The sequence below is a fragment of the Ambystoma mexicanum genome, chromosome 1q, assembly GCF_040938575.1.
Source record: "Ambystoma mexicanum isolate Mex_15411 chromosome 1q, UKY_AmexF1_1, whole genome shotgun sequence".
In the NCBI taxonomy this organism is placed as follows: Eukaryota; Metazoa; Chordata; class Amphibia; order Caudata; family Ambystomatidae; genus Ambystoma; species Ambystoma mexicanum.
In genome coordinates, this window is record NC_090922.1 from 1,544,846,655 (window position 1) to 1,545,135,012 (window position 288,358).

Here is a 288,358-nt window from a genome sequence, read left to right on the forward strand (position 1 = left end):
TGAAACGTCTCCTTCACCCAGCGGGAACTGGTGAGTGCGGGTGATACTGGGCATGAGCCGTTGCTGCCTCCTCACTGAGCCTGTACAGAAACGTCTCCTTCACCCAGCAGGAACTGGTGAGTGCGGGTGATACTGGGCATGAGCCGTAGGCGCCTACTGTGACCCGTGGGTCATTTTTAGAGTGAGCGAGAGAGCGAGGTGGGAAGGGTGGGAGAAAAGAGACGTATACAGTATTCCTTCTAAAAACAAGAGGAAAAGGAAACGCACATGACATCGCCATCCTGCCATGTCGTGATGTAACATGTTTAGGACAAGCTTAAAGGCTTGACATGACAACATGGTGTTTCCTTTAGGTACACAAACAGACAAGCCGGAATATAGTTAAATGTGAAGCGGGTTCAATAATAGCCTCCCTTATTGTCCTTTAAGGCCTGCAATTACACCTTTGTCTTCCTCCAGCCGCTCTGCCTTTTGAATATGCTTAGAAGGATCCCCACAGATCGTGTCCCATTAATGCCGAATGCCTGAACATATGCAGAAGAGAAAGCCCTTTATAGCAGGCTAGAGGTTTGTGACAGCCGCACCCGTGTAACTGGGCATGCCCCTCTTTGCACGCGCGCTCCTGATGCATCTTTTATCTGCGCATGTCCAGAAACCCCTCCCGGTCTACTGGGCATGCGCTCTAAGTTTCTCCCCTCTGAGCGCGTTAGTGTCCTCTCTCCACGCATGCGCTATAGGGCCATCTTTCGCTGAGCATTTCCGGAAACGTCTCCTCGCCCGGCGGGTCCCACAGGGACACGTTGTGTTACTGGGCATGCGCGCTGCGCGTCTCCTCTGCGCATGTGCTTTTAGGCATTTGTTGCAGTGTCTTCTCTCCACGCATGCGCTCCAGGGCCTCTTTTCTCCGAGCACGTCTGGAAGCGTCTCCTCGCCTGGAAAGACCTGCTACGTGCGGTTGTGTGTTATGGGGACATGCACTATTCCTATCCCCGCTGTGCGCATGCGCTACCGGGCACGCGTAGGTCGTGCCTCCTCTCTACGCATGCGTTTTAGCACCATCTTTTCTTTGCGCATGACCAGATGCGTCTCTGGGCATGCTCTGTGCAGAGCTTTTTCCTGCGCATGCGCTCTTAATGTTTATCTCCGCTCATGAGCGTTTGAACTATCGCGTCACCGCGCATGCGTTCTGATCCGCTCTGGCTCAAGGCACTGCTGATAGCTTGGGTGGTTCAGGCCCCTGCAGTCCCTCACACAGCGAGTCCCTCCCTCGCTGAAGGTGTCCTGGGAGCTGGCTGAGCTCCTGTTCATCGCTCAGAGTCGCCTCCTCTGCCTCCTGCTCAGTTAACGCCTAAAAAGTACATTTTGAAGCAGAGCAAAGCAGGACAAGTCATGAAGGAGTAATGGCAGCATCATTTTAACAAAGGTGAGTGACAAGCTTGCCTACATTCCAAAATGCAAAACCTGGAGATCTCCGTCACCTGATGCACCGCCCACAAGTTTGCAAGGTGTTAGGTAAAGATTTGGGGCAGTACCCTTAGGGTGCACTACAACAACCTTAGCCTCCTGGAAATAGGGACCCAGCATGCATTTGGTATAAGCCTGAACTACACAGGTTGGTAGTGTGGCTGAGCAGCCAGGCTTATCTCAAGAGGGGTCAATGTGAGCAGTAGGGTGGTTGCACAGAGATTCACAGTGACAAGTATTCAAACAAACACTGATACTCAAGGTTTCTTGATAAAACAATTAGTAATGTATTAACCCGTCATTTAAAGCAGCCTCTGTTAGGCAGAATCATATGCAGTACTCTTTAGGAACACCACACACAATTAAGACAAGTGACAGTACAATTTCACCATTGGTACAAGCCTGTACTACACAGTAAATTGGTAGCGATGGCTGAGCAGCCAGACTTATCTCAAGAGTAAGTGAGCAGTATCAAATAGTTACACAAAGGATAGCAATTACTAAGATTCAAACAAACACTGACTCAAGGTTTCTGAGTAAAAGAATATACATTTATTTACACATCATTTGTAAAACAATTCACTAAAGTAAAGCAGTAGAAAAATCACACTCTTAATATACTACACACCACCCATTAGATTCTGGACAAGTTAGGCACAAAATGAAGTGTGAGCAAAATGGCACTCCAGCAATTTAAAAGGGAGGGAAAGACAAGGTTAGACAAAAGTTGAGCAACACCAACAAGTAAGTAAGCAGGGCAATCTAGAAAAGGCTACTACGGTGAGGAAATCAAATCAAGAGGCTTGAGCCAAAGTCAATGGACCAGAGTCTTTGCAGAGGATCACACAGTTCAGAGTAGTTTGCGGTTAAGTCTTTGCCAAGAATTCGGAATGAAGTTGGTCGAAAGAAAAGTTACTTTAAAGAATAGAGAAAGACAAGCCCTCGGATTGGCGAAAGATTTCAAACACTTTCACCGCAGTCGGGCGGAATGAACAACCGGGTTTGAACAGTACCTTAAATGAAGAAGAAGGTTGTAGCTGAGGAAGAAGTTCCTGGCAGGTCCTGCAGGCTCACGGTTCCTGAAGCGACTGTTGGACTGACACGAAGTAGGAACACTGGAGGGTCCTGCACTGCCCAGGGAGGAAACCACCAGCAGAGCAAAGCAACGAATAAAAGGTGTGCTCCTGAAAACCCAAGTAGGTTCCGATCCTCCTGGCTATCCGGTTCACTGTAGCTGTGCACAGTAAATTAGAGCAGGGGAGGGAGACCTGGCTTGCAGTTTGGCAAACTGGTTGGTCCCACCAGCTCAAGGGCAGAATATTCCTTGCAGATCTTCCCTGTCATCGAAGTTTGGAGATTCGGACCTGCAGCAGGGCTTCACCGGGATGTTCAGTCGTGGTAGAGGTCCTTTTCTGTCAGCTTCTCTTCGGTTCTCTCGATCCAGTGGCGACTCTGCTTTCTCAGTCCCAGAGACCTGCTTTTTATGCAGTTTTCCCTGAATTCACACAGCCTGGCTGTCAATCACACAGCAGGGTGGCTGTCCCGGCGGGACAGTCACCACAACCAATCATACAGAGTGCGACATGGGTCTCCAAGGAGACCCTGTGCAGGGAGTCTCAAACCCCTCCCTCACATCCTGTCCCCCTCAGACATCCAGGCACCAAAGGAGGGTTCTGTGCCGAAGGACGGTGAACAAAGGAACCAAACCTGGTTTGGCGCATACAGTAAAACACGAGAAATACCTTTACAAAAAAAATGGCGAATAAACCCAGCCGGAACCAATTAAAAGTAAATAGGGTCCAGCGGATTTAAGTCCGAGGATACTAACTTAGCCTAAAACAGTACCAAGGCTATTTAAATAGACTGCGGTTGGAAAAATAGGGTAGATACCACTGCCACCAGCCAAATCTTAAAGAAAGGGGAACGAAATAATGTTCCATGAGAAACAGACAAAAAGGGATAACTATCAACCCTTTGCAGAACTCTATGTAAATTAGTTTGTACTGGGTCTGTTAATTTAAAAAGACTAATAAAGTCAATGGCAAATTTACATCTTCTGGGAGACAGTAGTCAGTCCCAGAAAATGGAGTTTGAAGTGAGAAGTCTGAAAAAGGCAACCCTGTGTCACTGCACTGAGGGTGCTGTGTGACACACAGTAAAAAAGATGTCGTCTATGGAGTAGGTGAGGCTCCACAGTCCATGAACACAAAAATGTTAAACACACACAGCAAAACACATGTAAGAGTGGGAAAAAAGGCTCACACTCTTACCAGGTGAAAAAAATAAATCCTAGAAATCCAGCAAAGCTGCTGAGGGACTCAGTAGGTAAGGGAAATTAGCCATTCTTGTAGAATACTCCCTAACACCTTCTTTAGCAGGGAGCAATATAAAGGCAACACTTAAACACACTTCAGAAATGCATACCCTTAGGTTGCTCTGAATCAGTAAAGACCCATTGGGGATGGCACACAGACACTTCCTACACCCTCAGATGACTTAAATATCTAGGACACTGTGGACATTTATATAATACTGTTGCATTCAGAGTAGGCAGAGAGTGTAAAAAGAAAGAGTTATTAGAACAAGCAAGAGATCATAAATATTCTTTAAGCAGATCACAAATATTCTTTAAGCAGGAACATACTTGTGGACTCCCCAATGTATAACAGTGGAGAGAAGAGTCATTCAGAGAACTAGGCCAAGCCAATGTCAATGGGCAAACGTCTATGTGGCAGAAGCACTTCTTGCAGGTGAGTAAAATTCTTTGCACAACGTTTTCCGAAGTCTTTAGTGAACAAGATGAATCAAATGTAAGGCCACAAGCCGGGAGACTTGTGAATTTGAAGCAAATCTACAATGAGAGGTAATCTCTCTCACACTTTACAGTACCTTTAGGTTGGAGTAAAATGCAGCAGATGACTTCTGTTCCTGTGCAGTTCTGCAGATCCTGCTGTTTCGGGGCCTCAGTTGTGGGGACAAGAGGGAGGACTTCTGGGGACTCCTGCACTACAACAGTATGGTCACCGACGGCAACCGGCAAACTTCAAACAAGTGGCACTTCGGTGTTTCAGCTCCTTGCGTCTACCGCAAACAGCAACACTGCAGTTCTTGGCTGTCAAGGTGGGCCTTCCTTGCATCTGGGGTCCCGCACTCTGTTGAAGGGGCTCTGGCTCGGTCAGTCCTGCTTCCTGGGAGTCCAGATGAACTTCCTGGAGCTCTTGGCCAACTTAAAAGCAACACACACAAACTGGTGTTCCTCTCCCTTGCTATTCGGTTCCAGCTCCGAGAAGGATGTCCAAGGCGGCTTACTTTAGAGCTGATTGGTCCCACCAACTCAACGGGAGAAGTCGTCCTTGCAGGGCTTCTTTGTCGATACAAATTTGGAGCTTCAGCACAGCAGCAGGGCTTCATCGTGCAAACCAATGGTCCAGGAGTTGCAGCAGGCGTCTCTTCCAAGTTCTTCTTTGGATTCCTTTGTTTAGTGGTCGACTCTCCCTTCCAAGCCAAAAAGCCTTGCCCTTTATGCAGGTTTCTCCCATTCATTCCTGCCTGGCTGTCGGTCACCCAGCAGAGTGGCTGACCTTGCTGGACAGCCAGCTGGCTAATCACCTTGGGGTGCATTCCTGTCTCCTAGGAGACTAAGCACAGAGAGTATTGGGCACCTCCCTCACTTCCTGCCCCCACCAGACACCCTGGAGCCAGATGCGGGCTTCACTCATGAATCACGTCAAAGACAATACGAACAAAGGCACCAAACCTGGTTTAAATCTCAAGAAGGGCCGAAACAACAACAAATGGCGAAAAAAGAAGACCGGGCCATTTTGACAGAAATGGCACCCATGTGTGCATTATTGTGGCTGCGAACGCAGATCGCAGTAAAAACACAACACGGTAGTAAAAAGTAACCACTGCCACCAGCCATTAATTGTGTAAAGGGTAACATAACATTGTTTACATGAAAAGCTAGACAAAGGGGCTTCTAAGTAACCCCTCCAGCACTCTATGGTAAGATAGTGTGTGCTGGGTCTAGAGAGTTACAATGTAAGTAAAGTCAATTTCACTTCACTGTTCTTGGAAACAGTCGTTGTCCAAGAGAAAGGTATTTAAACTTTTGGGGAAATCTGAAAGACTTCCCTGCGGCACTGCAATGAAGGTGCTGTGTGACACAATTTAAAAATATGCCTAGGAGTTTGGCAGTCTCCAAAAACCAAAAGAAACACAGAGTAAAAATCACATTAAAATACATGAGAGAGTGGGAAAAATGTCTCACTCTCTCCGGGTACAAAATTAAAAAGCCCCAGAGTCCAGCAAAAGTGCGGGGGGTCTCTAAGGTAGAGTGGAATTAGCACATTTCTGAGAATTCTCTCTAATACAAGGCCACGCTCTCACTGGCGTATAAGGATATTGGGGCTATGCACCGCAGTCATTCAGAGGCAGCACTGCACTCTCTCAGCCTCATTCTGACACTTTAACTTGGATTTTCTGGAAATCTGCACTCTGCAGATTCAGAAATGGGAAATTGCTCTTATAATGTGTCAGCGTATTCCTGATGTAAATGCTCATTTCCACTGCAATGTGCATAATGCTGAGCAGGCACACGTTACACAGAAAACGTGCCAAAGAACATCACCAACTCATGCCTGTCAGCATCTCCAGCTCCCCTACCTCAATAATTTCTAAAACGCATGAGTCTGAGACACGCTTCCAGTCCCCACTATCACAAAACACTACCTGCTCGCCTCAACAAATGCTTTCTTTCCATTGCTTCAAAACACTGTGCTTCCACTTAGAATACCGCTAGATGGCAGGAGAGATAGAGGAATGTAATTATTTTGTAGTTTCATGTTAACAGTCAACTTGAAAGGGATCCAAGGGCATCGGAGCACAATTGTGTGAACAAGGAGACGCTGGGACTGCTGGAAACCCGGAAACACCACGCCCTTCCCTGGAGACCCAGGGAAGAGCGTAAAAACCTGGAGTGTCCAGGGTAAACCCGGAGGTTAGGCAGGTATGGTGAGTGACCGGTACTAGAGGGGCACTAGCGCAGTGCACCGACAACCAGCGCCTTTACCTCCTTGTCCCATCTTACTCGTCGCAGTCCTATACCATAGTCTGATGCTCTGACCCTGAGTGGGCCTGGGCTGGCAGCCAAGGCGCACGTCGGAGGAGGATCAATGACTACGCACACACGGTCAATGTGGTTGTGGAGTGGAGAGTTCCTTCAAAGGCTTTCCCACTCCTGTTAATTTACTCCCCTGTCACGCAGTTTCTTCCTGCCACGGTCTCCCATGTCACATGATCATCACATCCCTCCCCAACTTGAATAACAAACAAAACACATTTTTGTCTTCAACACATAACTGCACACTTTAGACTTATGTCTCTACATTATTTCCTTCATCCATGGGACTTGCTGCTTCGATCTCCCGTGGCTTCTGGTGTGGGTTTCCTCCACACCCATCCGCTGGTAGATGCCATTCAGTATGAATCCTTGCAGCCGGGTGGAGGGTAATGGTTTCTGTTGGCGGGAGAATTGTTCTCCGCTTTCTCTTTCCGGGGTGGCTGGTCTGCCGGGGTTTGTTACCGTCTCTTCTGCCTCTGCTCCTTCTCTTGGTGGAGTCACTGGTGGTACTCTCTGGTTGTCTGCCTGCGTTGTGTGACTCCTTGTCGGAGTTGTTGTTCATGTGGGGGGTTTCCACCCCTTGGGTCTCTTGCCAGGTGGTGCTTGGTATCTTCCTGAAATGGGAAACATTCCTTGTGACAGTTTCTAACCCTCGGGATGCCGCCCCTAGTCCATGGTCTCGATCGGTGATGGTCCAGGGTAGTGATTTGTAAGGAAGAGCCATTTTGCTGGCGGGGGGGAGGAGGGTGCACTGTTTCTGATTAGTGTTGTGTCCCTCACTTGTAGGTGGCTTGGTGTCGCCCTCCTGTCGCTGTCTTCTTTTGCGTTGTGCTCTTGCCTCCTTTGTTCCATCCGCTCTATGTCTGCCTGCCGGGGACACAAAGAGTGGTATAGGGGAAGCCCGGTTTGGATTGGTACCTCGGTTTGGATTGACACCCTGAACATCAAAGCCGCTGGGCTTACTTGTGTGGCTGAGTGAGGGGTCTTTCGGTACGACCAGAGGAACCGGTATAGTTCTGGTAGCCATGGTCACCCTCTGTGCTTGGCGATTTGTACGCATTTGTTGATGGAGGGCATACATCTCTCTGCGTCTCCATTGGGTTAGTGCCAGTACGCTGTGATGTGGTGATGCCAAACTCCCATGTTGTCAATGTAATGGCAGAACTCTTTGCTCGTGAATGGAGGGCCGTTGTCACTTCTGAGCGATGAAGGTACACCATGGACAGCAAAAACAATTCCAGGGCCGTTGTGACTGATGCTGCATCAGTGGATTTGACTGGTTTGACCTCCGGGTGCCGCGTGTATTCGTCCACTGCCACAAGGAGATAAGCTCCATTCGCAATTGTGCCATCGGTTCTGGTGGTCCTAGCCGGCTGGTGGCGAGGCATGATGAACAGGTCTCTTCCAGGGCCATTAATTTCTGCTGGATGTTATGTTATGCTATGTTATGTTATGTTATTTGGCATTTATATAGCTCTCTATATGTCATTGGTATGACCTCAAAGCGCTGGTAGGTTAAACGCCCTTGGGGCCCATAGTCCAGGTCACAGAATAAGGTGTCGTAGGGTGCTTGGGTGCACCTATTATGTGTGCAGCTGGTATAATTGCCTGATGGTAGCTGCATCCTAGCATTTAGGTGTGGTGTTATTGATATCAGTTGAATGTGTGCAGTCTGGCGGGTGGACACCAAGACTGGGGTTTGGCTGTGTTAGGCCTGTAGGATGCTTATGTGTGCAGCTAGGCCAGTTTGTCATGGGATAAAGCTGCATTTTATTAGAATGATGAGGTGTTTATGGGATAATGTTCGTATGTGAGCAGCTAGGCCGAATTTGATCGAGGGGTATAGCTGTACTCTAAATGAGTGATGGTGTAGAGTAGAGAATCAGCACAGTGATATGGGGGTGAGAGTTTGGGTTGAGTTATGATCTAAAACATAGGTAAGTAACTTACAGAACTATCTCAGGCGGCCCTTTCTAGTTGTGAGTCGAGTGAGTGAGAGCAGTTCTAATTGTGTAGCACATGCAAGTGAGTCACAGTGCTATCTCAGGGGGTACTTTCAAGATGTGAGTTAAAGTAGCTTTCTAGAAGTGAATCAATCTAACCAGAACACTTCCTAACCGTGTTAATAAATGACAGTATCATAGTGTGCATCCTGTAGATTTGAATCAATGTAACAAGACCAATGTTACAAAGTGTGCGACGAAGACTAGGAAATACACTAGTTAGAAATACACTAGCATCCCCACGCGTGACTTGAGGAACGCTTGTGTCTTCACAACTCCCTGGTGTCCCTTGTGTGCCAATTGGAGCGCTCTCTCTTGCTGGCTTGAGGGTATCACAATGTGCTGTCCTTTGAGCATCAGGCCTTCTGAGGAGATGGATAGCTCATGCCTGATACCAAACAGTGCCTGCATCAGTTCCTGTGCTTGGAGTGTTCGATGAGCAATGGCTGTGATGAAGGTTTTCCAGTTGCCTGCCAGTATTGTCTCCTTTGTGATTTGGAGACACCTGTCCTTGTCAGGATCTGATGCTATCTCATGCGGCCTCATCGCTTTTGGTTTGGCACATGGTAAACAAAAGGGGTAGCCCTATGTACTGGGAAGGCCCAAAAAGGGCGCCAATAATTGGTGAACAAGTGGGGTCTGACCTTCCCATACAAATGTACTAACACACTTCTGATTCTAGTGCAATTACATAGACTGAGGGAGAGGCTTTCATCAAATTGGCCTCCAAAAACAACAAATGTTGAACCCAAAATAACTCTGGATCTTCAAATTCATTACCCATGGCTGACCCAATTGGAGTAAAAAGCACCAACAAGGGGATACAACTCTGATTAGCCACTATCAGATGTCGCTATGAGATTAGCCAATATCAGGAGCAAACTTGGAAACTGTAAAACATATATTGGCTGAGTGCCCCAAATTGGAGGCTGTTTATCGATCTCTGTACAGACAATACTATTATCAGTTTGATTTCATAGCCAGAGTGCATTTTTGGAATTACTGTATGAATACCTCCTCACAAGCCATGATAATCATTCTGTACAATGTTTGGTAAACTGCGTTACCTTTACTTAATGCTGTTGGTCGTGTTTAGAGATCCTATGGAAACTGTATAGCGATGTGTATATTTGTTATTTTGACACAGTGCTGCTGTTCTGTCCTTTGGAATTATTTAGTAATTTTAATATGAGATAAATGTTATGATGATTGTTAGTGTGTTCTTTGCTTAGGAGATTAATTGCACAATGAGATGAGGATTTTCTACTTTGATCATTTGAACGTGAATGTATGAATTTGTATCAAAAATAACAAAGAAAGTAGTTGATATTTTATTGAAGTATTCTGTTGTAAAAGTTTTAGATTAACTGAAAATAACAATTAAAAATAAAAATGTGCCGCTATTTGACTTTGTAGCCATTATTTAATCAAAACGTTTTGTGTGCTTTTTTTCAAAAGAAACACAATTCACACAGACAAATTCATACAATCATGAATAAAACAGAAAGCAAGGCAAAGACAATGCCCAAATCACAAATGTGGATTGCACCCGTGAACAGAATTTGCTAGAAAAATGCAAATGCAACAGCTATAAAGCAATAATTTTGTTCTACAAACATGTTAAGCAACAAAATAACATTCTTTTTAGCCTATATCATATGAAGTTCATCGAAAAAGTGAATTAACCACCCACGGGGCTCCAGCCTGCTAACATCATGTTGGTAGAAATTTTCAATGCTATCGCCTGAAAGATTACTTTTCTGTGGCTCTAAACCAGTTCAGAAGGAATTGTGTCCTGCTAGATAGGAGACCAATATATGGTTGCTTTGGGTATGTAGAGACCAATCCAAGGTCAATGTCGGAAAGTGGTTTCCTGGTGTTTTAAGAAGGACCGCAGGATGAATGCATGTTCAAGGACGTTTCGGCGGGCAGTGGAGGCTACCTTCATCTGGACCTACGGCTGTCGCTCTACAAGAGAAAGGCCCTCATTCCGAGTTAGGACTACGGCATGAAGTAAATAGCTCCATGGTTGGCAACCATGGAGCTATTTACTCCATGGAATACCGGCATGGTGAATGGAGTAATTTCCGGTCCATTCCAAGGTTGGATGGACTGGTAATTCCCCATTCACCATAGCCCTTCCCCATCCCCATTTCTGCCCCCATAGGGCTCAATGGGAATGGGGAAGGAGGTAATTACGGCACCGTAAATTACGGTGCCGTAATTTACTCCAAGGTCACTTTGCGGGTCCCATAATTTACTCCTGCTAAAAGCAGGAGGTAAAGAGGGACCCGCAAAGGGAACTCGGAATACGGAGGTAAGGGATTACCGCCATTGGTGCCCTTACAGGCGCCGGTAATCCCTTACCTCCAACCTCGGAATGACCCCCAAAGAGCGCGCAGTATTAGAACAAGCCCAGAGTTGAATAAATTGAAGAAAGGGTTCATATACACAATGGTAAAAACAATGGGCCTCATTACAAGTACGGCGGTAAGGGGTTAATGGTGCCGGTAAGGATGCCGGTGCCGTTAACCCCTTACCGCCGCTTTACGAGGTCCCTTAGGTTTTACCTGGCGGGCTGTCGGGCACCCGCGAGTGAAACTCGCAGATGCACCGGCACCGTTATTAATGGTGCCAGTGCATCCATACGCCCCATCCCCACTCTGCCCTATGGGGCAGAATGGGGATGGGGAGCCCGGTAATATCACCACCCGCAAATGGGCAATTACCGGCCCATTAAACTCGTAATGGGCCGGTAAATGCCCATTCGCAGGTGGCGGTGCCGGATGCGAGGTTGAGGGTAGCCGTGCTAGCCGTGCCTGTAAAACAGGCACGGCTACCACCAATCTCGTAATGAGGCCCATTGTGTTTAAACTGTAGAGTCATTTTGAAACATAATCTTGACGTGGAGCAAGGTTTAATTTAATGGAGCAGTTCCATCAGTCGTTGGTGTCGAGGCGTATCCACGTGACAACAACATGCAGTTTGTTAACATCCACTTTGACAATCTTTCAGAAGTTAAAAGGATATGGTGCTCAAACGCACAATTCCTTCTTTCCAAAGACATGTTTGTATCAGAAACCAATTCTCTCTGCGTCTTGCATAGGCAGTCCCTATTCACAAATCGCACGGTCTAACCCTAGATCAGGCATTGATTGACATTGGCAGCACAGTCTTTTAAGAAGGTATGAGTTATGCAGCAGTGTCACGTCTACATAGACTCAAAGGACTATTTATAGTCAATTTTGATACAAAGTCAAGGCTTGCATTCCTTGCATCATGGAGTAGAACAGACTATGTGCACTCTACACACCCCATCTCGATGTGTACCCTGTTCCTCCAAAAGGTAAACTTGTTAAAAGAAAAGGAATGGAAACAGAACGTATAAGAAATCTCCCAACAGCACCACCAAATAAACTGAAAGCAGCTGCTACTCCATCAAGTAGCACAACCACAAAACTATGTAGTGCAAACACAAGTCCACATCCAACAGCACAAAGACAAATATGTCTTCTAAAAAAACAAGAGGAGGTCCAGCAAATGACACAGGGACAGAACTCTCAGGTCCATTTAAATTTTCCAACACAACTGCTGTAAACTGCTATGCAAATGTAGCAATCAATCTTCTGTTCCAATTTCCATCAATTCTTCAAAACATTTACTTGAACGGCTCAGACCAGTTGTGTTTGCAAATGCTCCTCCTTCATAGAAGTGCAACAAATAATCCTGACAACATTTACAATGTCTCAGGAATAAGGCAAGAATTGGACTACTGTGCGGGAATGGTAATATTCACCATAAACACACAGGGAGATCCACAAGAATTTCTAATGTACTTACTGCAAGTACTAGAAAGCAGAAATATACCTATAAATTAACAGGCCGATTCATGGAATAAATGTGCGCCGAAAATCCCGGCGCAGAGGGGCCAATACGTGCGCTGCGCCTAAAATCAGCGCAAAGCGCAGGGAAACCAGCGCACGTCGATTCATGGAAGTCCCTGCGCAAGAAAAGCAGAGGACGTGCGCGGAAAAAACGCGCGGCGCAGGCCGGCGCACAGGTCAACCAACGTCGTGCGCCACGGCCACTGCGCCATCACTCCGAGCGCAGCGCACAGCTCTAAAGTAGGCGGGACACAGGGCGGGACACTCGGAATGGGGAATAAAATGGGGCACAACACTCGGAATGGGGAAGAATGTGGGCGGCACGGGGAAAGTTTAGGAGGCAAGTGCGCGGAACGCCCACACGCTCGCATACAACACGTATTCATGGAATAGAATAGGGCAAAAAAGCGCACGCTCAAAGCAGCGCACAGGCACAAACAGGCACAAACACGACCGCCACAAGAAAGCAGGCGGTAGCGTCTCTGCGCCTGCAAGAAATGTGCGCTAAAAGGTGCGCCAACAAATAGCACCTATATACAGACATGATCAATGTCCAATACTGTGGCCCTCCAGGACAAATGACGTACAAAGGGGTACCCACAAACACAGACACGCGCAGAGAGAAAAAATAAACGTGTGCGTGCATACCGGGGTGCGCGGTAAGTTGCACACGCGATATGGCCGGGTACGTGGATTTCAGGGGTGCGCGGGAAGTTCCACACGCGATATGGCAGGGTACGTGGATTACAGGGGTGCGCGGGAAGTTCAACACGCGATATGGCAGGGAACGTGGATTTCAGGGGTGCGCGGGAAGTTCCACACGCGATATGGCCGGCTACGTGGATTGCAGGGGTGCGCGGGAAGTTCCACACGTGATATGGCAGGGTACGTGGATTTCAGGGGTGCGCGGGAAGTTGCACACGCGAAATGGCCGGCTACGTGGATTTCAGGGGTGCGCGGGAAGTTCCACACGCGAAATGGCGGGCTATGTGGATTTCAGGGGTGCGCGGGAAGTTCCACACGCGATATGGCCGGCTACGTGGATTCCAGGGGTGCGCGGGAAGTTGCACACGCGATATGGCAGGGTACGTGGATTGCAGGGGTGCGCGGGAAGTTCCACACGCGATATGGCAGGGTACGTGGATTGCAGGGGTGCGCGGGAAGTTCCACACGCGATATGGCAGGGTACGTGGATTGCAGGGGTGCGCGGGAAGTTCCACACGCGAAATGGCCGGCTACGTGGATTACAGGGGTGCGCGGGAAGTTCAATACGCGATATGGCAGGGAACGTGGATTTCAGGGGTGCGCGGGAAGTTCCACACGCGATATGGACGGCTACGTGGATTGCAGGGGTGCGCGGGAAGTTCCACACGCGATATGGCAGGGTACGTGGATTTCAGGGGTGCGCGGGAAGTTGCACACGCGAAATGGCCGGCTACGTGGATTTCAGGGGTGCGCGGGAAGTTCCACACGCGAAATGGCGGGCTACGTGGATTTCAGGGGTGCGCGGGAAGTTCCACACGCGATATGGCCGGCTACGTGGATTCCAGGGGTGCGCGGGAAGTTGCACACGCGATATGGCAGGGTACGTGGATTGCAGGGGTGCGCGGGAAGTTCCACACGCGATATGGCAGGGTACGTGGATTGCAGGGGTGCGCGGGAAGTTCCACACGCGATATGGCAGGGTACGTGGATTGCAGGGGTGCGCGGGAAGTTCCACACGCGAAATGGCCGGCTACGTGGATTACAGGGGTGCGCGGGAAGTTCAACACGCGATATGGCAGGGAACGTGGATTTCAGGGGTGCGCGGGAAGTTCCACACGCGATATGGCCGGCTACGTGGATTGCAGGGGTGCGCGGGAAGTTCCACACGCGATATGGCAGGGTACGTGGATTTCAGGGGTGCGCGGGAAGTTGCACACGCGAAATGGCCGGCTACGTGGATTTCAGGGGTGCGCGGGAAGTTCCACACGCGAAATGGCGGGCTACGTGGATTTCAGGGGTGCGCGGGAAGTTCCACACGCGATATGGCCGGCTACGTGGATTCCAGGGGTGCGCGGGAAGTTGCACACGCGATATGGCAGGGTACGTGGATTTCAGGGGTGCGCGGGAAGTTCCACACGCGATATGGCAGGGTACGTGGATTGCAGGGGTGCGCGGGAAGTTCCACACGCGATATGGCAGGGTACGTGGATTGCAGGGGTGCGCGGGAAGTTCCACACGCGAAATGGCCGGCTACGTGGATTACAGGGGTGCGCGGGAAGTTCAACACGCGATATGGCAGGGAACGTGGATTTCAGGGGTGCGCAGGAAGTTCCACACGCGATATGGCCGGCTACGTGGATTGCAGGGGTGCGCGGGAAGTTCCACACGCGATATGGCAGGGTACGTGGATTTCAGGGGTGCGCGGGAAGTTGCACAAGCGAAATGGCCGGCTACGTGGATTTCAGGGGTGCGCGGGAAGTTCCACACGCGAAATGGCGGGCTACGTGGATTTCAGGGGTGCGCGGGAAGTTCCACACGCGATATGGCCGGCTACGTGGATTCCAGGGGTGCGCGGGAAGTTGCACACGCGATATGGCAGGGTACGTGGATTCCAGGGGTGCGCGGGAAGTTCCACACGCGATATGGCCGGCTACGTGGATTCCAGGGGTGCGCGGGAAGTACCACACGCGATATGGCCGGGTACGTGGATTGCAGGAGTGCGCGGGAAGTTCCACACGCGAATTGGCTGTGTGCTCCCAGGCATTACCTGTACACCCTCCACGGCCCCTGCAGGCAGCACACACAACAGGGAACTACCCTGCACACCTGCTCATGTCTCCCACCACCCCCACCCCCCATCCACCAGGGACACCCTCCACCAGGCCCCCACCCATGTCTCCCACCACCCCCACCCCCAGCACTGTGGGGAACCTGCCAGCAGGCCCCCACCCATGTCCAACCCATGTCTCCCACCACCCCCAACCCCCATCCACCAGGGACACCCTCCACCAGGCCCCCACCCATGTCTCCCACCACCCCCAACCCCCCATCCACCAGGGACACCCTCCACCAGGCCCCCACCCATGTCTCCCACCACCCCCACCCCCAGCACTGTGGGGAACCTGCAAGCAGACCCCCACCCATGTCCAACCCATGTCTCCCACCACCCCCAACCCCCCATCCACCAGGGACACCCTCCACCAGGCCCCCACCCATGTCTCCCACCACCCCCACCCCCAGCACTGTGGGGAACCTGCCAGCAGGCCCCCACCCATGTCCAACCCATGTCTCCCACCACCCCCAACCCCCCATCCACCAGGGACACCCTCCACCAGGCCCCCACCCATGTCTCCCACCACCCCCACCCCCAGCACTGTGGGGAACCTGCCAGCAGGCCCCCACCCATGTCCAACCCATGTCTCCCACCACCCCCAACCCCCCATCCACCAGGGGCACCCTCCACCAGGCCCCCACCCATGTCTCCCACCACCCCCACCCCCAGCACTGTGGGGAACCTGCCAGCAGGCCCCCACCCATGTCCAACCCATGTCTCCCACCACCCCCACCCCCCATCCACCAGGGACACCCTCCACCAGGCCCCCACCCATGTCTCCCACCACCCCAACCCCCCATCCACCAGGGACACCCTCCACCAGGCCCCCACCCATGTCTCCCACCACCCCCACCCCCACCACTGTGGGGAACCTGTCAGCAGGCCCCCACCCATGTCCAACCCATGTCTCCCACCACCCCCAACCCCCATCCACCAGGGACACCCTCCACCAGGCCCCCACCCATGTCCCCCTGGCCCCTGGTCCTGACGATGCACAATAATGGCAGTAATGGCCAGCATACCCAGCACAAACACCCAGGCAAGGATTGCATGCACCCACATAGTGAACGTTGTGTCATGTGATTACATGACACAACCCCAAAGGCAAGTATGCAAAAGAACACATGTCCGCCACACACACATACACAATGGGTGCAAGTGAATGTCAAAACCCATATCATGACATGTAAGAAACCAAAGAAAAAATGACACAAGTGTAAGATAATATAAAAATGTATTAAATAAAAAAATAAGTAAACTAATACAACTATCTGGCAAAGCAAATAAAAGGTCCATGTCCGGGAACAAAAATGAGAAACCAAAAAACAAAGGATAGAAAAATCAATAGATTTTGTCCAAAGCAAACACATGTAGCATGAAATCAAAGAAAAACCATTACGAAATGGTGTAAACAATATGAAATTAAAAAAATGTATCTCCCAAAAAATAACAATATATACAGGAATGTTCAAGGGTCCATGAGCCCAACACCACTAATGAAACCTAATACTAACTAAGTTAAAAAATATGTACAAAAAAGTGGCCATTGTCCAAGCGGTCCAAAATAATAAAAAGAAATAAAGGAAACCTAGCACTAACTAACTAAAAAACTATATACAAAGGCAGCGGGCTAGTCCTGCGGCTCACTTGGTGATGCTGGCCAGGGCATCCTCGAACTCCATGTCAATGTCCTGGAGGCAGGACTCAGTCCTGGCCCCGAGGTCTCGCAGGGACAACCCCATGTGCTCACCAAATTCCCTGCGAGCCTCCTCGAGGCACTCAGCCCGCCTCAATGCCTGATGCATGGAGATCTCCGCCCTGGCCATGGCGAGCCGCTCCTCTTCCGCCCGCTGCCGCTCCGCACCTATCCGCTGGCCAAACTCCTCCCACACGGAACACACCGCCATGCCAGGGTTGCCCTGCCCTCCGGCCGATGCCTGCCCCTCTGATATTGATGGCCCTGAGCCATCATGCCTCCCACGTCGAGCCCGCTGCTGCCTCCGACGCCACTGCCTCTGCCAGCACGACGGCATCCAGGCTGATGGTAACCACCGACGCCGTCGTGCACGTGCCCTGCCCGATGATGCCGGCACATCTTCCATCTGCTGGGGTCCACTTGCTGTGTCGTCCACCCCTGCTGGACCTCCGACTCCCAACTGCGGCAGGGATGGGATCCCCACCGAGCTGGCTGCATTGGTCGGGGCAGGTCCACAGGGGGCCATGGTGGCATCTGGGCCGGAAGACGGCAAGGAGAACGACCGGTGGATAGCCTGCACAGAGGAGGAGAGGGCCGTCAGATTGGCCAACACATGCAGGAACCCCCCGAACATGGCCGATCCCAATTGGGCCACGTCGGCACGGTGCACTTCGTGATGACGTGCGTGCTCCTCCCGGGAAGCACGCACGGCATCACGAATCACAGCCGTGCGCATCGCGACCCCAATCAGGACCTGCTCCACGCGGCCAGGGGTTCCCACGGCCGCACGTGGAGCAGGCACCTCCACGGTGACCTGTGCTGCCTCCTGCCCCTGGCCATGGACTGCACCACTTGCACCAGCAGGGATGCTCCCACCAGGCCCCATGTGTGCACCAGTGTCGGCCTCCTCCTCCTCTGTGCAAACCACCAACCTGGATGGCTCCTCACCGTCTCCCGCCGTAGCAGGCCCCTGTGGGGGCTCACCCACCCCTTCCGCTGCAGCCGTGGGGGCATCCCCGCCGCCTTGCTCCACAGCGCCGTCTCCGCCCTCTTCTTCACTAGCCGCTGCGTAGAGGGAGACAAAGGACACAAGCATCAGGCTACTGTACAATGGTCCCCTAGACAGGAAGCAATAGCAGATGAGCACCCCTGTCAAAGTACACTTCCATCATGTCCCTCCACAACACATGGGTCAGTCCAGGCAAAACGCACACAGTAACAGGCATGGTGCATGCCATGCACATTTCCATGCATGTCCAATTGACTCTTGAAACATTCAATGATATGTAACTCACATGCATCATGGCTCATGCATATCACATGCACACACTTCACCTCAGTCACATCCATCTGGCCCCAATCACACCGAACACAGGCAAAACAAGGGGAAGTTGGGTGCGTCACTGAATCTGTGCATTGTCACACACATGTGTCATGCATCCATGGCATGCACAAGTCACAGACATGCAGGTCAGGCACACAGACATGACTACCATATATGTACCTGGCATCAGCACCCATCCTTCACCCCCATCCATGTCCAGGTACAGAGACTGGCATGCTCTCATGTCCCAAATCTGCATAGTGCTCCCCATGCCGCATTTCAACACATGCAACAACCTTGTGGGTCACACATCACTGGTCGCACATGCATTACCATGATGTCCCAGCACACATACATGCATACATGGCCCATGGCACACATACAGGCAAGTATCATAGAACCAGCACACCGCAACATGCACTGTCTCACACAGTGATGCTTGGACACTTACCGCTCAACTCCAGACGGGTCTCCCTCTCAAGGATCTGGGCGTGGAGCGCTGGGCGTACGCGTTCCAGGACCCTCTTCTGGATGGAACTCATGTGGCCCCGGCCCCCCTCCACGAGGCGCCGGGCCTTCACAAGGGTCCTGGACCTCAAGTCCTCCCAGCGCTTCTTGATCTTCAAGACGTTGCGGGTTGCCACCCCCTCCGCGTTGATGGCAACCACACAGTCGGCCCAGATCCTCTCCCGTCCTTCCTTGCTGGCGCGGGACGATCCAAAGAGGGCATCATACTGCCCCAGGACATGCTCCACCAGGACACCAACTTCGGTGGCAGTGAAGCTGGTGCCCCTCTGCCCCTCTGGCCTGGGGTTGCCACTGGTGCCAGATGTAGAAGTGCCCGACATGGCAACCCCAGAGGCAGGTGTGGGTGGGCAACTGGGTCCTGGGGCTGGGCTGTGGAGCGATGTAATCCCAGTTGGGAGTCTTCAGTTCCAGCAGGGGTGGACACAGCAACTGGACCCCTGCAGATGGCTGATGTGCAGGCACCAAATGGCAGGGCACGGTGGCAGCAGGCAGGCAGGCAGGCAGCAGCAGATAGCACGTGGGAGGCTGCTCAGGGCACTGGGGGGGCAGTAACTCGGCCTTCGGGGCAGGAGCGTGGTGTTCCGTGTGTTTTCGGGTGGCCAGCTTGATACGGAGTGATTTGGCACGTGAAATTCCTGCACGTCAGCGTGAAATCCGAGGAAAGGCCCTTAGCGCGTAAGTGCGTCAGCACGCATACGCGATTCTATTGGACCAGAGTCCCTCATCGCGTAAGCGCGTCTGACGTGATCCGCACGGGCGTTCCCCACTCAGCACGTGAAGACGGAGCACACGCGGAAATACTGCACGTCAGAGTGTCATCGCGTGTAATTGGCCAAAAGTGCGCGTACACGCCATTGGCCTATGTACGTGTATTTCATTGCGTGTAATTGGCCAAAAGTGCGCGTACACGCCATTGGCCTATGTACGTGTATTTCATCGCGTGTAATTGGCCAAAAGTGCGCGTACACGCCATTGGCCTATGTACGTGTATTTCAGGGGTGCGCGGCCACTTACACAAGAAAGTACGTCAGCGCACCTGTATGCCTGCTGCGTGGGAATTTCCACACACGATTGGAGTGGGAACTCGATTCCAGGGGTGCGAGGCTCACACGCTCGCCTACAACACGCGCAAGGCATTATTTTGCGCACTTTTCAATAAACAAGCCAGATGCCAGGATGAACATACCGTTCCTAGCAGCAGTGGCAGTGGGCTACCAAAGGAGGAGGAGGAGGAGAGTCAGGGCCAGAATATTCACACCCAGAACCAGCCTATTCGGGATGCCTGATGACCAGGTGTATGGGAGGTACAGGTTTCCAGCACACATCATACTGGACCTGGTCAGTGAGTGGGAGGATGACCTCACATCACCCACCCTGTGCTCCCAAGCACTCAGCCCCCTGCAGAAGGTCCTGAATGTACTGCACTTCTTGGCCACTGGATCCTTTCAGCGGACAAGTGCCATAGTGGGTGGTGTGTCACAGGCCACGCAGTCACGCTGCCTACACCAGGTCTTGAACATCATCACTGCACGGCCATCAGTCCGCAGGCACATATATCTCCCCAGGACTCATGCAGAAAGGCGGACGTGCATCCAGGAATTCTATGGTGTGGCTCAATTCCCCAAAGTGCTTGGTGCAATTGACTGCACACATGTGGCTCTACGTCCACCCAGGGCAACAGAGCACATCTATAGAAACCGCAAGCACTGGCATTCCATCAACGTGCAAGTTGTATGCAATGCCAAGGGAATAATCACATCAGTATATGCCAACTATCCAGGGTCCACCCACGACAGCTTCATCTACAGAATGTCTACCCTATGCCGGGACCTAGAGGCTGGACAGCATGGAGATACATGGCTGCTTGGTGAGCATGAATGCCACTGCACATGCATGCATGTCAGATACTGGGTCATGACACAACACCACTAATGATACCCATCACCACCTCCACAGGGGACAGTGCCTACCCTATCAGCCCCCACATGATGACCCCAATCCGGAACCCCACCACGCCACCCCAGGTAAGGTACAACAGAGCCCACATTGCAACACGGGGCATAGTGGAGCGCACATTCGGAGTGCTCAAGTCACGCTTTCGCTCCCTTGACCGTTCTGGCGGGCAGCTGTTATATGCTCCCCGAATAGTGTGCAGGATCATAGTGGCAGCATGTGTCCTGCACAACGTTGCAACACGCCGGGGCCTGCCCGTGGACATGGTGGTGCCCCCACATCCACAACCACATGCACGCCCGCTGCGCATGGGAGGGGAAAGGGCACGGGGGGAGGCAGCCCGTACGCAACTGGTGGCCAACTTCTTCACCTAGGAATCACAGTGCTGGCTAGTGCACACTGCTCTGGCACATACCATCTGACAATCAATGATGACACTACCTGACAATGTCTGAAATTTACTTGACAATAAACTGTCAGATACACATCAGCCTGAGATTGTTAACATGGAAGTGTCAATATGTGTGCACCCCTAGCTACACATACACCAGCAATGCATCACAACGCAAAGACACAACTCCATCAATCTAATATGCATTGCCACAGGCGATTCACTACATGACAACATTGCCATGTCACCCATTCCCTTCACAGTCCCGCCACTGAGGACACCATGTCATGGTATGTGACAGCAAACAAACTGGCCATCACAACATGACACCAGTGTCACAAATAGCAGTGCCCCAAATGGAACATAGCCGCACTTGAGCAGCTAACGGACCTGGAGCCACTACTACACACCTGTGTAAGAGTAATTTCAATCAAATTACACACCAACCCACCCTGAAGCCCACCCAAACAAGACACAATGCATGTAATCAATGGTAGTCTCATTACCTGATTCTGCTGGTATGTCCTCACCGTCCAGATGTACAGTGATGGCGCCATGCAAAAGTGTCAGTGCACATCTACCGACATGTAGTCTGACTCCAGAGAGTATGCCCTTGTGAAGATCTGTGTGAAATACCTGCAAAACATGAGCAACATATGTAAGTAGAGGCACATATCAAACCATCATGCATAGTTAGGTGCAACAACAATGAACACTATGAATGTCTACACAGTATTGACTATGGACTGGCCAACAGCTCATGGGAGTCCAATGTCACCGTGTAATTTGATGTCACTTGGGCACACCCTTTGCAAGCCCATGGAAATGGAAGCAGGAGGGGTGTGGATGTCTGCTACCCAAGCATCGAAACCAAACTCAGGACAAGCCTGCATGTGCCCAGCCACAATACAGTGTATGCCCAGGTACCCACACAAGGCAACACTCTTGCAAAATAAAAATAAAATAGAGAAAAAATGGCCATGAAAGGGCCGGCGGGGGGGGGGGGCACCTATGAGGTCCGAGGACAGGATGCACGCCACAATCCACCTGTGTGGATCATGGGAAACGAAAACACCCCATAGGCTCGTGGCCCACACGGCTACTCTGTTGTGGGAGATGAGTCGCTATGGCTCTGGCCAGACCCTGCAGCTGACTCTGGAGGTGGGGGAGCTGCCTCAGAAGATGGTGTGACAATGGGAGGCAGCCCACGCAAAGCACGAGTTTGCTCCTCCATGGCTGCAAGCAGGCGGGTCTGGTAGTTCTGGTTCTGGGTTATAATCATGCGGAGGTCCCCATGCAGTAACTCCCGGGATGACCTGACCTCCGCACGAGTTGCCTGCATCTCGGCCGAGAGCGTCCGTGTCAGACGCTCCAGCTGCTCCTCTGTCCTTCTATGGGATGAAGCCTCAAGCTCTAACAGGGTCGACCTGAGGTGACGGAGTTCTTCCCTCAGGCCTTCCCTGTGGCGCTGGGACTCCATGGAAAGTGATTCCCGCAGAGTCGCCAGTGCCGCCCGCCTGTCCATGTTGGACGCCAACATATCCTCCCTGTGTGCCTGGCAGATGGACTCTGTAGCCTGCTCCAGTCGCTCCATCAGCCTTTCTGGGGGGACAATGGAAGTGGCCACCCTATCCATGGCCTGTGCAATCATCTCGGATGATGCTGCCTGTTGGGTGGCCATACCGTAGATGGATTGCTCCCAAACGGTATTGCCAGGTGGCATACGGCCACCACGTTGACGGGCACCACACCTGCCTGGGGCAAGGCGGACTGCGCCTTGCTGTGCCGGCAAGGCCTCAGGCTGCAGGACTGCATTCCCTCTCTGATCTGCAGCCCCAGGAACAGGATCAGAGATTGGGTGGTGTGGCCCTGCATCCGTAACCACCGGAGGCTGATCTGCCGACACTGACATCCCCATTGAGGGCAATGGCCCGGCTGCAGGTGGGTCGGACAGAGGAGATTCTCTCCCAAGAACACTCACCTGCGACTGCACATAGGTGTCATCCTCCGAGTCTACACCTGAATACTGCTCGGGGGAGGAACCCCCAGAGACACCCCTCGACAGCACGACCTGCAGCACTTGTGGGTTTTCACCCACAAACACACCACGTCCCTCACTTGTGGTAGGTCGGCCCGGGTTGCCCTCCTGGGACGGCTCAACCACCACATCCCCAGCATCAACAAGTGCTTCGTCCCCTGCAAAGACATGAAAGAGAAAAATGGAAACAGGCATTAGCACCATGGCATGCAACAAGGGCTGATGAACAACAGAGGCAGTAGTTCTACGACACATGTCCCACATGACTGGGAGACCTCCTATGCATTCACCATCACTGGGTCTGTAGGGGAGGCTCAGGGCATACAATGTACAGATTGGAGAGCAACGCCTGCTCACCATGCTGCCTAGCACTGCCATCACACATTGGCCGGTGATTGCCATGTCAAAGGCACATGCCATCACACACATGGCATGTGACATAGCCACCAAGTGAAGAGGGAGAGGAGGGCGAGTTTTTTGGATTTCAACCACTCTGGTCCTGACATTGCATCGTCACTTCAATAAGTATACATGTTGTACATGGATCTGCTAGTCCAAATAGGCCACGATGCACAGTGCCTTGTCTACATCAACAAAATGCAGTAAACAATGTGATTCCACCTCCCCATCACCTGTAAAGGATTCATATTGCATTCGTGAAGCACCGGTCCAGAAATGTATGAAGGTACAGCGGAGCACTGAGGGGTGGTGGGGCAGAAGGGGATGCCAGTCAACAATCCTACTGGTGCTGGTGTCATTCATGTCACGCAAGTGCAGGGGTGGGTGGCACAATGAAGTGCAAGGGGAAGTGGCGGCTGGAAGTGCTGTACAAGGTAAGTAGGACTTGACGTCAAGGGCAGATGGTGTTAGGCGCAGACAAGTGCTGGGGGGGTGGCCTATAGGGGTACAGACTCAATCATGCAGTGCTGTGGGCTCGGAGGGGACAGGGGAGGTACACACTGCATCTGGCTCGGCAAGGTCCTTGCAGATTTCTATGTGTCCTGCAGAGTTGTCACATGCCGCAGATATGTGCCCTTGGATTGGGGATCTCATCTTGGTGAAAAGGGTGAGGCGCTATTGCCTTTGGAGCATGTGGCAGGCCAGTTTGCCAGAGGATGGCCATGATGCAGGACATTCCCTCTCTGCCACCCGGCACCTGTGGTTTGGGTTCACAAGATCCGAGTCATGCCAGGACTCTGCATTGGCATGGGGCTTCAGACAGGTGGTCATGACCGTGGCAAAGACATCCAGTGTACCTGACATGGAGTGGAGCATGGAGTGGGCCCTGTCAGGATGGGAGTGAGCCTAAGGGGGAGCTGGATGGGGGGGAGATTTTGGCAGCATGAGCCTCGACTGACACACACTTCATGGGTCGGAATACCAAGAAGGTGTGTGACAGTGGTGAGGGTGGCTTTGCCTGTGGGGTGGTGAGGGTGAGCTGGGAGGAGAGGAGAATGTGATCACTCCAGGAGAGAGGAGTGCAGAGATGGACGGAGAGGGGAAAGTCAGATGAGATCAGAGCATCAAGAGTGTGCCCTGCAGAATGAGTAGGGACAGACGGGAGTCTAGAGGGTGAGAGGGAGTTGCTGAGGTCACAGAAAGGTCACGTGGGGGCGTCAACAAGCATGCAGGTGGATGCGTACAGCACCAAGGATGAGGATTTCTGTGTCTGGGGACATGAGTGAGGAGGAGAGGTGAGGACACTCAGAAAGGAAGTAGTACATTTGACCAGTTTTCCCAGACACAGTACGCACTGTTTGAGAATGTCAAGGTGTGGTGGAGAGAGACGTCACACAAGCCATTCCAGAGTGGAGTAGGTCTAAGTAGGAGTGACAGTGGCAGGAATACCCTCAGGGAAGCCAAGGGCACACCCCCCCTGCACAGTAGTGGCGGGCCAAGGAGAGGGTCTCCTGAACATCAGGTAGGAGTGTGTGAAGGATGCAGACAGAGCTGGCCGTCAGACATGTTTCCATGAGACCAAGGATGTCAAGGTGCATAACCTCATGTAAGTGACAGATATCGGAGGAATGCCTGATGCAGCCGCAGTGAAAGGAGTGTAATTGTGGAGGAGGTTGACAGCCTTGTAGGACTTACGGGGAGTGCTAGAGATCAGGGGTGCAGCATGTGTAGGAGTTGGAGTGGGAGGCGGAGAAGGTTCATGGGAGGGTGCAGGGAGGCAGTGCAGGATTGATGAGGAGAGAGGAGGGGGGACAGCAGGAGAGGTAAGGAAGTTGATGAGATGTGGGTAGCATTTCTCAAGGAGATTGAGGTTGGCCTAAGGGCCTTGGACTGGGACGCTCCCATTACCATGCACATCAATAGTGGCCTCTGAGGATTGGAAGGAGGCCAGGAGTACACCCCAACGGGTCCCACCATTGATGGTGGAAGAGGAGCAAGGAGAGAGGACAGGGACCATGTGAAGGGTCTATGGGACAGGCAAAGGCATGTATGAGCAGATGTCAGTGAGACTTAGCTTTGAGTAGGCTCAGATGCACTGGTCAGCAATAGGGTGGGTCGCATTGGAGGGCAGGGTGCCCTCATTTGACTTTTGGCAAGCAGGTGTCGTGAGTAGGGCACGATGGTCTGAACTGTAGAAGTCATGGAAGATAGACCATGAAGAGCAGCATGGAGTGTGAGGGAATGGGGCTCGAAACCAGACGGTACCAAAGCCCACAGGTAGGAGGTGGATGTCAAGGCAACATCCACAGTATGACAGCATGTTGGTTGGCATTTATATACAGAGGACGCATTAGCATGTGGTATCATTGCATGTCAGGCATGTGAAGATGAAACTTGAATGGCTGGGGCAAAGTATAGGAATGGTATGTAAGACATCAGATGAATAGACAGGGGAGTATGAGCAACAATGTAGTGACAAAATGACAATTCAAGGGCAACTTCCATGGTGTCGGGCCATATGTGCACTGTTGCCAGTAGGGATAGTGCTGTGGGCAGATGGTGTTGCACTGAACATACTGGATGGGGCACATGGGTGCCACTATCAACTCTGCCACACACCCCCTTGACAGGCACCCAACATGAATGCTTCACACACACACCATGCACATGGATAATACACACATGCATGTGCACTCACCGGATGATGCCTCGTAATCAGGGAGGTCTCCCACACCTTGGAGTTGTCCCTCGGTGACGTAGGATCCAGCTACGGACTCGTGTGGTGTGAGTTCTATTTCCTGTGCTGGGGACCCACCTCCAGTCACCAAGGTTGCGGCATGACTTGAGGCCAGCTTATCCTTTGCCCTGCGCTTAAGGTCATTCCAGCGCTTCTGGCAATCACTAGCTGTGCGCCTCACTACTCCAAGGGCACTTATTCTGTCAGCAATGGTCTGCCAGTGTGCCTGGCGTCTGGCATGTGTGGTCTTGGACCCTGCAACGATGACCATTTCCCTATCATGATCTGACACATACTGAACAAGTGCATTCAGTTCGGCGTCTGTGAAGCTTGGCTTCCTTGATGGGCCGGACTGTGCAGCCGTGCCTGGTGCATCAGCCTGTGCCGGACGTGCACTCTTCCTCTTGCGCTTGGAAGGGGGTGGGGATCCAGAGTGTCCTACGCCGCTGTGGACACTAGGGGCAGGAGCCGTGGTGGACTCAGTACTGGGTGTGTGGGATTGCCCACTCAGCATGGGAGTAGGTGCAGGCATTGGGGGTAGTGGGATGGGGTCAGGCCTGATCTGAGGTGCATGAACTAGGACCGACACAGTCTTGGCAGGGTGTATGAGAGGTGGGGTGGATGGAGCCACACCCTGGCTACGGGGGCCAGCAGATGACCTATCTGGCATAGATGCGCGTGCCCTGATGACACCAATGTGCACCGGTGCACGTGCAGTGGACCTGCTGACCTGGATGTCAGCGATGGGATCACCCTCGGACAGGTCTGGTGCCACAATGGCCTGGTCCGACAAGGGCTGATCAGGGTTGGTATCAGCCACATGACTCTCAACTGGGGGGGGGGGCATGGGTGTCCCTGACTGGTCCTCCAGACTGGGGGGGACAGGGGCACCCTGCAAGTCACAACCACGTCCCCTAGTGGATCCTCCACGGCCACCACGTGTGGCTCGGCCACCTTTGCCACCCTTACGGCTTGCACGCCTCCCAACCATGGCACTGATGGTATTGTGCGTATGGGAGTCGGTGTGCACAATTGTCCTGGGCAATTGGGTGTCAAAGGGGTTGGGTACCAGATGGTATTCGTACCCTAGTGCAGTGGCAAGGCTATATGACACCCCTGGGGAAAGATGACGGGTCACGCAACGCACAGGCACCCCAAAAAAGTTAAGGAACGTGCACAATACCCCTCCTAGACCACGTGTGCTGATGGAAAACCCTGCACTACGCTGTGGCATCCAGTAACACAATGAACGTATGCGTGTCACACGCAGCCTAGAATGACCTCTGAAGGGGTAGGCTACACACGGGGCAAGCACAGAAGTTAGATACGTGCGTGACTCACCGTCTGCCAGGTAAAAGAGCGTGAAAAATGAGCGCGTTTGGTTGGCAACACCCCCGCCAAAAGAAGATGTGTACGCTGTCTGAGGAGACAGGACAACAGTAGAAGGGGACACTGTTTGAGGGAACAGGCCCAGGTAAACCAGTACTAGAGGAAAAAGAGAAAAAGCTGTCAGAGGTAACAGGGAGTACGAACTGGAAACGCCGTGAAGTCAATCGCGTGTGAAACGACAAGAAGTACAGAATTCACCCACTCGCTCTCCACGAAAAGCACGTACAAGGAAATGGTGTTCAACACTACCTTTTATACAGGCCCACACGTACAGCGTCACTTACGGCGTGTACGTGCTTGGCCCATGTTCACCAATCACACGCTTTGTCACTTCTGCGTGTGGATCCTTTTTCACCAATCACACGCTTTGACACTCCTGCGTGTAGCTCACTTTTCACCAATCACACGCTTTGTCACTCCTGCGTGTGGATCCTTTTTCACCAATCACACGCTTTGACACTCCTGCGTGTAGCTCACTTTTCACCAATCACACGCTTTGTCACTCCTGCGTGTAGATCCTTTTTCACCAATCACACGCTTTGACACTGCACGTGCAGGTAACTATTGACGCACATATGCTGGGGACGGCTTTTCGCGCGATTCGCTGAGTGTGGGGTTTTCACGTGCAAAATCACTCCCTATCAGGCTGTCCACGCGTTCAAACACGAAAGACCACGCTCCTGGCCAGGAGGCCAAATTAAAGTCCCCCAGAGCCCTGAGCACGCTCCCACCTGCCATCTGCTGCTGCCTGACTGCCTGCTGGCCACGTGCCCCACAGTGCTGGTGGGTGGGGGTGGTGGGAGACATGGGTGGGGGCCTGGTGGAGGGTGCCCCTGGTGGATGGGGGGTCGGGGTGGTGGGAGACATGGGTGGGGGCCTGATGGCAGGTGCCCCTGCACTGCTGGGGGGTGGGGGTGGTGGGAGACATGGGTGGGGGCCTGGTGGAGGGTGCCCCTGGTGGATGGGGGTGCAGGGGGACATGATCAGGTGTGCAGGGTAGTCCACTGTTTTGTGGGCTGCCTGCAGGGGCCGTGGAGGGTGTACAGGGTACACCTGTGAGGGCCCACCCAGCCTATTCGCGTGTGATAATTCCCGCGTACCCCTGTGATACACGTTCCCTGGCCTATCGCGTGTTCTACTTCACGCGTCCCCCTGTAATACACGTTCCCTGGCCAATCGCGTGTTGAACTTCCCGCTACCCCTGTAATACACGCACCCTGGCTGTTCGCGTGTGATAATTCCCGCGTACCCCTGTCATACACGTTCCCTGGCCTATCGCGTGTTCTACTTCACGCGTACCCCTGTAATACACGTACCCTGGCCAATCGCGTGTTGGACTTCCCGCTACCCCTGTGATACACGCACCCTGGCTGTTCGCGTGTGATAATTCCCGCGTACCCCTGTAATACACGTTCCCTGGCCTATCGCGTGTTCTACTTCACGCGTACCCCTGTAATACACGTACCCTGGCCAATCGCGTGTTGGACTTCCCGCTACCCCTGTGATACACGCACCCTGGCTGTTCGCGTGTGATGATTCCCGCGTACCCCTGTAATACACGTTCCCTGGCCTATCGCGTGTTCTACTTCACGCGTACCCCTGTAATACACGTACCCTGGCTGTTCGCGTGTGGTGATTCCCGCGTACCCCTGTAATACACGTTCCCTGGCCTATCGCGTGTTCTACTTCACGCGTACCCCTGTAATACACGCACCCTGGCTGTTCGCGTGTGGTGATTCCCGCGTACCCCTGTAATTCACATTCCCTGCCTAGTCGCGTGTAGTACTTCCCGCGTACTCATGATTTGAAGATTGCCCGCTTTGCTTTCCTTGTTTGCCTGCCCTGTGAAGTGGTCCAGGGTTAGCGCAGCCCTTAGCAATGATTTAGCGATTTTGATGGCTTTTCCTTGCGCGAGGGCGTTCTTGGGGGCGTTACTGGCGCTGCTGCAGGCTCGCTGCGATTCTCTGCGCCACGGCTGGTTTGGGAGCTTGAAATCCATGAATACGCTGTGCGCGGAAATCTGTTTTAGCGCACGTGCCTGGCGCAGACTATCGCAGGCGCACGCTGTGCGCCAGCCGCCTGCGCTACTTGTGCGCTGGATTCTATGAATTAGCCTGTAAATCTTCCAGATTTCATACGTGGAAACCTACATGCACTCTCTGCAACCATGTTGCACAGGAGCAAATCCCTAATGAGCGATTTGTGTATGTATCTATACCTAATTGTGAATCCATTCCATTTCATCAGCTGGTGCAAAATGCAAATCTTGGCATGTTATGTACTGTTTGCAATTCAGACAATTGTTCCGCCTTACACATAAACTCACATAGCCAATATGTAATAGTAATGCTTTTAAGGTAGAACGTAGATGGTACCAAAAACAACTACAAGCTTACTAGCTTCACACATGGACAAGTATTGCTTGGCAACACAACCTTCACAACAGTAGGCATAATCTACCACACTGGTCCCACAACCAGTGCAGTTCACTATACTGCATACATTACAAAAAGATGTGGTTGGTTTGAATGCAATGACACTTCCATTACTCTAAAACATAGATTACCAGCAAATCTAACAAATGCCTACTTAATATTCCTTAAACCTTAATTTAATCACTGACCTGTAAAACTATCCCAAGTTAGGCACGATAGACACCAACCGGTATCTAAGTGGTAAAAAGAAATACCCTTCTAACTGTAAAACTATAAAAAGTTAGCATACACCAACGGTTTTCTAACCACATCCATAGCACTACAATGCTGTTTGTGAAATGAAAAACTGTTTCAATATGGCAACAGATGTGCATGTTGTACATTTTTGAAAATGCTATACAGTATTTTCCCTAATGACCCAATGATTATGCACTCAGAAACAACTGCGCAAAACACACACTATTGTTGTTTCACACATAGTACTTAAAATGTACTGATTATGAGTGTCTACAAACTTTAGTCACTAACCTGTAAAACTATCAGCCGCAAGAATATGCCAACTGCTATCTAACTGCACCCATGACACTGCAATGTTACTTTCCAATAGTGAAATAGTTAGAATCCACCATCAGGAATGAAAGTGCTTCAGAACATACCCTACAAAATTATAAAAGTAGCATCAGTTAGAATATGCCAACTGGTATTTAACAGCACCCATAATACTTCAATATCACTTTCCAATAGTGGAACACTTAGAATCCACCAACATGATCCACCAACATGAATCAAACTGATCAACCCCTGGCCTGGCTGACCTCTTTCATCTCTGATCGACCCTCCCAAGTCCAACTTGGGTCCTTCCTATCATCTATCTTCCTCTCCACCTGTGGTGTTCCCCAGAGGCCTAACCTCTCCGCTGCCTTTTCAACCAATACCTGGCAACTCTCGCCCACTGCATTACCATTTTCTGCTCAAATTTCCAGTGCTATGCTGATGACACTCAACTCATTTTCAGGTTGGCCCCGGCCACCTCATCTTCCTCTCTCATCTCTGATTGCCTAACTGCCATTCAAGAATGGTGTGCCGCCGATGACCTTTGTCTGAATGCCAGCAAGACGGAGATCCTCCTCATCGGTACACCTTCACCATCCTTTCCCCTCACTCTCTGGTCGGCCTCCCTTGGCCCTCCTTCTACCCCCAGCTGCGAGGCTAAGAACCTCTGGGTCATCTTTTAACTCCACACTTTCCTTCTCCTCTCACATCTCTGATGTCTCTAAAAAGTCAAACTTCCTACTGCACCTCTTCAGAGGTACTCTGCCTTTCCTCTTCTTCCCCCAGAAGTTCATGGTCTCCCAAGCTCTGGTTCTTTCTAGGTTGGACTATTGTAACATCCTCTTTCTAAATCTACCTGCCTCTACTCTCTGCCCTCTGCAACTAATCCAGAACAGGACTGTGAGACTTGTCCTTGGCCTCAAGCCCTGTGATCGTATCTCCCCAGCTCTGAATCCCTCCATTGGCTCCCAGTGGATGCAAGGATTAACTTCAAAACCCTCTGCATTGTCCACAAGGCTTTCTGGTGCCTGGGTCCAAAATACCTTCAGCTATCCCTCCGGAAATACCTCCCCTCTCGAGGTCTTCGCTCCTCCACCTCGAACACCCTCAGGATCAGTCGTTTTTCAAAGAAATGAAGTGGGGGTAGATCTCTGTCTTCTGCTGGGGCCTCCCTCTGGAACAGCCTCCCTGCTACTCTAAAACTTGAGGAGAACCATCTCCGGTTTCGGAAGCACCTCAAGACCTTCCTCATTTCTTTTGCCTTTGCACCCCCTTTCCCCTGCTGATCTGCACTGTGCACCTGGCCACCTTCTGTCTCCTGGGCCCAGGTACCTGCTCACCCTGCCACCCTCCTGCACTGCCCCCGGGCCTCCCCTTGTACTGGGGTATGTATCTGTACCCATACAGCCCCCCCTTATTCTTCCTGCACTTATCAGGCCTACCCTGTCTGCTGCCTTAAACCTAGAACTTGCCAATTGCTGGCTGTACTACCACTGTTTGTTGACTTTATTATGTATTTACTATTTATCTGTTTCTCCTTTGCTTCGCACTTTCCACTTCTCCCCCCTTCCATACACCTTTCCCCTTTCCCTCTCCCATGCGCTTGCACTTTCTCAATGTCACTGGGCCTATTAAGATCGTTGTTTTGTTCTCCCCTGTTCCCCTCCCTTGCCTCGTCGCACTCTGAAACACTTGTGTACGAGCGCAATAGAAATACAATATCAATATCAATGAATGAAAGTGCTTCAAAACTGCAAAACTATAAACAGTTAGAATACGCCAACTGGTATCTAACTACAGCCATACCACCAGCACTTTCCAAAAGCAGAATACATACATCATTACAAATCTTCCTACTGCAACAGTGCTTGTAACAGCAAATGCACTTATTTGTGCACCTTAAACATTCCTTTAAGTACTGCACATTTCAAACAGACATAGGGCCTCATTACGAGTCCGGCAGTAGCCGTGCCCGTAAAACCAGCAGGCTGCCGCTGGACCCGTAGGGATTTACCAGCTCTGGACTTGCCGGAATTACCAGGGCATTACAGCCCTGGTGATCCGGTAATTCCGTAACGGCATTCCGTTACTCCCCATTCCAATGGAGTCTCCATGGAAATGGGGACCGCAGAAACACAGGCACCATGCGGTAATGGTGCCAGTGTTTCCGTGCCTGTCTGCTGCGGGTGGCGTTATGCTCACCACGTCAGACCTGGTGGGTGTAACGCCACCCACCCTTAGCACTTGTAGTTAGCCAGTCTGGAAAACAGTGCCGGTATGGTTTTACCGGCACCATTAATTCTGGACCGGCAAACTTAGAATGAGGCCCATAGTGTGACACGTTACGTCAAATAAATGTACTAGGTTTTATTAATCCTACATGGATTTCTTTTCCCCACAGACCCAATGATTATGCAACCAAATACAGCAACTGTGCAAAATGCACAGTAATGTTGTTTGAAGGATAGTAATCTGAATGTACAAATTATGAGTGTCTAAAAAGTACATGAATATGTGAGATTGTGTGCAATGCGAAATTGTGATATACCTTACCTAACATATTATGCTATGCTTTTTTCAAAGAGAAAGAAGCAACGATTTCACCTGCATTGCCATGAACAACAAAGTCAACCAGTGCCCCCAATGGTACATCAATAAAAAGTACCATTTCCACTTCAATGGTATTGTCACTGTGTTCCAAAAACTATACACGCTCTACACAGTATGCTTAATGACTATACACATATTATTGTAAAGGTTCTTTCCAATGGCCAAATTCCATTTCTGTGCACATATTATTACAGTGCTTGTAGCCAGTTGCCCTATGGGTCAAAAATGGGAATGGAGAAGGGCAATGGGGGAAGGGGGAATTACCGCCCCACCAACCTTGGAAAAGGGCGGTAATTCCCCTTTCCACCAAGGCGGTGCCGGTATTTTACCGGCATGGACCAAGGTGCTAATAGCACCTTGGTCCACCGCCGTCCGTGTAATGAGGCCCATGGTTTCCAAAGTGGTACTCCTGTTTGGGTAGTATGTGTCTAGTAAATTGTTTTTCAAAATGTCTTGGCTGTTGGGATCATTTTTGGCTATTGTTTCTATGTCCTCATATGATTTGAGAACTCTTTTTCTAGATTTAGCAGGACCAAGACTTAGACATACTATATTGTCAGATTTTCCATACTAGGCAGTACCGGTTAAACGGTCTGCAGCTTCATAGCAGCCACATTCTCTATGAGAGAGCATTTTTATGCCTAAGCTGTACAATTTCTGTGATATTGTTTTGTCAGATGATATGTCATCCCAGAGGTCCTGAAGCTCTGTTTTATCTGCTTTGGTTAAGTAGGCTGTGACATATCGTGTAACTGCAGTGGAATTGTCTGCAATGTACTGCACATCTATGTTTGCATTCCATAGGAGGGCAATGATTGCATTGTTATCATTGATGTATTTTGATTCTTCTGTTCTTTTTATGTAATGTGTTCTTAGGTGATTTACCTTTGACACTATGAGCCTCATTACATGGATGATGGTAAGGGATTACCGGCACTGGTAAGGGCACCGGTGCCAGTAATCCCTTTCCGCCTTACTACGAGGTCCCTCAGTGGTTCCCGCCCTTAACGTGTGGTCAGACCACACGTTAAGGATGGGACCTGCTGAGGGACTTCAGAGCAAATAACGGTACCACTAATTGCAGTACCGTTATTTGCTCCTTCCCCATTCCCATTGAGCCCTATTGGGGTTCAAATGGGGAAGGTCCATGGTGAATGGGGAATTACCGCCCCCACCAACCTTGGAATGGGGCGGTAATTCCGCCATTCACCATGCTGGACTCCGGCGGCAACCATGGCGCTACTAGCACCATGGTTACCGCCATCCGTGTAATGAGGCCCTATGTCTGACTGAAGACATGGGCCCTCATTACGATACCGGCGCTAAACCATGGCATTGGTGAAATGGGGAAATACCGCCCCATTCCAAGGTTGGTGGGGCGGTATTTCCCCATTTCCCCATGGCCCTTCCCCATTCCCATTTTTGCCCCATAGGGCGTCTAGACCAGCCGTTAAGGTCGGGTCCTGCAAAGGGACCTCGTAATTAGGCGCTAATGGGTTAGCGGCGCCGCACCCTTTTACGGCGCCGTTAACCCATTAGCGCCAGGGTTGTAATGACACCCATGAAATTGTTTACTTGACCTGTTGTTGAAACTGGTCTAGGGAAACCAAAGCGGCATTTGGTGTAGTATTTCCCTTTTTTTTATATTTGTGATGACAATATTTCCCACATTTGTGTCTTTGAAATTGTAAAATTTGTTCATGAAGGTCACTATGTGTTGTTGGGAAGGGATTTCACAAGTGACATATTTTTGGATGAACTGCAAAACAGTGGCATCACTGCACTGTCCTGACCAAATTTAGGAGCATCTTTAATCCATAAAAGCATGTGGATATGTGGTGCTCCTCTGGCTTGGTGTTCTTTTCTCCAAAAGAAGTGTTGAACTTCTCCGAGGGGAGGAACAGTCTTATTACACATAAAGTGTAGCATAGCAATGAAGCGATGATGGAAATATCTTGATACATTTACAGGATCCAGAGAGCAGAGTTCTCCTGGTGTTTTTATATCTATGTTTGTTTCATTTATGTTTGCTATGCGTAGGAAATCGTGTAACTCTTCTCATGCATATTCTGAACAACTTAATTTTACAAACCAAGTGGGTGGGCCAAGGTTTTTTATCATGCAGCGTACATCTCCGTGACATCGGAACCAGTATTCTTTTTTTACCATGCATGTTTGCTAAAAGATTTGTAATACTTGACTGTAAAACTTCATCTTTGTGAAAATGGGTACCTGATTTTAATGTGTGTGCAACTCCGTAGCATAGAGTTGCTAGTTCACTTTCAAAGAGAAGGTGGAATATTTATTCCACGTTCTGTCTGAATCTGGGGTCGTCAGAATACATTCGTAGAGAGCGATATTATGATGCTGTAATCCTTTTCCAGTAGGAAAGAGTAGTGGAAAGGCCTGTGCTTCTATACTTTTTTCCCATATACTGATTGGAGATCCTTTGGCTTGTTGCATTCGGTACGTTTCAAGTGCATCATTTATAGTGTCTTTAGAGTGTAAAGGATGAATTGTATAATATTCTAAAATATTGGATTCTGAAGAAGGATTTAGAATTTCAAATTGACCAGTTTCTGGTGACTCTTGAATTATTTCAATGGTTTCTCTCAGGTTTTCTTCAATATTAATTTCATTGTTGTTTTTTTAGATATTGCAGGGCTTGTCTAACTTTATGTAAGTCTACGAGTTGTTGCCAAATTTCTTTGTCTTTTGTAGGTACACCATTTACTAAGACAATTAAAGATTGATCTATTGGCTGTTGCACTCCTAGGGCCTCATTACGGCATGGCTGCCTCCAAAACTGGGCCCGGGTTCCCTGAATGGGGAATTACCGGGCCATTCTGAGTTTGTAGGGCCCAGTAATTCCTCCCTCAGGGAACCCGGGCCCGGACCTTCCCCATTCCCATTCGAGCCCCCATAGGGCTCAATGGGAATAGGTACAGGGAGCTATCAATGGGGCGATTACGACCGGCCCGTTGTTAGCTCCCTGGTGACCACCAGACGTCCTTACCGGGTCCCGCGAGGGGACCTCGTAATTTTGCAGGATGGAGGTAACGAGTCCACCTCCATTAGCGGCACCCGTTAACCCATTCTGCAAATCCTATAATGAGGCCCCTAGAGTGTGTACATTTTCTGTGAGATCTAATGGTAAATAAACTCCTTTGCTATGTATGCCTTTGACTAATGCAGAGGGAGGTATTTTTGCTGTTTTTGGTTGGAGGTGTATTATTGCTTGAAATGGGTGCACTGTTTGAATTATGATCCTCTCATATAAATGTAGTTGTTGCGGGGGTTTTGGTAGTGGGAATAATTCCAAGTTATTTGTGATAGCATGTGAATGCGTTTGGTTGTTGTCAAGGTTTGCAGTGCAGTAATTGCAAATTATTAAGGGGTCAGTAATGTCGTATTTGTTTTCTGCTATAAGGTAGAGAGCTAATTGAAGCCATTTCAAATCTTCATTGTCTTCTATTTTGTATGTTATGTCTATAGTTGATAAGAAGTCCTGCGGCAACACACGCACACATGGTTTGGTACTTCAGCGGAGGTACTTTTTAAACTTTAGTATTTCTTTTTTGTATGTGTTTAATAGAAGGTTGCTATTTGTACAGTAGTTGCTAGTTTGTTGTACATTTGTTTCATCTGTAAGTGGCTTTCAATTCCAAAATATTTTCTCTGGATATGGTTTATTTCTTTGAGTAGTTGTTTGGCTGTACCATGTAGAAGATTGTTATTTAAATTAGCTAGTGCTAAAGCAGGACTTTTAGCATAGTAGAGTTTTTGGACTAGATTTCTTATAGTTGAATGATGTGTTGATATCATTTTGATATGATGGAAGGTACTTTTGCAAATAGGTCCTGAAATGCTGGCTAATCAATATCCTTGTTGTCCTTGTAGTCCTGTGTATTTGCGCACTGGACAGGCGTCCATATTTTGTAGTAGTTTCATTTTGAATTTGTCTTTGCTTTTTACATACTGATTGAGGAACTGGCATAAAGATTTGGCAATGTTACATATTGATGTGCATGGCCATTTGTAGACTGGATGTTTTGGTTCAGTAGATTGGGGAGGTGATACTGAGTTTTCTGGGGATATTTCTGTAAGCAGTATTTCTTGTTGCCTTATGGTGTTATTAGGTTTTCCATACCATCGTCCACTGCGATGTATGGCAATGGGGTTTGTTTGCTTTTGTTTGTATGCTGAAGAAACTTAAGAACCTAAAGTACCTTAAGAAGAAACTTGGAGGCACCTCCTTCTACCTCTTAGCCACAAAAACCTGGAACGACATGCCAAAGGAAATAAGAAACTCCAAAGATCACCTAAAATTCCGGCTCTTCAACACCACAGACGAAAACTGAACACCGAAACAACAGAAAGGAAAGAAGAATGACTAAACTGAAAAGGACACTGACAAACTCCCAGAACCGACTGAGAAGCACCCACAGCACCTGGACTGGTGACGTCGGGTAGAATGGAACACAGGCGACACCCATAGAGACAGAGTTAACAACCCCAGCCAATCCCATCCAACATCTTCACTCGCCCCTTAGTTGCTAATAGGTACCACAGTGTTGTGGAATTATCGGGATATGCCAATCACCACACTACCTGAGTTATGGACACTGGCAGGTGCACTGGCCATTTAAGTGGGTAGGGAGAACAGGTGGGGTTGTGAGGGATGCTGGTGGAGGTGGGAGCGAGATCTGAAAGGGACATTGAATGCTGGATGGGCCCAGATCAGGACAGAGGCGCAGAGTGCCCCGTCCCATCTGGAGAGAATACGCTAGCCCAACACGCCAATTCAGGATAGAGATGCCAACTAACCAATTCCACTAACAATTCCCCCCTCTGCATAAACCTCTCAAACTCCAAACCAAACACAACCACAAACCTACAGCACAACAAACCGCACAAACTTCACTACACTGCAACAACAAAACAAACACACATAGACTAGCACAACAGTACACAATGGGCCTCATTACACGGTAGGCGGTGAGCCATGGTGCTATTAGCGCCATCGCTCATGCCGGTAAAATACCGGCACCGCCTTGGCGGAAAGGGGATTTACCGCCCCATTCCAAGGTTGGAGGGGCGGTAAATCCCCTTTCCGCCATTGCCCTTCCCCATTCCCATTTCTGCCCCATAGGGCTCTATGGAAATGGGGAAGGCGCTAATTACACCACCGCAATTTTGCGCTGCCGTAATTAGCTCCGAGGTCCCTTAGCGGGTTGGATTTTAACGCCTGCAAGAAGCAGGCGTTAAATCCTCCAACCCGCAAAGGGACCTCGTAGTACGGCGGTAAGGGTTAACGGTCACCGTTGCCATTAACGGTGACCGTTAACCCTTACCGCCGTCCGTGTAATGAGGCCCAATGACTACCGGACGCAAACACCCCAGGGCCAGCCAACGGACCCACCGGGCTGAGGCCGCCAACAGTACACCACTGCTTTCTTGCACTTTTCCAGCATCTTCCCACTAACTCACCCTCCCTTCCTTTTTCAGAGCTGCCAGAGCGCCAGGGGACCACTCCGGTGGTGATATTGCAGAGTACAAATGTCCTTTAACATTAACATTAACATTGCTTGTAGTAGAGACAAATTCCACTCCTGCTCTGCAATTATGTTTCCAACCCCTGGGCCCTCTGCCTCCCACTGATCTTATCGTGAACTTCGGAATTACAAATGTCAACCCATTCCTCAGGAGTGGTTCCAGCTGGGGCTGTCACACTTTCCCTCAGAGCTCAATGGGCGTCCATCCAAACACTCAGAGCAGCTGGGTACCTTGATTAATGCATCACGGCTAGTCTTCTCAAGAGCTGGGCCAGTTCTGTCCAGCTGTTGGATCATTCGTCTATAGTTGGGACCTCTCTGGAGCTAAGGAGTCCCCTCGAGCCTCCGTTCACTCCCCTGGATCTCAAACTGTGGAAACGGATTATTTTTTTGTGAGTGGGTGTCACATCCACCTACACAATAGGTGTGCTAGCTGCCTGCTCTGCTCCCCTCACAGATGATGAGTCCAGACATGCATTTATTAAGGCTTGACCCCTTACTTAGGTGCAAGGCCATCTTGAAGTTCCATATGATACGAGGGACATCCTTCTTTCCATCCTTGCTCCACCTCCTGGAACCAAAGAGGTGTTCCTGAATCACTCGGTGTGTAATCAGCACTTCTTGCCTATAAGGTTAGAAAAATTCCCAATTATCTGCAGCCTATCCTTCACATTTGACAGTTGTGGCGTTAGGAAATGTTATCATGTGGATTAGAGGGGGGAAAATAAAATTAATCGAATTTTTGAATGCGCTGCTGCTGGATCATGGGCACTTTCATGCATAAGCACTGTGGTGTGGAAGGGTAGGAAGCGAAGTCACGGCGATTATTGCTAGGAAATCAGAGCATTATTCTGCAGTCGATGACATAAAATAATACCTAAAACCTTTTTTGTTTTAACAGAGCGCAGAGCCGCTGGCAAAGCCAAGAGTCCAGAAATGGACATGAGGAGATGGCATATACATGGGAATATGAGAGCTACGAGAGGAGGTGGGCAACATCATTCCACTGAACCTGTAAAGAAATCTGTATCCTCTCGGGAGCGCCCGATGCCCTCCACATCTATGAGCATCCATACGAAGGTGAAGGCATTTCCCTGCAATGTCTGTGGCATGCGCTTCACTCGCAAGTCTAATCAAATCAAACACATAAGGACTCACACAGGTGAGAAACCCTATATGTGTACAGAGTGTGAGAAAGATTTCACACACACCTCAGCCCTGTGCAGACATCAGAAGATCTGTCGTGGGAAAACGCCCTACAATTGCACAGAGTGCAAGAAAAGCTTCAGTTATGCTTCTTCTCTGAGAAGCCATCAGAGGACCCACACTGGGGAGAAGACCTATGAGTGCACAGAGTGCAAGAAAAGCTTCAGTGACCCCTCAACTCTGAGAAGCCATCAGAGGATCCATACAGGTGAGAAGCCCTATGAGTGCACAGAGTGCAAGAAAAGCTTCAGTGACCCCTCAACTCTGAGAAGCCATCAGAGGATCCATACAGGTGAAAAGCCTTATGAGTGCACAGAATGCAAGGAAAGTTTCAGTCAGTCCTCAAGTCTGAGAAGCCATCAAAGAATTCATACAGGTGGGAAGCCCTACCAATGCACAGAGTGCATGAAATGCTTTAGTCAGTCTTCAAGTCTGATAAGCCATCAGAGGATTCATACAGGTGAGAAGCCCTACCAGTGCACAGAGTGCAAGAAAAGCTTCCGTAAATCTTCGACTCTGAGACGCCATCAGATGATTCATACAGGCGAGAAGCCCTTCCGGTGCACAGAGTGCAAGGAACGCTTTAGTCAGTACTCAGCTCTGAGTAGCCATCAGAGGATTCATACAGGTGAGAAGCCTTACCAGTGCACAGAGTGCATGAAATGCTTCAGTCAGTCCTCAAATATGAAGAACCATCAAAGGATCCATACAGGTGAGAAGCCCTACCAGTGCACAGAGTGCATGAAACGCTTCAGTAAATCCTCGCATTTGAAAAGCCATCAAAGGATCCATACAGGTGAGAAGCCCTACCAGTGCACAAAGTGCAAGAAAAGCTTCTGTCAATCCTCAGCTCTGAGAATCCATCAGAGGATTCATATAGGTGGAAAGCCCTACACGTGCACAGAATGCAAGAAAAGCTTCAGTCATTCCTCGGCGCTGAGAATCCACCAGAGGACCCATACTGGGGGGAAGCTCAACGAGTGCACAGAGTGCAAGAAAATCTTCAGGGACCCCTCATCTCTGAGAAGCCATCAAAGGATCCATACAGGTGAGAAGCCCTACGCATGCACAGGGTGCAGGAAAAGCTTCAGTGACCGCTCAACTCTGAGAAACCATCAGAGGATCCATACAGGTGTGAAGCCCTACTCATGCACAGAGTGCAAGGAAAGCTTCAGTCAGTCCTCAAGTCTGATTAGCCATCAGAGGATTCATACAGGTGAGAAGCCCTATGCATGCACAAAGTGCAAGAAAAGCTTCAGTGACCCCTCAACTCTGAGAAACCATCAGAGTATCCATACAGGTGGGAAGCCCTACGCATGCACAGAGTGCAAGGAAAGCTTCAGTCAGTCCTCAAGTCTGATTAACCATCAGAGGATTCATACAGGTGAGGAGCCCTACCAGTGCACAGATTCTCTGCTTGCCGACCCCAAATGATGTGCCTCAGCCCCCCCTGGCACCCTCCTGTGCATTGCGATCTGCCCCAACATCAGGGGATTGAGGTCCATCAAGGTGGCAGCCGCTGCGACACACCACATTTCCTGCCTCTGTTTCACCCCAGAAGAAGCACCTTGCAGTTCACTGCGTCCTGACTGGGTGAGCCCAGCATCAATTTGAATTCCGGCACTGAGCCGGGAGGCGTAGCCCGTCCCTGCATGAAGACCCTGATCGAAGGCTGCAGCCCTGTCTTTCCCGGTCTATCCCTGGATTCCGGTCCGACCGCCGCCACAGAGAGGCATCTTAAGGACTGGGATATTCCCTGTTTAGCCCTGTCCAGGCCTGGGATGCCTCGATGGACCTACCTTCAATTCCTGCTTGATCTGGCCATCCTCAGCTATGCTGAGGCGCTCCTGTACTCTTTTACCTTCTACATGCTGCTTAAGGTAAGAGTGCCAGGTGTGTCATCCTATACACCCATGACCTTGGTCTTGCGGCCTCTCTCCCCTCCTTTTGATCCATGATGGCGGCACACGCCCTCCCTGGGTGGAATCCTGTGCCTTCCTTCACTGCAACCCACGTTCTGTACCCTTCCGGCGCTGACACCCTTGTGATCGTTGCCTACCCTGGTCTCCTTGCCTTCATATTGTATTCGGGTTTTGGTGTACCATACATTGCTGCATCCTCTCCTAGCTGGATTCCCATTCTGCCCGGTACCGGTACCCTTGTCAGTACCATCCTGAACCTATATCATGGTGGTCGATCGCCTTCCCTGGTCTCCTGGCTTCCCATGGCTCAATTCTGGCTCTCTGTATTCCGATGTTTTACATCTCTGCACCCTCCAGTTTGCAGTGTGTCTTTGTGCTTTCTGGACATTCGAATTTGGTGTGTTTTCATCTCTGCAATGATGCTCTAGCCACCGGACGCCTAGTCCCCAACTCTCTCATGCTGATGGAGCTGTGCAATAGCCTTTTCTCTGCTCTTCTTCTACACCTCTCTCATGCTGATGGAGCTGTGCAATAGCCATTTCTCTGCTGTTCTTCTACACTTCTATACTGACTTTCCTGCATGTGTGTGGCTGTTTGGGCAATTCGAATCTAGGTGTGTTTAACAACGGTGCCCCCATTTTTGCATTACAATTGTATGCATTTTTGTGATATTCGAATCGTGGTGACTCTACATCTCTGCATCCACCATCTTGTATCGCACATGTATGCTCTCACTCATCTTTCACTACCCTCTTCTAGCTCTCTAGCCTGTCCTCGCATACCCCTCTCCTCCCTCCTCCCCCTCTTTCTTCCTTTTACATCACAGCACTTGCACACTCCCTCTTGTCTGGCTGCCCCCCTCTCTCCCTCATTTTATGTCGCAGCACTTGCACTATCTGAAATGTCATCAGGCCTACGATAGTTTGTCCTATATTCTGTCTGTTTGTTTTGTATTTCAGCATGTGTTGTTCCGTATTTGTACCGTTATAACGTTTATAGCATTTGCCCATTCTGAATGCCTCAAGGCCTAGTAAGAATGTTCTTTGACTACATTTTCCCCTTGTTCCCTCCCCTGCCTTGAAGCACTTTGAAACACTGTTTCCATGTGTATAGGAGGTATACAAATAACGAATAACATGAAACGCTTCAGTAAATTCTCAAATTTGAAAAACAATCAAAGTACATATTGGTGATAAGCCCAACAAGTGCACTGAATGCAAGAAAAGCTTCAGTCAATCCTCAAACCTGAGACGCCATCTCATGATCCACACTGGATTGAAGCCCTACAAGTGTACAGAGTGCAGGAAAAGCTTCAGTCAATCCTCAAACCTGAGACGCCATCTCATGATCCACACTGGAGAGAAGCCCTACAAGTGCACAGAATGCAAGAAAAGCTTCTATAGTCCCTCACACCTGAGAAGCCATCTCATGATCCACACTGGATTGAAGCCCTACAAGTGTACAGAGTGCAGGAAAAGCTTCAGTCAATCCTCAAACCTGAGACGCATCTCATGATCCACACTGGATTGAAGCCCTACAAGTGTACAGAGTGCAGGAAAAGCTTCAGTCAATCCTCAAACCTGAGACGCCATCTCATGATCCACACTGGAGGGAAGCACTACAAGTGCACAGAGTGCAAGAAAAGCTTCAGTAAATCCTCAGCTCTGAGAAGGCATCAGATAATCCCTACAGGGTAAAAGCCTTACCAAGAAAAGCTTTAGTCAAGCTACAGCTCTAGGAATCCATCAGAGGAGCACGCAGTAATGATTGAAAACCCTACTGTTCCAATAGATGCTAAGTGGAGAGATATTGTGATTGTGTCCATGAATAGTACTGAGAAATCCGTAGGCAGTCACTATAACAAAATATGCCATTCTTAGGAGAAGACAAGTGCTGTACATTTAGAAACACTGACAACTGAATAACATAAATACAATCACAGCATCTAGTGTGACCCAGCAGAATATGATGAATGAGACAATTTAACTCATGAGTAGGAATTTCAACATTCAATTTCAACATTCCAATTTCAACATTCAGGTATTTTATCCCTGTAGTGCTGTTGTGCTGCACAATCTGGTGCAGGCCCTCATCTCTGGCCTTATCGTGTTAGGCAATACGAGGGCACAATATCTCCAAGATGGCGGCCGTGCAAATCCGGCATCCTCCCTTCTTTTGAAAAAGCCAGCCACACCAGCATTGCAATTGGATTGGCTGAAGCTTCTTACTTGCATCGCCCCTATTCGCCGATAGGCAAGAAGCCGGCACGTCTCCAAAGGCATAGCTCACAAGGCTCCTGTCCCGAGCCTCTTACTAGAAGCAGCAGCCTAGGAGCAGGAGCTCACTCCCTATCCCACTGCAGGAGCAGGCTGCACACCATCTTCAGGCTGCAATTCCTGATACAGACAAGCCTGTGGGCTTTATAGAGCAGACCTTTCCGCCAACATCCACTTTTTGGATGAAGTGCATACCGCGTGCTATTTGGACGGCACGCTTCAACGGTTTATAGTGATAATACCGAAATACAAAATCTCGAAAAAAAAAATCTCGAGTTCAAAATCTCGAAAAAAAAAATCTAGAATTTGTTTTTTAATACGTTTTTATCTCGAAATGGGGGGGTTCCCCCCCAACCCCCCTTTTTTCTATTTTTTTTTTATTTTAACCTTTTTTTTACTTACCTGACCCCAAAAACACATATAACTAAATAAATAAATAATTCGAGATTTTTGTTTTTCGAGATTTTGGATTCGATATTTTTGCAGTTTGAGATTTTGTTTTCGGTTTTTTGACCGACCACCCGCTTCAACATTCAGGTATTCTATCCCTGTAGCACTGTTGTGCTGCACAGCCTGGTGCAGGCCCTCATCTCTGGCCCGATCATGTTAGTCAATATGAGGGCACAATATCTCCAAGTTGGCGCCTGTGTAAATCTGGCCTCTTCTCTTCTTTTGGAAAAGCCAGCCACACCGGCATTCCAATCGGACTGGCTGAAGCTTCTTACTTGCATCGCCCCTATTCGCCGGCAGGCGAGAATCCGGCACACCTCCAAAGGCACACCTCACAAGGCTCCTGTCCCAAGCCTGTCGAAGCCGGGTGGGACACAGGGACACTATCGCCTCAGCCTTCACTTGTCCATTAAAACTGTGAGTAACATGCGATTGCGACATACATAAGACTCTGCACGAAGGTTTGTAACATGCCAATGTGAATATGCTACTACGGAATATATCAGACTGGCCCACCAACATTAGCCATAGCCCTTACCCTCCCTTCATTATTGTTGATATTTGCCTTAATCTCATTCACCAAACACTATTTGCTTAATCAATGTTTAATCTGGTTAAAACCACGGTATCCCTGGGGAGGATTAACGGCACACGCTGCCACCAGCCCGCTACAGTTAAGCAGAATATAGCATGCATTACTGTTATTGTCTGAATGAATGATCAGCCTCCCAACAAGTCCATAAATACTTGAACAATGTGTTGCCCGCGCTGCTTCATTGTGACCACCCTGCATGCAGAGTCAAAGAACACTCTGAACACAGTTTCACTAGCACGCCTGTCTCAGATGCCGTCAATAAAATGCTTGAGATGCCGTTAAATGCTCATTGTGCATCTGCCTTCTCAATTGTTTGAAAATTGTACTAGCTACTGTCATTGCATTAGCTGATGCTAATGTCTAAATGTGAACCGTGTATTTGCCTCATCGACTGATTGCAAATTGTAGTAGCTGATGCTAATTTCTAAATGTGCACCATGTATTTGCCTCATCAATTGAATGCAAATTTCATTAGCTGCTTTAACTAAACTAAACGCTGTTAATCTATATACACAGCTCGCATTATATTAGTGCTGCTAATTGCTTTATTTTAACGCACAGCACCAGCCAGCCATACATATTCCTCCTAAGAATTGCCTTACTATGATTGCGGGGCGTACTCCATTTAATGTGAATGCCCATTTGCTTCCGACATCAGAACCCATCTTAGACCCTTCCGTTAGGGTCATAGGAAACACACGCCAAATGCATTTTAGACTAGCCAAAGCTTTAAGTATAACATTTTGTGCTCTCTTATACCTATCATTATTACATTCATATGGCAAACAACAAACCCAGCCTTCCAGAAAGACTGTAATAACCATACTTTACCACCAATTTACCATGCCAACAACACCCTAGACGTCGCACCATGGTCAAAGGGTGCATTCATCCCACTAGGTTCAGGCCTAGCACGCTTACACTGCCCCAGACACCACCCCCTACCATGCCACACACCATTTCTGCCAACCACTCCAGCATTCACTATGATACCACCCATGGCACTGCCATCACATCCCTCTATGCCTCTCCTAGGCATAGCCCGTTTGTCCAGGCTCTCCTCCAGAACATATACCACTCATACACTCAAGACCCATACTAGGAATCTCAAGAAAAATAATTCTCTCCTCCCGTACCATCAAGAACAGAACAGTTTCCCATTCCTTTGCCACTGCTGACAATAACAAAGAGTCTGGCAGAGTCTGAGGAGTGGAAGGAGTGAGTCTGCTTTCCCTGCTGCTGCTGCTGTTGCTACTGTGTCAGTAGCTCTACTGTGTCTCCTTTTCCTGGGAGTGTCCAAACTTCAAAATCTTCTCTCCCCCGCAGAGCGGGTGCAGAGTCTGGCAGAGTCTGAGGAGTCCGAGGAAGTCCGTGGAATCCTGGACTATCCCCGACTCCTCCTCTGTTCGCCCCTTCAGCGACCCATTACTGGAGCCATGCGTGATGCTACGAAGACTACCTCCTTCGCGAAGACTTGCGCTCAACGGAAGCTGGACTCCGCAAAGCTTAGTCACCCGGACGTGCACTCTGTGCTCCCAGCTGTGTCGCCTGTCTCGCCTGAGGCATCGACGCCCGTGACTTCATTGCCGCCTTTGCTCCAAGTAAGTGCTAATATGCCCAGTGTTACAAATGCGAGAACCCAGGAGTTTGTTAATTTTTCCGAGACACAAATGAACAGTGTAAATATCATATTCCGAACTGTACCCGCTGAAGTTTATACAAAGATGGGAGGGACGTCCCCATTGGAAACGCCCGCCACAATGTGTTTGACCGCGGCCTCGACGGCGTGCTGTGGAGCCTGGGTCGAGAAATCACGTAACGGTCTCACGCCTGCTGTCTCCCTGCCTGGAATGATTGTCCCCCTGTGAGAGCTGGTGTGGCGTACGCTGACCGAATGCGAACCAACACTTGTAAACAACGCCTGTCTGGGGGCGTTCTCGGATTGTGCAGATGTGGCCCATGACAAAGTTACAACAATAAGTCGCCCCAATGGAGGCATGAGCGAGAGTGGCGAGACTAGTCTGGGGTCCCCCTGCCCTAGATTTTACAGTGCCCTTGAGAAACTAGGTCCCTCCCCGTTGCATAACTTGGAAGCAGCAACAGCACCTGACAACGAAAACAACGTATTTTTCCCCACATTTGATGACATGGAGGTGGGTGGCCTGCTGGCTCACGACGTGTCGTGACCCCAGCAGCCATCCCCAGCAGTTAATGTAAACTTGTTTCATTATGAAAATCAACGAAATTCCCTGGACATCGTTAATAAACTTCTCACAGATCTGACTCAGCTAAACAAAGAAAGAATGCATAAATAAATAAATAACACTGTACCCGAGGAATTGGGCACACCCATCGAGCCCCCTATCACTGTCAACCTCTCTTGTTCTAAAAAAACAAACTAGCCAAACTACTCACATAAGGAGTCTCTCTAAACGAAGGAGAGCTGATTCGATTATTTTGCCAAGTATTAGATGCTCCCAAATGAAGAAACTTAAAATGTCAAATAACATGTCTAAAACCAACTTGGACTGTTCAAATGATGACCTGCCCCTAAATGGAGAGGCGCCAGACGCTTACTGCTCATCAGTTGATTCCTCATCAGACTTCCCTTCTAATTCCTCTTTAATGGAACGCCCCTTTCCAAAAATTAGACGGCTGCCATACCGTCGAAGGTGCCGCATACGACAAGAAGTTGCTGAGGATAAGGCAGTTGGACATGAGCAAAACACGAAAGATCTTCAAGCTATCATAATGTCATTGATGACACTGGCATTTGCCCCTTTTTAAAAAATGTATGAACATTTGAATGACAATACGAAAGACCTCTTTAGTCTGCTTAACTCAATGAAATTCAAGCTCGCGAATATTGAAAATGCACACAGCTCATATAAACAGTCATTGCGTGGTACCCAAAAGAGGACCGAGCTGGCCCTGGACTCTTTAGCTGAGTGTACTAAAAATGCCAATTTGGACAAAAAACTCCTGGCAGAGGTGGCGAAAGAAGCCTTAAACCTTTTTAAAAAAAAAAATGAAACACAACCCGTGGTGAAACAAAACTTTGAAAGGTGTACTGCCGGAGTCCCATTTGACTGCGAGACTTCCTCGAGCAGTTGTATGCGTCCAATTTCAACCAAAAATGCTTCAGACAACTTGGGTGCTTTAATTACAAATACTGTACCAATTGATGTCATACGACAAGGAGTTGCCCCAGCTATCGAGACTACATCTGACTCAAGTGTGCGGCTCCCTGAGGGTGAACTACCGGATGTGATCTTCGACAAGGAAGTGTGTGCTAGTTCACCTTCACAAGTACACATCATACACTCTAAAGAGAAGGCACTGCCCACGCAGTTTGTCGACATCCTACCGAAAGCCAATCCTTAGGAAACTTGGCTCTCTTAGATCCCCAAACGGCTTCCACTTCCAATCTGGGAATTCAGTCTCAACTTGTTGGCGAGGACGCAACACTGGGACCCTCTGATGTTCATGCTAACGCTTCAGAGCTCTATGATATATTCAAGAAGCCTACGAACACGCATGGATCACTCATGGACAAAAATAAACCTAAAGGTACCTGTGTGAAAAAAACTGAAAAACCAACCTATTAAAAAAACGAAACGAGGGAATGATTCACGTAAGTTCTTAAGAAACATTAAAACCGTCAATGTGACAGTAAATAGAACTATCGTAAAAGGAAAAAGTCGTGAAACAAAAGCCTCCCTAAAAGATGTAACAACTGCATTGGATGAGGCCTTAGAGTCGCCATTAGGTCTCAGTACTGTATTTGAAGATCTATTGAATTTGTCAACTTATGAGGAAGTCGTCGATCAGGAACTGAGCGAGCTTGACGCTGCGGCACTGGTTGACTGTCAACCAGCACTTATTATGCCAAGATGTGTTATGGCAGAACAACCGAAAGAGGGTGTGATAAACATGGTTCCAAAACGTGCTCAATCTTCTGATTCGCCTGCCATGATTGAATCTGTAGTGAAAGTACAGATGGCCTCTGAAATGTCTGGAAAAGAACTCCATGTGAAGAAAAAAGCTCAATTCAATGCAACAAAGTACCAAGAAGCTGCCAAGTCATGCAACAATCTACTTCTCCTCAAGATTGTCCGTTAAAATCCCTGTCCACTTTCATGACACTGGACGAGAAACGTATGAAATTGGCGGCCTTGTCGCTAAATACAAATGGCCTACGGAGAACATTAGAGACTCAAAAGAACGTTGCTAGTTACAATGTGCCCCAATCTGCGGTTTCTTCAAAACCCTATGCGCAGAAGAATATGCAACCTGAGCGCATATCTGGCGTGCCGCAGCTTCACATTTCTGATGCCTCTATAAAACACAAGCCAAACACGACAGAAAATAGCAAGAACCCTCCTCAACCCACAAAGGATGAACAAGCCAAAAGCATTGTACCGAAATCGCAGGCCCTACACCAAGTGCTCTTGGAGTGCATAGAATCTTCGGATGATTTAATCTTAAATCGTCACAACGTTTTATGGCTGTGCCATCTCGTGCCAAGCCTCAGAGCAATTGAATCCGGAGACCTGAAAATGGTTGAATTCTTTAACGAAAACAAAAATGACGCGGCCATACTTCATCTACAATCAAAACTCATAGTAGGCATTCTATTGGAAGCGGGACCAGTGCTAATGTCTCTAGGGTTTGACATATCAGCAGTAGTAAATCACTCTGTGGCTGGACCTTTGGAAAACAGCCCAGGTAGAGTGCCTGTCAGCAGAGCTATCCAACTGGATGCTCATTTTACAACTGCTATCCAGCCTCAAACGGCACAACTACAAACGTGCGTCCAACAATCTTACTCGATAGGTAAAATACCAATAAATGACCTCATAAGGATAACAATTCAAGGAGCTGTAAGTGGACCAACTATTGGCGGTGATATAGAAGTTGCCAACTTGGCCGCTAACGTCAACGATTGGTCTTGGCTTGCCGGCACCTTAAACAGCGAAGTGGACAAGTAATGCCATGCCCAAGGGGAACGCCAAAACTGCACAATGGGATCATGGAATACAAAAGGTGTTACGCATCTGTTTACCACTCCTTGGGCCCTTGATCTGGATCTCATCTGCCTGCAGGAAACATGGCTTAATGAAACTCCTATCTTTGAAGGCTTTGAAAGTGCGCTTAACCCGGCCATCAAACAGCTCAAGGGTAGACCTATGGCTGGGCTTTTAGTGGCAGCAAAGAGAGAGTCTGGTCTCAAGATTGATAAATCTTTCAATCCATCTCCATTTATTCAAGTAGTGGTGATTAGTTCCTCAGCGGGAAGAAACGCTCATGTACCTAAACTACATATCATAAATCTATATTGGAACCACTTGGCTGCTGGTTCAGAGACTTTCGTCGACCAAGTTACGACTACAATTGACGTTCTAACAGAAAAGGAGAACTCGATCGACCTAATTATCTGTGGAGATCTTAACATCGACTGCATCACACATCGAAATCTACCTGGCGGCAAAAAGACAACTAACACCCACCAAGAGAAGATAATAAATCAATGGTGCACGGAAATGGATCTACGTGGGCTGACTATGTTAAATGGTCAAACAGCAGGCGATATTCCTGCCCAACCGACCTGGAGAAGATGTGACCAGAGCTCGACTCTTGACTACATATTTGTCTGCGGAAACTTACACATGAGGTCCACTCGCCTGGAGATCACCAAAATGACCCATAGTGATCATGATATGGTCACCCTAAGTTTTAATAACACTATCCAGTGCGACAACACGATGTGGCCGCATGTAGTGAGAACTGGAGCGTGTAGAATCCGGCTATATCTCAAACTGCGGAGCTAACTCACATCACCTCTGAATTTCAAAAAAACTCTGAGAACCTTGAATACTACCATCTGTTGTCGCAATTTGAGGAACGAAAACACAAATTAAAACATGTTGACCTTTCACCTAAACATAGATTAGACCTTGAAATTCTTCAACGGAAAAGAGCATTACGTCGTGAACTCCGAAATGCACAAAGACTAAACCACGCTAATGTTAACAATGAAAAAAGAACAATAAGACAAGCATACAAGAACTGGCTTAAGTCCCACAAGGTCATTATGTTACAAAACGATGCTGAGCTTATGCTGTCCAAAATGGCGAGTAAAAACTGCAGAGAATACTGGAGACTAATAAACACCAACTTAGCTCCACAACATGCTCTCCAAGCAAACCTGGTCTCAGAAGCAGAGTGGACGTCCTTTTACACTGATCTTTTTTGCAAGGATGTGACAACCACAGAATGGGTTGCTCCGACTCTCACCCACTGGGAGATTGTGTTCCCTAGAGAAGACATCCTGCAAGCAATTAAGAATGTGCACGATTCCAGAGCCCCGGGCCCAGATGGCCTGACCAATTTTTCCATCAAACGACATCCGGATGAATGGACAGACTTTTGTACAATCTTGTTCCACAGGATTGTCAAATGTTGCAGTACACCAAGATCGTGGAAGTCTGCTGTGATTGTCCCAATTTTCAAAAAGGGCGACAGATGCAATCCCAAAAATTATAGACCTATTGCGCTACTGGACGTGCTGGGAAAAATCTATGCCACCCTCTTGCAACAGAAACTACTAAAGTGGTCTATTGTCTCCAATCACGTAGATCCAAAACAAGTAGGTTTTGTCAAGGGGGTAGGTTGTGGAGTGAACCTCTTGCTGATAAACCTGCTGAAGATGGAAGTACATCGATCTACTTCCAAAGTTTATATGGCCTTAATAGATCTATCCCATGCTTTCGATAGCATAAATAGAGACTTGCTTTGGGAAAAACTGAGCGTGTGGAATTGCCCACCTAGCTTGCTGGCTGCCAGCTGCGAGCTACACACAAACACCTCAATTAAAATCAGATTAAATCTAAAAGGTTCACTATCCCCCTATAAACACACATAGAGGGGTTAAACAAGGGTGCTCTCTAGCAGCCATCATTTTTAACTTGTTCATATCGGACATCAAGGAGATCTTCAATGACCTAGCCACTTTCCCACCGAAAATCAATGGTACGCACATCGATTACCTTGTATACGCGGATGATCTTATCCTCATGGACTCCACGCCAATAGGTCTCCAGCGTAAACTTACCATTCTTGAAAGGTATTTATTAGCAAATGGTCTACTAATAAATAAACAAAAATGCGAGATCTTGATCTTTGAAAAACTACTGGGCAACAATGGAAAAGTGAAAACATGTAACTGGTATTTTGACAAAGAACCGATCAAGATAGTGAAGAACACCACAAATCTAGGTATGAAAATCAGTGCTAGCAGAAATGATGCACCCTTGGTCGAGGAGACTAAAAATAAATGTCGTCAGTTGGCTTGTCAGGCTTCCTTGATTAACAGAAAATTCGGTAAATTTTCCTTGAAACCAACTATCACCTTTTTTCAACAAAAAGTGGTGCCTGCACTCACATATGGCCGAGAAAATGCTTTTGGATGTGGACACAAGTTGTGGAACTCATTGGAAAGTACCTTCTGGTCCAAAGTGTTACGCCTACCAAAAGGGACCTCCACGGCCTGCATAAGATTCGAACTTGGCTACATCTCGATCCAAGCACTAGTTGCCTGGAACCTAGTAAGTTTGTTCAGGAAAACGAGGCAAAAAGATCTGTTGCCTCAAATTCGTATACTACAGACATCGGAAACAGAAAAACCTGAAACAATTTTATTCCAATGGAACACACTTGTCTTGAGGTGTTAGAAATGTTCGACATTCCGACACAGATCCTGATGGATAACCCAGACCAGGCTAAGAAGAAGATGTGGAGAATGGACTGGATCAATACATGCACTGCAAGAACTGAATCGAAAACAATGAAGGATGTCCCCGGAGAAAACCGAGCATATGGGCAGTTGCAAAATTACCTAAACTGCTTTCCAGACCAACATACCAGAGCCTTGTATATGCATTTTAGGCTCAACATACTGTCAACTAAGGAACGTCTAAGTTTTTGGTCACAACATGCTGACTTGGACTTAAAGTGTCGTTTTTGTCACACTGATAACGAGACGTTAAAACACTTGACGATGTCATGCTCTGGGTTTGTTCATCAAAAAACAAACATTTTTGGTGCAATAACTTGCAAATACCAAACCTTGACGACTGACGATTGGTGGAGAGTACTATTTGACGGCTCTAACTGACCTGCCTTATACGCTCTAGTGGCGTTTCTCCGTGTTTTAAAGGACGGTCTAGATGCTGTGACCATAAAGCCGAAGCCCAGTCACAGTTAAAGTCCAATGTGGATTAATCCTTGCATGTCAGAGCTGAAATCTATGTACTAAACTGGAGAACGATTTGATCAGATGATGAGGAAATGGAAATTGTGAAAACATTATTATTTTTTTTTTTTTACATGTTGTTTTGTCTTTGTGTTTTTTTTAAAGGGTTGTATAAACCAATACAAATATTAAAAAATAAATAAATAACAAAGTGGCCAGCACTGACAAAACCACCAATCTCAACACACTATCACCCACCAAAACCAAGAATAAGCTCCTAAAATATCAAGGTACCACCTCATCTCCGCCACCAGCAGGAGCTCCCTGCAGCATGACACCCACTGGCCCTGTCCCAGCCCCGACATTCAGTGCCTCACCACCGAATACATACACTACGAAAAACTAAAGGAGCTCAACTCATCTCCCCCACCAGCATGCATGACCCAATCACTCTGTTCCTCCTCAGGCACAGAACCCTTAAAGGGCACATTACTCAACGTAAGATCCTTAGGCGCACACGCCATTGACGTCCACGACCTTATTCTTGAATACAAACTAGATTTCTTAGTAATAACAGAAACCTGGCTCCACCCAGCATCAGGACCATTGATTGCACTAGCCATACCTCCTGACTATACACTACTCAGAGCAGACCGCGTCGAGTCCACTGGAGGAGGAGTTGCCATCATCTCCAAAACCACTCTCCTGTTTAGAGAATTCAAAACAGAAACCTTACTAGGCTAATAACCTTAAGCTCTCAAATTAACCACTAAGCCCAAAACAACCATCAATGTCTTAGTAGTCTATAGAGCACCAAGCCCCTCTAACAACCCAGACACCGAACTACCTCTGCTCATCACCCCTATCATCAAACCTGATGCCAAATTCATCTTACTAGGAGACATTATTCTGGCGTTTAATGACCTCTATGATCGCAAAGCTACCGCCTTCCATAATGCATTCCTCGAAATTCAATTCAAACAAATTGTTAACGTCCCAACCCACACCAAAGGTCGAATCCTAGACTGGGGTCTAACACTGAACACTACAGTCCTCCTAGAAGACATCATAGAAATGTCCTGGACCGACCACTCTCTCATCAGGTTCAATATTATCACAACGAGAGACTCCACCCCAGATGCCACCCAAATGACCATTCTCATGAGAAACTCCAGGGGCCTCATTACGGCTTTGGTGGCAGCCATGCCCTTAATAAGGGCATGGCTGCCACCAAAACTGGGTCCTGGTTCCCTGAATGGGGAATTACCGGGCCATTCCGAGTTTGGAGGGCCCAGTAATTCCTCCCTCCGGGAACCCGGGCCCGGACCTTACACATTCCCATTGAGCCCCCATAGGGCTCAATGGGATTGGGCGCGGGAGCTAACAACGGGCCAATTACGACCGGCCCGTTGTTAGCTCCCCGGTCCCCTCGCGGGACCCGGTAAGGACGTCTGGTAAAACCAGACGTCCGCGCGGGGACCTCGTAATATTGCGGAATGGGATTAACGGGTCCGCCACCATTAGCGGCACCCGTTAACCCATTCCGCAATTGTCGTAATGAGGCCCCAGGAAACCCTTGCTGAACAAGTTAATCAATACACAAGCACCAGCTGATAACAACCCTGACACTATCTCATTACACTATCATACCTGCTTGAAGTCAGCCATCGATGAAATAGTTCCTCTCAAACCCAAACTGCTCAAACAGAAGCATAGCAACATATGGTTCAATGATGACCTCATTGAATTTAGATGAAAAAAAGAGCACTAGAACACCTCTCTAGAAAAAAAATACTGAAGCATCTAAAAGAAAACTACAGCTAATATTTAAATCCTATAAATTAAAGTAAAGTATATACCCAGAAAGCCAACTCCCTTAACTTACATATCACTAACGCCACCTCTTATAGCAAAGAGCTGTTCACCCATCTCTCCTCCCAGCAGAGTCAAAGTCAACAAAGTGTGGTGTACCACCATCCAGGACACACTAGCCTCCAAAATAAATACCCTTCAAAATAAAATTGCCTCACAAAGAAAACTGCTAACAGCCTCTATAGAGCCAACTCCACTTCCATCTACAGTTAGTAGAACTAATATACCTGAATTCCAGTTTACCCCAGTAACCAAGGAACAGGTACTAAACCCATAGCCTCACTTAAACCATCCAATTGCAAAGGGGATAACTTTCCTGCCAAACTAGTTGAGGACTGCGCCCCAATTTTAGCACCTACCATCACTAATTTCGTCAATGCCTCATTCAACACCAATACCATCCCATCTAGTATCAAAGAAGCATGGGTAAACCCCCTCCTTAAAACACCCACCATAGACCCCACCACCCCCACCAATTATAGACCCATCACTACAGTCCCCTTCCTCCTCAAAATCATAGACAGAATCGCTTATACTCAAGTCCAAACCCACCTTGAAAATAACCAATTACTAGGGGATAGACAATCAGGCTTCCGTCCCAGACATAGCACTGAGACAGCCCTGCTGGATCTCAAAAGCCAGATGGACTCCATCAGGGACTCGGGGAAACTATGTATTCTATTATTACTCAACCTGTCCGCGGCATTTGATTTTGTAGACCACAATAAACAGTGCCTAACACTAGCCAATAACTTTCATTTTTCCAAGGAAGCCACAGCCTAGATCAAATCTTTCCTTGCAGACCGAACATCCAGAGTAGCCATAGGTGACGTAGCAGCAGACCCCATATCAGTTCCACTGGAAGTCCCCCAATGATTCTGCCTTTCCCCTGCGCTCTATAATGTGTGCACTAAATTACTATTCGCAGCGCTAGATGCAATGGGAGTCATTTATACCAATTTGGCAGACGACACTCAAATACTTATCCCAATGACAGGCAATCACGAACAGGACACCATCCTTATAAATAAAATGTATTCTATCATCCAGAATTGGATGGCAGTAAATAGCCTGTGTCTAAACAGAGAAAAAACTGAGATCCTCATAGTAGGCTCCCCCGTCAAACTAGACAGGCTATCCTCACACTACACAGCCATAGTCATAGATGGCACCCCTATTAAAATCTCCAATCAAGTTAAAACCTTAGGGGTCTACCTGGGCTCTAGCCTTACCCTGTGCAAACACATCAGTGCACTCGCCTCATCCACAGCTTACACAGCTAAACTTATTTCCCTGAGTCGACCTTTTCTTACTCCTTAAAACAGCATCACGCTCTCCAGAGCCCTTATTCTAGCCAAGATTGACTACTGTAATATACTCTTATTAGGAACTTCCAAAAAAATATAAACAACATGCAACGACTACAGAATAAAGCATTAAGAGCAGCACTAGGTATAAAAGAAAGAGATCACATATCTCAACATAGGAGAGAGGCAAACAGGCTCCCTATTCAAGCCAGGATAATTCACAAAACCCTCACTATAACATACAAGTGTTTTTCGGGTAATACCCCAGCTATCTCAACCAAAGTCTTGCCCGTAAAACCAGAACCAGAACACTCAGATCCAAATCGGACACGCACCTACTTATCCCCTGGTTCAGGAACGCAAGAACGGGCAGCGCCAGCTTCCCGGTAGCAGCCCCCAGAATCTGGAACTCACTCCCAGCTAATATGTGTAATGAGCCTTCCCTTGTCAAGTTTAAAAAAACCACTAAAAATATGTCTCTTTAACAAATACTAATGCCACCACAGAGACACAACATGACACCCACTGGCCTGGTCCCAGCCCCGACATCCAGTACCTCAACTCCGAATACGTACACTACGAAATACTAAAGGCACCCACTATGTAAATAATTCTGTGTGTAAATGTGATGACTGTATGTTCTTAATATGTGTTTACCAAGGAATCATTAAGAATGTACACCTTTACGACGCTGTACCAATGTTAAGCTACTACTATTATGTAACGTAATTTACTGCTTAGCAATGAGACTTTACCATTGTAAACATGTAACAACTAAGCCCAAGTATACTTGTAAACTTATGCTGTGATACCCCAGGGTTTGGCGAGTACAACAAATGCAATAAATAAATAAATAAATAAGGCGCCTTTGAAATTGCTTTTGAAAGCCTGAAGACTTGAAGAAGCAAGACGTAAAATCTCACCCTCCTGGAAACACAGATACTCAATAAAGACGTGCCACGTGAAGATATGTGGCACTGTGTGAAGTATCTCTGACAAAACGAAGCTCCCTGGGCCTAGAACACCCAGGACTCTGCATGAAAGTCTGGGGCCATCTGCCGCACTGTGATTGTATCCCAGAGGAACAGGTGACGCACTGCCCTATTCATTCTCCCCTGGTTGTCCAGCCCAGGTGTCTGCAGCTGTGGCACCAAAGCTGCAAAGGGCAACTCCCTGTTGGGGCCTAAAAAGGGCCCAGACCCACAACCCCTGCTCAAATCAAGACTTCACCAAGCCCATGCTATACCTGAGTTCTGCTTCCATTCAAAGGGACCCTTTCACCCATTGACTATCCATTCACCACAGAGCTTCTGTTATATCGCTGGACAAAGGAAGATTGCTGTTACCCGTGTCCCAAGTGAGATGTAGCATGCATGATTTCCCTAAGTAGCTCCGCCCCTTGCTGGAGGGTGGGCTATGTATACCCAGTCTGAAGCATTTGCTGCACGCGTTTTCTGGTGCCCCTCAGAGGCCCTCATTCTGAGGTCGTGGTAAATGTCACGTAACAATAGGACATTCCTCCCACCTGCATTCCGAGGGTGATAGGAGGAGAGGAGGAGAGATGAGGTGGAAGTGGGCGAGAAGATTAATGTTAAACGTGTGTAGTGGAGGCGCTGCAGCCTTACCGTGCCCAGAGTGCCTGCAGCCCCAATGCAGACTTCGAAGGCACCTTTCTCCATGACCAAAGGTGTATATTAATGTGGCCCACACATCAGAAGGGCACACATGCTTTCTTAGGACATGGTGCTTACATGTGTCTGTGTTACAGTAACATTCATTCCATTACTGATTGTCTAGGTAGGCCTTCCCCTGTATCCTACTGTGCCTCCCAGCAGGGTCACGAATCCTATGTGATTATATTAGCGTGTGCATGATGCGTGCCATGCCATCTGCTTCAGGGCGGCTCATGTTGCCATCTACTGGCCGCTCTGCTTCTTTTTTATTTCTCTGTTTTCGATGGATGGAGCAGGGCTGTCTGCCCCATTGGCACAGGGGTCATTAGAGTTATGGCTTCTTGTGGGGAAGCTCACAGGATCGTGGCTTGTGCTATGCAGGACAGTATTTCAGAATCTTTCTGGGTTGCGCTGTCGGTGGTTTCTGTGCCTTCTGACCCCATGCATTGAATGAGCCAAATTCTCCACTTTAGAAGTTAGAAGATGTAAGTTTGGGGACTTCAGCCACACCACTCAGAGTGTGCCTGTTCCTGTCTGGTGGAACTGCCTCTGAAGTACATGGACTATTGCTTTATTGGTGATAGATTTTTGTTGGCATAGGAGTTTCTATCTCCCTATTTAGTTGGTCTCCTCGTGCCCAGATTATCCCTATAGCACTGTGTTTTGAATGGTCTATGGTTGCTAGATCATAAGGTATTGTCCATGCCGCGAGGCACAGCCGTGCCGCGCGCCATGGAACGTTGCCATAAAACGTTGGACGCAGGAAGTGGCTTGAGTGGCAGTTGGGCTGGTGTTTTATTGATGGCGGTGGCTGTTGCATGAGCAGGTGTGCGGGCCCTAATAAAGGTGTTGTTACTTGCACACCAGAGTCTGTCGTTCACACTGTGACTTAGTGGCAATGGGGGAGCACGTGGTGTGTGGTTCAGTACGGTTGCTGCTGAGCTGAGCGACAGGTGACGCGTGAGTGGAGCTGGTGGTCGGTGGAAGGGCTGAGAATCAATAAGGAAGCCGGAGTGGGCGGTGCTGGTGCTTAGCAGAAGGAGAAAGCATTGGAGCACTTAATGTCCATGTTAACCTCACAACGGCTTGTGGGGTTCATAGGAGTGTTTTGAGGGAAATAAATAAATTTAGTGGAGGCCAGAGGAGGGTTGGACACACAAGGGCACCAGCAGGCCACTGAATGACATGTTCAAGACTAATTATAACACAGCACACCAGGGCAGCAGTGGGCAGGAGGAAGCCATTTATGCAGGATTTTCAAGCATTGCGAGTCAAGATGGCCAGCTATGAGCAGGCTCAGCCGCCGCCACACCCGACAAGCTTCCTGCGCAGCGGGGGCTGTGGATCAGAGCTTTTGAGGCGTATCTCACAGGCCTGGGAAGAAAGCAGCCCTGCTGGGGAATGCATTGGGTTTGGAAGGACACACCGTGTTTCAGCAACTGTTCCAAGGCTGAGGAAGCACCAGGATATGCAGACGTGTTATTTTGGAAAGACACCAGTTTCGCATTCGGCATCAGGAAGTATGTAGCTGCATTGGCAGCAGATTGTGAATTTGGTCAATTCATTGGTCAGCACTTACGAGGCCAGATCGTTTGTGCACTGCAATCATAAAAGCATGTAATGAGAGACTATTGTGCTGCAGGGATCTGACAGTGGGGCATGCAATTTACTTTTTTATTTGTGTAAATTAGTTACAAAAACCGTTAACACTATAAATCACAAAGGAAGAAAAATATGTTAACATTAATTTCATCATCATATAAAATCAATTCGGAATTCATAAATTCATAAAACTTCACCTAATTCATATATATCTTCTCATACTATTCCATTCAGTAATTTTCCAACCTCCACCCATAGATAGTACATTGCATAGTTCAATATGTCCCGGGAGGATAGCTCAGCAGCAACGTGCTCGCCTTCGAAGCAAAATGACACAAAGCAACACAGGTTCGATCCCCGTGACCGCGCTTAGATAAATAACCCATCATATCATATAATACTGGGCTGCTACCTGTGTAAAGGAAAGCCCACGTCTGCAGTGTGTTTAGTGTCTCCAAAGGAAACGTGATGTTAGTATAACCCCTAACAAAGCGATGTTTAATAGCAGAACATTGGGTTAACACAGGTCTCAGGGTTTCTAAATAAAATTTACACGGTCTGCATCCAAAGGGCCTTTTTTTCCAGGCCCCCAATCTCGATAGTGTGGGTAGAAGCTCTAGTCGGTGTAATAAAATAAAGTGACATACTTTACTATTGGGGGTACCCTACAAGTAACTTAAAGAACCCCTATTAGCGAAACCCTGAAAGACGCACCTCTTATATTAACTCTTCGAGGATAGCCATGCAAAAATATTATCTGTATCCCGCGTATAGGGTCTCTCTTTCATTTCTTTCGTTGCTAGGGTTATGTTATTAGACCTATCTATCTCGAAACCAATATTATCTAAAAAACATAAAACTTCTTTCTTCTTTCGTCCATACAGCAATAGGGCAATTAAACAAAGTAACTTTAAAAAACGGGTTAACATCACTATACATTGAATCCACATAATTCTCTTCCATTCGCATTTTTAAATAAATAATGGCGCTGAATATCTTTTTTAAAAAGCTTAGTGCAGAAAGGACACGTTTGCTCCAACTGGGGTGCATTGAGGCTTCTCCAAATCTTTGCTTCCAAAGCTGTGATCCACATAGTTTCCTTATCAGTGCGAATTTCAAGTCTATATACTGTCCGTGTTACAATGCTGGCATTGGAGAATTTCAATAATCCTTCAAATGAAACCCTCCTTCATATGATCTTTTAACTAATCCAGTATCCCTTTTGCTGATATTATACATAGTAAAAACCGTCCTCATATAGAGGAGAGTAAAATATCCTGTCCTCTCATCACCTTCTCCAAGATTTGCGCGGCTCTGGGCTATGGGTTCCCCTTGCTTCACAGTATATGGTTGCCTCCCTGCATTATGATCTGGACTACTCCCCTATAGTCTTTATCTATGACCCCAGCTGCTACATCCGGGGAGTGTTACCAGGCCAGTCCTGATTTTGTGGCCAATCTCAAGTAGCTGCCTTGGGGAAGAGGATGGCCAGACCTGTAGAAACCAACTATCTCTCTTGGATGGGTATGTCAATGTCTTTCAGGCTAAAGAGGTCAAAGCCAATAGATTGTGTGGTCGCCCTGTCGGGTAGATGTATATCTCGTCCCAACCTTATATCAAGCGGCCACGGCAGGTTAGCGTACAGCACAAAGTCTATCTGACATTTAGAAATCCTAATTGAGCCTGAACATGGTCCTACCACCACAAAGGAAAAACAATACAATCCAGCACATTATCATGCAATGCCTTTTGCCCAATTGTCTGGTTTCTGACTCACCCTGGACTATCCAAGTTTAGGGAAGTGCATCTTGCCCTAAGCAGGATTCCAGACTTGCCACCAGCCAATGTCTCTGGGCCATTTGTCTGATTCACAGTTCCAACAAAACAACTCAGTAGGTTTCCTTGTGGCTTCCTGCCCGGGATGCAAAGGAATAATTGGAGTACCTTGCCCCCCGGCATGCTATTATGGTTTAATGTTCAGTAAAGAAAAAGTCCTTGCAAAGGGGCTCTCTAACCCCTTTGTCTCCTTCCCATCCTTGCCGTCTCGGGTTGTAAACCCCCTCTTGGGATTTCTGTACTCTCAGCTGTGCTTGGGCTGTTCAGTCTTTTAACTCCTCTCAGGCTATCTGTCTTCTCACGCCCGCTTTGGATAAATGGGGCCGCCCCATGATTTGGGTTATTTGATGATTCCGCTCTTTTCCTTCTCACCCCGGCTTGGGGTATCTGCAGGTCTGCCCACCCTCCTCCCAGTTCTGTGAACACACAGCATACCTGGATTGCAACGGTGGCATTCCTCCCTCTTTTGTGATCCTATGTGGGCTTTGGCATTGTCTCCAACCTGCGCCGGTTGACCATGGTTTGTGCGGATGCGTATTCGTTTGTGTCGGCAGGGCTGAGCTCCACCGGATCCAGGCCTGGCGGCAGGGAACAGCGTTCGGTTGGCTTTCTCCCTCCTCTGTGTTCCACGTCGTCTGTGTGGGAGTGCTTCCTGACTCTGCCTCGAAGTGGGATGAACCCTCCTGCATCTCGGCTCCACAGGCTTGCATGTCTCTCTCCTGGTCTCTTGCTCTTGGTCTGTTTCACTTACTCTATATGTGAGACGCCAGAACAGTTCATTCTTCTGCATTCTACATAATGAGGACAACATTTAAGCAATAAGCTCCGAGCAGGGAGGGGAATTACCACCTCAGGTAATTACCCGGGGCCCATAGTTACAGGCCTGAGTGAATGGGTTTCGGAACAGAAATTAAAAGTAACAAAAATGGCCACGGGGCAAGGGAAAGTTAAGTCTACGAAGTCTGTATTCCCTTAACAAGGCAGCCATTGAAAACAATAAAAGAGTAAACAAACAAAATGGCTGGCACAGAAAGGGAGAAGGGACTGCATTCAGTCTCTTCTCCCTTTCCATGGAAAACAAAAATGGCCACCATGAGTTAGGCAGAGTTATATGTAGGACCCTTTGGGAACACCACACACATTTAAGACTACAAGTGACAGTACAAATTCACCTTTGGTACAAGTCTGTACTACACAGTAAAAGTGGTAGCGATGGCTGAGCAGCCAGACTTATCTCAAGAGCAAGTGAGCGGTATCAGAACTTACACAAAGGACAGCAATGACTATGATTCAAACAAACACTGACTCAATGTTTCTGAGTAAAAGAATATACATTTATTTACACATCAGTTGTATAACATTTCACTAAAGTAAAGCAGTTTAAAAATCACACTCTTAATACACCACACCACTCCCAATAGGTTCCAGACAAGTCAAGCTCACAAATGAAGTGGGAGAAAAATGGCACTCCAGTAATTTAAAAGGGAGGGAAAGACAAAGTTAGGCTGAAATTGACCAGCACCAACAGGTAAGTAAGCAGGGCAATCTAGAAAGAGGAACTACAGTGATGGAATCAAATCAAAAAGGCTTAGGGCCAAAGTCAATAGGACAAAAGTCTTTCGCTCAAGATCACACAGCTCAGGGTAGTTCGCGGTTAAGTCTTTGCCGAGAGTTCAGGATGAAGTTGGTCGGCAGAAAAGTTAGTTTAAAGAGTAGAGAAGGACAAGCCCTCGGATTGGAGAAAGATTTCACACACTTTCACCACGGCTGAATGAAACGAACAACTGGATTTGCACAGTACCTTTAAAGGAAGAAGAAGCTGTAGCTGAGGCGAACGTTCCTGGCAGTTCCTGCAGGCTCATGGTTCCTGAAGAGACTGTTGGACTGACACGAAGTAGGAAGACTGGAGGGTCCTGCACTGCCTAGGGAAGAAACCAGCAGCAGAGCAAAGTATTGAATAAAAGGTGCGCTCCTTAAAACGCGAGCAGGTCCGTTCCTCCTATCTATCCATTTCACTGTAGCTCTGTACAGCAAATTCGACCAGAGAAGGGAGCCTTGCTTGGAGTTTGGGTGAACTGGTTGGTCCACCAGCTCAAAGGGAGAAGATTCTTTGCAGATATTCCCTGTCGTTGGAGTATGAAGATTCGGACCTGCAGCAGGGCTTCACCGGCGGTTCAGTGTTGTAGGTGTCCTCTTCTGTCAGCTACTCTTCGGTTCTCTCGTTCCAGTGGCGACTCTGCCTTTCCAGACCCAGAGACCTGCTTTTTATGCAATTTTCCTCATTCATACAGCCTGGCTGTCAATCACACAGCAGGGTGGCTGTCCCGCGGGGACAGTCACCACAGCCAATCATACAGAGTGCGACATGGGTCTCCAAGGAGACCCTGTGCAGGGAGTCTCAAACCCCTCCCTCACATCCTGTCCCCCTCAGACATCCAGGCGCCAAAGGAGGGTTCTGTGCAGAAGGACGGTGAACAAAGCTATGGAACGAGATCACTCCTTTTTCTTGGAGAGAAACAAAAAGAAATGCCTTCAAATGCACCTTCCTTAACCTGCTACATGGAGAATGAACTAGCGCTGACATGTAGTTCCGCTGCGATCTGGAAGAATTAGTAACATAAGCTATATTTTTTAAAATAACTTTAATGAGTTTCTTTTTTTTTTAAAGAAAGGTAAAAACTGTACTAATTGTGGATTCCTCTTTGAGGGGCGCTTGTGTTCAGTGGGGCTGCATTGAGACCAGATTCGAATTTCCCAAAAGTACTGCTATATGGTCATTGGGGCACAACGAGAAATTGGAAGCCTCGTCTTACCAGAACTTCTTTGCACAGCTGCAGTCCCTAGACTTTTCATAAAGGCCTTGTTCCACTACTACACACCCTCCCTGTGCAAGACTTGCTACAGCTTGCAGTGTTCCATACGAGGAAGTATGGACACTTACAGGCCCACTGTCATTACCATTCATCCGTTTCTCTCCTGGGTGTTAGGGAGAATTCTCTGTTTAGGCTGAATTTCCTAACATAGTGAGTCCCCCAGCAGCTTTGCTGGATTTTTGGGGTTTAATTTTTTCTCCTGCCAAGAGTGAGACTCTTTTACCCTCACTCTTGGACATGATTTGAGTGTGTTCCTTTGACTCTAGAGGTGTTTAATGGGCTATGGGGGCTTTTACTCCATAGGGCTGCATGTGTTTTTGTGATGTGTGTTACACAGCACCCTCAGTGCAGTAACACAGGGGTGTCATAGTGACCCCCCCCCCCCCCAGTATAGACTCCATACTCTGGGACCGACTACTGTCTCCCAGGGCATGTAAAGTCACCATTGACTTTATTAGTCTTGAATTCTGAACAGAACCAGTACAAACCATCATATTGTGGACGTACTGGCTGGGGCAATTCGATTTCCCCGGGGTCTGTTAGTCGAGGGGGCACGTCTCCGTCCCCCCTGATTGAGTTTTGGCTGGTGGCAGTGGATACTACTTTTTATATTGAACCGCAAATATTTCTCTATGGGATTTTCCCATTGTTCGAGGCTACTATCTTTATTTATTTAATTACGATAGCCTCGAACATACCGCCGGTTGATTTAATTATTATTAATTCTCCGGTTGGTATTTTTTGCCAAAACTTGGTTCTAAATTGGCGTTTGTGTTCTCTTCTGTGACTCCAACCCAAGTCGAGCCCTTTGTTCCACTTTTTGGTGGGCTTCTCCACGGAAGCCCTCCAAAGTGGTGCCACTCTGTCTGGGGTACTTAGGAGGGGTAGAGGGGGATTTAGGCACCCTGGACTGAGTTGCCTAGGCAACTCAAGTCGCACTCCGTCCTGATTGGCCCACCGGCTCACCACTTAGCATGTTTGAGTGACAGCTAGGCTGAGTGAATGGGGGTTTTCTGCATAAAAACAGGGCTTTGGGGACTGGAACTTCAGAAGTCGCCACAGGACCTAAGACTCCTACGAGGGAGAAGCTGAGCCGACCTGCCACGACGACACCACGGTGGCGCCCTGCTGGACCGTCTCACCACTTTTCCCGACGACAAAGGAGATCTCCCGCCGGAGAGTCTTCTTCCTTTGACTGGTGGGGATAACCAGTTTCACCTTCCCGACGCATCTCGTGGCCGCCTTGCCTGTGCCAAGCACCCCGGCAACCGGAATACCACGTTTTACCACGACCGCGAAATAAAGGGTAATACCTTTAACCGGAAAACTCCGCGGCTGGTTTCTTCCCTGGCAGTGCAACGACCTTCAGCTTTCCTCCAAGTCGAGATCTTCTCTTCCACTGGACGACGCCGAGACTTGTACCCGCTGCCAGGAACAACTGCCACCGCTGGAGGATCCTTCCCACTTAAGGTACTGTGTTCCGCCTGGCTTCCCTTGCCACCAACTGTACAGGGTAGATTGGGTTAGCCTGGGACACCCTGGCTAAACTTTTCTGAGCCTCTCTAAACTCTTTTCGAAACTCCCTGCAAGACTTTCAAAGCCTAGTGTAACTGTGTGATCTTGGGCGCATTTGTGCTCTGCTCTCTCTAAGAGTGGGCCCAGCCTATGGACTTTGGCTCACACGTGATTTCTGCTCTTCTGCCTTGCTAAAAGTGTTCCTAAATCTTAGAGTGGTGTATCTTTCCATATTCTGTCTTTTCCCTCCCTTCTTCATGAAGTTATTGGAGTGCCATCTATAGTTAAGCGCTCACCTCTGTCTGGAAATAAGTGGTGTTAACTAAGACTTGTCTGATAAGGAATAAGGGGTGTATATATTATAATAGTAACTGTGTTTAGAGTGTTTTACTATAAGAGTGCTGGAGTGTTTCAAACAGTGTGTTTTTAAATAAATAATTATATACTTTGATACCAAAGCTCTGGTCAGTGTTTGCTTGTATTATTGCATCTGAGTGCCTATTGTGAATACTCTGTATACTGCCTAACTCTTCTTGAGGGAAGTCTGACTGCTCAGCCACAGCTACCAGGTAAATCTGGGTGGTACAGACTGCTACCAAGTGGGTTTACTGCTAACACCTGTAGTCCTAAATCTTTTGCAGTGTTCCCAAAGGGAACTGCATAGGTTTCTGCCTAACACTGGGTACTGTGTGCCATACTCTGAAGTCTTGGCAATTATGTGAATCCTACAACTTTATAGACAAATTGTAGTGCAACATTTTCGGTGCCAGGATTTACGGGGGGATGTATGTGGAAAGACACCCATGCCACCAAAAATACTCTGGGGAGGGTTTGGTGTATGTGTAAAGTCGAATATGGATGGTTATTTACAAACCATCTGTTTGAAAACAGAAACCCCTTGGCTGGGACTAGAGGCAGGATAGGGAGCTATTAGAGAGGCTTCTGGGATTAATCCTTCATCTAGTGGCTGAGCAAATTTGCCCCTGTTGGGGAACAGGGGCGAGACTCCCTGTGACCCTTTTTTGTTATTACCTTCATTTACATGTGCACTGCCGAATCTTGGACATGATGGAACTTCTGTCAATTGGCCCAGCACCCCCAGGTGAATCCAGAGTAATCAGAAGGACATTCAATCTTATCCAACGGAAAAAGCCTCCACACATGTTAATGTTAGTGTTAAAGGACATTTGTACCGCGCACTATCACCACCGGAGTGGTCCCCTGGCGCTCTGGCGGGTCTGAAAGAGGAGGGGAGGTTGAGTTAGTGGGAGGAAGCAGGAAAAGTGCAAGAGAGCAGTGATGTGCTGTTGGCGGCCTCAGCCTGGTGGGTCCGTTGGCTGGGCCTGGGGTGTTTGCGGCCGGTAGTCGTCGTGTACTGTTGTGCAAGGCTATGTGTGTTTTTGTTTTGTTGATGCATTGTAGTGAAGTTTGTGCGGTTTGTTGTGTTGTAGGTTTTGGTTGTGTTTGGTTTGGAGTTTGAGAGGTGTATGCAGAAAGGGAAATTGTTAGTAGGGTTGGTTAGTTTGCGTCTCTATCCTGAATTGAAGCGCTCGGCTTGTGTAGTCTCCCTGTTGCGGCTCTGTCCTGATCTGGGTCTGACTGGCATACAGGTTCCATACTCCTCTAGTCCCTGCCTCTAACATGCTCTCTGATAGCTCCCCTTATCCTCCATTTAGACTCCAGTGGCCAGTGCATCTGCCAATGACATGCTAACATTCACAATTCCATCTAGATGCGACGGAGGCTAGTGTTCACAATTCTATTTAAGTGTGGACATGCGAGTATTAACGGTTCTATCTATGTGCAGACATGCTAACTTCACAAATCTATCCAGACGCGACGTAGGCTAATGTTCGCAGTTCTATCTAAGTGTGGACATGCTAGTATTCACAGTTCTATCTAAGTGTGGACATGCTAACATTCACAATTCCATCTAGACGCGATGCAGGCTAATGTTCACAATTCTATCTAAGTGTGGACATGCTAGTATTCACAGTTCTATCTAAGTGTGGACATGCTAGTATTCACAGTTCTATCTAGGTGTGGACATGCTAATATTCACAATTCTATCTAGGTGTGGACATGCTAATATTCACAATTCTATCTAGGTGTGGACATGCTGACATTCACAATTCCATCTAGACGCGACGCAGGCTAATGTTCACAATTCTATCGAAGTGTGGACATGCTAACATTCACAATTCCATCTAGATGCGACGCAGGCTAATATTCCCATTTCTATCTAAGTGTGGACATGCTAACATTCACAATTCCATCTAGAAGCGACGCAGGCTAATGTTCACAATTCTATCTAAGTGTGAACATGCTACCATTCACAATTCCATCTAAATGCGACACAGGCTAATGTTCACAATTCTATCTAGGTGTGGACATGCTAGTATTCACAGTTCTATCTAAGTGTGTACATGCTAATATTCACAATTCTATCTAGGTGTGGACATGCTAATATTCACAATTCTATCTAGTTGTGGACATGCTAACATTCACAATTCCATCTAGACGCGACGCAGGCTAATGTTCACAATTCTATCTAAGTGTGGACATGCTAGTATTCACAGTTCTATCTAAGTGTGGACATGCTAGTATTCACAATTCCATCTAGACGCGACGCAGGCTAATGTTCACAATTCTATCTAGGTGTGGACATGCTAATATTCACAATTCTATCTAGTTGTGGACATGTTAACATTCACAATTCCATCCAGATGCGACACAGGCAAATGTCCACAATTCTATCTAAGTGTGGACAGGCTAGTATTCACAATTCTATCTAGGTGTGGACATGCTAACATTCACAATTCCATCTAGACGCGACGCAGGCTAATGTTCACAATTCTATCTAGGTGTGGACATGCTAATATTCACAATTCTATCTAGTTGTGGACATGTTAACATTCACAATTCCATCTAGACGCGACGCAGGCTAATGTTCACAATTCTATCTAAGTGTGGACATGCTAACATTCACAATTCTATCTAGTTGTGGACATGCTAACATTCACAATTCCATCTAGACGCGACACAGGCTAATGTTCACAATTCTATCTAAGTGTGGACATGCTAACATTCACAATTCCATCTAGACGCCACGCAGGCTAATGTTCACAATTCTATCTAAGTGTGGAGATGCTAACATTCACAATTCTATCTAGTTGTGGACATGCTAACATTCACAATTCCATCTAGACGCGATGCAGGCTAATTTTCACAATTCTATCTAAGTGTGGACATGCTAGTATTCACAGTTCTATCTAAGTGTGGACATGCTAGTATTCACAATTCTATCTAAGTGTGGACATGCTAGTATTCACAATTCTATCCAAGTGTGGACATGCTAACATTCACAATTCCATCCAGATGCGACACAGGCAAATGTCCACAATTCTATCTACGTGTGGACAGGCTAGTATTCACAATTCTATCTAGGTGTGGACATGCTAACATTCACAATTCCATCTAGACGCGACGCAGGCTAATGTTCACAATTCTATCTAGGTGTGGACATGCTAATATTCACAATTCTATCTAGTTGTGGACATGCTAACATTCACAATTCCATCTAGACGCGACGCAGGCTAATGTTCACAATTCTATCTAAGTGTGGACATGCTAACATTCACAATTCCATCTAGACGCGACGCAGGCTAATGTTCACAATTCTATCTAGGTGTGGACATGCTAATATTCACAATTCTATCTAGTTGTGGACATGCTAACATTCACAATTCCATCTAGACGCGACGCAGGCTAATGTTCACAATTCTATCTAAGTGTGGACATGCTAACATTCACAATTCCATCTAGATGCGACGCAGGCTAATGTTCACAATTCTATCTAACTGTGGACATGCTAGTATTTACAATTCTATCTAAGTGTGGACATGCTAGTATTCACAATTCTATCTAAGTGTGGACATGCTAGTATTCACAATTCTATCCAAGTGTGGACATGCTAACATTCACAATTCCATCCAGATGTGACGCAGGCAAATGTCCACAATTCTATCTAAGTGTGGACAGGCTAATGTTCGCAGTTCTATCTAAGTGTGGACATGCTAGTATTCACAGTTCTATCTAAGTGTGGACATGCTAGTATTCACAGTTCTATCTAAGTGTGGACATGCTAACATTCACAATTCCATCTAGACGCGACGCAGGCTAATGTTCACAATTCTATCTAATTGTGGGCATGCTAACATTCACAATTCCATCTAGATGCGACGCAGGCTAATGTTCACAATTCTATCTAACTGTGGACATGCTAGTATTCACAATTCTATCTAAGTGTGGACATGCTAGTATTCACAATTCTATCCAAGTGTGGACATGCTAACATTCACAATTCCATCCAGATGTGACGCAGGCAAATGTCCACAATTCTATCTAAGTGTGGACAGGCTAATGTTCGCAGTTCTATCTAAGTGTGGACATGCTAGTATTCACAGTTCTATCTAAGTGTGGACATGCTAGTATTCACAGTTCTATCTAAGTGTGGACATGCTAGTATTCACAATTCTATCTAAGTGTGGATATGCTAGTATTCACAATTCTATCCAAGTGTGGACATGCTAACATTCACAATTCCATCCAGATGCGACACAGGCAAATGTCCACAATTCTATCTAAGTGTGGACAGGCTAGTATTCACAATTCTATCTAGGTGTGGACATGCTAACATTCACAATTCCATCTAGACCTTACGCAGGCTAATGTTCACAATTCTATCTAGGTGTGGACATGCTAATATTCACAATTCTATCTAGTTGTGGACATGCTAACATTCACAATTCCATCTAGACGCGACGCAGGCTAATGTTCACAATTCTATCTAAGTGTGGACATGCTAACATTCACAATTCCATCTAGACGCGACGCAGGCTAATGTTCACAATTCTATCTAGGTGTGGACATGCTAATATTCACAATTCTATCTAGTTGTGGACATGCTAACATTCACAATTCCATCTAGACGCGACGCAGGCTAATGTTCACAATTCTATCTAAGTGTGGACATGCTAACATTCACAATTCCATCTAGATGCGACGCAGGCTAATGTTCACAATTCTATCTAACTGTGGACATGCTAGTATTCACAATTCTATCTAAGTGTGGACATGCTAGTATTCACAATTCTATCTAAGTGTGGACATGCTAGTATTCACAATTCTATCCAAGTGTGGACATGCTAACATTCACAATTCCATCCAGATGTGACGCAGGCAAATGTCCACAATTCTATCTAAGTGTGGACAGGCTAATGTTCGCAGTTCTATCTAAGTGTGGACATGCTAGTATTCACAGTTCTATCTAAGTGTGGACATGCTAGTATTCACAGTTCTATCTAAGTGTGGACATGCTAACATTCACAATTCCATCTAGACGCGACGCAGGCTAATGTTCACAATTCTATCTAAGTGTGGACATGCTAACATTCACAATTCCATCTAGATGCGACGCAGGCTAATGTTCACAATTCTATCTAACTGTGGACATGCTAGTATTCACAATTCTATCTAAGTGTGGACATGCTAGTATTCACAATTCTATCCAAGTGTGGACATGCTAACATTCACAATTCCATCCAGATGTGACGCAGGCACATGTCCACAATTCTATCTAAGTGTGGACAGGCTAATGTTCGCAGTTCTATCTAAGTGTGGACATGCTAGTATTCACAGTTCTATCTAAGTGTGGACATGCTAGTATTCACAGTTCTATCTAGGTGTGGACATGCTAATATTCACAATTCTATCTAGGTGTGGACATGCTAATATTCACAATTCTATCTAGGTGTGGACATGCTGACATTCACAATTCCATCTAGAAGCGACACAGGCTAATGTTCACAATTCTATCTAAGTGTGAACATGCTAACATTCACAATTCCATCTAAATGCGACGCAGGCTAATGTTCACAATTCTATCTAAGTGTGGACATGCTAGTATTCACAGTTCCCAAGGGTGTTGTGGAGCCTTTGTATGAGGATGGAGTGGTTGACTGTGTCAAAGGCAAAGGAGAGATCTGCACTCCCATCCAGGCTACTTCTGCACTGGTCACTTCTGCACTCTCATGCTGTTCACACCTACACTCTCAAGCTGGTTACTTCTGCACTCTCTTGCTTGTCACATCTGCACTCTCAACCTGGACACTTCTGCATTCTCATGCTGGTCACTTCTACACTCTCATACAGGTCACTTCTGCACCTCCATGCATGCCACTTCTGGAGTCTCATGCTTGTCATTTCTGCACTCTCATGTTGGTCACTTCTGCACACTCATGCTGGTCACTTCTGCCCTCTCATGTATTTCACTTCTGCACTCTCGTGTATGTCACTGATGCACTCTCATGCTGGTCACTTCTGCTCTCTCATGCTGGTCACTTCTGCACTCTCATGCTGGTCACTTCTGCGCTCTCATGCAGGTCACTTGTGCACTCTCATCTGGTCACTTTTGCGCTCTCATGCTGGTCACTTCTGCACTCTGTTGCAGGTCAGAGGAAACTCTAACAGAGCACTGTCTCATTCTGAGCTCCTAAAGCCTTGTGCCCCTTCCTCTGTATTCTGTGCTTAGTTTCCCCCAGGGCTTGGGCCCTGGAAAAGAGTCCAGGGTGGGACATCGCCCCTCCCCCCGTATCTGAAGTGGTCTCTACCCAATGTTAATCACGAGCCGAGCCCGAGCTCTCCTTAGCACCTTCTCAAGCTCAGGCCCTTATCTAACCCTCATTTAGAGGGTCTTGCCACACCCTGCTGCCCCCCTGAGGAAGAACCCCCCCCATGCAAGGCATTTCGATGAATAGGGCACGTGAGAGGGTGGGGGCTGTGCAGTCAGACGGCTGTAACACACTCCACGGAAAGCGACTGAGAGAACTAAAGCGCGTCCGTTTGACCACATTCTGTGGCATGATGGCGGGGGGGGAGGGAGCTGCACCCACCACAGGATGTGCCTGTGAGTACAGGAAGGGGGAGGGCTGCTGCAGTCTCAAGAGGAAGTTACAGAGCATGCACAGTGCTCGGCTGTGGGGGGAGTCTCATGAGAGCCATCACCCCCAAAGCTGCAGGCCTGGGGCACCCCCCGTGTGACCTGTGCGGACATTCCAGCGCCCCCCAGAGGTAGGACTTGCTGTGTGTTTGCCTGCGTGGGGCGAAGTTCAGAGCTGGGATTGGCTGAACACCTGCTCCTCTAGCAGGAGGCCATGGGTGTGTCAGACATGGGGAGAGCAGATAAGAACACGTGTGTGCATGTGTGTCCTCCAGCAGGGAGCTGAAACGCTAAATGCCACGGAAAAGCTACACATCTTTCCTTGTCAGCCAGTGGCTGATGTGGAGGGAGCGGCGTGAAAAGGCAAAGATGTGATGCCTCTGTTTGACCCGAGGGGAGTGAGGGCTGGAGGGGCTCCATCCCCTCCTCCCCCCAGCTCATAAGGCAGGCGCACATGTGAAGCCCCAGAGCTACAGTGCAATAGAATGGACTATATTGCTGTGCTGTGAGACTGCTGCCTGGCAGCCTGGGGCACCTCCCCGCCCCCAGCCTCGAGGCCCCTCCCGGCCCTGCACCGCCCCCCCCCTTGAAATCCACACCCATGCCGAATCTCTCAAATATCGAGGCTCATAACATCAAGCGCCTAGAGGGGGTTATTACAGCGCTCACATGTCTGTTATTGGCTTTAAAAGAGCTGATGCAAACAGGCGCAATTCAGTAAAGTAAAGCAGTTTAAAAATCACACTCTTAATACACCACGCCACTTCCAATAGATTCCAGACAAGTTAAGCTCACAAATGAAGTGGGACTGTAGCTCAAAATGGCACTCCAGAAATTTAAAAGGGAGGGAAAGACAAAAATAGGCAGAAATTGAACAGTACCAACAGGTAAGAAAGCAGGGCAATCTAGAAAGAGGAACTACAGCGATGGAATCATATCAAAAAGGCTTAGGGCCAAAGTCAATAGGACAAAAGTCTTTTGGTCAAGATCACACAGCTCAGGGTAGTTCGCAGTTAAGTCTTTGCCACCGGATTGGAGAAAGATTTCACACACTTACACTGCAGCTGAATGAAACGAACAACTGGATTTGCACAGTACCTTTAAATGGAGAAGAAGCTGTAGCTGAGGCGGATGTTCCTGGCAGTTCCTGCAGGCTCAAAGTTCCTGAAGCGACTGTCAGATTGACATGAAGTAGGAAGACTGGAGGGTCCTGCACTGCCCAGGGAAGAAACCAGCAGCAGAGCAAAGCAACAAATAAAAGGTGCGCTCCTTAAAACCCAAGCAGGGTCCGACCTTCCTGGCTATCCGGCCCACTGTAGCTCGGTACAGCAATTCGACCAGAGGAGTGAGTCCTGGCTTGCAGTTTGGGCCAACTGGGTGGTCCCATCAGCTCACGGGAAGAAGATTCCTGGAGGATCTTCTCTGTCGTTGGAGTTCGAGGATTCGGACCTGCAGCAGGGCTTCAGTGAGCGGTTCAGTTGTGGTAGGGGTCCTCTTCCGTCAGCTCCTCATCAGTTCTTTCGTTGCAGTGGCGACTCTGCCTTTCCAGTCCCAGAGACCTGCTTTGTATGCAGTTTTCCCCCATTCCCCCATTCCCACAGCCTGGCTGTCAATCACACAGCAGGGTGGCTGTCCTGCCCGAACTGTCACCACTGCCATTCAGTTCAGAGTGCGACATGGGTCTCCAAGGAGACACTGTGCAGGGAGGCCTAAACCCCTCCCTCACATCCTGTCCCCTCCAGACATACATGAGCCTAAGCAGGGCTTCTGTGTAGAAGCCTGCGAAAAAGACGGTGAACAAAGGAACCAAACCTGGTTTGGCACACAGAGTAAAACACGAGAAAGACATGTTCAAAAAGAAATGGCGAATAAACCCAACCGGAACCGAAATAAAACATATATGGTCAAGCGGGTTTAAGTTCGATGCTACCAAGATAGCCTAAAACAATACCAAGTTTATTTAAAATAACCGCGGTAGCAAAAATGGGGTAGTTACCACTGCCACCAGCAAAATCTTGATGAAAAGGGAGCGAAACAATGCTCCAAGAGAAACAGACAAAAAGGGATAAGTATTAACCCTTTCCAGTACTCTATGTAAGATAGGGTGTACTAGGTCTGTGGTTTTACAGAAGCTAATAAAGTTAATGGCAACTTTATATATTCTGGGAGACAGTAGTCAGTTCCAGAAAATGGAGTCTGAGTTGGGGAAGTCTAAAAGACAACCCTGTGTCACTGCACTGAGGGTGCTGTGTAACACACAGTAAAAAGATGATGCCTGTGGAGTAGGTGAGGCTCCACAGTCTATGAACACAAAAATGTTAAACACACACAGCAAAACACATGTAAGAGTTGGAAAAAAGGCTCACAGTCTTACCAGGTGACAAAAATAAATCCCAGAAATCCAACAAGGCTGCTTAGGGACTCAGTAGGTAAAGGCAATTAGCCATTCTGGAGAATTCTCCCCAACACATGGCTATCCTTCACCATGCATGCATCTATCATGACTATCCTTCCCATTACGTGCAGCTATCATGGCTATCCAGCCCCAGGCACGCATCTATCATGGCTCTCCTTCACCATGCACACATCTATCATGGCTATCCTACCCCATGCGTGCGTCTATCATGGCTCTCCTTCCCCACACATGCATCTATCATGGCTATCCTTCCCCACGTGCATATCTACCATGGCTCTCCTTCCCCATGCGTGCATCTATCATGTCTATCCTTCCCCATGCGTGCATTTATCATGGCTATCCTTCCCCATGCGTGCATCTATCATGTCTATCCTTCCCCATGCGTGCATCTATCATGGCAAGCCATCCCCACGTGTGCATTTATCATGGCTATCCTTCCCCATGCGTACATCTATCATGGCTATCCTTCCCCATGCATGCATCTATCATGGCTATCCTTCCCCATGCACGCTCCTATCATGGCATTCCTTCCCTATGTGTGCATCTTTCATGGCTTTCCTTCCCCATGCGCGCTCCTATCATGGCTATCCTTCCCCATGAGTGCATCTATGATGACTAGCCTTCCCCATGTGTGCACCTATCATGGCCATGCTTCCCCATGCGTGCATCTATCATGGATATCCTTCCCCATGCATGCATCTATCATGGCTATCAATCCCCATGCGTGCATCTATCATGGCAGCCGTCCCCATGCGTGCATTTATCATGGCTATCCTTCCCCATGCGTGCATCTATCATATCTATCCTTCCACATGCGTGCACCTATCATGGCTAGCCGTCCCCATGCATGCATTTATCATGGCTATCCTTCCCCATCCGTGCATCTATCATGACTATTCTTCCCCATGCGTGCATCTATCATGTCTATCCTTCCACATGCGTGCATCTATCATGGCTGTCCTTCCCCATGCGCGCTCCTATCAAGGCTATCCTTCACCATGCATGCATCTATCATGACTATCCTTCCCATTACGTGCAGCTATCATGGCTATCCAGCCCCAGGCACGCATCTATCATGGCTCTCCTTCACCATGCACACATCTATCATGGCTATCCTTCCACATGCGTGCGTCTATCATGGCTCTCCTTCCCCACACATGCATCTATCATGGCTATCCTTCCCCACGTGCACATCTACCATGGCTCTCCTTCCCCACGCATGCATCTATCATGGCTATCCTTCCCCATGCGCACATCTATCATGGCTACCCTTCCCCATGCGTGCATCTATCATGTCTATCCTTCCCCATGCGTGCATTTATCATGGCTATCCTTCCCCATGCGTGCATCTATCATGGCTATCTTTCCCCATGCGTGCATTTATCATGGCTATCCTTCTCCATGCGTGCATCTATCATGGCTAGCCATCCCCACGTGTGCATCTATCATGTCTATCCTTCCCCATGCGTGCATCTATCATGGCTAGCCATCCCCACGTGTGCATTTATCATGGCTATCCTTCCCCATGCGTGCATCTATCATGGCTATCCTTCCCCATGCATGCATCTATCATGGCTATCCTTCCCCATGCACGCTCCTATCATGGCATTCCTTCCCTATGCATGCATCTATCATGGCTTTCCTTCCCCATGCGCGCTCCTATCATGGCTATCCTTCCCCATGAGTGCATCTATCATGGCTAGCCATCCCCACGTGTGCATCTATCATATCTATCCTTCCACATGTGTGCACCTATCATGGCTAGCCGTCCCCATGTGTGCACCTATCATGGCCATGCTTCCCCATGCGTGCATCTATCATGGATATCCTTCCCCATGCATGCATCTATCATGGCTATCAATCCCGATGCGTGCATCTATCATGGCAGCCGTCCCCATGCGTGCATTTATCATGGCTATCCTTCCCCATGCCTGCATCTATCATGGCTAGCCGTCCCCATGCATGCATTTATCATGGCTCTCCTTCCCCATCCGTGCATCTATCATGACTATCCTTCTCCATGCGTGCATCTATCATGTCTATCCTTCCACATGCGTGCATCTATCATGTCTATCCTTCCCCATGCGTGCATCTATCATGGCTAGCCATCCCCACGTGTGCATTTATCATGGCTATCCTTCCCCATGCGTGCATCTATCATGGCTATCCTTCCCCATGCATGCATCTATCATGGCTATCCTTCCCCATGCACGCTCCTATCATGGCATTCCTTCCCTATGCATGCATCTATCATGGCTTTCCTTCCCCATGCGCGCTCCTATCATGGCTATCCTTCCCCATGAGTGCATCTATCATGGCTAGCCATCCCCACGTGTGCATCTATCATATCTATCCTTCCACATGTGTGCACCTATCATGGCTAGCCGTCCCCATGTGTGCACCTATCATGGCCATGCTTCCCCATGCGTGCATCTATCATGGATATCCTTCCCCATGCATGCATCTATCATGGCTATCAATCCCGATGCGTGCATCTATCATGGCAGCCGTCCCCATGCGTGCATTTATCATGGCTATCCTTCCCCATGCCTGCATCTATCATGGCTAGCCGTCCCCATGCATGCATTTATCATGGCTCTCCTTCCCCATCCGTGCATCTATCATGACTATCCTTCTCCATGCGTGCATCTATCATGTCTATCCTTCCACATGCGTGCATCTATCATGGCTGTCCTTCACCTTGTGTGCATCTATCATGGCTGTCCTTCACCTTGTGTGCATCTATCATGACTATCCTTCCCCACACGCACACATATATCATGGCTATCGATCCCCACGCGTGAATCTATCTTGGCTATCCTGCCCCAGGCACGCTTCTATCATGGCTATCCTTCCCCACGAATGCATCTAACATGGCTATCCTTCCCCATTCGTGAATCTATAATGGCAATCCTTCCCCATGCACGCATCTATCATGGCTATCCTTCCCAATGCATGCATCTATCATGGCTATCCTTCCCATGCGTGCATCTATCATGGCTATCCTTCCCAATACGTGCATCTATCATGGCTATCCTTCCCCATGCATGCATCTACCATGGCTATCCTTCCCCATACGTGCATCTATCATGGCTATCCTTCCCCATGCATGCATCTATCATGGCTATCCTTCCCCATGCGTGCATCTATCATGGCTATCCTTCCCATGCGTGCATCTATCATGGCTATCCTTCCCCATGAATGCATCTATCATGGCTATCCTTCCCCATGCATGCATCTATCATGGCTATCCTTCCCCATACGTGCATCTATCATGGCTATCCTTCCCCATGCATGCATCTATCATGGCTATCCTTCCCCATGCATGCATCTATCATGGCTATCCTTCCCATGCGTGCATCTATCATGGCTATCCTTCCCCATGCGTGCATCTATCATGGCTATCCTTCCCCATACGTGCATCTATCATGGTTATCCTTCCCCATGCATGCATCTATCATGGCTATCCTTCCCATGCGTGCATCTATCATGGCTATCCTTCCCCATGCGTACATCTATCATGGCTATCCTTCACCATGTGTGCATCTATCATGGCTATCCTTCCCATGCATGCATCTATCATGGCTATTCTTCCCCATATGTGCATCTATCATGACTATCCTTCCCCATCCCTGCATCTATCATGGTTCTCCTTCCCCATGTGTGCATCTATCATGGCTATCCTTCCCCATCCCTGCATCTATCATGGTTCTCCTTCTCCATGCGTGCGTCTATCATGGCTAGTCCATCCCCATGCCTGTATCTATCATGGCTATCCTTCCCCATGCATGCATCTATCATGGCTATCCTTCCCCATGCGTGCATCTATGATGGCTATCCTTTCCCATGCGTGCATCTATCATGGCTCTCCTTCCCCATACGCGCATCTATCATGACTATCCTTTCCCATGCGTGCATCTATCGTGGCTATCCTTCCCCATGCGTGCATCTATCATGGCTATCCTTCCCCATGCGTGCATCTATCATGGCTATCCTTCCCCACACATGCATCTATAATGGCTATCCTTCCCCACGCATGCATCTATCATGGCTATCCTTCCCCATATGTGCATCTATCATGACTATACTTCCCCACGCGTGCATCTATCATGGCTATCCTTCCCCATGCGTGCATCTATCATGACTATCCTTCCCCATGCGTGCATCTATCATGACTATCCTTCCCCATGCGTGCATCTATCATGGCTATCCTTCCCCATGCGTGCATCTATGATGGCTATCCTTCCCCATGCGTGCATCTATCATGGCTATCCTTCCCTGCGCGTGCATCTATCATGGCTATCCTTCCCTGCTTGTGCATCTATCATGGCTTTCCTTCCCAATGTGCACATATATCATGGCTGTCCTTCCCCATGCGTGCATCTATCATGGCTATCCGTCCCCATGCGTGCATCTATCATGGCTATCCTTCCCTGCGCGTGCATCTATCATGGCTATCCTTCCCTGCTTGTGCATCTATCATGGCTGTCCTTCCCTGCGTGTGCATCTATCATGGCTATCCTTCCCAATGTGTGCATCTATCATGGCTATCCTTCCCCATGCGTGCATCTATCATGGCTATCCTTCCCCATGTGCGCATCTATCATGGCTCTCGTTCCCCATACGTGCATCTATAATGGCTCTCCTTCCCCACGTGTGCATCTATAATGGCTTTTCTTCCCACATGCGTGCTTCCAGCATGGCTATCTTTCCCCATGTGCACATCTGTCATGGTTATCCTTCCCCATGCGTGCATCTATCATGGCTGTCCTTCCCCATGCGTGCATCTATCATGGCTAGTCCATCTCCATCCGTGCATCTATCATGACTATCCTTCCCCATGCATGAATCTATCATGGCAGTCCTTCCCCTTGTGTGCATCTATCATGGCTATCCTTCCCCACACGCACACATATATCATAGCTATACTTCCCCATGCGTGAATCTATCATGGCTGTCCTTCCCCATGCGTAAATCTATCATGGCTATCCTTCCCCATACATGCATCTATCATGGCTATCCTTCCCCATGCATGCATCTATCATGGCTATCCTTCCCCATGCGTGCATCTATCATGGCTATACTTCCCCATGCATACATCTATCATGGCTATCCTTCCCCATGCATGCATCTATCATGGCTATCCGTCCCCATGCATGCATCTATCATGGCTTTCCTTCCCCATGCGCGCTCCTGTCATGGCTATCCTTCCACATGCGTGCATCTATTAAGGTTATCCTTCCCGATGCGTGCATCTATCGTGGCTGTCCTTCCCCTTGTGTGCCTCTATCATGGCTATCCTTTCCACACACACACATAATAATCATAGCTATACTTCCCCATGTGTACATCCATCATGGCTATCCTTCCACATGCATCTATCATGGCTCTCCTTCCCTGCGTGTGCATCTTTCATGGCTATCCTTCCCTGCGTGTGCATCTATCATGGCTATCCTTCCCCATGCATGCATCTATCATGGCTTTCCTTCCGCATGAGCGCTCCTGTCATGGCTGTCCTTCCCCTTGTGTGCATCTATCATGGCTATCCTTCTCCACACGCACACATATGTCATAGGTATACTTCCCCATGCGTACATCCATCATGGCTATCTTTCCTCATGCATGCATCTATCCTGGCTATCCTTCCGCATGCAGGCATCTATCATCGCTCTCATTACCCCTGCACGCTCCTGTCATGGCTATCCTTCCACATGCGTGCATCTATCAAGGTTATCCTTCCCCACGCATGCATCTATCATGGTTATCCTTCCCCATGCGTGCATCTATCATGGCTATCCTTCCCCATGCGTGCATCTATCATGGCTATCCTTCCCCACGCATGCATCTATCATGGTTATCCTTCCCCATACGTGCATCTATCATGGCTATCCTTCCCCACGCATGCATCTATCATGGTTATCCTTTCCCTTTTGTGCATCTATCATGGCTATCCTTCCCCATACGTACATCTATCATGGCTGTCCTTCCCCATGCGTGCATCTATAATGGCTTTCCTTCCCAATGCATGCATCTATCATGGCTATCCCTTCCCATGCGTGGATCTATCATGGCTATCCTTCCCCGTGCACGCTCCTATCATGGCTATCCTTCCCCATGCGTGCATCTATCATGGCTATCCTTCCCCGTGCACGCTCCTATCATGGCTATCCTTCCCCATGCGTGCATCTATCATGGCTATCCCTTCCCATGCGTGGATCTATCATGGCTATCCTTCCCCGTGCACGCTCCTATCATGGCTATCCTTCCCCATGCATGCATCTGTCATGGCTATCCTTCCCCGTGTGTGCATCTATCATGGCTGTCATTCCCCTTATGTGCATCTATCATGGCTTTCCTTCCCCGTGTGCGCACCTATCATGGCTATCCTTCCCCATGTGTGAATCTATCATGGCTCTCATTCCCCCTGCGTTCATCTATCATGGCTATCCTTCTCCATGCACGCTCCTATCAAGGCTATCCTTCCCCATGCGTGCATCTATCATGGCTATCCTTCCCCATGCATACATGTATCATGGCTAAGCTTCCCCATGCATGCATCTGTCATGGCTTTCCTTCACCGTGCACGCTCCTATCATGGCTATCCTTCCCCGTGTGTGCATCTATCATGGCTGTCCTTCCCCTTGTGTGCATCTATCATGGCTTTCCTTCCCCGCGTGCGCTCCTATCATGGCTATCCTTCCCCATGTGTGCATCTATCATGGCTCTCATTCCCCCTGCGTTCATCTATCATATCTCTCTTTACCCATGCATGGATCTATGATGGCTATCCTTCCCCGTGCGTACATCTATCATGGCTATCCTTTCCCATGCATGCATCTATCATGGCTAGCCCATCCACATTCATGCATCTATCATGGCTATCCTTCACCATGCGTGCATCTATCATGGCTAACCCGTCCCCATGCATGCATCTATCATGGCTAGTCCATTCCCAAATGTGCAACTATCATGGATATCATTCCCCATGCATGCATCTATCATGGCTAATCCATCCCCATCCGTGCATCTATCATGGCTATCCTTCCCCATACGTGCATCTATCATGGCTATCCTTCCCCACACGTGCATCTATCATGGCTAGTCCATCCCCATGTGTGCAACTATCATGGCTAGTCCATCCCCATCCGTGCATCTATCATGGCTAGTCCATCCCAATCCGTGCATATATCATGGCTATCCTTCCCCACACGTGCATCTATCATGGCTATTCCATCCCCATGTGTGCAACTATCATGGCTAGTCCATCCACATCCGTGCATCTATCATGGCTAGTCCATCCCAATCCGTGCATCTATCATGGCTATCCTTCCCCACACGTGCATCTATCATGGCTATTCCATCCCCATCCGTGCATCTATCATGGTTCTCCTTCCCCATGCGTGCATCTATCATGGCTATCCTTCCCCATACGTGCATCTATCATGGTTCTCCTTCCCCATGCGTGCATCTATCATGGCTATCCTTCCCCATGCGTGCATCTATCATGGCTATCCTTCCCCATATGTGCATCTATCATGACTATCGTTCCCCATACGTGCATCTATCATAGTTCTCCTTCCCCATGCGTGCATCTATCATGGCTATCCTTCCCCAAAGTGTGCATCTATCGTGGCTAGTCCATCCCCATCCATGCACTTATCATGGCTATCCTTCCCCATGCGTGCATCTATCATGGCTATCCTTACCCTTGCTTGCATCTATCATGGCTAGCCCCTCCCCATGCGTGCATCTATGATGGCTATCCTTCCCCATGCGTGCATCTATCATGGCTATCCTTCACCGTGCGTGCATCTATCATGGCTATCCTTCCCCATGCATGCATCTATCATGGCTATCCTTCCCCTTGCTTGCATCTATCATGGATAGCCCGTCCCCATGCATGCATCTATCATGACTATCCTTCCCCATGCGTGCATCTATCATGTCTATCCTTCCCCATGCGTGCATCTATGATGGCTATCCTTTCCCATGCGTGCATCTATCATGACTGTCCTTCCACACGCGTGCATTTATCATGTCTATTCTTCCCCATGCATGCATCTATCATGGCTATCCTTCCCCATGCATGCATCTATCATGGCTATCCTTCCCCATGCACGCATCTATCATGGCTATCCTTCCCCATGCGCTCATCTGTCATGTCTATCCTTCCCCATGCATGCATCTATCATGGATATCCTTCCCCATGCGTGCATCTATCATGGCTATCCTTCCCCATGCGTGCATCTATCATATCTATCCTTCCACATGGGGGCACCTATCATGGCTAGCCGTCCCCATGCATGCATTTATCATGGCTATCCTTCCACATGCGTGCATCTATCATGTCTATCCTTCAACATGCGTGCATCTATCATGGCTGTCCTTCCCCATGCGCGCTCCTATCATGGCTATCCTTCCCTATGCATGCATCTATCATGGCTTTCCTTCCCCATGCGCGCTCCTATCATGGGTATCCTTCACCATGCGTGCATCTATCATGGCTATCCTTCCCCATGCGTGCATCTATCATGGCTATCCTTCCCCATGCATGCATCTATCATGGCTATCGATCCCCACTCGTGAATCTATATTGGCTGTCCTGCCCCAGGCACGCATCTATCATGGCTATCCTTCCCCACGAATGCATCTATCGTGGCTATCCTTCCCCATGCGTGCATCTATCATGGCTATCCTTCCCCATGCGTGCATCTATCATGGCTATCCTTCCCCATGTGCGCATCTATCATGGCTCTCGTTCCCCATACGTGCATCTATAATGGCTATCCTTCCCCACGCGTGCATCTATCATGGCTTTCCTTCCCCATGCGTGCATCCATCATGGCTATCCTTCCCCACGCGTGCATCTATCATGGCTTTCCTTCCCCATGCGTGCATCCATCATGGCTATCTTTCCCCATGTGCACATCTGTCATGGCTATCCTTCCACATGTGCGCATCTATCATGGTTATCCTTCCCCATGCGTGCATCTATCATGGCTTTCCTTCCCCATGCGTGCATCTATCATGGCTACCCTTCCCCATGCGTGCATCTATCATGGCAGTCCTTCCCCTTGTGTGCATCTATCATGGCTATCCTTCCCCATGTGTGCATCTATCATGGCTCTCCTTCCCCATGTGTGCATCTATCATGGCTATCCTTCCCCACACGCACACATGTATCATAGCTATACTTCCCCGTGCGTGCATCTATCATGGCTGTCCTTCCCCATGTGTGCATCTATCATGGCTATCCTTCCCCATGTGTGCATCTATCTTGGCTATCATTACCCATGTGTGCATCTATGATGGCTATCCTTTCCCATGCATACATCTGTCATGGCTATCCTTCCCCATGTGTGCATCTATGATAGCTATCCTTCCCCATGCATGCATCTATCATGGCTCTCATTCCCCCTGCGTTCATCTATCATGGCTATCCTTCCCCATGCACGCTCCTATCATGGCTATCCATCCCCATGCATACATCTATCATGGCTATGCTTCCCCATGCATGCATGTGTCATGGCTTTCCTTCACCGTGCGCGCTCCTATCATGGCTATCCTTCCCCGTGTGTGCATCTATCATGGCTGTCCTTCCTCTTGTGTGCATCTATCATGGCTTTCCTTCCCCGTCTGCGCTCCTATGATGGCTATCCTTCCCCGTGCGTGCGTCTATCTTGGCCATCCTTCCCCATATGTGCATCTATCATGGCTATCCTTCCCCATATGTGCATCTATCATGACTATCCTTCCCCATGCACACATCTATCATGGCTATCCTTCCCCATATGTGCATCTATCATGACTATCCTTCCCCATATGTGCATCTATCATGGCTATCCTTCCCCATAGGTGCATCTATCATGGCTATCCTTCCCCATGCGTGCATCTATCATGGCTATCCTTCCCCATGCGTGCATCTATCATGTCTAACCTTCCCCATGCGTGCATCTATCATGGCTATCCTTCCACATGCGTCCATCTATCATGGCTATCCTTCCCCATGCGTTCATCTATCATGGCTATCCTTCCCCATGCGTGCATCTATCATGGCTATCCTTCCACATGCGTGCATCTATCATGGCTATCCTTCCCCATGCGTTCATCTATCATGGCTATCTTCCCCACGCGTGCATCTATCATGGCTATCCTTCCCCACACATACATCTATCATGGCTATCCTTCCCATGCATGCATCTATCATGGCTATCCTTCCCCCTGCGTGCGTCTATCATAATTGTCCTTCCCAATGTCTGCATCTATCATGGCTATCCTTCCCCATGCATGCATCTATCATGGCTATCCTTCCCCATGCATGCATCTATTATGGCTATCCTTCCCCATGCGTGCATCTATCATGGCTATCCTTTCCCCCACGTGCATATATCATGGCTAGCCCTTCCCCATGCACTATACAAGTAAATAAAACAAACAAACAGGCCACTTCCTCATGTATGCTACTTCTGCACTGGTCTCTTCTGCACACTCATGCAGGTCACATCTGCAATCTTATGCCGGTCACTTCAGCACTCTCCTGCAGGCCAAATCTGCACTGTCATGTATGTCACATCTGCACACTCATGCTAGTCACTTCTGCACTCTCATCCAGGCAACCTCTGCACTGGTCACTTTTGCACTCTCATGCAGGTCACTTCTGCACTCCCACGCTGGTCACTTCTGCAATTTCATGCTTGTCCTGCACACTCATGCGGGTCACTTCTGCACACTCATGCGGGTCACTTCTGCACACTCATGCTGGTCATTTCTGCACTCTCATACAGGTCACTTCTGCACTCTCATGCAAGCCACTTCTGCATTCTCATGTATGCCACTTCTGCACTCTCATGCAAGTCACTTATTCACTCTTATCCAGGCCACTTCTGCACTAGTCACTTCTAAACTCTCATGCAGGTCACATCTGCACTGTCAAGCTGGCCACTTCTGCACTTCCATGCTGGTATGATATGATATGATACAGCATTTATAACGCACCTATACACAAGTGTTTCAAGGTACGACGAGGCAATCGAGGGGAACAGAGGGAAGACAGAGACAACAATCTTACTAGGCCAGGTGACATTGAGATTGCGCAAGTGCAGACGAGGGGGCAAGGGGGAAGGGGGACGGAAAGTGCAGTTTATAGGATAAACAGTAAATAAATAAAAACAATAAATAAGAACAATAAATAAGAAGTGCGGCCAGCTGGTGGCAGGTGCAGGGATAAGTGCAGACATTTCGTGTCAAGTACTGGTAGGGGGCTGTGGGGATACAGAAACAACCCCAGAGTGCAAGGGTTGCCAAGGGGGCAGCGGAGGTGTGCAACTGGCGGGGAGGGGACCTGGGCCCAAGAACAGAGGGTAGCCAGGTGACCAGTGTATTTTCAGCCATGAGTTCAGCGGGGGAGAGCAAGCAGAATCAAAGAGGAAGGTTTTGAGGTGCTTCCGGAACCAGAGATGGTTCTCAATTTTCAGAGAGGCAGGGAGGCTGTTCCAGATGGAGGGCCCAGCTGAAGAAAGAGATCTACCACCCACTCGTTCCTTGGAGAAGCGACTGACCCTGAGGGAGCTGGAGACGGATGAGTGAAGAGCTCAAGAAGGAAGATATTTAGGATGAGAGAGTTGAAGGTATTGAGGCCTCAGGCCCCAGAAGGCCTTGTGGACACTGCAGAGGGGTTTGAACTTAATCCTCGTGCTCACTGGGAGCCAGTGCAGAGATTTCAGTCCTAGAGAGATATGATCCCTGGGCTTGAGGCCAAGGACGAGTCTCGCAGTCCAGTTTTGGATGAATTGCAGAGGGCAGAGAGTAGAGGCAGGCAGATTTAGAAAGAGGCTGTTGCAGTAATCCAGCCTAGAGAGAACCAGAGCTCTGGAGACAGTGAGCGTCTGGGGGAAGGAGAGTAAAGGAAGAATACCTCTGAGGAGGTGCAGCTGGTAGTTTGACTTCTTAGAGACATCATAGATGTGAGGAGAGAAGGAGAGTATGGAGTCGAAGATGACCCCAAGGTTTTTATCCTCACAGGTGGTACCAGTAAGAGGACCGAGAGAGGCCGGCCAGAGAGAGACAGGACAGGAGGGAGCGGGTGTGCCAATGAGGAGAATCTCAGTCTTACTGGCATTAAGGCAGAGATCATTGGTGGCACACCACTCCTGGATAGCAGACAGTCAGAGATGAGAGGAGAAGAGGTGGCTGAGGGAAGCCTGAAAGTGAGCGCAGTTTCATCCGCATAGCACTGGAAGTTGGGGCAGAGAGAAGCAATGCAGTGGGCAAGAAGTGTCAGTTATTGGTTGAACAGCCAGGGAGAGAGGTTAGACCCCTGGGGAACACCACAGGTAGAGATAGAGATAGAGGAGAGGAAAGACCCAAGTTGGACCTGGGAGGGTCGATCGGAAAGGAAAGAAGTCAGCCAAATCAGGGCCTGATCGGTGATACCCCAGTTATCACGGAGACGGTTGAGCAGGATGGCATGGTTGACTTGGTCAGGATGGCATGGTTGGCATAGTCACTTCTGCACTATCACACTGGTCACCTCTGCACTCTCACATTGGTCACTTCTGCACTTCATGCTGGTCACTTCTGCACTTTCATGCAGGCCACTTCTGCACTCTCATACAGGTCACTTCTGCATTTTCATGCATGCCACTTCTGGACTCTCATGTGTGTCACTTCTACACTCTCATGCTTTTCATTTCTGCACTATCATGTTGGTCACTTCTGCACTGTCAAGCTGTTCACACCTGAACTCTCAAACTGGACACTTCTGCACTCTCATGCAGGTCACATATGCACTCTCATACAGGTCACTTCTGCACTTTCATGCATGCCACTTCTAGACTCTCATGTATGTCACTTTTGCGCTCTCATGCTTGTCATTTCTGCACTCTCATGTTGGTCACTTCAGCACACTCAAGCTGGTCCCTAATGCTTACTCACGCTGGTCACTGCTGCACTCTCACGCTGGTCACTTCTGCACTCACACTCTGGTCACTTCTGTACTCTCCTGCGGATCCATTCTGCACACTCCTGCTGGCCACTTCTACATGCTGATGCAGTTAACTTCTGTGCTCTCATGTATTTCACTTCTGCGCTTTCATGTATGTCACTTCTGCTCTCTCGTGTATGTCACTTTGCACTCTCATGCTGGTCACTTTTGCGTTCTCATGTATGTCACTTTGCACTCTCATGCTGGTCACTTCTGCACTCCCATATATGTCACTTCTGCACTCTCATGCTCGTGACTTCTGCTCTCTCATGCTGGTCACTTCTGCACTCTCATGCTGGTCACTTCTGCGCTCTCATGCAGGTCACTTCTGCACTCTCATCTGGTCACTACTGCGCTCTCATGCTGGTCACTGATGCGCTCTCATGCTGGTCACTTCTGCCCTCTCATGTTTTTCACTTTTGCACTCTCGTGTATGTCACTGATGAACTCTCATGCTGGTCACTTCTGCCCACTTATGCTGGTCACTTCTGCACTCTCATGCTGGTCACTTCTGCACTCTGTTGCAGGTCAGAGGAAACTCTTAACAGCACGGTCTCACTCTTGAGCTCCTAAAGCCTTGTTCCCCTTCCTCTGTATTCTGTGCTTATTTTTTCCCCCAGGGCTTGCGCACTGGAGAAGAGTCCAGGGTGGGACATCGCCCCTCCCCCCGTATCTGAAGTGGTCTCTACCCAATGTTAATCACGAACCTTCTCAAGCTCAGGCCCTTATCTAACCCTCATTTAGAGGGTCTTGCCACACCCTGCTGCCCCCCTGAGGAAGAACCCCCCCCCATGCAAGGCATTTCGATGAATAGGGCACGTGAGAGGGTGGGGGCTGTGCAGTCAGACGGCTGTAACACACTCTACGGAAAGCGACTGAGAGAACTAAAGCGCGTCCGTTTGACCACATTCTGTGGCATGATGGCGGGAGGGGGGGGGGTCTGCACCCACCACAGGATGTGCCTGTGAGCACAGGAAGGGGGAGGGCTGCTGCAGTCTCGAGAGGAAGTTACAGAGCATGCACAGAGCTCGGCTGTGGGGAGAGTCTCATGAGAGCCATCGCCCCCAAAGCTGCAGGCCTGGGGCACCCCCCGTGTGACCTGTGCGGACATTCCAGAGCCCCCCAGAGGTAGGACTTGCTGTGTGTTTGCCTGCGTGGGGCGAAGTTCAGAGCTGGGATTGGCTGAACACCTGCTCCTCTAGCAGGAGGCCATGGGTGTGTCAGACATGGGGAGAGCAGATAAGAACACGTGTGTGCATGTGTGTCCTCCAGCAGGGAGCTGACACGCTAAATGCCACGGAAAAGCTACACATCTTTCCTTGTCAGCCAGTGGCTGATGTTGAGGGAGCAGCGTGAAAAGGCAAAGATGTGACCTGTTGTGTAATTTGGCTGGTGCTGCACTCCTGTGCCTGATGGCAGCTTCCTTCCTGGCCCATGCCGCCACACCTGAGTGGGTGCCCGGCCACTCGGGCCTCCCCAAAAGAACTCTCTCCTCCTATTTCCCTCCCTTCTCTGCCCGGGCAGGAGGGTCCCTGGGCGATATATCTCCATCTCTTTCACTGTTAAATGTACCCCGTCTGCCAATGATGTGCCCCTCCCCCCCGCCCCCGTCTAAGGAAGCTCCCCCCGAGGAATGCACCACTCCTCGGCCCCTTTGTGTAGCTTTGTCCTCGATGCGTCAGTGGCTTTGCTATATAAGGCGCTACTTCAAAGTGTACTAATTCGTTAGCCCCCACGCGCGCATCTATCATGGCTATCCTTCCCCATGCCTGTAGCTATCATGGCTATCCTTCCCCATGCATTCATCTATCATGGCTATCCTTCCCCATGCGTGCATCTATCATGGCTATCCTTCCCCTTGCGCGCATCTATCATGGCTATCCTTCCCCATGCCTGTAGCTATCATGGCTATCCTTCCCCATGCATTCATCTATCATGGCTATCCTTCCCCATGCGTGCATCTATCATGGCTATCCTTCCCCATGCGTGCATCTATCATGGCTCTCCTTCCCCCTGCGTATATCTATCATGGCTATCCTTCCTCATGCATTCATCTATCATGGCTATCCTTCCCCATGCATTCATCTATCATGGCTATCCTTCCCCATGCGTGCATCTATCATGGCTCTCCTTCCCCATGCGTGCATCTATGATGGCTATCCTTCCCCATGCATTCATCTATCATGGCTATCCTTCCCCAGGCGTGCATCTATCATGGCTCTCCTTCCCCCTGCGTATATCTATCATGGCTATCCTTCCTCATGCATTCATCTATCATGGCTATCCTTCCCTATGCATGCATCTATCATGGCTATCCTTCCCCATGCATGCATCTATCGTGGCTATCCTTCCCCACGCGTGCATCTATCATGGCTATCCTTCCCTTTGCATGCATCTATCATGGCTATCCTTCCCCATGCGTGCATCTATCGTGGCTATCCTTCCCCACGCGTGCATCTATCATGGCTATCCTTCCCTTTGCATGCATCTATTGTGGCTATCCTTCCCCAAATGTGCATCTATCGTGGCTATCCTTCCCCATGCATGCATCTATCATGGCTATCCTTCCCCACGCATGCATCTATCATGGCTATCCTTCCCCACACGTGCATCTGTCATGGCTATCCTTCCCCATGCGTGCATCTATCATGGCTATCCTTCCCCACGCATGCATCTATCATGGCTATCCTTCCCCACGCATGCATCTATCATGGCTATCCTTCCCCACACGTGCATCTGCCATGGCTATCCTTCCCCACGCGTGCATCTATCATGGCTATCCGTCCCCATGCGTGCATCTATGATGGCTATCCTTTCCCATGCATGCATCTATCATGGCTATCCTTCACCATGTGTGCATCTATCATGGCTATCCTTCCCCACGCGTGCATCTATCATGGCTATCCTTCCCCAAGCATGCATCTATCATGGCTATCCTTCCCCATGCATGCATCTATCATATCTGTCCTTCCCCATGCATGCATCTATCATGGCTATCCTTCACCATGCATGCATCTATCATGACTATCCTTCCCCACGCGTACATCTATCATGGCTATCCTTCCCCATGCATGCATCTATAATGTCTATCCTTCCCCATGCATGCATCTATCATGGCTATCCTTCACCATGCATGCATCTATCATGACTATCCTTCCCCACGCGTGCATCTATCATGGCTATCCGTCCCCATGCGTGCATCTATGATGGATATCCTTCCCCATGCATGCGTCTATCATGGCTATCCTTCACCATGTGTGCATCTATCATGGCTATCCTTCCCATGCATGCATCTATCATGGCTAATCCATCCCCATCCGTGCATCTATCATGGCTATCCTTCCCCATGCGTGCAAATATCATGGTTCTCCTTCCCCATGCGTGCATCTATTATGTCTATCCTTCCCACGTGCGCATCTATCATGGCTATCCTTCCCCATGCACGCATATATCATGGCTATCCTTCCCCATGCATGCATCTATCATGGCTATCCCTCTCCATGCGTGCATCTATCATGACTATCCTTCCCCATGTGTGGATCTGTCATGGCTATCCCTCTCCATGCGTGCATCTAACATGACTATCCTTCCCCATGTGTGCACCTTTCAGGGCTATCCTCCCCCACTCGTGCATCTATCATGGCGCTCCTTCCCCATGCATGTGTCTATCATGGCTCTCCTTCCCCACGTCTGCATCTATCATTACTCTCCTTCCCCATGCGTGTATCTATCATGGCTCTCCTTCCCCATGCATGCATCTATCATGGCTATCCTTCCCCATGTGTGCATCTATCATTACTCTCCTTCCCCTTTGAGTGCATTTATAATGGCCATCCTTCTCCACGCGTGCATCTATCACGGATCTTCTTCCCCATGCGTGCGTCTATCATGGCTATCCTTCCCCATGCGCTCATCTATCATGGATATCCTTCCCCATGTGTGCATCTATCATGGCTATCCTTCCCCATGTGTGAATCTATCATGGCTATCCTTCCCCATGTATGCATCTATCATGGCTATACTTCCCCACATCTGCATCTATCATTACTCTCCTTCCCCATGCGTGTATCTATCATGGCTATCCTTCCCCATGTGTGCATCTATCATGGCTATCCTTCCCCATGCGTGCATCTATCATGGCTATCCTTCCCCACGTCTGCATCTATCATTACTCTCCTTCCCCATGCATGCATCTATCATGGCGATCCTTCCCCACGCATGCCTCTATCATGGCTATCCTTCCCCACGCATGCATCTATCATGGCTATCCTTCCCCATGCGTGCATCTATCATGGCTTCCCTTCCCATGCGTGCATCTATCATGGCTATCCTTCCCCATGCGCGCATCTATCATGTCTATCCTTCCAATGTGCGCATCTATCATGGCTATCCTTCCCCATGTGCGCATCTATCATGACTATCCTTCCCCATGCATGCATCTATCATGGCTATCCTTCCCCACGCATGCATCTATCATGGCTATCCTTCCCCACGCATGCATCTATCATGGCTATCCTTCCCCATGCGTGCATCTATCATGGCTATCCTTCCCATGCGCGCATCTATCAGGGCTATCCTTCCCATGCGTGCATCTATCATGGCTATCCTTCCCATGTGTGCATCTATCATGTCTATCCTTCCCTTTGCATGCATCTATCATGGCTATCCTTCCCCACACATGCATCTATCATGGCTATCCTTCCCAATGCGTGCATCTATCATGGCTATCCTTCCCATGTGCGCATCTATCATGGCTATCCTTCCCATGCGTGCATCTATCATGTCTATCCTTCCCTTTGCATGCATCTATCATGGCTATCCTTCCCCATGTGTGCATCTATCATGGATATCCTTCCCCATGCGTGCGTCTATCATGGCTATCCTTCCCAGGCATGCTTCTATCATGGCTCTACTTCCCCATGCGTGCATCTAACATGACTATCCTTCCCCATGTGTGCACCTTTCAGGGCTATCCTCCCCCACTCGTGCATCTATCATGGCGCTCCTTCCCCATGCATGTGTCTATCATGGCTCTCCTTCCCCACGTCTGCATCTATCATTACTCTCCTTCCCCATGCGTGTATCTATCATGGCTCTCCTTCCCCATGCATGCATCTATCACGGCTATCCTTCCCCATGTGTGCATATATCATTACTCTCCTTCCCCTTTGAGTGCATTTATAATGGCCATCCTTCTCCACGCGTGCATCTATCACGGATCTTCTTCCCCATGCGTGCGTCTATCATGGCTATCCTTCCCCATGCGCTCATCTATCATGGATATCCTTCCCCATGTGTGCATCTATCATGGCTATCCTTCCCCATGTGTGCATCTATCATGGCTATCCTTCCCCATGTATGCATCTATCATGGCTATACTTCCCCACATCTGCATCTATCATTACTCTCCTTCCCCATGCGTGTATCTATCATGGCTATCCTTCCCCATGTGTGCATCTATCATGGCTATCCTTCCCCATGCGTGCATCTATCATGGCTATCCTTCCCCACGTCTGCATCTATCATTACTCTCCTTCCCCATGCATGCATCTATCATGGCTATCCTTCCCCATGCGTGCATCTATCATGGCTATCCTTCCCCACGTCTGCATCTATCATTACTCTCCTTCCCCATGCATGCATCTATCATGGCGATCCTTCCCCACGCATGCCTCTATCATGGCTATCCTTCCCCACGCATGCATCTATCATGGCTATCCTTCCCCATGCGTGCATCTATCATGGCTTCCCTTCCCATGCTTGCATCTATCATGGCTATCCTTCCCCATGCGCGCATCTATCATGTCTATCCTTCCAATGTGCGCATCTATCATGGCTATCCTTCCCCATGTGCGCATCTATCATGACTATCCTTCCCCATGCATGCATCTATCATGGCTATCCTTCCCCACGCATGCATCTATCATGGCTATCCTTCCCCACGCATGCATCTATCATGGCTATCCTTCCCCATGCGTGCATCTATCATGTCTATCCTTCCCCATGCATGCATCTATCATGTCTACCCTTCCCCACGCATGCATCTATCATGGCTATCCTTCCCCACGCATGCATCTATCATGGCTATCCTTCCCCATGCGTGCATCTATCATGGCTATCCTTCCCATGCGTGCATCTATCAGGGCTATCCTTCCCATGCGTGCATCTATCATGGCTATCCTTCCCATGTGTGCATCTATCATGTCTATCCTTCCCTTTGCATGCATCTATCATGGCTATCCTTCCCCACACATGCATCTATCATGGCTATCCTTCCCAATGCGTGCATCTATCATGGCTATCCTTCCCATGTGCGCATCTATCATGGCTATCCTTCCCATGCGTGCATCTATCATGTCTATCCTTCCCTTTGCATGCACCTATCATGGCTATCCTTCCCCATGTGTGCATCTATCATGGATATCCTTCCCCATGCGTGCGTCTATCATGGCTATCCTTCCCAGGCATGCATCTATCATGGCTCTACTTCCCCATGTGTGCATCTATCATGGCTATCCTTCCCCATGCGCGCATCTATCATGGCTATCCTTCCTCATGTGTGCGTCTATCATGGCTATACTTCCCATGCGTGCATCTATCATGGTTCTCGTTCCCCATGCGTGCATCTATCATGGCTATCCTTCCCCATGTGCACATCTATCATGGCTATCCTTCCCCATGTGTGCATCTATCATGACTCTCCTTCCCCTTTGAGTGCATTTATCATGGCCATCCTTCTCCACGCATGCATCTGTCACGGATCTCCTTCCCCGCACGTGCATCTATCATGGCTATCCTTCCCCATGCGCTCATCTATCATGGATATCCTTCCCCATGCGTGCATCTATCATGGCTATTCTTCCCCACATGTGCATTTATCATGGCTAACCTTCCCCATGTGCGCATCTATCATGGCCATCCTTCCCCATGCGCGCATCTATCATGGCGCTCCTTCCCCATGCGTGCATCTATCATGGATATCCTTCCCCATGCGTGCGTCTATCATGGCTATCCTTCCCCACGTCTGCATCTATCATTACTCTCCTTCCCCATGCGTGTATCTTTCATGGCTCTCCTTCCCCATGCATGCATCTATCATGGCTATCCTTCCCCATGCATGCATCTATCATAGCTATCCTTCCCCATGCGTGCATCTATGATGGCTATCCTTTCCCATGCGTGCATCTATCATGGCTCTCCTTCCCCATACGCGCATCTATCATGACTATCCTTCCCCATGCGTGCATCTATGATGGCTATCCTTTCCCATGCGTGCATCTATCGTGGCTATCCTTCCCCATGCGTGCATCTATCATGGCTATCCTCCCCATGCGTGCATCTATCATGGCTATCCTTCCCCACACATGCATCTATAATGGCTATCCTTCCCCACGCATGCATCTATCATGGCTATCCTTCCCCATATGTGCATCTATCATGACTATACTTCCCCATGCGTGCATCTATCATGGCTATCCTTCCCCATGCGTGCATCTATCATGGCTATCCTTCCCCATGCGTGCATCTATGATGGCTATCCTTTCCCATGCGTGCATCTATCATGGCTATCCTTCCCCATGAGTGCATCTATCATGGCTTTCCTTCCCAATGTGCACATATATCATGGCTGTCCTTCCCCATGCGTGCATCTATCATGGCTATCCGTCCCCATGCGTGCATCTATCATGGCTGTCCTTCCCTGCGTGTGCATCTATCATGGCTATCCTTCCCAATGTGTGCATCTATCATGGCTATCCTTCCCCATGCGTGCATCTATCATGGCTATCCTTCCCCATGTGCGCATCTATCATGGCTCTCGTTCCCCATACGTGCATCTATAATGGCTCTCCTTCCCCACGTGTGCATCTATAATGGCTTTTCTTCCCACATGCGTGCTTCCAGCATGGCTATCTTTCCCCATGTGCACATCTGTCATGGTTATCCTTCCCCATGCGTGCATCTATCATGGCTGTCCTTCCCCATGCGTGCATCTATCATGGCTAGTCCATCTCCATCCGTGCATCTATCATGACTATCCTTCCCCATGCATGAATCTATCATGGCAGTCCTTCCCCTTGTGTGCATCTATCATGGCTATCCTTCCCCACACGCACACATATATCATAGCTATCCTTCCCCATGCGTGAATCTATCATGGCTGTCCTTCCCCATACGTAAATGTATCATGGCTATCCTTCCCCATGCATGCATCTATCATGGCTATCCTTCCCCATGCATGCATCTATCATGGCTATCCTTCCCCATGCGTGCATCTATCATGGCTATACTTCCCCATGCATACATCTATCATGGCTATCCTTCCCCATGCATGCATCTATCATGGCTATCCGTCCCCATGCATGCATCTATCATGGCTTTCCTTCCCCATGCACGCTCCTGTCATGGCTTTCCTTCCACATGCGTGCATCTATCAATGTTATCCTTCCCGATGCGTGCATCTATCGTGGCTGTCCTTCCCCTTGTGTGCCTCTATCATGGCTATCCTTCCCCATGCGTGCATCTATCATGGCTATCCTTCCCCATGCATCTATCATGGCTCTCCTTCCCTGCGTGTGCATCTTTCATGGCTATCCTTCCCTGCGTGTGCATCTATCATGGCTATCCCTCCCCATGCATGCATCTATCATGGCTATCCTTCCCCATGCATGCATCTATCATGGCTTTCCTTCCGCATGAGCGCTCCTGTCATGGCTGTCCTTCCCCTTGTGTGCATCTATCATGGCTATCCTTCTCCACACGCACACATATTTCATAGGTATACTTCCCCATGTGTACATCCATCATGGCTATCTTTCCTCATGCATGCATCTATCCTGGCTATCCTTCCGCATGCAGGCATCTATCATCACTCTCATTACCCATGCACGCTCCTGTCATGGCTATCCTTCCACATGCGTGCATCTATCAAGGTTATCCTTCCCCATGCGTGCATCTATCATGGCTATCCTTCCCCACGCATGCATCTATCATGGTTATCCTTCCCCATGCGTGCATCTATCATGGATATCCTTCCCCATGCGTGCATCTATCATGGCTATCCTTCCCCACGCATGCATCTATCATGGTTATCCTTCCCCATACGTGCATCTATCATGGCTATCCTTCCACATGCGTGCATCTATCATGGCTATCCTTCCCCACGCATGCATCTATCATGGTTATCCTTCCCCTTTTGTGCATCTATCATGGCTATCCTTCCCCATACGTACATCTATCATGGCTGTCCTTCCCCATGCGTGCATCTATAATGGCTTTCCTTCCCAATGCATGCATCTATCATGGCTATCCCTTCCCATGCGTGGATCTATCATGGCTATCCTTCACCGTGCACGCTCCTATCATGGCTATCCTTCCCCATGCGTGCATCTATCATGGCTATCCTTCCCCGTGCACGCTCCTATCATGGCTATCCTTCCCCATGCGTGCATCTATCATGGCTATCCCTTCCCATGCATGGATCTATCATGGCTATCATTACCCATGTGTGCATCTATCATGGCTCTCATTCCCCCTGCGTTCATCTATCATGGCTATCCTTCTCCATGCACTCTCCTATCAATGCTATCCTTCCCCATGCGTGCATCTATCATGGCTATCCTTCCCCATGCATACATCTATCATGGCTATGCTTCCCCATGCATGCATCTGTCATGGCTTTCCTTCACCGTGCACGCTCCTATCATGGCTATCCTTCCCCGTGTGTGCATCTATCATGGCTGTCCTTCCCCGTGTGTGCATCTATCATGGCTATCCTTCCCCATGTGCGCTCCTATCATGGCTATCCTTCCCCATGCGTGCATCTATCATGGCTATCCCTTCCCATGCGTGGATCTATCATGGCTATCATTACCCATGTGTGCATCTATCATGGCTCTCATTCCCCCTGCGTTCATCTATCATGGCTATCCTTCTCCATGCACTCTCCTATCAATGCTATCCTTCCCCATGCGTGCATCTATCATGGCTATCCTTCCCCATGCATACATCTATCATGGCTATCCTTCCCCATGCATACATCTATCATGGCTATGCTTCCCCATGCATGCATCTGTCATGGCTTTCCTTCACCGTGCACGCTCCTATCATGGCTATCCTTCCCCGTGCGTGCGTCTATCATGGTTGTTCTTTCCTATGCGTACATCTATCATGGCTATCCTTTCCCATGCATGCATCTATCATGGCTAGCCCGTCCCCATGCATGCATCTATCATGGCTATCCTTCACCATGCGTGCATCTATCATGGCTAACCCGTCCCCATGCATGCATCTATCATGGCTAGTCCATCCCCAAATGTGCAACTATCATGGCTATCATTCCCCATGCATGCATCTATCATGGCTAATCCATCCCCATCCGTGCATCTATCATGGCTATCCTTCCCCATACGTGCATCTATCATGGCTATCCTTCCCCACACATGCATCTATCATGGCTAGTCCATCCCCATGTGTGCAACTATCATGGCTAGTCCATCCCCATCCGTGCATCTATCATGGCTAGTCCATCCCAATCCGTGCATCTATCATGGCTATCCTTCCCCACACGTGCATCTATCATGGCTAGTCCATCCCCATCCGTGCATCTATCATGGTTCTCCTTCCCCATGCGTGCATCTATCATGGCTATCCTTCCCCATACGTGCATCTATCATGGTTCTCCTTCCCCATGCGTGCATCTATCATGGCTATCCTTCCCCATGCGTGCATCTATCATGGCTATCCTTCCCCATATGTGCATCTATCATGACTATCGTTCCCCATACGTGCATCTATCATAGTTCTCCTTCCCCATGCGTGCATCTATCATGGCTATCCTTCCCCAAAGTGTGCATCTATCGTGGCTAGTCCATCCCCATCCATGCATCTATCATGGCTATCCTTCCCCATGCGTGCATCTATCATGGCTATCCTTCCCCTTGCTTGCATCTATCATGGCTAGCCCGTCCCCATGCGTGCATCTATGATGGCTATCCTTCCCCATGCGTGCATCTATCATGGCTATCCTTCACCGTGCGTGCATCTATCATGGTTCTCCTTCCCCATGCGTGCATCTATCATGGCTATCCTTCCCCATACGTGCATCTATCATGGTTCTCCTTCCCCATGCGTGCATCTATGATGGCTATCCTTTCCCATGCGTGCATCTATCATGACTGTCCTTCCACACGCGTGCATCTATCATGTCTATTCTTCCCCATGCATGCATCTATCATGGCTATCCTTCCCCATGTGTGCATCTATCATGGCTATCCTTCCCCATGCGTGCATCTATCATGGCTATCCTTCCCCACGTCTGCATCTATCATTACTCTCCTTCCCCATGCATGCATCTATCATGGCTATCCTTCCCCATGCGTGCATCTATCATGGCTATCCTTCCCCACGTCTGCATCTATCATTACTCTCCTTCCCCATGCATGCATCTATCATGGCGATCCTTCCCCACGCATGCCTCTATCATGGCTATCCTTCCCCACGCATGCATCTATCATGGCTATCCTTCCCCATGCGTGCATCTATCATGGCTTCCCTTCCCATGCTTGCATCTATCATGGCTATCCTTCCCCATGCGCGCATCTATCATGTCTATCCTTCCAATGTGCGCATCTATCATGGCTATCCTTCCCCATGTGCGCATCTATCATGACTATCCTTCCCCATGCATGCATCTATCATGGCTATCCTTCCCCACGCATGCATCTATCATGGCTATCCTTCCCCACGCATGCATCTATCATGGCTATCCTTCCCCATGCGTGCATCTATCATGTCTATCCTTCCCCATGCATGCATCTATCATGTCTACCCTTCCCCACGCATGCATCTATCATGGCTATCCTTCCCCACGCATGCATCTATCATGGCTATCCTTCCCCATGCGTGCATCTATCATGGCTATCCTTCCCATGCGTGCATCTATCAGGGCTATCCTTCCCATGCGTGCATCTATCATGGCTATCCTTCCCATGTGTGCATCTATCATGTCTATCCTTCCCTTTGCATGCATCTATCATGGCTATCCTTCCCCACACATGCATCTATCATGGCTATCCTTCCCAATGCGTGCATCTATCATGGCTATCCTTCCCATGTGCGCATCTATCATGGCTATCCTTCCCATGCGTGCATCTATCATGTCTATCCTTCCCTTTGCATGCACCTATCATGGCTATCCTTCCCCATGTGTGCATCTATCATGGATATCCTTCCCCATGCGTGCGTCTATCATGGCTATCCTTCCCAGGCATGCATCTATCATGGCTCTACTTCCCCATGTGTGCATCTATCATGGCTATCCTTCCCCATGCGCGCATCTATCATGGCTATCCTTCCTCATGTGTGCGTCTATCATGGCTATACTTCCCATGCGTGCATCTATCATGGTTCTCGTTCCCCATGCGTGCATCTATCATGGCTATCCTTCCCCATGTGCACATCTATCATGGCTATCCTTCCCCATGTGTGCATCTATCATGACTCTCCTTCCCCTTTGAGTGCATTTATCATGGCCATCCTTCTCCACGCATGCATCTGTCACGGATCTCCTTCCCCGCACGTGCATCTATCATGGCTATCCTTCCCCATGCGCTCATCTATCATGGATATCCTTCCCCATGCGTGCATCTATCATGGCTATTCTTCCCCACATGTGCATTTATCATGGCTAACCTTCCCCATGTGCGCATCTATCATGGCCATCCTTCCCCATGCGCGCATCTATCATGGCGCTCCTTCCCCATGCGTGCATCTATCATGGATATCCTTCCCCATGCGTGCGTCTATCATGGCTATCCTTCCCCACGTCTGCATCTATCATTACTCTCCTTCCCCATGCGTGTATCTTTCATGGCTCTCCTTCCCCATGCATGCATCTATCATGGCTATCCTTCCCCATGCATGCATCTATCATAGCTATCCTTCCCCATGCGTGCATCTATGATGGCTATCCTTTCCCATGCGTGCATCTATCATGGCTCTCCTTCCCCATACGCGCATCTATCATGACTATCCTTCCCCATGCGTGCATCTATGATGGCTATCCTTTCCCATGCGTGCATCTATCGTGGCTATCCTTCCCCATGCGTGCATCTATCATGGCTATCCTCCCCATGTGTGCATCTATCATGGCTATCCTTCCCCACACATGCATCTATAATGGCTATCCTTCCCCACGCATGCATCTATCATGGCTATCCTTCCCCATATGTGCATCTATCATGACTATACTTCCCCATGCGTGCATCTATCATGGCTATCCTTCCCCATGCGTGCATCTATCATGGCTATCCTTCCCCATGCGTGCATCTATCATGGCTATCCTTCCCCATGAGTGCATCTATCATGGCTTTCCTTCCCAATGTGCACATATATCATGGCTGTCCTTCCCCATGCGTGCATCTATCATGGCTATCCGTCCCCATGCGTGCATCTATCATGGCTGTCCTTCCCTGCGTGTGCATCTATCATGGCTATCCTTCCCAATGTGTGCATCTATCATGGCTATCCTTCCCCATGCGTGCATCTATCATGGCTATCCTTCCCCATGTGCGCATCTATCATGGCTCTCGTTCCCCATACGTGCATCTATAATGGCTCTCCTTCCCCACGTGTGCATCTATAATGGCTTTTCTTCCCACATGCGTGCTTCCAGCATGGCTATCTTTCCCCATGTGCACATCTGTCATGGTTATCCTTCCCCATGCGTGCATCTATCATGGCTGTCCTTCCCCATGCGTGCATCTATCATGGCTAGTCCATCTCCATCCGTGCATCTATCATGACTATCCTTCCCCATGCATGAATCTATCATGGCAGTCCTTCCCCTTGTGTGCATCTATCATGGCTATCCTTCCCCACACGCACACATATATCATAGCTATCCTTCCCCATGCGTGAATCTATCATGGCTGTCCTTCCCCATACGTAAATGTATCATGGCTATCCTTCCCCATGCATGCATCTATCATGGCTATCCTTCCCCATGCATGCATCTATCATGGCTATCCTTCCCCATGCGTGCATCTATCATGGCTATACTTCCCCATGCATACATCTATCATGGCTATCCTTCCCCATGCATGCATCTATCATGGCTATCCGTCCCCATGCATGCATCTATCATGGCTTTCCTTCCCCATGCACGCTCCTGTCATGGCTTTCCTTCCACATGCGTGCATCTATCAATGTTATCCTTCCCGATGCGTGCATCTATCGTGGCTGTCCTTCCCCTTGTGTGCCTCTATCATGGCTATCCTTCCCCATGCGTGCATCTATCATGGCTATCCTTCCCCATGCATCTATCATGGCTCTCCTTCCCTGCGTGTGCATCTTTCATGGCTATCCTTCCCTGCGTGTGCATCTATCATGGCTATCCCTCCCCATGCATGCATCTATCATGGCTATCCTTCCCCATGCATGCATCTATCATGGCTTTCCTTCCGCATGAGCGCTCCTGTCATGGCTGTCCTTCCCCTTGTGTGCATCTATCATGGCTATCCTTCTCCACACGCACACATATGTCATAGGTATACTTCCCCATGTGTACATCCATCATGGCTATCTTTCCTCATGCATGCATCTATCCTGGCTATCCTTCCGCATGCAGGCATCTATCATCACTCTCATTACCCATGCACGCTCCTGTCATGGCTATCCTTCCACATGCGTGCATCTATCAAGGTTATCCTTCCCCATGCGTGCATCTATCATGGCTATCCTTCCCCACGCATGCATCTATCATGGTTATCCTTCCCCATGCGTGCATCTATCATGGCTATCCTTCCCCATGCGTGCATCTATCATGGCTATCCTTCCCCACGCATGCATCTATCATGGTTATCCTTCCCCATACGTGCATCTATCATGGCTATCCTTCCACATGCGTGCATCTATCATGGCTATCCTTCCCCACGCATGCATCTATCATGGTTATCCTTCCCCTTTTGTGCATCTATCATGGCTATCCTTCCCCATACGTACATCTATCATGGCTGTCCTTCCCCATGCGTGCATCTATAATGGCTTTCCTTCCCAATGCATGCATCTATCATGGCTATCCCTTCCCATGCGTGGATCTATCATGGCTATCCTTCACCGTGCACGCTCCTATCATGGCTATCCTTCCCCATGCGTGCATCTATCATGGCTATCCTTCCCCGTGCACGCTCCTATCATGGCTATCCTTCCCCATGCGTGCATCTATCATGGCTATCCCTTCCCATGCATGGATCTATCATGGCTATCATTACCCATGTGTGCATCTATCATGGCTCTCATTCCCCCTGCGTTCATCTATCATGGCTATCCTTCTCCATGCACTCTCCTATCAATGCTATCCTTCCCCATGCGTGCATCTATCATGGCTATCCTTCCCCATGCATACATCTATCATGGCTATGCTTCCCCATGCATGCATCTGTCATGGCTTTCCTTCACCGTGCACGCTCCTATCATGGCTATCCTTCCCCGTGTGTGCATCTATCATGGCTGTCCTTCCCCGTGTGTGCATCTATCATGGCTATCCTTCCCCATGTGCGCTCCTATCATGGCTATCCTTCCCCATGCGTGCATCTATCATGGCTATCCCTTCCCATGCGTGGATCTATCATGGCTATCATTACCCATGTGTGCATCTATCATGGCTCTCATTCCCCCTGCGTTCATCTATCATGGCTATCCTTCTCCATGCACTCTCCTATCAATGGTATCCTTCCCCATGCGTGCATCTATCATGGCTATCCTTCCCCATGCATACATCTATCATGGCTATCCTTCCCCATGCATACATCTATCATGGCTATGCTTCCCCATGCATGCATCTGTCATGGCTTTCCTTCACCGTGCACGCTCCTATCATGGCTATCCTTCCCCGTGCGTGCGTCTATCATGGTTGTTCTTTCCTATGCGTACATCTATCATGGCTATCCTTTCCCATGCATGCATCTATCATGGCTAGCCCGTCCCCATGCATGCATCTATCATGGCTATCCTTCACCATGCGTGCATCTATCATGGCTAACCCGTCCCCATGCATGCATCTATCATGGCTAGTCCATCCCCAAATGTGCAACTATCATGGCTATCATTCCCCATGCATGCATCTATCATGGCTAATCCATCCCCATCCGTGCATCTATCATGGCTATCCTTCCCCATACGTGCATCTATCATGGCTATCCTTCCCCACACATGCATCTATCATGGCTAGTCCATCCCCATGTGTGCAACTATCATGGCTAGTCCATCCCCATCCGTGCATCTATCATGGCTAGACCATCCCAATCCGTGCATATATCATGGCTATCCTTCCCCACACGTGCATCTATCATGGCTATTCCATCCCCATGTGTGCAACTATCATGGCTAGTCCATCCCCATCCGTGCATCTATCATGGCTAGTCCATCCCAATCCGTGCATCTATCATGGCTATCCTTCCCCACACGTGCATCTATCATGGCTAGTCCATCCCCATCCGTGCATCTATCATGGTTCTCCTTCCCCATGCGTGCATCTATCATGGCTATCCTTCCCCATACGTGCATCTATCATGGTTCTCCTTCCCCATGCGTGCATCTATCATGGCTATCCTTCCCCATGCGTGCATCTATCATGGCTATCCTTCCCCATATGTGCATCTATCATGACTATCGTTCCCCATACGTGCATCTATCATAGTTCTCCTTCCCCATGCGTGCATCTATCATGGCTATCCTTCCCCAAAGTGTGCATCTATCGTGGCTAGTCCATCCCCATCCATGCATCTATCATGGCTATCCTTCCCCATGCGTGCATCTATCATGGCTATCCTTCCCCTTGCTTGCATCTATCATGGCTAGCCCGTCCCCATGCGTGCATCTATGATGGCTATCCTTCCCCATGCGTGCATCTATCATGGCTATCCTTCACCGTGCGTGCATCTATCATGGTTCTCCTTCCCCATGCGTGCATCTATCATGGCTATCCTTCCCCATACGTGCATCTATCATGGTTCTCCTTCCCCATGCGTGCATCTATGATGGCTATCCTTTCCCATGCGTGCATCTATCATGACTGTCCTTCCACACGCGTGCATCTATCATGTCTATTCTTCCCCATGCATGCATCTATCATGGCTATCCTTCCCCATGCATGCATCTATCATGGCTATCCTTCCCATGCGCGCATCTATCATGACTATCCTTCCCCATGCGCTCATCCGTCATGTCTATCCTTCCCCATGCATACATCTATCATGGCTATCCTTCCCCATGCGTGCATCTATCATGGCTATCCTTCCCCATGCGTGCATCTATCATATCTATCCTTCCACATGGGGGCACCTATCATGGCTAGCCGTCCCCATGCATGCATTTATCATGGCTATCCTTCCCCATGCGTGCATCTATCATGTCTATCCTTCCACATGCGTGCATCTATCATGGCTGTCCTTCCCCATGCGTGCTCCTATCATGTCTATCCTTCCCTATGCATGCATCTATCATGGCTTTCCTTCCCCATGCGCGCTCCTATCATGGGTATCCTTCCCCATGCGTGCATCTATCATGGCTGTCCTTCCCCTTGTGTGCATCTATCATGGCTATCCTTCCCCATGCATGCATCTATCATGGCTATCGATCCCCACGCGTGAATCTATATTGGCTGTCCTGCCCCAGGCACGCATCTATCATGGCTATCCTTCCCCACAAATGCATCTATCATGGCTATCCTTCCCCACAAATGCATCTATCATGGCTATCCTTCCCCATGCGTGCATCTATCATGGTTATCCTTCCCCATGCGTGCATCTATCATGGTTATCCTTCCCCATGCGTGCATCTATCATGGCTATCCTTCCCCATGCGTGCATCTATCATGGCTATCCTTCCCCATGTGCGCATCTATCATGGCTCTCGTTCCCCATACGTGCATCTATAATGGCTATCCTTCCCCACGCGTGCATCTATCATGGCTTTCCTTCCCCATGCGTGCATCCATCATGGCTATCCTTCCCCACGCGTGCATCTATCATGGCTTTCCTTCCCCATGCGTGCATCCATCATGGCTATCTTTCCCCATGTGCACATCTGTCATGGCTATCCTTCCACATGTGCGCATCTATCATGGTTATCCTTCCCCATGCGTGCATCTATCATGGCTTTCCTTCCCCATGCGTGCATCTATCATGGCTACCCTTCCCCATGCGTGCATCTATCATGGCAGTCCTTCCCCTTGTGTGCATCTATCATGGCTATCCTTCCCCATGCGTGCATCTATCATGGCTCTCCTTCCCCATGTGTGCATCTATCATGGCTATCCTTCCCCACACGCACACATGTATCATAGCTATCCTTCCCCATGCGTACATCTATCATGACTGTCCTTCCCCATGCGTTCATCTATAATGGGGTTCCTTCCCCATGCATGCATCTATCATGGCTATCCTTTCCCATGCGTGGATCTATCATGGCTATCCTTCCCCGTGCACGCTCCTATCATGGCTATCCTTCCCCATGCGTGCATCTATCATGGCTATCCTTCCCCATGCATACATCTATCATGGCTATCCTTCCCCGTGTGTGCATCTATCATGGCTATCCTTCCCCTTATGTACATCTATCATGGCTGTCCTTCCCCATGCGTACATCTATAATGGCTTTCCTTCCCCATGCATGCATCTGTCATGGCTATCCTTCCCCGTGTGTGCATCTATCACGGCTGTCCTTCCTCTTGTGTGCATCTATCATGGCTTTCCTTCCCCGTGTGCGCTCCTATGATGGCTATCCTTCCCCGTGCGTGCGTCTATCTTGGCCATCCTTCCCCATATGTGCATCTATCATGGCTATCCTTCCCCATATGTGCATCTATCATGACTATCCTTCCCCATGCACACATCTATCATGACTATCCTTCCCCATATGTGCATCTATCATGACTATCCTTCCCCATATGTGCATCTATCATGGCTATCCTTCCCCATATGTGCATCTATCATGGCTATCCTTCCCCATGCGTGCATCTATCATGGCTATCCTTCCCCATGCGTGCATCTATCATGTCTATCCTTCCCCATGCGTGCATCTATCATGACTGTCCTTCCCCATGCGTTCATCTATAATGGCTTTCCTTCCCCATGCATGCATCTATCATGGCTATCCTTCCCCATGCGTGCATCTATCATGGCTATCCTTCCCCATGCATACATCTATCATGGCTATCCTTCCCCGTGTGTGCATCTATCATGGCTATCCTTCCCCATGCATGCATCTATCATGGCTATCGTTCCCCATGCGTGCATCTATCATGGCTATCCTTCCCCATGCATACATCTATCATGGCTATCCTTCCCCGTGTGTGCATCTATCATGGCTATCCTTCCCCTTATGTACATCTATCATGGCTGTCCTTCCCCATGCGTGCATCTATAATGGCTTTCCTTCCCCATGCGTGCATCTGTCATGGCTATCCTTCCCCATGTGTGCATCTATCATGGCTTTCCTTCCCCACGCGTGCATCTATCATGGCTTTCCTTCCCCATGCGTGCATCCATCATGGCTATCTTTCCCCATGTGCACATCTGTCATGGCTATCGTTCCACATGTGCGCATCTATCATGGTTATCCTTCCCCATGCGTGCATCTATCATGGCTTTCCTTCCCCATGCGTGCATCTATCATGGCTACCCTTCCCCATGCGTGCATCCATCATGGCAGTCCTTCCCCTTGTGTGCATCTATCATGGCTATCCTTCCCCATGCGTGCATCTATCATGGCTATCCTTCCACATGTGCGCATCTATCATGGTTATCCTTCCCCATGCGTGCATCTATCATGGCTTTCCTTCCCCATGCGTGCATCTATCATGGCTACCCTTCCCCATGCGTGCATCTATCATGGCAGTCCTTCCCCTTGTGTGCATCTATCATGGCTATCCTTCCCCATGCGTGCATCTATCATGGCTCTCCTTCCCCATGTGTGCATCTATCATGGCTATCCTTCCCCACACGCACACATGTATCATAGCTATACTTCCCCATGCGTGCATCTATCATGGCTGTCCTTCCCCATGCGTAAATCTATCATGGCTATCCTTCCCCATGCATGCATCTATCATGGCTGTCCTTCCCCTTGTGTGCATCTATCCTTCCCCACACGCACACATGTATCATAGCTATCCTTCCCCATGCGTACATCTATCATGACTGTCCTTCCCCATGCGTTCATCTATAATGGCTTTCCTTCCCCATGCATGCATCTATCATGGCTATCCTTTCCCATGCGTGGATCTATCATGGCTATCCTTCCCCGTGCACGCTCCCCGTGCACGCTCCTTGCACGCATGGAGAAGGGTAGCCATGATAGATGCACGCATGGGGAAGGAAAGCCATGATAGATGCACGCATGGGGAAGGATAACCATGATAGATGCGCACATCTATCATGGCTATCCTTCCCCATGCATACATCTATCATGGCTATCCTTCCCCGTGTGTGCATCTATCATGGCTATCCTTCCCCTTATGTACATCTATCATGGCTGTCCTTCCCCATGCGTGCATCTATAATGGCTTTCCTTCCCCATGCATGCATCTGTCATGGCTATCCTTCCCCATGTGTGCATCTATGATGGCTATCCTTCCCCATGCATGCATCTATCATGGCTCTCATTCCCCCTGCGTTCATCTATCATGGCTATCCTTCCCCATGCACGCTCCTATCATGGCTATCCATCCCCATGCATACATCTATCATGGCTATGCTTCCCCATGCATGCATGTGTCATGGCTTTCCTTCACCGTGCGCGCTCCTATCATGGCTATCCTTCCTCGTGTGTGCATCTATCACGGCTGTCCTTCCTCTTGTGTGCATCTATCATGGCTTTCCTTCCCCGTGTGCGCTCCTATGATGGCTATCCTTCCCCGTGCGTGCGTCTATCTTGGCCATCCTTCCCCATATGTGCATTTATCATGGCTATCCTTCCCCATATGTGCATCTATCATGACTATCCTTCCCCATGCACACATCTATCATGACTATCCTTCCCCATATGTGCATCTATCATGACTATCCTTCCCCATATGTGCATCTATCATGGCTATCCTTCCCCATATGTGCATCTATCATGGCTATCCTTCCCCATGCGTGCATCTATCATGGCTATCCTTCCCCATGCGTGCATCTATCATGGCTATCCTTCCCCATGCGTGCATCTATCATGTCTATCCTTCCCCATGCGTGCATCTATCATGGCTATCCTTCCACATGCGTGCATCTATCATGGCTATCCTTCCCCATGCGTTCATCTATCATGGCTGTCCTTCCCCATGCTTGCATCTATCATGGCTATCCTTCCACATGCGTGCATCTATCATGGCTATCCTTCCCCATGCGTTCATCTATCATGGCTATCCTTCCCCACGCGTGCATCTATCATGGCTATCCTTCCCCACACATACATCTATCATGGCTAGTCCATCCCCAAATGTGCAACTATCATGGCTATCATTCCCCATGCATGCATCTATCATGGCTAATCCATCCCCATCTGTGCATCTATCATGGCTATCCTTCCCCATACGTGCATCTATCATGGCTATCCTTCCCCACACGTGCATCTATCATGGCTAGTTCATCCCCATGTGTGCAACTATCATGGCTAGTCCATCCCCATCCGTGCATCTATCATGGCTAGACCATCCCAATCCGTGCATATATCATGGCTATCCTTCCCCACACGTGCATCTATCATGGCTATTCCATCCCCATGTGTGCAACTATCATGGCTAGTCCATCCCCATCCGTGCATCTATCATGGCTAGTCCATCCCAATCCGTGCATCTATCATGGCTATCCTTCCCCACACGTGGATCTATCATGGCTAGTCCATCCCCATCCGTGCATCTATCATGGTTCTCCTTCCCCATGCGTGCATCTATCATGGCTATCCTTCCCCATACGTGCATCTATCATGGTTCTCCTTCCCCATGCGTGCATCTATCATGGCTATCCTTCCCCATGCGTGGAGCTATCATGTCTATCCTTCCCCATATGTGCATCTATCATGACTATTGTTCCCCATACGTGCATCTATCATAGTTCTCCTTCCCCATGCGTGCATCTATCATGGCTATCCTTCCCCAAAGTGTGCATCTATCGTGGCTAGTCCATCCCCATCCATGCATCTATCATGGCTATCCTTCCCCATGCGTGCATCTATCATGGCTATCCTTCCCCTTGCTTGCATCTATCATGGCTAGCCCGTGCCCATGCGTGCATCTATGATGGCTATCCTTCCCCATGCGAGCATCTATCATGGCTATCTTTCACCGTGCGTGCATCTATCATGGTTCTCCTTCCCCATGCGTGCATCTATCATGGCTATCCTTCCCCATACGTGCATCTATCATGGTTCTCCTTCCCCATGCGTGCATCTATGATGGCTATCCTTTCCCATGCGTGCATCTATCATGACTGTCCTTCCACACGCGTGCATCTATCATGTCTATTCTTCCCCATGCATGCATCTATCATGGCTATCCTTCCCCATGCATGCATCTATCATGGCTATCCTTCCCATGCGCGCATCTATCATGACTATCCTTCCCCATGCGCTCATCTGTCATGTCTATCCTTCCCCATGCATGCATCTATCATGGCTATCCTTCCCCATGCGTGCATCTATCATGGCTATCCTTCCCCATGCGTGCATCTATCATATCTATCCTTCCACATGGGGGCACCTATCATGGCTAGCCGTCCCCATGCATGCATTTATCATGGCTATCCTTCCCCATGCGTGCATCTATCATGTCTATCCTTCCACATGCGTGCATCTATCATGGCTGTCCTTCCCCATGCGCGCTCCTATCATGTCTATCCTTCCCTATGCATGCATCTATCATGGCTTTCCTTCCCCATGCGCGCTCCTATCATGGGTATCCTTCCCCATGCGTGCATCTATTATGGCTGTCCTTCCCCTTGTGTGCATCTATCATGGCTATCCTTCCCCATGCATGCATCTATCATGGCTATCCTTCCCCACAAATGCATCTATCATGGCTATCCTTCCCCATGCGTGCATCTATCATGGTTATCCTTCCCCATGCGTGCATCTATCATGGTTATCCTTCCCCATGCGTGCCTCTATCATGGCTATCCTTCCCCATGCGTGCATCTATAATGGCTATCCTTCCCCACGCGTGCATCTATCATGGCTTTCCTTCCCCATGCGTGCATCCATCATGTCTATCCTTCCCTATGCATGCATCTATCATGGCTTTCCTTCCCCATGCGCGCTCCTATCATGGGTATCCTTCCCCATGCGTGCATCTATTATGGCTGTCCTTCCCCTTGTGTGCATCTATCATGGCTATCCTTCCCCATGCATGCATCTATCATGGCTATCCTTCCCCACAAATGCATCTATCATGGCTATCCTTCCCCATGCGTGCACCTATCATGGCTAGCCGTCCCCATGCATGCATTTATCATGGCTATCCTTCCCCATGCGTGCATCTATCATGTCTATCCTTCCACATGCGTGCATCTATCATGGCTGTCCTTCCCCATGCGCGCTCCTATCATGTCTATCCTTCCCTATGCATGCATCTATCATGGCTTTCCTTCCCCATGCGCGCTCCTATCATGGCTATCGATCCCCACGCGTGAATCTATATTGGCTGTCCTGCCCCAGGCACGCATCTATCATGGCTATCCTTCCCCACAAATGCATCTATCATGGCTATCCTTCCCCACAAATGCATCTATCATGGCTATCCTTCCCCATGCGTGCATCTATCATGGTTATCCTTCCCCATGCGTGCATCTATCATGGTTATCCTTCCCCATGCGTGCCTCTATCATGGCTATCCTTCCCCATGCGTGCATCTATAATGGCTATCCTTCCCCACGCGTGCATCTATCATGGCTTTCCTTCCCCATGCGTGCATCCATCATGGCTATCCTTCCCCACGCGTGCATCTATCATGGCTTTCCTTCCCCATGCGTGCATCCATCATGGCTATCTTTCCCCATGTGCACATCTGTCATGGCTATCCTTCCACATGTGCGCATCTATCATGGTTATCCTTCCCCATGCGTGCATCTATCATGGCTTTCCTTCCCCATGCGTGCATCTATCATGGCTACCCTTCCCCATGCGTGCATCTATCATGGCAGTCCTTCCCCTTGTGTGCATCTATCATGGCTATCCTTCCCCATGCGTGCATCTATCATGGCTCTCCTTCCCCATGTGTGCATCTATCATGGCTATCCTTCCCCACACGCACACATGTATCATAGCTATACTTCCCCATGCGTGCATCTATCATGGCTGTCCTTCCCCATGCGTAAATCTATCATGGCTATCCTTCCCCATGCATGCATCTATCATGGCTGTCCTTCCCCTTGTGTGCATCTATCATGGCTATCCTTCCCCACACGCACACATGTATCATAGCTATCCTTCCCCATGCGTACATCCTTCATGACTGTCCTTCCCCATGCGTTCATCTATAATGGCTTTCCTTCCCCATGCATGCATCTATCATGGCTATCCTTTCCCATGCGTGGATCTATCATGGCTATCCTTCCCCGTGCACGCTCCTATCATGGCTATCCTTCCCCATGCGTGCATCTATCATGGCTATCCTTCCCCATGCATACATCTATCATGGCTATCCTTCCCCATGTGTGCATCTATCATGGCTATCCTTCCCCTTATGTACATCTATCATGGCTGTCCTTCCCCATGCGTGCATCTATAATGGCTTTCCTTCCCCATGCATGCATCTGTCATGGCTATCCTTCCCCATGTGTGCATCTATGATGGCTATCCTTCCCCATGCATGCATCTATCATGGCTCTCATTCCCCCTGCGTTCATCTATCATGGCTATCCTTCCCCATGCACGCTCCTATCATGGCTATCCATCCCCATGCATACATCTATCATGGCTATGCTTCCCCATGCATGCATGTGTCATGGCTTTCCTTCACCGTGCGCGCTCCTATCATGGCTATCCTTCCCCGTGTGTGCATCTATCATGGCTGTCCTTCCTCTTGTGTGCATCTATCATGGCTTTCCTTCCCCGTGTGCGCTCCTATGATGGCTATCCTTCCCCGTGCGTGCGTCTATCTTGGCCATCCTTCCCCATATGTGCATCTATCATGGCTATCCTTCCCCATATGTGCATCTATCATGACTATCCTTCCCCATGCACACATCTATCATGACTATCCTTCCCCATATGTGCATCTATCATGACTATCCTTCCCCATATGTGCATCTATCATGGCTATCCTTCCCCATAGGTGCATCTATCATGGCTATCCTTCCCCATGCGTGCATCTATCATGGCTATCCTTCCCCATGCGTGCATCTATCATGGCTATCCTTCCCCATGCATGCATCTATCATGTCTATCCTTCCCCATGCGTGCATCTATCATGGCTATCCTTCCACATGCGTGCATCTATCATGGCTATCCTTCCCCATGCGTTCATCTATCATGGCTATCCTTCCCCATGCGTGCATCTATCATGGCTATCCTTCCACATGCGTGCATCTATCATGGCTATCCTTCCCCATGCGTTCATCTATCATGGCTATCCTTCCCCACGCGTGCATCTATCATGGCTATCCTTCCCCACACATACATCTATCATGGCTATCCTTCCCATGCATGCATCTATCATGGCTATCCTTCCCCGTGCGTGCGTCTATCATAGTTGTCCTTCCCAATGTCTGCATCTATCATGGCTATCCTTCCCCATGCATGCATCTATCATGGCTATCCTTCCCCATGCATGCATCTATTATGGCTATCCTTCCCCATGCGTGCATCTATCATGGCTATCCTTTCCCCCACGTACATATATCATGGCTAGCCCTTCCCCATGCACTATACAAGTAAATAAAACAAACAAACAGGCCACTTCCTCATGTATGCTACTTCTGCACTGGTCTCTTCTGCACACTCATGCAGGTCACATCTGCAATCTTATGCCGGTCACTTCAGCACTCTCCTGCAGGCCAAATCTGCACTGTCATGTATGTCACATCTGCACACTCATGCTAGTCACTTCTGCACTCTCATCCAGGCAACCTCTGCACTGGTCACTTTTGCACTCTCATGCAGGTCACTTCTGCACTCCCACGCTGGTCACTTCTGCAATTTCATGCTTGTCCTGCACACTCATGCGGGTCACTTCTGCACACTCATGCTGGTCATTTCTGCACTCTCATACAGGTCACTTCTGCACTCTCATACAGGTCACTTCTGCACTCTCATGCAAGCCACTTCTGCATTCTCATGTATGCCACTTCTGCACTCTCATGCAAGTCACTTATTCACTCTTATCCAGGCCACTTCTGCACTAGTCACTTCTAAACTCTCATGCAGGTCACATCTGCACTGTCAAGCTAGCCACTTCTGCACTTCCACGCTGGTATGATATGATACAGCATTTATAACGCACCTATACACAAGTGTTTCAAGGTACGACGAGGCAATCGAGGGGAACAGAGGGAAGACAGAGACAACAATCTTACTAGGCCAGGTGACATTGAGATTTTGCAAGTGCAGACGAGGGGGCAAGGGGGAAAGGGGGACGGAAAGTGCAGTTTATAGGATAAACAGTAAATAAATAAAAACAATAAATAAGAACAATAAATAAGAAGTGCGGCCAGCTGGTGGCAGGTGCAGGGATAAGTGCAGACATTTCGTGTCAAGTACTGGTAGGGGGCTGTGAGGATACAGAAACAACCCCAGAGTGCAAGGGTTGCCAAGGGGGCAGCGGAGGTGTGCAACTGGCGGGGAGGGGACCTGGGCCCAAGAACAGAGGGTAGCCAGGTGACCAGTGTATTTTCAGCCATGAGTTCAGCGGGGGAGAGCAAGCAGAATCAAAGAGGAAGGTTTTGAGGTGCTTCCGGAACCAGAGATGGTTCTCAATTTTCAGAGAGGCAGGGAGGCTGTTCCAGATGGAGGGCCCAGCTGAAGAAAGAGATCTACCACCCACTCGTTCCTTGGAGAAGCGACTGACCCTGAGAGAGCTGGAGACGGATGAGTGAAGAGCTCAAGAAGGAAGATATTTAGGATGAGAGAGTTGAAGGTATTGAGGCCTCAGGCCCCAGAAGGCCTTGTGGACACTGCAGAGGGGTTTGAACTTAATCCTCGTGCTCACTGGGAGCCAGTGCAGAGATTTCAGTCCTAGAGAGATATGATCCCTGGGCTTGAGGCCAAGGACGAGTCTCGCAGTCCAGTTTTGGATGAATTGCAGAGGGCAGAGAGTAGAGGCAGGCAGATTTAGAAAGAGGCTGTTGCAGTAATCCAGCCTAGAGAGAACCAGAGCTCTGGAGACAGTGAGCGTCTGGGGGAAGGAGAGTAAAGGAAGAATACCTCTGAGGAGGTGCAGCTGGTAGTTTGACTTCTTAGAGACATCATAGATGTGAGGAGAGAAGGAGAGTATGGAGTCGAAGATGACCCCAAGGTTTTTATCCTCACAGGTGGTACCAGTAAGAGGACCGAGAGAGGCCGGCCAGAGAGAGACAGGACAGGAGGGAGCGGGTGTGCCAATGAGGAGAATCTCAGTCTTACTGGCATTAAGGCAGAGATCATTGGTGGCACACCACTCCTGGATAGCAGACAGTCAGAGATGAGAGGAGAAGAGGTGGCTGAGGGAAGCCTGAAAGTGAGCTGAGTTTCATCCGCATAGCACTGGAAGTTGGGGCAGAGAGAAGCAATGCAGTGGGCAAGAAGTGTCAGTTATTGGTTGAACAGCCAGGGAGAGAGGTTAGACCCCTGGGGAACACCACAGGTAGAGATAGAGATAGAGGAGAGGAAAGACCCAAGTTGGACCTGGGAGGGTCGATCGGAAAGGAAAGAAGACAGCCAAATCACGGCCTGATCGGTGATACCCCAGTTATCACGGAGATGGTTGAGCAGGATGGCATGGTTGACTTGGTCAGGATGGCATGGTTGGCATAGTCACTTCTGCACTATCACACTGGTCACCTCTGCACTCTCACATTGGTCACTTCTGCACTTCATGCTGGTCACTTCTGCACTTTCATGCAGGCCACTTCTGCACTCTCATACAGGTCACTTCTGCATTTTCATGCATGCCACTTCTGGACTCTCATGTGTGTCACTTCTACACTCTCATGCTTTTCATTTCTGCACTCTCATGTTGGTCACTTCTGCACTGTCAAGCTGTTCACACCTGAACTCTCAAACTGGACACTTCTGCACTCTCATGCAGGTCACATATGCACTCTCATACAGGTCACTTCTGCACTTTCATGCATGCCACTTCTAGACTCTCATGTATGTCACTTTCACGCTCTCATGCTTTACATTTCTGCACTCTCATGTTGGTGTCTTCAGCACACTCAAGCTGGTCCCTAATGCTTTCTCACGCTGGTCACTGCTGCACTCTCACGCTGGTCACTTCTGCACTCACACTCTGGTCACTTCTGTACTCTCCTGCGGATCCATTCTGCACACTCCTGCTGGCCACTTCTACATGCTGATGCAGTTAACTTCTGTGCTCTCATGTATTTCACTTCTGCGCTTTCATGTATGTCACTTCTGCTCTCTCGTGTATGTCACTTTGCACTCTCATGCTAGTCACTTTTGCGTTCTCATGTATGTCACTTTCCACTCTCATGCTGGTCACTTCTGCACTCTCATATATGTCACTTCTGCACTCTCATGCTCGTGACTTCTACTCTCTCATTCTGGTCACTTCTGCACTCTCATGCTGGTCACTTCTGCGCTCTCATGCAGGTCACTTCTGCACTCTCATCTGGTCACTTCTGCGCTCTCATGCTGGTCACTGATGCGCTCTCATGCTGGTCACTTCTGCCCTCTCATGTATTTCACTTCTGCACTCCCGTGTATGTCACTGATGAACTCTCATGCTGGTCACTTCTGCCCACTTATGCTGGTCACTTCTGCACTCTCATGCTGGTCACTTCTGCACTCTGTTGCAGGTCAGAGGAAACTCTTAACAGCACGGTCTCACTCTTGAGCTCCTAAAGCCTTGTTCCCCTTCCTCTGTATTCTGTGCTTATTTTCCCCCCCAGGGCTTGCGCCCTGGAGAAGAGTCCGGGGTGGGACATCGCCCCTCCCCCCGTATCTGAAGTGGTCTCTACCCAATGTTAATCACGAGCCGAGCCCGAGCTCTCCTTAACACCTTCTCAAGCTCAGGCCCTTATCTAACCCTCATTTAGAGGTTCTTGCCACACCCAGCTGCCCCCCTGAGGAAGAACGCCCCCATGCAAGACATTTGGATGAATAGGGCACGTGAGAGGGTGGGGGCTGTGCAGTCAGACTGCTGTAACACACTCTACGGAAAGCGACTGAGAGAACTAAAGCGCGTCCGTTTGACCACATTCTGTGGCATGATGGCGGGAGGGGGGGGGGTCTGCACCCACCACAGGATGTGCCTGTGAGCACAGGAAGGGGGAGGGCTGCTGCAGTCTCGAGAGGAAGTTACAGAGCATGCACAGAGTTCGGCTGTGGGGAGAGTCTCATGAGATCCATCACCCCCAAAGCTGCAGGCCTGGGGCACCCCCTGTGTGACCTGTGCGGACATTCCAGCGCCCCCCAGAGGTAGGACTTTCTGTGTGTTTGCCTGCGTGGGGCGAAGTTCAGAGCTGGGATTGGCTGAACACCTGCTCCTCTAGCAGGAGGCCATGGGTGTGTCAGACATGGGGAGAGCAGATAAGAACACGTGCGTGTATGTGTGTCCTCCAGCAGGGAGCTGACACGCTAAATGCCACGGAAAAGCTACACATCTTTCCTTGTTAGCCAGTGGCTGATGTTGAGGGAGCAGCGTGAAAAGGCAAAGATGTGACCTGTTGTGTAATTTGGCTGGTGCTGCACTCCTGTGCCTGATGGCAGCTTCCTTCCTGGCCCATGCCGCCACACCTGAGTGGGTGCCCGGCCACTCGGGCCTCCCCAAAAGAACTCTCTCCTCCTATTTCCCTCCCTTCTCTGCCCGGGCAGGAGGGTCCCTGGGCAATATATCTCCATCCCTTTCACTGTTAGATGTACCCCGTCTGCCAATGATGTGCCCCTCCTCCCCACCCCCCGTCTAAGGAAGCTCCCCCCGGGGAATGCACCACTCCTCGGCCCCTTTGTGTAGCTTTGTCCTCGATGCATCACTGGCTTTGCGATATAAGGCGATACTTCAAAGTGTACTAATTCGTTAGCCCCCACGCGCGCATCTATCATGGCTATCCTTCCCCATGCATGCATCTATCATGGCTATCCTTCCCCATGCGTGCATCTATCATGGCTATCCTTCCCCATGAATTCATCTATCATGGCTATCCTTCCCCATGCGTGCATCTATCATGGCTCTCCTTCCCCATGCGTGCATCTATCATGGCTATCCTTCCCCATGAATTCATCTATCATGGCTATCCTTCCCCATGCGTGCATCTATCATGGCTCTCCTTCCCCATGCGTGCATCTATCATGGCTATCCTTCCCCATGCATTCATCTATCATGGCTATCCTTCCCCATGCGTGCATCTATCATGGCTCTCCTTCCCCATGCGTATATCTATCATGGCTATCCTTCCCCATGCATTCATCTATCATGGCTCTCCTTCCCCATGCATGCATCTATCATGGCTCTCCTTCCCCATGCATTCATCTATCATGGCTATCCTTCCCCATGCGTGCATCTATCATGGCTCTCCTTCCCCATGCGTGCATCTATCATGGCTATCCTTCCCCATGCGTGCATCTATCGTGGCTATCCTTCCCCACGCGTGCATCTATCATGGCTATCCTTCCCTTTGCATGCATCTATCATGGCTATCCTTCCCCATGCGTGCATCTATCGTGGCTATCCTTCCCCACGCGTGCATCTATCATGGCTATCCTTCCCTTTGCATGCATCTATCGTGGCTATCCTTCCCCAAATGTGTATCTATCGTGGCTATCCTTCCCCATGCATGCATCTATCATGGCTATCCTTCCCCACGCATGCATCTATCATGGCTATCCTTCCCCACGCATGCATCTATCATGGCTATCCTTCCCCATGCGTGCATCTATCATGGCTATCTTCCCCACGCGTGCATCTGTCATGGCTATCCTTTCCCACGCGTGCATCTGTCATGGCTATCCTTTCCCACGCGTGCATCTATCATGGCTATCCTTCCCCATGCGTGCATCTATCATGGCTATCCTTCCCCACGCGTGCATCTATCATGGCTATCCGTCCCCATGCGTGCATCTATGATGGCTATCCTTTCCCATGCATGCATCTATCATGGCTATCCTTCACCATGTGTGCATCTATCATGGCTATCCTTCCCCACGCGTGCATCTATCATGGCTATCCTTCCCCAAGCGTGCATCTCTCATGGCTATCCTTCCCCATGCATGCATCTATCATGTCTGTCCTTCCCCACGCATGCATCTATCATGGCTATACTTCCCCACGCGTACATCTATCATGGCTATCCTTCCCCATGCATGCATCTATAATGTCTAACCTTCCCCATGCATGCGTCTATCATGGCTATCCTTCACCATGTGTGCATCTATCATGGCTATCCTTCCCATGCATGCATCTATCATGGCTAATCCATCCCCATCCGTGCATCTATCATGGCTATACTTCCCCATGCGTGCACATATCATGGTTCTCCTTCCCCATGCGTGCATCTATTATGTCTATCCTTCCCACGCGTGCATCTATCATGGCTATCCTTCCCCATGCACGCATCTATCATGGCTATCCTTCCCCATGCATGCATCTATCATGGCTATCCCTCTCCATGCGTGCATCTATTATGACTATCCTTCCCCATGTGTGGATCTGTCATGGCTATCCCTCTCCATGCGTGCATCTAACATGACTATCCTTCCCCATGTGTGCACCTTTCAGGGCTATCCTCCCCCACTCGTGCATCTATCATGGCGCTCCTTCCTCATGCATGTGTCTATCATGGCTCTCCTTCCCCACGTCTGCATCTATCATTACTCTCCTTCCCCATGCGTGTATCTATCATGGCTCTCCTTCCCCATGCATGCATCTATCATGGCTATCCTTCCCCATGTGTGCATCTATCATTACTCTCCTTCCCCTTTGAGTGCATTTATAATGGCCATCCTTCTCCACGCGTGCATCTATCACGGATCTTCTTCCCCATGCGTGCGTCTATCATGGCTATCCTTCCCCATGCGCTCATCTATCATGGATATCCTTCCCCATGCGCATCTATCATGGCTATCCTTCCCCATGTGTGCATCTATCATGGCTATCCTTCCCCATGCGTGCATCTATCATGGCTATCCTTCCCCACATCTGCATCTATCATTACTCTCCTTCCCCATGCATGTATCTATCATGGCTATCCTTCCCCATGTGTGCATCTATCATGGCTATCCTTCCCCATGCGTGCATCTATCATGGCTATCCTTCCCCACGTCTGCATTTATCATTACTCTCCATCCCCATGCATGCATCTATCATGGCTATCCTTCCCCAGGCGTGCATCTATCATGGCTATCCTTCCCCACGTTTGCATCTATCATTACTCTCCTTCCCCATGCATGCATCTATCATGGCTATCCTTCCCCATGCATGCATCTATCATGTCTATCCTTCCCCACGCATGCATCTATCATGGCGATCCTTCCCCACGCATGCCTCTATCATGGCTATCCTTCCCCACGCATGCATCTATCATGGCTATCCTTCCCCATGCGTGCATCTATCATGGCTTCCCTTCCCATGCGTGCATCTATCATGGCTATCCTTCCCCATGCGCGCATCTATCATGTCTATCCTTCCAATGTGCGCATCTATCATGGCTATCCTTCCCCATGCGCGCATCTATCATGACTATCCTTCCCCATGCATGCATCTATCATGGCTATCCTTCCCCATGCATGCATCTATCATGGCTATCCTTCCCCATGCGTGCATCTATCATGTCTATCCTTCCCCATGCATGCATCTATCATGTCTATCCTTCCCCACGCATGCATCTATCATGGCTATCCTTCCCCACGCATGCATCTATCATGGCTATCCTTCCCCATGCGTGCATCTATCATGGCTATCCTTCCCATGCGCGCATCTATCATGGCTATCCTTCCCATGTGTGCATCTATCATGTCTACCCTTCCCCACACATGCATCTATCATGGCTATCCTTCCCATGCGTGCATCTATCATGGCTATCCTTCCCCACGTCTGCATCTATCATTACTCTCCTTCCCTTTGCATGCATCTATCATGGCTATCCTTCCCCACACATGCATCTATCATGGCTATCCTTCCCAATGCGTGCATCTATCATGGCTATCCTTCCCATGTGCGCATCTATCATGGCTATCCTTCCCATGCGTGCATCTATCATGTCTATCCTTCCCTTTGCATGCATCTATCATGGCTATCCTTCCCCATGTGTGCATCTATCATGGATATCCTTCCCCATGCGTGCGTCTATCATGGCTATCCTTCCCAGGCATGCATCTATCATGGCTCTACTTCCCCATGTGTGCATCTATCATGGCTATCCTTCCCCATGCGCGCATCTATCATGGCTATCCTTCCTCATGTGTGCGTCTATCATGGCTATACTTCCCCATGTGCGCATCTATCATGGCTATCCTTCCCCATGTGTGCATCTATCATGACTCTCCTTCCCCTTTGAGTGCATTTATCATGGCCATCCTTCTCCACGCGTGCATCTATCACGGATCTCCTTCCCCGCACGTGCATCTATCATGGCTATCCTTCCCCATGCTCTCATCTATCATGGATATCCTTCCCCATGCGCGCATCTATCATGTCTATCCTTCCCCATGCGTGCATCTATCATGGCTATCCTTCCCCATACGTGCATCTATCATGGCTATCCTTCCCCATGCGTGCATCTATCATGGCTATCCTTCCCCATGCGTGCATCTATCATGGCTATCCTTCCCCACGTCTGCATCTATCATTACTCTCCTTCCCCATGCGTGTATCTATCATGGATATCCTTCCCCATGCATGCATCTATCATGGCTATCCTTCCCCATGTGTGCATCTATCATGACTCTCCTTCCCCTTTGAGTGCATTTATCATGGCCATCCTTCTCCACGCGTGCATCTATCACGGATCTCCTTCCCCGCACGTGCATCTATCATGGATATCCTTCCCCATGCGCGCATCTATCATGGCTATCCTTCCCCATACGTGCATCTATCATTGTTCTCCTTCCCATGCATGCATCTATCATGGCTATCCTTCCCTATGCGTGCATCTATCATGGCTATCCTTCCCCACATGTGCATTTATCATGGCTAACCTTCCCCATGTGCGCATCTATCATGGCCATCCTTCCCCATGCGCGCATCTATCATGACGCTCCTTCCCCATGCGTGCATCTATCATGGATATCCTTCCCTATGCCTGCGTCTATCATGGCTATCCTTCCCAGTCATGCATCTATCATGGTTCTCCTTCCCATGCATGTATCTATCATGGCTATCCTTCCCCACGTGTGCACCCATCATGGCAATCCTTCCCCTTGTGTACATCTATCATGGCTATTCTTCCCCTTGTGTACATCTATCATGGCTAGTCCATCCCCATGTCTGTATCTATCATGGTTCTCCTTCCCCATGCCTGCATCTATCATGGTTCTCCTTCCCCATGCATGAATCTATCATGGCTCTCCTTCCCCATGCATGCATGTATCATGGTTAGCCCGTCCCCATGTGTGCATCTATCATGGCTGTCCTTCCCCGCGCGCACATCTATCATTGATATCCTTCCCCATGAATGCATCTATCATGGCCATCCTTCCCCATGCCCGCATCTATCATGGCTCTCCTTCCACATTCAGGAGGCCTTCTCGTTGTGTGGGCTCTGCCATATCTTGAGCCCCTCTGCGAGGATATGCTGTCGCCCTAATATTGCACCCATTCCTTCCGCCTGCAGCTGCGGACTGCTGGTGGCTTCCTTGATATTCGCATTGCCATCCTTCTACTCCTTGTGGTGTTCCTGGAAAGTCTTATCACAGCCTTTACCACGTGTCCTCACACTTCTGCTCTCCCTGCTCCATCCCTGCTTTATACCAAGCGGCAGAAGGTTTCTTCTACCAAGGCCCGGATGGACAGGAAAGAAAAACGAAAGCTTTTCAGTGTGCACTGAGAACGTGTTGTACTACGTTCAGAGTGTGGACTCTGCCAGTCCTGGCCGAGGATCTTGGGCCCACGCATTTGGCTGGCCCAGGCGGTGTTATAGGGCAATCAGCCGTGCTGCCACAAATAACACAGAGCCTTGGATTAGTTTACCTTGCCTTTAACCTCTCTTAACATTATCTGATTTCCCTTTACCTTGACCCTCTCCTTTCTCCCCACTCACCCATACCCTCCCTTCATCACATGGCTTGCCCTTAAAGGGCCCATTCATTTCTTCTCTGCAACACCTCCCCCTTACGTATCATGGGAGTTCTTGGGCTTCCATTTGTTCAATTAGTCGTGATGGCCTCTTCACTTCCTGTTGTGGTCTTCTGGGAGATTCATGAGTCTCGCTCGGTCTCTCCTCGGTCTCCTGTTGACTATCCTCGGGTTGGTCACCATTGTCTTTCAGTTCTCTCTCTCCTCGTGATGGCCTCTTCACTACCTGTTGTGGTCTTCCGGGTGATTCATGAGTCTCGCTCGGCTCTCCTCGGTCTCCTGTTGACTATCCTCAGGTTGGTCACCTTTGTCTTTCAGTTCTTTCTCTCCTTGTGACGTACCAGGGGTTTCAGGTTCAGTCTGGTGCAGTTGGTGGAAGAAGGAGACATTCCAAGGTTATTTCTCGCTCGTCTCCTGTCGTTATGACCATTGATCCTTTGACATTGGTCACGAGAAATAGCTCAGGGCTGTATCGAAGGTCTGTCTTTCTTTGTTGACTTTGTCGTACCAGGACGAGTTCCCCAACCTTTAGTTGTGGTTCTTTTGCTCCTCTTCACTGGTCTGCCCATTCCTTGCCATTCCTTTACCCTTCGGTGTCTCTTTCCTGTATTCCCACATCTTGGTCCACCGTGTAGTCCTCCAGTAATAGCAAGCGCATTTGGGGCTTATATCTTATCATGATCTCCATAGGCGTCTTGCCGGTAGCTTCGTTTGGTGTGTTCCGATAGCTTTTCTAGCATTTGGCACACTTCTTGAGTGGGGGAGTGTCTGGCCTAGGAGGGCCTTTTGTCTGGTCTCTGTTGATGGGGGCCATAAACTGCTCCACCATCCCGTTGGCTTCCAGCCACCGCAGTGTGATTTTTTGATGGTGGAACCCTAGGTGTGCTGCTAGCTTCTGAAATTCTTGTCCTTGGAATGGTGGCCTGTTGTCCATCTTCACGACATTTGGTATCCCCCACTCGCTGAATAGTTCTTCTATCAATCCTACCACATGATGGAATGCTGTGGACTGTACCTGTTTTACTACTGGGAATCGTGAGTATTCATCCATTGCCACGAGTAGGAGGCCCCCTTCTTTGTGGGGTCCATAGAAATCCATGGCTATTTGCTGCCCTGGTCCTTCAGGTAGTGGTACTATCTTTATGGGGTATGGGGCTGTGTTTGCAGCTGCTCTTTGACTCGCTTGACAATGGGTCAGTATGTCCTCAACTACTCCGTCCATATATGGGAGCCACACTTCGTTGCGTAGTATCTTTTTTGTATTTGCTATTCCTCTATGCCATTTGTGTGCTATATTTACCATTATTTTCCTGAGGCAATGGGGACTACCAATCGGTTTTCATCTCAGTAGGATGCCTTGTTCCATGGTGTCTTGTTCTCTTTGTCTTTTGGCCATCCTTTCTATCTCTTTTCTATCCACCTCCCCGTTCTGAAACAGTTCCTTGCAGTAGTTCTTTCACCTGTTTGTGTTGGTCAGGTGCACCGCAGCTTGGATAGTGTGATCAGCTTTGCTCTTGTCAGTGAATAACGTGATGGTAATCGTAGGGGGAAGTGCATTCTCCGATAGGTACATGATGTAGTGTTCCCTCTCCTGTTCTAGTGCCTCTTTTCCTTGCCCTTCTGGGTGTATAGATATATAGTCTGTTGGGTTTGCATCCCCTCCTGGTTTGTGGATGTTGCAGTAATCATATTCTTGGAGCCTGATGCCCCATCTTTCGTTTCATGGATTAATTTTGCTTTTCGGGTTTCCCTATATGTAGACGAGTGCTTGGTGTTCGTGAATCTCCTTCCGATGACAAAATGATGGAACTTCTCGCAGGCCCACACTGCTGCCAGGCTTTCTCTCTCGGCTTGGGAGTAAGCTCGCTCTGTGGGTGATAAGGCTCTGCTGGCGTACGCAATGATGTGCTGCGTTCGTTGGCCATTTGGTTCAGTTTTGGTAACGATAGCCCCTATTCCCACGCGGCTGGCATCAACAGTTATCTCTGTGTCCCATTCAGGGTTGAAGTAGGCCAGTCTGCTGCTGTTAGTAAGCTCTGTCTGTATGACTTGAATGGCGTTCTGGCATGCCTTGCCCCATTCAAACAGGGTGTCATTTTTGAGCAGCCGTCTGAGGGGGTCTGCGAGTGTGGCATAATTGCAAAGGTAGCAAGCACAATAGCCCGCCATGCCGGGAATGACCGGAGTTCAGCTACTCCTGCTGGGGGAGTCAGGTTGACGATTGCTCTTATCTTCTCAGCGTCTGCTGTTATTCCTTGGTCCAAGAAGATGTGCCCGACGAATCTTAAGCTGGGCCTGTTGATGGCCCAGCTTAAGCTTAAGATACAGCTGGCCTCACCCTAATTCGATCCCGTTTAGGGTGAGGCCAGCTGTATGTAGGATTTCACCCACTCTTAGTAGGGCTTTGCCATGTTGATCTCGAGACGTGCAGAACACCAGTATGTCATCACTGTAGTTCAGTGCATTAGGCAATGGCGCTATTAGTCTGCAAAAGGTTTCCTGGAATATTTCCACTGCTGAAGGTATTCCAAAGTTATGTCACTTGTAGCAAAACAATCCTTCATGCGTTGCAAACGTGGTGATGGGTCTCGACTCGGGGTGGATGACCAACTGCTGGTACCCCTGGGTGGATGACCAACTGGTGGTACCCCTGGGTGGATTACCAACTGGTGGTACCCATGGATGGATGACCAACTGCTGGTACCCCTGGGTGGATGACCAACTGGTGGTACCCCTGGGTGGATGACCAACTGCTAGTAGCCCTGGGTGGATGACCAACTGCTGGTACCCGTGGTTGAGGTCTACTCTAGTCTGACCATCATGTCCTTTATGTTTGGGGGGGTGTGCCTCTCTCTTTGGATTGCAGGGTTTGGTAAGCGCATTTCAACACAGAGGCATAAGCAGGTGTTTTCCTTCTGGATGATGACAAATGGTGATACCCAGGTGGTTGGGCCACTCACTCTTTCAATAATGTCATTGTTTAAAAGGAGTTGCAGCTCTTGTGTCACTTGTGCTTACAAATGGAAGCCTACCCGGAGTGGATGTTGGGGTACTAGGACGGCTCTAGGGTCGATGTGAATGGAGATTACAGAGTCTTTAAGCATACCCACTGCTACGAACAGGGCGGGCAACTAAGCTTTGGTTGTATCTAGGGTAATCTCCTGGCGGGACAATGCATTCAATTTGAGAGCTCTTATCTGGAGGTCATGAACGACCTCTGATTGGTCGTAGTGTATGTCTATTGGGGCGAGTGCTCATGCTGTGCAGTAGCTTAGTAGGCACCGACCTGCCATGGGGCTTTGTATGACATGGATTGTCGTGGATACTCTTTGGCCTTTGTGGTGTAGATTGCATTGAAACTGGCTTGTTGACTGGAGTGGGTGTGCTGTGCCCCATTGGAATATGCAAGCTGGGACAGGCTTAATACGTAAATGTCTTTTAATGCTTGGTATAGTGATTCGTTCAGGACATTTACGGTTGCGCCCGTGTCTACGATGAATTGATGATTCAGCCCTCCTATCTGAACAGTGACCTTTGGGATGGCACTGTCATCCGTCTCTTCACTGATTAGTCTCAGATACTCTTTGCTATATCGGTCCCGATGGCCATAGTCTTGTGCTTCATCTTCTTGATCTGTGGGTGGGTTTTCATATGGGTCTTTGGCGTATCCTGCATATGGGTTCAGTCTGTAGTTGGTGTTGGGGTGCTCTGGCTGGTAGGCGTAGCTTAAATGCTGCATATGGGTTTAGTCGGTAGTTGGTGTTGGGGTGCTCCGGCTGGTAGGCGTAGCGCTCTGTTAGGTTTGGTAGGTGACTATATTCATCTGGGCATTGCAATGGTGGTTGTAGGTCTAGGTCCTCCATTGCTCTAACTATACCTGTTTGAGTTTGAAATTCAGGTGGGTTCCTTCACGGGCGTGTCACTCGGGCATTCTGATTATCGTAAATCTTGTATCTGAATCCCTGTATTTGTGTCTTGTCTCAGGTTCCCTCTGGGCATTGCCGACTTATAGTTTTTGGGAGTTGGGGCTTTTTCTCTACACGTTGCTTGTAAATGATTGTCCTGGCTACACCTCGTGCACATTTGTCCTATGGCTGGGCATTGTCCTCTGTGGGGGTATTCACACCTGCATCTGCGACACCTCGTGCACATTTGTCCTATGGCTGGGCATTGTCCTCTGCGGGGGTATTCACACCTGCATCTGTGACACCTCGTGCACATTTGTCCTATGGCTGGGCATTGTCCTCTGCGGGGGTATTCACACCTGCATCTGTGACACCTCGTGCACATTTGTCCTATGGCTGGGCATTGTCCTCTGCGGGGGTATTCACACCTGCATCTGTGACACCTCCTGCACATTTGTCCTATGGCTGGACACCTTGTGCACATTTGTCCTATGGCTGGGCATTGTCCTCTGTGGGGGTATTCACACCTGCATCTGTGACACCTCGTGCACATTTGTCCTATGGATGTGCAGTGTCCTCTGTGGGGGTAGTCACACCTGCATCTGTGACACCTCACACACATTTTTTTCCTATGGCTGGGCATTGTCCTCTGTGGGGGTATTCACACCTGCATCTGTGACACCTTGTGCACATTTGTCCTATGGCTGGGCCTTGTCCTCTGCGGGGGTATTCACACCTGCATCTGTGACACCTCGTGCACATTTGTCCTATGGCTGGGCATTATTCCCTGCAGGGGTATTCACACCTGCATCTGTGACACCTCGTGCACATTTGTCCTATGGCTGGGCATTGTCCTCTGCGGGGGTATTCACACCTGCATCTGTGACACCTCCTGCACATTTGTCCTATGGCTGGACACCTTGTGCACATTTGTCCTATGGCTGGGCATTGTCCTCTGTGGGGGTATTCACACCTGCATCTGTGACACCTCGTGCACATTTGTCCTATGGATGTGCAGTGTCCTCTGTGGGGGTAGTCACACCTGCATCTGTGACACCTCACACACATTTTTTTCCTATGGCTGGGCATTGTCCTCTGTGGGGGTATTCACACCTGCATCTGTGACACCTTGTGCACATTTGTCCTATGGCTGGGCCTTGTCCTCTGCGGGGGTATTCACACCTGCATCTGTGACACCTCGTGCACATTTGTCCTATGGCTGGGCATTGTCCTCTGCGGGGGTATTCACACCTGCATCTTTGACACCTCGTGCACATTTGTCCTATGGCTGGGCATTGTCCTCTGCGGGGGTATTCGCACCTGCATCTGTGACACCTCCTGCACATTTTCCTATGGCTGGACACCTTGTGCACATTTGTCCTATGGCTGGGCATTGTCCTCTGCGGGGGTATTCACACCTGCATCTGTGACACCGCGTGCACATTTGTCCTAAGGCTGGGCATTGTCCTCTGCGGGGGTATTCACACCTGCATCTGTGACACCGCGTGCACTTTTGTCCTATGGCTGGGCATTGTCCTCTGCGGGGGTATTCACACCTGCATCTGTGACACCTCGTGCACATTTGTCCTATAGCTGGGCATTGTCCTCTGCGGGGGTATTCACACCTGCATCTGTGACACCTCGTGCACATTTGTCCTATGGCTGGGCATTGTCCTCTGCGGGGGTATTCACACCTGCATCTTTGACACCTCGTGCACATTTGTCCTATGGCTGGGCATTGTCCTCTGCGGGGGTATTCACACCTGCATCTGTGACATCTCGTGCACATTTGTCCTATGGCTGGGCATTGTCCTCTGCGGGGGTATTCACACCTGCATCTGTGACACCTTGTGCACATTTGTCCTATGGCTGGGCATTGTCCTCTGCGGGGGTATTCACACCTGCATCTGTGACATTGCTTGGCTCCTTGGGGCCTTTGGTGTGGGTATCTTGACCCCGGTATGAATGGTGCCCCTTGGTTTCTGGCATTGACGTTCAGCATGTTCTACATTTCCGCGATACTGTCGCCTTTTCTTGGGTTTCAATGGCTGCTGCTTGCATGTCTACTCTCTCGTAAACACTGGCTATGTTTATGATTTCTTGCCTTGAAAGTGGCTTCTTCAGCAGGTGTTTCCTGAATGCTGAGGATGTGAATCCTTAAATTATTCTGAGTCGGATCGCTTCCTCATCGGAGAAGTTTGTGAAATCGCTGTGAGTTATCTTTTCTTTGGAGTCTTATCACAAACTCACCAATGGTCTCATGCTGGGCGCGCTGGTTAAAGGAGTATCTTTTGCAGTCTCTATTTGGCAATATGACCAGTTTTCTGTTGACGGCTGCTATCACTAGTGCATATGTGGACTTTTCTTATGTAGGGATTGTCTTTAAGGTGCATCTTTTTTCTTTTCCACCTAGGTTAGTAAATATCTCTGCTTTATTCAGTGTGTTTTTTTATCTCCCATGGCCCTTAAGAAGTCTTGCAATTCTTCCATCCATTCTTCCCATCCTTGTCCTTGGTCCTGGTGTGGTTGCAGTGACAAGGGATTGGGCCGTCTCAGAAACGTTGCTCTTGATGCGGCTTCTATTATAGGATTTGCAGGTATTCCTGCCTCTGTGCCTGCTTCTACAGCCCCTTGTGTGTTGTCCACCATGGTGCCCCTTGTTGCAGGCTTGTGGGTTGTTGTTATGGTGTCTGTCCCTTCTCTCATGTGCAACCGAAACTACAGGCACATATCCCTATTAGACGAACTATATTCACCAGAATCATATACGAGCACCTTCAAGCATGGGTTTTACGGCCTTGTAGACCTCTAAATGCAGGATTTCTAAACCACAGGTACCCCTTTACTCTGAATGCTCTGCAGAATAATGTCTCAGCCCTGCGTTTGTGTGTTCCTCAGCTCTGCAGCCCGGGCTGGTATCTCAGCCCTCCTCAGTCCCTCTGCGAGGCTCTGCCGATGGAGGATGTGCTCCTTCCGCTGCCTTCCCTGGTGTTAGGCAGAATCCTGTAGGTGACAATACAAGTTCACCTTTGGTACAAGCCTGTACTACACAGTTAGAGTGGTAGCAGTAGCGGAGCAGCCAGACTTATCTCAAGAGCAAATGGGCAGTAGTAGAGATTACACAAAGGACTTCAATTACTGTGACTCAAGCAAACACTGACTCAAGGTTTTTGGTTAAAAAGTAAAAGTACATTTATTTCTAAACCATCTCTTTACAAAACACTTCACTTCTATTAAATTAAAACCACACTTCAAATACACTACATACAACCAATTCCCCTTGTGCAGAACAATTCAAGGTAAGTATCTTTGGATTTGACGGACTGGTGTTATGAACAAAAGACGTTACCAGGGGTACATATGCGATCACTTTTTGACAGTAATGACAGTTCGCTCTTACTAAAGATAAGCGTACCCGCGGGAAGAAATGTTACCGGAATTAAAACACACTTAGCACATGAATCAACACAAGAGAGTTGGGGATAAAAATCATAGGCAATACTTTTGTCAAGGCAGATAGAATCAGAGGACACTTTCCTACAAGTGAATAAAAGTCAATAGGCCTGCGCCAATGTCAAGTGGAACAGGGTTCCTGTTGCCGAGGATCACACGGTTAGTACAGTTCACGATTCGGGATTGCCAGGAGTACTTAGATATTGTCAGAAGGGGAAGCAAACGTTATAAGAGGGAAGGAAGATAATGACATGCCTTTGGTGAGGAGAAAAGGGGTTCACCCTAGTTCCTCGAAGTCAAACACAGTACCTTATTCGTATGATGAAGAGCTGGTACTACGGCAGTTGTTCCTAGTAGTTTCCTGCAGACTAACGGTTCCTGAAGCTTCAGTCGTGGGGACAAGAAGGAGGACGTATGGAGCGATCTGCACTACTCAGGGATGAAGCCAGCAGCAGCAAAGCAACGGTGAATAAAAGTTGCGCTCCTTTAAAACAGGAGAGGCTCTTTGGATGGCTATCCAGACCACTAAAGCTGTGTGCAGCAATTTCGACCAAGAAGAGGATCCTCTGTCTGTGGAAGATGAGCTGGTTGATGCCACCAGGATCAAGGGAAGAAGACTCCGGACTGGATCTTCTCTTGTCGTTGAAGGGTATATAGCTCAAGACTGCAGCAGGACTTCACTGGGACTTGGTAGTTGCAGCAGCAACTTCTCAGCTTCTCTTCAGTTCCTTGCAGTTCCAGTGGTGACTCTGACTTCCAGCCCAAGAGTCCTGCCTTTTATGTGAAAATCCCCCATTCACACAGCCTGGCTGTCAATCACACAGCAGGGGGGTTGTCCAGCTTGGACAACCCCTCCAGCCAATGGACATAAAGTGTGACTTGGGTCTCAAAGGAGACCCTGTGCATGGGGTGACTACACCCCTCCCTCACATTTAGCCCACCTAGACACCCAGGCGCCAAAAGGAGGGCTTCTTCATAGAAGCCTGCCAAAAGACGGTGAACAAAGAAGGCAAACCTGGTTTGCCGTGCAAAGTAAAACACAAGAAGGACTTTAACAAAAAGAAATGGTGAATAAACCTGGCCGGAGCCAAGAGAAAGAGTATTTTATCAAGCGGGTTTATGTTCGAGGCTAATATAATAGCCTAAAACAGTACCACGTTTATATAGTATAATCGCGGTAGAAAAGTTAGGGTAGATACCACTGCCACCAGCCAAGTTTAAATGTTAAGAGAGCAAAAGAAAGCTCAGAGAGGCACAGACAGAAAGGGGTAGGAATGAACCCTTTCCAGTACTCCATGTAAGATAGGGTGTACTGGGTCTGTAATTTAAAGTGACTATATAAAGTTAATGGCAACTTTACATGTTTCTGGGGGACAGTAGTCAGCCCCAGAAAAATTGAGTCATTGGGAAGTATTAGAGACAACCCTGTGTCACTGCACTGAGAGTGCTGTGTAACAAACACCAAAAAGGTGGGCTCATGGAGTGGTGTAGCTCCACAGCCCAAGATCACACAAACAGTAGAAATACACATGGCAAAACACATGTAAGAGTGGTTAAAAAGGCTCACACTCTTACCAGGTGGAAGAATAAACTCCTTAAATCCAACAAATCTGCCGAGGGGCTCACTAGGTGAGGGAAATTAGCCATAAATGAGAATTCTCCCTAACACCTGGGATGGCAGCTCAGCCCAGCTTCCAAAAATCGACAGGTAAAGACACAGTAATTTTAACATTAAAGCGGAAGTTGTGATTCATGTCTGTCCGCCTGCTTCATTAGGCTTGCATACGTAGTTTTATATATTTTTTTATTGTAAAACTGTTTAATCTATTTTAAATACAGTATCCCTGCTAGATACAATTATTGCCCTGATTAGGAAGTTATAGGCGAATCCGTGGTGCTAGTGAGCAGTTTATTTGCTTTGCTTGCTGCAGGAGTACTAGTTGTTTAAAAACTACAACTCCCAGAACTCTTGTAGTTCTTTCCCCTACATGATACGAAGTCAGCCGCGTCCAGCGCCGTCGCGTCATAGCCGGTTTACTCCGGTTTAGCTCAGGGAGAGCTCCGCTCCACTACTCCCTTTTCGACTTACAGTAAAGGTCAATATTTTCTTGTTACTGGATTTTTTCTCGTGTTTACACGTCATCATGATCGCTAAGCTACAAGCATCATGCACACGCAGGACAGGGTCAGTAGTGCTCTTGAGACACACGAGATACATCAGAGCACCCAAACACCCGGTAAAGCTCATTCCACATTAAAGATAGGCTTGCTAAACACACGATCGTTGGTAAAACATGCACACAACATAAATGATTTAATTCTGGAACACAACCTAGACATATGTTGCGTGACTGAAACTTGGTTAAAAGACCCCATTGGCCCCACATGTGAGGCAGCGGTTCCAACCGGATACATCATATATAACGCCAATAGAGAAGGAGCAGTAGGTGGGGGAGTCGCCATCATAGCAAAAGAGACGCTTAAATTATTTAAGGCCTCCTTTAGCTGTGAAGGATGTGAAACAATCCACATGAAACCTACTTTCACCCTCATAACTGCCTCAATATTATAGTCATATATAGACCCCCCTCACTGAGTTCAGACTTCTCCAATGAACTATGCTCCCAATTAGCCATGCTTACATCTACCAATGTATCCAACTTAGTGGTGGGAGACATTAATCTTTGGCGGGGAAACAAAAAGGATAAGGAAGCCATCTTTTTAGAGAAACAATTAACAAATATGGATTTTAGTATTATAAATGAGGGCCCAACAACACCACAAGGTAATCAGCTGGATTGGATTATAGCTAACAACCTCAAATTCTCTAGTTGCAAGACAGAGCCTTGCATATGGAGTGATCATTACTTGGTCACCCAAAATATTAAACTTCAGGCACCAGGCCCCCACTCGAAGGCCACCAGTAGAAATTTTAAAAAATCACCATTGACCACATTTGTCCATGCATAGATAAAATACTTACCTCTTTTCAGGAGAAAGACAGCTGTGAGGAAATGCTTAAGGTATATAATGCACAAATACAACTTCTAGTAGATGAGATCGCACCCCTCAAAACTAAGCTTATTAGAAAAAATAGTAACCATAAGAAATGGTTCAACTCAGACATAGAGGCAATTAAAGTACAGAAGGGAGCCCTTGAGAAGAAATGGCTCGAAGACAAAACCACTGAAAATAAAGAACGGTGGAAAGTAGCTTATAAGAAATACAAAGAAAAAATCAAACTAGCTAAAGCTGACCACTTTAATAAGGAAATTGAGTCAGCAGACAACAAAACAAGCAAACTCTTTAAAATTTTAAAGAGCGTGGAAAAACCGACAACTCTCACACCATCATTAGCTCCTTCTAAAGAAGACTGTAACACTGTTCAAAAGGCATTTACAGCAAAAATAGCCAAAGCCAGACAAAACATCATTTTAGCCCGACAAAAAAGGGATGACAGCACCTATGAGTGTAATAAGAAACAGTGTCAGGAAACGTTTATGTTTACACCTATAACGGAACCAGAATTACTAAAACGGCTTGATCTTATGAAACCTACATCGTGCGCTGAAAATGTCCTACCCCCTGACATTATTTTGCAACACAAGGAGCATTTTGCCCTTATACTACTTAAGATCATCAATGCATCATTCAAAGAAGGCACCGTTCCGGAAGAAATTAAAAAGGTGAAAATCACACCCTTAGTAAAGAAGGTGGGGCTAGATCCAAAGGACCTAGGGAATCACCATCGGCAATCTGGCTTCAGAGCTGCTCATAGCACGGGATCAGCCATGTTGGGCCTTCAAAATCATATGCTGGGCCTCATGGACAAAGGGAAAATGGGTATCCTGATGTTATTAGACTTAAGTGCGGCCTTCGACCTGGTGGACCACGACCTGCTGGTCAGAGCACTCAGAGACAACGTAGGCTGTTCGGACCTGGCCTTGAAGTGGTTGGTTTCCTTTCTTACCAACCGTCAAGCCAGAGTTCACTGGGGTGACAACTTCTCAGACCCCACCCAAATTCTGTTTGGGGTGCCACAGGGCGCGAGCCTTTCACCCATGCTTTTCAACCTATGCATGCGAGCACTGTGTGACCTACTGACAGAACTGGAAGTGTTCTTCTGCAATTATGCAGATGACACACAACTTATAATAGAGATAGAGGGATCACACCAGAAAGACAGCGAGAAAATAGGCGCAATATATAGCAAAATTGATGAATGGATGCAATCCAACTGGATGTGCCTAAATGACTCAAAAACGGAGCTGATGCTCTTTGGCTCCAGCCGTCAATTGGAAAAATTGGGTGGGGAATATAAAACTTTCCAGATTAAAAAAGCCATCATTACAGTCTCCAGTCAAGTAAAGACGCTGGGTATGATGATGAATTCCTCGGTTAATTCAGAGGCCCAGGCGAATCTCTTACCTAAGAGCACTGCCTATTATCTGCAATTAATGAGGGCCATCAGACCGTTCTTGAATGACAACAACATGGCTACCATTGCCAGGGCAGTAGTGCTATCCAGGCTGGACTATGGCAATGCTCTATTGATAGGGGGAAGCGCCAAAGACATACATACTTGTCAAGTCATATAAAATGACGCGGTCAGGATTGTAAAACAATTGGCTAGAAGAGACCATGTTAACACAGCGAGAGAATCTCTCCACTGGCTTAGAGTCAAAGACAGGATTGAATTTAAAGCCCTCACCTTGGTACATAAATGCCTTTTGGCAAAGCACCCCAATATTTGAAGAAAAATATAGAATTTTACACACCCAAGAGACATCTTCGCTCAGTTGGTAAGAACCTATTAGTCGAACAGAAATACAAGCTCAAATCCGGTATGGGCAGATCGTTCACAGTAAAGGCGGCTCAGATATGGAATGCCCTTCCGATAACTCTGAGAAGCCAAGAAAATCACCTCCAATTTCGAAAACTCCTGGAAACCCACCTATTTAAATAGTCCTCCGATATCCACCGGAACCAGAGATCTGGATGTCTAAATCACCATGTACTTATTGTGTGTCTCAGTGCCCTGTAGCCTGCGCGTTTGCGACGCTATAGAAGCATATATACATAAAAAAAATAATAAAAGCCCTCCTCAGTTCCTCTGCGAGGCTCTGCTGATGGTGGATGTGCTCCTGCCACTGCCTTCCCTGCCTTGTCCTCATGTACATCCCAAATGCTGAATATTGCAATGGGAGGCGCTTCACAGAGGATGAGGCAGTAATTATGGGATAATTCACTGCAGGTGAGGCCACACTCTTCTCTTTTCAGGAGAGATGTCGCCTCGGCTCTGCTTCTCCTTCACAAACCTCCTGCCAGGCCTCTCTCCCGTGCATGCTGTGCATGGAATGGGGATGGGAACCTGCTGCCAGGCCTCTCTCCCGTGCATGTGATGGGGGTAGGAACCTCCTGCCAGGCCTCTCTCCCATGCATGGGATGGAGGTGGGCACCTCCTGCCAGGCCTCTCTCCCGTGCATGTGATGGGGGTGGGAACCTCCTGCCAGGCCTCTCTCCCGGGCACGTGATGGGGGGGGGACCTCCTGCCAGGCCTCTCTCCCGGGCATGTGATGGGGGTGGGAACCTCCTGCCTGGCCTCTCTCCCGTGCACGTGATGGGGGTAGGAACCTCCTTCCTGGCCTCTCTCCCGTGCACGTGATGGGGGTAGGAACCTCCTGCCAGGCCTCTCTCCCGTGCACGTGATGGGGGTGGGGACCTCCTGCCAGGCCTCTCTCCCGTGCACGTGATGGGTGTGGGAACCTCTTGCCAGGCCTCTCTCCCGTGCATGTGATGGGGGTGGGGACCTCCTGCCAGGCCTCTCTCCTGTGCATGTGATGGGGGTGGGGACCTCCTGCCAGGCCTCTCTCCTGTGCATGTGATGCGGGAGGGGACCTCCTGCCAGGCCTCTCTCCTGTGCATGTGATGGGGGTGGGGACCTCCTGCCAGGCCTCTCTCCTGTGCATGTGATGGGGGTGGGGACCTCCTGCCAGGCCTCTCTCCCGGGCACGTGATGGGGGTGGGGACCTCCTGCCAGGCCTCTCTCCTGTGCATGTGATGGGAACCTCCTGCCAGGCCTCTCTCCCGGGCACGTGATGGGGGGGGACCTCCTGCCAGGCCTCTCTCCCGGGCACGTGATGAGGGGGGAACCTCCTGCCAGGCCTCTCTCCCGGGCACGTGATGAGGGGGGAACCTCCTGCCAGGCCTCTCTCCCGGGCACGTGATGAGGGGGGAACCTCCTGCCAGACCTCTCTCCCGTGCATGTGATGGGGGTGGGGACCTCCTGCCAGGCTTCTCTCCCGTGCATGTGATGGGGGTGGGAACCTCCTGCCTTGCCTCTCTCCCGGGCATGTGATGGGGGTGGGAGCCTCCTGCCAGGCCTGTCTCCTGTGCATGTGATGGGGGTGGGGACCTCCTGCCAGGCCTCTCTCCCGTGCATGTGATTGGGTGGGAACCTCCTGCCAGGCCTCTCTCCCATGCATGTGATGGGGGTGGGCACCTCCTGCCAGGCCTCTCTCCCGTGCATGTGATGGGGGTGGGGACCTCCTGCCAGGCCTGTCTCCCGTGCATGTGATGGGGGTGGGGACCTCCTGCCAGGCCTCTCTCCCGGGCACGTGATGGGGGGGGCCTCCTGCCAGGCCACTCTCCCGGGCATGTGATGGGGGGGAGGGGTGGGAACCTCCTGCCAGGAACTCTCCCGGGCACGTGATGGGGGGGGACCTCCTGCCAGGCCTCTCTCCCGTGCATGTGATGGGGGTGGGGACCTCCTGCCAGGCCTGTCTCCCGTGCATGTGATGGGGGTGGGGACCTCCAGCCGGGCCTCTCTCCCGTGCATGTGATGAGGGTGGGAACTTCCCGCCTCTCTCCCATGCATGTGATGGGGGGTAGGAACCCCCTGCCGGGCCTCTCTCCCGTGCATGTGATGGGGGTGGGAACCTCCTGCCGGGCCTCTCTCCCGTGCATGTGATGGGGGTGGGAACCTCCTGCCGGGCCTCTCTCCCGTGCATGTGATGGGGGTGGGGACCTCCTGCCTGGCCTCTCTCCCGTGCATGTGATGGGGGTGGGGACCTCCTGCCAGGCCTGTCTCCCGTGCATGTGATGGGGGTGGGGACCACCTGCCTGGCCTCTCTCCCGTGCATGTGATGGGGGTGGGGACCTCCTGCCTGGCCTCTCTCCCGTGCATGTGATGGGGGTGGGAACCTCCTGCCAGGCCTCTCTCCCGTGCATGTGATGGGGGTGGGGACCTCCTGCCTGGCCTCTCTCCCGTGCATGTGATGGGGGTGGGGACCTCCTGCCAGGCCTGTCTCCCGTGCATGTGATGGGGGTGGGGACCTCCTGCCGGGCCTCTCTCCCGTGCATGTGATGAGGGTGGGAACTTCCCGCCTCTCTCCCATGCATGTGATGGGGGGTAGGAACCCCCTGCCGGGCCTCTCTCCCGTGCATGTGATGGGGGTGGGAACCTCCTGCCGGGCCTCTCTCCCGTGCATGTGATGGGGGTGGGAACCTCCTGCCGGGCCTCTCTCCCGTGCATGTGATGGGGGTGGGGACCTCCTGCCTGGCCTCTCTCCCGTGCATGTGATGGGGGTGGGGACCTCCTGCCAGGCCTGTCTCCCGTGCATGTGATGGGGGTGGGGACCACCTGCCTGGCCTCTCTCCCGTGCATGTGATGGGGGTGGGGACCTCCTGCCTGGCCTCTCTCCCGTGCATGTGATGGGGGTGGGAACCTCCTGCCAGGCCTCTCTCCCGTGCATGTGATGGGGGTGGGGACCTCCTGCCTGGCCTCTCTCCCGTGCATGTGATGGGGGTGGGGACCTCCTGCCGGGCCTTTCTCCCGTGCATGTGATGGGGTGGGAACCTCCTGCCGGGCTTCTCTCCCGTGCATGTGATGGGGGTGGGGACCTCCTGCCTGGCCTCTCTCCCGTGCATGTGATAGGGGGTGGGAACCGGCTGCCAGGCCTCTCTCCCTTGCATGTGATGGGGGTGGGGACCTCCTGCCAGGCCTCTCTCCCATGCATGTGATGGGAGGTGGGAACCTCCTGCCAGGCCTCTCTCCCGTGCATGTGATGGGGTGGGGACCTCCTGCCAGGCCTCTCTCCCGTGCATGTGATGGGGGTGGGGACCTCCTGCCGGGCCTCTCTCCCGTGCATGTGATGGGGGTGGGGACCTCCTGCCGGGCCTGTCTCCCGTGCATGTGATGGGGGTGGGGACCTCCTGCCTGGCCTCTCTCCCGTGCATGTGATAGGGGTGGGAACCTCCTGCCGGGCCTCTCTCCCGTGCAAGTGATGGGGGTGGGAACCTCCTGCCGGGCCTCTCTCCTGTGCATGTGATGAGGGTGGGAACTTCCCGCCTCTCTCCCGTGCATGTGATGGGGGGTAGGAACCTCCTGCCAGGCCTCTCTCCCGGGCATGTGATGGGGGTGGGAACCTCCTGCCAAGCCTCTCTCCCGTGCATGTGATAGGGGTGGGAACCTCCTGCCACGCCTCTCTCCCGTACATGTGATAGGGGTGGGAACCTCCTGCCAGGCCTCTCTCCCGTGCATGTGATGGGGTGGGAACCTCCTGCCAGGCCTCTCTCCCTTGCATGTGATGGGGGTGGGCACCTCCTGCCAGGCCTCTCCCCCGTGCATGTGATGGGGTGGGAACCTCCTGCCAGGCCTCTCTCCCGTGCATGTGATGGCGGGTGGGAACCTCCTGCCAGGCCTCTCTCCCATGCATGTGATGGGGTTGGGGACCTCCTGCCGGGCCTGTCTCCCGTGCATGTGATGGAGGTGGGGACCTCCTGCCTGGCCTCTCTCCCGTGCATGTGATAGGGGTGGGAACCTCCTGCCGGGCCTCTCTCCCGTGCATGTGATGGGGGTGGGGACCTCCTGCCTAGCCTCTCTCCCGTGCATGTGATAGGGGTGGGAACCTCCTGCCAGGCCTCTCTCCCGTACATGTGATAGGGGTGGGAACCTCCTGCCAGGCCTCTCTCCCTTGCATGTGATGGGGGTGGGCACCTCCTGCCAGGCCTCTCTCCCGTGCATGTGATGGGGTGGGAACCTCCTGCCAGGCCTCTCTCCCGTGCATGTGATGGGGGGTGGGAACCTCCTGCCAGACCTCTCTCCCGTGCATGTGATGCTGGTGGGCACCTCCTGCTAGGCCTCTCTCCCGTGCATGTGATGGGGCGGGAACCTCCTGCCAGGCCTCTCTCCCGTGCATGTGATGGAGGTGGGACCCTCCTGCCAGGCCTGTCTCCCATGCATGTGATGGGGGTGGGAACCTCCCGCCAGGCTTCTCTCCCGTGCATGTGATACGGGTGGGAACCTCCTGCCAGCCCTCTCTCCCGTGCATGTGATGGGGGTGGGAACCTCCTGCCAGGCCTTTCTCCTGTGCATGTGATGGGGGTGGGAACCTCCTGTCAGGCCTTTCTCCTGTGCATGTGATGGGGGTGGGAACCTCATGCCAGGCCTCTCCTGTGCATGTGATGGAGGTGGGAACCTCCTGCCAGGCCTCTCCTGTGCATGTGATGGAGGTGGGAACCTCTTGCCAGGCCTCTCCTGTGCATGTGATGGGGGTGGGAACCTCCTGCCAGGCCTCTCTCCCGGGCATGTGATGGGGGGTGGGAACCTCCTGCCAGGCCTCTCTCCCGTGCATGTGATGGGGTGGGAACCTTCTGCCAGGCCTCTCTCCGGTGCATGTGATGGGGTGGGAACCTCCTGCCAGGCCTCTCTCCCATGCATGTGATGGGGTGGGAACCTCCTGCCAGGCCTCTCTCCCGTGCATGTGATGGGGTGGGAGCCTCCTGCCAAGCCTCTCTCCGGGGCATGTGATGGGGGTGGGAACTTCCTGCCAGGCCTCTCTCCCGTGCAAGTGATAGTGGTGGGATCCTCCTGCCAGGCCTCTCTCCCGTGCATGTGATGGAGGTGGGAACCTCCTGCCAGGCCTCTTTTCTGTGCATGTGATGTGGGTGGGAACCTCCTCCCAGGCCTCTCTCCTGTGCATGTGATGGGGGGGGTGGGAACCTCCTGCCAGGCCTCTCTCCCATACATGTGATGGGGGTGGGAACCTCCTGCCAGACCTCTCTCCCGTGCATGTGATGGGGGGTAGGAACCGCCTGCCAGGCCTCTCTCCCGTGCAAGTGATAGGGGTGGGAACCTCCTGCCAGGCCTCTCTCCCGTGCATGTGATGGAGGTGGGAACCTCCTGCCAGGCCTCTCTCCCGTGCATGTGATGGGGGTGGGAGCCTCCTGCCAGGCCTTTCTCCCGTGCATGTGATGGGGGTGGTAAACTCCTTCCAGGACTCTCTCCCGTGCATGTGATGGGGGTGGGGACCGCCTGCCAGGCCTCTCTCCCGTGCAAGTGATGGGGGTGGGAACCTCCTGCCAGGCTTCTCTCCCGTGCATGTGCTGGGGGTGGGAACCTCCTGCCAGGCCTCTCTCCCGGGCATGTGATGTGGGGGGGGAACCTCCTGCCATGCCTCTCTCCTATGCATGTGATGGGGGTGGGAACCTCTTGCCAGGCTTTTCTCCCGTGCATGTGATGGGGTGGGGCCTTCTGCCTGGCCTTTCTCCTGTGCATGTGATGGGGGTGGGAACTTCCTGCCAGGCCTCTCTCCTGCGCATGTGCTCGGGGTGGGAACCTCCTGCCAGGCCTCTCTCCCGTGCATGTGATGAGGGGCGAATCTCCTGCCAGGCCACTCTCCTGTGCATGTGATGGGGGTGGGGACCTCCTGCCAGGACTCTCTCCCGTGCATGCGATAGGGGTGGGAACCTCCTGCCAGGCCTCTCTCCCGTGCATGTGATGGGGGCGGGAACCTCCTGCCAGGCCTCTCTCACGTGCATGAGATGGGGGTGGGGACTTCCTGCCAGGCCTCTCTCCCGTGCATGCGATAGGGGTGGGAACCTCTTACCAGGCCTCTCTCCCGTGCATGTGATGGGAGGTGGGAACCTCCTGCCAGTCCTCTCTCCCGTGCATGCGATAGGGGTGGGAACCTTCTGCCAGGCCTCTCTCCCGTGTATGTGATGGGGTGTGGGAACCTCCTGCCAGGCCTCTCTCCCGTGCATGTGATGGGGGTGGGGACCTCCTGCCTGGCCTTTCTCCTGTGCATGTGATGGGGGTGGGAACCTCCTGCCAGGCCTCTCTCCCGTGCATGTGATGGGGGAGGTGGGAACCTCCTGCCAGGCCTCTCTCCCGTGCATGTGATGGGGGTGGGAACCTCCTGCCAGGCCTCTCTCCCGTGCATGTGATGGAGATGGGCACCTCCTGCCAGGCCTCTCTCCCATGCATGTGATGGGGGTGGGAACCTCTTGCCAGGCCTCTCCTGCGCATGTGCTGGGGGTGGGAACCTCCTGCCAGGCCTCTCTCCCGTGCATGTGATGGGGGTGTGGACCTCCTGCCTGGCCTTTTTCCTGTGCATGTGATGGGGGTGGGAACCTCCTGCCTGGCCTCTCTCCTGTGCATGTGATGGGCATGGGGACCTCCTGCCCGGCCTTTCTCCCGTGCATGTGATGGGGGTGGGCACCTCCTGCCAGGCCTCTCTCCCGTGCATGTGATGGGGGTGGGCACCTCCTGCCAGGCCTCTCTCCCGTGCATGTGATGGAGATGGGCACCTCCTGCCAGGCCTCTCTCCCGTGCATGTGATGGGGGTGGGCACCTCTTGCCAGGCCTCTCTTCCGTGCATGTGATGAAGGTGGGGGCGGAGGTGGGATTGGCAGCTCCCTCTTTGGTGATTTACATGATATATTTTCTCTGAATGTCATGTGAATGCTTTGAGTATTTAATTCAGATCATACTTATTGTGGATTAATCTTATGATGTTTGCTTCCTCCAGACCTGAATACTTTATTGGTGTGTCCTCGTGTTCAGAAAAGGTCAGGATCACAGACCACACATGGTAAGTAACTGCTGTGATCTATGTCTGCCTCTCTGCACAGGGTGCTCTTTGCTTCTGGCAACCGACCTGTGTACCCCCCTATGATGCCCCCCCCACACACTCCCCCCTCTTGCCTTTCTCTTTTTCCTCCTGTGGTGCACAGAGGTGGAGTAGGAACCAAAGGTGGCCTGTAAGTGGCCCCATGTCACGTGGAGCAAAGGAGGATAATGAGCAAACCCCCTCCCCCACAGAGAGCTTGGATGAGGGCAAATGTTTGCCTTCTATAGTATGTTTATCTGTAAACAGTGATTAAAAAGTCATTTAAAAAAACCTTTTCAACATGTTTAGGGGCCCTCTGCAGACAAATTTGTCTTTTCACCCAAACAAAATAAATGTAGAAATCCAACACTCTCTGTGACCCCTCCCCCTTCACACCTCTCACCACCCATTGCTTGATGAGTTGACCTTCCAGCCATCACCACCAGCTCCCTGGACGTCCCCTGGAAGCAGAATAAAGACATCCAGCAAAAAGGAACCAGGATAAGACTATCAGATTGGTAGCTGTGGTTAGAACATTTCTAGTTAGTTAACCTTCCATTGCTTCGTGTAACATTAGTAGGAGGTCCCGTTGTTTTTCTTTGGACTGTCTGAAGGGTGACGTCCTACTTGATGGAGTCATTCGCTGCGTTGGTCGCTTGACACTATTCACACAGGGGATTGACACTAGTAGGCCACAGATCAATCATTTCACTTTAGGCTGATGTCTCATCCTAGGTGAAGATCCCCCTCCCCCACTAACCCAGTCCTGATTATAGAGGAGGTGACAGCATTTGCAGATACAACACAGTCAAGGAGGGCAACAATCCCTTGCTACCTAGCCAGACGTGCACAAGGCTAAGAAAATGTGCACAGTATGTGTCCCGTTGAGGATGTTGAAAGGAATTTTGAGTATGTTTACTATAGGATAAATACAATTTGATGAGACCCAATTGTAATTTGGGATCCACGATTTGTATTTTTGTATCATAGATTTTTGGGAACACAGGAATCCACATGGGGAGATGAAAACAAACACCTCGCGACGAGGAGTTTTCATAATGTGCATGCGAGGAAGGGGCCTGGTCGCAGAAGACCCACTGTAAAGAAGAGAGAATATTAGAATAAACATGCATGCACATTGAGATACATACACAGGGAATGTATAGATCTACACGTAGTGGGCTTTTATAAATGTATTAAACTCTGCAGTCAGGAGTTTGCAAGGAGAATTTTAAGTGACTTGGAAAATCTAGTCCTGAAGAGTTGGAGGCCAGAGGAGGAGTAATGATTAACAGAGCAGATGGGCATTGAGCAAATTGGCCAAGGATTTATGGCCTGGTTGTTTCAGAGAAAGCAGATGTGGTCTCTTTTGAGTGCATGGGAGCTTGCAGAGGGGTCCATCAATTTGGTTTTGACCACAATACATTTTCAGTGATGTGACGCTTGAGGCCTGAGAGACCGATACTCCCGGTGTTTCAAATGTTTTCTCAGAATGTGGTCAGAGGCCACGAGTGTTGAATTGGTAGTCGTTTCAATTAGTATTTTCCAATGACTCCAGAAAGCCGGGGTGGGTGAGATGGTTATCAACAGTTCAAAGAGAACCTGTTTTTTCTGCTCTTTCTCATGTTGTTTGAAGTAGTCATGCAAAGCATTTGCAATTACATTTAGGGATGAGAGGTCTCAGACCAGCCCGGACTTGTAATGAATTATGCTTGTATGTGAATGTGTAATTGTGTGATGATGTCATGACCTGCCACGGACACATCCTAAAAAAAGGGGTGTTCTGTGAATAGGATCTAAACATGCTAGTTAAGATAACAGTGACCAATGGAAATGGAGGAATTGGATAAAGATTGGATTTCTTTGTATAGGTTCTGACCAGTCATGTATGGAGGGTGGATTGTAATAAAATATATGGGCCCTCATTACAACACCGGCGCTAAACCATGTCGCTATTAACATCATGGTTGCTGCCGGTATTGTAACGAGTCCGCCATGGTGAAATGGGGAAGTACCACCCCATTCCATTGTTGGCGGGGCGGTACTTCCCCATTTCACCATGGCCCTTCCCCATTCCCATTTTTGCCCCATAGGGCATAATGGGAATGGGGAAAGGCGGTAATTACGGTACCGCAAATTGAGGTACCGTAATTATCGCCAGGGTCCCTTTGCGGGTCACTGCGATAATGGCTGGTTCCAGCCGCCGTTATGGGGATTGGGCGCTAAGGGATTACCGGTACCCTTACCAGTACCGGTAATCCCTTAGCGCCAGGGTCATAATGACCCTCATAGTGTTTTAACTGTTACAAAAATGTATTGTGGGGAAGTCCAGACCAGAGTGCCTGGAGCCTTCCCAGCCCGGCCCGAAACTGGTATGAATGCAGTGTGCAGTGCTGAATGGCATGGTACTTGTCCGAATCCACATTCCTTGTTGTGAGTGTCTGGATGGAGAAGAATGGCCTGAATGCACCGTGAGCCTAATCGCCTGCCTGCCTGCTGAATGCCCCGATGAACGGTTGGCTGGCTGAGCCTGGCTCAACAGTGTAAATGAGAGTCAGAACAGTATATATGGGCACCTCTCATTGACTAGAATCGTTCAGAAGCTGAAGACGAAACTTGATGCATACCTTGAAGCCCAGCTAGAAGAAGGTTTTGCTGCTGCTTTCCTTTGACGCAATCCGAAAGCTGTCGTATCTCCAGGAACTGATCCAAGAGAGGACCTGGCTAGGAGACCTCTTCCTGAGCTACGAGGGTCGATCATGCACCCGCTAACCTTCCACAAGGCTCCCTGGAAGTCAGTCCTTGAAAGGCTGCAGACCGGAGACGGGGATCACCGATGAATCTGAAGCGAGGCACCCGGACATTGAAGTCCATCACCGTTGATGACCATCATTGTCGACTGGAGCTGAAATGCTCCATTGCCTAACACACTTGAATCAAGGACTCCCTTGATCATCACCGTCGACCCCTTTGACCCGCTGACGAAAGTCAACGTCACTGGCGAACAGATAAGAATCTGCTGGTGGGTTTCCCGCCACCCGAAGCCCTCAAAGACGCTGACAAAGTTCCAAAAGCCAGCCGTGGTCGAGTCCCTTTCAACGACTCCAAACGAAGGTGACCCGATGACCTTGCTGGGTATACATTCTTCGATGACTCTGTGTGGTAGCGAACTCTCATCATCGAGGTGTACCGCACGCCTCATCTTCGCAGGAAGTCCACAACCAATCATCGACGAGCAACGCAGGGACCAAAGCTTCTGCTCCGATGACATTTTTCACCTTTTCCTTGAGGAATCTCGACGATCCATAGCTCCTGCCTTGAAGGGAGTTCACTCAAGAAGGGTCCGTCGATGAACCATGAAAGAACTCTGCCAAACCAGTAGAAGAACATTTTTAGAAGGGAACAAGACTCTGCTAAACAATATATGGACGGGGCTTGTCAAATCTACTTTATTTACAGGTTGTTCAGGTGGGAGGATCGTCACACAGAACTGTGCCTGGGTAGCAGGACAAAGTATTCTACCAATTGTTTTACCACTTGTTTTCCTCCTATGTTAGGTGTTGGTTCACATTTTTATTAGACTTGTATGTCATTTACAACTGTCAGCAGTTGGTGCATTTTAAAGGAGTCAAGCATCAAATGTGGTGCCACATAGATATTGTACATTATAATATTGCCTGAGCACAAAGTGTGATATTGTGTGTGTACATATTCTGAACCTTATTTATATAAAGAACTGTGTTATTACTAACATAGTGTGTGGACATTCCTTTGTGGGGGTTTGGGGACAACACTGTACATAAGAACCAGCCTGTATCACACCCTGAGAATTTAAATTAAACCTTGATTGCTCGCCCAATGTTGTCTGGGGTGCTTTTGAGGTTTAGTTGTGTACTAGATAACTACATTACAAGCAATGGAATCTATTGCAAATGGTAATTTGACTAGGATGAGCTTAGAGGTTCTCCAGAGTGCTTGTGAAGCCAGGGAGTTAGACTTTGAAGATAAGTCTAGGGCTGAGCTGATAGCTGCCCTGGTGGACTACCAGACTGATTGTGAAGCTCTTGAAGGAGGGGGTGGGGTGCAACCCTTGAGGACCCTGCCCCTGGAGATGTTATTGAATCTGTTTCTGGGATGCCACCACTCCTGCTGCCTCTATTCCGAAAACCCAGTAATGTTTCTTCAGGGAATTCCTTGGAACTTTAATTATTGAGGATGAAAATGGCCTTTGAATATAAACAGTTGGAAACCGAAGCTGAACTTAAGAAAGAGGAGTTGTCACAGCAAGTGATACTCAAAGATAGGGACACTGAATGTCAAAGAATCCAGTTGTAAAAAGCTAGAGTGGAGACTTCAGCCAAACCCGTTGAGAGTGTCAGGTCCCCAGGCACCAAGTTTATGAGAGATTTGGTTGGTGTGTTTGTGGAGGGTTCAGATATCCTCCAGTGGATTGAAGCATTCAAAATGTCTTGTGGAATCCATGATGTTGATAAGAGAGATTGGGCTAAGTGTTTGTTAAACAGAGTGCCTCAGACTGGGTATGACTGTATTCTGAAACTAAGTGTAGAAGAAAGGGGTCAGTATGGTCGCCATTACAGAGACATGGCTCCACGATGCGTCCGGTCCAGCCATCTCTCTAGCCCTCCCAAACAGGGTACTCCATTCTCCGTCAAGACAGACTGACATCTAAGGGAGGAGGCATAGCCCTCATCACCAAAGATGCTCTCTCCATCAGACTCTGCATTTACCCTTGGGAAGGCAACTCTGACCTACTCTCTGCCAAACTATCTCTGTCCCCCAACTGCACCATCAACATACACCTAGTTACCCGTACCCCGGGCACAGCGCCTGAGATCTCAGGGCATTGCCTCCACGTACTTCGTAAGAACATCAAAAGCTCATCCAAATCTCTCCTACTCAGCCCTAGCCAAAGAACTTAAAGACTTAGGATTCTTATAAACAATTACAAGCCCTACCTACTGCAAAGGTTGCACTCTCAACTGGTTGGCAGACCATAACTGCTCTACCCCACTCATCTCCAACTCTGCCTACCCATGGACAGACTACTACTGCATCCAATGCACCATTCCCACCACTCCCACCACTATAGTTCTCACCTAGGCCCCCCCAGCAAAGGTCAGAAGCTGAAAAAAACGAACAAAAGACAACCTCCTTCCTTTCCTGGAAATCGCTGAACTTAAGCCCCCGGTCTCAAGTGACCCCAACATACTCGCAGACATCTACACCAATATACTAACCAGAGCCCCAATTGAATCCAAAAAAGAAAAAAATCTATGCACAACAACTCCTGGTTCTCAGATTAATTACTTGCCCTACGCACAGGCAAACGTACCGCCCTACCCAATTGGCACGCTAAGCCTAGCATTTCCACTAAGGAAGAATTCAACAAAATATCCTCTCAATATAAATAATTGATATATATATATATATATATATATATATATATATATATATATATATAATGAAGCCATATTCAAAGCTAAATCTAATTATTTCAACCTTAGAATTTCCAAGGCCAATTCACACTCCAAAGAAATGTTCTCCGTATTCAAAGACTTCATCACCCCGCCTGCCAGCCCTGATGAAATCATCAAGGATGAAGCATGGTACGCCAGCATACAGGTGGATATGCTTGAGAAAATCGAGATACCCCAAATAAAATACAAGCTCAATTCAATGCCCTACCCAGGACTGATGAACCCCCAGATCCCCTTCCCAATCTCTCCCCCTAACCCTGTCTTCTCATTTCATGACATCTCAGAACCTGAAGTCCTTGAACTCCTCCAACAACTTAGACCATCGACATGCAAAGGAGACATCTGTCCCCCCAACATCATCAAAGAATGTGCCGACTCCCTTGCGCCTCTCATCAATGCATTCAATACATGTACTGTCCCTTCCAGCCTCAAAGAAGCATGGGCCCACCCTCTTCTAAAGAAAACGTCCCTAGAGCCATCTTCCCCAAACAACGACCGCCCCATCACCACTGTTCCATTTCTCCTCAAACGACTTGATAAAGCAGCTCACAACCAGATCCAACATTTCCTAGAAACCAACTCCATCCTCAGTAAAAGGCAATCAGGCTTATGCAAAGGTCATGGCACAGAAACCGCCCTCTTGGACCATGAAACTCAAACAACTACAATCATGGACAAAGGAAAACCTGCACTCCTCCTACTCTTGGACCTCTCAGCCGCCTTTGACCTTGTGTATTATAACACCCTCACCTCCCACCTCACTCATGCTCCTCATTTCACCAATAAAGCCTCCTGCTGGATCACATCCTTCCTTGAAGGCAGAGCCATGAAATTCTTCTCAGACTTGGCGAATGCAGCTCCTTCCACCATCCAATGTGGAGTTCCCCAAGGTTCCTGCACAGCCCCCACCTTTTACAACCTGTTCACAAAACCGCTCTTTGACAGACTAGACTCTCGCGGCATCGCTTATACCAACTATGCCGATGATATAGAGGTCCTCCTACCCCTCTCAGGCATTTATGCGCAGTACGCTGCAGCCCTCCTCCAGATCTACACGACCATCCAAGCATGGATGGCAGCTAATGGGCTGTGTCTCAATGGAGACAAAACTGAGATTATCATCATGGGCCCCAAAGAAACACAAGCCAAACTCAGCCAACAATAGCGCAACTTTACTATCGATAGCTCCATTATCCCAGTATCACCAGCAGTCAAGACTCTACTCACTATCGCTTCGATATCCAACCACACCACTAAGCTCATTAACATAGGCAGACCGTTCCTCTCTAACCAGAATTGCCTATCAATTGCTAGAGCCACCGTTGGAGCAAAACTAGATTACTGCAACGCCCTCCCTGCTGGAACCTCCGCAAAAAACCTGAATAGACTCCAAATAGTACAAAATAATGGTCTTAGAGCAGCCCTAGCGATACCTAAAAGAGACCACATCACACAAGCCAGGGGAGGTGCCCACTGGCTTCTAGTAAAAGATAGGATACACCTTCAAGACCCTCATTCTAACACACAAATGTTTAAGCCTCTCTGGCCCCCCCTTAAGTATCAGAAGTGGTTTGCAGAGACACCTCATCTCGCCCCAAAAGAACCTGCCACGCCAATAAACTATGCATCCCTCCTATCAAAAGAGCCAAAGAAGGCGGGATTGTATTCCCACACCTAGCACCCAAACTGTGGGACACCATGCGGAACACACTCAGAGCTGAAACTTCGCTTACAGCCTTCCGCAAGAAGCTCAACAGCACTCTTCAACTAACACAGCGTCCTCTGCCCCCCACCACCCACCCTCCTTTCTGTTTGCAACTAAGTATGTACAGTGCCATCTTCTGTATTCTATGTGATAACTATGTCTGTAACAGCGCAACGATGCCTCCGGGCTAATGCACGCTTTATAAATGTTAATAATAAATAGAAAAATTAATAAGAGTGCATGAAATGTGCTTTGATTGCCTAGTTTGGCAAGACACCTACCCAATACCTTAAAAGGCTCAGGGATTATAAGAAAAAAGAGAATGTGTTTTGGATTGACTGGGTGTGTGCTTCACATATGAACATGATGGGGTGGATTGATGGATACAAGGTGAAAACTTTTGTTGAATGTCCCACCTTTTGTTTTTTGAGAATTTCTCGGAAGCCTGTTCACCAGAGCTGTGTCAAGATGTTGCTGACCAGAACATTTAAGATCCCTTTAAACTGGCCAGGCTGCCTGACAAGTGGGTCTCCACGGGGTGTCCCCTAAGGAACCCAGTGGGAAGGACAAGGGTAAAGAAAAAAAAGGGGCCCTCTGAGAAGTCAGAGGAGTCCCAAAAGCAGTCACAGTCGGGTAAATCTAAACCTTCCTCTCCTAAGACCCATAAATCTAGTGCGGATAAGTCATCTGTGGGTAGGAATAAGAGTAGTGGTCCACCTGCTGCAAAGCAGGCTCCCAGTGGCTCTAGTACGCATTCCTGGCACTTGTTGGGATGTGGGGCACTGGATCACAAGAAGGGTGACCCCAAGTGTAAAGGTAAGGCACTTTAAGTCCAGGCTGTCAGCCTGACCTCCGCTTACTTCATGCCTGAGGTGGAGGCCACTGTCCTCCCCTCCTCTGCAGGAATCACATTTGGTGCTCCTGCAGAGATTTCCCTAGTGTCCCTTGGGCCCTGGGACCAGTATGCAGAAGTACTGGCTATAATCCCACAGAACACCCGCCGATTTTTGAGAAGTGGCCTCCTAAATGACCAGGCTTCTACTGGTTTGAGAGACATTGTGGCAAGCATGGCAGTGGTGGACAGGACCCTGCTCATGCCAGAGGACTATGTAGATGCTCCTCTGAGAACTACCGGGTTATCTGGTGGACCTCCCATATTATCTCCTGTAGCCTTAGTCACCATCATGATTGCGGACAAGACAGCAAAGCTTCCCGTCCTGGTTCAGGACAATGTACCTGATAACATTTTGTTAGGCAATGGGGGTTGATCTCTGATGGTCTCCCCCTGACTGCTGCTGCAGTCACTATGTCACAGGTTGCACGGGGTCTGACTGCCAGTCAGGTATCCAAGCCAAAGGGGAGACCCACGTCAAGAAGAAAGAGCAAGAGTGCCACCTCTGCGAAGGGCCCCCTTCTCTTCCTGCTGCATCAGCAGCACCCACTGGGATTCATGCTCTGGACGGGCTGGCTCCAGTAATAGACCGAGACTCATCTCCTGAGGGAGAAGAGCCAGAAGACCCTCCTACGGGAGAGGTATTCAACCCAGAGGATCACCCCAACCTTCAATGCTTGCTGACAGAAGGCCCCCCTCAAGGGGCAACTTCTGTAAGGGACAGAGAGAGTGCCACGCTCTTGAGGGTCTGTGTCATGAAACACCCATGGAGCCTGTGGAAGAGATGGAAACAATGGAAGAAGGACTGAGTTCCTCCTTTACCTGGACGTTACGTTCTAGCCTCGCTGGAACAGAGGCTATAATTAACTGTCAGGTGTGGCAACCGGTGCGTTGCAACTGATTTCTTTCCCAACGCTAGTTGACAGTGCTCTTGTCTCGTGCTACTCCTTGTTTTTCTGCCCATTTGCCTTTCCATTGTTTGTCTGCCTGCCTTTTATCGTACATTTTTGCCACCACGCTTCCTGTGGGGAATATTTCTTCTTTATTTTGGACCTTTCCCTGCCCGCACTTTCTTGTTAATTTCCCAGCGTGTGTGTTTGTTATTTTGCTGGAGTCAGCAGACACCTGCGTTCGCTCTGGGGCTTTTTTTACTCAGCGAGCGGGGACTTGCTATCTGCAGTTCTTTTCAACACACGCTTTTCCAAGCAGCTGTCACTTCAACTCGTGCCCCCTGAGTTGTGTGCTTCCTCTGACCTGTGTAACCTCTCCTTCTGTTTATTTTACTTAACCTTGCTCACGGAGTTCTTGGAATCTTTTCCAAAGCTTAGACATTGCACCCAAGTGCATTCTGGTAAATGTAGTACTCTAAAGAAGTGGGATTCCAAGAAGGATTGCGAATTACCCATTCGCTGAGCTGTATTCCAAGAAGGATTGCGAATACTTATTTGAACAGACCAACTCACCCGAAACTACCCAGGGTTTTTCTGCTGCGGCTTTTCCCTGATTTGGGGTGGGCTCCCCGGAGTCCCCGCTGCCGGGCATATAGCCTTACTGGCAAAGTGGCCTCCGGGGGAGCTCGGCCCTATCTCTTCAAACAAAAGGGCAACCCAAGAGCCTGGAGAGAGAAACCTGTGGAGACTACTTCAGACGAGCCTTCTGAAGCCAACTCAGAAACCGCAGGTGAGGAGTGGGAGAGTGATACGGGTACAATTGTAGACACTAAACAGCACGAACCTGAGAGTCTGAGCAAGCGGGCCCTGTCCCAGGCACATGGTGAAGTGCCTAGGTCTTTCTGGATTTATTAGAAGGGTGAACTCCTTTGTAGTGAGCCCACTAAGCCTGAACCTGGTGCCCTCAAGAGGTTAGGGGTACCCCAGGTGTTCATGCCCTTCCTACTGCAGTTGGCTCATGAGGTGCCCTTAGCTGGTCATCTTGGTACCAAGAAGACTAAGCAGAGGCTTTCTGCACATTTCAACTGGCCCCGGATGGGAGTAGAAGTGGAGTCCTACTGCAGGACCTGCCCCACTTGTCAGTTGTCTGGCAAGACTGGAGGCAGTGTCATTGGCCCACTGCCACAGTTGCCAGTGGTTGGCACACCGTTTGAGAGGGTGGGCATCAACATTACCAGTCCCCTTGACCCACCCACTTCAGGTAGACATCGGTTCATCCTTGTCTTGGTTGATCATGCCACCAGGTACCCTGAGGGTATAGCCCCTTCGGATTGTTACTGCCAAGGTGGTTGCCAGGGCTCTCCTGATCATTTTCACCAGACCTGGATTCCCTAAAGAGGTGGTCTCTGACAGAGGATCCAACTTCACGTCGAGTTACATGAAAGCGATGTGGAAAGAGTAAAAAGCAACCAACAAGTTCTCTACCTCCTACCATCCCCAGACTAATGGCCTGGTTGAGAAATTTAATAAAATGCTCAAGGGCATTCTTGTGATGGAGCCTACCAAGCCTAGGGCTTTGCCAGATAAGTGGACTGGACCCTTCAGGATAATCTCCAAGATGGGTGAAGTCAACTATCTGGTTGACATAAGAGTCCCTCGGGCAGCCCCTCAGGTATTCCATGTTAACAGGCTCAAGCCTTTCCACAGGCGAGCAGAAGTCTCATGTCTCTTGCTGGCTTCAGAGCAAGAAGAGGATGAGAGTGAGCTCCTTCCTGATTTGCTATATAGCAACCCTCAGGATGGCTCAGTGGAGGGGGTGCAGCTCTCTCCAGATCTGACACCAGAGCAGCAGGGCTTTGCTCTGGCAGTATGCCCCTCTATTTTCACTGACGCCAGGCCTCACCCCATGGTGCAGGTACGAAATTGGCACTGGTGACAGTGTACCTGTCAGAAGCAGGTACTACCGAATGTCAGACACGGTTAAGAACCACATCCAGGCTGAGGTCGCGAGGATGTTGGATCTGGGTGTTATTGAACGCTCAACCAGTCCCTGGTCCAGTCCATTGGTCCTTGTCCCAGAGGCAAGTTCCCAGGCAGGTACCAAGGATTGGCGGTTCTATGTAGACTACAGAGGGGTCAATGCTGTCACCAAGACTGACGTGCACCCATTGCCCAGGGCTGATAAGCTCGTGGACACCATAGGTGCTGCCAAATATGTGAGCACCTTTGACCTTACCTCAGGCAATTGGCAAATAGCTCTGATGGACCATGCCAAGGAAAAGACGGCGTTCTCAACACCTGAGGGGCTCTACCAGTTTAGATTCATGCCTTTTGGGTTGAAAAACGCACCTGCCACCTTCCAGAGCTTAGTCAATCATGCGCTCAGTGGGCTGGAGGCCTTTTGTGTGGCCTACTTAGACGACATCGCCGTCTACAGTTCCACCTGGGAAGAGCATTTGACTCATTTGGATAAGGTGTTGCAGGCCTTGAAAAGGGCGAACCTCACTATCAAGGCTACCAAGTGCCAGATAGTTCAGGGGAAAGTCTCACCTTTATGGCGTCATCACAGTACGAATACTTCCCCGCTCCCCTGGGGGCCGTAGACGTTGACACTAGGGTACAATGATCAGAATCCACAAAGAAGATGGCATCTAGAACAGGTTACGGGGTATTTACAAGTGATAGTACCATTTACACTCATACTCTCCTAAACACAATACCAAGTGGTTTATTTTCAAGAGGTCAATACAAGCGAAAAGTAACTATAGTACGCGGCAAGTAAGAATTTGTATAAACAATAAGGATGGAGAATGGGATGATAGTTGAGAGTTGGAGGAAGTCCCCCATAAAACTTTGCCTCATTGCCATTTTATTGGTCTCTGACACAAGCTTGTTCTTTATGTCAATGCTGGGGAATATTAATGTGTTTGGAGATTATTTATGTTTAAAGTTAATGTTTGAATGTAGTGCCATGCTCCCTGTGGAGAGAGACTGGCGTTTCAGCCCTCAATTCTTAAAGAGTGCAGTTGCTTATATATTTATGTTTGGGGCAGGCTCCATGTGTGCAAAGGTAATGATGTCATCATTAATAACATAATAGACTGGCCAAACGAGGTGTCGGATTGGGGATAAAGCTGCTTATCTAGTGTAAAATAATAAAAATAATTCTAATAAACACCTGTCTGTATCGTTTCTATATGAAAATGGGAAGCTTTCGTGCAGTAGATTGGGTTTTTTTCTGAAGAAATAAAATGGTTGGACACACATTGTTGGTCCTGATGATTAAAATATCCACATAAAATGATTTGTTCGCCCGGCCTGTTATCTGCTTTTCCTCATGCTCTTGAATACTTAATGGTTTTAATAAAAAAGAATAACACTATTTCACCTTTAACACTAGAGCACCAGTACTTGGTCACCTCTTACGGTGCCTTCTCCCCATAGATAACCTTCAAAGTCTGGTGATTTACTGCATGAGTTAATGATCGCATCACTACTACTGAGACTAGTCTACCGTTATATGTGACGCCTGTGATTCACAACATATTGAAACTAATAAGGTGCTTCCCCTTTTTATTTCAACAGGTGATTGACGCCTCAGAAATGCAGCAATAGTGATTGTTACATTATCTGGACGTATGCATTGAAAGCTTCATTGATACAAATGTTATTTCAGCAGGTGATTGGCACCTCAGATATTCAGCAACTGTGATTGTTACATTCTCTGGACTGATGCATTGAAAGCCTAATGGATACAATGTGCAATTTCCTAACATCTTACAAGTGTTCAGGTTCAAGGTCGAGTTGTCATTATTCAGGTACTGGGATTGTGAATCCTGTAGAATACAGGATGGATTTCATCCATTCAACACATTTGTGGTAGCAGCCAGCAACACAAAGCTACAATATAGATCCAGCATTACAGACTAATGGTAACAACATGTTGATGTGAAGCAAGAAAATAATGTTTGCCTATTAGTCCGCAGGGAACACATGTAAGTGCTATTTTAGATACATTTTGAATGTAAGGGTTCTTTGTTTAAAAGATTTTTTAAATACTTTTAAATGTTAACTGAGAAATATCCATGCCCTGACGATTTTAAATGCTTCATTTAGAATAATAATCTTATTTGTCACCAGTTCTGACCTACACATGATAGAGCATATCTACACTCTGAATTTGGTGAAAGGTTTATTAGAAAGAGGCCTCTTAGTAAGGATCTAACTGGTGAGAAAACTACCAATGGCAGAATGTGGAAAAAGGTGGGAATCTAATGACAATGCTGATTGCCCAGATGAGAGCAAAGGTGAAAAACGTTATCTGTGCACTGAATTTGGCAGTAGCTTCTATCTGCCCGGTATACTTAACTGCCGCCAGACGACACATACAGGTGTAAAACCTCATGAGTGCACTGAATGTGGGAAAGGGTTTGCTCAGAAGGGATGTCTTACTCTCCACCAGAGAATACATACAGGCGTGCAACCTTATAAGTGCACTGAATGTGGAAAGAGCTTCTATTGTAAGGGAAATCTTACTGTCCACCAGAGAACACATACAGGTGAGAAACCATATCACTGCACCAAATGTGGAAAAGGATTTTCCCAAAAGGGAGACCTTACATACCACCAGAAAACACATACAGGTGAGAAACCTTATCAGTGCACTGAATGTGGGAAAGGGTTTGCTAGAAAAGGACTGCTTACCTGCCACCAGAGAATACATACAGGTGAGAAACCTCATGTCTGCCCTGAATGTAGGAAACGGTTTTCTCAGAAGGGAAGGCTTACTCTCCACCAGAGAACACACACAGGTGAGAAACCTCATGTGTGCACTGAATGTGGGAAAGGATTTGCTGAGAAGGGACATCTTACACTCCACCTGAGAACACATACAGGTGAGAAGCCTCATGTGTGCACTGAATGTGGAAAAGGATTTACTCAGAAAGCCAGGCTAACTTACCACCAGAGAATACATACAGGTGAGAAACCTTATAAGTGCACTGAATGTGGAAAGAGCTTCTATTTGAAGGGAAATCTTACTCTCCACCAGAGAAGGCATACAGGTGAGAAACCATATCAATGCACTGAATGTGGAAAAGGATTTTCTCAAAAGGGACAGCTTACATACCACCAGAAAACAAATACAGGTGAAAAACCTCATGAGTGCACTGTATGTGGGAAAGGGTTTGTTCGTATGGGAGCCCTTACTATCCACCAGAGAACACATACAGGCGAGAAACCTCATGTGTGCACTGAATGTGGGAAAGGATTTGCTGAGAAGGGAAAGCTTACACTCCACCTGAGAACACATACAGGTGAGAAACCTCATGTGTGCACTGAATGTGGGAAAGGATTTGCTGTGAAGGGAAACCTTACACTCCATCTGAGAACACATACAGGTGAGAAACCTCATGTGTGCACTGAATGTGGTAAAGGATTTGCTGTGAAGGGAAACCTTACACTCCACCTGGGAACACATACAGGTGAGAAACCTCATGAGTGCACTGAATGTAGGAAACGGTTTACTCAGAAGGGATGGCTTACTCTTCACCAGAGAATACATACAGGCATGAAACCTTATACGTGCATTGAATGTGGAAAGAGCTTCTATTTTAAGGGAACTCTTATTCGCCACCAGAGAACACATAAAGTTTAGAAACTAGATCACTGCACTGAATGTGGAAAAGGATTTTCTCCAAAGGGACAGGTTACATACCACCAGAAAACAAATACAGGTGAGAAACCTCATGTGTGCACTGAATGTGGGAAAGGATTTGCTGAGAAGGGAACGCTTACTCTCCACCAGAGACCACATACAGGTGCGAAACCTTATGAGTGCACTGAATGCGGGAAAGGGTTTGCTAGGAAGGGAGAGCTTACTCTTAAAGAACACATACAGGTGAGAAACCTCATTAGTGCACTGAATGTGGGAAAGGGTTTGCTAGGAAGGGAGTGCTTACTCTCCATCAGAGAACACACACACTTGAGAAACCTCATGAGTGCTCTCAATGTAGGAAATGGTTTGCTCAGAAGGCACTGCTTACTCTTCACCTGAGAATACACACAGGTCAGAAACCTCATGATTGCACTGAATGTGGGAAAAGCTTCTTTTTCAAGGGGCATTTTATTTCCCATCAACGGACACATACAGGTGAGAAAATGTATAAGTGTAAATAATGTGGAAAATGTTTCAGTGGGAATCAGGCATCAGACAGAACCTGCACATGAGGGTCCGTTTCAGTGTAGTGAATGTTCTTATATGTCAGGAGTGAGGACATGCCTGTGGTAAAATATCCACTACAGTTGAATCTTAGGAGAGGAGAACGCATGTTTTCAGTGCTACTGTTTAGTGAAACTGTGGCAAACCCGTCAGCAAAACTGTTCACAGTCACACCTCACTGTCCTCGTTCTTCCGCTATTGCTGTATTTGGTATTTAGTTACTGTTTTCATATCATATATAGCAAGCGATGCCAGCTGAACCTAAGTTAGGAAATTTAGTAACCGCAATGCCTAACTGCAGCTTAGAAGCCACATGTTGCAAGACGCCATTGCCATTCTGCAAACTGTCTGGTAGCGCCCACCTGGATTTGGGCCAATGTCGCATTGTGTTATTGGTCTGTCTATATAAGCTGATGTTTCTGTAAATGGTCAGAGTTGGCCATGGCCATTCTGTAAGACTTGCTGTCACACTCTCTCCAAATCTCATCTGTGTCTAATAATACACGAGTATCACTCAGCCCCGTTCAGTGTCCGTCTCATTATTTTTCATTTTCCCTTCACACACCGTTATCCTGTTTCACATATAAGAGCAGGCAGTGAAAGAAGAAATGCTTGGTCACATTAGGGTGATGATTGCAGCATACCTCTGGGATTTGCATTTCATTATCAGAGATGTTTCGTCTTCCCTCAATCTGACCAAATTCACATTTTAGATTCTTGATTCTATAATCTTGGATGAGCACACATTTAGTGATGCATACCCCCTCTCGATCATTTGAGGCACGATCGGTTTGTGTGAATAGATGGCAACCATTGTTTCATCTAATGGAAATGAACCTTGAGTTTGTGCTTTCCTGCTCATGTGCGAGAGGTACTTAGAATTCAGGATTTTGTCCAGGACCTCTATAGACTGGGTTGGCACAGCAAAAGCGACCTGCAGTCAGGAAGTAGAAACAGCTGAATCAATTACACCCTTTGAGTCCAACAAGAGGAGGTGGTGAAAGCAGGAGCTAAAGTGGAGTGGGTGAGCAAAGGATTGAGGAGGTGTTTAGAAGGGGACGTGGTGATGTTGAGACAGAGGAAGACCAGGCAAGAAGTGTATGGAGAGAGATATATGCCGAATGCAGAAGCCTAGAAGAGTGTTGGGATCCGGTTCATACTGAAATAGAAGAACAGATGCCAGGGAAAGATCCCTTAGGAACAAGGCATACAAGAGGGTGATGCGATGGCACTCTGGGCAGCAGGGAGGATGTGAGGATTCCTAGGCCCAGCCTATGAACTTCAAAGCAAGCCTCCTCTGGTGCAGGTTCTGGGCCCTGTGGAATCTGTGCCCCCTCATTAAAGAGCTGGGAGCTTTGCCCCTCCCCGGAAGTCTTTCAAAGACCACAACCTTCTGCATATTGCCACTCTCAACTGTCGCTCAGCTGTCAAACACTCCTCTGACATCTGCCACCTCCTTGAAGAACTTGACTTTGATGTCCTCTGTCTCACCGAGGTAATAATACAGGGTGCCTGGATAGGTCCTGATATGCCCTGGAGGGTGAATTTATATTCAAACAAAAAATCAGACCCGTATCTGGAACTGGGCTCTACAGATGGCGGTAGCGTCTAGCTAGACACTTCTGCTCCCGTAACCAATTGCTGGCACCATTGATTGACGCTACCGCCATCTGTAGACCCCAGTTCCAGATACAGTTCTTTGGACTAATTCCATCAACAACAGTGGCCACTGGGCCACCGTCTTCACCTGACTTCCCGCATGGTTGAAGACACTCAGAAGCCCTTACCGCCGCACTGCTTGTCGGTTCACGATACCCCACGGACAGTGTTTCATTCCTTCACCTCCATCCTGAAGAAGGCCATCCCAGTCACCTACGTCCAGTCTTCGTACCCTTTGGCTGAAACACTACAGTGTCGATCTATGATACAACTCCACCCCTTGCATACTTGTACACACCTGTTGTTGTGTTTTTTTTCCCTATGACAATACCCATGGAATAACTGAGGTCCTGGGCTGCATTCACTCCTGTGTTGTAAACCCTTGTTAACTGTGTATCCTAGAGTTCTTGCACCATCAGAAGGCGTGCACCCTCCACACTCTTGAGGGTGGTACCTAGTGGTACACCTACATATCAAAATTACAACTGTGCGTCTGTCTGTTATTATGCTAACAATTGATGTATTATATGTGTCATCACCAAAATTCAGAGATTAAATTAAATTATCCTGAATCTCAAAAGTGTGTGTCTCCCATCCTGATTTTTTGTTTGAATATACTCTGTCTCACCGAGACATGGTTCACTGCCAGCTCTGTCACGAGCTTTGACATTCTCCTCCCTGACGGCTACAACATTCTCACCACGCCCAGGTCCAATTGTGCCGGAGGGGGTGTAGCCCTGATCTTCTCTGATTGGATTCCTGGCTCTGTCATTGATTTGCAGGCCTACTCCCTCCTCTTTCAAATGCCTCGTCTGCCGGCTCTCTCTCTCTCCTAGCCATTCCCTCACTGTGGCTACTATCTATCGGCCACCTGGTCAGATCTCCTCCTTCCTCTCTGAGTGCGTGGACCTCTCCTCTACCCTCCTGGTCTCGACCACTCAACTCCTCCTTCTTGGAGACTTTAACATCCACCTGGATGCTTCCTGTCCTTCTTCTGGACTCTTTCGCGACCTCTGCAACTCTCTCCCACTCTCTATCCTCCCCTCTGGCCTCACTCAGCAGGACACACTCTGGATACTCTGATCTCTACAGACATTCCCTTTTCTATCCCTCTCACCAGTCCTCACTTCCTCCTTACATCCAAGCTCACTCTATCCACCCCTCAGGCTGAGCCAACTCCAGCACTGTCACCAACCTTCTTGGTTATCCAACCCAAAAAAGAGTGTGTCAGTTGAGGCTGTTGCCACCACCTTCTCTTCTCCCCTCCCCCTTCGGCTGACTCACACCCTGACACAGCCCTTTCTATTCTCCAATCTGCTACATATGATACTCTTGATGTTCTTGCCCCTGTCATAAGTATCCACTTGAAGCCCAAAACCAAGTGCAACTCCTGGTACGACTCAGACCTTGTCAACCTTAAATGCAAGTGCAGGGTGGCTGAGAGGAAATAGCGTGATTCCTGTACTGACAAACTGGCCTGCCGCCTGCTCCAAAGGCAATGCCAGCTCTCTGTCCACACCAAAATGAGAGCCCCCATCAAAGCCTGCGTCTCTGCGGCATCTAACAACTCGGATGAATGCTATAAAATCTGCAAGGAGCTGGCCAATCCTGCTGCAGTCTCTACCTCTCCTGTCCCCTCCCAGGCCTCTGCACAGCCCTGGCTTCTCATTTCATCTAAAAAACTCAGGACATCCTGTCCTCTCTCTCTTCCTCTCCTCCTCGTCCCTCTACTCCCCGCTCTTGCTCTGGCCCTTCTGTGGCCACCTCTCCTCCCTCCTTCTCTACCTTTTCCCTGTTCTACCCAGACAAGGTTTCTAGACAAGTCAGATCTACGAAAGTCTCATCAAAACAGATTCTCCCCTTTTTCCCAAATACCATCAAGGACCACATTGACACCGTGGCTCCTGCTTTTGATGACTTCTGCAACCACTCCTGCGCCACTGGAGTCTTCCCTTCCCCCCTGAAGAACTGCCTTGTGCACCCTCTTCTTAAGAAACCCTCAGCTGACCCCGCCTGCCCGGCTAACTACCACTCAACCTACATCATTCCTTTCCTGGGCAAACTCCCAGAAAAGCTGGCCATCCCTCAGCTTAATCTTCACACTGAATCGGTTGGTTGTCTCCATGACCATCAGTCTGGCTTCAGAGCTGCCAGAAGCATGGAAACTGCTCTCCTCAACATCCATGAATACCTGCTCTCCAACCTTGATTCCAATAACCCCTGTTTCGAGGGGATTGGGTCCTCCGACGTATTCCATATCTATGACAGGTAATGTCCACAGCTGTGCTGCTTCGGAAAATCTTTGGCGTCTGCGTCCTGCGTCGATGACGTCGATGCGCCGTCCCCGAGGACCTCCTCCGACGGCCGACGTCACCCGATGTGATAAGTAGGACGCACGATGCCCATAGCCTCAGTTCCGTTTTTTCCACGAACATGTTCGCTTCGTGAATCTCGGTACACCTCGACTCGTTGGAGTTTGCTGTTTTCAATTCTCGGTTCGCTGAACCTGTTCGGTTTGTTGTGTAGACCTGTTCGTGGCGATGTGTTCTTCGTCTTCAACCCCGCGTCCGGGCTTCAAGAAATGCGGGGGCTGTGGGTCCAAGATGTCGGTCACGGACTCGCACGACGCCTGCCTCTGGTGCCTCGGGGAGGCCCATGATACAGACGACTGTGTCGACTGCCAGTCGCTCACGGCAAAGGCCTTCCGGGAACACAAGAAGAAGCTGTCGGTAGGCCGGGTGTCTAAGCCCTGGAAGTCAAGGTCTGCGGGGCTTTCGACGGATGACTCGAGGGTCGACTCTCTGCGTCAACGTCGAAAGTCCAGTGGGTCTCCTTCCAGGAGTCAGTCTCGCCACTCCTCTGCCTCTTCGAGGCATTCCCGGAAGCGCCGGCATAGGTCGCCTTCCCCGTCCTCTTCTGAGGACTCCGCCCGTCGGCGGTCGCTTATCCCTCCATGCAAGCGACACCAGAGGAATGGGCTTCCTTCGGGAAGCAGATGCTAGCGATTCTTGAATCGCAGGGCACCGGTCCGTCCGCGCCTCCGAGTGGGGTCGGTCGGCACCGGTCGAGAGACACTGCTCGTATGGCTTCGGGCTCGGCTGGTCGGCACGGCTCGCGGGAGAGGTCCCGCTCGGACAAGGGTAGCCGTTCTCGCCATGCCCATTCCAGGTCCTGGTCCTCGACACGCTCGAGACCGCGTGATCCTGTGCCGTCTTCGAAGAAGACATCGACGCCTGTGGCGCCGAGGTCGTCAGCGATTTCTCTTGAGGCTCCGCCTCCAAGGGGGTCATCGACACTGTCGGCGCCTAGGTCGTCAAGAGACACGCTCGGAGCTCCGGCTTGGAGGCCTGTGTTGACACCGCCGATGCTGGTGGCGCTGCAGCTGACATCGACGCCGATTTGCTCGACGTCGATGCCTTTTCTGTCGACGCCGGCGCCGACTCGTTCGGCGCCCTCGACGCCTTTCGAGGCGGTGGTGTCGGAGGGGCCCCGTGGCACGGGGTTTGCCCCTAGAAAGGCTCTGGCTAATGTCAGGCACTGCTTTGGTCCCCAGAGGTCTTCCTCTCCCCGCCTGGAGTACATTTCAGAGGGTGATGAAGGCTCTGATGGCGGCTTGGTTCCGGTTACGGTTCCCGATGAACTTATTTCGGGCCATAGCCAGTTTGATGACCTGCGGCAATCGCTGCATGATGCCAGTGGACTGGACATCTCTCTGGAGGTGGAGTTTTGTAGGCCGGAGCCTGGCACTCATGTCGATTCTTCATATCGGCGCCTTATGTCTCGGGTCACCGAGTACTTGGATTGGTCAGCTCCCCCAGGGGAGTTCGTTCAGGATGATCTCACGGACATCCTTGATCTCGGTTCCCCCACTGACCCGGTTTTGCCTTTTCATATGGCTCTGCAGAGAAGGGTGGCGGCGGCTTGGACTGCTCCGGAGAGTCTCCCGGCAGTGAGCAAGTCTTTGTCGCGAAAATACCCTCCAGCCAGTAGCGACCCCTGCTACTTGTCTAGGCACCCCACTCCAGAGAGTTTGGTGGTGCAGGCGGCTACGGCCCCGGCAAAGCAGGCGTCGTATCCTACCATCCCTCCGGATAGGGACGACAAATGTTTTGACGGCTGGGCGAAGAAAGTGTTTTCTTCGGGGGGTATGGCGCTTCAGGCGGCCAACTCCATATGTGCCTTGTCTCGTTTCACACACACTCTGTGGAACTGTGTTGCATCAGCGGCTGAACATATTCCCGAAGGGGACGAACGGGATGGTTTCCTTGCTATGGTTGAGGATGGCAAGGATGCCATGTGCGAGGCCGTTCAGTCGGGTTTGGACTTGGCGGATTGTGTCAGCCGGTCCATGCCGACGAGCACCGTAATGCGCAGGTTTGCGTGGTTGCGGAAGTCTGGGTTCGCTCCTGATGTGCAGTCCCGGCTCCTCAACATGCCCTTTGATGGTGAACACCTTTTTGGCAGCAAGGCTGATGAGAGCCTTGAGAGGTTGCAGACCTCCAAAGCTGCAGCGAAGTCGTTGGGCGCTGCAGTTCACCAACCTCCGCCTTTTCGTCCTAGGGGACAGCAATGGAGGGGAGGTTCCTTTCGCTATTACTCGTCCTTCAGTTAAGTGAGGGGAGCTAGCAGTCAAAGAGGCCATCGTAAGAGTGCCAGAGGTGGAAATAAAGGTACTCGAGGTGTCAAGGCCACTCGGGCAGTTGCCTCTTTGCCCTCGGGCAACGCCGCAGCTGCTACCACTCAGTCATGAGGCCAGGTCCCATGGTTCACCGGTTGGGGGAAGGCTGGTGCAGCATCTTGTAGAGTGGCAAGCCATTACTTCGGATGTGTGGGTTCTGGAGATCATAACCCACAGCTACTGTCTTCCTTTTCGGCAGATGCCTCACGACAATCCACCAGGGAGCCTCTCTTTGAAAAGTCCGGATCCGCTCATTGCGCAGGAAATTCAAGCCCTGCTGTAGAAAGGCGCCATAGAACTGGTGCCTGTAGTGGAGAGGAACAAGGGATGCTATTCCCCTTATTTTTTGATATCGAAGAAAGACGGGGGAGTGAGACCCATCATGGACTTGTGCGGTTTGAACAAACTCCTCAGGAAGGACAAGTTCAAGATGGTGACTCTTTCTCAAGTCCTCCAGGCCCTTCAACTTCAGGACTGGTTGGTGTCTCTCGACCTCAAGGATGCTTACTTCCATGGGCCGATCCATCCCAAGCACAAAAAGTACCTGAGATTCGCGGTTGGTGACTCGAACTTTCAGTTTCGGGTCCTGCCGTTCGGATTTACCTCCGCCCCGAGGGTTTTCACCAAGCTCATGGTGTTGGTGGCAGCGCATCTCAGGAAAGGGGGGATTCACGTCTACCCCTACCTGGACGATTGGTTGATCAGGGGGAGCTCTCCCGAGCAAGTCCTGGATCATCTGTCCGTCACCTGCCACTCCCTTCACAAGCTAAGCTTCTCCCTCAATTTAAAGAAGTCCCATTTGACACCAACGCAGCGGCTCCAGTATATCGGAGCAGTGCTCGACACGTCTCTGGGGCAGTGTTTTCCTCCTGAGGTGAGGGCTCTTCACATTCAGCAGATGGTGCCCAAGTTTAATTTTGCCCAGAATCTCCCAGTGTCCGAGTTCTTGAGACTGCTCGGCCTCATGGCATCCTGCATTCTTCTGGTGCCAGAGGCTCGTCTGCGGATGATATCTTTGCAGTGGGCACTCAAGCTCCAGTGGTCTCAGTCCTCCGGCAGGCTGTCGGACCCTGTTCAGGTGCCGCCCTCGGTAGCCCGGGACCTTCTGTGGTGGGCCGTTGAGGGCAATCTGATGAAGGCGGCCCCATTTTGGCTGCCCTGGCCAGAGGTGACGATCGTGACCGACGCATCCCTCACAGGATGGGGAGCTCATGCCAACGAGTTGACAGTCAGCGGTCATTGGTCTCCGTCGGAGTCCAGACTTCATATCAATCTGTTGGAGCTGAGGGCCGTCAGGCTAGCCCTAAAGGCTTTTCTGCCGACTGCGCGCGGAAAGAGTGTCCTGATTCTAACGAACAACACGGTGGCCATGCACTACCTCAACAAAAAGGGGGGGCAGGATCACTTCCGCTGTGCAGGGAGGCGATGCAGCTCAAATTCTGGGCCATCCAGCAGGAAGTTTCAATCTCGGCTGTTCATCTGGCCGGAGACGACAACGAGACGGCGGACATTCTGAGCAGGCAGAGCTCGATCTCTCACGAGTGGGAGCTGGCTCAGGAGATTCTCCTGGAGATCTTCGCCCTTTGGGGGACCCCTCAAGTGGATCTCTTCGCCTCCAGTGTCACCCAGAAGTGCGAAAGGTTTTGCTCGCAGGAATTTCCTCCAAAAGAAGCCCTAGGAGACGCATTTGTGGTGTAGTAGTCATTGCCACTGCTGTACGCGTTTCCTCCAGTCCCCGTCATCCCGCAAGTGCTGCGGAGGTTCGGTTCCCGGATGATCCTCATTGCTCCAGCGTGGGCCCGGAGGACGTGGTACCAAGACCTTCTAGACTTGTCCATCTGCCCTCCACGTCGTCTTCCCTACCGAGACGATCTGCTCTCACGGGAGGGGGGTCAGGTTCTCCATCCAGAGGTCAGATCCCTCAATCTTCACGCTTGGCTTCTGAAAGGTTGAGGTAGAAGGATTGGGACCTCCCTGAAGACGTGATGGAGGTGTTGATCTCGGCCAGGCGGCCGGCAACTAAGTCTCTGTACCGTTGCCGTTGGAGAAAGTTCTGCAACTGGTGCAGAGTTCAAAATGTGGATCCTTTTGAATGTGACATTCCCATGGTTCTGTCTTTTTTGCTTTCTTTGGCCCACAGGGGCTTGCAAGTGGGGACCATTAAAGGTTACCTGGCGGCGCTGTCCATATTTAAGCGCTCGTCTGAAGAGTGTTCCTATAAAGGGCTCACTAATGTGTTCCCTCCGTCACCTTTTCTGGTGCCAGGTTGGGATTTGAACCTTGTTCTTAAGTTTCTTATGGGTGCTTCATTTGAGCCTTTACGTTCTTGCCCTTTGAGGCTGTTAACTCTGAAAACTGTGTGGTTGCGGTTACTTCCGCTCGCAGAGTGAGTGAGTTACAGGCACTTTCAGTTAAGCCACCCTTCACTGTGTTTCATAAGGACAGGGTTGTCCTTAGAGTTCGTCCTTCTTTTCCTCCGAAGGTGGTTTCGGAATTTCATTTGAGCCAGAAGGTTGTTCTTCCGGCGTTCTATCCTCCTCCACATCCTGGTAAGGAAGAGGAGAGGCTCCATAGGCTTGATCCTAGGAGAGCGTTGAGCTTTTATATTTCGCGCATGTCCTGGGTCAGAGTAGATGATCAACTTTTCATTGGTTACGCTGGAAAGCGTTTGGGACAAGCTGTGACGAAATGGACTTTGTCTCGTTGGATTATTTTAGCTATCTCCGAGTGTTACCGCTTGGCGAGTAAGGATCCTCCGGCTGGCTTGTGGGCCTATTCTACCAGGGGAGTGGCTGCGTCTACTGCTCTGCAGAGGGGAGTTCCTATTCGTCACATCTGTGATGCAGCCACCTGGGCTTCGGTACATACTTTTGTACGTCACTACTCCCTCGATTCCGTCAGAGGGCAAGATCTGGCCTTTGGCAAGGCTTTTCTCTATTCCGCAATTTGATTGGGCATGCTAAATGTGTATTCTAAATTCTTTCCCACCTCCTTGCTTGGTACTGCTTTGGGAGTCTGTCATAGATATGGAATACGTCGGAGGACCCAATCCCCTCGAAGAACAAGTTACTTTCTTACCTGGTAACGTTCTTTAGATGGGATGGTCCGACGACGTATTCCATATCACTCCCTCCCTGCCTTCCCCGCTGCAGAATTTCTTTTGCGATTACAGCTTGCGTTCCGCAAGGCCTTGTGTGTCTGACAGGCAGAAAACTGGTGGCACACGTTCTGGGAAAAAAACTATAACTGAGGCTATGGGCGTCGTGCGTCCTACTTATCACATCGGGTGACGTCAGCCGTCGGAGGAGGTCCTCGGGGACGGCGCATCGACGTCATTGACGCAGGATGCAGACGTCAAAGATTTTCCAAAGCAGCCAAGCTGTGGACATTACCTGTCATAGATATGGAATACGTCGTCGAACCATCCCATCGAAAGAACGTTACCAGGTAAGAAAGTAACTTGTTCGTCCTCATCTTACTTGATCTCTCTCCTGCCTTTGACACGGTCAACCATGCCATCTTGCTCAACCATCTCCGTGATAAACTGGGTATCACCGATCAGGCCCTGGCTTGGTTATCCTCTTTTCTCTACGATCGACCCTCCCAGATCCAACTTGAGTCCTTCCTTTCCTCTATCTCACTCTCTGCCTGTGGTGTTCCCCAGGGGTCTAACCTCTCTCCCTGGCTTTTCAACCAATACCTGGCACTTCTTGCCCATCACATTGCTGCTCTCTGCCCCGAATGTCATTGCTGATCCCACCTGTGAGGCTAAAAACCTCAGGATCATCTTTGACTCCACACTCTCCTTCTCTAATGACATCTCTGACATCTCTAAGAAGTCACTCTACCAGCTGCACCTCCTCAGAGGTATTCTTCCTTTCATCTCCTTTCCCCAGAAGCTCACTGTCTCCAGAGCTCTGGTTCTCTCTAGACTGGACTACTACAACAGCCTCTTTCTAAATCTGCCTGCTTCTACTCCCCGTCCTCTGCAACTCATCGAGAACCGGCCTGCGAGAATTGTCCTTGGCCTCAAGCCCAGGGATCGTATCTCTCCAGGACTGAAATATCTGCACTGGATCCCAGTGGCTGTTTGGATTAAGTTCAAAACACTCTGTATTGTCCACAAGGCCTTTTAGAGCCTGGGCCCTCAATACCTTAAACTCTATCTTCCTAAATATCTTCCTTCTCAAGCTCTCCGCTTGTCTGTCTCCAACTCCCTCATGGAAAGTCGCTTCTCCAAGCAACCAGTTGGTGGTAGATCTCTATCTTCGGCTGGGGCCTCCCTCTGGAACAGCCTCCCTGCTTCCCTGAAACTTGAAGAGAACCATCTCCATTTCCGGAAGCACCTCAAGACCTTCCTCTTTGCTGAACTCCTGACTGCAACTGCACTGATCACCTGGCCACCCTCTGATCTCAGGCCCATGTCCCCTCCCCCACCAGTTACACAGCTGCACAGCCTCCCGGGCATCTCCTGCACTTGGGGGCTGTTGCTGTATCCCTACAGTCCCCACCAGCTCCTGACACCGGATGTCTGCACTTACCCCTACACTTGCCACAAGCTGGCCGCACTTTTTAATTGTTGTTCTTATTTTTTTTTTTTTACTGTTGATCCTACGTATTGCACTGCCCCCTCACCCTTTGCCCCGCTCTTTCCCTTTCCCCCCTCCCCTGCACAATGTCACTTGGCCTAGTAAGATCATTGTCTTTGTCCTCCCTCTGTTCCCCCTCCCTTGCCTTGTCACGCCTTGAAACACTTGTGTATAGCCGCGTCATAAATACGATATCATATCACTAAGATAGATAGATAGATAGATAGATAGACAGAAAGAGAAAGACAGACAGACAGATAGACAGATAGATAGATAGATAGATAGATAGATAGATAGATAGATAGATAGATAGATAGATAGATAGATAGAGCCAAAGAGGTGACAGAGTGTGGAGGCAGAGGAGCCGGAGAAGGGAAAGAAATGACAGTAGGAGAAGAAATGAAGTTGATGAGGCGCACGAAGCGTCTATCAAAAAGGAGGAGGTTGGCCTGAGAGCCTTGGACCAAGACAGTGCCATTTAGGTAAACATTATTAAAGTTCTTAGAGGAGTGGCAGTGGGCCAGCAGGGCCTCCCACCGGGTGCCACCATTAATGGGAGCGGAGGAAAAAGGAGAGAGCACAGAGACCTTTCGAGTCCATAGGTCTGGCGAAGGAACGACAAAGAGGATGTCAGAAAGAGTCTGTCTGGAGGAAGCGCTGGTGTAGGTATCAGCAATAGGGAGGCCTGGGTTGGATACCAGGATATTCCTTTTGAACTTCTTCCTCCCAGACTTAGTAAGAAGGACAGGATAGTAAATAGAGAAGCAGTTAGAGAAGACAGGAGAGACAGAGAGCACAATAGAGGATGCAGAGGGAAGGGAGAGGAGGAAAAGGGAGAGAGCGAGAGGCGGGGAAATGAGAGGTGGGGTACCGAAGGTGGAGGAGGAGACACTAGCAGGTGGGCACAAGAGGAAGGGTGCAAGCAGATGAGATGAGACAAGAACAAGGCAGCAAGAACACATTGACGGGGCAAAAAGCAAGAGCAGTCATGTGAGTAACAAACTGGAGATATTTGCAATGTAGAAGAGTGATCATTCTTTACTGAAAATGACTTGGGGGTGTGGAACCAAAAACTGGAGGTAACACACGGCGCAAACAGGTTGCGTATGAAGCCATATAATGTGAGCTCTTTGTAAGTAAAGTACAAGACCTCCCTTGGAGAATTACAATCGAGATTAAATGATGTATTGCGTGAGTTTGTGGAAGTTATTAAAGATCAGGATTAATCTGACTTTCAACACAAGCCTGTGCATGACAAGGAGATTGTAGAGGCTAAAAAACAACTGTGAAAGGATATTAGAAAAATAATCCAAGATCAGATGGGACCAGGTGAAGGGGTTTTGAGAAAAAGAAAACAACAGTGCAAAGATTGGGTAACTCACAATAAAGCACAAATGACGCAACATGGGGTGGAACACATGTTAAAAGCCACCTGTAACAAAAATACAGCTCAAATTTGGCATCTAACTGATTATAGAAGCACCCCCAGCTGGCACTTCAGTCTAACGTAGTTCCAGAGGAGCGGTGGCATGCTTATTTTGGACTTTTGCTGGTGCCACTTAAGAGTAGCTTTAACTCTCCTGGAATTGAGTCTATTATGATTGATATTGATGTTATCGAAGCCCTTATTGAAAGGGCCAGCTCTTCCAGAGCACCTGGTCCTGACGGCCTTACTAATATCATGATTAAACAAGCACCTGCTCACGGGGCTGTGTTTATTGTGGATCTCTCTGAGCAGGTGATGAAGGTTAGAGATGTGCCAAAATCCTGGAAATCTGCGACAATAGCCCCTATTTTCAAAAAGGGCAATAGGGTGGGTCCTAGAAACTACCAGCCCATTGCCCTCGAGGATGTTTTGGGCAACCTATTTGCTTCATTGATTTTGGGCAACCGAACGGAATGGGTGGTAAAAGTGGGTCTTTATGACCCCTGCAGACAGGTTTCGTTAAGGGAGTGTGAACCAGTTAAACATGTTTCTACTGAATGTACGAACGTTGAAAGCAACTCGAAGTGGAGGCAAAATATGCCTACTATTGATTGATATGGCTCAAAGTTTCAATGGTGTTGATAGAGAACTTCTGTGGGGGAAATTAGCATCTTGAGACTGCCCCCTTGACGTCCCCCAGCTGATTAAGGTGATTTACTCTAACACTACAGTGTTAGAGTCCCCCCTCCCTCGCTAGTTGCAACTGTAACACTTCATACACTTGCACTAGGAGAAATGCTGTCAGGCCTAGTATGCTAATTTTTCTGTTAGATCATTCGGAAACTTAAAGGCCTAAGAATGATTACTGTATTCCCTTGTTCCCTTCCCCCTTGAAGCGGTTTGAAGCACTCCACCTGTGTAAAAGCACTGTATAAATAAACAATTACCCAAATAACTTCAGGCAACAACAAAGACATCGATCACTAGCGATGATCATGCCAGCTGGTTGCAGTCCACCAATGTGGGAAACAGCGATACCTGGAAACAATAGGCACACATCAATAATGGAAACAATCAACACCGAAGTTCAAATGGCAGCAATGAGTTTAGGATTAGCCATGGCTGTGGGGGTAAGGAGCACATGGCGGCAACAGTAAAGAAGGTCACAAGTGACCACAGTTCAAGGGTGTTTATTAAACTGTATATGCGGGCTGGAAAAATGCCTAATCTAAACCTAAATCTAAAATGAGAATAAGCTGAGACCATCAAATAATAATAAGGCAGTCCTAGTGGCGTCTTGTCAAAACAAAAGGGCCTATACCAAGAAAACCCTAATGTTAATCCTTACAACTAAATACAAAAGACTGTGGGATAGTGTACACAAGAAAGAAAGAAGTATTCACAAATGATAAGTCAGGATGTGGTAGCCGGGGATCTCCCTTCCCCACGTTCTGAGCACAGGACAAGGTGGAACTCCTGAGCACAGCACACTATCAAGCCTTGCCAGTGTGAGACGACAGTTCAGTTTCTCAGATATCAGGACCTTTGTTGGTAAAGTCTCTTATCTACAAAATGTTTCTTGGCTTCGAGAACCGGATGTGTACAAAATAATAAACAAAATTTCATTTCTGCTTGCACGTTGGGTGATGCCTTTTCACCCCTGGTTCCCCCTCTTCCAGTTTCAGACCATTCTGGAATGTTAGCCTCCTTCTGTTGCGTTCACTACGGCTTTCCTCAAAAACACTTTCACCTGTTGTATTCACAAGTCTTAATGTCCTTTTAAATGGTCCACTGTGGACATCCCTCACTCTTGCCAACCACACAGTTCCTTGTCATGGTCATGAAGTCAGGGGCACAGGCATGCAGGGGTCGCCTGCACAGGAGACCTGGGTGGAAATGTCCTGGCGCCTTTGGCTCCAGGCTCATGAACAAAATTAAACAAGAACATCCATTTAACATCGAAAAACTTTTATTATGGACATAGCACTTTAGATGCATTAACCTTGAACATTCCATCCATTAAGCAGCCCCAAGTGTATTCTTGGGTGTGGCTGCTAATGGATTGCCTTTGCACATGCTCACTCTCTAGGAGTGGCAGGGTGTGGCTGGTAAATCGACCCTAATGGGCATTCCCACGATCCAAGCTATATAAGCTGCCCCGATCCTCAAGACAGATGCTTTGCGTTATTCTGCACTTGCAAGCAGCGTAACGCTCACCGTCGCCTGAGGTCGGACTTACCTTTGAAGATCCTGCATCCTGGACATCCTGCTTCCTGCCAGCATACTTACCAACTGGGGGAAGCTGTTCTTACCTGTGCATCTCTTCGGCAAACCGAGTAATCATCTTTACACTTTCCAGAACGCCGTAATCTTCATTTTGGCACCGCAGCACAACACGCTCCATCGTCGACAGCAGCGCCTGCAAGGAAAAACAGAAGACAAGGTTAGACATTGAAAAAACAGTCAGTTTAAGGTTGCCCTTCGCCATACTTCGCGCTTTTCCTTAAACCATCACTTACCTGCTGTCGAACGTTGTGGTAGCATCCATCTTCCATCCGGCCGCGTCTCGCGTCTTACAGCTGCATTGAGGCCGTATTTCCATTTAAGGGAAGAAAACAGAAGAGAGAGATTATCGCGGGCATAAGGAGCAACATATAAAGACATTAAACAGAACGAACAGAATCACAAGAGCTCAAGAAAGACTTACCAATCATAAGGAGAAGCATAGTCGCAGCTGAAATGGACTAATCCTTATCAGGGATCAGTGAAGGAACTAGAACCCATTTGATGTGCCCCTGCCAGAAGTAGCAAATCGGAGAGCTTATCTTCCATAATTCACAGGTGAGCTTTAAGGGCCGGCGTATGCTCACAGAAACCGTACTTTGGAGTTAAGGGTCCGAGAAGTACAACAATCACAGATTGGCACACTCACACACTCTTATCTCCACGCCGGAGCAGTATCACCACATACCACTGCTCACAGCTTTTCTACTGAAGGAAAGACCTGAATGGGTGATTCAAGTTCAGGGAGGGCTGCAACAGTGCCCCAACGCCTCTGCAGAGACCAGGTGAGCGTAATAGAACGCAAAGCCTCTAATACTCTCTGCCTGGGCGTTATGGAACTTCAGAAACATATCAGTTAGCCCTTAATTGGGGAATAACGGGCTGCAGTACATGCTTCAAGACAGGAAACCAATGCATTACGGAGGGATCTTATTGTAACTCGAGAAAGAACTGACGAATTGGCAAGACAAATGCTACAAGCACAAGCAGGACAGGTTCCACTGCATGGAGTGACCCATTCTTCTCATTCTTCCACACCACAACAATCAACACTGGATCAGGTGGTTCTTCCAGGAGCAGTGCCTCCAGCCCCTCCCGAAGGCTTCATCAGCGACCCAAACAAGCTTGCTGTATTTATGAACCAATGTCGCCTTTGTTTCTTGTGCAGACCAGGAGCCTTTCCTAATGACAAAGCCAAAGTGGTGTTTGTACTCTCGTATTTAGGAGTTAGTGCGGCGGACTGGTCTATACCTTTGGTAAATCAAGATGACCCTTTTCTCCGGAACTTTGGGAATTTCCAACATGAGATGGAGAAATTGTTTGACTGTCATACTCAAGGACAAGCTCTGGACGAGTTGTTGTCACTTAGAAAAGCGAGTCAAGATCTATTAACCTATATTGCAACCTTGAATCATCTTGTAGCCCAGACGAACTGGCCAGAAGAGAAGAGGACTACACTCTTTTACCAAGGGTTATGTGGAGAACTTAAGGATGTGTTGGCGCAAGTGGTGAATCCCCCTGAGAGGTGTGCGTTCTACATAGACCTGACGGTGCAACTCGATCATAGGTTGCAGAATAGGAAAATGGATCGAGCTAGATCAGAGGGATGGTCAGTTTACGTACGACCTCGTGAGAATCAGACTAAACCACATGAACAGTCTGAGCCAATGCAAATTGGTGGATTACAAAGTCCCCTTACCAAAGCAGAAAGGGAAAAAAGAAGACAACAACAGCTTTGCTTATATTGTGGACAAGCAGGTCACTTAATTTGTGACTGCCCGGTAAAACCACCCACGAAAACGGTTGGGGCAACAGATAAAACTGATGAAGAAGAAGAACAGAACTCGGGAAATGCCAATGCCCGGCAAGTGTAGGGGTCTGCTTGTCGAGCATGAAAAAGGAATCCGTACAGACCTCACATCGAGTCCTTCCAGTGCTTTTGGTGAATCACAAGCAACCATCAAAAATACATGCCTTGGAGGCATATATTGGTTGTGGAGCTGTGGGTAACTACTTTGACCAAGATATGGCTCTCCGAATAGGCCTTCCTCTCCGACAGAAGCAGAAATCGGAAAACGTCACTGCTGTGGATGGTTCTCAGCTATCATCCGGCCCGGTGACACAATACACCGAGAAAGTCAAGCTTCTGTGTCAGGACGAGCATCAAGAGGACATTACTTTCTATCTCATCGGTGCTGCTCAGTTCCTGATGACATTGGGAATTCCCTGGCTGGAGACCCACAATCCCAGGATCGACCGGCAAAAACGAGTTCTGACATTTCCTCATGATTGTGCCGACACATGTTACAAAAAAGATGACACCAATCTGAAACCGAAGAAAGGAGTCGTGTTGGGCCTCATCAGCTCCTTACCGCTTGAATACCAAGATTACCAGGATGTCTTCAAAAAAGAGCAAGCCAACATTCTGCCCCCACACAGACCCTACGATTGTCAAATAGATCTTGTACCCAGAGCCCAGATCCTTTGCAGCCGAATTTACGCTCTGACAGAACAGAAAAATTATCATCTTAGAACTTACCTGGATCAGTACCTTGCGAACAGTTTCATTCGCCCGTCCAAGTCACCTGCCCACTCGCCCTTATTCTTTGTGCCTAAAAAGGAGAGGGACTTAAGAACTTGCATCGACTATAGAGCAATCAATCTGATCACAGTAAAAAATCGATATCCTTTACCACTTATACCAGCGCTCTTGGACCAAGTGAAACATGCTCAAATCTACACAAAACTGGATCTAAGAGGAGCATACCATCTTGTAAGAGTAAAAGAGGGAGATGAGTGGAAAACGGACTTCGGCACGAAGTACGGCCTCTTTGAATACCCGATCATACTCTTTGGGCTATGCAATGCTCCCGCAGCATTCCAATTCTTTATGAATGATGTACTATGTGATGTACTGGACGTTTGCGCTCTTGTTTACATTCACAACATTCTTATCTACTCGTATTCCATGGAAGAACATGTAGGCCATGTCCGGGCAGTCTTAGAGAAGCTTCGACAACAATTGTATGCCAAGTTGGAAAAATGTTTTTTCCATGTAACTGAGGTCGAGTTTCTCGGTTTCATGCTCACACCACAAGGCAAACATATGGATACATGAAAGGTGGATGCAATCCTCCAATGGCCTTCACCAACATCCACGGAAGGAGTGCAAAGCGTGCTGGGATTTGCCAACTTTTACTGTCGATTTATACCTGGGTTTTCACAAATCACATCACATCCAATTACCTCCTTGTTAAAGAAAAATCAAAAGTTCCATTGGTCGACAGAAGCTGAAAAAGCCTTCCAGAAGTTGAAACTAGCATTCACTACAGCACCAGTCCTTCGACATCCATGACCAGACCAACCTTACATAGTTGAGACAGATGCTTCAAAAATAGCTATGGGAGCAGTATTGTCACAACGAGACCCTGAAACAGGACAACTACACCCCGTTGCATTCTGGTCCCGCAAATTTTCAGCCCCCAAATTGAACTACGCAATCACAGATAGAGAATTACTGGTGATTAGAGCAGCATTCACGGCCTGGAGACATTACCTTCTTGGGGCGAGACATATGGTCACTGTCATCACGGACCACCGTAACTTGCAATACTTGAAAACCGCCAAAGCACAATCCTTGCGTCAACTTCGTTGGGCTCTCTTTTTCGCGGAATACGATTTTATTATAACTTATATACATGGAGTACGCAATGGGAAAGCAGATGCTCTATCACGCATGAGTGAAGAAAAAGAGGCTTTTACAGCATCCGACCCCGTGGCCATAATTCCTGTGGAAAGGATTCAAACCAGAATAGCTGCCACCACGTGTGTGGATGACCAAAGTACCAGTTTGCAATCCCCGATGGATCAATCAACGCAACAGGAATGGTTGTTAAAAGGTGACCAGTACACCATTGAAGACAATCTACCGTATTTCCAAGGATGATTATATGTCCAAGACCAAGAACTGCAAAAGCAAATCATCACAAATTACCACAAATCATTAGTGGAAGGACACCCAGGAATAGCCAAAACCCAGGCTAAGCTAAAACAGAACTACTGGTGGCCAACCTGGCGAAAAGACATTGCCCAATTTATTGAAACCTGCGGTGTCTGTGCACAACACAAGTCTCAGAAACAGAACCCTGCTGGTTTACTACATCCCCTAACAGTACCGCCAGCACCTTGGCATACCCTGTCGATGGACTTCATCAAAGATCTTCCACCCTGCAATGGATACAACACCATATTAGTCGTTGTGAATTTATTCTCTAAAACGGCCCATTTCATCCCTCTGAAGAGACTCCCAAATGCTCAACTCTCGCTTCTGTATTCCTAGAGCAGATTGTTCGATTGCATGGATTTTCATCAATATTAGTATCTGACCGTGGAACTCAATTTGTTTCTGCCTTTTGGAGAAAGTGTTGTACGATTGCCAAAATCGATCTCCGGTTGTCCACAAGCCATCACCCTCAAACTGATGGGCAAACTGAATAAACCAACCAAACTTTAGAGCAATATCTCAGGTGTATGTTGCAACAGTCCGAGGATTCTTGGAAAAATATACTCTGGATATCTGAGTATGCTTACGACAACTCAGTTCACACAAGCACAGGGCAAACTCCATTCTACACTGTGCACGTAAGAAATCCGAGGACATCAGTATTTGATCCACCCGATACCCTGGAAATGCCAGCCATAAAAAACTTGCATGAAACCATCACTCAGGTTCTTAAGGAGGCGACGGAGCATCTGACCAAGGCTAAGGAAAGACACAAACTGTTTGCTTATCGACATTGGAAGGAAGCTCCCGCCTACCAGATTGGAGAAAAGGGGTGGTTAGCATCCAAATATATTCCCCTGAAGGGGCCAAGAGCTTTCCGCCCAAGATACCTGGGCCCCTATACCATAAAGTCCATAATCAATCCTGTCGCCATGAAATTGGAGATACCATCTCACATGAAAAATCACCCTGTATTTCATGTCTCTCTCCTCAAACCTATGAAACCCAATAAACGGCTTAGTTCTCCGCCAGATCCCGAAGTAATAGATGGAGAACCAGAATATGAAGTCAAATCCATCCTGGACTCCAAGGTGGTTCGATCAAAATTGTATTACCTAATTGACTAGAAAGGATACGGACCTCAAGACCGAACTTGGGAACCCAGTGAACATGTCCATGCTCCGTGTTTAATCAGACAGTTCCATCGCAATAATCCCACCAAACCAGGACCAGGAGGAGAACCACCCTTGAGAGGGGCCTTGAAGGGGAATGCTGTCATGGTCATGATGTCAGGGGCACAGGCATGCCGGGGTCGCATGCACAGGAGACCTGGGAAGGCGCAAGGCTCGCGAACAAAAGTAAACAAGAACATCCATTTAACACCAAAAAACTTTTATTATGGACATAGCACTTTAGATGCAATAACCTTGAACATTCCATCCATTAAGCAGGATGCATCAACCTTGAACATTCCATCCATTAAGCAGCCCCAAGTGCATTCTTGGTTGTGACTGCTAATGGATTGTCTTCACACGTGCTCACTCTCTAGGAGTGGCAGGGTGTGGCTGGTAAGCCGGCCCTAATGGGTGTGCCCACAATCTCAGCTATATAAGCTGCCCCGATCCTCAAGACAGATGCTTCGCGTTATTCTGCACTTGCAAGCAGCGTAACGCTCACCGTCGCCTGAGGTCAGACTTACCTTTGAAGATCCTGCTTCCTGGACATCCTGCTTCCTGCCAGCATACTTACCAACTAGGGGAAGCTGTTCTTACCTGTACATCTCTTCGGCGAACCAAGTATTCATCTTTACACTTACCGGAACGCAGAAATCTTCATCTTGGCACCGCAGCACGACACGCTCCATCGTCGTCAGCAGCGCCTGCAAGGAAAAACAGAAGACAAGGTTAGACATCGAAAAAACAGTCAGTTTAAGGTTGCGCTTCGCCATACTTTGCGCTTTCCTTAAACCATCACTTACCTGCTATTGAACGTTGCGGTATCATCCATCTTCCATCCAGCCGCGTCTCGCTTCTCACAGCTGCATTGAGGCCACATTTTCATCTAAAGGAAGAATACAGAAGAGAGACATTATTGCAGGCATAAATAGGAGCAACATATAAAGACATTAAACAGAACGAACAGCATCACAAGAGCTCAAGAAAGACTTATTAATCATAAGGAGAAGCATAGTCGCAGCTGGACTGGACTAATCCTTATCAGGGATCAGTGTAGGAACTAGATCCCATTCGATGCGCCCCTGCCAGAAGTAGCAGGATGGAGAGCTTATCATCCATAATTCACAGGTGAGCTTTATGGGCCGGCGTATGCTCACAGATACCGTACTTTGGGGTGAAGGGTTCGAGAGATACAACAATCACAGATTGGTGCACTCACACACTCTTATCTCCATGCAGAAGCAGTATCACCACGTACCATCACTCACAGCTTTTCTACTGAGGCAGAGGCCTGAAGGGGGTGATTCAAGTTCAGGGAGGCCTGCAAGCATGACCCAATGCCTCCTCAGAGTCCAGGTGAGCGTAACATTGCTTCTACTTTCTTACGATGCGGGATTCACTTCCTTTATCTTTCCAATCAAATGCCAGCCAAAGACTTTCGACTGTACAGAGGATTTTGCTAGAACCCTTTATGACCATGTTGACCTTTTCCTCATGCCTTTCCCAAGTCCTTCTGATAAAAGTAGTTTCAACAATAGGGTAATCTGTAGCTGACTTTCCCCTCTCCTATTAACAGTTCTCTGTATTTTGCTCAATTAGCCGTTTGCAAATTTTGTTGAAAACAGTTCGTTTTCTTATTGACTCTCCCTTTGACTCACTGGCTGTGATGAACCGCTTGGCTTTTCCTGTCTCTGGAGTTAAGGAAGGTACCACGGTAGCAGGTGTCTCTCCCTGGCTTGGTTATCAGAGGAGGAGGGCCCTGTGTACCATTGATATCTGCTGCAACACTGTTAGGGAGAATTCTCATAAATGTGCTAATTTCCCTGACATTTTGAGACCCCCAGCAACTTTGCTGGATTTCTAGGACTTTAATTTTTATCTGGGAATAGTGTGAGCCTTTTCTCCCACTCTTTCATGTCTTTTGATGTGTGTTTTACTTTCGTGTTTATTAAATATGGAGTTTTAGACAAGACCATAGACATCATCTTTTGTTATGTGTCACACAGCACCTTCAGTGCAGTGGCACAGGGGTGGCTTTCAGATTCCCCAAGGTTTAAATACCCTCTCTGGGATTGACTACTATCTCCCAGTGAATGTAAAGTTAAATTGAAATTGCTAGTCTTTTTAAATTGCTAGACCCAGCACACACTGCCTCATAGCAAAGTGTTGGAGGGAATACCTAGTGTTTCCTATGCCTAGAAAACTCAGGTAGCCCTGAAAAGCTACCCTTTCCTCTCAGAATGGCTGGTGGCAGTGGTATTACCATGATTTTCCCGACCGCGAGCCGATTAAACACTCTGGGGGCTAAAACCCACCGGAGCCATGTTTTTCAAGATGGTGTCTGAGCCCCTGCTGTAAAAACAGGTTCCGATTGACTTTTTTCACCATTTCTTTTTGGAAAGGTCCTTCTTGTGTTTGTCTCTCCGCGCCAAACCAGGTTTGGTCCTTTTTTTTATTTGCCTTTGGTGGGCTTCAGTGCTGAATACCGCCTCTGGTGTCTGAGTGACTGGGGTGGACAAGTAGTGAGGGAGGTGCCCGAAACTCCCTATGCTTAGTCTCCTAGGAGACCTGAATGCACTATGGCGTGATTGGCTGGCTGACTGTCCGGCAATGGCAACCACCCTGCTGGGTGAGTGCCAGCTAGGCTGGAATGAATGGGAGCAAATTGTTTAAAAGCAGGTCTCTGGGACTTGTAAGGCAGAGTCGACCTCTGGAACGAAAGAACCGAAGCTGAGCTGAAGGAAGATGACTGCTGCAACTCCTGGAACGTTGGTTTGCCCAGTGAAGCCCTGCTGCAGGTCGGAAATTGCCAGAAACTCCCTCGGCAGAAAAGCCCCTTCAATGATGACTTCCTCCCTTGAGCTGGTGGGAACAACAAACTTGCAAGTCGCCTGGACACTGTCTCTACTCAAATTTTCTATAGAGTGCTGTTGAAAACAGGGCTGCGTATAGAGGGTCATAATTTGCTTTTTACCTTAATTTGATCCCAAGTAGCTAAGGGATCACCACTGTTATTGGCATCTGAGTATTCTGCTCCCCAACCCAAGGAGGTTTTTCTTCTTACCCCCCCCGTGTTTCTGTTAAACTGTCATTAATACTCTTCTCTTGTATAGTTTCCTATCACCATAATAACAGGCCGGCCTAGTATGGCCGACAACTTAACCTTGAGCTATGATGATGATCAGATTAGAGACATACTTCGTGGCCCCTCACCTTTTGACCCTATGGGCTTAGATGAGACAGGCACTAGCCCAAACACTGCTAATGACTTACTTAAATTAAAAAAGAAAAATGTTTGTACCACGCTCCATGGTCATTTCCTTAAGGAGTACCTTAAAAAGAATACCATTCCGGCCGGACTCATTGTCCGAAATGAACCGTGTGTATTTTTAGATGACCAAGAATACAAGAATAACTTCAGCTATATTGCGACAAAATGTAGCCGGGATCTAATGGTGCTAACTATTTCAACAGCCCAAAGATTAGGTGTTATTGTCCAGCAGGAATTAGATACAGCGGAACAACTGTTTATTAATGATCCCTCAATCACAAATGCTAAGGACAAACTAGCAGAAATTAATAAAACCTTCCAGGAGTTTAAAGACACTACCTTGGCAAAGAAAACAAAGAAATTGGCTAAAGACATTGCAGAATTTAAAACTGAGGTGATATATCCATATCTTGACCCTAACTACACATCTATCACTGCAAACCAAAGGAACCAAGCAGGGGGTGCACAGCAAAGACGCCAAGTAACGTTCTCGGGTAGCAGTAGTTCATCAGGGTCGGATAGTGACTTCTATTATCCTCACTTCTATAACCCTTTTCAAGGACCCCCTCAACCTTTTTTAGGGGCAGGTCCATCACGAGGCCCCGGCCCAGGTTGGTTCCCTCCCCAATTTCAACCATGGGGACAAACCCAGAGACGGCCACGCTTCCGCAGGAGGAGCAATCGACCAGCAACGAACCAGTAAACTTACCAGCATTTAACTTATCACAAGTACCGCTTACAGCGATGGAACTTCAAGTTCTCTCCAAAGGTCTTTCATTTATTCTAACACATCCTACTGCTTGGTTCAGTGTGCACTCCGAGATCAAAAGATTCTTTAGGTCAGTTAGACTCAAGATCTTTTTTCAGATAACCAGGGTGCATCGGATGAAAGTGAAACAGGGTTACACCCACCCTCTACATTCATCCCGGAAGACAGCACTATGCCAGCTGAACTCCTTACATTTGAGAAATGTATTCCAAGAGACCTTAACCAGCTACAAAAACAGCATAGGACTGTTCGCTACAATCTAACACAAGCAGAGAGACTAGCCTTAAAATCCCTCATCAGTAACTCAAAAATTGTCATCAAACCTGCGGATAAGGGTGGTGGCATAGTAATACTAAATCAGTCTCAATACCATACTATGGTACAAGACCTTCTCAGTGTACCAGGCAGTTACCGCCCCCTTCGCAAGGATCCAATTAAAGACATCCAGAAGATGATTTCAGAAATTACAGATTATGCCTTACTACACTCCTGGATCACTCCAAAAGAAGCACAATTTCTTAACAAACCCGACTGTTCCATCCCTAAATTTTATGCCATTCCTAAAATCCATAAAGACTTGGCTAAACCACCGGGGCGGCCTAGATTAGCAGGCTGTGGTACCGTTTTGGAACCAGTCTGCCAATTCATTGACAAATATTTACAACCTATTAGCCAACAAACAGATACATATCTAAGAGATAGTACTGCAGTAATTTCTCTGTTTGAAGGCAAGACCTTTGACCCAGCTACCAGCCTTCTGGTCACACTAGATATCACGGCATTGTATACTAACATCCCACACGATGAGGCTATGGACTTTATCAGGAACAATCTGACCCATTCTGCATCAAGTTTCAAAGCTCCCACTGAATTTCTCATGGAATTACTCTCCCTGGCACTTACCAGGAACTACTTTGTATATCAAAATCAATTTTATCAGCAAACCCAAGGCACTGCAATGGGTGCGGCCTTCACCCCCAGCCTGGCCATCATTTTTATGGCTGATTTTGAGTCCAAATTAATTTTTTCTGACATTAATCCATATCGCCAATATATTGAGAGCTGGAGGTGCTATATAGACGACATAATCTTCATCTGGCACGGCACCTCCCAGGAACTTGACTCCTTTCTTCTCTGGTTGAACTCTTGCCACCGGACGATTAAATTTACTCATGATATGAGCAATATCAAAATCCCTTTTCTTGATTTACTCATTCAACATAAGGCCAACCAACTGGTCTGTTCTCTTTTTACCAAGCCTACAGATCGTAATACATTACTGCATTACGACAGTTACCACCCACGCACTCTGAAAGAAAATGTACCCTATTCCCAGTTTCTACACATTAGACGGAACTGTACATCCATAGCAGATTATGTCCAACATGCTACTAACCTGACCACTAAGTTCTGCCAGCGAGGGTACCCCAAAAAATTGATTACCAATTCTAATAAACGAGCAAGATTCACCCCTCGGGACACCCGGCTACTACCTAAAAATGTGGAGCCACAGGACAAACTAGTATGTGCCCTTACCTATAGTCCCCATTCCTTTCTCATTAAAAAAGCAATCAAGAAGCATTGGTCAGTGGCACAATTAGCTTTACCAGCTGAACCATTGCCGATCTTCGCCATGAAGAGACAAAAGAATCTCAAGGACCAACTAGTCCATGCCTCCTCTTCACTAAAATCTTCTAGATCCACTACGACCAGTTGGGACCTTCGCCCACTGACGGGTAACTTTCCCTGCGGGTCCTGCTCTATTTGTAAATTTGCGATGAAGACAAAAACAGTCCTGGTGCATGGCAAACTTTGGGAACTGAGACACTATTCAAATTGCAAGACTGCCTGGGCTATCTATTGCATTGAATGCCCGTGTGGGCTTAAATATATTGGAAAAACTACACGGCCAGTACACACTAGAATCACGGAGCACCGCTCCAGGATTCGATGTAAGACAATTAACTCACTACTAGTGAGCCATTACATGTAATACGGCCACTCTACAGAGGATCTGCGCTGGTGCGTGATTGATGTTGTCAAAAACTCTTCCAACCCCTCTCAAACTCTGTCCACAAAGGAGGCTCGTTGGATTTTCCAATTGGACACCATTTCCAATGGTCTTAATGAGCTATCTCCGCTTTGGCACTAAGGCAATATGTATTTAATTAATTTTTTAACTAGTCCTCTTCAAAAAAACTTTTTTACAATTTTTTCATAATTTTTGCATTTATGCATTTCTATATGTTTCTTTTTACCAATGTTTATCATTGGTTGGTTTTCAATTTTCTTTCATGCAGTTTCGAATTTGGTAGAATTAACACTCCATATGCTTTGGGGTGTGCTGCCCCTTTTCGCTTTGTAATGTTTTTTTCCCTAGGATTAGTACCCTTTGCATATAGCACATAATGCCTGACTTCACTAAAGTTTCAGCAAGCCTGCAATGTTAGTGTTAGTCCCCTGTCTATGTCCGGTCATTCATTCATAGGATTAGTACCCCTTGCATATAGTAAATAATGCCTGGCTTCACTAACGTCTCAGCAAGCCTGTAATGTTAGTGTTAGTCCCTTGTTTGTGTTCGGTCATTCATGGAAGGGCTCCATTTTGCTTTCCATTCACTTTGTTAGTCCAAGTCCCCTATCTTTGTCTGCCTTTTTAATTCAGTGTTACCAATTCACTTTGTTAGTCCCAGTCCTCTTTCTTTGTCTACCTTTTCCATTCAGTGTTACATGCCTTCCAGTTGAGTGCTACTACACCCCACTGGCTGCCTTTTTCTTCACTGTGAAGAATAGCGGTTACACGCAGCATTTTCCAGAAGCAAGCCGCAGCTTTCTTTAGAAGCAAGTCATCTGCTGCTTCTACGTGGTAGAAGTCAACAGTAAGTTCCACTTTACTTACTTTTCTCACTAAGCCATGACTGACCCACGCGCTGGGCGTTTTACTTACACTGCCTAACTCACATGTTGGGCTTGTCATTTTTTACTATTATGCAGCACTGCCATACTCATCAACCCATAGCCTGATACCACCAGCCCCAGGCTAGGAGTTTTTGTGTCCTGCGCAAAATACGAAGCGCTCCATGGGCATTCACATATTCATATGGTGAGTTCTTGTTACCTTTACCATACCTGCACACCAGCCGTATTAAATTACCGCTGCACATAAACTATCGCCACCTTTATGTCTTTGTTCTCCTCCTCTTTCACTTTAGGTGAAAATTCCAGATTCAGTTCGTTTTCTAATTGCTAAACCCAAATAATGTGCTGAATGCAGGACATCTTGCATGGTGAGCACATGATGTGCCCTCTGAGGTACGTTCCGCCATGTTTTGATTTATGTGCCTTTCTTTTGCACAACATTTTTTGCATTCTATCACACACATTTTTCACCATATGATCACATCTTTCACTTATTTTTCTCACGAGGTGACTTAGTTTTTGGGCACGCTCTTTTCACTTTAAGGGCGCCTTTCTGGTAACCTTCAAGTTTTCTGTCTGGGGGTACTGCCAACTTGGTTCTGGGGCACTGAGGCCTGATGCCTTCACCATATATTGGTATATTCTCTAGTTCTCTTCCCATTTAAAGTTAAACCTTTTGAATTCACAAAATGTCCCCTGTTACTACCTTTTCAGGAGGACCCCCTACATTAAGGCTGTCTGTATTAAGGCTGAATGTGAAGATCCCAGTACCTGAGGAAGGTGGTTGCTACCCATCAATATACCACCGAAACGCCAACTAGTCCTATGTAATGGTCGCAGGAACTACATTTTCCTGCGGTTTGGAATCATGGACATACACGCTTTATAGCGGTAGGCGTAGTACACCCCCTTTCAGCCTGTGACAGCACAGCAGATAAATGACTGTTTGGGTGACATTGTCGAAATTTTATTCAGCCAAAATCTGGCTTAACACACAGCCCTGTGTGACATTGTCTACATGGTTAGCCAAAATTAGGCTTAGCAAACAATATTCTGTGTGATATATATTTTTTTTGTTGTAGCCATAATCAGGTTCTGGTCGGCGCATGTACTGTGCCATTTTCACGAAATTGTTTAATCTGAGCCTTTAGACAAGTAAGGGTCAGCTAGGGATAGTTTAAGTTTTATTAGCTATCTCGGAAAACTCTTATGATTTAAAATGTATTCACTGTTTTGCTAACACCAAATCATTTTTTGTCAGTTCCCATATATTGGGTTCCCATGTTATTTCCAAGTGGGGTTGTACCCCTACTTCTGTGTACCTTTGCATAAAATCTGCTCGCATTGATTGTATGGACTAAATAGTCCTGTTTTTTTTTTTCTCTTTGTAAATTGCATTGTTTTTGTATGTTTTTCATGTTGTATGTACTTATTAAATTGACACATTGTCTTGTTACAAACTAACAATTAAAGCAAGTTTATAATTTTTTTATGCCAATGTACATTTTTTCCCCCTTTTTTTTGCTCATAAAGGTTACTTTGACTGGTGAGATACCAGTACATTTTTAATTTGATTTAATCTATTGTTTAGGCTACCAGGAGAATGATACTGTTAGCTCCACAAATGATATTTTTTGACTTTGTATGTTCAGGCACACCCTTGTGTTTATAGTTGAAAACCGGATAGCCAGTGAGAAGGAAACCAGATTGTGGTCTTTAAGGCACTCACACCTTAAAGTGCGGAATTTGCCAAGCTTGTGGATCAGGAATTGTGCAGTGCAGAAGCCTCCCAACATCCTCCCTCTTGTCCCCACAACTGAAGCCCAGGAACAATGAGATCTGCAGGACCTGCCAGGAAAACCACCTCTTCTGCTGCGTTTTCTTCATTGACAAGGTACTGTGCAATGTGGTGGAGAAATCCTTTCTGCCACGGTGAAAGTTCGTACAACATTCCCAACTTTGGAGTCGTGTTCGCTCCTAAACCGACATCGAACTTTTTTTGTGCAAACTACTTCTAACAACTTTGGCAAAGACTTAACCGTTTACTACCAGAACTGTGCTGTCCTATCCAAGACACTGATCCATTGACTTTGGCCCAGGCGTATGGAATTAAACTGCCTCTAAAAGTGAACTGAACTCTTTGCCCTGCCTAAAGGGCAATCTGCAATAATCATCCTCAAAAATTATTTAAAACCATTGCCGATTTTGTTAACCCAAGTACACATGCACCAGTGAAGACCTCACCTGTGAATCATGCCAGTGGTCTAAATAATTTCTTTAGAGATAACATTTTGAATATTCAAGAAAATATCAGGTCTCACAGAAAGCAAGATATAATCCCGGAACTTGTGGCTGCTAGCTCTATTACAGACTATGTGGGACAGGAGATCCAGTTTGATTTTAGGCAAGTTTTAGCTGAGGATATTACACCACTCTTATCCGAGCTCAAACCCACAAACGATTCTCTTTTCCCACTGCCAGCTTTGGTTGCCAAACGACTTTGTCTGGAACTTACACCTTGTATGACTAAGTTCGTCAACCTTTCACTTGTCCAGGGATTAGTCCCAGATGCTTTAAAAACCTGGATTGTTACTCCCCTGCTGAAAAAAACTGGACTGGATCTGGAAGACGATGGCAATTATCGCCCTATTGCGGGTCTTCCTTGGCCAGGCAAAATCCTGGAGAAAGTAGTGACTAAACAGTTACAGGACTTTGTTGAGGATCACTGCCTACTCCATCCTTTACAGTCTGGTTTCCGCCCATTACATGGGACAGAGACTGCACTTACGGCAGTCTGGGATGACATGTTGCAGACAGGAGATGCTGGGAAACACTCCCTGCTTGTGATGCTCGATCTCTCAGCCGTATTTGATACGGTGGATCATAGTATTTTGCTAGATCGCCTAACAAATCTGATCAATGTGGGTCCTGGGGCACTTCAATGGTTTACATCTTTTCTTACCGATCGTCAGCAAAGTGTTCAAGTGGGGGGATTTCTTTCAGAAATACTCTCTCAGTGCTGTGGTGTGCCTCAGGGATCGGCTCTCTCAAAGGTAAGTGTAACACTTACCTTCGTGCCTTGATGAATATCCTGGAAAAATATCATCTCAGGTTTCATTCCTACGCTGATGATGTAGAAGATGCTCTTGCTTTGGTTACCCGATGCCTAGACGAGATAGGTACCTGGATGGAGGAAAATTGGCTGCAACTGAATCCAAACAAAACGGAGGTGATACTGTTTGGGCCTAAGCATATGCTTGAAGTAGGAAAATGCCCCCCTCCTCCTCAGCTTCTGGGAGATAGCCTTAAATATTCCACCAAGGTAAAAAATCTGGGCTGCATCTGGCAGAGTGACCTGGTGTGTAATGCCCAGGTCTCAGCCAAGGTGCAGTCCGTATTCTATAACATTCGCCTCCTGCGCCAAGCTCTACCCTATGTGCCTAAAGCAGATTGTGCTGTAGTGGTGGGGGCTTTGGTCAACTCAACCCTTGATTACTGCAACGGATTTCTTCCCGGAGCACCGAGTAATCAAATCCATCGTCTCCAGAAAGCACAAAATGCCGGAGTCAGATTGGTGTTTGGTGTGTCCAAAAATACCCACATATCCATTCTCCGCCAATCACTACATTGGCTGACAGTCGAAGATCAGGTTAAATTTAAGATTGGTTGCCTGGTTTATCGATGCTCACATGATATGGCACCAGCATATTTAACAAATAAATTGAAACAATACCAACATACTCGTACTCTTAGGTCAGAGGATCAATTCCTCCTTGTAATTCCTAGGATGAAGTACAGGTCTAGAGGAGATCAGTGTTTCTCAGTGATTGGCCCAGATTGTGGAACAGTCTTCCACTATTTTTGCAACAAGGTAACTCCTTGATGACTTTCAGAGCAGGTCTTAAAACTCATCTCTTTAAATAAACGTATGACTCTGGATTACTCTTTGTCTGTATGGTCCCGTCTTTCCCAGTTGGTCCTCCTGGCCTTTTGAGCTTTATTGTTCTGTTCCATCTGCGCCAGGATATGATTTGGTTCGTTTTGTGCGCGTTTACAAGTGCCTCAAAACTCAAACTCAAACTCTTAAAGAATGTATTTGTGCTATATTCTTTTAACCTATGTCTTTTACTCCCATTTGAAAGTTACTGAAGTGCCATTTTGCTCCCACCTCTGTGGAGCCTAACTTGTTCAGATACTTATGGGTCTAGTACTGGAGTATATTATAGTATGAAATTGAGTTGCTTATTATAGTGTAATGTTTTAATAAACTAGTGTGTAAATAAATTAATATTGTTTTAACAAGAAACCTTGAGTAAGTGTTTGTTTGATCCACTGTGATTGCAAGTCCTTTGTGTAATACCCACATCCCTCTTGAGATAAGCCTGGCTGCTCAGCCCGGCTACCAACGTACTGTGTGGTACAGACTTATACCAAAGGATGAGATTGTGCTTACACTTGTAGTCTTAATTGTGTGTAGTGTTCCCAAAGGGTAATGCATGTAATTCTGCCTAACAAACACACATTGGCTATTGTTTGCGGTCTTATGATTCCTTCCATGAAGGCTTTGTGAGCCTGGTTTGGAAAGGGCAATGTTGCTTCTCTCCTTGTCACACTTTCGTTTTTCGCCGCCTTTCTCCTCCTCTTGAACTGCCATATTTGGATAGCTGTGTCGTCATGCGGTCTGCGTTGCTCGTATTGTACTCTCATGCTCCTCCTACTCTCCCTGTGAGAAAGGGAAAGGGCCATGTGTGTGATTCTCGTCAATTGCCTGACTTTGCCAGACCCTTGTGTTGGGACATGTCAGGTAAACGACTCTAGTGTTAGTCCATTGTCTTTTGTGGTGTGTGAAAGTGTTTGTGTCTGAAAAAGGGGATAGAGTGTTTAGTATCCTACATGGTAGGATGGGGAAAAGGTGTTATAAGAAGGGGGATACTGGGTCTCACCCGTCAGTGTCCCACTTCCACTCCCCGAGGACCCCCTATCCAGATGTTCCTCCCTCACTGGTTCACCCTCAGGAACTGGATCCAATAGTGATGGCCGTGTCCTGCCCACCCGGATAACAGATCCCTGTGGACTAGTCAGGGAGACACCTTCAGGTTTCACACATACCCTTCCTCCGTACAAAGTAGCCACATTTGTTTCACAGGGGAACTGGGAAAGAAAATCTACAATTCTCTGGTGTTTTCCTTTTCGGTGCTCCACAGTGAAACAATAGGGTTGTAGGTCTAGAAACCATTGCATGACCCTAGGGTTGGAATCTTTGCATTGGTTAATCCAAACTAGGGGTGAGTGATCTGTAACGAGTGGTAATTTCCATCCTAATAAGTGATATCTCAGATGGATAATGGCCAGTTTGATGGCCATGGCCTCTAATTCCAATCCAGAGTTATTTTATTCACGTGGGAATAGTTTGTGACTATTGAATGATATGGGGTATTCCAATCTGTCGCATGCCTGGAACAGGACGGCTCCTAACCCTCTAAGGGAGGCATCCGTCTGCAATACAAACTCTTTAGATAAGTCGACTACCTTCAGAATTGGATTCTGGCACAGAGTTTGTTTCAAGATCCTTGTCATTCCAATGAAGTTTCTGGGGCTCGACATTCTTAAGTTTATTTGTTAGCTGGGCGGTTTTGTCTGAAAGGTTAGGAATAAATCTACGGTAATATCCTATTAACCCGGGAACAGCTCTAAGATCTCTTTTGGTGATGGGAGTTGGTGTATCTAAAACAGCTTTTACCTTCTCATGTTGGGTTGTACATTGCTATTCCCTACGAAAAAGACAAAGGGCCTCATTACACGGTAGGCGGTAAGGGTTTACCGGTACCGGTAAGGGCACCGGTACCGGTAAACCCTTACCGCCGTAGTGCGAGTTCCCTTTGCGGGACCCGACCTTAACGGCTGGTTTTACCAGCCGTTAAAGTAGGGTGCCGCAAAGGGACCTTGGTGCTAATTACGGTACCGCAATTTGCGGTACCGTAATTAGCGCCTTCCCCATTCCCATTATGCCCTATGGGGGCAAAAATGGGAATGGGGAAGTGCCTTGGTGAATGGGGAATTACCGCCCCCGCTCACCTTGGAGTAGGGCGGTAATTCCGCCATCCACCAAGGCGGACACAGTAAAATACAGGTGGCAACCATGGCGCTAATAGCGCCATGGTTACCGCCTACCGTGTAATGAGGCCCAAAGTATTTTACGGCTGACTGGGCCAATATGCATTTAGCTGGATTAGCAGTTAGGCCAGTATTTCTGAGGACTTTCATGATGGTATAAAGATGGATGAGATGGTTCTCCCAAGTCTTGCTTTAAATGACAAGATTGTCAATATAAGCTCCACAGAAATCAGAATAATGTTGTAGGATTTGATCCATGAGGCGTTGGAAAGTGGCTGGTGTGCTGTGTAAGCCAAAAGGCAGGACTTTAATTTGAAATAGTCCTAGAGGCATTGAAAATGCTGTCTTTTCCTTATCTGGCCCATATAGGGGAACTTGCCAACACCCTTTGGTTAAATCTAGGGTAGATAGAAAGGTGGCTGCTCCGAGTTTGTCAATTAGGTCATCGATGCATGGCATGGGATATTCATCGATGTCCGAGATGGCATTAACTTGACGGAAGTCTATGCAGAATCTCCAGGAACGGTCAGGTTTAGTGATCAACGCGATAGGAGAGGCCCATGGGCTTGAAGATGGCTCAATAATATTGACCATTAGCATTTTGTTAACTTCCTCGATCACTATCTGTTCACAGGCTTCTGGGAGTCTATAAGGTTTTAAATTAACCACTTTACCTTTAGGTGTTCTAATATAGTGGTATGTGCCTTTTACTCTTCCTGGTTTAATACATCAGGAAATGAGACCACTATATCTTTTAAATCTTCTTGTTGTTTAATAGATAGCTCGGGAGGAATTAAATCAAAATTATCTATCTCTTCGGAAACCAGACAAGCTAGTACTTTTTGTCCTATGGAGTATGAACTTAAATTCACTTTTTTGTCACAAGTGGACGTTTGTTGGCTCTGGGCTTTCTCCATATGCGTACAAACTAAGTCTCGAACTAATTTCATATGTTCTTGCATTCTGGGGGTGGTTTGCGAGATGGGAACGGGGGCCTCCTCTCGTTTTTCCCAGGTTTCCTGGAGCATGTCCAGGACATCTCTGGGCTCTCTACCATATAGTAGTTCAAAGGAGAGTAACCTCGGGAAGCCTGGGGGGTTTTCCTCACTGTAAATAGTGTCCACAGGATCATTCGATCCCAGCCTCTCCTGTCCTTGTCTACCAATTTCCGGGTTTATTTCAGGGTTTTATGGAATCTTTCTACCAGGCCATCGGTTTGCAGATGGTACACAGAAGTTTGTAAAGTGGTAATGTGGAGTAGCTCTTTGACTTCGGCCATAAAGTTACTCATAAAATTCGCACACTGGTCCGTTAATATTTCCTAGGGAAAGCCGACCTTGGAGAAATGCGGTAGAAAGTGTTTAACAATCTGCTGGTTGGTATTATTTCGCATTGGGAAAGCCTCAGGATATCGGGTCGCATGATCACACAATCACAAGGACATATTTATTACCTAATCTGGATGTCTCTAGAGGTCCAATTAGGTCCATACTGATTCTTGAAAAGGAGACTTCTATTATTGGCAACGGGTTCAGAGGGGCAGGTAATGGGATATGCGTGCTGGTCTTTTGACATATTTTGCACATCTGGATGGATGATTTTATATCGACGGGGATACCTGGCCAGTAAAACTTCCCACTAATATGTGCCTGGGTTTTCGATTGTCCCAAATGACACCCCGGTAAAATGGGAATGCGCGATCTCCAGTACAACCTTTTTGGTGGCACTTGGGTATTTCGGTTTATAGTCAAAATATCGAAAACAAAATAGTCGAAAGTCAAAATATTGAGAAAAAAAATGTCGAAAAAAAAAGTCGAATTTCTTTTTTATTATGTTTTTTTTTCGAAATGGGGTGGTTCTCCCCCAACCCCTCTTTTTTTTTTTTACCTTTTTTTTACACGTGAGAGCCAAAAAATAAATATAAATAAAAAAATACAAAATGTTTCGATTTTTTTGGTCTTTCGACTTTTGTTTCCGATATTTTGACTGCACACCGGGTATTACCAACTGTGTTTTTACTAAACCTTCCATAGATGGCTCTCTTCTATAAAGCAATCCTTGTTTTAAGAAGAAAAAGGGACTTCCCTTCTCTAAGCCTTCTCTTTTCGGGATTGCTCGTAGAAAAGCTTCAACACCAAGTCTGTAGGAATCATTCCTCTTTTCCCAGGGGGGATAATAGCTTCCCTACTACTATAGATAGCAAACCCTGGAGATTCCTTAGTGGCAATGGAAGGGCTAGAGGGTCTCTGACAATGTTTTTGAAATTGTAGGGTACCCCAATTAGTTTCAATTGAATCACATCCCATTCCTAACACTATATGTAAGTAACTCATGGTGGCAAAAGTAAAGACAGACACAAGTGATCATAGTTCAAGGGTATTTATTAAAGTGTATATGCGGGTTGGAAAAAGGCCTTATCTAAACCTAAATCTAAGATGGGAGCAAGCTACGACCATCAAAAAATAATAATGCAGTCCTAGTGGTGTCTTGTCAAAATAAAAGGGCCTATACTAAGAAAAATCTATTGCCAATTCTTACAACTAAATACAAAATAGTGTGGGATAGTATCCACAAGAAATAAAGACGTGTTTACAAATGAAAAGTCAGGATGTGGTAGCTGGATTCTCCCTTCTGTGCGTTTTGAGCATGGTACAAGGCAGGACTCCTGAGAACAGAACACTCTCGAGACTTCCCTGCACGAGGCGACAGTTCTGTTTCTCAGATATCAGGACCTTCAGTGGTTCAGACTCTTTTTTACAAAAAGTCTCTTGCCTTTTGAGGACCGGATGAGTTCAGACCTTTCTCGAATGATAGCCTCCCTCCGTCGGGTTCACTACGGCTTTCTTTAAAAACACTTTCACCTGTTGTATTCACAAGTCTTAATGTCCTTTTAAACCATCCACTGTGGACATTGCTATGTCGGGTTAACTCTTGTCAACACAATGATCATCGAGGCATCATACTTTGCCCCGTTCTGCCGGCATCCCTCCGAAGGGTTCACTCTTGCCAACCACACAGTTCCTTCTACTTTCTGATGATGTGGGATTAACTTCCCTTAGCTTTCCAATCATCTGACGGTCAAAGACTTTCGACTGTACAGAGGGTTTTTCTAGACCCCTGTATGACCACTTTGCTCTTTTCCTCGCGCCTTTCCCAAGGCTTTCTTGTATCGGAAGTCTCAACAATAGGGTAATAACCCAGAGTTTCTTGAGTGAGTACCCACGTGGTGCGGAACTCCTATGTAGCTGTTAAGTCCCTCTCGTATTAACGGTTCTTTATATTATCCTTAATTAGCCATTTGCAACTTTTGTTCAACACTGTTCGGTTTTTTAACTTCTCTCCCCTCGACCCACCGGCTGTGATGAACCACTTGGCTTCTCTTGTCTCTGGAGTCAAGGACGGTACCACTGTAGCAGGCATTTCTCCCTGTTTATTTGTTTATTCATTTCTAATGCGCACCAGTCCCAGAGGTATCAGGGCGCAGTAGTTTGAGCAGATGCAAGGCTTAAATTACAGAGTTACAGGATATAGACAAGAATAAAACATATATACAGGTTATAAGCAGGAGAGATACATATATACAACAAGCATGTGTCAAGAAATACGTATTGGGAATAAACAGATGCATTACCGAGGTATAAATAGCACAGCAATCAAGCCTACAGATCCGTGGATTTTAGCAAGTTAATGCATCTAAAATTCAGGTAATGATATGATATGATATGATATGATATGGTATTTGTAACGCGCCTATACACAAGTGTTTCAAGGCGGGACGAGGCAGGGCGGGAGGGAAACAAGGGGAAAGACAGACAAACGATCCTACTAGGCCAGGTGTCATTCAGATCGCGCAAGTGCAGAGGTAAGGGGAAAAGGAGAAAGTGCAGGGGGAGGAGGTGGGGGTAAAGTGCAGTACACGGTAAGTAGCGTAATAAAATAGTAATTAATAAATAATAAATAAAAGGACCAGCTGGTGGCAAGTACGAGGTAAGTGCAGAGCAAGTGCTGGGAAGGGGGGCTGTAGGGATACAGTGACAGTCCCACAGTGCAGGGGGAGCCAGGGAGGCAGTGCAAGTGGAGAGTGGCTGGGCCCTGGACCGAGGTCGCTGAGAGTGGCCAAGATGCAGGTTTAGTGCAGAATTCAGAGGGGAGTTAAGCAGGTTTAGCAAGGTTGATCTTCTCTAAGAGAGTGTGGCAAGGAATTCCAGAGTTTGGCTGATTTCACGGGAAAGCTACCACCTACCTTAGCGAGCCTAAATCTGGGAATAGTGAGGCAATTGGCATTGCCAAGTCTCATATGTCTGGTGGATGTTCTACTATGGAGTCTATCCGTGAGATAGCTGGGGGCATCATTGTTTAGTGCTTTGTGGGTGAGGGAAGCAGTTTTTGAAAGGATTTTGTTATGGGTCGAGAGCCAGTTATTTTGGGGCCTAGTCACTGAGATATGTGATCCTATGGTCACACCAAGTGCAGCTCTTATGGCGTTGTTTTGGAGGATTTATATCCTCTGAATAATGGCTTTATTGGCGCTGATGTAGAGGGCATTGCAATAGTCTAGCCTAGAGAGTATTAAAGCTCTGGCCAGGATCATGCAGTTGTCATTCGACAAAAAGGGTTTGCCAGTCCTAATGAGCTTACAAGTGTCAGCAGTGGCGGAGGCCATTGATTTCACTTGTTTGTCGAAGGAGAGGGTGAAATCAAGCTAGAAGCCAAGGGTCTTTACCTCCTTGGCTACCTTAATGAGGTTCCCATCAATGGTAAATGATGAGTATTCCTGGCCTAATTTCTTAAGGTTGGTATGGGTGCCCAGGATGATAAGCTCAGTCTTGTCATCATTCAGGCATAGACAATGGGTGGCCATCCATGCCTGGATGATGAGATACACTCTATTCACCAACGCCAAATCCTTGTCGTAATCCCCAGAAAGTAGGAGGAGAATCTGAGTATCATAGTTAATGTAGGTGAAGGTCTAGATCATCGAACAGGGGCTTTGTGAATATATTGTATAATGTAGGGAGACACAAGAGCACTGGGGGACACCACACGTGATAGGAATAAGGCCAACTGCTGCTGAGGGAGAGAAAACCCTCATGGTTCTGTCGCTCAGGAATGATTCTAACGACCTAATGGCCTCTGTGGAGAAGTGGGCCGCTGAGTCCAGCTGGCCACATAAAACCTTGTGATCCATGAGGTTGAATGCGGCCGAAAGGTCAAGCAATAAGAGGAGAGCTGTTTTGCCTTTGTCTCTTAGCTCATCAACCTGAGTTTTCAAGTCAATGAGGGCGGTTTCCGTCCCATGTTGGGGGCGGAATCCTGATTGTCTTGCTCCCAGGAGTTTATGGAGTTCCAAGTATTTTTGGATCTGAGTATATGCAAACTTATCAAGTATCTTGAGCAGCAAGGGTACTGTCGTGATGGGACGGTAATTAGTAGGAATTAATGGATCCAGGGTTTGCTTCATTAACAGTGGGAGCGCCCAGGATTACTTCAGGTTAGTGGGAATGATGCCAGATGAGAAAGAGGCATTAATAAGTTTGGAAATAAAAGGGGCAATATCTCTTTCGGCATCTTTTATAATCTATGCTGGGCATAGGTTGCCTTGGCAGTTGGAAGGCTTGAGTGAGAGAATTACTTTTTCTACCTTGAGTATGGATGCTTTAGTGAAGTGGAATCTGGCGGGACGGTCAGGTGATGTTTCGCTAGGGGGGAGGTCTAAATTGATCAGTTGTGATAGCGAGTTAAGGAGGCTTTTATTTTTTTGGCTATTTTATTCTGGGTGGTGGTTACTTTGTTGGAAAGTGCCTTTTCAATATCTGAGCACCATGTTTTATTTTTGATGCAGTTATCAGATCTGGGGATAGGAGACTCTAATTCTTTTAACATAGTGAATAATTCCTTCATGCTGGAATTGGCGTTAGTGATACGTTCATTGTAGGAATTGCATTTAGCCAGGCAGATTTCATTTTTATATTGGGAAGAGATTTTAGTTAGTTTGGACTTGTCTTCTGAAGGGAGTAATCTCCAGGCGGTTTCACATCTCCTCTTTAGGAGTCGTAAGTCCCTTAGCTGAGGGGTGAACCACTTGTTTAGGTGGGCTTTAGGCTTGCTGGGTCTGAGTTTAAGTGGAGCAATTTTGTCCAGTGCAGTTAGCTTTTTTTTTAAAAACTTGATTTATTGTTTTTTTACATGAAAAGACAAACAGGCCATGCACCGGCCAAAGCAAAGTCCCCAAAATCCCCACCCCTCACCCACCTCTCTTCATCTCTGTAGCTAGATCTGTGTCCAAATTTCTGGGCTACCACCAAGGTCCGGTGTTCTCACTGGTTTCTTCTCGTTATGGAGGAGAGCGCCGATTTGTACCTGGGGACGAAGTCTGTGAAGAAGATGTGTCTGCATTGGATATCAGGTATGACATGTAGGGTCCCCAGATGTCCGGGGGGCGGGCATGCAGAAGGAGTGTCTTTATAAAGCACGTTTCTACATCTTGACTGTAAATCACACCGTTTAGCCAAGGCTGTAGGCTCGGCAGGGGCCCTCGCCCCCGATTGATTGTGATCCTTCTGCGTGCTAGGACTAGTAGAAGGTTTGCCAGTCTTCGATCAGCTTCTGGCAGGTGTTTGGTTAGGCCTAGAAGTGCTAGGATGGGTTTGGGTTCCAGTTGCATTCCTATAATGGCATACATGCCAACATTCTGTGACCAAAAATCTGTAGGAATCTTTAAGTTTCAAAAATAAGGGCACGTCAGCAGCCCACTGTCATTGAATGAGCCTGCCGCCGCGGGTGCATTCAATGACAATGAGGTGCCAGCCACGCCTTCTGCCACCACGCCGCTCATGGGAGCCCTTGAAAGACTCCCCCGAGCTCGCGTGGTGGGGGCTAATAGCGCCTTTGTCAAAGGCACCCACGGCAGAGGGGTGCATTTAGCCCACCGCCGTGGGTGCCTTTTACATCAAAATCCTGCATGCTGCGTCTTCTCCCACTACGCCAGCTCGGGGGGAGCCCTTGAAAGACTCGCCTGAGCTGGCGTGGACAAAAAAAAACGTTTACATTTTTTTTAAAAAACAAAATCGGTATTTGTTGCCACTAAATCGGTAGGCGGTAGGACTGCGTAAAAAGCGGTATCCCACCGCCTAAATCGGTAGGGTTGGCAAGTATGTAATGGCCGAGATTTTCCCAAGTATCAGGTTCCAAAATGACGAGATGCTCGGGCATGCCCACGCTAGGTGTATGAAATCTGCATCTGGGGACCCGCAGCGGCTACAGGCTACCGATATTGTCGGGTGTTGGGCGTGTAGTTTCGCCGGTGTGTGGTACACTTTGTGGAGATAATTGAAGTGGATTTGTTTCCATCTTGTTTTGATAGCTACTTTCTGGGTAAGTCGCAATATGTAGTTCCAGTCGTCATCTGCTATTGGGGTGTCTAGGGTTTTTTCCCATCTCTTTCTGGGGTTTGCAGGTGGCAGTGTCGTTTCGGTCAGGAGCGATTTGTAGATTTTGGAGCCCAGTCGTCCATCACTGTGAGATTGTATCACCCCGTGGAGAAGCTGCCATGTGGGTGGTTGTCGAGGGAAAGTGGCAAGGTTCGTTTGGGGAGCGTGACTTAGCCTAAAGTAGATGAACATGTCCAGGATGTTGTCGCCGCCCTTGTCGCGAGCTTGTTGCAGTGTCAGTAATGTGCCTTCGGTGAAGAGGTTGTTTAGTGTTTTTATTTGCAGTTTGTCTGTCCATTGTAGGTAGATTCTTTCTGTGGTTAGCGGTATTCCCGGTATGAACCTTGCTGGGATAAGAGGAGAGAATCTGACTTGCATGCTACTCTTTAGAGCAATCTTTTTCCAAATGGTGTATGTGGTAAAGACAATGTTCATTGGTGTGTGGGGCGCCTGTAGTTGGCCGAAGACGACGGCTCTGAGGAGGTAGGGGGTCGCCAGGGCTCTTTCAATCTGGACGTGGGGGTCTGATAAAGTTTGTGGTGTACCAATGGCTGAGGAATTGGGCTTGTGCTGCCCAGTAGTAGCTCTCTAGGTCTGGGAGAGCGAGTCCACCTTCTGTTACGGTTGGATCAGTGTAGTGTAGGGTACTCTTGCTACTTTGCCTGCCTATAGTAGGTCAAGGATCAGGCTTCTGATGCGCTGAAGAAACTGCTGTGTTAGCAGTTGTGGGATATTCGAAAACAGGTATAGGAATTTGTGTAGGGTGACCATTTTGACCAGGGAGACCCTTCCCGAGACCGTGAGCGGGACGAGCTTCCACCTGTTTACCTTGCAGTTATCGTGCATGATATCTCGGTTGGACCTGGACAGGAAAATGCCCAGGAATCTGACTTTCAACTGTTGCCACTGGAAGACAAAGTCATCCATGAATTCTTGAGTGAGGGCGGTCAAGTGAAAAATGATGGATTTCGAGTGATTCATTTTCAGTCCCGAGAAGTTGCCGCACTTGAGCATTGCGTGCATCACTGGGTTCAAGTTCTCTGCGGGATTGTGAAGGAAGAGGGCAATGTCGTCGGCGTATAGGGATATGATCAGCTTGTGTGGGCCCAGGGAGGTCAGAGGCTACGGGTTCCATTACTAGTGCAAATAGTATTTCTGACAGTAGGCAGCCTGGTCGTGTCCCTCTTTGTAGGCAGATGTCAGTAGATCGTGAGTTACCCAGGATGATGTTGGACATGAGGTGTTCTTATAGGGGGGCAATTAGTTTGATGAAGCATTTGCCTGTGCTCATGCGTTCCGGATGGTGAAGAGGAAGGGGGATTCGACAGAGTCGAAGGCTTTTTCAGCATCGAGCAATACCGCTATCGCTAGGCACTCCGGGTCGAGGGCTTCCATAACCACAAACATCCTTCTTATGCAGAACGATGTGTTCCTGCCTGGTATAAAGCCTGCTTGGTCGGCTGGTACCATGGCAGGCATTAGGGGGAGCAGCCTTGTTGTCACGATCTTCGCCATTATCTTATTGTCTAGGTTAATTAAAGAGATGGGTCTGTATGAGGCACATTCTTCTTCTAGTTTACCGGATTTGTGTAGAAGGATTATATTGGCCATACAGAGAGTTGGTGGAAGCTTTCCGGTAGTTAGGGCCTCTTCATATACTTATTGTAGGAGTGGGGCCAGTAGTTGTGCAAAGGTTTTGTAGAATTTGCCTATTAGGCCGTCTGGGCCAGGAGCCTTAGTATTGGGTAGCTCTTTGATTGCTCTGAGGATTTCTTCTAGGGTGATAGGCTTGTTGAGTGGTTCACGGAGTTCGGCGCTCGTCCAGTAGAGTTTGATGTTGTCTAGGTATCGGGCCAGGTCGATTGCATCGGCGGTGTAGTAGATATTGTAAAGCGTTTGATAGAATTTGTGAAAGGTTTCAACTATTTCTTCTTCGGTGTACACCAAATTGCGGTTTGGGCCGCAAATCCTTTTGACCAGGGTAGGTTTTCTTTCGGCTGCCACAAGTCTTGCCAGGAGGGCTCCGGGTTTCTGTCCTTCGCCGTACTGGCGTATTTTGTAGTTTCTGGTCAGGAATTTCACTTCTCTCTCAGCTGTGACTCTGAAAGTTTACTAGTTTTGTGGACCCATGAATGATAGGTATATTTGCGGGTCTCCCAGTGTTTATGCCTCCAGATGTCGCTGAGGTCATAGGCATCACATATTTCTGTGATTTTCAGACTGGCTTTGGAGTGAGGGGTCTTTGAGTCATGGGATGTATCTTTTTTGGGGTCTAATGGTGTGTTTAAATCGCCTCCCCAGATGATTGTGGTCGATCCCGCTGTTTCTAGGTGTGTCATCACCCAGTCATAGTTATTTGGTCCATCGGTGTTTGGACCATAGGAGTTGACCAGGAGGACATCTTTGTCTTCTATGATCCCTCGTACTAGAAGTGTCTTTTGTCGATTAAGATGGCAACCTCTCAGGCGTAGGATGAGTAGGAGGCGAAATATCTATGGCAGCCCCAGTCCCAGGTCCAGTTATTTTCGGAACTAGGGAGAAGGTGTGTTTCCTGAATCAGGGCCACGTCAATTGTGTGCCTTCACAGGAATTGTGTAATTTTACGTGTCTTGGTTGGCTGATTGCCACCCTTAGTGTTCCATGTGGCAAAATTGAATTTGTCGGTTGATCCTTATCCCCTTGTTGGAGTTTCTGGTACCTTCTGTGTCTGTGCTTGTGATGTGATATCTCCTTATTGTCTGTCGGTTGATGGCTCTTTGGCGACTTGATGTGGCGTGTAACAGAGATTTAGGTGGTGTCAGGTTTCGGGAAACCGGGCCACGATTGGTGCATCTTTAAATTCGTAAGTCCTCCTTGCCTGGGCAACCCCCAACTCACCCTTATCTGGCAGTCTCTGAACTCCCTCCCTTGGGTGGGCAACCTCCAACTTGGCCATAGTTAGTATCCCTCCCTGTTAGTGAAACCATTAACAGTGCTGCACCTGGGGCGCTAGTAGCCTTCCAAGCTGAGAGGCTACATTGTTAATACAGGAATGTGATTCTCTTGTGGTTTCGTCATCCTTTGTTGCGCTTAGTTATGTGCCTGTATGTCGTTTCATGGTGGGTTCCTCCTCGCCCGGTCCCTTTGTGGCGGCCTTGGGTTGTTGTTGGGGGGCTTGCAGCCGACTCTGTCGAGGAACGAGTTTGCTTCCTCGAGTGAGTTGAAAAATTGGACCTTCCCATCATGTTGGACACGTAGCTTAGCGGGAAATAGCATTCAATAGGTCATCTGATTATCTTGTAGGCAGTGTTTTATGCCCGCGAAGGACCTCCTTTGTGCCTGAATGGCCGGAGAGAAATCTGGGTAGAATTCAATGCTATCCCCATCAAATTGAAGTTCATCCCTGCCTCTGGCAAGTCTCAGGATGGTGTCACGGTCCTTGTAATTAAGCAATTTAGCTATGATGGGGTGCGGGGTTGCCCCTGGAATCGGTCGCGTGGTCGGAATCCTGTGAGCTCTCTCCACGACAAACAAGCGGGACAGCGCCTCGGCTCCAAAGAGTTCCATGCATATTTTTTCGATGTGGTCTTCCGTTCTCATCTGTAGTTGCTGTTCCCTTATCCCGACCAGCCTTATGTTATTTCTCTGGGAGCGACCTTCTAGGTCTTCATTCTTTGCAATTGTCATTTTCATTTGGCCCTCCAGAGTCAACACTTTAGCCTTTAGTGTTGCTGTGGTATCGTCCAAATCAGAGACCCTTTGTTCTACTGTATCAAGCCTGTCTGCATGTCGAGGCGGTGCTGTAATTGATCCACCTTGGAGGACAGTGCATCCATCTTGCAGTCAAGGCTTCCGATCCCGGCTTTCAAGTCGAGGAGGATCTCTCTAATGTCCAGCGCTTGAGGGGGTTCATCCTCATGTATTTCTTCTTGCGTGGGTGACCCCAGTTTGCTGGTGGGCCTAGGTGGCCTGGCCGCAGCTCCAGGCTCAAAGTTTAGTTTACGCTGGGATGTGTCGGATTTTCCCATGGTGAGACCTGTGAAACTAGACCGTGGGAGGCACTGGAGATATGGCGGCGTGTGGTGCACTTAAGGCTGGGTGGGATTCTCGGCTCCTCTGTTAGGGAGAATTGTCATGTAATGGCTAATTTCTCTTACCTAGTGAGTCCCTCAGCAGCTTTAATGGATCTCTGGAGTTATTTCCTTCCACTTGGTAAGAGTGTAGGCTTTTCCCCACTCTTACCCATGTTTTGCTATGTGTCTTTTTCTCTGTTTTCTGTGATTGTGGGCTCTGAAGAACACCACTTCAGTAGCCCCCTTCTTTTGTGTGTTACCCAGCACCTTCAGTGCAGTGGCACAGGGTTGTCGTTCAGACTTCCCACCGGCTCCATTTCTGAGGCTGACACCTGTCCCCCAGAAAAGGGAAAAGTTGCCATTAACTTTACTTAGTCCATTTTAACCACAGATCCAGTACACCCCATCTTACATGGAGTACTGGAAGGGGTTAATCCTTAGCCTTTTTTATCTGTACCTCCTAGAGCACTGTTTCTCTCTTTTAACATTTAGACATGGATGGTGGCAGCGGTCTCTACCCTAATTTTTCTACTGCGATTATCTTATATAAACGTGGTAATATTGTAGGCTATTGTGTTAGCCTCGAACTTAAACCCGCTTGACCAAATGCTTTTTCTTTTGGCTCTGGTACGGTTTATTCGCCATTTCTTTTTGTTAAACTCCTTCTTGTGTTTTACTTTGCACGGCAAACCAGGTTTGCCTTCTTTGTTCACTGTCTTTTGGCAGGCTTCTGCCAAGAAGCCCTCCTCTAGGCACCTGGGTGTCTAGGTGGGCTGAATGTGAGGGAGGGGTGTAGTCACCCCCTGCACTAAACCCCTCCCTCACCCCCTGGAAACTCAAGTCACACTTTACCATGATTGGCTGAGGTGGTTGTCCGGGCTGGACAACACCCCTGCTGTGTGATTGACAGCCAGGCTGTGCGAATGGGGGATTTTCGCATAAAAGGCAGGTCTCTTGGGCTGGAAGTCAGAGAGTCGCCACTGGAACTACAAGGAACCGAAGAGAAGTGGAGGAAAGGTCGACTGCTGCAACTATCCTGTCCTGTTGAAGCCCTGCTGCAGTCCTGAGCTATCTACCCTTCAACGAATAAGAGAAGATCCAGTCCGGAGTCTTCTTCCCTTCAGCCCGGTGGGGATAACCAGCTCGTCTTCCACAGCCAGAGGATTTCCTTCGTGGTCGAAATCGCTGCACACTGCTGTAGTGGTCCGGATAGCCACCTGAAGAGCCTCTCCTGTTTTTAAGGAGCGCACCTTTTATTCATCATCGCTGCTGCCGGGCTCATCCCTGTGTTGTGCAGACCCCCCTCATCATCCTTCTTCTTGCTGAAGCTTCAGGAATCGTGGGTCTGAGGGAAACTACCAGGAACAACTGCCGTGGCACCAGCTTCTTCATTGAGAAAGGTACTGTGTCCTGCTTGAGGAATTTGGGTGAATCCCTATTTCTCGTTCTACAAGGCTTGTCCTTATTTTCCTTCCTTCTTATAACTTTTGCTTCCGAACATTGACAATATCTAAGTACTCTTGGCTACGTGGAATCGTGAACTGTCCGACTGTGGGATCCTCGACAACAGGAACCTGGTTCCACTTGACACTGGCTCTGGCCTATTGACCCTTGAATTTCTGTCTATGAGTGTTCTTCGATTCTGTCTGCCTGAAAAAAGTATTGCCTATGATTTTTGCCTCCAACTCTCTCTGGGTATCTCAGGTGCTAAGTGTGTTTTTGCCCCGGTAGCATTTCTTTCCGCGGATACGCGTTTATTTAGTAGACCGAACTGTCAAAAGGTGATCGCAATCGTATTCATTGTAATGTGTTTTGTTTAAAAATACCGGCCCGTTCAAACACAGGGTACTTACCTTGATTTATACCGTACAAATTGAATTGGATAGTTGTAGTATATTTTACGTGTGGTTTTAAAATTTAATAGAAGTGTTGTGTTTATAACAAATGGTTTAAAAAATAAATGTACTTACATTTTTTACCTGAAACCTTGAGTCAGTGTTTGCTTGAGTGACAGTAATTGTGGTCCCTTTGTGTAATCTCTGCTGCTGCTCATATACTCTTGAGATAAACCTGGCTGCTCCGCTACTGCTACCACTCTAACATAGTAGTACGGGCTTGTACCAAAGGTAAAACTTGTATTGCCACCTGTAGTCTTAATTGTGTGTAGTGGTCCCTAAGGGCACTGCACAGGATTCTGCCTAACATCCTCCGCGGTAGAATAGGATAGCTGGTTGGTCAAAGTTGGTTGGTACTGGATTGCCAGTGGAGTGTTCGGCAGTGTGGATGCGTTGGTCGCTACTGTTGGAGGTCTATGGATTTTTAGGCGGATGCCGGTTCTTCAGTGACACAGGGCATCAGCTGGGCATCAGAATCTATATACCACGGCTAGGTATTCCTGTTTATGATGTGGCCGTGAGACGCGGGAATTTGAACGGTAAATTGCTGCTGCCCAGTATGGTTGTTGGCCCCTCTTATCTATGGGCTGGTGACTGGAGCTCAGGATGTGGGGGTGGGCAAACAGCAGTCATAGTCCACTGCGGGCACGGTTGGCAGCTATGTTGATCACTTTCCTCCCCCGTTTCTTCTCCCTCTTGATTTTGTGTTGCCTTGGTCTCTCGTGAGCTGTGTATGCCTGTGGGGGGGCACTCTCCTCTCGAACTGGGGGGTCACCCGCCGCTGCTTGGAGGTTGTTGTTGGGAGGCGGGGGGAGGCCAGGCTGCCGATGCCCATGGTCCCCCACCAGCCCGGCTTGGAGGGGAGGAGCAGGTGGGGGGGCCTTCGCTGTATACTGCTCACGCATGGTAGTCCTTACTGGCTGCTTCGTTCGTTGTCCCCGTGGTCACCAGTCTTCCGTGCGATAATCGCGCTGGCGCCTGCCCCGGGCGTCTGGACTCCCCGGGGCCGTGGCTCTGGAGTTGGGCGGAACCTCTCTGCCACCAGCGGCATCGCTCATGCCGGATTTGCCCGTAGTCTGCCATCACCTGGGCTCTTCGTCAGGCGGCTGGGCCTGCGATGCCTTCGGGAGTCCCATCTAGGGGGAGCCGGGCGAGCCCTCTACGTTGCCTGCTACTGGCCACCTGACGATTTACAGAGGTGGTAGCGGCTTTGCAGCGACACTACCGCTCCCCCTCTCGTGGGTGATGCAATCTGCTGCCGTTACCTTCCTTGTTCGCTACGTCTGGATGATCGGTCTGGGTGCGGGAATGCACCCAAGGCCCTGCTGTGCCCGAGTTCTGTATTCACGTGGGTCCACAGGTGTAGGAGGGGTCGCCAGTATTGATTTTAGCCTTAAAGCATGCGCCTTCGCTTGATGACATTTTCTGTTAGTGGAACGGGCTGTTTACCCATCAGAGAAGCAGTGATTGCTCAGGATACATTAGGAGCCTCGCAGGAGCTCACAGGGAAGCTCACAGGGGTGCCGCCATCTTGGTCGGCTCTCTAGCACCCTCTGATCAGTGCATTTAGCATAGTTTTATTGTACCAATGTGCCTGGAACCAGGTTGTCAGCCAATGAATTAAGGGTTGGGAGAATGGCAGGGATCACTTTGTCCACTGTGATGTTCTTTTTATTCCTTGTTAAACAAGGTGGGGCAATTAGTGTGACCAACGAGAGTGGTCTAGTAGTAGACAGTGTGAAAGACACGAGGAAGTGGTCTGTCACCAATTGCGGGCAGATGGAGGTGATGTTGGCAGTACAATTGTAGTCTGCTACCTAATCTAGAGTTGTCCCTTTATTGTAGGTGGGTTTGTTCATTTTTTGGGCCAGGCCAAGATCGAACAGGATATTTGCTGTATTTAAGGCGTGATTATCTGACGGGTCATTGAATCCTAAATTAAAGTCGCCTAGTAATAACAGTTGGGTGGTGGTTTTAATGGTTGTTAGATAGCAAAGTGTAGAGGTCCTCCTCAAATGTTCCAAGTGGACCAGGGGGTCTGTAGATTAAGTGGATAGTGAGGGTCTGAGAGTTGATTAGAGGGAGTTTAACGGTGAGGACTTCACAAGATTGCGTGATTTGTGGGGGAGCTGGTCTCAGAGAGAGGCTTGTTTTGGATATAATGGCAATACCTCCGCCTTTTATTTTATCTCTGTTCTGTCTAAATATTGTATAACCGTCTGGGACAACTAGCGTGAGCAGTGGTCCTGCTGCATCATGTAACCATGATTCAGAGATGGCAAGGAAGTCCAAGTTGTCTGCCAGTATCAGATCAGAGATGTCCGTTGCATGAGCAACCAGGGACCTAGCATTTATAAGGGCTCCTTTAAGTAGGTGGGCCTCACTTGTGGCTATGGCATGAATAGGAGTAGTCGGTATTAAGTCAACTATCTTGGGTTTATGCACAGTATGCTGCCTAGTGGTGGCATACGGGTGGGGCGGGATAGTGGCATGGTTGGCCTTGTTGAACTTCTCACTGGTATGGTAGTGTGTTTTCTTGTTTGTCGAGGGCAGTGATCTTGTGAGGGGTTCGTAAAGTTTGGTTAGTCTGGGGCGGGCTCTGGAGTTCCTGTATTTTAATGAGCAAGTGTTACTTGCGAGTGAACTCGATATGGTCGAGTAGCCAGGTTGGCCGGTGATAGGAGGGCTATATACTGACATTTTGGTCAGGTTAGGGGGGCTTGCACACCAAAGGGAGGGAGCCAGTCGCAGTGCACTAGCAGCCTGGTTATAAAAAGTGTACCGACAACGTAAAGGCTATGGGTATTGGTGTGCATGTTGTGGAGGGAGATTTGATGATGGTTAGGGCACTACAAACAGCACACAATAGGTAGGCAGTAGACTAGTTCAATGTGCACAAAATGAGCAATAGGCTAGTTCCATGGGCACAAAATGAGTAATAGGCTCCTTCAATGGGCACATAATGAGCAGTAGGCTAGTTAAATGGGCACAAGATGGGCACAAAATAAGCAATAGGCTAGTTCAATGGGCACATAATGAGCAGTAGGCTAGTTCAATAGGCACAAGATGGGCACAAAATAAGCAGTAGCCTAGTTCAATGGGCATAAAATGAGCAATAGGCTAGTTCAATGGGCACAAAATGAGCAGTAGGCTAGTTCACTTGGCACAAAATGGACACAAAATGAGCAATAGGCTAGTTCAATAGGCACAACATGAGCAGTAGGCTAGTTCAATGGGCACAAGATGGGCAGTAGGCTAGTTCAATGGGCACAAGATGGGCACATAATGAGCAGTAGGCTAGTTCAATGGGCACAAAATGAGCAGTAGGCTAGTTCAATGGGCACAATATGGGCACAAAGTGAGCAGTAGGTTAGTTCAATGGGCACAAGATGGGCAGTAGGCTAGTTCAGTGGGCACAAAATTATCAGTAGGCTAGTTCAATGGGCACAAGATGGGCACAATAGAAACCCAAGAGAATAGGCAGCTAACAGTGGGTAAAGGTGGACAGCGCTACAGTCTGCATTCAAACAATATTTATCTTCCAGAGGGTGGCAGATTGGCATGAAATGTGACTTCTATTGGCAGTGTTAATTTCCGGCATAGTCAACATGAGAGCAATAGCAGTGGTCAATGCAGAGTATCGTTGGGCCTTAGAAGACAGCACGGAGGTGCAAAATGTTCTGGCAGTTGAGTACGTGCATTTAAGGAATGACTGCAGCAAGATGACCTGGATGATTTGTAAGAGGAAGGTGTGATCAGGAGGAGTGTGTACCTTTGTCGAGCGGATGGGCGGTATACGCGTCTGTCGGCGAACAGGCAGCAAAAAGGAAGCCTTTTTCCTTGGGCCTTCTTCCGCAAGGCCGGCTTCCGCCTGACGGAGGCGGGGGTTAGCAGATATGGCACACTGTTGCCTAGAAACCGAGTGTAGCCTCGGTTTCATCATGCATCGTGCCAGCCATTTTGTGGTCAGACGTCGATGCACGCATCATCAAAGGACGATGGAAACAGCTGCTTCAGGTAGATTTAGCTCGTGGATCAGGCAGCATGGGCATATAAGTGGCACACAGCCAGAAGGGGTAACACTGCCAAATGGATGAACAGAGAAGGGTGCTTGCAGAAAATACCATAGATAATGCAGGTGAGGCGGCTCGGTGAACTGCTCCTGCAGTTTAGACAAGAAGGGCTCCAGCACTCTCACGGTCGGCGATGTCTACTAATAACCCTATTTGGTTATCAGCGGAGGAGGGCCCTGTGTACAGTTGACATCTGCTGCAACACACACTGGGTATTGTTTGCGGTCTTACTTTTCCTTCCACGGAGGGTTCGCGGGTCTGGCCAGAAAGGGCAAGGTTGCTTCTCTCCTTGTCACCCTTTCGGTTCTCACTGCCTTTGTCCTCCTCTTGAACTGCCTTACTTGTATAGCTGTTTTGTCGTGCCTTCTGCCTTGCTCGTATTGTGCTCTAGTGCTCCACCTTTATCGCTGTGGGGAAGGGAAAGGGCCGTAAGGTGTGTGTGATTCTGGTCAATTGCCTGACTTTGCCTGACCCTTGGGTTAGGACATGTCAGCTAAACGGCTCTGGTATTGGTCTGTTGTCTTTCATGGTGTCCAAAAGTGTTCATGTCTAAAAAGGTGGGGATAGAGTGTTTGAGTATCCTACGAGGTAGGATGGGAAAAAAGGTTTTATAAGAAGGGGGAATACCACATTGCATCCGTCGGTGTCCCACTTTCACTCCCCGATTACAGATCCCTGCGGACTAGTCAGGGAGACACCTTCAGGTTTCTCACACGAGGAACTGAAGGGACATTGATGCCACTCCCAGGATAACATGATGCATGCAGACTGGCTTTTCTTCCCAATGAACAAGAGAGGAGACTCCAAGCTGCAGACACAGGGCCTCATCACAGGTTCAGCGGTAGCCCTTAAAAGTGGCTGTAACTGAATAAGCACCGACACATACTGCTCTGCTGGATCACGAGCTGGCGCTAATAACCACCAACTGTAAGATCAGCCGGCACTATTACAGCCGGCGCTATTAAAGCCTACCACACGAGGCGCAAGTACAGCTGCATCACAAGTCCATGTCCGGTGCTAGTAGTGCCAAAAACCGGCACTAATACTGCCAAAAACACAGTGCAGTTACCTCCAGCTTCCAGTGGAGCTAAATGAACACAGGTGCCTGAAATGAAGCCACAGGTGATCCCAATATGTCCCAGAGGGCTACGAAAAGCACACCTCTACCCCAAACACTGTTTCCAACACCATGCTGCCACTAGCCATTGTGAGCCTGGACAGGCAGCTGCACATGCTGCGCATGAAGGAAGAGAGGCTGGACAACCAGGACACAGCACAGGGAGTACGGGTGGTGGGCAGGAGGAGGAGGAGACCACAAGCACGGTGTGCCCCAATCCACAGGGTCAGGCCCTCACCTTGGACCCTCACTGACAGCCACTTGGTCACCCTGTACTACAGGGAGACCATATGAGAGCTGCTCAAAACAATACGGGATGGCGTAGGGATCAGGATCAACATCAGGACAGCTCTGCCCGCACTGCTGAAACTAGTGTTCATCCCACAATTCCTGGGAACTGGTACCTTCCAGCACTCCGTGCCCATGATGCACGGCATGGCACAGCCCACATTCTGTGCAGTTCTGGCCCAGGTGCTTGAAACCCTTCTGCTGCAAGTACAACACCACATGTCACTGCCCACGATCCCAGTACAGGTCAATGCCATGAAGTCACTGTTTTATGCCGTTGCCCAAATGCCAAATGTGATAGCTGCCCTTGACTGTACCCATGTTGTGCTGGTGGGTCCCCAGGCCCACAAAGCAGTGCACTGAAATTACTTGCACTACCACTCCCTGAATGTGCAGGTGGCCTGCAACCCCAAACTCATCATCACCCACTGCTCTGCCTGCTACCCTGGTTCCACCCACAATGTCATGGTCCTACAGAACAGCACACTGCCAGGATGCATGGAGAGGCACATAGGACAGCGCACCTAGATAGTGGGTGAGTAGGAAAGCTAGCACACATGAGCTGCGGGTCTCATGCCCAAAAGTGGGCGGGGGTTATGAATAACCACATAAAGGATGTCATGACAAGTTAATGTGCAATCTGCACTGTAACACCCCCCGCAGATACATCACAATGCAGACCAGGGAGCATGCACATGTCGGACTTACCTGCACAAGAGAAGCAGTAGTACACATCCATTATCATGCAATTACACACACATGACTACAGGTACCACAATGCAACATGCACCCACCAAAGCAATGCAGAGAAATGGCTAAATTGCCACACCGAACCACATCCCTGCCAGTGTCATGGCCATGCACCAATGCATCCATGGGTGGTCAGCCCACAATGTCCACCCATAGCCACCAGATGTCCAGGGAGGGTCCATGGAGAACCCAGTGTAAGACAGTCCAGAGGACCAGGGGTTTGCAGCACAAATCAAAGCTTAGCCCAGTGCCCAATCAACCCCTTCCCTTGCAATGATGGAGGACTCAGCCGTGGGGCAAGTTGGCACTGTGTTTTATTTTCCTACAGCCAGGGATCATACAGGAAATAATAGCATCTCCAGCAATCACAGCTCCTGAGCCCGTATCACGAGCTTCTATCCCGTAATGATGTCACAATCTCCAACCCTTCCCCAAAAATCTAAGAGCCAGCTCTATTGGGTAGCTCAGGTAATAACACCTATAGATGTCCCCTATATGAGTTGTCTAACTGGTCCATCCATGTCAGGTGGGTTCGCCTGAGACTTCCCCAAAAACGATCAATTACTTTCTTGTAGAGTCACAGGGCTACCATTGGCCCTTGCCCCATTACACACCACCCCAAGATCTGAGCATCGTGATTGGCTGGAGTGGGTCTCCCCAGGCCTGGAACCCTGTTCTATTCACAGCGCTCAGTGTTCCTTTTCAAGGTAATGAGAAAGACTGTGTGTCCCCTTTGTTGCCCCTGGTGTAGCCACCTAGCCTGGTAGAGTTCCTGCAGGTCACAATGTTTGGTGGACAACACTTGTAACAATTCAGTCTGTGTTTGCTGGGAACCGCTCCTCTTCCCACCGCAGGTAAATAGCCATTGATCGGCTTGGCTGAGTCACGTGGTTGAGGACCGCAAAACTGAGCTTTTCGGTCTGCAATTAGTGAGAATTTGTTCTGTTATTTTTCCCCAGGAGCCAGGTGTTCCGCCCGCCCTTGTCCTTGGCTGTGAGCACTGGCTCTGTGCCTAGTCCATATTGCAGCCAAGGTTTTTCACTATATCGGTGGTAGGATGGGGGATGCCAAGGGAGGGGAGCCATGGGAGTGCTTGCGGGAGAAGGGCAGTATTGCCGTACACCATGGTCTTAGTTTTATTTGGGTTCAGAGGGAGGTGGTTTCTTGTCATCGATCGGTCAATATCTCTGAGGCGGGCTTCAAGGTCGGGAGGTAGGGTAGAGCTTGTTTTGGGAAATCTCAGGATAATTAGGGTATTGTCAGCATAGTTGTAGCAGGTGAGATGTGCGTGCGGATGATCCCTGGTAGAGTAGTCAGATAGAGGTTGAAAAGGAGAGCAGAGACGCAGGCCCCTTGTCTCTAATCCAGAGTTCACAGTGCGAGCGGTTGAGACAAAAGCGGAGAGGAAGGTGATTTGTTTCCTGTTGTTGAGGAAGGAGGCAATCCATTTGAGTGCCGAGCTTCGGATTCCCATGGAGTGGAGTCCGGCAAGGAGGGTAGAATGGTAAACGGTGTCAAAGGCTGCTGACAGGTCAAGGGTGCCAGGGCTGCCCAACCCTCCAAGTCTTCAGAGACCTTGAGATTGTCCCAGATTGAGATCAGGGTGGTTTCTGTTCCATGGCGTGGCCTGAAGCCTGATTGAGCGGGGTTGAGTAGTTTGTTGGTTTCTACGAAGCGGCTGAGTTGAGAGTACGCAGCGCGGTCAATGAGTTCCACCAGGAATCGGGTCTTGGATATCGGCCTGTAATTCTTAGGGTCAAGGGGGTCGAGAGGTGCCTTCTTTAGAAGCGGTTTGACATGCGCTATTTTAAAGTCGTCTGGAAAGATGCCAGCGGTGAGGCAGGTGTCTAGTATGGACCTTGCTTGATCTAGCGGAGAATATTTCTTTCAGAAGAGGGGTGGGGCGGGGGTCAAGGGGCGATCTGGAGGGTCTGCTGCCAGATAGTAGATCAAGGAGCTGGTCTCTCGAGATGGAATCGGTTCACAATGTACACTATTAAAAATAGATCACTCATTGTTTACTAGACTAGTGTAGCAGTGACAAAACCAAAGACATATTAGTTGTTTCCAAATGTGTGGGGTCCTCCTGAGGATGGGAGTTAGGGGTGGTGGGGCGCCAGGGGATGTTCATCTTAGGTTTATTGGCTGGATCAGGTGTTGTGGGACCCTATATCACATGATGTCCCCTGGCACTTCCCAATATTCTGGTAATTCCACATCACTGTCTGAGCCGCACCAATACATGTATGAAGTTGCCACTTATTAACTTTGGTGTCTGACCCTCTGCACGCGCACTGCCTAAATAAATACTGCAAGATTGTCCTTGTTTCAATCAAATTGGAAAAAGTCAAACTTAAATTGGCTGCAGTATTCAGAGGGGCCCTCGTGGAGCGCAAAGGCCTCTGCAGTACCCACTTGCTTGTGTTGCTCAGCATAGCATGACATCTTATGATGTTATGATGACATATCACACGCCAGCTAGGGTGCTCACAGGTCACTGGCTCATGGCTAGTGTGATTTCTCTGCTGGGCCAGAGAGCTTGGGCTTCACTAGGCTCTCCTGTCCTTTCCTATGACCTGTCCTTATGCATCTTTCTGCTCACAGAATGTTGGCCAGTATGCGTCTGCACGCCCGTGCAGGTCACTTCTGCACGCACATGCAGGTCACTTCTGCACGCTCATGCTGGTCACTTCTGCACTTCTGTATATCACAGGTGACACGAGCACGCACATGCAGGTCACTTCTGCACGCACATGCAGGTCACTTCTGCACGCACGTGCAGGTCACTTCTGCACGCACATGCAGGTCACTTCTGCACGCACATGCAGGTCACTTCTGCACTTCTGTATATCACAGGTGACGTGAGCACGCACATGCAGGTCACTTCTGCACGCACATGCAGGTCACTTCTGCACACTCCTGCTGGTCACTTCTTCCCTCATGTATGTCACTTCTGCAGGCACACGCAGGTCACTTCTGCACGCACATGCAGGTCACTTCTGCACACTCATGCTGGTCACTTCTGCACTTCTGTATATCACAGGTGACGCGAGCACGCACATGCAGGTCACTTCTGCACGCACATGCAGGTCACTTCTCCACGCCCGTGCAGGTCACTTCTGCACTTCTGTATATCACAGGTGACGTGAGCACGCACATGCAGGTCACTTCTGCACGCACATGCAGGTCACTTCTGCACGCTCATGCTGGTCACTTCTGCACACTCCTGCTGGTCACTTCTTCCCTCATGTATGTCACTTCTGCAGGCACACGCAGGTCACTTCTGCACGCACATGCAGGTCACTTCTGCACACTCATGCAGGTAACTTCTGCTCTCATGTATGTCACTTCTGTACGCACATGCAGGTCACTTCTGTACACTCATGCTGGTCACTTTTGCACACTCGTGCTAGTCACTTCTGCACACTCATGCTGGTCACTTCTGCACACTCATGCTAGTCACTTCTGCACACTCATGCTGGTCATTTCTGCTCTCATGTATGTCACTTCTGCACGCTCATGCAGGTCACGTCAGCACGCACACACAGGTCACTTCTGCGCTTTCATGTATGTCACTACTTCACTCTCATGTAGGTCACTTCTGCACACCCATGTTTGTGACTTCTGCGCTCTCATGCTGGTCACTTCTGCACTCTGTTGCATGTCACTTCTGCATACCCATGTAGGTCACTTCCGCACGCACATGCTGGTCACTTCTGCGCTCTCATGTATGTCACTTCTGCAATCTCATGTAGGTCCCTTCTGCACGCTCATGTAGGTCATTTCTGCACTCTCATGCTGGTGACTTCTGCACTCTGTTGCAGGTCAGAGGAAACTCTAACAGAGCACTGTCTCATTCAGAGCTCCTAAAGCCTTGTGCCCCCTCCTCTGTATTCTGTGCTTAGTTTTCCCCCCAGGGCTTGTGCCCTGGAGAAGAGTCCAGGGTGGGACATCGCCCCTCCCCCCGTATCTGAAGTGGTCTCTACCCAATGTTAATCACAAGCCGAGCCCTGGGCTGAAGGAGCCGTGCTCTCCTTAGCACCTTCTCAAGCTCAGGCCCTTATCTAACCCTCATTTAGAGGGTCTTGCCACACCCTGCTGCCCCCCTGAGGAAGAACCCCCCCATGCAAGGCATTTCGATGAATAGGGCACGTGAGAGGGTGGGGGCTGTGCAGTCAGACGGCTGTAACACACTCCACGGAAAGCGACTGAGAGAACTAAAGCGCGTCCGTTTGACCACATTCTGTGGCATGATGGCGGGAGGGGCTGGGGGGCGAAGGGGTCACCCCACCCAGCACAGGATGTGCCTGTGAGCACAGGAAGGGGGAGGGCTGCTGCAGTCTCGAGAGGAAGTTACAGAGCATGCACAGAGCTCGGCTGTGGGGAGAGTCTCATGAGAGCCATCACCCCCAAAGCTGCAGGCCTGGGGCACCCCCCGTGTGACCTGTGCGGACATTCCAGCCCCCCCCCCCAGAGGTAGGACTTGCTGTGTGTGTGCCTGCGTGGGGCAAAGTTCAGAGCTGGGATTGGCTGAACACCTGCTCCTCTAGCAGGAGGCCATGGGTGTGTCAGACATGGGGAGAGCAGATAAGAACACGTGTGTGCATGTGTGTCCTCCGGCAGGGAGCTGAAACGCTGAATGCCACGGAAAAGCTACACATCTTTCCTTGTCAGCCAGTGGCTGATGTGGAGGGAGCGGCGTGAAAAGGCAAAGATGTGACGCCTCTGCGTGACCCGAGGGGAGTGAGGGCTGGAGGGGCTCCATCCCCTCCTCCCCCCAGCTCATAAGGCAGGCGCACATGTGAAGCCCCAGAGCTACAGTGCAATAGAATGGAATATATTGCTGTGCTGTGAGACTGCTGCCTGGCAGCCTGGGGCACCTCCCCGCCCCCAGCCTCGAGGCCCCTCCCGGCCCTGCACCGCCCCCCCCCCTGAAATCCACACCCATGCCGAATCTCTCAAATATCGAGGCTCATAACATCAAGCGCCTAGAGGGGGTTATTACAGCGCTCACATGTCTGTTATTGGCTTTAAAAGAGGTGATGCAAACAGGCGCAATGCAAATAAACTCTGACTGTGTTGCAATCCCTGGGTCAGGCAAGATGACATGAGCTGGGGAGAAGCTGCAGCGGCTGCACAGCGCTAAGTCACATGTCATGCAATAATCCTTACCCAGAGGAAGATTGCAGGCTTTATTTAGACATAACATGAGTTATGCGCACTCCCACTAGCAGGTGGCGGTGTCGTTTTGGGCACTTGGGCCAGAAAGGGAAGAATGGCATTTGCCCATAGTGTGCCACCAGTGTGACGACAGTCCTTTATACCCTTCCCCAGGTCCCTGCCACTGGGACCTGTTGTGACCCTTCTCCAGGTCCCTGCCACTGGGACCTGTTGTGACCCTTCCCCAGGTCCCTGCCAATGGGACCTGTTGTGACCCTTCTGCAGGTCCCTGTCACTGGGACCTGTTGTGATCTTTCTCCAGGTCCCTGCCACTGGGACCTGTAGACCCTTATCCAGGTCCCTGCCACTGGGACCTCACTGGGACCTGTTGTGACCCTTCTCCAGGTCCCTGCCACTGGGACTTGTTGTGATCCTTCTCCAGGTCCCTGCTACTGCAACCTGTTCTGATCCTTCTCCAGGTCCCTGCCAATGGGACCTGTTTGATCCTTCTCCAGGTTCGTGCCACTGGGACCTGTAGACCCTCCTCCAGGTCTGTGCCAGTGGGACCTGTTGTGACCCTTCTCCAGGTCCGTGCCCCTGGGGCCTGTTGTGATCCTTCTCCCGGTCCATGCCACTGGGACCTGTTGTGATCCTTCTCCAGGTCCCTGCCACTGGGACCTGTTGTGATCCTTCTCCAGGTCCCTGCCACAGGGACCTGTTGTGATCCTTCCCCAGGTCCCTGCCACTGGGACCTGTTGTGATCGTTCCCCAGGTCCCTGCCACTGGGACCTGTTGTGATATTCTCCAGGTCCTTGCCACTGGGACCTATTGTGATCCTTCTCCAGGTCCTTGCCACTGGGACCTGTTGTGATCCTTCTCCAGGTCCCTGCAACCGGGAACTGTTGTGATCCTTCTCCAGGTCCCTGCCACTGGGACCTGTGGAGATCCTTCTCCAGGTGTGTGCCACTGGGACCTGTTGTGATCTTTCCCTGGGTCCCTGCCACTGGGACCTGTTGTGATCCTTCTCCAGGTCCTTGCCACTGGGACCTGTTGTGATCCTTCTCCAGGTCCCTGCCACTGGGACCTGTTGTGATCGTTCCCCAGGTCCCTGCCACTGGGAACTGTTGTGATCCTTCTCCAGGTCCCTGCCACTGGGACCTGTTGTGATCCTTCCCCAGGTCCCTGTCACTGGGACCTGTTGTGATCCTTCTCCAGGTCCCTGCCACTGGGACCTGTTTTGATCCTTCCCCAGTCCCTGTCACTGGGACCTGTTGTGATCCTTCTCCAGATCCCTGCCACTGGGACCTGTTGTGATCCTTCTCCAGGTCCCTGCCACTGGGACCTGTTGTGATCCTTCCCCAGTCCCTGTCACTGGGACCTGTTGTGATCCTTCTCCAGGTCCCTGCCACTGGGACCTGTTGTGATCGTTCCCCAGGTCCCTGCCATTGGGACCTGTTGTGATCCTTCTCCAGGTCCCTGCCACTGGGACCTGTGGAGATCCTTCTCCAGGTCTGTGCCACTGGGACCTGTTGTGATCCTTCTCCAGGTCCCTGCCACTGGGACCTGTTGTGATCCTTCTCCAGGTCCTTGCCACTGGGACCTGTTGTGATCCTTCTCCAGGTCCCTGCCACTGGGACCTGTTGTGATCGTTCCCCAGGTCCCTGCCACTGGGACCTGTTGTGATCCTTCCCCAGTCCCTGTCACTGGGACCTGTTGTGATCCTTCTCCAGGTCCCTGCCACTGGGACCTATTGTGATCCTTCCCCAGTCCCTGCCACTGGGACCTTTTGTGTAATTTGGCTGGTGCTTCGCTCCTGTGCCTGATGGCAGCTTCTTTCCGGGCCCATGCCGCTACACCTGAGTAGGTGCCCGACCACTCAGCCTCCCCCAAAAGAACTCTCTCCTCCTATTTCCATCCCTTCTCTGCCCGGGCAGGAGGGTCTCTGTGTGGGCTATCTCCATCCCTGTCACCGAAAGATGTACCCCGTCTGCCAATGCTGTGCTCACCCCCGGGCTTATGCATCACTCCTCAACCCCTTTGAGTAGCTTCGTCCTCGCTGCGCCACTGGCTTTGCTAGATAAGGCACCGCTCAAAAGTGTTCTGGGTAGAATCTCCAACATGAACATCTCAGTGCTTTTCCAGCAGTGTAGTCCGCCCTCCAAAGATGAGCATATGTCATGAACTAACCGTGTTCTCCCTAAATGTACTAATTCCTTACCCCCCAGGTGCATTAGTAGGTATCTTGGGGGTCTCTGAAACCCACTGGGTCTGCTAGTCTGTCATGTATTCCTCCCGATCTCATGCCGGGTCCTCCCCTCCCCCAGAGGTGACAGTGTTTCGGAAAGGAAGTTCTTCCCTTCTTGGCGATCGCTCTCTTCATGACTGCCTGGAATTGTTCCCCGGATATGGGAGGGACGAAGAATTATTAGTGACACACATTGGACAAATGTCCTTACCGCCTATGCCAAAACGGGCGATCATTCTGCCTTTCCCATCTTGGTCTGTCTTTCATTTGGTTATCATGATTGTCATGCTATCATGCATGCATCTATCATGGCTATCCTTCCCCATGCGTGCATCTATCATGGCTATCCTTCCCCATGCATGCATCTATCATGGCTATCCTTCCCCATGCGTGCATCTATCATGTCTATCCTTCCCCATGCGTGCATCTATCATGGCTATCCTTCCCCATGCGTTCATCTATCATGGCTATCCTTCCACACGCGTGCATCTATCATGGCTATCCTTCCCCACGCGTGCATCTATCATGGCTATCCTTCCCCACGCGTGCATCTATCATGGCTATCCTTCCCATGCGTGCATCTATCATGGCTATCCTTCCCCATGCGTGCATCTATCATGTATGTCCTTCCCCATGCATGCATCTATCATGGCTGTCCTTCCCCATGCGTGCATCTATCATGGCTATCCTTCCCCATGCGTGCATCTATCATGGCTGTCCTTCCCCATGCGTGCATCTATCATGGCTATCCTTCCCCATGCGTGCATCTATCATGGCTATCCTTCCCCACGCGTGCATCTATCATGTCTATCCTTCCCCACGCGTGCATCTATCATGGCTATCCTTCCCCACGCATGCATCTATCATGGCTATCCTTCCCCAGGCGTGCATCTATCATGGCTATCCTTCCCCATGCGTGCATCTATCATGGCTATCCTTCCCATGCGTGCATCTATCATGGCTATCCTTCCCCATGCATGCATCTATCATGGCTATCCTTCCCCATGCGTGCATCTTTCATGGCTATCCTTCCCCACACATGCATCTATCATGGCTATCCTTCCCCACGCGTGCATCTATCATGGCTATCCTTCCCCACGCGTGCATCTATCATGGCTATCCTTCCCATGCGTGCATCTATCATGGCTATCCTTCCCCATGCGTGCATCTATCATGTATGTCCTTCCCCATGCATGCATCTATCATGGCTGTCCTTCCCCATGCGTGCATCTATCATGGCTATCCTTCCCCATGCGTGCATCTATCATGGCTGTCCTTCCCCATGCGTGCATCTATCATGGCTATCCTTCCCCATGCGTGCATCTATCATGGCTATCCTTCCCCACGCGTGCATCTATCATGTCTATCCTTCCCCACGCGTGCATCTATCATGGCTATCCTTCCCCACGCATGCATCTATCATGGCTATCCTTCCCCAGGCGTGCATCTATCATGGCTATCCTTCCCCATGCGTGCATCTATCATGGCTATCCTTCCCATGCGTGCATCTATCATGGCTATCCTTCCCCATGCATGCATCTATCATGGCTATCCTTCCCCATGCGTGCATCTATCATGGCTATCCTTCCCCATGCGTGCATCTATCATGGCTATCCTTCCCCATGCGTGCATCTATCATGGCTATCCTTCCCCATGCGTTCATCTATCATGGCTATCCTTCCCCACACGTGCATCTATCATGGCTATCCTTCCCATGTGTGCATCTATCATGGCTATCCTTCCCATGCGTGCATCTATCATGGCTATCCTTCCCCATGCATGCATCTATCATGGCTATCCTTTCCCATTCATGCATCTATCATGGCTATCCTTCCCCATGCGTGCATCTATCATGGCTATCCTTCCCCATGCGTTCATCTATCATGGCTATCCTTCCCCACGCGTGCATCTATCATGGCTATCCTTCCCCACGCATGCATCTATCATGGCTATCCTTCCCCCTGCGTGCATCTATCACGGCTTCCCTTCCCATGCGTGCATCTATCATGGCTATCCTTCCCCATGCATGCATCTATCATGGCTATCCTTCCCCATGCGTGCATCTATCATGTCTATCCTTCCCCATGCATGCATCTATCATGGCTATCCTTCCCCATGCATGCATCTATCACGTCTATCCTTCCCCACGCATGCATCTGTCATGGCGATCCTTCCCCACGCATGCCTCTATCATGGCTATCCTTCCCCACGCATGCATCTATCATGGCTATCCTTCCCCATGCGTGCATCTATCATGGCTTCCCTTCCCATGCGTGCATCTATCATGGCTATCCTTCCCCATGCGCGCATCTATCATGTCTATCCTTCCAATGTGCGCATCTATCATGGCTATCCTTCCCCATGCGCGCATCTATCATGGCTATCCTTCCCATGCGTGCATCTATCATGTCTATCCTTCCCTTTGCATGCATCTATCATGGCTATCCTTCCCCACGCATGCATCTATCATGGCTATCCTTCCCCACGCATGCATCTATCATGGCTATCCTTCCCCATGCGTGCATCTATCATGGCTATCTTTCCCATGAGCGCATCTATCATGGCTATCCTTCCCATGCGTGCATCTATCATGGCTATCCTTCCCCATGCGTGCATCTATCATGGCTATCCTTCCCCATGCGCGCATCTATCATGTCTATCCTTCCAATGTGCGCATCTATCATGGCTATCCTTCCCCATGCGCGCATCTATCATGGCTATCCTTCCCATGCGTGCATCTATCATGTCTATCCTTCCCTTTGCATGCATCTATCATGGCTATCCTTCCCCACGCATGCATCTATCATGGCTATCCTTCCCCACGCATGCATCTATCATGGCTATCCTTCCCCATGCGTGCATCTATCATGGCTATCCTTCCCATGAGCGCATCTATCATGGCTATCCTTCCCATGCGTGCATCTATCATGGCTATCCTTCCCCATGCGTGCATCTATCATGGCTATCCTTCCCCATGCGTGCATCTATCATGGCTATCCTTCCCCATGCATGCATCTATCATGGCTATCCTTCCCCACGCATGCATCTATCATGGCTATCCTTCCCCATGCATGCATCTATCATGGCTATCCTTCCCATGAGCGCATCTATCATGGCTATCCTTCCCCACTCGTGCATCTATCATGGCTATCCTTCCCCATGCGTGCATCTATCATGGCTATCCTTCCCATGTGCGCATCTATCATGGCTATCCTTCCCATGCGTGCATCTATCATGGCTATCCTTCCCATGAGCGCATCTATCATGGCTATCCTTTCCATGCGTGCATCTATCATGGCTATCCTTCCCCATGCGTGCATCTATCATGTATGTCCTTCCCCATGCATGCATCTATCATGGCTGTCCTTCCCCATGCGTGCATCTATCATGGCTATCCTTCCCCATGCGTGCATCTATCATGGCTGTCCTTCCCCATGCGTGCATCTATCATGGCTATCCTTCCCCCTGCGTGCATCTATCACGGCTTCCCTTCCCATGCGTGCATCTATCATGGCTATCCTTCCCCATGCATGCATCTATCATGGCTATCCTTCCCCATGCGTGCATCTATCATGTCTATCCTTCCCCATGCGTGCATCTATCATGGCTATCCTTCCCCATGCGTTCATCTATCATGGCTATCCTTCCACACGCGTGCATCTATCATGTCTATCCTTCCCCACGCGTGCATCTATCACGGCTATCCTTCCCATGCGTGCATCTATCATGGCTATCCTTCCCCATGCATGCATCTATCATGTCTATCCTTCCCCATGCGTGCATCTATCATGTCTATCCTTCCCCACGCGTGCATCTATCATGGCTATCCTTCCCCACGCGTGCATCTTTCATGGCTATCCTTCCCCACACATGCATCTATCATGGCTATCCTTCCCCACGCGTGCATCTATCATGGCTATCCTTCCCCACGCGTGCATCTATCATGGCTATCCTTCCCATGCGTGCATCTATCATGGCTATCCTTCCCCATGCGTGCATCTATCATGTATGTCCTTCCCCATGCATGCATCTATCATGGCTGTCCTTCCCCATGCGTGCATCTATCATGGCTATCCTTCCCCATGCGTGCATCTATCATGGCTGTCCTTCCCCATGCGTCCATCTATCATGGCTATCCTTCCCCATGCGTGCATCTATCATGGCTATCCTTCCCCATGCGTGCATCTATCATGTCTATCCTTCCCCACGCGTGCATCTATCATGTCTATCCTTCCCCACGCGTGCATCTATCATGGCTATCCTTCCCCACGCATGCATCTATCATGGCTATCCTTCCCCAGGCGTGCATCTATCATGGCTATCCTTCCCCATGCGTGCATCTATCATGGCTATCCTTCCCATGCGTGCATCTATCATGGCTATCCTTCCCCATGCATGCATCTATCATGGCTATCCTTCCCCATGCGTGCATCTATCATGGCTATCCTTCCCCATGCGTGCATCTATCATGGCTATCCTTCCCCATGCGTGCATCTATCATGGCTATCCTTCCCCATGCGTTCATCTATCATGGCTATCCTTCCCCACGCGTGCATCTATCATGGCTATCCTTCCCCACACGTGCATCTATCATGGCTATCCTTCCCATGTGTGCATCTATCATGGCTATCCTTCCCATGCGTGCATCTATCATGGCTATCCTTCCCCATGCATGCATCTATCATGGCTATCCTTTCCCATTCATGCATCTATCATGGCTATCCTTCCCCATGCGTGCATCTATCATGGCTATCCTTCCCCATGCGTTCATCTATCATGGCTATCCTTCCCCACGCGTGCATCTATCATGGCTATCCTTCCCCACGCATGCATCTATCATGGCTATCCTTCCCCCTGCGTGCATCTATCACGGCTTCCCTTCCCATGCGTGCATCTATCATGGCTATCCTTCCCCATGCATGCATCTATCATGGCTATCCTTCCCCATGCGTGCATCTATCATGTCTATCCTTCCCCATGCATGCATCTATCATGGCTATCCTTCCCCATGCATGCATCTATCACGTCTATCCTTCCCCACGCATGCATCTGTCATGGCGATCCTTCCCCACGCATGCCTCTATCATGGCTATCCTTCCCCACGCATGCATCTATCATGGCTATCCTTCCCCATGCGTGCATCTATCATGGCTTCCCTTCCCATGCGTGCATCTATCATGGCTATCCTTCCCCATGCGCGCATCTATCATGTCTATCCTTCCAATGTGCGCATCTATCATGTCTATCCTTCCAATGTGCGCATCTATCATGGCTATCCTTCCCCATGCGTGCATCTATCATGGCTATCCTTCCCCACGCATGCATCTATCATGGCTATCCTTCCCCACGCATGCATCTATCATGGCTATCCTTCCCCATGCATGCATCTATCATGGCTATCCTTCCCATGAGCGCATCTATCATGGCTATCCTTCCCATGCGTGCATCTATCATGGCTATCCTTCCCCATGCGTGCATCTATCATGGCTATCCTTCCCCATGCGCGCATCTATCATGTCTATCCTTCCAATGTGCGCATCTATCATGGCTATCCTTCCCCATGCGCGCATCTATCATGGCTATCCTTCCCATGCGTGCATCTATCATGTCTATCCTTCCCTTTGCATGCATCTATCATGGCTATCCTTCCCCACGCATGCATCTATCATGGCTATCCTTCCCCACGCATGCATCTATCATGGCTATCCTTCCCCATGCGTGCATCTATCATGGCTATCCTTCCCATGAGCGCATCTATCATGGCTATCCTTCCCATGCGTGCATCTATCATGGCTATCCTTCCCCATGCGTGCATCTATCATGGCTATCCTTCCCCATGCGTGCATCTATCATGGCTATCCTTCCCCATGCATGCATCTATCATGGCTATCCTTCCCCACGCATGCATCTATCATGGCTATCCTTCCCCATGCGTGCATCTATCATGGCTATCCTTCCCATGAGCGCATCTATCATGGCTATCCTTCCCCACGCGTGCATCTATCATGGCTATCCTTCCCCATGCGTGCATCTATCATGGCTATCCTTCCCATGTGCGCATCTATCATGGCTATCCTTCCCATGCGTGCATCTATCATGTCTATCCTTCCCTTTGCATGCATCTATCATGGCTATCCTTCCCCACGCATGCATCTATCATGGCTATCCTTCCCCACGCATGCATCTATCATGGCTATCCTTCCTCATGTGTGCATCTATCATGGCTCTACTTCCCCATGTGTGCATCTATCATGGCTATCCTTCCCCATGCGCGCATCTATCATGGCTATCCTTCCCATGCATGCATCTATCATGGCTATCCTTCCTCATGTGTGCATCTATCATGGATATCCTTCCCCATGCGTGCATCTATCATGTCTATCCTTCCCCATGCGTGCATCTATCATGTCTATCCTTCCCCACGCGTGCATCTATCATGGCTATCCTTCCCCACGCGTGCATCTTTCATGGCTATCCTTCCCCACACATGCATCTATCATGGCTATCCTTCCCCACGCGTGCATCTATCATGGCTATCCTAACCATGCGTGCATCTATCATGGCTATCCTTCCCCATGCGTGCATCTATCATGGCTATCCTTCCCCATGCGTGCATCTATCATGGCTATCCTTCCCCATGCGTGCATCTATCATGGCTATCCTTCCCCATGCATGCATCTATCATGTATATCCTTCCCCATGCGTGCATCTATGATGGCTATCCTTTCCCATGCATGCATCTATCATGTCTATCCTTCCCCATGCGTGCATCTATCATGGCTATCCTTCCCCACGGCTATCCTTCCCCACGCATGCATCTATCATGGCTATCCTTCCCCACGCGTGCATCTATCATGGCTATCCTTCCCCACGCGTGCATCTATCATGGCTATCCTTCCCATGCGTGCATCTATCATGGCTATCCTTCCCCATGCGTGCATCTATCATGTATGTCCTTCCCCATGCATGCATCTATCATGGCTGTCCTTCCCCATGCGTGCATCTATCATGGCTATCCTTCCCCATGCGTGCATCTATCATGGCTGTCCTTCCCCATGCGTGCATCTATCATGGCTATCCTTCCCCATGCGTGCATCTATCATGGCTATCCTTCCCCATGCGTGCATCTATCATGGCTATCCTTCCCCATGCGTGCATCTATCATGTCTATCCTTCCCCACGCGTGCATCTATCATGTCTATCCTTCCCCACGCGTGCATCTATCATGGCTATCCTTCCCCACGCATGCATCTATCATGGCTATCCTTCCCCAGGCGTGCATCTATCATGGCTATCCTTCCCCATGCGTGCATCTATCATGGCTATCCTTCCCATGCGTGCATCTATCATGGCTATCCTTCCCCATGCATGCATCTATCATGGCTATCCTTCCCCATGCGTGCATCTATCATGGCTATCCTTCCCCATGCGTGCATCTATCATGGCTATCCTTCCCCATGCGTGCATCTATCATGGCTATCCTTCCCCATGCGTTCATCTATCATGGCTATCCTTCCCCACGCGTGCATCTATCATGGCTATCCTTCCCCACACGTGCATCTATCATGGCTATCCTTCCCATGTGTGCATCTATCATGGCTATCCTTCCCATGCGTGCATCTATCATGGCTATCCTTCCCCATGCATGCATCTATCATGGCTATCCTTTCCCATTCATGCATCTATCATGGCTATCCTTCCCCATGCGTGCATCTATCATGGCTATCCTTCCCCATGCGTTCATCTATCATGGCTATCCTTCCCCACGCGTGCATCTATCATGGCTATCCTTCCCCACGCATGCATCTATCAAGGCTATCCTTCCCCCTGCGTGCATCTATCACGGCTTCCCTTCCCATGCGTGCATCTATCATGGCTATCCTTCCCCATGCATGCATCTATCATGGCTATCCTTCCCCATGCGTGCATCTATCATGTCTATCCTTCCCCATGCATGCATCTATCATGGCTATCCTTCCCCATGCATGCATCTATCACGTCTATCCTTCCCCACGCATGCATCTGTCATGGCGATCCTTCCCCACGCATGCCTCTATCATGGCTATCCTTCCCCACGCATGCATCTATCATGGCTATCCTTCCCCATGCGTGCATCTATCATGGCTTCCCTTCCCATGCGTGCATCTATCATGGCTATCCTTCCCCATGCGCGCATCTATCATGTCTATCCTTCCAATGTGCGCATCTATCATGGCTATCCTTCCCCATGCGCGCATCTATCATGGCTATCCTTCCCCATGCATGCATCTATCATGTCTATCCTTCCCCATGCATGCATCTATCATGTCTATCCTTCCCCATACGTGCATCTATCATGGCTATCCTTCCCCATGCGTGCATCTATCATGGCTATCCTTCCCCACGCATGCATCTATCATGGCTATCCTTCCCCATGCGTGCATCTATCATGGCTATCCTTCCCATGAGCGCATCTATCATGGCTATCCTTCCAATGTGTGCATCTATCATGGCTATCCTTACCCATGCATGCATCTATCATGGCTATCCTTCCCCATGCATGCATCTATCATGGCTATCCTTCCCCATGCGTGCATCTATCATGGCTATCCTTCCCCATGCGTTCATCTATCATGGCTATCCTTCCCCATGCGTTCATCTATCATGGCTATCCTTCCCCACGCGTGCATCTATCATGGCTATCCTTCCCCATGCGTGCATCTATCATGGCTATCCTTCCCCACGCATGCATCTATCATGGCTATCCTTCCCCACGCATGCATCTATCATGGCTATCCTTCCCCACGCATGCATCTATCATGGCTATCCTTCCTCATGTGTGCATCTATCATGGCTATCCTTCCCCATGCATGCATCTATCATGGCTATCCTTCCCATGTGCGCATCTATCATGGCTATCCTTCCCCATGCATGCATCTATCATGGCTATCCTTCCCCACGCATGCATCTATCATGGCTATCCTTCCCCACGCATGCATCTATCATGGCTATCCTTCCTCATGTGTGCATCTATCATGGCTCTACTTCCCCATGTGTGCATCTATCATGGCTATCCTTCCCCATGCGCGCATCTATCATGGCGCTCCTTCCCATGCATGCATCTATCATGGCTATCCTTCCTCATGTGTGCATCTATCATGGATATCCTTCCCCATGCGTGCGTCTATCATGGCTATACTTCCCCATGCGTGCATCTATCATGGTTCTCGTTCCCCATGCGTGCATCTATCATGGCTATCCTTCCCCATGTGCCCATCTATAATGGCTGTCCTTCCCCATGCGTGCATCTATCATGGCTATCCTTCCCCATGCGTGCATCTATCATGGCTATCCTTCCCCACGCGTGCATCTATCATGGCTATCCTTCCCCACGCGTGCATCTATCATGGCTATCCTTCCCATGCGTGCATCTATCATGGCTATCCTTCCCTATGCGTGCATCTATCATGTCTGTCCTTCCCCATGCATGCATCTATCATGGCTATCCTTCCCTATGCGTGCATCTATCATGTCTGTCCTTCCCCATGCATGCATCTATCATGGCTGTCCTTCCCATGTGTGCATCTATCATGGCTATCCTTCCCATGCGTGCATCTATCATGTCTATCCTTCCCCATGCGTGCATCTATCATGGCTATCCTTCCCATGCGTGCATCTATCATGGCTATCCTTCCCATGTGCGCATCTATCATGGTTCTACTTCCCCATGAGTGTATCTATCATGGCTATCCTTCCCATGCGTGCATCTATCATGGCTATCCTTCCCCATGCGTGCATCTATCATGGCTATCCTTCCCTACACGTGCATCTATCATTGCTATCCTTCCCCACGCATGCATCTATCATGGCTATCCTTCCCCACGCATGCATCTATCATGGCTATCCTTCCCCACGCATGCATCTATCATGGCTATCCTTCCCCATGCGTGCATCTATCATGGCTATCCTTCCCATGCGTGCATCTATCATGGCTATCCTTCCCCATGCATGCATCTATCATGGCTATCCTTCCCCATGCATGCATCTATCATGGCTATACTTCCCCATGCGTGCATCTATCATGGCTATCCTTCCCCTTGCGTGCATCTATCATGGCTATCCTTCCCCACGCGTGCATCTATCATGGCTATCCTTCCCCACGCGTGCATCTATCATGGCTATCCTTCCCATGCGTGCATCTATCATGGCTATCCTTCCCATGCGTGCATCTATCATGGCTATCCTTCCCTTGCGTGCATCTATCATGGCTATCCTTCCCCATGCATGCATCTATCATGGCTATCCTTCCCCATGCATGCATCTATCATGGCTATCCTTCCCCATGCGTGCATCTATCATGGCTATCCTTCCCCATGCGTTCATCTATCATGGCTATCCTTCCCCATGCGTTCATCTATCATGGCTATCCTTCCCCACGCGTGCATCTATCATGGCTATCCTTCCCCACGCGTGCATCTATCATGGCTATCCTTGCCCATGCGTGCATCTATCATGGCTATCCTTCCCCATGCGTTCATCTAACATGGCTATCCTTCCCCACGCGTGCATCTATCATGGCTATCCTTCCCCACGCGTGCATCTATCATGGCTATCCTTCCCATGCGTGCATCTATCATGGCTATCCTTCCCATGCGTGCATCTATCATGGCTATCCTTCCCATGCGTGCATCTATCATGGCTATCCTTCCCCATGCATGCATCTATCATGGCTATCCTTCCCCATGCGTGCATCTATCATGGCTATCCTTCCCCATGCGTGCATCTATCATGGCTATCCTTCCCCATGCGTGCATCTATCATGGCTATCCTTCCCCACGCATGCATCCATCATGGCTATTCTTCCCCATGCATGCATCTATCATGGCTATCCTTCCCATGCGTGCATCTATCATGGCTATCCTTCCCCACGCATGCATCCATCATGGCTATCCTTCCCCATGCGTGCATCTATCATGTCTATCCTTCCCCATGCGTGCATCTATCATGGCTATCCTTCCCCACACATGCATCTATCATGGCTATCCTTCCCCACGCATGCCTCTATCATGGCTATCCTTCCCCACGCATGCATCTATCATGGCTATCCTTCCCCATGCGTGCATCTATCATGGCTTCCCTTCCCATGCGTGCATCTATCATGGCTATCCTTCCCCATGCGCGCATCTATCATGTCTATCCTTCCAATGTGCGCATCTATCATGGCTATCCTTCCCCATGCGCGCATCTATCATGGCTATCCTTCCCCATGCATGCATCTATCATGGCTATCCTTCCCATGCATGCATCTATCATGTCTATCATTCCCCATGCATGCATCTATCATGGCTATCCTTCCCCACGCATGCATCTATCATGGCTATCCTTCCCTTTGCATGCATCTATCATGGCTATCCTTCCCCACACATGCATCTATCATGGCTATCCTTCCCCATGCGTGCATCTATCATGGCTATCCTTCCCATGTGCGCATCTATCATGGCTATCCTTCCCATGCGTGCATCTATCATGTCTATCATGTCTATCCTTCCCTTTGCATGCATCTATCATGGCTATCCTTCCCCACGCATGCATCTATCATGGCTATCCTTCCCCATGTGTGCATCTATCATGGATATCCTTCCCCATGCATGCGTCTATCATGGCTATCCTTCCCAGGCATGCATCTATCATGGCTCTACTTCCCCATGTGTGCATCTATCATGGCTATCCTTCCCCATGCGCGCATCTATCATGGCTATCCTTCCCATGCATGCATCTATCATGGCTATCCTATCTCATGTGTGCATCTATCATGGATATCCTTCCCCATGCGTGCGTCTATCATGGCTATACTTCCCCATGCGTGCATCTATCATGGTTCTCGTTCCCCATGCGTGCATCTATCATGGCTATCCTTCCCCATGTGCGCATCTATCATGGCTGTCCTTCCCCATGCGTGCATCTATCATGGCTATCCTTCCCCATGCGTGCATCTATCATGGCTATCCTTCCCCACGCGTGCATCTATCATGGCTATGCTTCCCCATGCGTGCATCTATCATGGCTATCCTTCCCATGTGTGCATCTATCATGGCTATCCTTCCCCATGCGTGCATCTATCATGGCTATCCTTCCCATGCGTGCATCTATCATGGCTATCCTTCCCTATGCGTGCATCTATCATGTCTGTCCTTCCCCATGCATGAATCTATCATGGCTGTCCTTCCCCATGCGTGCATCTATCATGGCTATTCTTCCCCATGCGTGCATCTATCATGGCTGTCCTTCCCCATGCGTGCATCTATCATGGCTGTCCTTCCCCATGCGTGCATCTATCATGGCTATTCTTCCCCATGAGTGCATCTATCATGGCTATCCTTCCACATGCGTGCATCTATCATGGCTGTCCTTCCCCATGCGCGCATCTGTCATGGCTATCCTTCCCCATACGTGCATCTATCATGGTTCTACTTCCCCATGCGCGCATCTGTCATGGCTATCCTTCTCCATGCGCGCATATATCTTGGCTATCCTTCCATATGCACGCATCTATCATGGCTCTACTTCCCCACGTGTGCATCTATCATGGCTATCCTTCCCCACGCGTGCATCTATCATGGCTATCCTTCCCCACGCGTGCATCTATCATGGCTATCCTTCCAACGCGTGCATCTATCATGGCTATCCTTCCCCATGCGTGCATCTATCATGTCTGTCCTTCCCCATGCGTGCATCTATCATGGCTGTCCTTCCCCATGCGTGCATCTATCATGGCTATCCTTCCCCATGCGTGCATCTATCATGGCTATCCTTCCCCACGCGTGCATCTATCATGTCTATCCTTCCCCACGCGTGCATCTATCATGTCTATCCTTCCCCACGCGTGCATCTATCATGGCTATCCTTCCCCACGCATCTATCTATCATGGCTATCCTTCCCCATGCATGCATCTATCATGGCTATCCTTCCCCATGCGTGCATCTATCATGGCTATCCTTCCCATGCGTGCATCTATCATGGCTATCCTTCCCCATGCGTGCATCTATCATGTCTATCCTTCCCCATGCGTGCATCTATCATGTCTATCCTTCCCCAATGCGTGCATCTATCATGTCTATCCTTCCCCATACATGCATCTATCATGGCTGTCCTTCCCCGTGCGTGCATCTATCATGGCTGTCCTTCCCCATGCGTGCATCTATCATGGCTGTCCTTCCCCATGCGCGCATCTATCATGGCTACCCTTCCCCATGCGCTCATTGATCTTGGCTAACCTTCCCCATACGTGCATCTGTCATGGCTTTCCTTCCCCATGCGTGCATCTATCATGGCTATCCTTCCCCATGTGTGCATCTATCATGGCTGTCCTTCCCCATGCACACACATATAATATCATGGCTATCCTTCCCAGGCATGCATCTATCATGGCTCTACTTCCCCATGTGTGCATCTATCATGGCTATCATTCCCCATGCATGCATCTATCATGGCTATCCTCCCTATGCATGCATCTATCATGGCTATCCTTCCCCATACGTGCATCTATCATGGCTGTCCTTCCCCATGCGCACACATATAATATCATGGCTATCCTTCCCAGGCATGCATCTATCATGGCTCTACTTCCCCATGTGTGCATCTATCATGGCTCTCCTTCCCCATGCGCGCTCCTATCATGGCTATCCTCCCCATGCATGCATCTATCATGGCTATCCTTCCCCATACGTGCATCTATCATGGTTCTCCTTCCTAGGCATGCATCTATCATGGCCATCCTTCCCCATGTGTGCATCTATCATGGATATCCTTCCCCATGCGTGCATCTATCATGGTTCTCCTTCCCCATGCATGCATCTATCATGGCTATCCTTCGCCATGCGCACACATATAATATCATGGCTATCCTTCCCAGGCATGTATCTATCATGGCTATCCTGCCCCATACGTGCATCTATCATGGCTACCCTTCCCCATACGTGCATCTATCATGGTTCTCCTTCCCAGGCATGCATCTATCATGGCCATCCTTCCCCATGTGTGCATCTATCATGGATATCCTTCCCCATGCGTGCATCTATCATGGTTCTCCTTCCCCATGCATGCATCTATCATAGCTATCCTTCCCCATGCGCGCTCCTATCATGGCTACCCTCCCCATGCATGCATCTATCATGGCTATCCTTCCCCATGCGCGCATCTATCATGGCTACCCTACCCATGCGTGCGTCTATCATGGCTATCCTACCCATGTGTGCGTCTATCATGGCTATCCTTCCCCATACGTGCATCTATCATGGTTCTCCTTCCCAGGCATGCATCTATCATGGCTATCCTTCCCCATGCGTGCATCTATCATGGCTATCCTTCCCCATGCGTGCATCTATCATGGCTATCCTTCCCCATGCGTGCATCTATCATGGCTATCCTTCCCCATGTGTGCATCTATCATCGCTATCCTTCCCCATACGTGCATCTATCATGGTTCTCCTTCCCAGGCATGCATCTATCATGGCTATCCTTCCCCATGCGTGCATCTATCATGGCTATCCTTCCCCATGTGTGCATCTATCATGGATATCCTTCCCCATGCATGCATCTATCATGGTTCTCCTTCCCCATGCATGCATCTATCATGGCTATCCTTCCCCATGCGCACACATATAATATCATGGCTATCCTTCCCATGCATGCATCTATCATGGCTCTACTTCCCCATGTGTGCATCTATCATGGCAATCCTACCCATGTGTGCGTCTATCATGGCTAGTCCATCCCCAAATGTGCAACTATCATGGCTATCCTTCCCATGTGTGCATCTATCATGGCTATCCTTCCCCATGCGTGCATCTATCATGGCTGTCCTTCCCCATGCACACACATATAATATCATGGCTATCCTTCCCAGGCATGCATCTATCATGGCTCTACTTCCCCATGTGTGCATCTATCATGGCTATCATTCCCCATGCATGCATCTATCATGGCTATCCTCCCTATGCATGCATCTATCATGGCTATCCTTCCCCATACGTGCATCTATCATGGCTGTCCTTCCCCATGCGCACACATATAATATCATGGCTATCCTTCCCAGGCATGCATCTATCATGGCTCTACTTCCCCATGTGTGCATCTATCATGGCTCTCCTTCCCCATGCGCGCTCCTATCATGGCTATCCTCCCCATGCATGCATCTATCATGGCTATCCTTCCCCATACGTGCATCTATCATGGTTCTCCTTCCCAGGCATGCATCTATCATGGCCATCCTTCCCCATGTGTGCATCTATCATGGATATCCTTCCCCATGCGTGCATCTATCATGGTTCTCCTTCCCCATGCATGCATCTATCATGGCTATCCTTCGCCATGCGCACACATATAATATCATGGCTATCCTTCCCAGGCATGTATCTATCATGGCTATCCTGCCCCATACGTGCATCTATCATGGCTACCCTTCCCCATACGTGCATCTATCATGGTTCTCCTTCCCAGGCATGCATCTATCATGGCCATCCTTCCCCATGTGTGCATCTATCATGGACATCCTTCCCCATGCGTGCATCTATCATGGTTCTCCTTCCCCATGCATGCATCTATCATAGCTATCCTTCCCCATGCGCGCTCCTATCATGGCTACCCTCCCCATGCATGCATCTATCATGGCTATCCTTCCCCATGCGCGCATCTATCATGGCTACCCTACCCATGTGTGCGTCTATCATGGCTATCCTACCCATGTGTGCGTCTATCATGGCTATCCTTCCCCATACGTGCATCTATCATGGTTCTCCTTCCCAGGCATGCATCTATCATGGCTATCCTTCCCCATGCGTGCATCTATCATGGCTATCCTTCCCCATGTGTGCATCTATCATGGCTATCCTTCCCCATGCGTGCATCTATCATGGCTATCCTTCCCCATGTGTGCATCTATCATCGCTATCCTTCCCCATACGTGCATCTATCATGGTTCTCCTTCCCAGGCATGCATCTATCATGGCTATCCTTCCCCATGCGTGCATCTATCATGGCTATCCTTCCCCATGTGTGCATCTATCATGGATATCCTTCCCCATGCATGCATCTATCATGGTTCTCCTTCCCCATGCATGCATCTATCATGGCTATCCTTCCCCATGCGCACACATATAATATCATGGCTATCCTTCCCATGCATGCATCTATCATGGCTCTACTTCCCCATGTGTGCATCTATCATGGCAATCCTACCCATGTGTGCGTCTATCATGGCTAGTCCATCCCCACATGTGCAACTATCATGGCTATCCTTCCCATGTGTGCATCTATCATGGCTATCCTTCCCCATGCGTGCATCTCTCATGGCTATCCTTCCCCATGCGTTCATCTATCATGGCTATCCTTCCCCATGCGTGCATCTATCATGGCTATCCTTCCCCATATGTGCATCTATCATGGCTATCCTTCCCCATGCGCACACATATAATATCATGGCTATCCTTCCCAGGCATGCATCTATCATGGCTCTACTTCCCCATGTGTGCGTCTATCATGGCTAGTCCATCCCCAAATGTGCAACTATCATGGCTATCCTTCCTCATGCGTGCATCTATCATGGCTATCCATCCCCATGCGTGCATCTATCATGGCTATCCTTCCCCATGTGTGCATCTATCATGGCTATCCTTCCCCATGCGTGCATCTATCATGGTTCTCCTTCCCCATTCATGCATCTATCATGGCTATCCTTCCCCATGCGTGCATCTATCATGGCTATCCTTCCCCATGCGTGCATCTATCATGGCTACCCTTCCCCATACGTGCATCTATCATGGTTCTCCTTCCCCATGCGTGCATCTATCATGGCTATCCTTCCCCATACGTGCATCTATCATGGTTCTCCTTCCCCATGCGTGCATCTATCATGGCTATCCTTCCCCATGCGTGCATCTATCATGGCTATCCTTCCCCACGCGTGCATCTATCATGGCTATCCTTCCCCATGCGTGCATCTATCATGGCTATCCTTCCCCATGCGTGCATCTATCATGGCTATCCTTCCCCATGCATGGATCTATCATGGCTATCCTTCCCATGCGTGCATCTATCTTGGCTATCCTTCCCCATGTGTGCATCTATCATGGCTATCCTTCCCCATGCGCTCATCTGTCATATCTATCCTTCCGCATGCATGCATCTATCATGGCTATCCTTCCCCATGCGTGCATCTATCATGGTTCACCTTCCCCATGCGTGCATCTATCATGGCTATCCTTCCCCATGCGTGCATCTATCATGGTTCTCCTTCCCCATGCGTGCATCTATTATGGCTCTCCTTCCCCATGCGTGCATCTATCATGACTATCGTTGCCCATACGTGCATCTATCATGGTTCTCCTTCCCCATGTGTGCATCTATCATGGCTATCCTTCCCCATACGTGCATCTATCATGGCTATCCTTCCCCATGCGTGCACCTATCATGGCTATCCTTCCCCATGCGTGCATCTATCATGGTTCTCCTTCCCCATGTGTGCACCTATCATGGTTCTCCTTCCCCATGCGTGCACCTATCATGGTTCTCCTTCCCCATGCGTGCATCTATCATGGCTATCCTTCCCCATGCGTGCATCTATCATGGCTATCCTTCCCCATGCGTGCACCTATCATGGTTCTCCTTCCCCATGCGTGCATCTATCATGGCTATCCTTCCCCATGCGTGCATCTATCATGGCTATCCTTCCCCATGCGTTCATCTATCATGGCTATCCTTCCCCACGCATGCATCTATCATGGCTATCCTTCCCCATGCATGCATCTATCATGGTTCTCCTTCCCCATGCATGCATCTATCATGGCTATCCTTCCCCATGCGTGCATCTATCATGGCTATCCTTCCCATGCGTGCATCTATCATGGCTACCCTTCCCCATACGTGCATCGATCATGGCTCTCCTTCCCATGTGTGCATCTATCATGGCTCTCCTTCCCCATGCATGCATCTATCATGGCTATCCTTCCCCATGCGTGCATCTATCATGGCTCTCCTTCCCCATGCGTGCATCTATCATGACTATCGTTGCCCATACGTGCATCTATCATGGTTCTCCTTCCCCATGTGTGCATCTATCATGGCTATCCTTCCCCATACGTGCACCTATCATGGCTATCCTTCCCCATGCGGGCACCTATCATGGTTCTCCTTCCCCATGCGTGCACCTATCATGGTTCTCCTTCCCCATGCGTGCACCTATCATGGTTCTCCTTCCCCATGCGTGCATCTATCATGGCTATCCTTCCCCATGTGTGCATCTATCATGGCTATCCTTCCCCATGCATGCATCTATCATGGCTATCCTTCCCCATGTGTGCATCTATCATGGTTCTCCTTCCCCATGTGTGCATCTATCATGGCTATCCTTCCCCATGCATGCATCTATCATGGCTATCCTTCCCCATGCGTGCATCTATCATGGCTATCCTTCCCATGCGTGCATCTATCATGGCTATCCTTCCCATGCATGCATCTATCATGGCTATCCTTCCCCATGCGTGCATCTATCATGGCTATCCTTCCCATGCGTGCATCTATAATGGCTTTCCTTCCCCATGCATGCATCTATCATGGTTCTCCTTCCCCAGGTGTGCATCTCTCATGGCTATCCTTCCCCATGCCTGCATCTCTCATGGCTATCCTTCCCCATGCGTGCATCTATCATGGCTATCCTTCCCCATGCGTGCATCTATCATGGCTATCCTTCCCCATGCCTGCATCTATCATGGCTATCCTTCCCCATGCCTGCATCTCTCATGGCTATCCTTCCCCATGCGTGCATCTATCATGGCTATCCTTCCCATGCCTGCATCTATCATGGTTCTCCTTTCCCATGCGTGCATCTCTCATGGCTATCCTTCCCCATGTCTGCATCTCTCATGGCTATTCTTCCCCATGCGTGCATCTATCATGGCTATCCTTCCCCATGCGTGCATCTCTCATGGCTATCCTTCCCCATGCCTGCATCTCTCATGGCTATCCTTCCCCATGCCTGCATCTCTCATGGCTATCCTTCCCCATGCGTGCATCTATCATGTCTATCCTTCCCCATGCGTGCATCTATCATGGCTATCCTTCCCCATGCGTGCATCTATCATGGCTATCCTTCCCCATGCGTGCATCTATCATGGTTCTCCTTCCCCATGCGTGCACCTATCATGGTTCTCCTTCCCCATGCATGCATCTATCATGGCTATCCTTCCAGTGCAAAAGCTGCGTGTGTGAATATGTCGCCCAGTGATGCTATTAATTCTTGCAGTTGAATGAAATTCAGGGTGCGTCTTCTGCCTTTTCATGGCCTTCTAGCCTCTCCTACACAGGTTTTCGGCATACTTTGCAAGAGTGCTGTCTAGGGGATCCATTCCCCCCCACCTCCCCATCTTTACTAAATGGGCCACTACTAACAGGCGTGACTTTTCTTAGGATTTTTTCTTCCACAAACTTGTTCACATCATTTTCACTTGTATCTCTTGTGTGTTCAACATTTGCTATTTGTTTCACCGTAGCCAATGCAACGCCTTGTGTGCCGGCTCCATCAAAACACTCGAGCATGCCTCTGGCTGCCTGACAGGGGGAAGGGAGGGGGTTATTTTGGTGGCACCTGTAACTCGGGTGCGTTTGTCTGCTGTGCTGTCCTCTTGGCCCCCGCCGTTGGGTGTTGACCTCCTAGCATGACTTTCCAAACCTCCTCTGGCACCTTTGGCCTACACTGATCTGCATCCGGTCTGAGGTGTCGGAAAGGTTTCCACTGTAAGCGAGACAAAGCATCTGTAATCTCATTTTCTTTGCCCGCAATGTGTCTTGCCTTTATTCCTACATTGGAAAGAGATATTGGTTACTACCCTTAGGACCTTCAGAACTAGCTGGCATGACGTACTTATGGTACTTATGTTGATGAATCTAATGACTGCCATGTTGTCAGACTAGACCATCAGCTCCTTGACCCATAGCCACAAGGCAATCCATATGGGGGTGATCAAAATGCTCCCAAAGGCGGTATATACGATGTAAGGTGTCTGGACTCTTCCTCTAATACAACCTGGTGGTATGCAGAAGACAAGTCTAGCGTAGTGAAAAACTTTGCTGGTTCCAGGGTGGTGAGCATTTCTCCAATATTCGGTAGGGGATGGCGATCAACCCAAATATTATTGTTAAGATCTCTCAGGTCAACACACATTCTAATCGACCCTTACGGTTTTCTTACTATAACAATAGGAGATAGCCATTCAGAGCTCTCTATTGGTTCAATGATGTCTTGTGAACATAACTTCTCCAATTCTCTCTGCAATGCTTCACGAGTGCCAATCGGAATGTTCCTTACTTTATGCATCACCGGTTTTGCACCCCTCTTAAGTATTGTGCAATGCTTGAATCCTTTAAGGGCACCAATGTTATCGTTGAAAACCTTGGGAAAACTTCTTCACAGAATCACAACTATTGTTCATTATACTCAAAATTGGTACATTCTCGCCAGGGTGTATTCTAATCTTCAATGATGCCTGTTCCCACCAGCCAACTATTGAAAAACCATCTTCAGCCACATACAATTTGCAATATGTTTTCCTTCCTTCAAAGTCCAAATGCACCCAGGTATATCCTACAATATGGATTGGTGTCTTACCATAACCGGTTGCCCTAACTTTAGTCATTTGCAAGTCATCCATTTTCTTTTTTAACACATTCAAATACGTCTCCATATCCACCATTGTATATGGCGACCCTGTATTGACCATCACTTGCAATGTTATGCCATTGATGGCCATGGCCACACATGGGCCAACTGTGCTTTCAGTTGGAGTAAGAGACAATATCTGTACTTCCTCCTCGAAGCCACTCGTGATCGCCACCAAGTCATTTGACCTATCAACTTCTTCCAACGCTCTTATACTTGTCGTGGCTCCTCTTCCAAAATGGCTGTTATTCCTTGTTGCATTATAGCGTGAATTCAATCTGCCCCTTCCCCTAACGTTACGACAGACCTTACCAAAATGGCCCACCTGGCCACATTTATATTTATTTATTTTATTTATTTATTTGGATTTATTTAAAGCGCACGTCAGCCCGGGGGCATCGTGGTGCTGTTACATGAGGACATACATAATCTGGTTACTGTGGAAGGAAGATGGTTACAAAGCAGTTTTCATTACAAGGCACATTTCTGATCAGACACATTTCGTAACAGACGTATGCGAGCTGGTGTGGGTGAAGGAAGGATGGAGTTAGTTGAATAGAGTGGTTTTGAGAGATTTGCGAAAGGAGTACAGAGAAGGTTCTGCTCTGAGTGAGTTAGGGAGGGCATTCCAGAGCTTAGGAGCTATGTGTGGGAAGCCTATGCCGCCGGCTTTGGCTCTTTTTACAGTGGGTACTCGGAGTTGGTTGGCGTGATGGCTTCTTCTGGGACGGATGGAAGAGTTCTTAGTTATAGTTTCAGATAGGTAGAGGGGTGCTGTGTGATTGATGCACTTGTGTGTGAGAGTGAGGATTTTAAAGTTGATTCTTTCCTTGACTGGGAGCCAGTGGACAAGTCTTCTGGCCTGTGAAATATGGTCAGTTTTGGGGATGTGTAGTGCAGCGCGGAGGGCATTGTTTTGCACTATTTGGAGCCTGCTTAGGTTTTTAGACGATGTGCCTGCCAGGAGGGCGTTGCAGTAGTCCAATCTGGCTCCTATAGTAGCTCTAGCTATGGAGAGGCAGTTAGGCGTGGTGAGGTAAGGTTTGATGGCGTAAATGAGTTTGGTGGTCAGAGCAGACGCTGAGGCGATGGCGCTGGTTTGTCTAGTCATTGAGAGTGTGGCGTCAATGTAGACTCCTAAGGTCTTGACGGCAGAGGAGACAGGTATGCTAATACTGTCGATGATCATGTGAGAATAGTTGGGGCTGAGTTTGGTTAGTGTTTCGTTGGGGGCTAGGATGATGATTTCGGTTTTGTCTCCGTTTAGGCAGAGACCATTGATAGCCATCCAAGTTTGGATAGTCGAGTAGATTTTGAAGAGGGCTTCTGAGTCTAGGTCGTAGTCTCCGGAGAGGGGGAGGAGAACTTGCGTGTCATCTGCGTAGTTTGTGTACGCTATGTTGAGGGAGTCCAGTAAGTCAAAGAGGGGTTTGGTGAATAGGTTGTAAAGGGTTGGTGCAGTGCAGGACCCTTGTGGGACTCCACAATTTATAGTGGTGGGGGGGCGCTGTCCTGGTCGGAGTACACTTTCATGGCCCTACCTTCAAGGAAGGATGTGATCCAGGTGGTAGCCTTGTGAGAGAAGTGTGCAGCATTGAAGAGGTGAGATGTGAGAATGCTGTGGTCGACCAGGTCAAATGCTGCAGAGAGGTCGAGCAGGAGGAGGAGAGCAGATTTGCCTGTGTCCATTATTTTGGTAATTTGATTTTTTAAATCTAGAAGGGCAGTTTCAGTCCCATGGCCTTTGCGGAAGCTTGATTGTCTTTTGCCTAGGATGGTGTTGGTTTCCAGGTAGTGTTGGATTTGATTGTGTGCGGCTTTGTCTAGGATTTTTAGGAGAAAGGGGACGGTGGTGATGGGGCGATAGTTGTTAGGGGAGGAAGGATCGAGAGAGGGTTTTTTTAGGAGCGGGCGGACCCAGGCTTCTTTTAGGCATTGTGGTACAGTTCCAGATGCGAAGGAGGCATTGATGAAAGCTGTAATGATGGGGGTGAGGGATTCTGAGCACTCTTTGATTAATGAGGGTGGGCAGATATCCCCTTTGCAGGTGGAAGGTTTGATTTTTTTGAGGAGGTCCTTGACTTCCGTCTCTGAGACTTCTCTAAAAGCAAAAAGGGGTGTTTGTGAGAGAGAGTTGTTGGTGGAAGGTGTGGGCGAGCAAGTAGGGGTGTTGAGAGCTTTGCGTTGTGAGGCTATTTTGTCTTGGAGAGTTTTAACTTTGTTGAGGAGGGCAGCCTGGATGCCTGTGCACCAGGCTTCATCCTTGATGATTTCAACTGGGCCGGGGGCAGGTGTGTTGAGTTCTTTGAATATGGAGAATATTTCTCTTGATTTGGAGCTGGCATTTGTAATTCTCTGATTGTAGGATTCGGATTTGGCGTGGAATATGGCTTTTTTGTAGGTCAAAGAGATCTCTTTAAAATCTTTAAGCGAGGATTGATTAGGCGCTGCTTGCCATCTGGATAGGGCTTTGCGTTTCTTGGTGCGAAGGTCAGATAGTTCTTCAGTGAACCAGGAGTTGCAGTGCATTGATTTTTTCCCTTTTTTTTCTTCTAGAGGGGCAATGAGATCGATGGCTTGAGTGAGCGTGCTGGAGTAGATGTTGGCTAGAGAGGTAGGGTCATGGATGAAAGGAGGCTTGAGTTCAGGGATATCGAGGAGAGGGGCGAGGTTGGAAGCAGTGAGTTTTTTGGAGCTTCTTACTCTAGCGGGTGGGGCATGAGTTAAGGTTTTATGAGTGGGCGTGGTAGGAATGGAGAATTGAATGAGGTAATGGTCTGTCCATGGGAGGGCCGAGATGGAGGTAATTGCAGATGAGCAGTTGTGATCAGCTAGCCAGTCAATGGATCTGCCTTTGTTATGAGTGGGGGCAGTAATTTTGTGTTCGAACCCCATGTTTGATAGTTCTTTGGCTAAATTTGCGGCTGCTTTGTCCTTTGGGTCAGTTAAACCAAGGTTAATGTCCCCTAGAAGGATGCTTTTGGTGGTGCTTTTGAGGTTGTTGCCTATGTTTTGGAGGAGTTGCTTTTGGTAGTCGAAGGGTGATCCTGGTGGTCTGTAGGTGATAAAGAAGTTTATGGTGCAGTTAGGTGAGAGGGCTAGTTTAGCAGTGAGGAGATCAGCGTTGTTGTCCCATTGTTGATTACACATTCTTATGGAGAGGGTGTCTTTAAAGATGAGGGCGACGCCGCCACCACCTTTGGAGTTTTTACGGTCCTGTCTGAGAATGGTATAGTTTTGAGGGAGAGCGAGGTGGATGGATGGACTGGAAGCTTCATGGAGCCAGGTTTCGGATATGGCAAGTAGGTCAAGATTGTGGGTGGTGATAAGGTCATTGATTTCAATGGCATGGGCATGGACAGAGCGTGCATTGATGAGAGCGCATCTTAAGTCTGGTCGTAGAGTGTGTGTGTTGGCGTTGGTGGTGTTGGAGGTGGGCGATGCGTATTTGGGTGAGTGAGGCTGGGGCGTGATAGATGCAGCGTGATGGGTGCTAGGGTAGTGAGTGTGGTCAGAGAGGTAAGTCTGGGCGGCTGATGTATGGGTGCGAGAGCTGAGTCTGTTGTTCCTAAGGAGTGTGGAGTGAGGAGTGCTGCGGAGAGTTAGGAGGTGTTTGGTGCGTGTTCTTAGTCTACGGAGCCTGAGGTGGAGTGGGTGATGTCCGATCGGGTTGGTGTGGTGGTTGAGTGTAGAATGGAGTGCAGACGACGCTGTGCTGTGTATGAGGTCAGATGGTGGGGTAAGGCATGGGTGGGCATGCAGGTCTGGGTGCGCAAGCGGCATGCTGCAGATGGCCAGAAGGGAGAGGGATGTGAAGAAGATGGATAAAGAGGAAGGGAGGTGTGTAGGCGCTTTGGGGTGTGTGCCAAGGGGCTGCATTTGTAGATACAGTAGGTCAGGGCCGCTAGGGGCATGCAATAACACAATTGAGCAGGGCCGCTAGGGGCAGGCAGTTAACACAGTAGATCAAGGCCGCTAAGGGCAGGCTAGAATCGAATGGCAGGGTATCACATCAAAATGGCTAGATTCGAATGGCAGAGTATCACATCAAAATGGCTAGATTCGAATGGCAGAGTATCACATCAAAATGGCTAGATTCGAATGGCAGAGTATCACATCAAAATGGCTAGATTCGAATGGCAGAGTATCACATCAAAATGGCTAGATTCGAATGGCAGAGTTTCACATCAAAATGGCTAAATTCGAATGGCAGAGTATCACATCAAAATGGCTAGATTCGAATGGCAGAGTATCACATCAAAATGGCTAGATTCGAATGGCAGAGTATCACATCAAAATGGCTAGATTCGAATGGCAGAGTATCACATCAAAATGGCTAGATTCGAATGGCAGAGTATCACATCAAAATGGCTAAATTCGAATGGCAGAGTATCACATCAAAATGGCTAGATTCGAATGGCAGAGTATCACATCAAAATGGCTAGATTCGAATGGCAGAGTATCACATCAAAATGGCTAGATTCGAATGGCAGAGTATCACATCAAAATGGCTAGATTCGAATGGCAGAGTATCACATCAAAATGGCTAGATTCGAATGGCAGAGTATCACATCAAAATGGCTAGATTCGAATGGCAGAGTATCACATCAAAATGGCTAGATTCGAATGGCAGAGTATCACATCAAAATGGCTAAATTCGAATGGCAGAGTATCACATCAAAATGGCTAGATTCGAATGGCAGAGTATCACATCAAAATGGCTAGATTCGAATGGCAGAGTATCACATCAAAATGGCTAGATTCGAATGGCAGAGTATCACATCAAAATGGCTAGATTCGAATGGCAGAGTATCACATCAAAATGGCTAGATTCGAATGGCAGAGTATCACATCGAAATGGCTAGATTCGAATGGCAGAGTATCACATCAAAATGGCTAGATTCGAATGGCAGAGTATCACATCGAAATGGCTAGATTCGAATGGCAGAGTATCACATCAAAATGGCTAAATTCGAATGGCAGAGTATCACATCAAAATGGCTAGATTCGAATGGCAGAGTATCACATCAAAATGGCTAGATTCGAATGGCAGAGTATCACATCAAAATGGCTAGATTCGAATGGCAGAGTATCACATCAAAATGGCTAGATTCGAATGGCAGAGTATCACATCAAAATGGCTAGATTCGAATTTGTATGGGCACACTATGGAATGAAGGCTGATTTGTTTGAGATGGGGTAGGCATACACTTTTTTAGTGGCATAGACTGGGCAGGACAAGGGGTGGCTAGCAAAGGTACATATGCATTGAGTGCGTAGCTAATAGTAGGACTATGGCATTTTGGGCGGCACATATGGAAGTAACATGCATGTCTGGGGATAGTGCAAGGGGTAGATAAAGCCCGCAGGCTTACCTTATATGACAAAGGTCAAAGGACAGGGTGTCTCTGTGTTGCTCCTGCAGTGCGGGTTGCTGTGGGGGAGCTCCTGCTCTGACCCTGGTGCGTAACGGTGTGGGGTAGCAGTGCAGAGCATTAAGGGTGGGAGTAGTCAGTGTCCGAGCAAGTAGTTGTGGCTAGTGGAAGCTGGTCGAACATATGTGGCCGCAGGTCAAGATCTGAGATCTTGGGTCTAATATATAGGAAGAGTCATCTAAACAGTGGACTGAGGATGCCTCTGACATGGACCTTTGGAAGCCCATTGCAGGAAGCTGCTACATTTCTCAAAGAAAGCCCAGGAAATTGTGCAAACCACGGGGAGGCATTTGTCAATGAAGAATTGGTTTTCAAACTGATACCATAGCCAGATGTGTGAGTCATGGCGCACTGGTAGAAGCCGGAAGGAGGCTTCAATGTCCACCTTGCCTGGTACTGCCCCTGTACCTGCTTTCTTCACTAGCCTGATGGCTTCCTGAAAGCGGGTGTATGGCAGTGCTGCTTCTAGTTCAGAAATGCCACCATGCACTGCCATGCCGGTGGGAGTGACAGGTGCTGTATCAGCCTGTGCTTCGCCTGTTCCGGAACACATACATATGTGGAATGGAGGCCCCTCCCAGGGCCCACTTATCCTCCCCAGTTGCATTTCTTTTTCTATTTTTGGGGGATCTCACTATTTCTGATCTAAGGTTTTGGGGGGTATTAGTTGAGCTTTTCCTTTGAAAGGGGTGGTGAAGCCCTTTGTGCACCCCTCGTGATGAAAGTGCGGGTTTGTTTATCTGGGTATGTGGCCAGCCGCCTCAGTGCACCCCTTGTGATGAAAGTGTGGCTTTGTTTATCCGGGTATGTGACCAGCCGCCTCAGTGAACCCCTTGTGATGAAAGTGTGGCTTTGTTTATCCGGGTATGTGACCAGCCGCCTCAGTGAACCCCTCATGATGAAAGTGCGGGTTTGTTTATCCGGGTTTGTGGCCAGCCGCCTCAGTGCACCCCTCGTGATGAAAGTGCGGGTTTGTTTATCCGGGTATGTGGCCAGCCGCCTCAGTGAACCCCTCGTGATGAAAGTGCGGGTTTGTTTATCTGGGTATGTGGCCAGCCGCCTCAGTGCACCCCTTGTTATGAAAGTGCGGGTTTGTTTATACGGTTATGTGACCAGCCGCCTCAGTGCACCCCTTGTTATGAAAGTGCATGTTTGTTTATCTGAGTATGTGGCCAGCTGCCTCAGTGCACCCCTCGTGATGAAAGTGCAGCTTTGTTTATCTGGGTATGTGGCCAGCCGCCTCAGTGCACCCCTTGTTATGAAAGTGCATGTTTGTTTATCTGAGTATGTGGCCAGCTGCCTCAGTGCACCCCTCGTGATGAAAGTGCAGCTTTGTTTATCTGGGTATGTGGCCAGCCACCTCAGTGAACCCCTCGTGATGAAAGTGCGGGTTTGTTTATCCGGGTTTGTGGCCAGCCGCCTCAGTGCACCCCTCGTGATGAAAGTGCGGGTTTGTTTATCCGGGTATGTGGCCAGCCACCTCAGTGAACCCCTCGTGATGAAAGTGCGGGTTTGTTTATCTGGGTATGTGGCCAGCCGCCTCAGTGCAACCCTTGTTATGAAAGTGCGGGTTTGTTTATACGGATATGTGACCAGCCGCCTCAGTGCACCCCTTGTTATGAAAGTGCAGGTTTTTTTTATACGGGTATGTGGCCAGCCGCCTCAGTGCAACCCTTGTTATGAAAGTGCATGTTTGTTTATCTGGGTATGTGGCCAGCTGCCTCAGTGCACCCCTCGTGATGAAAGTGCAGGTTTGTTTATCTGGGTATGTGGCCAGCCGCCTCAGTGAACCCCTCGTGATGAAAGTGCGTGTTTGTTTATCTGGGTATGTGGCCAGCCGCCTCAGTGAACCCGCCGCCTCAGTGAACCCCTCGTGATGAAAGTGCAGGTTTGTTTATCCGGGTATGTGGCCAGCCGCCTCAGTGCACCCCTCGTGATGAAAGTGCGGGTTTGTTTATCTGGGTATGTGGCCAGTCGCCTCAGTGAACCCCTCGTGATGAAAGTGCGGGTTTGTTTATCTGGGTATGTGGCCAGCCGCCTCAGTGCACCCCTTGTGATGAAAGTGTGGCTTTGTTTATACAGGTATATGACCAGCCGCTCAGTGCACCCCTTGTTATGAAAGTGCGGGTTTGTTTATCTGGGTATGTGGCCAGCCGCCTCAATGCACCCCTCGTGATGAAAGTGCGGGTTTGTTTATCTGGGTATGTGGCCAGCCGCCTCAGTGCACCCCTTGTGATGAAAGTGCAGGTTTGTTTATCTGGGTATGTGGCCAGCTGCCTCAGTGCACCCCTCGTGATGAAAGTGCAGGTTTGTTTATCTGGGTATGTGGCCAGCCGCCTCAATGCACCCCTCGTGATGAAAGTGCGGGTTTGTTTATCTGGGTATGTGGCCAGCCGCCTCAGTGCACCCCTTGTGATGAAAGTGCGGGTTTGTTTATCTGGGTATGTGGCCAGCCACCTCAGTGAACCCCTCGTGATGAAAGTGCGGGTTTGTTTATCTGGGTATGTTGCCAGCCACCTCAGTGAACCCCTCGTGATGAAAGTGCGGGTTTGTTTATCTGGGTTTGTGGCCAGCCACCTCAGTGAACCCCTCGTGATGAAAGTGCGGGTTTGTTTATCTGGGTATGTGGCCAGTCGCCTCAATGCACCCCTCGTGATGAAAGTGCGGGTTTGTTTATCTGGGTATGTGGCCAGCCGCCTCAGTGAACCCCTGGTGATGAAAGTGCGGGTTTGTTTATCTGGGTTTGTGGCCAGCCAGCTCAGTGAACCCCTCGTGATGAAAGTGCGGGTTTGTTTATCTGGGTATGTGGCCAGCCGCCTCATCATTGCTTGGACTTTTATTCAGGATCTGCGTGTGTGTTCTCTGTTCTTTGGCTGTGATGCTCCTGGATATGTTTCTTGTGCATTGTGTACTGCTGTGCCCCCACCCCCTCCTCACATCTACTGCATTGGTGTTTGTATCTGCACTCTTTCCCCAGGAGCAGAAACCTTTCTGAACTTGCTGTGGGTCCATTATGGGGGGCTCTAGTATAATGGCTGCCAGCATGTGAGAAGCCCCTACCCAGTTCCTGAAGCTCTGCTGCATTGGTCTTTTCTTTGTTGAAGTTTCATCCTCCTCTTTCTTCTCTTCCTTAGTTACATCATACCCCCTTATTTGAATTCTAGCAGTGTGAATATTTCTCTGAATTCCTTCCTCCATATTCCCCTTTTTACTTTTGTCTCTATGCCTCAGGCTAATGTTCTGTGCTTCATTTCATGCAGTTGGCCCCCCAAACTGTGTCTGAAAAGTTCCATTGCCGGTTGCATCGGTTGTTGTGTGTGTGTGTCCCTTGTCTGCGTCTTAAGTGGGCCCTTTCTTCATCCACTGTGTCTGTGTCAGTCTCACCCTTCTTGCCTTTCTTTCTTAGCTTCCCTAATTCTGCAGCTCTGTTTCCATCTTCTCCAACATCTCTGTCTCTTGTGGTTTATGCTCTAATAACTCTTTTTTACACTGTTCCCCCATGTCTGCCCCCTTTTTACCTGCGTTCTTCTTTTCGGTGTGCTTTTTCCTCCTGCTGCTGCTTTTTGAGCCTCAGGATTTCGATGCTCTTTCCCCTTTATCTTTCCCAGCCATCTTGCTTGCTGGTTCCTCCTCTCTGTTGGGGCTTGTGCCATCTTGGTGCCATGATGTTTCACGGTGCAGTCTTTTGCTCACGCAGTCTATGCCACCTTTCTTGTCAGCTGCTGCAGCCCACGCTACCAGGGGGCCTTCTCGTTGTGTGCGCCCTGCCACATCTTGAGCCCCTCTGCGAAGGTGTGCTGTTGCCCTAATATTGCACCCGTTCCTTCTGCCTGCAGCAGCAGACTGCTGGTGGCTTCCCTGCTAGTCACACCGCCGTCCTTCTGCTCCTTGTGGTGTTCCTGGAAAATCTTATCACAGCCTTTACCACGTGACCTCGCACTACTGGGCTCCATGCTCCATCCCCGCTTTATACCAAGCAGCAGAAGGTTTCTACTACCAAGGCCTGGACGGACAGGAAAGAAAAAAGAAAGCTTTTCAGTATGCTCTGGCACAGGCGGTGTTATAGGGCAATCAGCCATACTACCATAAATAACACAGAGTCATGGATCAGTTTACCTTGTCGTGTATCACTCTTAACATTATCTGATTTCCCTTTACCTTGCCCATCCCCTTCCTCGCACCCACGCATGCCCTACCTTCATCACGTGGCTTGCCCTTAAAGGGCCCATTTGTTTCTTCTCTGCAACATCTTCCCCTTACTTGCCATGAGAGTTCTTGGGCTTTTCAATTAGTCGTGATCGCCTCTTCAATACCTGTTGTAATTCACGAGCCTTACGCGGTCTCTCCTCGGTCTCCTGTTGACTATCCTTGGGTTGGTCACCTTTGTCTTTCAGTTCTTTCCTTGTGATGGCCTCTTCACTACCTGTTGTGGTCTTCCGGGTGATTCACGAGTCTCGCCCGGTCTCTCCTCGGTCTCCTGTCGACTATCCTCGGGTTGGTCACCTTTGTCTTTCAGTCCTTTCTCTCCTCGTGATGGCCTCTTCACTACCTGATGTGGTCTTCTGGGTGATTCACGAGTCTCGCCCGGTCTCTCCTCGGTCTCCTGTTGACTATCCTCAGGTTGGTCACCTTTGACTTTCAGTTCTTTCTCTCCTCGTGATGGCCTCTTCACTACCTGATGTGGTCTTCTGGGTGATTCACGAGTCTCGCCCGGTCTCTCCTCGGTCTCTTGTTGACTATCCTCGGGTTGATCACCTTTGACTTTCAGTTATTTCTCTCCTTGTGACGGCTCAGGGGTTTCAGGTTCAGTCTGGTGCAGTCGGTGGAAGAAGGAGACATTCCAAGGTTATTTCTCGCTCGTCTCCTGTCGCTGTGGCCATTAATCCTTTGACATTGGTCACGAGCAATGGCTCAGGGCTGTATCGAGGGTCCGTCTTTCTTTGTTGTCTATGCCATACCAGGACGAGTTCCCCAACCTTAATTGGGGTTCTTTTGCTCCTCTTCACTGGTCTGCCCATTCCTTGCCATTCCTTTTCCCTTCAGTGTCTCTTTCCTGTATTTCTGCATCTTGATCCACTGTGTAGTCCTCCAGTTGTAGCAAGCGCGTTCGTGGCTTATATCACATCATGATCTCAATAGGCATCTTGCTGGTAGCTTTGTGTGGTGTGTTCTGGTAGCTTCGCAGCATTTCGCACACTGCTTGAGGGGGGCATATTTCGTCTAGGAGGGCCTTTTGTCTGGTCCCTGTTGATGGTGGCCATAAACAGCTTCACCATCCTGTTGGCTGGTTGTTTGATGGTGGAACCCTAGGAGCCTGATTCACAGAGCATTTTCCTATGGGACTGCACCATTATAAAATGCTTCTGTGAATCAGGCCCTAGGTGTGCTGCTAGTTTCTAAAATTCTTGTCCTTGGAATGGGGGCCCGTTGTCCCTCTTCACGACATTTGGTATCCCCCACTCGCTGAATAGTTCTTTTATTACTCCTACCACATGATAGAATGCCGTGGACTGTACCTGTTTTACTACTGGGTATCGTGAGTATTCATCCATTGCCACGAGTAGGTGGCCCTCTTCTTCGAGGGGTCCATAGAAATCCATGCTACTTGCTGCCCTGGTCCTTCAGGTAGTGTTACTATCTTTAGGGGGCACATGGCTGTGTTCGCAGCTGCTCTTTGACTCGCTTGACAGTGGGTCAGTATGTCCTCAACTACTGTGTCCATATATGGGAACCATACTTGGCTGCGTAGTATCTTTTTCATATTTAATATTCCTCAATGCGATTTGTGTGCTAAATTTACCATCGTTTTACTGAGGCCCTCGGGACTACCAATCGGTTTCCTCTCAGTAGGATGCCTTGTTCCATGGTGTCTTGTTCTCTTTGTGCTTTGGCCATCCTCTCTATCTCTTTTCTGTCCACCTCCCCGTTCTCAAACAGTTCCTTGTGGCAGTTCTTCCACCTGTTTGTGTTGGTCAGGTGCACCGCAGCTTGGATAGTGTGATCAGTAGGTAATCGTAGGTGGAAGTGCATTCCCTGATAGGTACATGATGTTGTGTTCTGCCTCCTGTTCTAGTGCCTCTTTTCTTTGCCCTTCTGGGTGTATAGATATATAGTCCGTTGGGTTTGCATCCCCTCCTGGTTTGTGGATGATGCAGTAGTCATATTCCTGGAGCCTTTCGCTTCATGGAGTCATTTTGGTTTTCGGGTTCCCAAATAAGTAGAGGAGTACTTGGTGTTCCGTTATGAGTGTGAATCTCCTTCCGATGACGAAATGATGGAACTTCTCGCAGGCCCACACTGCTGCCAGGCTTTCTCTCTCGGCTTGGGAGTAAGCTCGCTCTGTGGGTGATAAGGCTCTGCTGGCGTACACGCTGGTGTGTTGCGTTCGATGTCCATTTGGTTCAGTTTGGGTAAGGATAGTCCCTAGTCCCACAGGGCTGGCATTGACAGTTATCTCTGTGTCCCAGTCAGGGTGGAAGTAGGCCAGTCTGCTGTTGTTAGTAAGCTCTGTCTTTATGACTTGAATGGCGTTCTGGCATGCTTTGTTCCAATCAAACATGGTGTCATTTTTGAGCAGCCGTCTGAGGGGGTCTGCGAGTGTGGCATAATTGAAAAGGTAGCAAGCACAATAGCCCGCCATGCCGGGAATGACCGGAGTTCAGCTACTCCTGCTGGGGGAGTCAGGTTGACGATTGCTCTTATCTTCTCTGAGTCTGCTGTTATTCCTTGGTCTCATGCGTAAGCTGAGCGCACTTGGTCGTGGTGTGGTTACAGTGAAAAGGGATTGGGCCGTCTCAGAAACATTATGCAGCTCCTATTATAGGATTTGCTGGTATTCCTGCGTCTGCTTCTACAGCCCCTTGTGTGTTGTCCACCATGGTGCCCCTTGTTGCAGGCTTGTGGGTTGTTGTTATGGTGTCTGTCCCTTCTCTCCTGTGCGACCTAAATTACAGGCACATATCCCTACTAGATGATCTAGGAAGGATATTCACCAGAATCCTAGTGTTCTCTGTGCCCCTTCCCCCACTCCTTCCCACTCCCTTCCTCTTCTCCTCTCCCTACCTACTCTATGGTGCTCTCTGTCTCCCCTATCTTTCTAACTGCTTCTCTATCGACTATCCTGTTCTCCTCACTAAATCTGGTAGGGAGAAGTTTAAAAAGGACATCTTGGTCTACAACTCAGGCCTCCCTATCGCTGACACCTACATCCTCTTTGTTGTTCCCTAGCCTGACCTATGGACGCTACAAATGGTCTCTGTGCTTTCTCCTTTCTCATCCTTTCCCCATTAATGGTGGCACACAGTGGGAAGCCCTCCTGGCCTCCTTCCATTCCTCTAAGGTCATCATAAATGTTTACCTAAATGGTACCATCTTGGTTCAAGGCCCTCAAGCGAACCTTCTCCTCTTTGATATATACTTCCCATGCCAAATCAATTTCATGTGTTCTCCTGCTGTCCCCTCGGTTCCCTCCACCGCTTCCTTACCTCCCACAGCTGTCTCCTCCTTGGCTACCTTGTCCTCTCCTCCTTCCTTCCTCTTCTGCCCCCCATTGGGGGGCTCATTCTGCAACCTTCTCCATATTGCCACTCTAAACACTCGCTCAGCTGTCAAACACTCATCTGACATCTGCCACCTCCTAGAGCAACTGGACCTGGATGTCCTCGGTCTCACTGAGACATGGTTCAAGGCCAGCTCCGTCACAATCTTTGACACTCACCTCCCTGATGGTTACAAGAACCTCTCCGTGCCTAGACCCAACCATTCCAGTGGGGGTGTAGCCCTGATCTTCCCTGAATGTATTCCTACGCAGGCCTACTCATCTTTCAAATGCCTCGTCTGCAGGCTCTCTCTCTCTCCTGGCCATTCCCTTACTGTGGCTACCATCTATCGACCACCTGGTCAGATCTCCTCCTTCCTCTCTGAGTGGGCTGACCTCTCCTCTTCCCTCCTAGTCTCAACCACTCAACCCCTCTTTCTTGGACCTCAACATCCACTTGATGCCTTCTGTCATTCCTCTGGACTCTTTCGCGACCTCTGCAACTCTCTTTCACTGTCTATTCTCCCCTCTGGCCTGACTCACTCTGCAGAGCACACTTTGGATGTTCTGATCACCTCAGACCTTCCCGTTTCTATCCCTCTCACCACTCCTCTCTTCTGGAGCGATCACTTTCTCCTTTCCTTCCTGCTCACCCCTCAGGCCAAGCCAACTCCAGCACTGCCACATACCTTCTCGGTTATCCGACCCATGAAGCGTGTGTCAGTTGAGGCTTTCACTGCCACTTTCTCACCCCATCCTCCCCCCGTGGCTGACTCACACCCTGACACAACCCTCTCCATGCTCCACTCGGCTATATCTGATACTCTCGATATTCTTGCCCTTGTCATGAAGATCCGCCTGAAGCTCAAAGCCGAGTGCAACTCTTGGTACGACTCTGACCTCGTCACCATTAAACGTTAGTGCAGGGTGGCTGAGAGGAAATGGCGTGCTTCAGGTACATCCTCTGACAAACTGGCCTGCCGCCTGCTCCAAAGGTAATACTGGCTCTCTGTCCACACCAAGAAGAGAGCCCACATCCAAGCCCGCGTCTCTGCGGCATTTAACAACACGGCTGACCTCTTTAAAATCTGCAAGGAACTGGCCATTCCTGCTGCTGTCTCTACATCTCCTGTCCCCTCCCAGACCCTATGCATGGCCCTGGCTTCTCATTTCATCTCTAAAACTCAGGACATCCTGTCCACCCTCACGCCCTCTCCACTTCTTCCCGCTTCTCTCTCTGCTACCTCTGGCCTCCCTGCGGCCGCCTCTCCTCCTCTTTCTATTCCTTTCCTCTCTTCTCCCCCTCCTCCCTCTACTCCCTGCGCTTCCCATGGCCCTTCTTCGGGCACCTCTCCTCCCTCCTTCTCTGACTTTCCTCTGTTCTCCCCAGACTAGGTTTCAAGACATGTCTGATCTATGAAAGTCTTGTTAAAACAGGTTCACCCCTGTTCCTCCAAAACCATCAAGGACCACATTGACACCCTGGCTCCTGATCTGGATGACTTCTGCAACCACTCATTTGCCACTGGAGTCTTCCCTTCCCCCCTGAAGCACTCCCTTGTTTGTTTGTTTGTTTGTTTGTTTGTTTGTTTATTATTTGTAATGCGCCAGAATACCCTAAGGTAACAGGGCGCAGCAGTTACATGGATTTGCGAAACTTAGTTACATCAACGATAATATGTACATACACATGAGCACAAGAAAATGGCAGGAATATATACACATATACAAATTAACACAGGTAAATACAACATATACAAATGGCAATGGATATGCAAGATCTAAGGACTCTGAGTATTAGATGGCTTGCGTCTTCAGCCAAGAGATAGTCTTGGTACGGAGGTTTTGGTAAGGTAAGTCCATTCTGAGAGTTGGTGGTAGGGAGTTCCACAATTTGGCCGCTTTCACTGGGAAGCTGTTGCCTCCTATGGTAGAGCGTTTATAGTTAGGGACAGAGAGGCAGTCTCTATATACTGATCTTGTGGGTCTCAGAGACATCTGTCTGTGAAATCTGTCGATTAGGTAGATAGGAGCAGCATTATTGAGGGACTTGTGGGTAAGTGAAGCGGTTTTAAGGAGAATTTTACCCTTGATGGATATCCAATTGTTCTGTTGGCTGTATACTGTGATATGGTCCCTTCTAGAGATGCCTAGCGCCGCTCTAAGAGCGTTATTCTGGAGAATTTGTAATTTACCAGTGGTAGCATGTGAGGACCCAAGTTAAAGAGCGTTACAGTAGTCCAGACGGGAAAATATAAGAGCTCTGGCAAGGGTCTGGCAGCTGGAGTCAGATAGAAAGGGTTTGGCTGCACGTATCAATTTGCACTTGTAAGCCGTGTAGGATGCTAATGAATTCACCTGTCTATTGCAGGAGAAGTTGGAATCTAAGTAGAAGCCCAAAGTTTTAACTTTATGTCCTACCCTGATAGTGTTGCCATCGATCACGAACGATGGATAGGCAGGGCTTAGTTTCTTTAGGCTAGCCGTAGTGCCCAGGGTGATGAGTTCGGTTTTATCATCATTCAGGCATAGTCCATGTGTGGCCATCCATGCCTGGATGATGATGTACACCCTATTCACCAAGGCCAAATCCTTCCCATAATCTCCAGAAAGCGGAAAGAGGATCTGGGTATCATTTGCATAGTTAGTGTAGGTGACACCGAGATGATCCAGATCATCGAAAAGGGGCTTAGTAAATATATTGTACAGTGTGGGGGAGACACAGGATGCCTGAGGTACGCCACAAGTGATGGTTATGGGGTCTGCTGCATCTGTGGGCGAAAAAACCCTCATGGTTCTGCCGTTAAGGAATGATCTAATCCATGTGAAGGCCTCGGCAGAGAAGTGAGCTGATGTGTGTAGGTGTGTGCAGAGGACAGAGTGGTCGACCAAGTCAAATACTGCAGAGAGGTCGAGGAGGAGGAGTAGGGCAGCTTGGTCATTATCTCTGAGCATGTCGATCTGTGTTTTAAGGTCACTAAGAGCCGTCTCAGTCCCATGTTGGGGACGGAAGCCTGATTGTCTGACTCCTAGCAGGTGTTGTTCTTCCAGGTGCTTCTGTATCTGTACATAGGGGACATTGTCCAGGATTATTAGCAGAAATGGTACAGTCATTATGGGTCTATAATTTGTGGGAGTGGCTGGGTTGACTGTGTTTTTTTTAGAAGAGGCAGTACCCAGGATTGTTTTAGATTGGTTGGGATAGATCCGGTAGAAAAGGAGGCGTTGATTAGCTTTGTGATGATGGGGAGAGGTCGCGGGCAGCATCTTTGATAAACTGTGCCGGGCACAAGTCTCCCTTGCAGTTGGAGGGTTTCAGAGACAGGATGGTTTTTTCAACTTCAAGTACGGTCACCTTAGTGAAGTTTAAACGGGTGGTATCTCTTGAAGTCTGCTTTTCAGTTGGTTCGGCCTGGTAGGGGTTATTCAAGGATGTTTTTTTACAGGAGATTTTGTTTTGTAGAGTAGCAATTTTATTGGCTAGAGCCTTTTGGATTTCTGAACACCAATTCTTATCTTTAATGCATGTATCTGGTGGTGCTATGTGGGCTTCTACCTCTTTTAGGATAGAGAATAATTCCTTCATGTTTGATTTGGCTTGGGAGATACGGGAGTCGAAGGAGGTACGTTTTGCTAGGAAGATTTCTTTTTTGTACAAGGCCGCTAATTTAGTGAGTTTGATTTTATTGGCTGCTGAAGGGACTTTTTTCCAAGTAGCCTCGCAGTTTCTTTTTTGTTGTCTTAAGTTTTTAAGGAATGGTGTATACAATTTATTCAGATGCATTTTGGGCTTACTTGGTCTGAGTTTAAGAGGGGCGATTAAGTCCAGTGAAGTGGACATAATTTTGTTATATTCCTCAACCAAAGTCTCAGGGTCCAAGTTGTCAGGGAGTGTGTTGAGTGTAGGGAGTAAATTCGGGATAAGTCGCTCCACAGTGATACTCTTTTTATTTCTCGTGAGTGTGGATGGAGCCCTACTGGTCGGCATAGGCGGAGGTCTAGTGGTGGAGACCGAGAACGATACCAGGTGGTGGTCAGTCCAAGCAAGAGGTGAGATGTCGGTTATGTTAGCTAGACAGTTAAAGTCCGCCACCCAATAGAGTATTCTACCTTTGGTATGGGTAGGTTTTGTGCTTCTTTGAGTGAATCCTAGTTCGGTAAGCGTATTAAGTATGGTGATGGCAGGTTGGTCTTCTGGGTCATTGAAACCCATGTTAAAGTCTCCAAGGGTGAGTACCTGGGTGGAATTTTTAAAGTTGGTGGAGAGGATGGTATTAATGTCCTTGTCAAAAGTGCCTATTGGGCCTGGAGGGCGGTAGATCACATGAATGTGAGAGTTTGGGCATTGTTAATGGGAACTTTGACTGAGAGTAATTCGCAAGAGGGGACATTGATGGTGGTAGCCAATCTCATAGTAAGACTACATTTATGGATGATGGCCACACCTCCTCCTCTAGCGTTTGGTCGGTCTTGTCTCAGTATGGAGTAGTTTTCTGGGACTGCAAGCATGCGCATAGGGCCAGCTGCCGGATGGAGCCAAGTCTCCGTGATAGCAAGGAGGTCCAGGTCTTCTATAAGAATCAAGTCTGCAATTTCAGTTGCGTGAGCTACTAACGATCTAGCGTTAATCAGGGCTCCCTTGATTTGGGGGCTCGCTGTAGTTGTGGCAGTTGAGGTGGGAGTAGATTCCTGTATTATTTTAGTACTGCTCAGAGTGGTGGGACTGTGAGGGGGTTTAGGGTGGTAATTCTGAGATGAGTTAGGTTTAGGGGTGTATAGGCTAGTAGTCGTGGATCTTAGTCTTTGAGGCATTAAACGGGCAAGTGGCTCGTGGATTTTAGCTAGTCTAGCTCTGAGTCTTGAGTACCTGTCTCTGGTGAGGCAGGGGCGGCTATTAGGTAGCACTGGAAGTGAGTCACCATGTATATCTGGAGGAGAGCTACTGGTGGATTTAATGTTAGGTATAGTCGAATACATAGTGAGTGGATGTTGGGGTGGCATGCTAAATAGTACTGTAATATTTATAAGGAGCAAGGAGCTGGCAGACAGGAAAATAAACAGGGGAGACATGCTAAGAAGTTATAGCAAATATGTTCATGGAGGGTAATTAGTCTGGTGCTTGGGAGAGAGACTTGGACTAGGGTCGATGGAAGGATATGTCTCTTGGACTGTGTAATGGCAATGGACGTGTCACAGGGCAGGGAGAGGAGCTGATCTCAGTTAAGGGAGTGGGTAGTCTCAGTGCTCTTGAGGCGTGTATCTCTTGCACAGGCAGTGACAGAGCATCAGTGGGCACTATAAAGGAGCTGACCATGCATTGGCAGTGCTATGCCACCATGAGAGGCTCACATTATTTGGAAGAAAGCGGATTTTTTGGGGTGCACATAGGTGGCACTTGGAAGTAGTCTGGGAACACTGGAGGCTAGCAAGCAGTAATGACCTGTAGGCAGGATATGCATGCATTATGAGCCATGCTAGCAAGCAGTAATGAGCTGTGGGCAGGATATGCATGCATTGTGAGCCATGCTAGCAAGCAGTAATGAGCTGCGGGCAGGATATGCATGCATTGTGAGCCATGCTAGCAAGCAGTAATGACCTGCGGGCAGGATATGCATGCATTATGAGCCATGCTAGCAAGCAGTAATGACCTGCCGGCAGGATATGCATGCATTATGAGCCATGCTAGCAAGCAGTAATGACCTGCGGGCAGGATATGCATGCATTATGAGCCATGCTAGCAAGCAGTAATGACCTGCGGGCAGGATATGCATGCATTATGAGCCATGCTAGCAAGCAGTAATGACCTGCGGGCAGGATATGCATGCATTATGAGCCATGCTAGCAAGCAGTAATGACCTGCGGGCAGGATATGCATGCATTATGAGCCATGCTAGCAAGCAGTAATGACCTGCGGGCAGGATATGCGTGCATTATGAGCCATGCTAGCAAGCAGTAATGACCTGCAGGCAGGATATGCGTGCATTATGAGCCATGCTAGCAAGCAGTAATGACCTGCAGGCAGGATATGCGTGCATTATGAGCCATGCTAGCAAGCAGTAATGACCTGCGGGCAGGATATGCGTGCATTATGAGCCATGCTAGCAAGCAGTAATGAGCTGCGGGCAGGATATGCGTGCATTATGAGCCATGCTAGCAAGCAGTAATGACCTGCGGGCAGGATATGCGTGCATTATGAGCCATGCTAGCAAGCAGTAATGACCTGCGGGCAGGATATGCGTGCATTATGAGCCATGCTAGCAAGCAGTAATGACCTGCGGGCAGGATATGCGTGCATTATGAGCCATGCTAGCAAGCAGTAATGAGCTGCGGGCAGGATATGCGTGCATTATGAGCCATGCTAGCAAGCAGTAATGACCTGCGGGCAGGATATGCATGCATTATGAGCCATGCTAGCAAGCAGTAATGAGCTGCGGGCAGGATATGCATGCATTATGAGCCATGCTAGCAAGCAGTAATGAGCTGCGGGCAGGATATGCATGCATTATGAGCCATGCTAGCAAGCAGTAATGAGCTGCGGGCAGGATATGCATGCATTATGAGCCATGCTAGCAAGCAGTAATGAGCTGCAGGCAGGATATGCATGCATTATGAGCCATGCTAGCAAGCAGTAATGAGCTGCAGGCAGGATATGCATGCATTATGAGCCATGCTAGCAAGCAGTAATGAGCTGCAGGCAGGATATGCATGCATTATGAGCCAACAGAAATCTAGATAAGGCAATAGGGCAGTCTGGCATGAGCAATATGTAGAGTCAAGACTGGGTTAAGGTGACGTGTAAACAGATGCAAATCAAACACTACAGGTTCACCTAAAAGCACTAGATCCCACTAGGGTAGAAATGGCAGGTACCAATTGAACAGTATGCGTTCACCAACATTCGAAAATTACAAGAGAGGTTAAAGTGGCAAATGCTAACTTTGGCATGTGCAAGCAACAGCTGTTGAGCAATGTGAAGTCACCTAGCTTTGCAGCGTTATTAGGGACTTGGTTATAATATACAGACAGAAGGTGCCGATTGACACGAGGGTGCACCTAGGGTCATGTTCAAAGACGGGTAACCAAGAGGTGCTATAGTGTTCCGTGACAATGGCGTATTTTTTTTTTTTTACAGACACTCAGAGGAGAGTGTTACTGGTGATATGTGAGCAGTATAAGAGTTATGTGGAGCGATGAGTGGCTAGATAGTACTACCGTTAGGGAGCGTGTTATTACACTTACCATATCGTAGATGAGTTCCAAACTTATTCGGCTTGCGATGTGATGTTCAAGGATCAGGGGTTCCGGCCTAGCCTCTAGCCATGCTCGTGACAGGCTCAGGACAGGTCCTGCTCCTTTGTGTGTGCTCCTTCGTGGGCTGTTCCAGCGTTCGCCTTCCAGCGCCTGATTGGTTGCTATAAAGGAGTGTGGGCCAATGGGTGATCCAGCCAGGATCAGGAAGCAGGGGCAGGTCAGGCAGCTGCACGGCAAAGCCCGGCGGCCATTTTTCATTGGGGCAACCTTGTGTGTGGCAGTGGTAGCTCGGAGTATGTGCTCAGCTGGATCCTTTGGGACATTTTCTGGCCGCGAAAATGATTTAGCATGCCTGGGTGTCACATGCAGAGAATTGTAGGGCGATGTTTTGGATTTTCAAAAAAACGCTGATTCGAGCGCAAGGTATGGCATAAGTGCCACAAAGCCTACCTTGCACTGGAACTGGAATCCCCAGCTCTATTCCGAAGCGGGGTCACTGCTCCTGCAGTGAAGGAGCTCCTGCTCCATAGGAAGGGGTCGAATGGTGTACCCTCTTCTTAAGAAACCCTCTGCCGAGCCCTCCTGCCTGGCTAACTATCGCCCAATCTCCATCACTTCTTTCCTGGGTAAACTCCTGCAAAAGCTGCCCATCGACCAGCTTAATCTTCACACCAAATCTGTTGGTTGTCTCCAGGACCATCAGTCTGGCTTCAGAGCTGCCAGAAGCACAGAAACTGCTCTCCTAAACATCCATGAAGACCTGCTCTCCAACCTTGATTCTAACACCCCATGTGTCCTCTTCTTACTTGATCTCTCTTCTGTCTTTGATACTGTCAACCATGACATCCTGCTCAACCGTCCCCGTGATAACCTGGGTATCACCGATCAGGCCCTGGCTTGGCTGACTTCTTTCCTCTCTGATGGACCCTCCCAAGTCCAACTTGGGTCCTTCCTCTCCTCTGTCTCTATCTCTTCCTGTGGTGTTCCCCAGGGGTCTAACCAATCTTCCTGGCTGTTCAACCAATACCAGTCACTTCTTGCCCCCTGCATTACCGCTCTCTGCCCCAACTTTCAGTGCTATGCAGATGAGACTCAACTCATTATCAGGCTCCCTTCTGCCACCTCTTCTCCTCTCATCTCTGACTGTCTGTCTGCTATCCAGGAGTGGTATGCCGCCAATGATCTCTGCCTTAATGCCAGTAAGACTGAGATTCTCCTCATTGGCACACCTGCTCCCCCCTTTCCTGTCAATCTCTGGCCAGCCCTTCTTGGCCCTCTTCCTTCTCCCACCTGTGAGCCTAAAAGCCTCGGGGTCATCTTCGAATCCACACTTTCCTTCTCTCCTCACATCTCTGATGTCTCTAAGAAGTCACACTACCAGCTGCACCTCCCCAGAGGTATTCTTCCTTTTCTCTCCTTCACCCAGAAGCTCACTGTTTCCAGAGCTCTGGTTCTCTATAGGCTGGGCTACTGCAACAGCCTCTTTCTAAATCTGCCTGCCTCTACTCTCTGCCCTCTGCAACTCATCCAAAACAGGACTGCGAAACTTGTCCTTGGCCTCAAGCCCAGGGATATTATCTCTCCAGGACTGAAATCTCTGCACTGTCTCCCAGTGGCGGTGAGGATTAAGTTCAAACCCCTCTACATTGTCCACAAGGCCTTCCGGGGCATGGGGCCTCAATACCTCCAACTCTCTCTTCCTAAGTATCTTCCTTCTAGAGCTCTTCGCTCATCCGCCTCCAACTCTCTCAGGGTCAGTTGCTTCTGCAAGCAACGAATTGGTGGTAGATCTCTTTCTTCTGCTGGGCCGTGCCTCTGGAACAACCTCCCTGCCTCTCTGAAACTTGAAGAGAACTATCTCTGATTCCTCTTTGCTTCTGATTCCTCTCCTCCTCTCCCCTGCTGATCTCCTGGCTGAAAGTGCACTGGTTACCTGGCTACTCTCTGATCTCGGGCCCAGGTCCCCTCCTGTTGCCAGTTGCACAACTGCACTGCCCTCCTGGCAACCCTTGCACTCAGGGTCTGTTTCTGTATCACTACAGCCCCTTACCAGCACTTGACACCTGTTGTCTGCACTTACCCTTGCACTTGCCACCAGCGGGCCGCACTTTTTATTTATTGTCTTTATTTATTTTACTGTTATCCTATGTATTGCACTTCTCCCTCCCCTTCCCCTCACACTTTTTCACCTCCCCTCTCCCCTGCACTTGTGCGATCTAAATGTCACCTGGCCTAGTATGATCGCTGTCTCTGTATTCCCTCTGTTCTCTCTCCCTTGCCTCATCATGCCTTGAAACACTTGTGTATAGGCTCGTTACAAATGCCATATCATATCATATCATATCATCATACGAGCACCTTCAAGCATGGGTTGTACAGAAGAGCCTGGTAGAACATCTACAGGCGAGATTTCTAAACTACAGGCCCATATCCCCACTAGATGGGGTAGGAAAGATATTGACCAGAGTCATATACGAGCACCTTCAAGCATGTGATGTACAGGAGGGCCTTGTGGAACATCTACAGGCAGGATTTCTAAACTACAGGTACCCCTTTTCTCTGCATGCTCTGCGGATCCGTGTTTCGGCACTGCACATACTCTGCGGAATAATATCTGGGCACTGCGCATGTCTGTCCCTGGCTCTGCGGCCCGGGTTGGCAGCTCAGCCCTACTCAATCCCCTGCGAGGCTCTGATGATGGTGGATGATAGGCAGAATCCTGTGCACTTCCTTTGGGGAACACTGCAAAAAGATTAAGACTACAGGAGTAAGCAGTAACCCCAATTGGTAGCAGTCTGCACCACCCAGATTTACCTGGTAGCTGAGGCTGAGCAGTCAGACTTCTTTCAAGAAGAGTAGGGCAGTATATAGAGTATACACAATAGGGCTAAAAACACAGTAGAGCAAACAAACACTGATCAGAGCTTTGTATAAAAAGTATATAATTATTTATTTAAAACACACTTTAGGCACTATACTAGCACTCTAAATAAAAAGCAAGTTAAAACACAGTCAGGTAAAGTATACACACCTCCCTGAATAACTATTAGACAAGTCAGAATTAAAACACCACGATTTGTTAAACAGATGTGAGCGCATAACCTGATGGCACTCCAATAGTTCAGTTAAAGGGAGGGAAAAAGGCAGAGCATAGCAATAAAACAGGTCCCAACACTTTTAGGAGTTCTCAGCAAGGGAATAAAGGCAGTATATACTGTAGAGCCAAAGTTCATAGGCCAGGCCCACTTAAAAGGGAGCAAAGCAAAATATGCCCAAGATCACACGGTTTAAAATGCACTAAATGTCTTTGCAGAATGTTCAAAAGAGGTTGGGGCGATTCAAGAAGGTAAAGTTAGGAGGTCTGGGGCCAACCCAGTTGGCGAGCCAAGGATTTAAGGGTCACCTTGGGCAAACTGAAGAAAGGGAGGCCAGGCAGGACACAGTACCTTAAACAGAGAAGAAGCTCCAGCAGTGGCAGTTGTTCCTGGCAGTGGTTGCAGTTCATTGTTTCGACCAGGGGAAGAGAGGATCTCATCGAGGAGGAAACGTGGAGTCGTTGCACTGCACAGGGATGAAACCAGCCGCGGAGTTCGTCAATAAAAGGAGCGGTCCTTTTATTCGCGGTCAAAGTGGTGAAGCTTGGCTATTCGGCCTCCGGGGTGCTTGGCACGGGTGATTCGACCAAGAGACGTCTTTGGAAGGTGAAAAGGGCGAACTGGTTGGTCCCACCAGCTCAGAGGAAGAAGACTCGTCCAGTAGAAGATCTTCTCTTGTCGCTGGGAAAGTGGTGAGTTTGTTGCAGCAGGGCTCCACCGGTGGTGTCGTTGGGTTGCAGGTGGCTCAGCTTCTTCCTCGTCGGATTCTTAGGTCCTGTGGCGACTTCTGAAATTCCAGTCCCAAAGGCCCTGCTTTTATGCAGAAAAAAACCCATTCATCAGCCTAGCTGTCAATCACACATGCTAAGTGGTAAGCTGGGCGGCTCACCACTGGGCCAATCATAGTAGAGCGCGACTTGGTTTGCAGAGGCAACGCAGTCCATGGTGCCTATTCCCCCCTCCACCCCTCCTATGGAACCCAGATAGAGTGGCACCACTTGGAGGGCTTCTGTGGAGAAGCCCGCCAAAATAGTGGAACAAAGGGCTCGACCTTGGTCAGAGTTACAGAGACGGACACGAACGCCATTTTAGAAAAGAGTTCTGGCAAAAAGACCCAACCGTGAATTTAATATTAAATAAATAAACCGCCGGTATCTTTAGCATTGCACCAAAAAGTGGTGCATTTAAAATCAATGGGAAAATCCCATAGAGAATATTCCGGTGGAATATTTTGCGTGGTAACCACTGCCACCAGCCAGAAACTCAACAAGGGGGGACTGGACAGTGCCCCCTTAAAAACAGACCCAGGGGCAATATAATTAACCCCTTCCAGTACTTCCACAATATGATGGTTTGTACTGGTTCTGTTCACAATTTAGGACTAGTAAAGTCAATGGTGACTTTACATGCCCTTGGAGACAGTAGTCAGTCCCAGGGTATGGAGTCTATGTTTGGGGGTCACTATGACACCCCTGTGTTACTGCACTGAGGGTGCTGTGTAACACACACATAAATAAATAGATGATACCCTATGGAGTAAAAAGAAAACCCCATAGCCCATAAGCACACAAAGAGTCAAAGACATACCTCAAATCATGCCTAAGAGTGGCAGGAAAAGAGTCTCACTCTTAGCAGGAGAAAAAAACAAACCCCAAAAATCCAGCAAAGCTGCTGGGGGACTCACTAGGTTTGGGAAATGAGCCTTATAAGAGAATTCTCCCTAACAGTGGGCACGCTCCTGCCGCAGTCCCCTCCCCTGCGTTGCCCTCATTTGTACCCCAAATGCTGAATATTTCAATGGGAGGTGCTTCACAAAGGATGAAGCAGTGATTATGGGATAATTCCCTGCAGGTGAGGGGGGGCGAGGCCCACACTCTTCTCTTTTTGCTTCGCTGCTCCTTCATAAACGTCCTGTCTGGCCTCTCTCCCGTGCATGTGATGGGGGTGGGCACCTCTTGCCAGGCCTCTCTCCTGTGCATGTGATGGGGGTGGGGACCTCCTGACCGGCCTTTCTCCCGTGCATGTGATGGGGGTGGGGACCTCCAGCACAGCCTTTCTCCCGTGCAAGTGATGGGGGTGGGGACCTCCTGCCTGGCCTCTCTCCCGTGCATGTGATGGAGGGCGGGGACGGCTGGGTGGGGGAATCGGCAGCTCCTTCTTTGGTGATTTACATGATATATTTTCTCTGAATGTCATGTGAATGCTTCAAGTTTTTAATTCAGATCATTCTTATTGTGGATTAATCTTATGATGTTTGCTTCCTCCAGACCTGAATACTTTATTGGTGTGTCCTCGTGTTCAGAAAAGGTCAGGATCACAGAGCACACATGGTAAGTAACTGCTGTGATCTATGTCTGCCTCTCTGCACAGGGTGCTCTTTGCTTCTGGCAACCGACCTGTGTACCCCCCTATGATGCCCCCCCCACACACTCTCCCCCCTCTTGCCTTTCTCTTTTTCCTCCTGTGGTGCACAGAGGTGGAGTAGGAACCAAAGGTGGCCTTTAAGTGGCCCCATGTCACGTGGAGCAAAGACGGATAATGAGCAAACCCCCTCCCCCACAGAGAGCTTGGATGAGGGCAAATGTCTGCCTTTTATAGTATGTTTATCTGTAAACAGTGATTAAAAAGTCATTTAAAAAAACCTTTTCAACATGTTTAGGGGCCCTCTGCAGACAAATTTGTCTTTTCACCCAAACAAAATAAATGTAGAAATCCAACACTCTCTGTGACCCCTCCACCTTCACACCTCTCACCACCCATTGCTTGATGGGTTGACCTTCCAGCCATCACCACCAGCTCCCTGGACGTCCCCTGGAAGCAGAATAAAGACATCCAGCAAAAAGGAACCAGGATAAGACTATCAGATTGGGAGCTGTGGTTAGAACATTTCTAGTTAGTTAAGCTTCCATTGCTTCGTGTAACATTAGTAGGAGGTCCCGTTGTTTTTCTTTGGACTGCATCACTTTCACTTTAGGCTGATGTCTCATCCTAGGTGAAGATCCCCCTCCCCCACTAACCCAGCCCTGATTACACAGGAGGTGACAGCATTTGAGGGCTATGGGCACTTTGCAAAAATTGGGATTATGTTTCATTATAAAAAAGGAACCATTTCACAATTTAATTACAAACAATAATACAACGACGAAGATAAGAAAAGAAAAAGAATGAAACTGGGCACAACATGACAACAGTAATATATTATAAAAAAACAGCGTTCAGCTTCACCTACGATTTAACTCATCAAATAAAATGAAAGGTCACTCGGTCTATTCAATCGCAAGTGAGGAATATATCGAGTTCCTCCCGTTTCCCGCAGGGGCAGATGGCAGCCAGTGACCATGCAGCTCCAAGTACACAAACACCCCAAACTGGAGACCCCCCTGCATTCCAAATCCCCCTGAGTCTTAAATGACAGAATCTGCCGGATGGAGGATTATGAACAGCTTTTGTCATGATCGCCTGTGGTCAAGCCTGACCCTTGAACCTTCTTTTTTTGTTTTGTTTTATTTGTTCATGGTTCAATTATAAAATGCAGAACCTTTACAAAATTATTACCAACAGACGAACATATATTTACATTTAGATTTACATTAAAATGTACATTTGCATTAGTTCCTAAAATCCTACAACAAAACTTAATCTTAATAACATTAAATCTTTAGAGATTTAGAAGAAAGGAAAGAAAACAGAAAAGGAAAGAAAAACAGACAAAAAAACAGGAAAACGGAAAATTAAATTTCTATTAAAAGAACCCTCCATCTCAACGAGGGTAAGGCTCTTATCTAACCTAATTCAGGATAAGCAGTGAGAAATTCAAGAATAAAAAATGAAAAGAATCAAAGAGATCAATTATAAAATCCTTAACATCTTAAAATATTTTCAACTTCTTAAAACAGACAAAATACCGATTGAGCAGTTAATATTCATTGATTGTCAAAGATAGCAAGTTCTTTTTCTATGTGTTTACAAAGGCTTACTAGTTTGTATATTAATGGTTTGTGAGAGCCTTGCATCATTCTTGCCCATAAAAATTGCAGACAATCTTCATACTCGATATTTACAAATTTCATTAGTCGATTTGTTCTCGTAGACTTAAAATGGGGGCAATGAAGTATAAGATGTTTCATGGTTTCGTAAGGTTCATTGCATAGAGGAAAGCAACATTTAATTTGATTTATTTCCCTTTTTCATTCCAATTCATGGTCCTTTCCCTAGTATGGTATACGTTAAATCTATACCATATATATGCTTTTATAGTATGATTGCAAGGGAATAACATAATGTGATTGTATCTTGGAACGCGCTGTTTAACCAATGGACCATATTCTTTGTACAATTTATAGGTTGCTATTCGATCTATGGTTAAACACCAATCCCTTTCAAAAAGCTTTGTTTTGGCATAATCTGGGCGATGATAAACATCATCGACGGTGATATGCAGAACATTCAGTATTTGTTGCATTTTCAATGTCATGAAGTCAATCATAGGTATTAACGAAAATTTACAATATTTCACAAAGATCCTTTTTAGTTGAGACAGAAGTGGTTCAGTCTTACATTTGATTAACTCAGTCCATGCTTTAATTGAGTTTTGTTCTGAGAGAATTGTATCCGAGATAAATTGTATTAGTAATACAAGAAACTTGGGTTTTCATTATCTGCCATTGGTACCCTCCGTGTTTATGCTTTGTGCCAAATTTCAAGATGGCAGTTTTTGCCGGATTTGGTGTTAAATTGTGAGCAATTGCAAATTCCTCAGCAAGTTGTAATTTTGTTTGAAGCCCTGCTGGAGTAGGTTCAGAAATAATAATATGATCCGCAAAGACCACCCATTTGAGGCGAATAGTACCAACTTTAACAGTAAACAAATTCTTATGATCCCAATTCTTATCTAGGTCAGACAAATATAAATTAAAGAATGTAGCCGCAAGGTTCCAACCTTGTTTGAGACCTATCGATGTACTAATTGGCATAGTGGTTCTTCCTTCGGCTGAAATATTTATTTTATATGAGGTATTGGTGTGTAATTTGATAAACCAATAAAGTAATGCAGTTGGGATTCCCATATTCATCATTTTTTTCCAAAGGAGGTTACGTACCAGATTATCAAAGGCCGAAGTCATATCGATCAGAGCAATGTACACAGGATATGAGTTCCTTTCTTTTGTTCCCGCTATTACATTTGCAATGATTACGGCATTAAGGGAGGTACTCATGCCCTTCCTGAAACCCGTTTGATATTTAGAATAAAGGCTTTTCTTGTCAATAACCTTCTCAAGGTCGTATAGAAGCAGAATCGCAAACAGTTTAGCATCTGTGTCAATTAAAGAAATAGGCCGGTAATTCTGTGTTAAGGTAGGATCCCTCTTTTAAATATGGGGACAATATTCGCGGTTAACCATGATGATGGAATGATTCCCGAATTAATGATGGCTTCAAATTTCGTTTTTAGAATTACTGCCCAAAGCTATGGATCTGCTTTATAAAGACATGGAGGAAATCCATCTGGCCCTGCTGATTTAGAATAAGATAGTCTGGATATGGCCCATTTAATGTTGTGTATTGTCCATTTCAGACGGGTGATCGCGCTATATCACAGAAATACTCCCGGTTCAGTCTTAAACTTCAATGGAAGCTGATATTTAGCTGTTATATAGTCTTGCCATACTTGTTCGGTCATGCAGTTGGGCATAGCCAATGCAACACTTTTGTTGTTGCTTTTAATTGTATGCCAAATTCTACATGTGTGTCATGCAATGTTATGGCTCTCACTAATGCACAATTCTCTCTATTATACTGCAGAATGCGGGCATGCCTGAGATTCTGCTTATATACATGCAGGATTTGTTTCCTCAAAATTCAAAAATGTTCTACTCCTAGAATTTTTTTCTTGAGTTGTCTCAGTGCCTTTTTTTTGTCCCTTTTCAACAAGTTACAAGAGGGATCATAGGGATGTAAGTGATTCTTTTTGCTATGTTTTTTTCTAAAAAACGTTAGTTCAGTGTTAATCAATTCGGAGTACTGACTAGCTGTTGGCGTTTCTGATTTTCTATTTTCGTGTCCGAACAACTCCATTTGTAGTGATATATACCTGACAAATTGGTTACACAATCCCTGACTCCACCTAATGGACGATTGGGGGCAATCTATTTCTACTAGAGCTAAAGCTGAATCGATCTTAAGCAGTTGGCACTCCAATTTCAGATTAGTAGATATTTGAGCATGGTCACTTGATAGTATCTGACTGATTTCGAGTGGTGCAGTGAGTAGTGATAGGTTATGGGTGACATATATCAAATCTATCATGGAGTTTTTTAATCCTCGTGCCCATGTGATTTTTGATTTCATATCATTAGTCTCTACCATATCCATATCCCATTCTCTTAAAGGTTCTCTGAATGTAGCTCCTCTAATGCGAGCCAAGGAGAAGGATTTTAATGTTCCCATATCACTGACATTTCTACAATCAGAGTTAAAATCCCTGCCGAGGAAAATTTCCAGGGCTTAATGTTTGCTTGATATAGTTTCTAGGCAAGTGTCGAGTTCGTCTAGCATAACGTCAATTGCGATAGACACTGGATTCCAATATAAAGTAACTCTGAGAATCGGAGGGTATTTAAGCATGTTTATATTCAGAAGTATACCTAATAAACTCACCGATTCCCATACCTGCTTAGATTGGAATTTAAAAGAGTTGTTGATTGCAATGGCAAGACCTCCAGAGGGTCGACTTTGTGGAGATCTTTTTGCCGGAGAGCAGTACATGGAGAAGCCAGGCATCGTAAAAGGATCAGTTTTCATTGATTCCTGCAGTAATATTATCGTTGGCTGATTAACAAGCGGGAGTGTCGAGTGCCATTTCATAAGATTAGAGTGACCACATGAGTTCCAAGATAGGACCTTTAATTTGATGCAGTTAGAATGCTATGATACAAGAATCAGTGTTTTAGACCTAAGAATTGTGGAAAGCATTGGTTCAAGCCAGGGCATACCTTTTATGTTGGCTACTAAATTCAATAGCTCATGAATTGCACGATCTACACCAAATTCAGACTTTTGTTCAAGCTCTCCTATCGCCAAAGTTTCAACAACAGAAGGACTGAGATATGCAAGAAAGGCGTTTGTGTTTGCTTCAAATTCAAAGCTGGTTAGAGTGAGTCCTTCATTTTTTATTTCATCACAGTTAAACCAGAAAAATTTCATTATGGCCTCAGAACTCAGGTAACATATGGCCCTGAAGTTGTTAGTCCTAGCCATAGAGACTCTCAGAATATCCTCTGATTTAACCATTCTTAGTTGTGGTATTCTTGAAAATAAGGCAAGGATAAAGGATCGATAAATACGCATAGTGGCCGTAGTAATCTTGTCCTCCTCGAAGCCAATAATGTAGAGTTTTTTTGTCTACAGATGGTTGTAACTCGGATATTTTCTCTTCAAGAGGAGGTGCTGGCACAAAATCGGTCCCTGCCATCTGTGGTGGTTGTGGTAATATCACCTTAGGTAACTTTTCAGCATTCACAGAACCGTCATATAGGGCTTTTCTCAGTATTTCTAGTGTTTCGTGGTGAGTGTTCAATGGATCTTTACTGTTATTGGTTTCAGGTAGGGACCGGCTTAACGCCAGACCATGTATTGAAATACGGTTGGGGGCGAGTGTAGTTTCTGCAGAACCAATGTCAGATATAGCTTTAGTCGTGGGACATCCAATGGATGCCGGGAGGACATTATTGGATAATTTTTGTTATTTTGCCCCTACCATTTACCATGATCGAAGTTTTTGTACTACTCAAGTCATTTTCATTTGAACCTGAATCTTTTCAACTGGGTGCCTCAAGACATGTTGAATTATATGATTTTCTTAGAGACATGGTTGGATCATTAATATTCAAAGGGTCAGCAATGGTGTCATCTCTTCTTGTCGTGCAACCTCTACCGGAAATCGGAAAGTAATTATTCAAATTTGTTTTTACTCTTGGAGTAGTATCGACTTCATACGTAATCCTCCGGTTCCCTTAGCCCGTATTTCAATGGTAACTGGTGGAATTGTGAGTATTTTAGACATAGAGTCAGGCTCACAGTTGTCAGGTTTGTTCACTTTGATTTTAGACAAGGCTTTTGGTTTAGGTTTGGGAGTTGGTATAAGTGCCTCTTGACTTTCTTTGGTCAATTGCTGTAAGTCTATATGTTCTTCATCAGAGATTTCTATCACTGCTTCTGAGTGTGCGGCCTGAGCGCACTCTGTTGCAAGAACCTCCGAGTTATTAACTTCATTATTACGGATCTTTTCACCTTTATGCGTATCTTCTTAGCTTGACGCAACAGAAAGGAAAAACGATCATCGGAATGCGAGCACTCTTTTTCCTCCTGTTGCTGCTGATTAAGAGCTTTTAGTAAGGCCGAAGGACTGTCAGGAGAACCCACAGATTGTGCCAATTGTGGTGTTTATCGCCTCATCTGAAGCGTTAAGCTCGTTCAGTTCAATGTTACAGTTGCAAGACAAGAGAGCAAGGGCTGTATAACATGTTCCAATGCATCAGAGCAATGTTGAGAACTTTTTTCAAGTCGGACTGGGGAGGTATTTGTGGTATGGTTTGATGGGGGTCGCAGTTAATGGATCTTAAAGTGTCTGCAGCCATTATAAACCCTTCGATTTTATCCATCTTTGAACATATGTAATACAGGATAGCTTTTATTTCCTTCAATTCCAAATGGGGCAAATCGTGTCCCTTATCAAATAGATCTAATATTTTGATAATCACCGGAAAGGTGCCTGGGGAGTGCGGGTCATTTTCATCGACGAGACTAGATCTCCCTAAGAATCCAGCTTGGGAAGGCGTGATGTGTACATCAGCCGAATCAGAGGAGTATGATAGGCGGGCGGTGGCAATTCCTGATTTATGTCTACAGCTAAGTCCTCGCTAAGTCCTTGTTTGCATGTCTGTGATTACTTGGTGATTGTAGATCTAACAAGTTGTTCCTTTTCGTGGAACCAAAAGCTAGGGCCGTCAGCATGCCGATTGAGCGGCTCACCTGTTCATCAAGAGCAGCCATGTTTCTCATGGTAATATGAAACTGTTCTTTAGGTGGTAGGTTAGCCGGTGGTGATTCCGAGCAACTGCCTAATACTTTGGCAGGTTGCCGCCCATCGGGGCTAGCCGCATTCCTTTGTGTGAAAGAATCCGAAAACATGGAGGTAGACGGATAAATCGGTTCTGTAGCATGAATTAACGCTACATGAGAGGCAATACTCGTGCAGCTCGTAGTTTCTTTAGGAGTGCCCACGATTATTGCATCTAATGTAGCAGTATACGAAGCACGACCATGGCAGACCAGCGAATCAATACTGGTAGATGTTAGGACGGTTGATGCACTCCGCAGACCACTGGCCATATTCGTAATACCTGGGGCGACAGCGGGAGAGGTAGAACGGCGGACTAGTAAATTGCAACAAGTTCGATCAGTGTTTTAAATTAAATAAAGGTGCGCCAATAGCCATAGTATGTTCGCAAGGCATGGGGAGTAGAGAGGAGACGACTCACCTTTGTTGGAGAGAACGGGAAGCACCTCCTTTGGTTAACCAATTATGAAAATGAGACAAGCTTTCAGTTTAACCAGACATGCCAGACGAGCCAGTGAACAGCAAACAGCGCTACTTAGAGCGCATACTTGATGCGCGCACGCAGATGCGCACGCAGCTCAAGTAATATGGACGTCTGAGTGGGGGGGCAGAGCCACCTAAACAAGTGTAAATATATGCTATATTAGTGCCATATATATTTAACAATGCAATTCCTTAAATCCATATAGTCCATATAATGAGTAGGTCCATTAAGTACCATGTAAATTTCACTTGAAAGCAGGTAAGAGCAGGTGAGGGGTTCACACGGCGTCACACGGTGTCCTGGAGCAGCGTCCTCTGTCAGCAAACAGCGCTTACTTAGAGCGCGCACTTGATGCGTGCGTGCAGATGCGCGCACAGCTCAAGTAATATGGACTTCTGAGTGGGGGGGTGGAGCCACCATGCAAATCCACTTGAAAGCAGGTAAGAGCAGGTGAGGGGTTCACACGGTGTCCTGGAGCAGCGTCCTCTGTCAGCAAACAGCGCTACTTACTCGACCTAAGTGGAGGCTGTGAAAAGTGGACATGAGGTCAGTAGTTGTGCTCATGATAAATGCACACCCCATGCGGGGGCGTAGCGCTTGGAGGCAGCTTGCCTGAGTGTTTGTGCCTATCGTCATGATTAAACTAAAACAGACAGGAAAATGCGTGAAGCTCTTAGACTCAAAGACACACCATTCTAATGTATTACTCTGAATTCTGCACTTGACACTGGGGTATTAGGTTACTATTTTTAATATCACACCTATCTTTTACACGCTCTAATTTGCATTATGCTTTCCAAAACAGAAGAACATATAAAATAACATATCATCACGCTTCTGAGTAAAACGGCTATATGAGCAGAGAGCATGGTTGCATTAATGGAGAACAGCACAAGTGGTCATTTTAGTTTAACAGCTTGAGTGACCTGGGAGTTATGCTATGTTGAACTATGCTATGTTTTAAGATAATACATGCCTTGTAGTCTGAAAAGGCACCAGAAAGGTCTGACATTTAACTCACGCTTTAGAGCAGAATGTGCTGCGCCTGAACCAGCGGCTTCCATGGTCCGGCAAGGTTGTAATCAGCCCTGTATATCCCCATTGCCAGGGGCCGGACAAAGAAACAAGTTTGGCGGCAGCCTGCCGATTTTACCAGCAAGGCTACCCTCTGCACTGAGGCCCACTGTGTTTGTTGATCTTATGGTATTCTATATGCATACTATAAAAACAGGTGTCTGTGTTCAGTGACTCTCTCCATTGCATTCAATGATCTTTGGTTTATCGAAGGGCTGAGGCCTGTCATCTGCTTCTTGCGCTAGTCGTATTTCCTGTTCTTGACCCTTGTCAGATGTAAGGGCAGTTCTTGCACCTGCTGTGTGCAGTTTAACACAGGAAGCTGTCACTTGTGGTTAGGTTCCCTGCTAGAACAGGAAGGCACAATGGCTTTCACCTTTCGCTGAAGCAAGTGTATACATCTGCTCTCTGTTGAAAAGCGTGTACATTATATTTAACGAACACATGCAGCTTCTTGCCCTTCGCAATGAACCATTCCTTTTCGCCATTGATTGTTTCACCTGCCAATCGCTTGATGTCGGGTTTCAGCATGTAAAGTACTGAATGTCCCGGAATAGGGGCAGGCTGGCGATTTCATCGTCCTTTCTTTATGTTCACACCCCTTGCCACGGTGTGTGGTTTGGGCGCGCACAATTCCAGGACCCTGAAAAGTAGGCTCCACCAGCAGGGCGAGCGGGGTTGCCGATGAGGTGATTCCACCACAGGTGCTGAGGGAGCTCCCCTGCTAGTCGGCGGGAATGGTAGCGCCGATCGGGCATTTTAGCCAGAGGCAGTATCGCAGAGGGAGCGCCAGGAGAGAAGGAAGACCAGGCGGAGGTCCAGACTTCTCCCAAGGGCACCAACACCCTCTGTCGAGTCAGGGACTCCCTCCCTATTGACCATAGGCCGACCGCCTATCGGTGCTGGCTACTCCCCTTCTCCCCACCCGGGGTTGAAACAGCGAGCCGGAGTAGTGCCAGGCAGCACTTGGCTGAAACGGCAGCCGGGGCCATCCAGGTAGGAGAGAAGTGAAGTTCAGTGAGGATACCAGGCCCCACATGTGATGGTGTGGTGTTACCAGCGGGCCATAGTTTTTCATGTAAAGTACTTGAGAGACTTGGCCACCGTTCCGGACGGGCGACTCTGTGTTGGTTCCCGCAGTTGGCGCAGAAGTAGTGGGTCCTGAGCAGTAAGTCCCCATACGGCCCTTAAACTTGCTCACTGATTTTATGTATTAATCAATGTTGAAAGCGTTCAGTCACACGAGAGAGGCCAGTGACAGCACCAGTTATTTAGCAAATGAAAGACAATCCTTCTCAGGGGATACCTGTGATTGGAAATGTTACGTATTTATCAAAGGTGAAAGCGTTCAGTCACAAGAAAGGTTGGTGACAGGGAAGCTTATCCATTCCGCAACTGAGAGGGGGTTTATCCTCCAGGAATACCTGTGACAGGAAAAGGTATACATGTAGCAAATGAAGTAATGTTTATTTTCAAGGGAAGCCTGTGATTGAAAAGGATTTACTGATCAAATGTATAACTGCTAATCACCACGGGATGCATAAAGTAGTGAGGGCTCGAGTATTTACCACATGTGACATTTTAGCTTTCCAGTGGGACCTAGGAGAAGCCTTTTGTGTTTTATGTGACAGTGTTATCCAATGTATGTGATGGGAGCAACTGTCGGGGGCCTATTGGTGTTTTACAGACTCAGTGATTGTATTTTGTGATTTAACCCTCTGTCTTGATATAAAGCAAAAGTGAGCCTTGCTCCACCAAAACAAAAAAGTCTGCGCTTCTTTATTTGGTCTGGTAAACCCTGCTGCTGTGGGCTGGCAGGGCAAACCCCTTTCCCCAACTTTTAGAGTCCTCCCGGGTTACCCCCCTTCTGGCAGCCATCTCCCCCCTTGGGCTATTCAATACTCTGGCACATGTGTGCAGTAACGTGTAACACGCCTATACTCAGGTCTCCTATAGGTAGCTGAGCACTCACTTTAACAGAAAGAGAGAAAACCATATGAAACCACAGGGAGAAACACCTTACACATACATTTTAGAGTTATTATTATACTTTCATTTCTCTATTTCCATTATAAATTCAGTTTTTGCGAGGGAATTTGTGAAAGTGTTCTCTCCTCATGGCAGTTAAGGCATCACATTAACGGCCTGATTCTATGGGATTGCGTCATTATAACATTCTATTGTGAATCAGACCCTTAAGTGTTCGAGGGTTTCCTGTTGGTTTTCGGGATTGCAGAATCTACAATCAGCTGGTAGCTCTTGGTGGTTGTTTCTCCTTCCTAATACCAGCGATCAAAGCGTAATCTGATTATTTGATTTCGATATATATTATCTGGAAATCTTAGGTATTTTGGTATTTGATAAAGCATTTTGGGGATGGAAATGCTGTATTTAAATACTATATTTTCCTACATTTTGTCTCTGTCGAGGCCCAGTCATAGTACAAACATTTTAGTTTAGCACGTTCAAGGTTCTGTAGTAAAGTCTTTTCATCAATGTCATCTTCGATCATATTTATTTTGCATTTTCGTACCATGTATTTAACAGATTTTTGTTTGAGCAGTCGAGGTTCTCTGCAATTATTGGGATTACGGTTTGTTCAAATGAGTCTTGCATCCAACATTTTCTATATAATGATATTGCATTCCTTGTTTTTTTTTTTTATTGTGTAGACAGTTTTGAACAAAAGAAAGCAAACAAAACTTGTATACATTAAATAAATACATCTTCCCATTTCTACCCGGATGGCCTCTATAGGGGTGTAATTACTCATTCCCAGGATTCTTCGCCATATACAGCCTTCAATCTTATTAGCCCATACTGTCCAATCTCTATAGGATGCCTCTTATTTGCCTGTAGGGGTCCCTTATGCCCAATTTTATTTGACTCAATTTCCTGGCCTAGATATTTATACGAGTCCACCCTTCTAATAACACCAATATACAATGGATAGTGGTTTTATTACATCTCTTTGTCCCAAAGGCCATACATTTTGTCTTATTAATGTTCACTATTAGCCCGTTCTTTTGAGCATAGGAAGAAACTGCTTTTGCACTGTTGCAGATACCATTGTATGTGTTGTCAAATATAACAATGTCATCCGCATAACAGATCCATCCCATCTTATGCGTACCAATACGTGGAAAGGCATTCATCCCCTCAACAAAGATCTCACCAAAGTCTGCATAGAAAAGATAGAAGAACATGGGAGCCAGGGAGCATCCCTGTCTCACCCCTAGTCTGACTGAAATGGGATCTGACATAAGTCCCGTGTTACTCAATCTCACATTAGTGGTGTTATTCTCAAACATAAGTCTACAGATGTATAACAGAAGCGTGGGCATTCGTTCACATTTCTCCCACAACAACTGCCGATTGACCATATCAAACGCAGAGGAGAAATCTACATATATAATATATAGAGGTAGTTCCTTAGAGGTTTTTGCCTGTTCAATAAGTGTATTAACCATGAGTATGTTGTCAATTGTAGAGTGTGCTTTTCAAAAGCCTGTTTGGGCGTTGTTAAGAATGTTTCTACTTGCCGCCCAGGCATTAATTTCTTTAAGGGCTAGCATACAGAAGGTCTTGCTGGGTACAGTGCCAGTAGGCGATCGTTGCCTGCATGATTTCTGTTCTCACTTTTAAAGATAGGTATCGTTATAGAGGTTTTCCAGGAGTTGGGAATGACACCAGATCTCAGAATTATTTGATACATAATCATCAAAATATCTATCCAAAAGTCAATGTTCTGTTTTATGACTGCATTGCAAAGCCCATCAGGGCCAGGAGCCCTAGAGGTGTTACGTTTTTTTATGATGTCAACAATATCCTCACCTAAGATCTCATAGTGCATTATCGGTTGTTTTTCCAATGGTACAAAAACCCCTTTAAATGTATCCTCCAGATAAGCAGCCCGAGTATATTTATCTATACAGCACAATAATGACTGACTTCCATTGTCATTTAACACTCTATAGCCTGCCCACATTCTTTTTGTATCACCAGACAATAGAATTTTAACCTTTGATTGCCAGCTTACATTTTGTCTTGATTTCTTAAATCTATAAAGCCAGTTTCTATACTTATTCTTTATTTTTCTTTTCAGCAAAGGAAATCAGTTACATTACTGCTGGTATACTTCCCAATTCTTATGGCTCTTCTCATCTTTTTCTTCTCTTTGTTTATGATTTTGTCATTGGGAACAGTGTATTGTTGTTTTCCAGATAGCAGCGTTAGTTTACCTCCCATAGCATATTTGCATATTGTCCATATTTCTCTCATGCTACTCACTAATTTCATCTGCTGTCATATCAGTAAGGTTTTTGTTAGAGTTACACTTGTACCACAATCTTGCTTTGGTGAGGTTCTTATCTGACCACCCCAACCGATTTCCTTTACACAATAGCTTCACTTCCCCAATATTATCAATTCTTGGTTGTTCTATGGTATTCATTTCAAGACTACATGATATAATTGAGTGGTCGCTATAAGAAGTAGCCTGGACATCAAATTGGTTCATCATGTCAAATAAACAGCTACTAAGGTAGATATAGTCAATAGTCGAGGAATTAATACCATTTGTCCAGGTGACTTCAACTCTATGATTCTTCTTCCCAAAGTCATTGGTCATAGACAGGTCAGCCTCACATAAAGAGAGATTTAGTGACACCTTCATAAGAAATTCTACTATCACCTTCATTACCATTCACATCATATAAGTGGGGGGCATTTAAATCCCAACCCAAGACAACGTGAGCCTCACCTTCATTTGCATAAATGTCAGTCAAACAGGAGAATCTACGCAGTTGTATAGCCAATGTAAGATCATAGACATTCACAAGTATAATCTTGAGACCAGATAAATTGATCTCAGCAATAAGCATGTTGTCATCAGCATCTATTCCAACATATTCAGAAGACTTTATACCATTACGAATCAGGATGGCAGGTCCTCCTTATGGTCTACCCTTCATACCCCTATTTGACTTCCTGAAGTAAGTAGGGTACCCCTCAAAGACAGGAGATGTAGGATCCATGTTTCTTGCATGAAAATAACATCATTTGTCCTCAGTAGCTTAAAGGAGCCATTCTCATGGAATAAATGGCTATGTCCCCGAGCATTCCATGATACCACTGCGCTCAGAGATATTAAACCTAATTCATGTCGTAGAACAGCGATCAGGAAGCTTTTCCGGACCGGCAGCTCAGCTTTCTAGAATAGACCTTCGAGGTAGTTCAATTTGGGTGAGACTCAGGACTTTTAGTCTGGGCACCATAAGTTAGAGTTGGTATAGCTTTTTGCTTGTAATACATCAGTAGGGGAGTGTAAGAAAATGTGCCATATTTATGGTGAATCACTTTGGCCTGAGAGCATAGTGATTGCATGTTATGCTTTGTTTCCATTGTATAAGATATCTCAATGTTGTTGTTATTGATATTTAAGCCCAGATATTTATATTCATGGATGATTGATAGAATGCTCATACCAATCGTCCAGGTTAAGTTAATCTAGTGGTTTTATTTTTTCCTTTATTATTCGGAAATTATCAATATATTTGTTTTACTGGCACTAATGCTTAGGCTATTGAAGCATTCAAGGTCAGCCATTTGTCTCTGGAGACCGATTGGCGTTTAAGTGATCAAGATCAGATCATCAGCGTATAACAACCAATTTATCAAATGTTTACCCAGTTTGGGAGGAAAGGCTCTGACAGGGGCTATAAATGTACAAATGTCTTTAATGTCAACATTAAAAAGGATACATCCTCGTCTTAATCCACGGTCTGTCTTTGTGAGGCTCGATCGTAGGCCTTGTTGGTTTAATTTCACACGAAAACAGCCGGATTGAAAAACCTTTTTGTTTATGGTTAGTAAGATTTCAGACCAATGTTTGGGATGTTCGTTAAGATCGCTATTTGTTATTCTGTGAGGGCCATGAGCTCTAGACGTGCTTAGTTTTTGGATTTGCAGGAGGGTGTCATCTATATCGAATTTCAATTCAGCAGCATGGTTGATGAACGTTCCGCTAATAATTGAGGAGTTAGTCGGGTCTGCAAATAGTTTTGAAAAGTGGTTTGTCCATTCTAATTCTCCTATTGCATTCAGTAATAGCGATGAAGTACCTGAATTTGCACCTTCTTTGAGGATATTCCAAATGTGTGCGCTAGACCTAGTAGTAAGGGCAGTGAGCATTTTTTCATTATCTTTTTGTCTTTTTATTACTTTATGTTGTGCTAGGAAATTCTTATAGGAGGTTCAAATTTGTTTGAACTTTTTCTTGTACTCCTGATCAGATAGAGCTTTAGTATTTCTTATCTCAAATCTCATCCTTTGTTTTTTCTCACTGATTTCAGGATCGTAAATATGTGTCTGTCGATATATAGGATGTGTTGTATAGCAAGTTTTTGTGTGGATTATGGCTAGGGTATTAGTATATGAGTTTAACATAGTAGTAGGGTTAAAGTTTTCTTCATTAGTTTTATCTTCTTGTAGTTATCTAATTTCCGTTTTTTGTCCATTTTATGCGCTGTCGGCCCTCTGTTAGTTGGATTTTAGATGCATAATATTGTCGAAGCTGGCTATTGTTAGGAATGCAGATAGTTTCTAGTATATTATGATTGCTTTCTGTTGTAGAGATTATGGAACTGTTGCAACTTGATTTATTGCCTGAGCAGGGACGAAGACATAATCTCGGATGGCCGAAGATCTATTTCTTTTCCATCTGCTATTGGGTGGGATGTCACCCACAATTGCACCATGTAATAGGATTACATTTCTTTCAGCCATGAGCTTCATCCATGTGGAGGCTTTAGATGTGAGTGGAGTATCGACGTATGGGATGCATATTATATTTAAATCTCCGACTAATAGTGTGGTATGCATATTTGTCCTGTTGGCAATGATATCAAGCATGCATGTTATAATTCTCATGAATTCAACATCAGAGATAATTGCAGAATACCAATAAACATTTAGGATAGCGGAATTTGGGGCCAGGGAGTGCCCGGGATTGTCGAATTCTAATTTTAATAGCTATATGCAGGGGTGGAGGGAATGCCAAGTTGATATGTTTCCCCGTGCATCGATTCTCAGAGCTGCAAGTAGGCCTGCCATGGGTCTCCCTTTGGATTGGTTCATCGCAGGGATTCAGCACGCCTCATAGTTTGGCCATGATGGTTGCTCTGTAATCCAAGTTTAGATCATATTTATATGACAGGTCGTTGTTAGGAATGTTCATGAGGTGGGATCGATTGTCTGTTTACACAATATTCTTCCTTCCAGTTTTTAGATTCTCTGATGGTTTATTTAAGCCACAACCATGTATTCTCTTGAGGGGTTTGCACATTTTCCTCAGAATAAAATTGACAACTAGTTGTGTTGGTTTTTCATGATATGGCAAGTTCATTGTGGCAAAGGTTGTTTGATATGTGCTCTTTTTTGGCTGATCATCATGAGTTTTTATATTTATGGTGAATCCTTTCTGATGTATATAGTCTCTTTCATCCCACATTATCTGTTTCACGATTTGAAGTGTCCATCTTTCGGGAATTGTGTATATGCAGGGATTGGATGTCAGAGGTTTCAATAGACTTTAATTTAGGTATTATTTTGAATAGCATGAGTATTGTTGATCGGTTTGGATAGCGGTCTCTACTTAGCTTGATAGTCCCTGAGACGAAGCTCTTCACTGTATGGTCCGGTTCTCTGGGATCAATACTGCCTTCAGAAGTAACACTGAAATGAGAGAAATCACTCTGGATGCTGCTCTGTCTGGGCCCCACTTCCTCATTGGGTCTCCCGTGCTCCCCATTACCTGTACTTGCAGCGGGGCACGTCACCAGTTTCTCTTGCGCTCGTTGGCCTCTGCAGCAACGACCAGGATCCTGCACTCATTCTTCTCGTGTTCTCCGGTGGCTCCGCTGGCTTCGCTGCAGTTCAGTGGCATAAATGCAGTTGGTGGACCACCTGGTCCACCTCGGTAAAGTCACGCCACCATCTTCACTTTTCCAGCGTGCGGCCAAGCCTTCTCCAGCTTCACCTGATGAGGACTCTTACAATCTGATGCCGGCGTCCTTCGTAAGGCTGTTAGCTCCGCTCACTTGTTCTTTCCTCCCAGTTTGAAGTTCCCGGCTCTCCAGGATGTGCGCCTGTTTCCCCTTCCTGGGCTCTCTACGATGCACACCTGTTTCCCCTTGACGTAAGTGCCTTCCCACTTTTTATATGTTGGGGCAGGATCTCTTCCAGCCTATTCTGATTGTCCTTTGTTGTTGTCCATCGGGTAATTTGTATTCCTCTGTGGGGCCACCTCTTCCCAGTACCAGGCAAGGTATTCTTCATTCCTCTGCAACTACTCTTCTTTATGGTACTCTCAGGATGACGGTCAGTATTATCCAAGATAAAGGACGTTTCCGTTCCCACAGCCCTTATGGTTAGGGAGTTCCATTCAAGGACATGAGTCCTTATCTCTAGGAGGGGAGTCTTCCCTTGTGAGGTCCCGCTTACCCCAACCCCCAGGGGGAATATTGGGTGGTGTCCTCACCACCCTAGCCTCACAGGGTAGTTCTCCCTCCTGGGCAGATGTGATCTCCCATGAATCATCACAGTGTCTACCCATTCTAAAGCGTAACCCGCCTCCAATTCGCCTTCTCCTTATATACCCAATTGGTCTGGTCCCTTCAGTTATAAGTCATGTCCGGTTTATAGTTCCTGCCCCCGCGACATCCCAATTACATAGTTTATTTTCACAGTCCATCATTAGTATCCCTCGAGGTTGTTGTAAGAATGTAATATTTCTCTTCCGGTTGCTTTTGTCCGATGATTTCTGGTGTTCTCCTTCAAACACAAGGGGCAATCAGCCACCACCCGCTGACTTATTTCTGGCAGTTCACAGAGGCCCATTGTCCCAACCAGTCAGAACTGGCTGAAACGAAGATGGAGTCCTCAATGGCCTTCACCCAGTTACGCCGGAAGCTCTGCAAAGTGCTGTCTCAGCAGTCCTTACTGCACCTGCGTGATTAACAGAACTCCTTGTGCTGAGTACAAGCATTGCTGAAAGCAGATGGGTGAGGTTTACTGTAACCAATGTCCTCTAGTATTTATGGAAAATTAACAAACACTGGAACCTTCATACCGTGAGGAAAATTCTTCGGGTTGTCTGGGTGCCCCATCTGCCCTTATAATGTGTCTAATTTATCACAGGATTGCTTTTAATATCGATCAATACCATGTACTCTGCCCCCCACCCCCTCACCCGGGGGTAATCAACTTTCACCAGATATAATTGGGGTAAAACTTCATTTCATAAATAGATTTTCTGTAAATGTGATTTTTATGACATATGCATAACCTTAAGCAGTGAAGGTAATATGAATGATTGTTTTAATTAAGAATTAATGTAATATGACTTATTTACAGTTTGTATTATGATAATGTGCAGTGGGATAGAACTGTTACAGACTAAATACATTTTTTCTTAAACATGGTTTGTAACACTGCATTACTGTCTGCAGTTCCACACATCGCTGGGGCCCTTCCCTGATGTTAGGGAACTCCATCAGCATTGTCCTAAGGTGTCCAGGGTGAATTACAACACTGCATTACTGTCTGAGGTTTTTCCACAAATCGCTTGGGCTCTTCCCTGATTTTAGGAAACTCCATTGCCAACGTCCTAAGGTGTCCAGGGTGGATTATAACACTGCATTACTGTCTGCAGTTCCACACATCGCTGGGGCTCTTCCCTGATGTTAGGAAACTCCATCGCCAGTGTCCTAAGGTGTCCAGGGTGGATTACAACACTGCATTACTGTCGGCAGTTCCACACATCGCAGGGGCTCTTCCCTGATTTTAGGGAACTCCATCGCCAATGTCCTAAGGTGTCCAGGGTGGATTATAACACTGCATTACTGTCTGCCGTTCCACACATCGCTGGGGCTCTTCCCTGATGTTAGTAAACTCCATCGCCAGTGTCCTAAGGTGTCCAGGGTGGATTATAACACTGCATTACTGTCTGCAGTTCCACACATCGCTGGGGCTCTTCCCTGATGTTAGGAAACTCCATCGCCAGTGTCCTAAGGTGTCCAGGGTGGATTATAACACTACATTACTGTCTGCAGTTCCACACATGGCTGGGGCTCTTCCTGATGTTAGGAAACTCCATCGCCAGTGTCATAAGGTGTCCAGGGTGGATTATAACACTGCATTACTGTCTGCAGTTCCACACGTGGCTGGGGCTCTTCCTGATGTTAGGAAACTCCATCGCCAGTGTCCTAAGGTGTCCAGGGTGGATTATAACACTACATTACTGTCTGCAGTTCCACACATCGCTGGGGCTCTTCCTGATGTTAGGGAACTCCATCGCCAGTGTCCTAAGGTGTCCAGGGTGGATTATAACACTACATTACTGTCTGCAGTTCCACACATCGCTGGGGCTCTTCCTGATGTTAGGGAACTCCATTGCCAGTGTCCTAAGGTGTCCAGGGTGGATTATAACACTGCATTACTGTCTGCAGTTCCACACATCGCTGGGGCTCTTCCCTGATGTTAGGAAACTCCATCGCAAGTGTCCTAAGATGTCCAGGGTGGATTATAACACTACATTACTGTCTGCAGTTCCACACATCGCTGGGGCTCTTCCCTGATGTTAGGAAACTCCATCGCCAGTGTCCTAAGGTGTCCAGGGTGGATTATAACACTACATTACTGTCTGCAGTTCCACACATCGCTGGGGCTCTTCCTGATGTTAGGGAACTCCATCGCCAATTTCCTAAGGTGTCCAGGGTGGATTATAACACTGCATTACTGTCTGCAGTTCCACACATGGCTGGGGCTCTTCCTGATGTTAGGAAACTCCATCGCCAGTGTCCTAAGGTGTCCAGGGTGGATTATAACACTGCATTACTGTCTGCAGTTCCACACATGGCTGGGGCTCTTCCTGATGTTAGGAAACTCCATCGCCAGTGTCCTAAGGTGTCCAGGGTGGATTACAACACTGCATTACTGTCGGCAGTTCCACACATCGCAGGGGCTCTTCCCTGATTTTAGGGAACTCCATCGCCAGTGTTCTAAGGTGTCCAGGGTGGATTACAACACTGCATTACTGTCTGCAGTTCCACACATCGCAGGGGCTCTTCCCTGATTTTAGGGAACTCCATCGCCAATGTCCTAAGGTGTCCAGGGTGGATTATAACACTGCATTACTGTCGGCAGTTCCACACATCGCTGGGGCTCTTCCCTGATGTTAGGAAACTCCATCGCCAATGTCCTAAGGTGTCCAGGGTGGATTATAACACTACATTACTGTCTGCAGTTCCACACATGGCTGGGGCTCTTCCTGATGTTAGGAAACTCCATCGCCAATGTCCTAAGGTGTCCAGGGTGGATTATAACACTGCATTATTGTCTGCCGCCCTTCCACACATGGCTGGGGCTCTTCCCTGATGTTAGAGGACTCCATCGCCAATGTCCTAAGGTGTCCAGGGTGGATTATAACACTGCATTACTGTCTGCAGTTCCACACATCGCTGGGGCCCTTCCCTGATATTAGGAAACTCCATCGCCAGTGTCCTAAGGTGTCCAGGGGGAAGGGACGGTGACAAGACCCTGATGATGCTCTCCATCCTCATGACACAATGGTACCTGTGTGAGAGGGGGAGGACCAGGGGGAATGGACAGTGACAAGACCCTGATGATGTTCTCCATCCTCATGACCTGATGGTACCTGTCTGAGGCGGGGTGTCCAGGGAGAAGCGACGGTGACAAGACCCTGATGATGTTCTCCATCCTCATGACCCGATGCTACCTGTCTGACGGGGGTGGGGGGTGTCCAGGGGGAAGGGACGGTGACAAGACCCTGATGATGCTCTCCATCCTCATGAACCAATGGTACCTGTCTGAGAGGGGTGGGGGGGAGTGTCCAGGGGGCATGGACTGTGACAAGGCCCTGATGATGTTCTCCATCCTCATGACCCGATGGAACCTGTCTAAGGGGGGTGGGGGGTGTCCAGGAGGTAGGGACGGTGACAAGACCCTGATGATGAATTGAATTGAATTGAATTGATATTTTATTTATATTGCGCCCATACACAAGTGTTTCAGAGCATGACAAGGCAAAGGAGGGGAACAGGGGAGAGCAAAACAACGATCTTACTAGGCCCAGTGACATTGAGAACACGCAAGTGCATGGGGAGGGGAGTGGAAAGTGGCAGGAGGGGGGGAGAGATGGTAAGTGCGGAGCAAGAGGAGAACATTATAATTAATAATAAATCAAATAAATAATATAAAGTGCCGCCAGAAAGTGGCAAGTTTAAGACGGTAGATGGGGTAGGTCAGATGAGTGCAGGAGGAGAAAAAAGGGGGGGCTGTATGGGTACGGATACAGACCCCAGTGCAAGGGGTGGCCCAGAGGCAGTGCAGGAGGGTGGCCGGGTGAGCAGGAACCTGGGCCCGAAGGACAGAGGGTGGCCCGGTGCACGGTGCCGAGAGAGAGCAGATCAGCAGAGGAGGGTGGGGGCGAAGGCAGAAGCAAAGAGGAGGGTCTTGAGCTGCTTCCGGAACTGGCGATGGTTCTCCTCAAGTTTTAGAGTGGCAGGGAGGCTGTTCCCGAGGGAGGCCCCAACTGAAGACAGAGATCTACCCCCAGCTCATTGAAAAACGACTGACCCTGAGGGAGTTAGAGGTAGAGGAGCGAAGGGCTCGAGAGGGGCAGTATTTACAGAGGGATAGTTGAAGGTATTTTGGACCCAGGCCCCAGAAAGCCTTGTGGACAATGCAGAGGGTTTTGAATTTAATCCTTGAATCCACTGGGAGCCAATGTAGAGATTTCAGAGATGGAGATACAATCCCAGGGCTTGAGGCCAAGAACAAGTCTGGCAGTCCTGTTCTGGATAAGTTGCAGAGGGCGGAGAGTAGAGGCAGGTAGGTTAAGAAAGAGGCTGTTACAATAGTCTAACCTAGAGAGAACCAGAGCTTGGGAGACAGTGAGCTTCTGGGGGAAGGAGAGGAAGGGCAGAGTACCTCTGAGGAAGTGCAGTAGGAAGTTAGATTATAGAGACATCAGAGATGTGGGCGAAGAAGGAAAGTGTGGAATCAAAGATGACCCTGAGGTTCTTAGCCTCACAGGTGGTGGGAGGAGGAGGGCCAAAGGAGGCAAGCCAGAGAATGAGGGGAAAGGATGGACAAGGTGTGCCGATGAGGAGGATCTCAGTCTTGCTGGCATTCAGGCAGAGATCGTTGGCGGCACACCAATCTTGAATGGCAGTTAGGCAATCAGAGATGAGAGAGGGGTGGAGGTGGCTGAGGGCTGCCTGTAAATGAGTTGAGTGTTGTCAGCGTAGCACTGGAAATTTGAGCAGAAAATGGCAATGCAGTGGGCGAGAGTTGCCAGGTACTGGTTGAAAAGCCAGGGCGAGAGATTAGACCCCTGGGGAACACCACAGGAAGAGAGGGAGACAGATGATAGGAAGGACCCGAGTATGACCTGGGAGGGTCAATCAGAGAGGAAAGAGGTCATCCAGGCCAGAGCCTGATCAGTGATACTCAGGTTATCATGGAGACGGTTGATCAGGCTGGTATGGTTGACCGTGTCAAAGGCAGAGGAGAGATCAAGTAGGATGAGGACAGAGGGAATGTTAGAGTCAATGTTGGAGAGCAGATCTTCACGGATGTTCAGAAGAGCAGTTTCCGGGCTTCTGGCAGCTCTGAAACCAGACTGGTGATCATGAAGACAGCCAACAGAATCAGAATGGAGGTTAAGCTGGGAGATGTCCAGCTTATCAAGGAGTTTGCCCAGAAAGGGAGTAATGGAGATTGGATGATAGTTAGCCGGACAGGAAGGATCAGCTGTGGGTTTCTTAAGAAGAGGGTCCACACGGGAGTGCTTCAGTGGGGAGGGGAAAGAACCTGAGGCAAAGGAGTGGTTGCAAAAATCAGCAAGGGCCGGAACGAGGGTTTCAATGTGGTTCTTGATGGTTTTAGAGGAACAGGGATGGACCTGTTTTTAAGAGGCTTTCATAGATCGGACTTGCCTAGCAACCTCATCTGGGGTGAAAAGAGGAAAGGAGGAGAAAACGGGTGGGGGGGTAGCAGTGGGAGGGTCAGCAAGCACAGATGGAGAGGGGAGAGGAGAGGAAGAGGAAGAGAGGGTGATCAGGATGTCCTGGGGTTTTGATATAAAGTGAGAGGCAAGGTCATTGCATAGGGCCAGGGAGGCAACAGGAGGGGTAGAGACTGCATCAGGGTTGGCCAGCTCCTTGCAGATTTTAAAGAGTTCGGCCGAGTTGTTAGATGCCGCAGAAACACAGGCTTGAATGTGGACTCTCTTCTTGGTGAAGACAGAGAGTCAGGATTTCCTTAAGAGCCGGCGGCATTCCAGTTTGTCAGAGGATGAACAAGTCCTCCATTTCCTCTCAGCCGCCCTACACTTACGTTTAAGTGTAGCTAGGTCAGAGTCATACCAGGAATTGCACTTGGCTTTGGACTTCAAGCGGATCCGCATGACAGGGGCAAGAGCATCCAGTGTATCAGACAGGAAGAATCAAGGTGGATGTTAAGGTCACCAAGGAAGAGGAGTTGAGTGGTTGAAGCCAGGAGAGAGGAGGAGAGGTCAGCCCACTCAGAGAGAAAAGAGGTGATTTGACCAGGGGGCCGATAGAGAGTAGCAACAGTTAGAGAGTGGCTAGGAGAGATTGAGAGCCTGCAGACGAGGCATTAGAAAGAGTGGTAGATCTGAGTGGGAATGATAGTGGCAGGAATCCACTCAGGAAAGATCAGGGCTATACCACCACTGGGCCGGGTGGATCTGGGTGCAGAGAGGGTCTTGTAGCCATCAGGGAGGAGAGTGTCCAAACACGTGACAGAGCTGGCCGTGAGCTTTGTTTCAGTAAGACAGAGGACATCAAGGTCCAGTTCTCCGAGGAGGTGGCAGATGTCAGAGGAGTGTTTGACAGCAGAGCGAGAGTTGAGAGTGGCGAGATGCAGAAGGTTGCCAGCCTTAAAGACCTTCTGGGGAGGGGTACAGATCAGAGGTACGCCCTGTGGAGGGGTGGAGGTAGCCTGAAATGGGGCAGAGGAGAAGGGAGGAGCGGGCAAGGCAGCCAAGGAATGAGTGGAAGGGACAGCCGGAGATGAGAGGAAGTTGATGAGGCGAGGAAAGCGCCTATCGAAGAGGAGGAGATTGGCCTGAGGACCTTGGACCATGACAGTGCCATTGAGGTAGACATTAAGGATGTCTCTG

At 48.6% G+C, this 288,358-nt stretch overlaps 1 protein-coding gene across 1 annotated transcript; it reads left to right on the top strand.

Annotated features, from left to right (window-relative positions):
* Positions 1–1,205: 1,205 nt before the first annotated feature.
* On the top strand, positions 1,206–158,176 carry LOC138551705 (zinc finger protein 850-like). The gene is made up of 3 exons (XM_069642500.1): positions 1,206–1,423; positions 39,800–41,488; positions 156,722–158,176. Exons 2-3 carry the CDS (start codon positions 39,835–39,837, stop codon positions 157,984–157,986), a joined length of 2,919 nt encoding a protein of 972 aa, XP_069498601.1. The 5' UTR covers positions 1,206–1,423; positions 39,800–39,834; the 3' UTR covers positions 157,987–158,176.
* Positions 158,177–288,358: the final 130,182 nt, after the last annotated feature.

Bases quoted from the DNA above. Each gene is read 5' to 3' on its own strand.
- LOC138551705 (XM_069642500.1), top strand. From the start codon at position 39,835: ATGGACATGAGGAGATGGCATATACATGGGAATATGAGAGCTACGAGA. The intron at 41,489-156,721 runs GTGAGGAGCCCT...CGACACATACAG, and splicing joins CCATCAGAGGATTCATACAG to GTGTAAAACCTCATGAGTGC.